The following is a 267,563-nucleotide window of genomic DNA, read 5'->3' as shown; positions in this document are numbered from 1 at the left end:
GAGTCGCCACATTGTCCCGCCCATCGGGGGGGGGGGGGGGGGGGGGGGGGAGACAGGAGGGAGAGAGGGGGCAATGCTGGAGGGAGGAGGCAGCGTCTCTGGAGGAGAGAGGGTGGTGATGTTTCAGGTCCAGAGATATGTGTGTGGGGGAGAGAGTAGGGGTGAGGGAGGGGGGGAGAGGGAGGAGGGGGGAGGGGGAGAGGAGGAGGGGGGAGAGAGGAGGGGGAGGGGGGAGAGGAGGGAGGAGAGGAGGGGGGCGAGAGAGTTGAGGGGGGAGAGGGAGGCTGGATTGCGAGTGCATGTGAGCAGGTTATTAAATATGATTTATAACTGATTTTTTTTTCAATGCTTAATAAATGCATTCAAATGCAGCGAAAAGATTCAGGTTTTGGGTTTCCCATGTAAAATTTGAAGTAATAAATCCAACCAGGCGAAAACACTTGCCCGAGCCCCGCGGGGGTGTCGCCACTTGCTTGAACCATATCCTGCACAGCAATGACATCATTGTCTGTGCGGGGGGATGTTGCACATACCAGCGGCTTTACAGCGCCGTCCAGTGACAACAATCGCCACCGTCCTGCTTAATGTGACCCCTCTAGTCTGTTAAACACCGAACGTGCAAAATGCCATCTCTGTTACGTGGAAAAACTTTTAATGCGCGCTAGCCGCTGCTGCTGCAAGGCTCTTACGAGTATAATTGAACGTCCCGGATTAAACAACGCCGACCTTTATTCCTCTGAAACAAATATTTGAATTGCAGGTTGGATTATTCTTGTTTACTATTCCAAAAAAAAGTTAGATCCAATGTCCAATTGTTTATGCACTGCAGCTTTAAAATGAATAAATCAGCCTACATAATGGTGGGCACGTGTAGCAAATCCAGTTTTTTATCATGCAAGAAAAAGGAGGAAATTATTTTTCATAGTGTACTTTTCTTAAATTTGTCTTCAGCCAGCTCATCCATCAGACAGACTCCCCTCCCCTCCCCCTCCCCCGCCGCCAACTCATCCATCAGACAGACCACCCCATCCATCCAGAATCTCTTCCTATTTTAATTGGCTTTTCTCCACCTTATCACTCATATGCAACATCTGTGTAGCGAGAGGCTATTCATTGGCCATATAAGGCAAAATGAGGCGTGTGGGCACTTGGTCTAATTCACACATGCAAGCCGTTACATCACCTACTAGTGGGATCAGTAGTCCGTCTGGTTTCACAGACACAAACTACATTGGACTAGCGGTCGAAATAGTGAGTTAGCCTGAACCTAAAACGGGGATAAACTCAGATGCAGTTAACAGTAAAATATTAGAATTTATCATTTTTACAGTAGTTCATGCGTTTATCATCCTGACAGTCTTGCACATTGCAACGCCAAATGACCCGGTGTTGACAGCACATTTCTCATAGTGCACAATCTTTAGTGATGTGTCAGTGTGTGATCGTTGCATTGGAATCAAAAACGTCTCCACTAATTGAAACGGCAGGGATTTTTGTGTCTGTCATCAAAGGTCAGATAACTCAGCAGATGGTTTGGGAGAGATAACACTGCAGTTGGAACACCTCATATAAGGTAGACAGGGAGAGCCATTTTTGTTCAACTCATTACGTTATTCCTTAGATCAATGGATAATTTAAAGCATACTTTCAAATGCCTGCACCTTGGCAGGATTTCACATGTCATGTAATTCATATATTTCTCGGTAATTTTAATATTTCAGAATAAATTCATTAACAGAAGTGCTGTATATGCCTGATAAAGCTGATTTGGGTATAATGCTAATTTAGGTATAATGCTTTCTACAAAGAAACATTTTAAGTGATAATTTTCTACGTTAATATGATGGTGAGGGAATTATTGTTCATTGAAAAACTCAACCCATGAAGCTTTATTCTTTATAATGTTTTTATTGTATGGCCATGTGTCTAGGCACGCATTGTGTACATTACCGTACTGGTCATCATGGGCCAATGCAATTAAAACCGAGTCTTGTCCTCAATTTTATGTACAAATATCAGTAGGTTCTTCAAAATGAAGAATTTGTTATTTCAGTCGGTCCTGCACTCATTCAAACCTGCACACATCCACGATGGACATGCTCTCCAAATTGGCTTTGCGGAGGGAATCCGGAACTGGATCCAAAGATAGACACAAAGTGCTGGAGTAACTCAGCGATACAGGCAGCATCTCTGGAATGGGTGAAGTTTTGGGTCGAACCTCTTCTTCAGACTGAAAGTCACGGGAAAGGGAAACGAGAGATATGGATGATGATGTCGAGAGGTATAGAACAAATAAATGAGAGATGTGCGAAAAAATAACAATGATAAAGGAAACAGGGCATTGTTAACTGTTTGCTAGGTGAGAATGAAAAGCTGGTGTGACTTGGGTGGGGGAGGGATGAAGAGAGAGGGGTTACTTAAAGTTAGAGGAATCAATAGTCATACCCCTGGGTTGTAAGCTTCCCAAGCGATCCAATGCTCTACATAGATATCCACGGTGCAGTCCCAATTAGTGGGTTGGCTTGTCTTGTTTGCAGTATAGAATCATTCAAGATCATCCCACATGAATGGACACGTAATATGGTATAAAAATACTTTGATGTTTCAATGGTGCTATATATACCACATGTGCAACTGCCACCATGTTGATGATGTCCAAGTCAGGAATGTGATGAAACAATGTCCATTTGCCTGGATGACTGCAGCAGCTTCAACAACACTGGTCGAGCTGGCATCTCACAGTGCCAGAGCCCCAGGTTCCACACTGACCTGGGCTGTTGTCCATGGTGAGTTTGCACGTTCTCCCCATGACTGCAAGAGTTTCTTTCAGATGCTCTGATTACCTCTCACAACCAAGAGTCTCATGAATTTGAGGGTGAATTGGTTTCTGTAAATTGTCCCTGGTGTGTGGGAAGGAACTGCAGATGCTGGAATTTGCTGGGGGAATTCAGCAGGTCAGGCAGTATCTGTGGAGGGGATGGACAGATGGCATTTCGCATCGGGAACCTACTCGGACTCGTGTGTGATACTGAATCTAAGACGAATCCTTGCCCAAAACACCTGTTATGTTAAGTTTCCTCCAGCACTTTGCATTTTGCTCACTGTCTCTGACTTGCTATTTTATTCTTGTATTAATTTACTGGTGTGAAAAATCTGTTGGGAAGTTCTGAATGATTTCCTGTGGTTCTTGTGTTAAATTATTCTTAGTGACTTTACAATCAAAGATGTTAAAACACCAATTCAACTCCTACTTACTATCCAATTTTCTCCGAATGTTACATCTTTTCTTATAAGTATGCAGATTGTTTATGTAATATGGTTTAATTTTATGTGGAAATATAAAAAACTGCAGATGCTGGAATCTTGAGTTGTTGTTTTATGAAGTGAGCAATGACTCCCTAGATTAAAATGTCCCATTGGTCTTTGATTTATTAACATTTCATCTGTTCCTTGGCCACAGGCTATGAGGAATCCTGAATGTTGCCGTTGATTTATGTGAAATTTTGTTTTAAGATGTGTCATTTCTCAGGAAGATGAAGATTAATGGGAATGCTGTCTGGCAAAAAAATCGCAAAGTGCTGGAGTAACTCAAAGGTTCAAGCAGCATCTTTGGAGGACAGGGATAGGCGCCGTTTCAGGTCAGGACCATTCTTCAGACTGATTGTAGTTGGGGGGGGGGTGGGGAGAAAGCTGGTGGGGATAGGACAATGGCATTCAAGTTATAGGCAGATACAGGTGTGGTGGGGGAGGAGGGGGGGGGGTTGTTGATGATAGATAGATCAACAAAGAAAAGAGATGAAAAAGTAACTCTAAGATAAGAAGAGAGGCATGAAATGTGAGGCTAGGGGAAGAAGGTGGATGGAAGGGGATGAGGGGGGGAAGGTATTGGGAGAAATGGGTGCACATCCAGATAGAGGAGGAGGGTTGGCAAATAGAAGTCTCTATTTTTATGAGATGGTCAGTTTATGCATCAAATATCTTGTCAAAGTTATTGTGTTTTCCAGAGTAAGGAATTCGATTCAGAAGCCCTATTTGGGGTTACACAAATATGAATGGTCTGCAAATCATTGACATTTATCGTGTTTTACTAGATTAAATTAAAGGAGATACATTTCTGTTCTGTTGTTTTTGCCACATATGTTTATAATTTCACATGAATAAAGTGATGTTTTAAAAAGCAAATGCAAAATTAATATGAATTAATGGTTTTTCATTCCTGTGCCAACAACAAAAATAGGGCAGCATGTTGGCGCAGCAGGTAGAGCTGCTGCTTCACAGCGCCAGAGACACGGGCCTTGATCCTGATCTCGGTTGCTGTCTGTGTCGAGTTTGCATGGTCTGTGACCACATGGGTTTTCTCCCGATGCTCTGGTTTCCTCCCACATCCCAAAGGCACGTGGGTTCGGAAGTTAATTGCTCCTTATGCTGGGATGCAGTTATAAAGTGGGATAACATAGAATCAATGTGTGAATGGGCGATTGGTGATCAGCATGGATTTGGTGGGCTGAAGGATCTGATTCCATGTTGTATCTTTCAATTCATCAATCAAATCAGTGCTTGAAATTAAGGATCTTGACCTAAAATGCCACCTATCCTTCTCTCCAGATATGCTGCATGTCCCGTTGAATTATTCCAGCATTTTGTATCGACATTCACTTGAAATTAAATGGTGATTACTTACGTTAAGTCCATATCCCTTTAAACCTTTCCTATCCATATACCTGTCCCAATGTCTTTTCAATGTTATAGTACCTGCCTCAACTATCTCCTCTGGCAGCTCGTTCTATATACTCACCAACCTCCATTCCCCTCACCTTAAATCTATGTCCTCTGGTTCTTGATTCCCCTACTTTGGGTAAAAACCTGCGCACCTATTCCCTAATTATCTTATACACCGCCGTAAGATCCATCCTCAACCTCATGTGCTCCAAGGAATAAAACTCAAGCCTAGAATATTATAGAACCATCAGTAGGTCTGGCTGCATTATGAATAACAAAATCATTAATGTTCCAGGTCAAATACACTTTTTTAAGAACTAGAAGGCATAGAAAACCCATGGCCCTAGTATTTACCTTCACCAATTTGGCAAGGGTTATGGGGAGAAGGCAGGAGAATGGTGTTGAGAGGGAGATAGATCAGCCACAATTAAATGGTGGAGAAGCCTTAATGGGTTGAATAGACTAATTCTGCTCCTATAACATGAATATGAACATTCTCTGATGATCATGATTCATTCAGTTGAATTTGGAATTCCTCAGATTTTGGAGCCATCCATGCCTGCATTCAGAAAGTCTTGGCCAACATCCAGACTTGGACTGATGAGTGACAGGTAACATTGCTACTAATGCTACACAGTGCCAAGCAATGGATATCTCCAACAAATGAGAGGCTAACCTCTTCACATACCAAGCAAAGACAATACTGTTACCAAATTCCTCACCTAGGGTGGAGCAAAGGAGTGGGGGGAATGGATAAGGATGTATCAAATGTCCAGGAACATAACTGGAATGAACACATAAGTAATATGGTTAGAAATGGTCGGAGGTTGTGTATTCTGTAGTAAATGACTCCCAAAACACTTCCACCAGCTACAAGGCAGTTCAGGAGTATAATAGAATACTCTCCATTTGACTAGTTGAGTGTAGCTCCAATATAACCCAAAAGGCTCCAGACCATCCAGACAAAAAAGGACTCACCTGATTTTAATGTGTAGGAAGGAACTGCAGATGCTGCTTTACACCGAAAATAGACACAAATGATGGAGTAACTCAGTGGGTCAGGCAGCATCTCTGGAGAAAAGGAATAGGTGCTGCTTTGGGATTTCGACGCAAAACGTCACCTATTCCTTTTCCCCAGAGATGCTGCCTGACCTGCTGAGTTACTTCAGAATTTTGTTGTCTATCACCTGATTTTAATCTCATATTTATTCCCCTCACTACTCGTGTCTCCATAAGATGAACTGCAACAAAAGGTCTTTAAACAGTAAAGAAAAGGTTCTAAAACATCTCACCTCTACCATATAAGGGCAATGATAGCCGGCAGACAGAAACTCCATGACCACCAAATTTCAAACTCTCCGTTGGAACTGTATTGCTTTGGCCACTTTGTTATTGGGGCAGAATCATGGAAGTTCCTACTTGAATGAACCCACTTTGGATCTCCATCACCACATGGACTTCTGTGGCTCCTAAACCTGCCTCACCACACCTTCTCTAATGTGGTCAGGAATGGTGATAATGACTGGCCTGACTTGACCCACATATTCCATGGGAAGCAAAAAGCAGTGAATGAAGTCATTTATTGAAGCAAGATGATGATTGACTGGTAGGATTGCATTTAATAGGTGAAAATGTCCAATGTCACAATAGATAGCCTGATAGCCCAATAGATAGCCCGATGATGTCATTTACAAACATCATCTGACCTACTGTCAGCACCTTCCTGCCTATTTTCCAAACCTGAATATAATTTTCACAGCTGCTCCATGCTCCCAAGAAAAAATATTTGTTTGATTGTGATAAGGTTGTTTCTGGCTACAGATCCCACACAACTCCCACAAAATCATATTCCACTACACCCCACCCCAAAACATATATTTCAATACATACAGTACACACATATCAATACATACCCCATGCATACTTACCAACACATACCTACCCCCAAATACTTACACCCCAATACATACCCCACCCCAATCCCACAAATTCATACACCACACCATACATAACCCACCCCAATATATACATAACAATATATATACATCCCAGTAGGTTAGTTTAGAGATGCAGTGTGGAAACAGGCCCTTTGGCCCAACGAGACCAGCGATCGTGCATATTAACTATCCTATACACACTAGGGACAATTTACATTTATACCAAGCCAATCAACCTACAAACCTGTACGTCTTTGGAGTGTGGGAGGTAACCGAAGATATCGGAGAAAACGCCCGGGGTCACGGGGAGAACGTAAAACTCTGTACAGACAGCACCCATAGTCATGATCGAACCTGGGTCTCTGGTGCTGAAAGCGCTGTAAGGCAACAAATCTACTGCTGCGCCACCGTGACGCCCATATCAATATATACCCCACACATACATACCAATACATACCCCACACATACATACCAATACATACCGCACACATACATACCAATACATACCCCACACATACATACCAATACATAACTCACCCCACTACATATCCCATCCCAAACCCGCAGCTCCCAATCCATCCTTTCCCCGTCTCAGGACATATATTTGATTGCTCACAACCCATAAAGAAAGAAGCAAAAATGAAATAGTCACAAACCTTCTAATAATTATGACAGCTTGAATAATAATTGAATAATAATTAAGAAATTAGAAGTTACTCAATTTTAGAGTTTCAAACAGGCTGACCAAAATCTTCTGTTAAACCGGACATGAATACCTTCCAAAGCTGATTGAAATGTGACCTTGTAATTATCAGCTGCTTGGATTGTACATTCTGCATTGACAGTGCCATAACGCAGATGCAAACAAACTATGTATTTATAACCCAAATGTTGGCACAAACAGATAATATCCATGGTAGACAAAAATGCTGGAGAAACTCAGCGGGTGAGGCAGCATCTATGGAGCGAAGGAAATAGGTAACGTTTCGGGCCAAAACTCTTCTTCAGATAATATCCACGCTATTTCTCAAGCACGTTTTCCTGTAGGTGTTTCACATATTCAAAAAAGATATATAAATTCTTATGTATGCATAGAGATTTAATTTAGTATATGCCCTTAACCCACAGAATTTCAGAAATGTTGCCATGCATGTTTCTCAGTGGCCTTTCGTTATAAGCTGATTAGTCGGAGTCTCTGTAGACATTCACATGGATCTCCCACAACTGAGACATATAATTGTCCTCCAGTGAACTCTGAAATATTTTCAATAGACTTGGAGTAACAGTTGTTCTGCATAATAACTCAACAGGAAGTTGTATATCAACTGCCTCTTGCTTGACTGACTCTAGCCAGCAATGAGCAAGCATAAAGCACAATAAGATGGGATTCTGAGACCCCAGGGCCAGAGTTACAGAGCACAAATGTCGCCTCCTAAGGCTGGTTCCTTGCATGCTATCAGTGTTCATCTGTCTTCTATATTACTAAAAGTCTGATCTTGGCCACTTCCTGTTGTTCTGTATATTTTTTATTAAAAACGCTGTCACTTACGGCTGTGATTTTTGGCCATCTGACTGAGAGTCCCCCTCCGCTGTGCAGGACAAGAGGATTTTTCCCATCGACTAAAATTAAAAGAGTTATTAGTGCTTAAAAATGTTGAGATTCTCTCACCTGAAGCCACGCCCATTCTGGAAGGACTATAAAACTCGGAAGTGTGGAGGTGCCTCAGTTCTCTGCAAGATGGGGGAGCGAGAGGTCACAATTCTCAGTCTGAGCTGTGAATAACACTGAACACATGTTTACTAAACTGTGAGTGGTTTTACTGACCTGTTGGTGCCCTTAATGTGGTTTGAAAATGTAGTTTGAAACTGCAAACGTTTGAAAGTGCTAAAGCTGTGTTGCCTTTGGTTTTGAAAGTGCTAAAGCGAGCTGCCTTGCCTACTTACTGCCTTGACTTAGAACTGCCTTGCCTTCTATATAATTAAAAGTTTAATCTTGATCAATTCCTGTTTGCGCTATATATTAATTTTAGTAAAAACGCTACCACATATGGCTGTGATTTTTGGCCATCTTACTCAGAGTCCACCTCCGCCCTTCTGGTGCTGATGATTTTTCCCATTGATGAAAAATAAAAGACTTATTAGTGGTTAAAAAATGTTGAGATTCTCTCCCCTGTCGATTCGCTCTCCTGCCACGCCCCTTCTGGTGGGAGGGGAGGAGGGACAATAAATGCCGGAAGTGTGGGCATGGCTCAGTCTCTGCAAGATGGGTGAGGGAGGGGTCATGACCCGCTGTCTTTAGTGGCCTTGCACCCTGCTTGAAATGGAATTTCAAGGAATAGCCGCGAGTCAACTGCGAGCCCACCAGCTGTGAGTGAGCGAGCTGCCAGCACAACAGGCTTAAGTGACTGAGCCGCCAGCCCAAGAATCCATTCGGCCCACAATGTCCATACTAGCCTCTGGAAACCAGTCCCTTCAGCGCACAACACCCGTACTAGCACTCCGGAAAGGTGGAATATTGTGTTGGGGACCAGCCCTCCCATGTGATGCTGGGACCCAACTTAGTCTAGTTTATTATAAAGTGGCATCTGGTACGGGCACATCTGAAGTACAGGCCTCACTGGATGCCACTTTGGCAAAGGGTATTAACATGAGCACAGCTAATACTTTCAGATACTATGCAGAGGAAGGAAACTCTGGGAGACTGCAGATGCTGGAGGCTGGTACAAAAAAACACAATCCTGCTGGAGGAATTCAGTAGTTGAAGCAGGAAACATAGAAACATAGAAAATAAGTGCAGGAGTAGGCCATTCGGCCCTTCCAGCCAGCACCGCCATTCAATATGATCATGGCTAATCATCTGGCTAATCATCCAGAATCACTATCCCGTTCCTGCTTTCTCCCCATATCCCTTGATTCCGTTAGCCCTGAGAGCTATATCCAACTCTCTCTTGAATACGTCCAGTGAATTGGCCTCCACTGCCTTCTGTGGCAGAGAATTCCACAGATTCACAACTCTCTGGGTGAAAAGGTTTTTCCTCATCACAGTTGTAAATGGCCTACACCTTATCTTAAACTATGACCCCCTGGTTCTGGACTCCCCAACATGGGGAACATTTTTCCTGCATCTTGCCTGTCCTATCCCTTAATAATTTTATATGTTTCTATAAGATCCCTCTCATCTTTCTCAATTCCAGGGAATATGAGGCCAGTCAATCCATTCTTTCATCATATGTCAGTCCCGCCATCCTGGGAATTAACCTGATGATAATACAGCAAATTCTTTCAGATGCTACGCAGAGGGAGGAAACTATGTTGACAGGAGACATGGGAGACTGCAGATGCTGGAGTCTGGTGCAAAATAAAACAAACCTGCTGAAGGAATTCAGTGGGTGAAGCAGGAAGTGCAACATGAACTCCGAGCACCATTATTTTAGAAGTCAACATTCCAGCGAACATTCCCTCAACTCCCACGGCTGGACATATGTTCAATACCAAGAGTGATTTCCCTGCCAAATATATTTAAAGCTATCGTCAGCTACTTTCAGGTTGGTTGCCGGATGATTTCCGCTGCACAGCAATGGCTTTGTACAATTATTTTCTGCTGTCTAAAATTCAATAAAGTACAGGGTTACCATGCATTGGCCACTGTGTGAAACCCATAGTTCCCAGACAAGGTGCATTCAGATTCATTCTCAACAGTATAGGTTCACTGGGAACATTACAAATGGGCACAAACCACGGGGTGAACACCAGGAAGAGAGAAGATGTAATGGGGGGGAGATCTCAGCAAAGGCTCCATCTCTCCCCAAGTGTCCAAGGTGCAAGTGTCGTCGTCGTGGCTAACCCTCGAGTACCTTCTGTTGATTTTATTGGCTCTCAGGTGGCTTATGAGTCCAATCCTGGCTTTATTTGTGCTGCTCACAGAACGAAGACGCCTGTGCGTGTGTTTGTTTAACGTGTACTTGATGGTGCATTCCAAGAACCACACGGAGCTGATAGATCTGTTGCAGCCTTCATCCGCCTTCACAGCCGTTGAGTTCAAGATAACTTTGTCCACCTGGTCCGCCGTTGGTCTTGTAGGTTGGAACGTTCTTAGTCTGGACCCTCATCCTCGACCTTACCGCCAAGGGTGGCCCTAATAGAAGCTGGTGCTTCCGATGGGGACATGCACGCATCTTCACCACGACAAGGTCAACGCTCCGAAGAGGGTTGGATGAACCATAAGAAGTGACCGTTGAGTGAGATGTGTGAGTTTCAGTAAGGATGTTTTCTCAAAAGCCCTGTGCTTTCTCCAGCCACCACCCCAATCCTAGAACAAGGCTGGGACCATTTCACAAGTAATTGTCAATGCTAAAATGGAGTTGGGAATATTTGGAATATTGTGCAGTGGATGACCTGCTGTTGCATGAGGGTAGCCACTCATTATCTCTGCTTAAAGAAAACTGACTATATTTTAGGACTAAGACAAAAAGTGAGGTACATGTAGGATTGGTGTTGATGGGTGGTTGACTGTCTGCAAGGAAAGGATCATGAGACATTAATAATCCCATCATTTACTTCGAACTATTTCTCTCATTCAATGGTTACAATGACAATACAAATACAAAGGGAACAGGCCTCAGTTACCAAATTCAGACACAGCTATGGAACATTTAACCCGCTGGGGATCCACCAAAGAGGTCCTGTGGCCATGCCTGTGCAAAGACTTTGATCACCTCGATCTACGTTGGTGTGACTGGGCAGCTGATCAATAAAGGCACATTGTGTAGGGAGGTACTGCAGATGCTGGTTTTAACCGAAGACAGACTGGAGTAACTCAGTGGGTTAGGCAGCATCTCTGGAGAAAAAGAATAGGTGAGGTTTCGGCCCGAGAACTATGCAATGCTTGGCTTCACTCTGACAGTGGAGTAGGTCCAGGACAGAAAGGTCAGTATGGGAATGGGCAGGTGAGTTAAAGTGTTTGACAAGCGGGAGATCACATGGTCCGAGGTGGACAGAGCAAAGTGGTTCAGCAATTCAGGCACACTGTCACTCAAATACCCACAAATTAATCAAAATCTAATATTAAGTACTAAGAGAATTCCATCGCGTAAACCAACCTCCCTTCCATTGACTCCAGCTACACGTCACACTGCCTTAGCAAGGACCAACCAAATGATGGCCAAGTCTCAACCCCCCCCCCAGTCTTCTCCCCCCTCCCATCAGGCAAGAGATACAGAAGTGTGGAAATGCACACCTCCAGATTCAGGGGCAGTTTCTTCCCAGCTGTTATCAGGCAACTGAACCATCCTATCAACAACTACAGAGCGGTCTTGAGCCTCTCCAATCTACCTCATTGGAGACCATTAGATTATCATTAATCAGATTTACTGGACTTTATCTTGCACTGAACGTTATTCCATTTATCATGTATCTATAAACTGTGGATGGTTCGATTGGAATTATGTACTGTCTTTCCGCTGACTCGTTAGAACGCAACACCTCGGTACACATGACAATAAAATAAACTAAACTAAACCTTGCATCTTATACAGACTCTTTTTCCCTGACTTCCTTTGGTTTTAAAGTATCAACAAGACTCTGACATCCATGGCATTCAATACTAACCTGGGCTCCAAAAAGTCTGGATCCATCCCAAAATGTTTGGAAATGTTAACCGTTCAGATGGTTGTCAAGATAAACCTATTAAATGGATCTCTAAATGCAAACAAACAGCGATCTGCTGCAATTGAAACTCTCTGTGTGTGAAGGATCAGTTTGCTTGCAGAATGGAATTTCATCAGTGGCATTAGTGTGTGAACTCAGGCCATCAAAGTAAAAGAGGGAGATGGAGAAGGGAAGTCTATGAATGAATGAATGAATTAATGAATGGATACGTTTATTCGCCAAGTATTCACATACAAGGAATTTGCCTTGGTGCTCCGCCCGCAAGTGACAACAACATACAGTGACAGTTAGGAATGACACATGACAGCGTGAGTTTTCTCCGGGTGCTCCGGTTTCCTCCCACATCCCAAAGACGTTCGGGGTTGTAGGTTAAATAGTTTCTGTAAATATTCCCCAGTGTGTAGGATAGAACTAGTGTATGGGTGATCGCTGGTTGGTATGGACTCAGAGGGCCTGTTTCCACGCTGTTTCTCTAACGAAACATCACCGATCCATGTTCTCCAGAGTTGCTGCCTGACCCGCTGAGTTACTCCAGCACTTTGTGTTTTTTTGTAAACCAGCTTCTGCCATTCCTTGTATGTACATCAGTGTGAGGGGGATGTACAGGCCTGGTTTTTCAGCATGGTGGGTGGCAGGTATCTGGAACATGTTGCCAGAGATGGTGGTGGAAGCAGATGTGACTGTGGTATTTGGAAGGATTTTAGATGCAGTAGCTACAAGATGATTGGGAATATGAGGAAAAGCTTTTTATGCAGAGTGTTGGCATCTTGATCCACTGTGTGTATGGATGGTGGAATCAGTATCTAAAACTGAACATGAGAAAGCAGAACGTACAGTGCTGATTTGTGAAGGACTAACAAGATTAGCGTGTTAGGAGGGAGCATAGATATGAGGAGCTCCTCCCATGTCATAGTCATTCCTCAGCTATGATTAATAATGACAAACTCACTGGGGTTCAGTGAGAATGATCCTTTGTTGATTAGCATCAAAGCTAGCACTAAGGAAGATGACTATTGTTGTTAAAGGCAAGTCTTCAATCTCCCAGGACACGAGCTCATCAGGTCAGTGTAATTTTGCCGGACCACCATCAACATCCTCATTAATGGGTTTTCCTTTATCACACGTTGAGAAGGGGAGGCACGGTGGCGCAGTGGTAGAGTTGCTGCCTTTCAGCGCCAGAGACCAGGGTTCAATCCTGACTACAGGTGCTGCCTGTACGGGGTTTGTATGTTCTCCATGGATTTTTCCCGGGTGCTCCCGTTTCCTCCCATGCTCCAAATACACACACGTTTGTTGGTTAATTGGCTTCTGTAAACATTGTAAATGATCCCTAATGTGTACGTTAGCACTAATGTACAGGATCGCTTGTTGGCGGGCCGATACAAACCTAAACTAAAGTGGGATCGCTTGCTTAAGACTGACCAGTCTTCAATTCCAATTGCAAATTGTCAGGTAATATACCTGTTATTCCTGTACACAGCAAGTCTGGATAACTTGATACATCATTACTGCATTTTGTATTGTTTCATAGTCCTGCTCGAACAATAGATTTCTTTGACAGCAACTTCCAAACTTGTGGCCTCAACCATCCGGACAAACCTGGTTTACAGGTCCAATGGAAGGTCAAGCTATGCTCCGTCATATATGAATGTGACAGGGAAGCCAGGGACTATATCTCTTCATATCCGTCTATATCTCTTGTTTCCCTTTCCCCTGACTCTCAGTCTGAAGAAGGGTCTCGACCCAAAACGTCACCTATTCCTTTTCTCCAGAGATGCTGCCTGACCTGTTGGGTTACTCCACTTTTTTGTGTCTATGTTTGGTTTAACCCAGCATCTGTAGTTCCTTATGTAGGAAGGAACCAACAAACAGCTAACAATGGCTGTTTCCTTTACCATCGTTACTTTTTTTGCATATCTTTCATTCATTTGTTCTTTATCTCTCCACATCATCGTCTATATATCTGTCGTTTCCCTTTCCCCTGACTCTCGGTCTGAAGAAGGGTCTCGGCCCAAAACGTCACCCATTCCTTTTCTCCAGAGATGCTGTGTGTCCGGCTGAGTTACCCCAGCATTTTGTGCCTGAATGCGGATCCATCCCACACACCAGAGAAGTGTATGTTTTATTCATGACATTGCTGGGTTAAAACCCAAGGAAACCACACTTTAGAGTCTAGTGGGAGAATGTATTTCACAGGAGAGCAGCAAATGAAGACAGTTACAAGACATCGCCATCTCAAAGTATTTAAGTTTGGGCATTAAATGGTGAACTTGCCGACTAAACCCAAATCTCAAGTGTTTTTAGCAAAATCAGAAAATAGTTCAATGCTGACCTCTGGTGGACTTTTTAAACAAAGGTATTTTTAAGTTTAAAACTCAGACTGTTTAGGTATTAATACATAATCAATACTGTGTAAGGTGAAAGGTTTCTAACTTATTAAAATGTTGGCTTTATTGAAAATTAATGAGATTAACGTGAGTGTTGGAGAGATTCAGTGGTAATAAATATATTGGAGGTCAATAGGTGGAGTAACTCAGCGGGTGAGGCAGCATCTATGGAGCGAAGGGAATAGGCGACGTTTCAGGTCGAGACCCTTCAATAGGATCTTTAGACTTGAGAGATTCTGTGCAGAAACGGGACCTTTGGCCCACAGAGTCCACATCAACCAGCGATCACCTCGTACACTAACACTATCCTACACATGAGGGACAATTTACAATTGCACCAAAGCCAATTAACCTACAAACCTGCACGTCTATGGAGTGTGGGAAGAAACTGGAGCACTTGGAGAAAACCCACGCGGTCACAGGGAGAACGTACAAACGCCATACAGACAGCGCCCACAGTCAGGATTACATCCGGTTCTCTGGCGCTGGAAGGCAACAACTCGACCACTGCACCACTGTGCTGCTCTTCTTTGAGTAGAGACAATGGACTTTGTAATTAAAGGCCCTTCCAATTTTAGCTGACCTATACTTAGTACATATGGAGCAAATAGCAGAGGTTAGGACTGGTGTTACCAGAAATAGAGGCCATCTACTGCCGGTAGTTTTGGTGTGGAGCCCAGTTGCGGACCAGCAGTCAGTTTCCATTATAAGAAGATGCCATCGTCCCTCTGGCCTCTGCAAACTCCAGTGACATTGCATCCTGTATATGTTTTTGTTCATTGTAAAAGATAATCTTGCCTCTGAACAAGCTCATGCACAGATCTGATGCTGAATCTCAATCAGTGCACCAAAAATGATTCCTTTGAGACGCCAAATCACTTCTGTTGATTATTCCGAGATCTATCAACTCGTCAGCCATTCGATGTTGCTTTGGAACATTTGCAAAAATTAAAAAAAACAAGTTAGTCATGTGAAAAGTGTGATTTGGAAAAAAAAACGTTTTACCCACGGTAGCAGCATGTTCACATTACTGTCAGAAGGTGGCAGCATTTGTTTTATTTATCTTTAAGGGAATTATTTAATCCACAATTACTTAAAGTCCAGAACTACCATGAAAACTGCAGTGAAGATCTACTCAATGGGTGTGTTTGGAAAAGGTTTATAGGGCTATGGAGCTGAAAGGCAACTTGATATTCTGTGTAATTTATATGCTGATTTATTTGACTAATAAAGTTTGGTTTAGTATGATTTAGCTTTTATTTTGAAAATTATGATTTGTCGACAAATCTGCTGTGGTAGCTTAAAACCCAAAGGTAGGAACATTGAATTCTCCAATTCCTCCCACTCTCTTCCCTGTGATCCACCTGGATGTACACCAATTTCTCCCACTATCCCACCCCCCCTTCCCCTTCTCCTTCTCCCCATCCCTTCCTCCATCCCATCCCTCTCTTCCAGCTTTATCCCCTCCACTACAATTAGTTTGAAGAAGATTTCTGGCCCAAGATGTTGCCTATCCACCTTCTCTGGAGATGCTGCCTGACCCACTGATTTACTCCAACACTTTCTGTTTTTTTTGTCTTTGATTTGTAGATATCTTTCATGTTTATTATTTTAGTCCCAAAATGGTTGTATATTGCACAGTACACGTGGAATAAATAGGGTTTCATAACATGACTCTATGTTTTTATTCAAGATCAGGCACAAAGCTAGATGTATTTTAAACTCAAGAATTTTTTTTCTGAAATTCAAAAAGGAGGAAGACTTGTACACCAGTAACACTTGTATTGCAGAATTTATGATATGAATTAAGAGTATTGAATTCACTCAAATGATTTCCAATTATTCAAGTTGCAATTCATTTGGAAATGAGACTATCTTTAGAGTCATACAGTATGGAAACAGGCCCTTTGGCCTGACGTGCCCATGCTATCTATCATGCCCTATCTACACGAGGCCCACCTGCCTGCGTTTGGCCCATATTCCTTTTTGTGTTTTTATTGTCTATAAATATTTAAATGTGCTCTTCATTTATATTTGTACTGACTTTATAAAATGATTTCAATAATTATTTTAAGGGCAGCACATGCATGTGTCAGAGCAGATACAGTGTGATCTGTGCCAATACACCATTGTCTTAGAATATCCAAGCTAGCAGGTCTAAAGTTTGGATTTAGAATTAAATGCTTATTCTGTCCACTTTAATCCATTTAGTTCACCATTGACTTTCCAGATCTGGGAGAGGTTATCAATTGCTGTCTGCATGGAGTTTGTACATTCTCCCTATGACCCCGTGGGTTTTCTCTGGGTGCTCTGGTTTCCTCCCACAAAACATAAGGCCAATAAAATGTCATTCTGATTCTGATTCTGATTCTAAATATCCGGTAAGATTTTTGTTACAGTAGCCAATGCACCTACACAGTTGGAGCTCCCAGTGAAAACCTACATGGGCACAGATGTCTCTAACATTCTGATACATCAGCTCTTTCAGTTGCACCACATTGCAGCCCTAATATTACATATAACATGAAAAAGAAAGCAGCACAAAGAGTAACTCAGCGGGTCAGGCAACATCTCTGCAGGACATAGATAGGTGATGTTTCACCAGAGTGTGTTCCTAATGTGTAGGGAAGAGCTACTATATGGGGGGATCGCTAGTTGGCACAGACTCAGTGGGCCAAAGGGCCTGTTTCCACCCTGTGTAGTATACAGTCTAAAGTATAACGTCTAATTGCATTTTGTAAATGGTACACATTGCAACCACATAAGAAATGTACGATAAAAATAGACACAAAATGCTGGAGTAACTCAGCGGGTCAGGCAGCATCTCTGGAGAAAAGGAATAGGTGACATTTTGGGTGAAGACCCTTCTTCAGATGTAAAATGAAACTTGTACACTTAAATTAAAACAATGCACTATCCTAAAGTAAACTAAACTGTCACTAGTAGACAGGTATACGAATAGGACGGGTTTGGAGGGATATGGACCAAGCGCAGGCAGGTGGGACTAGTGTCGATGGGATATGTTGGCCGGTATGGACACGTTCGGCCCAAGGACCTGTTTCCACACTGTATCAGTCTATGACTTGTTTTTAAAGAAGTACATACATAAAATAGAGTTGTTATTTTGTAGAATTTGTATATCTCCATTAGCATTTTAATTTGTGAGTTAACTAAATTGTCTGGGCAGGCAGGATTTCAGGCAATCATTATTTGTCCCTCTACTAGAATACCTGATTTTCTTTCCTTGAGGAATCAATTGCAGACAAAACACTTAACTGATCAAGATATGAACAAAAGGCTAAATACGTATTCAGATTTCACATTGCAATCCCCACAAGGAAACAATGAGTCATCGTGTTTAAGTTGTTTGCCTGTTTTCACATCCCACACACCATGCAAAATGCCGCAGCACCAATTTTATTCATTAATTAAAACATAAAATATAATTGCAATGATTATCTGATTACAGGTGCCAGTTAAATCACAGGTTTCAACATGTGTACGAAGAGGAGTATTATTGTGTAGAAGCTTGTTGTATATTTGCAGAGGCAACACGGTGGCGCAGCGGTAGAGTTGCTGCCTTACAGCACCAGAGACCTGGACTCAATCCTGACTACGGATGCTGTCAGTACAGAGTTTGTACGTTCTCTCTGTGACTGCGTGGGTTTTCTCCAGGTGCTCCAGTTTCCTCCCACATTCCAAAGACGTGCAGATTTGTAGGTTAATTGGCTTGGGTAAAAATTGTAAATTGTCCCTGGTTGGTGGTTGGTGGTTGGCGAAACTTGATGGGCCAAACAGCCTTTTCCCACTATGGATCTCTAAAGTAAACCAAACTAAATAAAGTATGTGTTTTCCAACAAAGGACAAAGTAAGATATACTGCACATACAAACTCAGACAAGACCTGATGTTACTAATCTCTATATATTGGTATGGGCTTTAGGTATACAAGCCTTAATAAAATAAAAGTTGAAGCTATGATGGGTAAAGGAGATAGAATCACAGCGTTATTTAATTATTTAGAGTACTGCAAATCTTCCATCGTTTAGGTTTTGATCAAAGCTATCAAGTAGTCCATACAGTCCAAAGAGTCCACTCCGCCATTCAATCATGGCTGATCTATCTTTCCCCCTCAACCCCACTCCCCTGCCTTCTCCCCACAACCCTTGACACCCTGACCAATCATGTATCTGTCAATCTCTGCCTTAGAAATATCCATTGACTTGGCTTCCACAGCCATCCGTGGCAATTAATTCCCCAGATTCCTCCTCGTATCCGTTTAGGCTGTGGTCCGGGGAGCTTTTTCATTCAGGTCCATGACCCAACTCACAGAACGACCTGAATTTTTAACATATTGTGTAAAAACATGATATAAATCACACCTGAAACTCATCAAGAACAAAACCTGCACATTTTGTTTAAATATGACAAAAACTTCAAAATGTCCGAGTAGCAATTGTCCACTCAATGCACGTTTGACATTAAGGTCGGACGCAAATTGACCAATCCCGCGCTTTGTTTTATGGTCGCGAGGCAGCGAGGACTCTGGGATCATGGCTGCCTCCTCATTACATCAAAACAATAACAAGGTTTCCAAGGATAAAGGTAACGCTCACCTTGTGGATCATTTTGTTTTTCAATTGATTTATCTTTATAAAGTTTGGATGTGAACTATTAAATAAAAATGATAAATAACAAATGTACAGCTAGGGTTAGGATTAGGGAATAGGGTTAAGGTCAGGGGTTGGTAGGTATGTTACAAAACTTACCTTCAGCGTTTGAGGGGGGGGGGGTGGGGCGTGGTTTTCTACCACCTGTCCTGGATATATTTTTCTCGGGGAACTAACTAATGCTGAAGATTTGTTCCAATGGCCTTTCTGTGAAATTCTTTTTTAAATCGCTGGACCATTTCAGCGCTGGACGTACGGGGCATCTAAAGGAAAGCCGTTTAGTTTACATATAAACGTGCTTCTTAGGATGACCTTCATCCACATTTTACGTTGCGATAAGGTGATTCCATACGAACTGGCAGTGTTTTTCCTGCCGATATGGGGTTTAAATTCACCGCAAACCGCAACATTCCAAATGATCGCGTTCCACAAAAACCCACTCGCAAGATGATTGAAATGGCCATTCATTTACAGGAATTAAACACTAAATTCCTTTGCTAAAGTTAAATATAAAGTTAAATTGATAAAGTTAAATATAATGTTAAATTTGAGGTGGCACAGTGACGGAGCGGTAGAGTTGCTGCCTTACAGCGCCAGATTCCTGGGTTCGATCCTGACGACGGGTGATGTCTGTGAGTTTGTACGTTCTCCCTGTGACCACGTGGGTTTTCTCTGGGAGCTCCGGTTTCCTCCCACATTCCAAAGATGTGCAGGTTTGTAGGTTAATTGGCTTCAGTAAAAATTGTAAATTGTCCCTTGTGTGTAGAATAGTGCATCTGTGTGTCAGTTTAATTACGTAGGATTACAATCCAATAGCCTTTTTGTAGATCTTTCCCCAAATGATCATGTTCCCTAGATTCCACGGCAAACTAACTAAATTGACTGAAGTGAGAGACTCGACTAAGAACATGGCTCCCTGCTATTTTATCAATATCTCTGCATTAATCTCTGAGCACTCCAGAGGCATTGGAAGATTTCTGCCTGACATCAAACAGAGCTGCTCTTTCAGTCACAGTGAATGACACAGGAAGTCAGTGAGTCACCAGATCCCCTGGGATGAGACATTTTCTCAGCTTTATTCATTCTCTGTGGAGCTGAATCATGCTATGGTGTAATGCACTACCCGATTACACCAGGCTGATCAAGCCTGAAGAATATCTGCCAGAATAGCTATTGCTGCAGTGCTCATAGATTCTGCTATTTAGCTGAACCTTAGCTGTTGTCAACAGGAGACTGCAGGGAGGAACCAATGTGAATCGTGCTTGCAGCTCAGAGCAGTAAAATGTAACCACATTTGTTTCTCCTGCCAGACTGTTGTCCAGACAGCATCACACAGAATCTACATCAAAAAAAGGGATATTACACAACATGAAACATCCAAACAACTGTGACACAGCATGGAAACGGTCCCTTCGATCCACTGTCCCCACCGATCCATTTACACTAGTTCTATGTTATCCCACTCTCACATCCAATCCCTACACATTCGGCAAGAACAGTGGCGTAGAGGTCGAGTTACTGCCTTACACCCGGGTTTGATCCTGACTATGATGCTGTCTGTACGGAGTTTGCACGTTCTCCCCGGGTTTCCCCCAGGCCCTCCGGTTTCCTAGTGTAGAGGAGTGTAGTCCTCCGGGCTGCAGTTTCGACCCGTCCTCACGGCCAACCAGCGGGCCTGGAGCGGCGTTTCCTGTCGGGGACCGCCCAGAACCTCGGCTTCGGTGGCGGCACAGCGCTGGAGCGCTATCGTGGAGCGGAGCGGGCGATGCCTTGCCCGGGTCGCCACGCTGGAGCTCCGGTGAGCTGAAGACCGCCGAGATAAACATCGCGGAGCTGCGGGTCTGTGGAGCGGGCAGCTGCGGGCGGCGGCGCTGACCTTAAACATCGGGAGCCTGGGATCACTCGATCAGATCGCCAGTGGTGGAGCTCCAACCGGCGCGGCCTTGTTCGCTTCGGAAGCCGTGGTCTCCGGTGAGAGAAGCGGCCGTTCCAGGGTTCCCGTGCCGCCGAGAGGATTCTCCTGACACCGGAGTACAATCATCCGGCGAGAACGGCCTGGAACATCGGGCCTCCTTAAAGGCAACTGTGGAGGCCTCAATAGGCCCAACTATGGGTGGACATGGGATGGGGACTGGACACTGTGCCTTCCCTCATAGTGGGGGGATGTTTTTATGTTTAAATTTCTTTATTATTGTTATGTCTGTATTCTTTCTTTATGTGCTGCATTGGCAAGAAGTATTTCACTACCCCTAGGTGTATGTGACCAATAAAATAACCTTTGAACCTTTGAACCTTTGATCTCTAAACTAAACTAAACACAACACTCGGAAGACGCCCACGCAGTCACAAAGAGAACTTGCAAACTCTACACAGACATCACCTGAGGTCAGAATTGAACCCGTGTCTCTGGCACCGTGAGACCTGTCAGTTCCGCCACTGTGCCACGCAGTGTATTGGTAAAAATTCCATCTCTCGTGGTAATTTGAGGGGAAATGTTTACATTCTATTCAGAAAAATCTATGTCATCTTAGTGATTTGCCAGCAACCATCACACTGAAAGCTCTTTAAGCTTCTCATAACATTTTAATAGGAAGATGAATACTTAATGAATGTTTGGCAAGTTACCATTGTTCCCAGTCAGAAATAGTTATGCAATTTGATTGACGGAGACAAAAGAACATGCAATGCTGGAATCATGAGCAAAATATCAAGTCATTATCTCTGTCCCTCTATCTTTCACTCCCCCCTCACCTGTATCCACTGATCACTTTTTAAATATACTTTTTTTTGTTTTAATTTTAGATATACAGTGTGGAAACAGGCCCTTCGGCCCACCCAGTAGCGCGCTGACCTCCGATTCCTGCATATTAACACTATCCTACCAACACCAGTGACAATTTACACTTACACCAAGCCAATTAACTTACAAACCTGTACGTCTCTGGAGTGTGGGAGGAAACCGAGGATCTTGGGGAAAACCCACGCAGGTCACGGGGAGAACATACAAGGTCCGTACAGACAGCATGTTTTGTCAGGATCGAACCCGGGTCTCCGGCGCTGCAAACTCAACCACTGCGCTAACGTGCCGCCAACCTTTCTTACAATTAAAAACTCTTCTCTGGTTTCGTGTTTTCCCGTTTACTCGCCAGGTTTTGCCAAAGTTTTCTTAATGGAAATCTTTGTGGAAAGTTTTACTCTGGATATCGATAGGAAACTTAAGTGTCCCAGCCATGATATAATAGTTTAATGAAGTTAATATCTTATACGGTCATCGATTGAATCATTTGAAAGATGGAACTGCATCCTTTCTATGTTAATTCTGACAACATAAAGTCCTCAGTACCATCATGCCCAAACTTTCAACAATTTAGTGTTCAAATGTTATAGGAGCAGAATTAGGCCATTCAGCCCATTGAGTCTACTCCACCATTCAATCACGGCTGATATATTTTTCCCTCTTAACCCTTAACTGTGAGTGTTAATTCTCTGTTCACCTTTGGGTCACATCTCACCAGAGCTCAATTTGACCAACATTCTGCTTCTTGCGTACGGCATGCACAGCCTAAAGTTGTAGGACTATTTGGTTTTATTTGGTTTTATTTGATTGTGCACGCCAGGTTGATTGCATTCGTCGAAACAGGGCGGACCACGTGAAGGTTGCAATCTCCCACCCCTGACCAACATTATTGTCCATCAGGAGATGCCACTTGCAGCTGTGTGAAGTCACATACCTTTCATGCCAAAGACGTGGACATCCAATGGATTATTCTTTCCTTATCATCATTGTTATTGTGCACACAGAAGTTTGCAAACAATCCAGGAAACTGATAAACAACTGGTTTGAATTCTGGTGGCGTTGGATGAGAGATGAATGTGAATGTAGCTATTCCATCTAATGCCTTGGCAAATATCAACTTACTCGACAAGAAATATTGCTAAGCTGCAGACCTTTCATGTTGTACAGTCCAGCAGCACATTAAATATCAATGTGCTAATCTAGGACACAAAGCGATGGAGTAACTCAGTAGGTCAGGCAGCATCTCTGGTGAACATGGATAGGTGATGTTTTGGGTCGGGACTCTACTCCAGACTTGAGACCCTTCTTGAGACCAGCATCTGCAGTTCTTTATTTTTACAATATGTTAATCGAGGCACGATCAATGTAAGACCACAGAGACATCATGCATTAGGAAAGAGGCACTTCACCCCAACTTGTCTATGCCGACCAAGATGCTCGTCCCATTTGACTACATTTAGCCCATATGCCTCTAAACCTTTTCTATCCAAATACACCCTTTTGTTGTGCTCCTGTATAAATGCTTGAGAACAAGTTGAGTTTGCTCCACCAACATCCATCATCCAGCCAGTGATGAACTATTCTGGTTGGCGCGACTTCAATCAGCTGACCATTTCCGCGCTGTATCTCTAAACTAAACTAATCCCCAGTTTTCTGGCTGCCCCACTTTGGTCAATTTCAGTGGGGATCTTCAGAGACCAGCAGCTTGCAGTCGGCATGCGTTGACCATAGGATCGTTGCGTTCTCTGGTATAAACATAACACTATCCTACACACACACGAGGGACAATTTTACCAAACTAATTAGGTTTGGAACATGTACGTCTTTGGAGCATGGGAGGAAGCCGGAGCACCTGGAGAAAACCCACGCAGGTCACGGGGAGAATGCACAAACTCCATACAGACAGCACAGGTAGTCAGGATTGAACCCGGATCTCTGGTGCGGTAAGGCAGCAACTCTACCACCATGGTACTCGCAAACATTAAGGCACAAAAACAATTGCGTACATACAAAGAAGTGCGGATTTGAAAGCCGCAGATTCTGAGGCGACTTATAAAATAGCTTTTGAATGGTAGCTTTGTTCTACAGTCTGTAGACCAATCAATATTCGGGGCCATGGGCTGGGAAGATGCAAGATTGTGCACTCAATTAGTTAATCAAGTCGCTCATTTTGGCTGTAACACATAGGGAGGTGCAAAGTAGAGGCTGAGTGATTTTACACAAAGGAAATTTGGGGACAAATGAATTACAGTATAAATAGCCCAGGGTGAATAATTCTGGACTGTTTTGTAATGGATCGTAGAAAAATGTCATAAACTTTGCCTTAAGGAATAATACATATGAGTATGTTTAGTAAACAGAGGAAAACTTAATGCAAGAATATTTAGTTTATTACTGTGACGTGTACTGAGTTACAGTGAGTAGCTTTTTGTTGCATGCTATCCAGTCAGCGAAAAGACTGTTCATGGTTACAACCATGCCGTCCACAGTGTACAGACACAGGATAAAGGGTATCATGTTTAGTGCAAGATCCATTTAAAGATAGTCTGAAGGACTCCAATGAGGTAGATGGTAGATCAGGACCAATCTCCAGTTGGTGAATGAATGGTTCAGTTGCCTAACAACTGGGAGAAAATGTAAATTCTTAGGAGAAAGAAAAAAACAAAGAAAAAGTATTTCAAGCCTCAATGACCACACAACGCTGAATTATCCCGTCATCTCCTTCAATCCTTCAACAGTTTTCAACACTGCCTGCTCTTGTTGCCTCTTTCCTGTTGCACCTGCATGCCAAAGTGAACAAGGCAAATCGCAGTGACATTTTCGCAGATGTTAGGTTAGTTTTAACCACTAAACAGTCCCATCTGCTACTTAAATTATGAGAATGTTCTTAAATCTGTGTGATAGGAACCAGAGTTTGTATTCATTTTCAATCATTAACGTGCCTTCATCGTGCCACATCGATTTAACCTGCAACCAATTCATAGATTACAAGCCATTTAAGAACGTTTAAAAATGAAGACATCAACATTACAGCACCAGAGAGCTGGGTTTGATCCTAACTACGGGTGCTGTCTGTACGGAGTTGTAAGTTCTCCCCGGGTTCTCCCCAAAATCTGTGCGGGTTTTGTCCAGTGCTCCAGTTTCCTCCTCCATCACAAAGACGTGTGGATTTGTAAGGTATTTGGCCTCTATAAATTGCCCCGTGTGTATAGGGAGTCGAGTGGGATAACATAGAACTAATGTGAACATGTGATTAATGGTCAGCATGGACTTGGTGGGCTGAAGGGCCTGTTTCGATGCTGTATCTTTCAGTCAGTCAGTCAATAACCAACTTCCCTGATGACCACATCCCTTCAGTGTTTAGTTTAGTTTAGTTTAGAGATTTAATGAGGAAACAGGCCCTTCGGCCCACCGTGTCTATGCCAACCAGCGATCATCTGTACATTAGTTCTATCCTACAAACTAGTAACAATATACAGAAGCCAATTAACCTATAAACCCACACGCCTTTGGAATGTGGGAGGAAACTGTAGCACCTGGTGAAAACCCATGTGATCACAGGGAGAACGGACAAACTCAGTACAGACAGCACCCGGAGTGAGGATGGAACCTGGGTCTCTGGTGCTGTAAGGCACCACTGTAGGTCCACTGCACCACCATGCTACCCTGTGAGCCACAGCAAATTTTACTTTCATTTATTTCCTTCTAAAAATCTTCCCTTGGGCTGTTCAAACAGGATATGACTTGCATTTAATGAAACTGTAGCTGCTTCACATGAGATCCACTGGAGGAACCCAGGAACATTTATGATTCCTTTTGCCTGAGATTTGCCTGAGATTTGCCTGATATTGGGAAGGTATTGCATTGTGAATCATTGACTTGTGTTATGTTATTCTGTCACATAATAGACTGAGTCACTTGTACGTTGAGTCATAATGCCTTCTCCAGTCCTGATTGTGTAGACTTGTATCTATACAGCATTAAAATGGCTTCATTAAAGAAGGGTTGGCTGACACACTGAAAATACAAACGTGGGTCACTCTAACCTTTGATTAAATATGACAGGTATTGGGAGGTCATGTTGCAGTTATATAAGACATTGGTGAAAGTGCATTTAGAGTATTGTGTTCAGTTCTAGGCACCATTATAGGAAATATGTTGTCAAACTGAAAAGGAGCGGAGAAGATTTACGGGGAAGTTGCCAGGACTGAGCTATAGTGGCTGAGTGGCTAGTGGCAGGACTGAGCTGAGGTTTAGCAGGCTCGGACTCTAATCCTTGGAGCGCAGGAGGATGAGGTTTATAAAATCATGAATCAGGTAGGCGCATAGTCTCCTGCCCAGAGTAGGGGAATTTAGAACCAAAGGACATAATTTAAAGTGAGGGGAAAAAGAGTTAATAGGAACTTGAAGGTTGGCTTTTTCACACAGTAGTGGGTTATGGAATGAGCTGTCAGATAAGGTACTGTAGTTGAGGTAGGCACTTTCACAACTTTTAAGAAACATTTAGACAGGTTCAATGATTCAATGGTCCTTTAATGTCACGTGAACCATTTAAGGTACAATCTAATTTGATTTACCATACAGTCATACCAGAAAAATACAAGGCACACTGTACATAAAAGTTAACATAAACATCCACCACAGTGGCTCCCCCCACATTCCTCAATGTGATAGAAGGCAATAAAGTCTTATCTTCTTTCCTCCTTATTCTCCCGCAGACAGGGCAGTTGAACCATCTGCAGTCGGGGCGATCGAAGCTCACGCAGTTGGCGATCCTGAAGTCGATCCCTAACCAATCGACCGCCAGCTCCACGATGTTAGGCCGCAATGCGGTCGGAGATACGATACGGAAAAAGTCGCATCTCCGTCGAGGAAAGAGATTAAAAAGTTTCCCCCACCCCCCACATAATACAAAACTAAAGGTACACTAAAACATACACTTAACAATAGACTAAAAACAACACAAGAATAAGGGGACGAGACAGGCTGTGGGCGAGGCCGTGGCTCGTGTGCAGGTGGGACAAACCTTCACAATTGTTTGTAGGTTTGAACGGCATAGTGGTATAGTGGTAGAGTTGCTGCCTTACAGCTGTTGCAGCGCCGGAGACCCAGGTTCGATCCCGACTACGGGTCTTGTCTGTATGGACTTTGTACCTTCCTCCCCATGGGTTTTTTTCTGAGATCTTCGGTTTCCTCCCACACTCCAAAGACGTACAGGTTTGTAGGTTAATTGGCTTGGTGTATGTAAATATTGTCCCTAGTGTGTGTAGGATAGTGTTAATGTGTGGGGATCACTGGTCAGTGTGGACTTGGTGGGCCGTGGGGCCTGTTTCTGTGCTGTATCTCTAAACTAAACTAAATCTTTGATTTCATGTTAATTTGTTGTGATATGCTTTCTTTAATGAGAATCATTACACATGAACAGCAAGGCTAATGGCATTGTAAGACTTAAACTAAAACAAAATGAGATTTGGAGTTAAAAGTGGGATGTAACAAATGAATGCATTAGAAAAGCTCATTAAGAGCCAAAGAGAATAGATCAAAAATGGTTATCTGTAACACTTAAATAAAAAAATAATGAGATTAGAATGAAAAGTGGGATATAACAAATGAATGCATTACCAAAGGCATCAATGATTAAAAGTTAAAGGAAGTATGGTGGAGAACTGATCAAAAATAGTTATCTACACATTGACAGAAAGTAATTTTAACAAACATAAATGTTATTGCTTCAATTCCTTCTAACATCTCTTGCAGCTCAAGCAACATTTTCATTGCTTACAATTAATTAATTAATGAGAATACTCAATTAAAATTTCTCACTCGAAAGGTTCTCTTAAATATTCAAGGATCAAGCCGAACATTTTGATTCCAGACGTGTAAGAGCCAAGAGTCAGTATAATTTAGGCAGTGTTTTTTTGTGGACAAAACTGTGCAATGATCAATGTGAAATAATAATGTTATGCCATGCCAATACTCAGAAACAGATTTATGCTCCTCTTAGTTAGTTGTTAGTATTCTTATCGTGATTGATAATGCAGTGTTAAGCACAAAGTTATTTTTGTTGCTGGTAGACCCTAATACTTTATAAACTCCATCAGACTAACTTTTTGCCTTGTATGGAATGTAATTGAAATATCCAAAGACTATGGACCATCTCTACACCCGACACCTTCAAGCTCAAACTGATTTATCATTCTTGTTCTCACATACTGAAATGTTTCTATATTTATTATGAAAGGTTTCCATACCATAATGAGTTTAATGTAGGCTATTACTAAACCCACAACACAATATCCTTTATATAATTATGCAAGTTCAATTTACTTCTTTAACTGATATAAATAACCTTTAAACATCAGATATTAGGGTAAAGAAAAATCTTGCCCTTTGCAATTTCCAGGATGTACATTTTGCGTTGGGATGGTTTAGGATGTAATCAGATCCAATTTTAAACACCTCAGGGGCAGAACTCCAGTAATGGGCAGTGTGGTACAGTGGTGCATTGGGCGGCACGATGGCACAGTGGTAGAGTTGCTGGCTCACAGGGACAGGGACCCAGATTTGATCCTGACTAATGGTGCTGTCTGTACAGAGTTTGTACGTTCTCCTTGTGACCATGTGGGGTTTCTCTGGGTGCTCTGGTTTCCTCCCACACTCCAAAGACGTACAGGTTTGTAAGTTGTTTGGCTTCGACAAAATTGTAAAATTGCCCCTAGTGTGCAGGATAGTGTTCGTGTACGGGATGATCGCTGGTCGGCATGGACTCTGTGGGCCGAAGGGCCTGTTTCTGCGCTGTATCTCTAAAATCTAAATCCCGTATTAGTAATAGATCATTTTCTGTCCCAGTAGATATAAATAACAATTAGCACATTGCTAATCAAATCAATTTTGAGTAAATTTAACATGCACAGTCTTGAAACAACTCTAAATCAGGCTCCTTATGGTTTAGCTAGGCCACATTCAGGTATTGCATGAGGTTCTGGTCACCCCATTACAGGAAGGCTATGGAAGCTTTAGAGAGGGTGCAGAGGAAGTTTGCTAGAATTGTGTCTGCATTAGAGGATTTTAGCTCCAAGAAGAGGTTGTATAAACTTGGATTGCTGTCTCTAGAATGTTGATGTGTTGAGGGGAGATTGATGGAGGGACATGAAATGATGAGAGGCATAGATAGGGTAGAGAGCCAGAACCTTTCTCAAAGGGTGGAAATATCCAACAGTAAAAGGCAGAGCTATGAGACTCGAGGGTTAGGTTTAGTGGAAGTATGCAGGGCAACATTTGTACATAGAAAGTAGTGGGAGACCTACAGAAGCCAGTGGAGGCCAATTCACTGGATATATTCAAGAGAGAGTTAGATATAGTTCTTAGAGCTAACGGAATCAAGGGACTTGGGGGAAAAAGTAGGAAAAGGGTACTGATTTTGGATGATCAGCCATGATCATATTGAATGGTGCAGGCTCGAAGGGCCAAATGGCCTACTCCTGCACCTATTTTCTATGTTTCAATGTTTCTATGGTTCTATGTGATTGCCTAAACAAAATATCCAGGCTCATACATTTGATTGTGAGTATTACTTTCTATCAATGTAACATCTCTAATGACCTATTCAATTATAATTTACTGCATCTATTATGATTCTGCTGATACACATTTATTGTGTGATGTATTTGCCCCAAGCTGTTTGTAGAATGAATCAAGGGTACGATATTTTGTGTGGAATATTGTAAATTATTGTCTGTCAGAGAGAAAGCACCAAGAGGTGAAAGGTTCTGACAGGTTATTTCTCTTGTCATTGCCTGTACTGGAACCCATCTATGTTCTTACATGTGGAGGAAGCCGGGGATAATTTCAATCTCTGACAGAAAATCTGTCTGCAAGGAAGCAGTCGCTGCATTCAGCTTTGAATTATTTTAGTTTTTATTTTTGCAGTAGTCCATCTTATTATATATGTCTTATGATTAACTGACATTCTGATTATTATAAACCACATTTCAATTATTTATAAATATTAAAAAGCATTAAAGGTTTGTCAGAATCATTCTGCTGGTTTACATTTAAGTGTCCATTAATGTTGTTTGATATTTGGAAACAATGGAAATAATATCAATAGGAATGCCAGTTATACTTGGGTCAGTGGCACGGTGGTGCAGGTGGAGAGAGCTGCTGCTTCACAGCTGGGATTGTTCCTGATCTCGAGTGCTGTTTGTGAGGAGTTTGCAGTTTCTCACTGTGACTGAAAACTGTCCCTCCAGATGTGCGGGTTTGTAGGTTTATAGGCCTCTGTAACTTGATGAGAAAGTAGGATAACATCAAACTGTTGTGAATGAGAGATTGATGGATGGCATGGACTTGGTGGGCTGAAGGGCCTGTTTCTATGCTGTGTCTCTAAACTAAAGCTAAGGAACCGTTTGACTCATGCATGGTGGCTTCAATACATAATGACACTGCTATTTCAGCAAGATGGATTGTCTTCAAAACAGATTTCTGTTGGTAAACTCGACCTTTGTTTATTTATATGACAAAAGTGCCTATATGTAAGACCCTTACATTGGAGATTAAGCTAGGATATTGGTGCTTCTGTGTGGTAGAGCTGCTGCATCACAGTGCCAGGTTCAATACCAACCATGGGTTTCATCCAGGGACTCTCACTTCCTCCCACATCTCAAAGTGTACGGATCTGTAGGTTAATGGCCTCTGTAAATTTCCCCTCGTGTGTGGGGAGTGGATGCGAGAGTGGGATAACTTCAAACCCGTGTGAATGAGAGATTGGAGGATGGCATGGAATCTGTGGGCTGAAGGGCCTGTTCAATGCTATATCTCTGAACTAGAGCCAACCTAAACAGTTGACTGTCCCATGCATTATTATCATGTGGTTTAGCCAATAGTTACTGCCTGGTGATGGCAGGAACTGCTAGTTACTACTGGGAGTCCAATTCCCAGAGAGTATACTGATCTTAGACATTCATGTTGTGAATGTAATGAATGGAGATGCTGCTTAGGTCAATGATTTATCAAAGGGGGAGAACATAGAACTAAGAAATAGACTTTATTTTAGATTTTAGAGATATAGCAGGGAAACAGGCCCTTCGACCCATTGAGTCCATGTTGTACAGAAATCACTCCCTGCACTGACACTATCCTACACACTTGAGACAATTTACAATTTTACCAAAGTCAATTAACCTACAAACCTGTACGTTTTTGAGCGTGGGACCTAACTAGAGCACCCGGGGAAAACCAACGCGGTTACAGGGAGAATGTACAAACTCCATACGGATAGCACCTGTAGTCAGGATCAAATCCATGTCTCTGGAGCTGTAAGGCAGCAACTCTACTGCTGTGTCACCCTAAATACAATGACACCTGAAGAGATGATGGTGATATTGTTACTGGAGAGAACATAAGGGAGGATGGTTAGACTAGCAGCTGAATAAACTACACTGAAGGTTTCATACAAAGACAATCTGAAAGCTTTGAACAATGTCTTTCTAAGTTATCGCAACCAAATCTTTGCGAGCAACATATTTGGCACCTGACCAGAAGGCCATATGACGGGAGCAGAATTCATCCATTCAACCCATCAATTCTACTCCACCGTTAGATCGTGACTGATCTATTTTTTCCTCTCAACCCCATTCTCCTGCCTTCAAACACCAAGGACTGAAGAGACAATTAATGACTACAGGGTCAGGCAGAAGATATCTACAAATAGAAACTAATTCCTCATTGGAGACCCTCGGACTATCTATAATCGGACTCTATTTTGCACTAAGTGTTATTGCCTTTATCACGTATCTGTGTAATCTAATGTAATCAAGTACTGGTTAGCACACAGCAAAAGCTTTTCACTGTACCTCAGTACACGTAACTTCAAAGCTCCAAATCTTCTCTGCACCCTTTCCAGCTGGAAACGAGCATGGTTTGGAATGGTCCCGAGCGTTCTGCGTTTTCGATACTATCATATAGCCCAACGTAGCACCCAAATTTCACACAGCAAGTGATATTGAATCTGTGTGAGACAGTGCTGATTGATGAAAGGAAATGTACTCATGACTCCCAGAGAATTCTCTTCCTTTCCAAATAGATCATGGTGGATCTTTGTTCCCGACCTGCAGCCTAACACTGAAGTCAACTCAGGTTACAAACTCAAGTGAAAACTGAAGCCAACTATCACTGATTGAACAAAGCTAGTACACTGCTAACATCATTATACTTACACACTTTGTAACTTAAATACACTTGCAACATAATTAAACGGTAGCAAATTAGTTGAGGTAACCATGGTTTAATCTAAAAATTGAATCAAAACAACTGGGCTCAGGGCAGTGCGGAGAGTCATTTAGATAGGCTGATAAAATAACGTTCACTGTATTGTCGAATAATTGATAATGGGAAGAATCACTTCTCCTTATATTAGTTGTCTCTGCTCTTTGCTTCCAATGCCGCAAGCCAAAATATTAACCATCCTCTGCCTCCACAGATGCTGCCTGACTCACTAAGTTCCTCCAGCCTTTGCTTTTTGCTCTCGATTATAACATCTGTAGTTTCTAGTGTCTTCAAATAACTTTCTGCAACCCTCTTCCCATTGCTGATAAGAAGTATTTTACCTGGAAAATAATGGGAGTAGGTATGTGTTAGTTTGTAACAACACCCAGAGTCCCATTTCGGGTCGAGACCCTTCTTCAGACTGATGTCAGGGGAGTGGGCAGAACAGGCTTAGATTGTAGTCGGAGACAGTAAGACTGGTGGGAGAATTGGGAAGGGGGAGGGGATAGAGAGAGGGGGAAAGCAAGGGCTCCAGCATTTTATGTCTACCTTCGATTTAAACCAGCATCTGCAGTTCTTTCCTACACATAGATGGGTAGATACATAGATACAGTAGATAGATAGATCATTACTGAGATTCACAAGTGAACCACAATAGCTAAAGAAATATGATTCAGTCATAGAGTTATACACCATGGAAACAGGCCCTTCAACTCAAGTATTCCATGCTGATCAAGGTACCCCATCTAATCTAGTTCCATTTGCCTGCATTTGGCTCAAATCCTTTTAAGCCTTTCCTTTCCATTTACCTGTCCAAATATTTGTTAAATGTTTTACTGCATCTACTTGAACTACTTCCTCTGGCAGTTCGTTCCATACGTCCACCACCTTCTGTGTGAAAAATGTGCCCCTCAGGTTCCTATTAAATCTTTCCTTTAACTTCACCTAAATCTCACCTTTAACCTATGTCTTTAGTTCTTGATTCCCCTGCCTTGGAAAAAAGACTCTTCACCCTTTCTAACCCCCTCGTGATTTTATACATGATCGATCCACAAGATCTCCCCTCAACCTCCTACAAACCAAGGAATAAATTCCAAATCTGTCCACTCTCTCTACATCTCAGGCCCTCGAGTCCTGGCAATTGTAAATCTTCTCTGCACTCTCTCCAGCAATTCTAAACATAATTTACAAAATATGCAGGTTTTCGTTGAATGCCTTAGTAAAGTAACATCCTTTCATCCTTAGTGAAGTAACACATAGTTTCAAAATTCTTCCACACAAAGACAGAACTTACGCATGCAGAGATGCGTTTAGTTGTGACCAAAGTAACCTATAGTGTAAAAATCAAAGGCAGCTGAATTACACTAAGAACTGTCTAAAAGGAAAAGCACGGTAGATGTAATGAATAATGCAGGAATATTCCAAGGCTGAGATGTTGATTTGTTATGTATAATGTTTCAGTGCTTAGAATTGGAACAGTTTCCCCCCCTGTCCCTCCTTAAATATTCCTTCCAACTGAATTCTTTATTAAGTCAATAATGCAGCAGCTCAAATAAAATGAACATTTATTGCCTGATAATTGAAGAGCAATGTTATTTGAAAACACTGTGAATCACCCTCCATGTGTTGAAGAGAGCTTGAATCAGAAATGTTACTGTCATCCCTAAATAAGGAGCATTTAGTGAATGCAATGAATAGTTAGGTACAGTCATTGAATTCCGTTATATAAAAATAATTAAAGTGTAAATATTATGTTGTTCAGAGGAAATTAATGTCTATTTTTTTTTCTAAACCAGATGGTGAAAGGATGTGAATGTATGGAATTGTTATAACCTCAGTAATAAAATGTCTCTAATATATTCAAAGATCCCTGCATCCTTACAATGTACCAACTAAGTACAGATCTATCTTAGATTTAAATGTGAACTTGTCACTGTTGTTTGCGGAGGCCATACTGTAATTGGAATTTGAAAATATGAATAGAAGCATGAATTTAAAATGGGGATAGTGTTGCTGATTAGTAATGTTCTGCTTGCTAACTCATCTCCTCTTGGTGTGGGTTCAGATGTACAGTGACTCAGAACATAGGCCTGCTTAATAAAAGTACACTGCGATTGTTTCTACCCTGCAGGGCCCAGTACAATAAATAAACCAACAACATGGAAATACGCAACACTTGTTGTAAGCTGGATGTCCAATTCTTTGTGGAACTGACAGGAGCAGCATCATCTGTGCAGTTTCCTCAGATGAAAGCAGAATTGAAGAAAAGCAACACATCAAGAAAATAAAAGGCATGAATAAGATAAATGTACACTGAGATGCCATTCAATAATATATTTCTACCGACAGCTGCTCTTTATGCTAGAGATCCAAATACAGAGGTGCAGCTGGTGAAGTTACTGCCTCACAGCACCAGGGACCTTGGTACGATCCTCACCCTGGGTGCTGTCTTTGTGGAGTTTGCATGTTCTCCCCTTGGCTGCGTGGATTTGTTTCCGAGTGTGTACATGGTGCAGGCAAAATCCACATAAGTAAAAAGCCTTACATTGGAAAAGCGGATGTTATATCTACTAAAGTTTTACATATTTTAGCTGGCAGTTTATTGTGTGTCTGAAGGGAAATTGTTTCCAACAATTTATAAAAGGAAAGAAAAGTGATTCAATTTGTAAGCAACACATCTAAATAATGAAATGTATTAGAATATAGTACAGCACAAGAACAGGCGCTTTGGCTTACAATATCTGTATGCCAAGACCAACTCTTACCTGTCAGCACATAACACATATTCTTCTATTCCCTGCATATATACTTATCCAAAAGCTGCATAAATGCCACTATCACCTGCCTCCTCCACCACTCCTGGGAGGGAGTTCCTGGCACCTGCCATCCGCTATGTAAAAAACATATCCCACAGGTCTACTTAAAAATTTGTCCCCCCCCCCTCGCTTTAAAGCTGTGCCCCTAGCATTTTACCAGGCATTACCAGCATGCTAAAACACTTGCCTATCCAACTGCCAGTGCATGCTGCCTAACAAGTTACAATTGTAATTTCTGGTTGATGAATGATTGAAGGAATTCTGTAGCAACACAACCTTCACTATCGATTACCAATTAAATTGGATAACATCTCCCAGATGAAGCTTGAGTATTTCAATCTGGTGGATTATGACCATGCCAGTGGCAGGTGCCTAGAATGTTGAACTGGACGTGTATTCAGGTTCTATATATCATCCCTTGGCCACTCACTTAATTAACTGGTAATTAGACAACGATGAAAACTATGTTGTGTAGCTGAATGCTCATTCCATTTTAACAACCCATTCTTTCTTCACCCATTCTTTCTCGCTGTCTAAAATTTAAAATTGCTGTACAGTTAAAGATCAGTAGAAGTTCACATTCCCAATTACGAAGAGATATATCAATGTTAATAATGCTCTAAAAGATCTCTCATTCTTTCCCGTTGCTGTCTGCGATTCTGGCTGGCTGTTTGCTGGCTAGGACTGAACTGTGAATCATTGTTTGACCATGTGCAGTGGCTGGGCACAGTAATAGCTTTATGTCAACTGAAAAGACAATTTACACAGACAAGCTATCAGAAAAGTAATTAAATGAACAGCTCACGGCAAATCTCATTTTTTATGGTATTAGATAGTATTTGCAGCACAAAATCAGGACATTCAACCCTACAGTTCTGCAAATACTCCACATTATAGAAACATAGAAAATAAGTGCTTGTCAAAACATGTGGCGGCACAGTGGTGCAGGTGCTACCTTACAGCGCCAGAGTCCACCCTGACTATGGGTGCCGTCTGTACAGAGTTTGTACGTTCTCCCCGTGACCTGCGTGGGTTTTCCCCGAGATCTCCGGTTTCCTCCCACACTCCAAACAGGTTTGTAGGTAAATCGGCTTGGTATCATTTAAATTGTCCCTTGTGTGTGCAGGATAGTATTAGTGTGCTAATGGGGATTGCTGGTTGGCACGGACTTGATGGGCCGAAGGGCCTGTCCGCTTGCATTCTAAAAATCCTAATGTAAAGTTTGGTCTTAATAAAAATTATGTTAGCACAGGCCACGCCAGTTCTGAAACTGCTCAGTTGAGCAAGAGGGCTATTTCAATGTGTGCTGCAAAATGGACAATTGTACCTGCTAACAATCCTTTACAAATCATGGTGTTACAGATGCAGAGAGATTGTGATGAGTTCACATAAAGGAATAGATTCAAAAAAATACCAGAAAGAAAGGAAACCTTTCACATTTAGAGAATTTCCAACATGATTTTTCCAGCTGATTCATTGTTAGTGAGGTATTGCAATTTAGGCACCACAAATGTCCATGCAGTTTCCTTGGCAACCATGAATCAAAAGTCAGCAGCAATACAAATCAAGATAATTAAATCTCTCAGCATTTTCGGATTTATTTTTGGAACCAACTACATGTACAGCCAAAATCTGAAAATTAGTTGCAAATCCTCCTTCAACCTAATTTATGTGTCACGGGAATGTTTTTGCTGAGAGGTTTTGGTTTGGGTTTTTGAACAGGCCCCAAGCTTATTTACTTCCCTGCAATTGAAAGTTTGCTCTATTCTAAGTATGTTTTCTTGCCTCGGGATATTTCATTGAACAACTGTCGGGGACACGAGAAATTGCTGGAAACAGGAGGGTTGGTTGAAGAACTCAGCGAGTCAAGCAGCATCCGTCCGTGGAGCATGGCAGAGACCATCAACACATCACCTGGCCAGCATGACCCCTACACCTCTGACCCAGTGCCATCGCCAGTACACTTATGGCCAAGTTAAGTCTCTAACATTTAAAAATAAAAATCAGACCACCAGATGGTGCCCAAAATGTTGTCATTCTTGTGTATGGACTCATGTGTGATCTACTATCCTACACTCTAACACTTAGTATGATTGTGCATATTCCGATTGGAGTGGCACAGTGGTGCAGCGGTAGAGTTGCTGCCTTACAGCGCCAGAGACCCGGGTTCGACCCTGGGTTCGATCGTGCTGTCTGCGTGGAGTTTGTACGTTCTCCCTGTGACCGTGTAGTTTTTCTCACGGTACACTAGTTTCCTCCCTCAGTAGGATTGTCTTTGAACTGTATGTGAGAAAATAACGTCACTGTATTTAGGCACACGTGACAATAATGTACCATAGAACTTGAACAATAGACTTTCCCTCAACGTTAGCAAGACCAAAAAGCAGATTGGTGACTTCACGCAGAGAAAGCCAAGCGACCATAAACATATCTCATCGTGGAATGGCAGTGGAGAAAGTCAATAGCTTGATGTTTCTGGCCATACAAATCTCTGCTGATCGCTGAAGATAGACACAAAATGCTGGAGTAGCTCAGCGGGACAGGCAGCATCTCTGGAGAGAAGGAACAGGTGACGTTTCGGGTCAAGACCCTTCTCTCCAGAGATGTTGCCCGTCCCGCTGAGTTACTCCAGCGTTTTGTGTCAGAGAAGTCAAGCAGCATCCGTGGAGCATGGCAAGACCATCAACATTATCACCTGCCAGCATGACCCCTACACCTCTGACCCAGTGCCCATCGCCAGTCTTATGGCCAAGTTAAGTCCTCTAACATTTAAAAATAAAAAATCAGACCTATCGTCTGGTTCGATCGTGCTGTCTGCGTGGAGGTACTTCTCCCTGTGCCCGTGGTCAAGACTAGTTTTCTCCCTCATAGATCTTGCCCGTCACGCTTTCCCAGCACTTTAACAATAAGCACGTCGGTGTAAAAGCAGCATCTGCAGTTCCTTCCTACACTGCTTTGTTGGTCTCTTGTGGACACTATCATGATCTGGTTTAGTTAGAATCAATGATAATAGATGGTATATTTATTTGTTGTTGTAAAGATGCAGCAAGTAACATCCATTGCCCCTTTGCATATAACAATAAATACTCTTGAACCCTTGAATCACCTTGTGTTAATTGCATTTTCTCCCAGCGTCATTATTCATGAGTTGTCCACGTGTCTGGCATGATAAGTCACTCAGCTGTTGCATAGTTCATCATTGTCATTCATGTCAAGATTAAACAGCAGTTGTTTCAAGTTTAACAAATAGCGCACGATATCTCTTGAAAAGCATATGCATATTATCATTGTTTAAGAAGGAACTGCAGATGCTGGAGAATCGTAATCCCGCTGAGCTACTCCAGCATTTTGTGTAACCTGCATATTATCATTGGTTGGTCTGGTTGGATAGCAGGCAAAACAAAACTTTTCACTGTGCCTCAGAACACGTGATAATAATGAACGTAAACCTAAACCCTGAACCTATTTGTATACATCATGTTGAGCTATAGTCACTAAAAAGTCCTTTATTTTTGTGGTTTGCTTGTACTTGTCCGCTCCAAAGAATTCAACTGAGTTGTAACATAGCTGCAAAAAGGAACTGAAAAAGATCAGCACATTTTACCTTTAACATTTCACTGCAGGCCTTATATCTATACAACTGCTCAATGATTTGACATTTAAGAAACATTGCCGTTGTCAAAGTACATGGCAGTTCAATCATATGTACCTTGGGAGAGAATTGTTCCATTTAACTGGTCCATATAAACTTGCTCTTATATAAAAATGAAATGTTATTAAAAACGTTTAATCCTCCTATGCAGTGGTTTACTACAATGAATGGAAGGGTTCCTGGGGGATAATGACACTCCATGGGTGTAAAAAGGAAACAAAATCCTTACACAAATTTGTCACTTCCTCATAATATTCCCAAACAGTCAAAACAATTAAGTTACTTTGGAAGGGCAGGAACCATTGGATGTAGAACAACCTTGCAACCAATTTGCAGATACTAAGGTCTCACAAGCCACAAAATGAATCATATTTGTCATGTTGGTTCCCGCAATGCTGGACAAACTTTCCAGTTTAGAGATCTATACACTCGGGGCAATTTACAAAACCTAATTAACTCACAAACCCGTACGTCTTTGGAATGTGGGAGGAAACCAGAGCAACTGGAGAAAACCCACACAGGACACAGGGTGAAAGTCCAAACTCCGTACAGACAGCACCCGTAGTCAGGATCGAACCCAGGTCTCTGGCACTGTGAGGCAGCAACTCTACAGCTGTGCCGCCATGCCGCCCTAGATATCTAAGTATCCTTCTGTGTAGCACCACTTACTTCAGGTACATGTGGTTGAAAATATTCTCTGGATGGAACAAGCTGCTGTGATGACCCTGTCCCGCCTGCAACTGGTCTTTGTTTCATTTCTTATCACCAACTCGACCCCTCCTGGAAAGAATTACATTTGTGGAGAAATGTGTACAAAAATGTTGGCGTGTCAAAATATACGCTCGGATGAAGACTGTTAATGATAACTTTTAGTTCTCTTTCTGCAGATGCTGTTTGACCTGCCGAATGTTTTACTACAATTTCTGTTTTTAAATGAGAAAGGGTCCGTTGATGTTCAGCTAGTTAGTGACCAAAACATGTCTGCATCATTGTGGCAATGAAAGGAACCTTGCTGACTGGAGTGTGCTTCTTGGTTTCTTGGCTTCCAGCCTTTTAAATGTCAGCTAGTCTCAGAGTCCTGTCTATGTGTGAATGAAAGCAGAATTGGAGACTGTGTGTCTGGCCCAGTGCAACGTGGAATCCAGCGGCAGGAATCTGTCTTGTTGGATGGCAAAAGTCACATTTAATTTTTAGTTCATAAGGTCATGTCATAAGGGAAAGGAGCAGAATTAGACCACAGCCTATCAATTCTACTCCACCAATCAATCATGGCTGATCTATCTCTCCCTCCTAACCCCATTCTCCTGCCTTCTCCCCATAACCCCTGACCCCCGTATTAATCAAGAATCTATCCATCTCTGCCTTCCAAACATCATTGGATATCTAGATCTACTTTTTACTATTATTGGGAATTTTACCATGAAAAAGTATATTTTGGTACATCAACATTTTTGTACATGTATTGGATATTTTGAGTAGAGATCGATAAATTCTTGATTGGTGACAGTCAAAGGTTACGGGGAGAAGGCAGAAGAGCGATGAACGAATAGCGGAGCAGACATGATGTGTTAGAGTTAATGTTGTAGAATCATCTGGGCTAAAAATGTCAGCAATTACATTGTTCAATATCTGTTAAACTGGAACGAGTGCAGGAGGATGAGGGGTGATCTTATAGAGGTGTATAAGATCATGCAGGGAATAGATAGGGTTGACACACACAGTCTTTTACCCAGAGAGTAGAGGCATCAAGAACCAGAGGATTAAGGTGAGAGGGACAAGATGACAGGAAACTGAGGAGCAACGTTTTCACCCAAATGGATGTTGGAACATGGGATGAGCTGCCAGATGAGATGGTTGAGGGAGGCCCTATAACAACATCTAAGAGATGCTTGGACATGGGTAGGAATGGTTTTGAGGGATATGGGCCAAATGCAGGCAGATGGGACCAGTGTAGATGGGCATCTTGGTTGGTGCGGGCAAGTTGGGCTCCATCTAGTTGTGAATAATAATGCTGGCAACATTATCTGGAAAGATCTTTATTATCAATGCATGCTTGTTCTCACAGTAGCTATTCCTCAGTGTTTCCCATACAAGTGCTAGTTGATATAACGTAACACATCTGAACATATGATCATATTTAATTCATAACGCTACTCAGCCATGTTTATAGTAAGCCTCAGGAAATGGTAGCATAATTGGCAGCAATAGTATTCACACTGATCTCCAATGCACTGATTTCTCATGAGACAATCAATAATTTGTATTATTTCTCCCTATAATTATGAGAATAAACACTAACTTAGAAGCTTTATAGCTTTCTCTGGTAAACTCAATCTCATTTATATCGTCTGGGGATATGTAGAATGTGTAATTTGGTTACAATACAATCTAAGTGGATTATTATAATGCAATGGCATTAATCTTCTTAAGCTTCTGAATAATAACATTCTAATCTGTGGATTTGAAGTCGTTTAAAGATGTCAATTCTGTTTCCCAAAATTTGCAAATTTACAGAGTGACAAGCGAGCTGTTTGTTTTCTTGGCAAGATCGAGTGAGAACTGGATTGAGTTGAGTTTCACAGTGAATCATGCTACTAAATGCATGATATATTATAAGATTCAGATTCAGATTCAGATTCAATTTTAATTGTCATTGTCAGTGTACAGTACAGAGACAACGAAATGCATTTAGCATCTCCCTTGAAGAGCAACATTATAAATTGTTTTTTCCATAATATTTGTGTCAGAGTCATAGTCATACAGCGTGGAAACAGGCCCTTCGGCCCATCTTGACCACGCCGACCAACATGGCGCATCTACACTAGTCCCACCTGCCTGCATTTGGCCCATATACCTCTAATCCTAGCCTATCCATGTACCTGTTGTAATGTTTCTTACACGTTGTGATAGTACCTACCTCAACTACCTCCTCTGGCAGCTTGTTCCATATAGTCAAGTCAAGTCAAGTCACATTTATTTATATAGCACATTTAAAAAACAACTCTCATTGGCCAAAGTGCTTTACGTTTGTTATAAGAATAGCACAACAAAACAAACTACATACATATATACATGTAGCCCTCACTCAGTGGACGTCAGGAAAGGCTTGGGAGTATAGATAAGTCTTTAGTCTTGACTTAAAGGAGTCGATGGAGGGGGCAGTTCTGATGGGAAGGGGGATGCTGTTCCACAGTCTAGGGGCTGCAACTGCAAAGGCACGGTCGCCCCTGAGCTTATGCCTAGACCGTGGGATATTCAGCAGCCCCAAGTCGGCCGATCTGAGGGGCCTGGAGGTGGAGTGGTGGGTGAGAAGACTTTTTATGTAGGTGGGGTCAAGCCCATTGAGGGCTTTGTAGACATGGAGGAGTATTTTGAAGTTTATACGGAACCGCACAGGGAGCCAGGGAAGAGAGGCCAGGATCGGGGTGATGTGGTCCCTTGTTTCGGGTGCCCATCAGGAGTCTCGCTGCCCTGCGGCGTTTTGGACCCGTTGCAGGCGGGACAGGGAAGATTAGCTGATGCCAGTGTAGAGGGAGTTGCAGTAATCGAGGCGGGAGGAGATGAATGTGTGAATGATCTTTTCCAGGTCGTCAAACTGGAGGAATTGTTGTATTTTAGCTTTTATTTGTATTTATTTTATTTTATTATAGGTGGACAAAGGCAAGAGATAAAAGGATACAATAGGCTATAAGATAAGGAGAGAACTTGATAATTGGTTCATTTTGATCTACACCATATTGATAGGGAATATATCTTAAATTAGACAGACCCCTGTGTTGAAACAAAGTACTGCAGATGTTGGTGAAATACACAAGAGGACACACAGTGCTGGTATAACTCAGTGGACCAGGCAGCATCTCTGGGAAAAATGGATTAGTGACATTTCAGGACGAGACATTCAGAAGAAGGGTCTCAACCCAAAATGTAACGTGAATGTTCTCCAGCAATGCTGCCTGACCTACTGAGTTTCTCCAGCAGCCAGCTTTGTGTCTTCCTTTGAGTGTTTTGGGATATCGCTGTGCCTGCATATTTCCTCTGAAATGTGTGTGTTTGTGTGCAAGTCTGTTTGTTTCTATCATTAATTCTGCCTGGGGCTTCCCAGAAATGAACGGCAATCATTAATTTATCCATTTTATTTGTATTGTTTAATTAACAGCGTCCTAAATGTCTTTCCAGATGAATAATTTCAGTGACATTCTGAACGACTCAGTGGGAGTAACGTAAAATTCAGGTCTGTGGATCGCACGAAACAACGCTTCTTGGTGTTTTTGGATATCGCTGTGCCTGCATATTTCCTCTGAAATGTGTGTGTTTGGGTGCAAATCTGTTTGTTTCTATCATTAATTCTGCCTGGGGACTTCCCAGAGGAGATACAAAGAATAATACGACTCTTGTGAATGGATAAAGATAATAAATTTGATATGAAAGTATTTAAAATTAATGGCCATATTTCTGAAGTACTTCCCTTTATAATCTAATACTTCTATGAAGAACAGTGCAAATATGAGTCGAATCCTTTGGCATCAATGACAGAAAGAAAGTGAGAGAAATATTAGGGAAATGATGATTGAATTGCCAATCTACAGGTAGACCGCTAGTCAACCAGTGCAGTGTTTTGTGATCTATCTCAGTAACAGTCGCAAAGCTGGGATTGTTCACTCATGCTGCTGCACTCTTTATCTCCATTTAAACCATAAAGCTGACAATGACAGCCCTTTGGAAGACAGGAACTGATAAGTGGCAGATAATGTTCATGTAATCTAAATCAAATCATCTTTAAACAAAATGCTACCCAGCGATTTCTTCAATTAATCTTCACTGATTTGTGCTTGACCAGAAAATGAATGAAATGGCCGCAGCACATTGACGCAGCGGTGTAGTTGCTGCCCTACAGCACCAGGGACCGGACCCGGGATGGATTCTAACTACGGGTGCTCTTTGTATGTTTGCCCTGTGACTGCGTGGGTTTTCTCCGAGTGTTCTGATTTCGATGTGCAGGTTTGTAGGTTGATTGACCTCTGTAAAATGTCCCCAGTGTGTCGATAGAACTCGTGTAGGGGTGATCGCTAGTTGGCATGGAGCTGGTGGGCCGAAGGGCCTGTTTCCATGCTGTATCTCTAAACTAAACTAGACTAATACAATGTCTACCAGACCAGGTCTACAGCCATACAGACTTTAATGATGGCACCTTCGTAGACATTCCAAGCGTCAATGCTACTTACAAGGTTGAAGGAAGGAATGTGGTGGGACACTCTCACATCCCCTGGGTTTACAGACACAGAATAGGAATCTCAGCATAAAGACTACAATGATAAGAACCAAAACCTATTGGAATATTGTGGAGACAAGAAACTGCAGATGCTGGTTCACAAAAAAAAGGCACAGATTGGTGGAATAACACAAGAAATGTTGGGATAGTGAATGGAGATGTCTTGAGTATAGTACATATTACAGTTGTGGAGGTACTGGGCATCCTAAGATGTATGAAGGTAGATACATCCTCTGTGTTGGATCAGATATATCCAAGGACACTAGGGAAGAAATTGCAGGAGCTCTGAATGAGAAATATGAATCATCATTAGACACAAGTGAGGTGCTGGAAGACTGGGTATGGCTAATGTTATGCCTCTATTTAAGAAGAACTGCAAATAAAATCCTGTTTACTCCAGATCCGTGAGCCTAACATCAGTGGTAGGAAAGTTACAGGAGAAGAGACTGGTTGATAAGATACACCTGTATTTGGAAAAATGGTTGATGAGAGATATTCAACATGTTTTTTTGAGTGAGAGATAATGTCTCATGAATTTGATTGTTTTTTGAAGAAGTAATCAAGAAGGTTCATGAAGGCAGGACCATTGTTTGTGTCGATGTACACTTCATTAAGCCTTTGATAAGGTTCCTCAAGGCTGCTCTGGAAGGTTAGATTGCATGGGATCCAGCAGGAGCTAACTAATTCAATACAGAATTGGCTTCATAGTAGGAAACAGAGAGTGTTGGCAAGTTGCTTTTTGGACTGGAGATCTGTGACTAGTGGGATGCTTCTGGGATCAGTGCTGGGCCCATTGCTGTTGATCATCTACATCAATGATTTGGATGTACAAGGAATAATTAGTACGTTTCTAGAACACTAATAAATAGGTAGATACATAAGATTTTACACTGTCTACTCTCCCTGGAATCCACTATTTCCCCGGTCAAAGCAATTCTACATTTCCAAGAAGATTGCATCTTTCTCCTGTGATCACACAAATTATGACTAAGCATCAATTGTAAAAGACATTTATTACTGCTTCTGCAGTCGATAATAACCGTCAAGATCAGTGTCACCTATTCAACTGAAAATAATGACTACAGCATGTACTCGGTGTGGTACGTGTCCTGCTGTGTATTGTCTGCTTTCTTACTAAATCTTTCAAAGAAACTGGACTTGTGCTGTGAAATTGGAGCACAGTTCAGCAGGGATTCTGTAGCCTTTACAGCAGGGCAGTGTGGCCTTATCTGACCACTCTCATACCGACTTCACATGACTTTTAAGTGGTGCAGCCAATCGAGATGCCTCATCTAAACTACTCCCATTTGTCAGCATTTGGCCCATATCCCCCTAGCCCTAACCTATCCATGTAGCTGTCCAAGTGTCTTTTAAATGCCGGTATAATACCCGCCTCTGCTATCTCCTCTGGCAAACACAATGTCTGGGCTAAACATGATGCCAAGACAAACTCTTATCTACCTGCACATGTCCATATCCCACCATTCCCTGCATATCCATCCAATATAATACCTACTTCCTCTGGCAGCTCATTCCATATACCCACCCGCAACCCACTAAGTGAAATCTCATGAGACACAAGAGATGGTCTTGCAGCATGGAAACAGGCCCCTTCAGTCCAATTAATTGCCCCAACTAATGGTAGTCCTGTTTGCATGTACTTGGCCCATATCCCTGTAAACCTTTCCTATCTTGTACCTATCCAGGTGTATGTTAAATGCTGTTATACCTGCCTCAACTAGCAGCTCGTTCTATATACCCACCGCTCTCTGTGTGAAAAACATGCCCCTATCACCTTCAGCCTCTATCGTCTGGTTCTTGATTCCCCTACCCTTTAACTACAGAGTAAAATACACTGTGTATTCACCCTGTCAGTTCTCCCCATGTAGAGATAGTGCTGAACTTCTCACTGGAGTACGAGTCAAGCTTTGCAGGTCAGACGATTGTTGTGGGATCATGATGGGTGGCACAGTGAGTGTCGCAACAGTGGAGTTGCTGCCTTAGTGCCAGAGACCTGGGTTCGATCCTGACTATGGGTGCTGTCTGTATGGACTTTGTATGTTCTAAATGTCCCAATTTGCCTCCACCACTGTGTACCAAGCAGCCACATGCCCCGCACATCTCCTTGATGCAGCATGGAAACAGCCCCCCAGGCTCAGAGACCATCGATCACCCATTCACACTAGTTCTACATTATCCCACTCTTGCACCTGCTCCCTATGGAACTAGGGCAATTGTTACAGGTGGCAATTAACTTACCCACTCGCACGTCTTTGGGATGTTGGAGGAAACCGGAGCACCCGGAGAAAACCCACGTGTTCGCAAGGAGAAGATGCAAACTCCACACAGACAGCAACCGAGGTCAGTATCAAACCTGGTTCTCTGGAGCTGTGAGGCAGCAGCTCTACTCTGTGGGGCCAGAATAAAAGCTGCGCTCTGCCCTCAGTAAGCCTGAACCCGTCGTAATAACGTTTCAGAAGATCCATGCGTCAGGAAATAGTTCATCTTGAAATGGATTCACACATCTGTCACAGATGTGCTAGACCACTACAATTGACTTTCCCCGTAGTTCCTTTTCAAAATAAAAATCAAACATTGTAATTTTTATTCAAAACTATTTATTAATAATTATTAATAGTACTAATCAACATGAGAGAACAAATACATAACTGCTCCTCTTGAATTGTGTGCTGTTACTGCAGAAGAATTCTCCAGAGGTATTTTGAGGGGTGACATGGCATCTGTCCTCTCCTGTAATGCCCTGGGAGCTCTGTCTCTTCCACACCAAAGCTCTTTTAATGAGACACGGCTAACCTTCCCCTGGGGGGGGGGGGGGGGGGGGGGGGGGGGGGGGGGGGGGGGGGGGGGGGGGGGGGGGGGGGGGGGGGGGGGGGGGGGGGGAGAGAGAGACCTGTTGTAAGATTCACACAAAATAAAACCAATCTGAAACCCTGACTCTGAGTAATGAGGATGAGGGAAGCTCAGACATTAGGACTAAGATAAGCACCAGGACATGATTAGTGATGACTGCTCACTGGTTTTTCTCTGGAAAGCATAAATAAATCATAGGTTGCAGAGATCTTGGCTGATCACTGATTTGTCAGTACGAAGAGGAATATTGCAACACTACGAAGATCGAGGTTCACATCAAGAGATTGAGTGACCCAAGTGAATGAAATGTAGAAACAGGGAACTGCAGATGCTGGTGAAGTGAAGTACATAAAGTGGTGGAGTAACTCAGCAGGTCATGCAGCATCTATGGATAGTGATGTTTCAGGTCAAGACTCAGAAGAAGGTCCTCGACCTGAAATGTCACCTATCCAAAGATCTGACCTGCCCTGCTGAGTTACTCCAGCACATTATGGGTTATAAAGCAGATAGCTGGACAGTCAAATCACTTCACCTAAACACTACCTCCTCAGGAAAATCAATCCTTCTTTCACAAATGGCTATCAGAATGAATCTGTCGCAGGTCTACTTTGCCATTTTGAATGTAGTCACAAATAAATTATACGTTGTGTATCTGATGCCAGCTGTAATGTTCATACTGCATTTATCACAATTGTCACTAGTTCCTCATTGGAGCACAATGTAGGTTTGCTCAAAATGTACAGAAGGTAATGTATTCTTGGTAATTCTTCCTTGGAATTGGTCTGATGTTCTATCAGGTCTTGCGATTCATTGCAGTATTCGCCTGATATTCCGGGAGACGCTGAACATTTTGCCTTCATGGTGATGGAAAGAAGAAATGTAAGATAAGGTCAAAACAAGATGGAGTACACTGATGGTGTGGCAGAGAATTGCAAGCAAATAAACAGTTGTTGGGTTTAAATAACTCACAACATCCTGCCTCTGCTCAGCTTCGGTGACCCGCGATAGAATCTGAACTCCCACACTGAGTACGTGCATTTTGCATGGGCTTCCTCTGATAGCCTGGGTTGCCTCCGTGTGGTCTGGTTTCATCTCACACCCCAATGACGTGCTGGAAGATTCATTCTCTCCAGTATCGGTGACTAGACTAGATGGCTGTGCAAGTCAGTGGATATGTTTAAGGCAGATATTGACACATTCCTGATTAATGCAGGTGTCAGGGGTTATGGGGATAAGGCAGGAGAATGGGGTTGAGAGGGAAAGATAGATCGGGCATGATAGAATGGTGGAGCACACATGATGGGCTGAATAGCCTAATTCTGCTCCTGGAACATGAACTTAGTGAGAGGAAAATCAATCAAGGTTTGATGGGCATGTGGGACTAGTGTAGACGGGGCACCTTGGTCAGCATGGACAAGCTGGGCTGAAGAGCCCGTTTCCATGCTGTATGACTATGTAAGAGAGAATAGATTGCAGGAAAATAAGTTGGGGAGAGGAGGAAATGCCCTGAAAATATCCACTAACTGGGACCAAATGTCCTCTTATGTTGCAAGGCAAATATAAAATGTTTTTACCTGAACCCATCATTTATATCTTTGCCGTATATTCAACTCGCATCCATTCAATAATTTCTGCAGATAGAGCTATAGAATCTACTCCTATAGAAAAGCAGTTCATGTATTTGTAATATCTCAGTGCAATAACAAGGCACATATCACATTATAACACTGTGTAGGTTAATTTCATCAATGTGCATTATTTCACACATTTAACGATTGATCAATGCAAAATGCTACTGGATTCATCCAGCAATAATTCCTCACTCTTGTGCTCCAGGTTTTCAAGCATGCTTTTTTTTGTGACAAGCTGCAGAGCGAGCATAACTCTGTAAAATCCTTACAAAGTTTGGAACAGTTAGTACACTTTACAATAGAAAGCACATTTATAAGGGAATAGTACTGCATCAGCCAGCTTTTGAGTTAGTTATCCGAGTATAACATTGAACAACACCTAATATAAGGTAGCATTTGATAGCACGCATGAATATAGAACATAAGACACATTTGTAGCATCTCACAAAGTTGAAATGCAGAAGCTTCAACAATTGTTAGGTGAATATTCCAAAGGCCATATGCAAGATAAAAGAATATTTTCTATATACTTTAATAACACACTAAAACATTGTCCATCAAAGACATGTTAGCGACTGTGCATGAATGAAGCATACACTGCTTGAGGTACTGTTTCATGAAAGAAAGAACAACTTTCACTGGATGTGATACATCTTGGGCATTTAAATGGATGGAGCAGCTCTGTAAGCATGCCATTGATAGTCATTTTATTTGCATTAACCAGGTAAACTAATACGTGCTCTACATCAGATGACAGCTTCTTCACTCACTCTCATAACAGCCATTAGTAATACATGACTCATCTTTTGTGCATTACACTCCGTTTATTAAACAGGGATTTTGCTTATTTTAGAACCATTGGGATTAGTTGCTTCCTTGCTGCAGTCTAGATGCTGCATATCTTTGCATAATGTGAATTTATCCCCTCTCCGCCTCTCTTTTTGCATTAACATGGAGTAAGAGATCTTGAACAATACCCAAAAGGAATGTAGAGGATGATAGGAGGTTGGACGTAATGGTTTGGGGAGGGGGCATATATTTAGGCTAAGTGTTATGGGATCAAATACATGAAACAAAGCGTGTTACATGTGGCTGTACAATTACAGATTAAGCAAATTACCCATTTATTATCTGTGACGAGAACACCCAGTGAGTATTTACTGTGGGCCGATAATTATTAGTAACATATCGAATATTACCAAGACACATCTCTTAGTTAAAAAGCATCTGTGTATAATGCTTGCTCATGGTGCATTAATATTGGGGTTTGAATCAAAATTCCTCAATAATCTTTAAAGGGGATGTGCTTGTAATATTTTGGCAGCATTGGTCACAATTTGTGCTTAAATCCTTTCAATACTTACAGTTCAGTGGTCGGAGCGCGGACTTGGTGGGCCGAAGGGCCTGTTTCCACTCTGTATCTCTAAAGTCTAAAGATTACACGAGTTCTGTGGCAGATGAATCAATGCGAGGTCATTTTCCAAGTAAAACAATAATATTGTAATGAAGGAAAACTAAGAAGTGTTGGCGTGCAAAGGGATTTGTGTGTAGGTTGGCCATTCACTGATGGCTAGTGCAAACCCATTTAATGAAGTTCAAAGGACAAAATGGAATGCTGATCTTTCTTGCAGTCAGATCTCGTCAGGAACTACGATCCATTTTGAAGCTTGCACCCCAGAGCTATGATCAACAAAGTGGGATTCAGCAGAGTGATGAAACAAAGAACTGTAGTTGCTGCTTTATGCCAAAGTTAGACACACAGTGGTGGCGAAACTCAATAGGTCAGGCGGTTTAAATCCTGACCCAAAACATCCTTTTTCTCCAAAGATGTTGCCCGACCCACTGTGTTTCTCCAGCACTTTGAGTCTATCTTCAGAATAATACTGGAGATTAAAGAAATATAAATAGAGAACAGATTGTCTAAATATGACGTATCCTCTTTTGTTTAGAAGGGTGAGGGTAATCGAATTGAGGTGTCGATAAAAGATTAAGTGGAGCAGGTCCAATTTCCTGCGGTGAGCAATTGAGAATCATTGCATTTAGGTCTGGGCATTCAGGAGTATTTTGCACGCAGTGGGGAGTGGAAATGGACAATTTTCTTTATCGAGGTGTAATGGATGATGAATGGATTCAATCATGGCTAAGATTCACCGATTTCCTTTAAGAGCCTCAAAAGAAATGAATCTGGAGCAGATGATTGAAGTTATGTTTTACACCAGGCAATGTCATTGATTAGTGAACAAGCTCAGAGAATGAATGGCCTTCTACAGTACCTTGGTCACTGGCTGCTGGTCCCATTAATAAATCACGTTGCTGTTTATGAATGGAATTCAGTTTTACACAATTGTTATTGGCTTGGAATGATCTACCACTGAAATATTTATAGACCCAGATGAACTCCTGCAGCGATTCCTGCAGACATGCTGTTTCCAAAGCCTTTGACTCCTACATGATGGAACAGGTGAATCCACAGCATTCTTTGAGCAAGGTCAGGCCAGTCTTTGCCATGAATGGTTTGGATGTCTGTTGTGCTCTAGATGTCGTCTTCCTTTCCTTTGCAGACTCTGTGAGAAGAAAACAAGATTTTTCGTTAGACACAAGGAACTGCAGATGCTGGAATTCTGAACAGAAAATACAAAGTGCTGGAGAAACTCAGCACGTCCCCCCAGCTTTGGTGAACTAAACATGTTTGAATTTGGATCTAATGGTTCCAGCTTTTTGTTTGACCAAATGGACCAGGGCAAGGGAAATTATATTTAAAAAGTATATAGATAAGAAAGATGTGATATTTATTTAAAGGTAATCACTGCTGTCATATAGTAATAGGGATGTTGGGTGGCACAGTGGCACAACTGGTAGAGCGGCCTCCTGCCTCACAGCGCCAATGACCCGTTAACAATGCTGACCTCGAGTGCTGTTGTGTGGTGTTTGCATGTTCTTCCTGTGACCCCGAGGGTTTCTTTCGGGTGCTCCGGTTTCCTCCCACGTCCAGAAGATGTACGGGATGTAGGTTCATTGTCCTCTGTAAATTAGCTGTAGTGTGTAGGGAGTGGATGTTAAAGTGGGATACCATAGAACCAGTATGAATAGGTGATCGATGGTAAACATGGACTCGGTGAGCCCAAGATTCTGTTTCCATGCTGTATCTTTTAAATTATTAATTTAATCAACCCTGTCCAGATGATTCCCACAAACACCAATGAGATAATGACAATAACATCTTTCGGGGATTTATTTTATTAAAGGACAAGCTTTGTCCAGGGCAAAGGGGATTAAAATAAAAACTGGGTGTAACTCAGCAGGTCAAGCAGCATCTGTAGAGGCAAAGGAATAACTGGCCTTTCATGCTGGTTGCAGGGGTAAGATGGGATAATACCCCTGGTCTTCCTTAACACAGCATCAATGATCTTCTACATCAACCTGACAGTAGTTGGGGCTCCAGCTAAACTTCTCATCCAAAGGACTGCACCAGTTGGGCGCCATTTCTCACTCATCTACTTGTCAACCAAAGGTTTTGACGGAGTAGTTTCCGTGTTATGCAGCGTCACCTGCTGCACAGGAGGAGCAACTGGTCGTCCCACCCCACACAGTCCACCCAACATCACAGGAGTAATGCATCATGCAACAGGAAAACATTATATAGCTGGAAAGGGTGCAGGAAAGATTCATGATGTTGCCAGGAATCAAGGGCCTGCGCTCCAGGGAGAGGTTGACCAGGCTAGGACTTTATTCCTTGGAGGGCTGGAGGATGAGGAATGATCTTATAGAAGTGGATAAGATCATGTGATGAATAAATAAGGGTAAACTCACGGAATCACAGATCTGAGTTTGAATCTGAATCTGAATCTGAATCTGAATCTGAGTCAGTACCTGTTTATGCATTCTGGTCTCTGCAACAACCCATCTAAGGAACACTGAGCAGTCTTGTGAAGAACACTAAAATTCCATCCCAATAGGAGGAAGCTGCTAATCCCAAAAGTTCAAAACAAAGTGAGAAGAGAAAGGTGGCACAGTGGCACAGCTGGTAGAGCTGGCACAGCTGGCCTCACCACACCAGAGACCAGGTTCAACCCTGACCTCAGGTGCTCTCTATGTAATGTTTTAATGTTCTCCCTGTGACTGCGTGGGTTTTCCCCGGGAGCTCCGGTTTCCTCCTCTCTATCACAAAACCGCACAGCTTTGTGGGTTAATTGGCCTCTGTGAATTTGCCCCTAGGGAGTGGAGTTTCCTTGCTGTATCTCTAAACTAAAGAACTGGAAGCATTAAAAAGACAGCATGCTGTTAAGGGTGTACCTGTAGAAAGTAGATGAGCCAGAATTTCTTTATTCAGACGATGGTGAATCTGTGGAACTCATTGCCACAGCCAGCTGTGGAGACCGCCATTGGGTATTTTAACGGGGAAGATTGACAGATTCTTAATTAGTAAGGGTGTCAGCAGAGTAGGCGATGGGCTGAATGGCCTAATTCTGCTACTATAACTTATGAATTTATGAACATTGGGGTCCAATATTATTTCACAACCCAAGAGTTTGACACAGTGAGGATACAGTCCACACTGGTCAAATAGTGGACAAATGGTCAAAACCTGTCATTAGGATGGCACGGTGGGAGCGTTGCTGCCTTAGAGCGCCAGCTACCAGGGTTCGATCCTGACTATGGCTTCTGTCTGTACAGAGTTTGTATGTTCTCCCCGTGATTGCGTGGGTTTTCCCCCTATGCTCCAGTTTCCTACCACACTCCAAAGACGTACAGGTTTGTAGGTTAGTTGGCGTTGATTGTAAATTGCCCCTAGTATGTAGGACAGTGCTAGTGTACAGGGATCGCTGGTCAGCATGGACTCGCTGCAGTGTAGGGCCTGTTTCCGCACTGTATCTCTAAACAATATTGGACTTGGCAGTATCCTGGACTCACACACACAATTCCACCAAAGCAGAGACAATCGAAAGACAACTGAACGAGTGCTAGAAATTAAACGTTACCAGGATTTTCTGTCACGTGATAATCTAGTTGATTTAACAGCAATAGCAAAAGTAGGAGAGTATTCATCTATTGCAGGAACAAACCCTCACGTGGACTGACTTATCTAACTAATAGATTTAATGCATTAGTCAGTCTGAGCCCTGGGCTAAATGATTCCACAAATCATAATTTTAATTATCCAAACACATTGGCAGCGTTCTGTGCAGCATGGAACCTTATGTTATCTGATTCATTGCTTTGAATTAATTTTGATAAAGTTCGTGTTAATCCTGGCTAAATTGGAGCAGCCATGAGATTAAAATTGAGTAAACGCTGATGTACGGCTAGGCCAATTTGGTCAAGTTAAATGTGCTTTTGCAGAACTGAGACATAGAAACATAGAAAATAGGTGCAGGAGTAGGCCATTCGGCCCTTCGAGCCAAGCTGCTGAATGATGCCAGTTTGTCTGTGGCCCAGACAAGTCAGCAGAGAATGAATGCAACATCTGCAGAAGTCTTACAATGAGGTGTAAAATGTATGGAACTGAAAGGTTCAATGCAAACCAGATGTACATAGTGTAAATAATGTTGCAAAGCCTTATTTGGATAGCTGTTGATTGGTTGAAATGTTAAGCTTTGTCTGGGTTGCCTGAATCTCAGGGCACATGTTGTATTATTCATCTGTGTTAAATTCTTTCTGGAAGCTCCTTTCGAATACAAAGTATTGGTTACTGTGTTATTGGATTGGGGAACTGTCCATCATGTACTGTGTTAATCGATATGTGATATTGGACTGGATAGAGACCACCCCCATTTGGTTCGGCCCCTCAAGGTTTGGGAACCTGTAAAAGGCAGCTCCCACGAGGTCCGATGTTGATCTTCTGGAAGAACGCTTGGGACTGTGTGACCTTTTGGAATGTCTCTGCTTGCACGAGGCTGGAAGGGCTTGGCCAAGCAGGTACAAGGATCGAACCCGCGGTGGTTAGGTATTGTATAGGGGAACTGTTACTGTGTTATCCAAAATAAAGTTTAGTTGTTCAAGTGCTTGATTCAGTATAGAGTGGGTCCGTGCTTCCTGCTCGCTCCCGAAGACCAGGAACTGGAAGGAGGAGAGAGTCGGCAAACACCAGTGGACGCTGGACAAAGGGCCGGTAGAACCAGGGTAGTCTAACCTTCCACAGCTTCAAGGTCGGCAGCAGGAGGTGACCCCCCCCCCCCCTTCCCCCCTCGGGGCACGTAGAGGAGAGAAGGACGGCTCACTGGTGAACAACATGAGGTGATGGCTGCAACCGGCCTTCATGACAGCCTAGACTGGCACCTTGTTGATGCGACTTTTACATATGGATCACCTGGTCACACTAGTTGTATGTTGCACTATTGTCTCATCCACTCTCTGCATCAAGGGTTCACAACCCAACCCAGGGGGTAAATGTGTTGATTCTGGATTTGTACATATTTGTTCTCATTGACCGACTGTGTTTGGTTCTGGTATACGGTATCTGTTCATCATTAGTTGTTATGTGCTATTAAAGTTGCCAGGGGTAAACGGGACAAACAAGTTTGGGGACCCCTGCTCTACACACCAGGGGCAATTTACAGAGGCTCTTTAACCTACAAACCTGCACGTCTTTGGGATGTGGGAGGAAAATGGAGCACCCGAAGAATGTGAAATCTCCACACAAGACAGGATCGACCTAAGGTCAGGATCGAAGTTAATCCCAAAGTTGAAAAATATCCCTAATGTGGGCTGATTTAACTAATACATTTAATGCATGACATTAGTGTATTAATCAGCCTGATCATTGGTCTTAATTATTCCACCAATCTTAATTCTAATCATCCAAAGACATTGACTGCATTCTGTGCAGAGTTTAACCTAATGTTATCTGATTCATTGATTGGCATCAATCTTGATAAAGCTTGCACAGTGGGAATGCTTACAAACTCAACAATGAGCAAAGCCATCTGCAAACTAACTGTCTTTTACATTCAATCCTTGCATACTTGCCAAGTACACACCTACCTTTTCTGGACCCATTCAAAATGCAAGGTGCAGGGGTAACTCAGTGGGTCAGGCAGATCTGTGGAGGGAATGAATGTTTTGGGTCGGGACTCTTCTTCAGACTCCAATCATCTATCCATCCCTTCACCAAAGCAGCTGCAGCACTCTGTGTCCTTTCACTTTACTTTAGAGATACATCTCCGAAACAGGCCCTTCGGCCCATCGAGCCAGTGCTGACCAGCGATCCCTGTACACTAACCCCATCCGACACACTAGGGACAATTTACAAATTTACTGAAGCCAATTAACCTACAAACCTGCATGTCTTTTGAGTGTGGGAGGAAACCAGAGCACCCGGAGAAAACCCACGCAGTCACAGGGAGAACGTTCAAATTCAATAGACAACATGCGTAGGAGTAGGCCATCCGGCCCTTCGAGCCAGCACCACATTTCAATGTGATCGTGGCTGATCATCCACAATCAGTACCCCGTTCCTGCCTTCTCCCCATATCCCCCGACCACTATCTTTAAGAGCTCTATCTAACTCTCTCTTGAAAGCATCCAGAGAATTGGCTTCCACTGCCTTCTGAAGCAGAGAATTCAGCAGATTCACAACCCTCTGTGTGAAAAAGTTTTCACTTTTGAAGGCCAAAGCATTCAAATGCCCTAACTATTTCTGAATGCCCGTCCACATTCAAAAATGTCTAATGTAAAAAACAACAAGTAAACAACAAAATGGTTATTAAAACTTACATAAAAACAAATGTAAAACATGGAAGCAAATGTGAACCATATTGTAGTCGGGATTCTCCACTGCAGTATTTCCCGATAGTTATGCTGACGAATTGCCACAAATTCATGCTTTTATAGAAGCAAATTCCCTTTGCCCATTCAATATTTCCATTAAGTAAAGAGTAAAGCTTGTCTCCCCATAATCAATCTCCTTTCTTCCCCATTGGGTAAATATTTTATACCATCTGATTTATTTCCTCCCACTGAGCAAGTTGTCGTAATCATCCCATTTGCTACTTCTGTTACCTGTTTCATGCCAATATCTCAGACGCAAAGAACCACAGATGCTGGTCTACAAAAAAAAGTCAAAGTGCTGGAGTAACTCAACAGGTCAGAATCCTCAATGGAGAACATGGATGGGTGACGTTTCAGGCTGGGACCCTTCTTTCAAATGTCTTATATGATTTCTTTATCTCCTTTGGCCTTGGTTCCCTTCACCCCACCATTTGTTTAGATGTTTAGAGATACAGCATGGAAACAGGTCCCTCTGCCCACCAAGTCTGCACCGATCAACAATCACCCTTAAACTCGTTCTATCCTACACACTAGGAACCAATTACAGAATCCAATTAACCTGCAAACCTGAATGTCTCTAGAGTGTGGGAGGAAACTGGAGAGAATCCACACAGTCCAGGGAGAATGTACAAACTCCGTACAGGCAGCAACCATAGCCAGGATCAAACCCAGGTCTCTGGTCCTGTAAGACAGCAGCTCTACCACTGCACCACTGTGCCAAGATGTTTATGCCATTTCAGACCTATTCTCTGGAAATCTTCACGAGCGCCGCCTTACATCTTTGAAAACAAACTCAAAACCTGACCGAACAATTCCTGTATGGGACCAATTGGTAAAGTATTTCTAAAATTCAATCCACATGTGCACAAAGTTACACCTAAGTCTTGTCAATCACATTAAGTAATTGGGACCAGCAGGAGGTGGGGGGTGTTGAACAAAGGACAACGGGGACCTGGCGTGGGGGGGACCACCATGATGGGGAGGGTGAGGGGGAAACTGGCACGGGGGGGGGGGGGGGAATTAATTTTGTAAGTGCCCTTCATGGGCGACTATTTGCATACCTTGGCAAGGAATGCAAGCAAAGACTTGTCTTTCATATATTTACATTCATATCATTCATTCAATATATCCTGGAAACAAAGGCAGCAGGAACAGGTGGGAAGCAGCTCTGCATCCGGGAATACAGCACAGATACTTAACAGTGTATACAGATATAAACCTCAACCTATTTGACATCGGTCAACGAAAATGAGTCCAACTTCAAAACATTTAATTGCTGAAGCATTTCAGTTTGTAACATGATTCCCATAAATACCATAAAAGAGAATTAGAAAATTAAGTGCAGGACAGTGAGAGTATTAATATATTTTAAAAAGCAAGGTAAATTACCAAGAACCCCAATAATAGAACTATAATTTTGATTACTATTGCATCCAAAATGTGGCCATATCCATCTAAATCCCTTGGGTAGAGGCACTATGATGAGTTGATCTGCATTCTTAAATAGAGATCAATATAAAGATCCAAGACATTTGAATAATATGCTTAATATCTTCGATACAACTAGTATTTATACCGATAACTGGTTGAATATAGGTGTTTGATAGCACTGGGCCTGTATTTGTTGGAGTTTAGAAGTACGAGGGGGAATCGCATTGAAACTTACTAAATAGTGAATGGCCTGGGTAGAGTGGATGTGGAGAGGATGGTCCCAATGATCGGAGAGTCTGGGACCAAAGGTTGAGTAGATTGGATGGGTCGAATGACCTCATTCTGCTCCTATAACTTATGAACTTATGAATATATGCAACTACCATCCCCCATTCCTCCAATTTCTTGAATTCTCCTTCATAACTCAGAGTTGATATCTTCAGTTATTTTTTTCCTCAGCAATGTGAAATGCATTTCGTTGTCTCTGTACTGTACACTGACAATGACAATTAAAATTGAATCTGAATCTGAATCTGTATAGAGGAGAGAGGCTGAAATAAAGGGCAACCGGACACCTACTTGTTTTTTTAGAGCTGGCCGTCGATAGTTTTATCTGCAAGAAATCAGCCATTTCTTTGTCTTCTTCACGTTCTCTGTGATAAAAGCAATTCAGTTGGAAATCGGTTAGACTAAACCGACATAGAAATGAATTCCACACATCTGAAATCAGTGACAATCCAAACCACACACAACTGATGAATACATAACTCCAGCTTTCACCGTACCTCAATCGTTCAAATTCAACATCATCCACCAGGAAATCTCTCGTCTCCACTAGTTTATGAATCTGCTGCAACAATTCCTCTTCCTTCTGCTTATCGTCATTTGATTTGTCCTTATCTACATTTTTAAACAGGGATGAAGGTTTGTTTCAGTCACTTGGTTGTAATTGTACTGAAATATCACTGATGATTGTGAGCTTTCCAATCAATAGTCACATGTTCACTTTTTGATTCATAGTCTGTCTGCAGTTGGTTTGGTTAAGAGATACAATGCGTAAACAGGCCCTTTGGCCCACCGAGTCCGCGCTGACTGGCGATCCCGTCCACGAGCACTATCCTACACATTAGGGCAAATGTACAATTTTTATATTGAAGCCAATTAACCTACAAACCTGTACATCTGTGGAGTGTGGGAGGAAACCGGTGCACCAGAGGAAAACCCACGTGGTCACGGGGAGAATGTATAATCTCCGTACAGTCAGCACCTGTAGTCAGGATCCAACGCGGGTCTCTGGCGCTGAAAGGCAGCAACTCTACCGCTGCACCACTGTGATGTGCGATGGCAATGAAGGCTACAACTTATGAGTGGCCATAGATTAACAAAGGGGAAAAAATACCGTAATGACTCAGCTGGTAGCACTCACTCTGACTTGCATTTATGCCCCTCTTGATAGATTTGACTTGACCATTTTGCAGAACTCTTGCACTCGGTCCACCAAGGCCTGCTGAATCTCCCGGTTGCTAACTATCTTAACTCCCCTTATTGCTATACCAACCTTTCTGTCTTGGGCCTCCTCCATGGGCCTTGTGCAGCCACACGCAAACTGGAGGGTCAGCACACCCACCCCACCCTCTCCCCATGTGTCCCCTTCACCTATATCACTCCCTCTGGGTTTACATTTCACTCCTCTTCTCTCTTTATCTGACATCCTTTTATCTCCTTTTCATTTCAAGCTCCACCTTTCTCTCAATCAACCCCCTCCCCCCATCACCTGTATCCACCTATCACTTGCCAGGCTTTAGCCCACCCCCACCACTTTTCTAGCGTTTGCCCCCCCCTACTACAATCAGTCTGACGAAGGATTCCAACCCAAAATATCGAGTGCTCTCTGTGTGGAGTTTGCACGTTGTCCCTGTGACTGCGTGGGTTTCCTCCAGCACTCCAGTTTCCTCCCACATCCCAAAGACATGCAGGTTGGTAGGGTAATTGGCCTCTATAAGTTGCCCCCGTTGTGTGGGAGTGGGTGTGAATGTGGGACAACATCGAACTAGCGTGAACGAGTGATCGATGGTCGGCATGGACTTGATGGACCGAAGGACCAGTTCCCATGCTGCATCATTTAATCTTCAATCAATCAATCCTACAATTAGTGTGCAGGAAATCTGTTCCAGGAGGATTAATTGTTGATTCAGTCGGTTCAAAATGCAGAAAAAGACTTCTATTCCCAGGCGGAGTGTAAAACATGAAATAAAGATGCAAAAGGAAGAAATCATTTTTGTTTCTTCCAACATAAGGGCCTGAAGGGTTTTTTTTGGATAAAGGAGCGTTGTGATTGTAGCTTCTAAATGCTACATACAAGATATAGACTCCTTATGTTCTCAAGCAGAATTGGTTTTCTTGTCATTTATATTTGGCCAGCAGACTTAGTTCTACACTGATAGTTGTAAACGATGATTTACATCAATTACTGAATCATAATTCAGAGATGGCCCTGAGCAAACTGGCTTCATTCACTGACTGACGGACCGTGTATCGTATCGGCGGTAACATTGCCGCTGTCAGTAAAATTAAAATAACATTCTAGTCTATACGGCAACACCTCTCTTGTTTGTTCAACCACCAAGTATTAAGTAAATCATGATAAACGCAATCATTAAACCTAGATATTAAACACCAAGTTGCACATTTTCCACTTTGCAAAAAATAGCTCAGGTTTTGAAATCATATCTTTAGTTTATCACAGGCAGTTCACAATTCTGTGAAACTCACTGGGTTAATAAAAATCGGATGACAAATTAAAATAAGTTGATAAATTATCAAACTGAAAAATCTAATCTGTACAAGTTACCCATCGGCAACGAGCAGGTTCCAGTTTTACAGATTTCTGTAAATAGACTTTGTCTGTGAGTCAGGAAAATACACATACATCACGTGATCAACCATTCCCGCACAGTGTTGCAAAGATTTCCATCAAACGTACAAATGATTGATGAGAAAGAATGATTACTAACATCAGGGCCACGTAAAGAAGGTGGTGGTGAGCACCTGGAACGTGCAGGTGTGGAGTAAGATACAACCATAGCAGTTAAGATGTTTGTAGATGGGCATGTGGATATGGAGGGATATGGATAATGCATAAGCAGATACGAGTCGGGTTTGGCATCATGTTTGGCTCGGACATTGTGGGCCGTTGTGCTGTATTGTTCTATGTTTTATGGCGGAGGAAAGGAAGTTAGTTCTGCTGTTCGTAGAAACACGTCAGACTATTAAGTTTATTAACATTTTAGGAGCCCGTTCGTACGAAGGGGAGTCCATAAGCCAGGTTACATAACCCAGCGAACATCTGTAATGGAAACATCAGTGATTAGTATAAAGTCCAATCACTGTACTAATGATAATACTGAGAATGATTCAAATACCCACCTGGTATTGATACCAGTTTCTGCAGCTCTTTCTTGAGTCGTGTAATTTCTTTACACAGTTGTATGTCGTCCATCCTAGGAACAAATATTAAAATAATAATGAGATGAGCAATAAAAATGCAATAGGGACAATATCTTCCCAATAACAATATGTTAAAACATTGATAACATCTCTGGAGCAGGTTTTCATCTGGATCTTTCTGCACTTTGCTCCATTCATCTTTGCCTCGATCCTGACTAGTCTCCCAGTTCCTGCCGCTGAAAAACATTCCCACAGCATGATGCTGCCATCTCCATGTTTCACCGTAGGTATAGTATTGGCCAGGTGATGAGCAGTGCGGGTTTCCTCCAGATGTGACGCTTGGCATTCAGGCCAAAGAGTTCAATCTTGGTTTCATCAGACCGGAGAATCTTGTTTCTCATGCCTTTTAGCAAACTTGTGCCTTTTACTGAAGAGTGGCTTTCATCTAGCCACTCTACCATAAAGGCCTGATTAGTGGAGTGCTGCAGATATAGTTGTCCTTCTCCCATCTCCACAGAGGAACTCTGGAGCTCTGTCAGAGTGACCATCAGGTTCTTGGTCGCCTCCCTGACCTGCCCTTCTCCCAAGATTGCCCCAATAAACTAAGCTTATCTGCCTGCATGTGATCCAGTCCCTCCATTCCCTGCATAATCCATGTACCTCATAAATACCACGTTACATTACATATTAGTTTGGCTCATATTAAGGATGACCATGCTTTGTAAATTAATGTAATACTTTATATTTCATTTTAACATTCCAAAATAATAACTTTTCTTCATGGTATTTACATATTTTCATTACATTACGAGCTTGGGTTTGATGTAATTTTTTACAATAACTTCAAGAAATATCAGTACTGATCTTTTTTCCAGAAGCGGGTTTTAAAGGTTGGATGTGTATCGGACAAGTGTATGTTTATTTCTCATCACTGCTTGCTTATACATGTACATGGTTCAACGGATTCAGAAAATTAATTAGTTTTATCAAAAGACAGCAGCTTTAGCCAGGATGGAAGCCAGGTCTCTGTAAGGCCGCAACTCTACCGCTGTGCCACCGTGCCGTCATTATTCACAACGGAGCAGTCCACAGCATATCTTCAGTGACATCTCTCTGACTTGTTCATTCTTACCCTCTGTTTCCATTATGAAACTATTCAATCAGCCCATGCCAGTTTTCTCCCAAAGCCACTTTAATTTAGTTTAGTTTAGAGATACTGCACAGAAATAGGCCCTTCGGCCCAACGAGTCCGCTTCAACCCCACACACGACGCATATTAGGGACAATTATACCAAGCCAATTAACCTACAAACCACTATGTCTTTGGTGTGGGGGAGGAAACTGGAGATCCCGGAGAAATCCCACGTAGGTCATGGGGAGAACATGCAAACTCCGTACAGACAGCACCCTTAGTCAGGATCGAACCCGTCCCTGACGCTGTAAGGCGGCAACTCTAATGCTGCACCACCGTGCCACCCCTTGCGTTGAATCTGCCTCCACCACCAGTGCGTTAAGGCACTCACCGCCCTCTGCATGTAACACTTGCCCCATACATCTCATTTAAAGTTTGACCCTCTCACCTCAAAGCTCCGCCCTCTAGTTTTTGTCATTTCCACTCAGGGAAGAAAGGTTCTGATTGTCTACCCTATCTATGGATCTAATCATTTGATATCCTTCTGGCAATCTCCCCTCAGCCTCCAACAAATTTTACATCAAAATGGTGATATCTTGCAAGAAAGATACTTAATGGAAATTCCTATCATTTTTCACATGTGCCTATTGAAATATTACATTATGAAATCACATTCTGGATAATGTGTTGGATGTTGCTTTTCCAATAATTCTCATTAATTGTTTAATAAATCTCATTGATAATTTAATAATGGTAATTAATTATTTATAATTGAATAGGTGTTAATTGTCTATTCCGTCATCTTTCAACATGAAAACCATCTCATTTTTGTTAACAACAGTTTTCAAACACAGACAAAGAAACCAACAATTAAAATGTATCTAGAACAGGGTGTGTGTGAGCTGGTGAATATGTTTACAGCTCAAGAAGAATTAATCTTTTTAGCAGTGCAGCAAACTACAGAGAATTCTGAAACTGAACTTAATTGGATTGAAATTGAACCAAACACACTGCAGAAATATGAAGCAGAATATTTGTTCAGAAAATATAAAGTACTTGTGGGATTTTTATTGTGTTTGCACAAATTCTTGTGTAGGAAGGAACTGCAGATCCAGGTTTAAATCGAAGATGTACACAAAATGCTGGAGTAACTCAGCGGGACAGGCAGCGTCTCTGGAGAGAAGGAACGGGTGATGGTTGGGGTCAAGACACTTCTTCAGGCTGATCAAATTGTGGGGAGACAGGGGCTTCTTTATTAAGAAAGGGATTATTTATTGGATCCAATGAAAATAAATGTTCACTGGGTTTGCTTGGCAGCAACAGACAATGAGGAAGGGTAGTGTGGAGAATCTAGAAACTAAATAGCTTTGGTTTTGATCAAAGTTGATCAAACCTTTATCAAAGTTGCAAGGTTGAAGCTTGAGACACAGAACTGCAGATGCTGGTTTACAAAAAAAGGCACAAAGCTTTGTTTAGTATGAAGATAGAGCAGAGAAACAGGCCCTTCGGCCCCATTTGTCTGTGCTGACATTTCAGGTCAGGATCCTTCCTCAGACTGGTTGTGGTGAGGGGCGGGGACAAACCTAGATGTTGAAGACTGAAGATCAAAAGATTGAAGAAGCGTTCCAACCACAAACTGTCACCTATCTATGTTCTCCAGAGATGCTGCCTGACCCGCTGAGGGACAGTTGCCATGAAGCTGTGATCAGTAAGTCCACCACCTCTTTTGTCTCCCTCTTGATCACATCTGAGACATCAAAACTCAATCTGGAACATTGAGCTGCCAGTCATGTCCCTCTCACAACCACACATTGTTCATCCGTGGGTCAGCCTGGTGTCAATTGGCCGTGTGGCCATTTCTCTGATCCTATGAATGCACTGCGGAAATTGTCAGAACACAATTTGCTGTAACATTATTGAGCTTGGCCTGTCCTCCACAATAGTGCTGCAGTGAGTTATACTGTGCAAAGAAAGCCCACCTGTCCTTCATATTGTGGTATCCATGAATGCCCTTGAATTGAACATGTGACAAAGCAACACACCACATCTGGAAAAGGAGTATTGTAACCACAACAATCATTGTCCAATCCTGCATTCAAAAGCCCCAATGCACCACCAGGGGTTTTTTTTAATCCAAAGATATCTGCAAAATGTATACCAAGATACAGAGGTTATACAGAGATACATGCAATATTCACCTCGCTGTAGAAATGTTTTGCTGTGGCCATTCTCATAGAGTCGTATAGTGTGGAAACAGACCCTCCTTGCTCACACTGACCGACATGCCTCATCTGCACTAGTCCCACCTGCCTGCGTTTGACCCATATCCCTCTAAACCCGTCCTATCCATGTACCTAAGTGTTTCTTAAACGTTGCAATGGTACGCATCTCCTCCACCTGCTCATTCCATACACCCACCACCCTTTGTGTAAAAAACTACCAGCACTAGCCACATTTTCCCATCTCCACCCCTTTTTCCACAGATACCATTCCCTCCGTAACTCCCTGGTTAACTCGTCCCTTCCCACTCAAACCACCACCCCCTCCCCAGGTACTTTCCCCTGCAACCGCAGTAGATGCAACACCTGTGCCTATACCTCCTCCCTCGAATCAACAGGGATCTCGACTGTCCTTTCAGGTGAGGCAGAGGTTCACTTGCACCTCCTCCAACCTCATCTACTGTATCCGTTGTTCAAAATGTGGACTCTTATACATCGGCGAGACCAAACATAGACTGGGCGATCATTTGATGGATCACCTTTGTTCAGCCCGCCTGAACCAACCTGATGTCCCGGTTACTGGACAGGGGAATTAACCTTCCCATTCCCACACTGACCTTTCTGTCCGAGGTGTCCACCATTGTCAGAGTGTGGCCAACACTAATTGGGGGAACAGTCTCTCGTATTTCAATTGGGCAGCTTACCCCATCCCACACATCAGGGACAATTTACAATTTTTATCAAATCCAATTAACCTACAAACCTGGAAATCTCAGAGAAAACCCACGTGTTCACGGGGAGAACATGCAAACTCCGTACAGACAGCACCCGTAGTCGGGATCGAACCCGCGTATTTGGCTAAAAAGATTAAATGAAGGAATTCTATTTTACTCACATGTATCGGAGTTCGGATTCTCTTCGAACCAGTATATCTCTTATCCTTTCAATTTTAAATAGCTCACCCTCAATATCATCCACTGTAGTGGTGGAATCTGCCATTGATATAATATCTGTCTCTGGAACACAAAATATATAACAAAGGAATCATAAGTTTATGTCACAGGATCAGAATTAGGCCATTCGGCCCATCGAATCTATTCCGCCACTCAATTATGGCTGATCCATCTTTCCCCCTCGACCTCTTCTCCTGCCTACTCCCCAAAACCCTTGTAATAGAGTCATAGAGTGATACAGTGTGGAAACAGGCCCTTCAGCCCAACTTGATCACACCGGCCAATATGTCCCAGCTACACTAGTCCCACCTGCCAACATTTGGTCCGCATCCCTACAAACCTGTCATATCTATGTATCTGCCTAACTGTTTCTTAAATGTTGGGATAGTCCCTGCCTCAACTACCTCCTCAGGCAGCTTGTTCCATACACCCACCACCCTTTGTGAAACTAATCGTGTATCTTGCAGTTATAACAAGTTGCTGGTGATATTCAGGCAGCTCAGCTGACAACTGCGGAGAGAGAGGTAGAAATAACATTTTAGATCAAGGGAATGTTAAATACCTTCCGTTATAGAGAAGGTGAAGAGATGGAGAGAATGGTACAACAATTGTTAAACTTGGCATCATGTTAGGCATGGACTTTGTGAGCTGTATCTAAACTAAACTAATTGAAAATCAAATGTATTTTGAGGGATAACAGATGAACTTGTTGAACATTATTACCTAGCTGCGAGTGTCAATTTGAACCTAGCGTGTGGTAATCTAAAGACATAAGTAAAATACATCCCATGGGCAAGTCAAAAGCAAACGTGACTGATACCCAGCCTGATGGTATCAAAGCATCAAACCCTGGCAGCAACTGTCCCTGAATTATCATCAGGAGATGCAAGGATCACACAGAATTCTAAATCAATTACCTCTGTTACCCATTATTAAACATCATATACAAATATGACTGAATGATTTAATAATTTATTGACACACCAGTGAAATGAAGTTTTTTAAATATATGATAGATGCATTTAAGAAACTTTTGGATAGGCAAGGAATGGAGGGAGGGTGCATCACGGCTTGGTTTGGGAACAGCTCCATCCAATACCACAAGAAATTGCATTGAATTGTGGGCACAGCCCACACCATCACTCAACCAACCTCCCTTCTATTGACTCCATTTATACCTCACGCTGCCTCGGCAAGGCCAGCAGCATCATCAAGGACAAGTTGCACCCTGGGCGCTCCCTGTTTTCCCCTCTCCCATCAGGCAAAAGGTATAAAAGTGTGAAAACGCACACCTCCAGATTCAGGGACAGTTTCTTCCCAGCTGTTATCAGGCAACTGAAACATCCCACCACAACCAGAGAGCAGTGCTGAACTACTATCTACCTCATTGGTGACCCTTGGACTATCCTTGATCGGACTTTGCTGGCTTTACCTTGCACTAAACATTATTCCCTTATCACATATCTACACTGTAAATGGATCGATTGTAATCATGTTTTGTCTTTCTGCTGATTGGTTAGCTTGCAACAAAAGCTTTTCACTGTACCTCAGTACACGGGACAGTAAACTAAACTGATATGGATTATGCACAGATAATTAAGAGATGGTCTTGATATCATGCTTGGCACAGACATTGTTGGCCGAAGGGCCAGCTCTTGTGCTGAAATGTTCAATGTTCTATAATGGGAAAGAAATAGTATCATATAGTACCACTAGCATCTGGACTGCAATACTAGTCTTAATAATAATACTAGCATCTGTTTGTCTAAGTAAATGTCAGCAACTTGTCCAGTCTTTTTCATCCAAAGTGATCATCAGATTCTTGCTCTTAAGATCTGGGTTCATCTTAAAATCAGTTTAATGTTATGGGTTTTTGTAAATTAAAGTCACTTTAGTCACAGTGAAATACCTACAAAAAATGTATTTCTTACATACAGCCCCATACAGTAAGTATTCCTACACCCGAAGCACATCACCGATAAGTAAGTGTACAGTAATATTCTACTGAGCCCGTGTACAAAGGGCTCCATGTGTTGGCACCATTTTCATGTTCAGACCACGCTCTACATTGTATGAATGGTGCCCGATCCAGGCAAACGTTGATCTGCTGCGGGCCTCCAGCTCCCGCCTTCCTTGGACGACAGGCCCCTCTCCGGCCCGTCCACCTTTGGTCCCCAGGGGCACCTCCCGCAGCCCACCTTGAGGAGGGGGAAGGCCAGATCCCGTTCCTCACTCCTACCGACCTTGTTCTTGGCCCGTTGTGTCCATCGTCAACAGTTCCATCCTCCTGGTTTCCGTTCTTCAGGAGACGGGCAGGGCCGGCTCAGCAGACTCCCCCATGTAGGCTGTGGTCCGCTGGGTCTGGTGTTCAGCCGTGGGGGACAAGCATGGGCCGGCTCAGCAGTTCTCTCCCCGCACGTCACAGTCTGCCTGGTCCTCTAACTGGTGGCCAGCTCAGCCATGATCTTATTCAATGATGAGGCAGAGATGAGTGGACTAAAGGACAGGAGCAGAATTAGGCCATTCGGCCCATCAAGTCTACTGCGCCATTCAATCCTGGCTGATCTATCTCTCCCTCCTAACCCCATTCTATCACCTTCTCCCCATAATTTCCGACACCCGTACTAATCAAGAAATGACCGACTGCTGTCATTTCCTTTGGTCTTTTTAGAAAGTACACTGAATATTTTACATCAAATAATCAGCTTGGTACATTTTCCTGCTCCATATCATTCACAGAACACGAGGGTCACTTTCTTTGCAGGCAGATAATATGCTGTCTCAATTCAGCTCGAGTTGTTGACATGAATCTGGCACTGGTTTCCCACTGAGTCAGTAACTCCCTCGGGTGCTACAACAGAGAAGGTATACTCTGCTGGTATGGAGGATGATTCATGTGCAGAGCAAATAAAGATCATGTACCCAGTTGTGATACTGTACAAATAATTACATTTAAATTACTTTTAAATGAATCAGTTCAGCTCATCCACTTGCTTTCATCTTCCTCAAACACTGCATATTAATTTGATAACCAATTTCACAGCTAACTCATATGAACCTGGGGATGGTATGCTCTTTATAAATATCATATATAATGATACCAAGTAGAAATAGACACCACAGAAACATTTACAGTTCTTCAAAAGAAGTAACTGAAATATCACATTTACATCAGTATTCAGACCCTTTACTCAGTACTTTGTTGAGCCACCTTTGGCAGCGATTACAGCCTCAAGTCTTCTTGGGTATCATGCTACAAGCTTGGCACACCTGTATTTGGGTAATTTCTCCCATTCTTCTCTGCAGATCCTCTCAAGCTCTGTCAGGTTGGATGGGGAGCGTCGATGCACAGCTATTTTCAGGTCCCTCCAGAGATGTTCGATCGGGTTCAAGTCCGGGCTCTGGCTGGGCCACTCAAGGACATTCATAGACTTGTCACAAAACCACTACTGCGTTATCTTGGCTGTGTCTGGGGTCGTTGTTCTGTTGGAAGGTGAACTTCCACCCCAGTCGGAGGTCCTGAATGCACTGGTTTTCATCAAGGGACTGTACTTTGCTCCATTCATCATTCCCACGATCCTGATTGGTCTCCCAATTCCTGCCGCTGAAAAACATCCCCACAGCCACCACCATGCTTCACCTTAGGTATGGTATTGACCAGGTGATAAGCGCTGCCTGGTTTCCTCCAGATGTGACGCTTGGCATTCAGGCCAAAGAGTTCAATCTTGGTTTCATCAGACCAGAGAATCTTGTTTCTCATGGTCCGAGTCCTTTAGGTGCCTTTTGGCAAACTCCAAGTGGGCTGTCATGTGCCTTTTACTGAGGAGGGGCTTCCATCTGGCCACTCTACCATAAAGGCCTGATTGGTGGAGTGCCACAGATATAGTTGTCCTTCCGGAAGGTTCTTCCATCTCCACAGAGGAACACTGGAGCTGTCAGATTGACGATCGGGTTCTTGGTCACCTCCCTGACCAAGGCCATTCTCCCCGATTGCTCAGTTTGGCCGGGCGGCCAGCTCCATGAAGATTCCTGGTGGTTCCAAAGTTGTTCCATTTAAGAATGATGGAGGCCATTGTGATCTTTGGGACCTGCAATGCTGCAGAAAATGTTTTATACCCTTCCCCAGATCTGTCTCTCGACACAATCCCGTCTCAGAGGTCTACAGACAATTCCTTCATCTTCATGGCTTGCTTTTTGCTCTGACATGCACTGTCAACTGTGGGACCTTATATAGACAGGTGTGTGCCTTTCCAAATCATGTCCAATCAATTTAATTTACCACTGGTGGACTCCAATCAAGTTATAGAAACATCTCAAGGATAATCAATGGAAACAGGATAAACAATTACTATGACACCCTTTGAGTGTCACAGCAAAGGGTCTGAATACTTATGTAAATGTGATATTTCAGTTATTTATTGTTGATTACTTTGCAAACATTTCTAAACACCTATTTTCGCTTCTTCATTCTGGGGTATTGTGTGTAGATTGATAATCAAAAAAAAAAAACTTTAATCCATTTTAAAATAAAGCTGTAACGTAACAAAATGTGTAAAAAGTGAAGGAGTCTGAATACTTTCTGAATGCACTGTATTGCCTTACATGGATAGAAAAGGTTTAGAGGTATATAGGCCGAACACGGGCAGGTGGGGTCTCGACCCATTCCTTCTCTTCGGTATAAACAGCATCTGCAGTTCATTTCCACACGTTGTGTCTAATACAGTGCGTTCACTACAACATTATTTTGACGGTATCATCTAGATTTGAGATAGTACTGCAGTGCAGGAGACACATACATATATCATGTACCATGACTGTAACAATCCAGCTCTCCTCAGATTAGTTAGGACTGGACCAGCCATTGAGTAAAGCTTTCTATTTGCTTCACCTTTACCAAATTCATCAGTGAGTGGGATTGTGGAATTAGGACTGATGTTCATCATTTCTGCTGACCAATAGATACAATCACATAACATCTTGTAAAATTCCTTTGAAAGCCAATCTAGATTTTAAGTGACCTGTCTGAAGAAGGATTCCGACCCAAATCGTCACCTATTCCTTTTCTTCAGAGATACTGCCCGACACACGAGTTACCCTAGCATTCTGCATCCATCTTCGGTTTAAACCAACATCTGCAGTCCCTTCCGACACATAGATTTCAATCCAATTTCACTACAAAAACATTTGGTTCAGCACTAGGTATAATAAATCTTATGAATTTAGAAAGAAGAGGAGGAATGTTTTGAGTCAGAGGGTGGTGAATCTGTGGAATTCATTGCCACAGACACATGTAGAGGCCAAATTAATGGATATTTTCAAAGCGGAGATTGACTGATTCTTGATTAGTATCTGTGTCAGCGGTTATGGGGAGAAGGCAGGAGAATGGGGCTGGGAAGAAAAATTAGATCAGCCCTGGTTCGAGTAGACTGATGGGCCAAATGGCTTAATTCTGCTCCTATAACACGAAATCTCCCATTGCATGGCATAACTCCCAGGTCAGAAGCAGATGCAAAAGAGAGGGATCCTTGCTCCAAGAACCTAATTCTCATTCTATACATCGTACAACACTATCCAAAATTGCTATCACTAGAAAAACATTGTTACTGGCAAACATTATCATTCAGTAAAAAAAATGAGTTGTATTTATTCTTTGAAATCTAGCAGCTGATTTGGATTGAGTTGGGCAACAGTGATTTATTTTCTCCAGTTAGCAGGTTTTGCAAATGCCTCTTTTTTCGTCCACTAACCACGCTGCAAGATCGAGGAGTCTCCGCCGACGTGAGGGCATCGGACATGTTGCCATCATCCGCTCTCTCCCTCGGACGTGCAAACATTTCAACTCACTCCGTTCCGAGAACGAAGCTCAGGCTTCCACAGAATGGTGACACCAAACTTTGGCTTTGGAAGTGGCTTTGATGCAGGTGCGACCATTCCGAATATTTCATCTACCTGTCCGGTGGCATTTATGAATTTACTTGTACGAATCAAACGAGGCAGTCCAAAAAAAAACAAAAATATCCTTCAGCAACAAATAACATCCTTCAATAAACAGGACAAAGGCAATGCCTTACAGGTGATCTGATGTTAACTTTGTCATGAAACCAAACGAAGCTATCTAACCCCTAGTATCACTGACGTGCTTAAGAAATGAACATTGATTTTTCACTGGTCTTTGCACCGTTCCCACTTCTGCAAGAAGATTGCATATTTAAACTCCAGTACCATGCTCGGATAATTGAATATTTTATGTTTACCTTTTTCAACGTCTGCCTTCCATGTAGTTGATTCAAGAGACCCGTAATGTTTTGCGCATGATTTTTCATTTTCCATGATTCCTAAATTCAGTAATAATAATAAAAACACACACACACATACACATATAGTTTCTCCACCGCAAGCCAACAATCCTTTCCCCACGCTTCAGGGATTCTTGTTTTGTTTTGGTCAGTAATCTACCAGGACTCGAGTCATGCAATGCAGTGGCATTGGTTTAGTCCGTTGTTTCAAGGCGTGCAATAATCAGATACATCAGCAAAGAGGGAGGAGGCATCACTTCACACGGATGTGTTGCCTTCCCGGGTTCAGTTCTGAAATTGCCCGCAGAGGTGAGTTTCATGGACCTCTGGTGGATTCCGCAGGAACTGCCGCTATTGGGGAGGATCTTTGGGTTTCTTGGCAACGATTGCCTCCCCTTTGTTTAAAATATCTTACAGCATTTTATTTTACGTTAGTGAGTCAATTGAAAGCAGGTTGGGAAAAAAAAAGGAACTGCAGATGCTAGTTGCTGAAGAGAAAAATATTAGTTAAAACAAATGTAGGTCCCTTGCTGTCAGAAACAGGTGAATTGATCATGGTGAACAAGGACATGGCAGACCAATTGAATAACTACTTTGGTTCTGTCTTCACTAAGGAAGACATAAATAATCTGCCGGAAATAGTAGGGGACAGGGGGCCAAATGAGATGGTGGAATCCAGGTTAGCCGGGAAGTGGTGTTAGGTAAATTGAATGGATTAAAGGCCGATAAATCCCCAGGGCCAGACAGGCTGTATCCCAGAGTACTTAAGGAAGTAGCCCCAGAAAAAGTGGATGCATTTGTGATAATTTTTCAAAACTCTTTAGATTCTGGAGTAGTTCCTGAGGATTGGAGGGTAGCAAACGTAACCCCACTTTTTAAAAAGGGAGGGAGAGAGAAAACGGGGAATTACAGACCAGTTAGTCTAACATCGGTAGTGGGGAAACTGCTAGAATCAGTTATTAAAGATGGGATAACAGCACATTTGGAAAGTGGTGAAATCATTGGACAAAGTCAGCATGGATTTATGAAAGGTAAATCATGTCTGACGAATCTTATAGAATTTGTCGAGGATGTAACTAGTAGAGTGGATAAGGGAGAACCAGTGGATGTGTTATATCTGGACTTTCAGAAGGCTTTCGACAAGGTCCCACATAAGAGATTATTATACAAACTTAAAGCACACGGTATTGGGGGTTCAGTATTGATGTGGATAGAGAACTGGCTGGGAGACAGGAAGCAAAGAGTAGGAGTAAACGGGTCCTTTTCACAATGGCAGGCAGTGACTAGTGGGGTACCGCAAGGCTCAGTGCTGGGACCCCAGCTATTTACGATATATATTAATGATTTGGACGAGGGAATTGAATGCAACATCTCCAAGTTTGCGGATGACACAAAGCTGGGGGGCAGTGTTAGCTGTGTGGAGGATGCTAGGAGGCTGCAAGGTGACTTGGATAGTCTGGGTGAGTGGGCAAATGCATGGCAGATGCAGTACAATGTGGATAAATGTGAGGTTATCCACTTTGGTGGCAAAAACAGAAAGTAGACTATTATCTGAATGGTGGCCGATTAGGAAAGGGGGAGATGCAGCGAGACCTGGGTGTCATGGTACACCAGTCATTAAAAGTAGGCATGCAGGTGCAGCAGGCAGTGAAGAAGGTGAATGGTATGTTAGCATTCATAGCAAAAGGATTTGAGTATAGGAGCAGGGAGGTTCTACTGCAGTTGTACAGGGTCTTCATGAGACCACACCTGGAGCATTGCGTACAGTTTTGGTCTCCTAATCTGAGGAAAGACATTCTTGCCATAGAGGGAGTACAGAGAAGGTTCACCAGACTGATTCCTGGGATGACAGGACTTTCATATGAAGAAAGACTGGATAGACTCGGTTTGTACTCGCTAGAATTTAGAAGATTGAGGGGGGATCTTATAGAAACTTACAAAATTCTTAAGGAGTTGGACAGGCTAGATGCAGGAAGATTGTTCCCGATGTTGGGGAAGTCCAGAACAAGGGGTCACAGTTTAAGGATAAGGGGGAAATGTTTTAGGACCGAGATGAGGAAAACATTTTTCACACAGAGAGTGGTGAATCTCTGGAATTCTCTGCCACAGAAGGTAGTTGAGGCCAGTTCATTGGCTATATTTAAGAGGGAGTTGGATGTGGCCCTTGTGGCTAAAGGGATCAGGGGGTATGGAGAGAAGGCAGGTACAGGATACTGAGTTGGATGATCAGCCATGATCATATTGAATGGCGGTGCAGGCTCGAAGGGCCGAATGGCCTACTCCTGCACCTATTTTCTATGTTTCTATGTTTACATAAAAAGGCACAAAGTGCTGGAGTAACTCTGGGTCAGGCAGCATCCATGATGAAGGCGTCTCAACTTGAAACGCTGCCTATTCCATCTCTCCAGAGATAAGGCATGTTCCGCTGAGTTACTCCAGCATTTTGTGTCTATTTCTGGACAACATGGATAGGCAACGTTTCGGGCCTAGTCCCTTCTTCAGACTCTATGAAAATACAATAAACCTTTGTTATTATGGACCTCTTTATAATAGGTTTTGGTTGTAGTGAATGAACCTGCTGACCTTCACCACCAGGCACGGCTGCCATTGCCTCCCCAGCCACTTCCATTCTGGACCTACTGCCCACACCACATACTCAGCACTTGCAGGCCATGCCTACCACCATAGCCAGCAACCCTTACCTGCACTCTGACCGTCCACCGGCCACAAGCATTGACTCAGCCGACCTTCGCCTCTCCCCCGACTGCCAGCAGGTCCGGGCATTCAACTCACCTGGATTTCAGCCCTGGTACCAGACCGAGAATCTGAAGAAGGGTCCTAACCCTAAACGTCACCTAACCATGTTCTTCAGAAATGCTGCCTGATCTGCTGAGTTACTCCAGCACTCTGTGCCCATTCAGGATTGACAATATTTAGGCTTCATTCACTGTAAGGCACAGATCAACATTTCCCCGTTGCTTAGGGATAGAGTTATAGAATCACAACATGGAAACTGACCCTTTGGCCCAACTTGTCCATGCCGACCAAGATGCCCTATCTAAACTCGCCCCATTTGCCTGCGTTTGGTCAATATCCCTTTAAACCTTCCTTATCCATGTACCTGTCCAAGTTAAATGCTGTTAAAGTACCTGCCTCAACAACCGACTCTGGCAGCTTGTTCCATATACCCACCACCGTATGAGTGAAAAGGTTGCTCCTCAGATTCCTATTAAATCTTTGCCCTCTCACCGTAACTGTAAAATGCAGCTTCCCGAGACCGAGGTTGCTTTGATAAATTAATACACAGCGTACCACCACAGATAAGCACCCAGACCAAATAATCATTTTACCTTCACTTTGATTCCATTAGAGAGGTAATTATTTTATCATCCATTCAACTCTGCCTATACATCTCTGTTGCATGATCCTTACGCCAAGGATCAAAGCGCCTTTCTTTGTATCTTTTGAAATAAAGCAAAGATGGTGCTAAATATTGCAATAACTTTTTATCTTAGGTGCCAAAAATTTGGGACTAGGTGGACAATTTTCAGGATAAAACTGAAGAGTGAAAGGGAGTTACGGAGGGAGCGGTCTCTGCAGCGAACAACTGCGTAAGATCACTCCAACTTACCCGTGTACTAATGGCAACGGAAAGTTGGACACTGCAAGAGTCGGAAATGTGTCATTACACCTTCTAAACCTGTCCTATCCATGCACCCATCTAAATTGTTCTTAACTATTGTCCTTCTGTCCTTCTGTCTAAATCGCTGGCCTTTGTCCAACTATCTGACCATCAAGAAATACCCCTCGCCTGTGATCACCTATTACCTACCAGGCTTTGTCCTGCCCCTTGCCCCTTCATTCTCACAGTTCCCCTCCCAATATAATTAATCTGACCCGAAACATCACCTATGGATGTTCACCAGATATGCTGCCTAACCCCCTGAGTTATTCCAGCACTTTATGTCCATTTTTGTAAACGAGTATCTGCAGTTCCTTGTTTCTACATCAAAAACCTGATTGGTCAGATTTTTTAAACTAAAATGAAACTTTATTTCAGTATGGAAAATATGTACAAAACACAACTCTGCAAAATAAAGCTTTGCACATTCTCAGTGTCCACACCCATCTCAACACAAAGCACCCAGCTAGAGTTACAATTTGTAATGGCAGCTGGAGCACTTTTCTAAATAGCACCACTGACATCTAGTGAGCAAAATGTACCAACGCTGAACTCACACAGATTTGCTTTAATTACATAAACTAAACATCAATGGGAAATGTGTGGGGTGGTTTTGTTTTAACACAGGTGGGTGCCTGGATCACGCTGCCAGATGTGGTGGTGGAGGGAGATACGATGGTGACATTCAAGAGGCTTTTTGACAGGCACATGGACATGCAGGGAATGGAGAGATATGGATCACGTGCAGGCAGGGCAGATTATTTTATTTTGGTATCGTATTCAGTGCAGACAATGTGGGAGATAGGGCCTATCCTGTATTAAAAAGGAACAATTGTGCTGGAGTAACCCAGCCAGTTATGCAGCAACTCCAGAGAAAATGGATAGGTGACGTTTTGTGTCAGGTTCCTTCTTCAGACTGATTGTATGCAGAGGTAGTGGGGGGGAAGGGGGTGGGGGGGGTTATGGAAGCAAGAAAAGATCAGGACAAATCATGGCTGGCAACAGATTACCTCAGGCAGGGTGGTTCCCTGAGAGGCCAATTGTTGACTGGGGGCGGTGTGATCCCAAGATAGAATCATCCTTGTGTACCGTGTAACTGGTTAACCAACTATTAGTGGAGGAAGTGGGAGGGCAAGGTGGGGGGAAAAAAGGGGAATGTTTGACAAAGTTACCTAAAATTACCCTGTCCCTATGCTGTACTGTATTGTTCTATGTTATTTGTTCTAAAACAGGAACAATACTTTTATTTAATGACATTACCATCCTGTCTTTCATACCAGTAACACTTATTAAAACAGAAGCTTGCACGCAGGGAGAATAGACAGTGCGGTGCCACAGTACAAAAGGTGCTTTGTTCTGCTTTGCAGTGTTGCACCTGTGCTCCTACACATGGCTGATTTGTGCTGAGATATGCTGGCAGGTATGATGTGACAGAGGTAGCGGATAGATTTAATAGCAACATTTCAAACAGAGTTGAGGTAGGTACATGGAACGTGCTGCCAGAGGAGGTAGTCGAGGCAGGTACTATAATAACATTTAAAAGACACTTGGACAGGTACATGGATAGAAAATGTTTAGAGGAACGAGGGCCAAGTCTGAGCAGGTGGAACGAGCTTAGTTAAGCCATCTTGGACAGCAAGGACAGGTCGGGCCTGTTTCCATACTGTGTGACCTTTGACGGTAGCACTCAGCAGGTCAAACAATATCTGTGGGGGAGAGAAATAGTTAATGCTCCACACAGACAGCACCCGAGGTCAGGATCGAACCGGGGTCTCTGCCGCTGTGAGGCAGCATGTCTGCCAGCTGCGACACTGTGCTGCCGTAACAGTTATTGTTAGTTAGTACTGACAACGTTATTTAATCCTGACAATGATGAGATTATTCAATAACAAGGAAGAATTTGACAAATTTGGAATCAGTGCATACACCCCGAGTAATAAAGAGTCTAAGTTAGGGAATGATGGTTTAATTATAATTAGCACAATTTAGTTCTCATTGGCAATAATGACCTACATGTACTGTAGCTGTCACATTTTAATTTTCATATGATCGTGAATCTGTGCAAACCGATTTGCAAACTCGTCACACATCATTCTATATTCATTTTATATAAAGAATTTATCTGTGCTGCCATGACAACAGTATTCCTGCATGCTGCATTCCATTGTCTGTTCATGAAAGCAGAACATTTCCCCTATCTTTCAATTCTTTAATACACACCACCTGCTACACAACATCATTTAAAAATGAAAATGTTGATAAATGTCATGAGAAAGATTGACTTAAAAAAAAATTCATGCCCAATTGTAGATGATATTTAGTAATTAAGCAACTTTGACCTCAGACTTAATAACTCAAATCATTTTGATAGATGTGCTTACAGGGTTTGCAATGTCAATAGGCAATGAATTTCTTTACTAGAGAAAATAAGCTAATTTATAAGCCAATTTAATTTATTAATGTTGTCATGAAACACAACATAAACATCCAGTCACCGTCTTGTCAAAAGTTTCAGAATTGTCTCCACCTATCTACAGGCATTCATGGCCTTTGCCTAAAACACTTCTTCTCAATACTGCTTCATTTCCGTTAACCATCAGACAAAAAAATACTTAGGAGGAATAACCTGGACAGGACAGTGATGCAGCTGGCAGATGCCAGGGTTCGATCCTGACCTAGGGTGCTGTTTGTGTGGAGTCTGCAGAACTTCTCCCGGGGTTTCCTCTGGGTGCTCTGGTTTCCTCCCACATCCCAAACACATGCAGGTTAGATGGCCCCTGTAAATTGCCCCTAGCGTGTAGGGGGTGGATGAGAAAATGGGATAACACATAAATCATGAACAGTGGTCAGTATGTACTAGATGGGCCAAAGGGCCTGTTTCCATGCTGTCTCTCGAAAACCTGAAAAGAAAACTAAAAGGAATAAAAAACCGAACATGCTGGAAATAGTCAGCAGATCAGTGCATCAATGGGGAGGGAACAGAATTTGCAATGTCAACAGGCGATGAATGGGGCGGCACAGTGGTAGAGCAGTTGCCTTACAGCACCAGTGACCCGGGTTTGATTCAGGGGCTGTCTGTATGGACTTTATACGTTCTCCCTGTGACCACGTGGGTTTTCTTCGGGTAATCTGGTTTCCTCCCATATTTCAGACATACAGGTTTGCAGGTTAGTCGGCTTCTATAAATTGTTTCTAATGTGTACGATAGTGCCTGTGGACTTGGACGGTCGAAGGAATTGTTTCTGTGCTGTGTCTTTAAACTATATAGATTTACGAGAATGATGCTGGGAATGACTGGGTTAACATATGATGAGTCTTGATGGCGCTGGGACCATACTTGCTGGAGTTTAGAAGGATGAGGGGTGGACTTCATTGAAACTGACGGAATAGTGAAAGACCTGGATAGAGTGGATACAGAGAGGATGTTTCCACTCGTGGGAGATTCTAGGACGCAAGGGCATTGCCTCCGAATAAAAGGACATAGCTTTAGAAAGGAGATGAGGAGGAATTTCTTTAGTCAGAGGGTGAAGAATCAGTGGAATTCATTGCCACAGCTGTGGAGTCCAAATCATTGGGTATTTTTAGGGCAGAGATTGACATATTTGTGATGTGTAAGGGTGTCAAGGGTTACAGAGAAAGGCAGGCGAATGGGGTTGAGAGGGAAAGATAGATCAGCCATGGTTGAATGGTGGAGTAGATGTGGGGCTGAATAGTCTAATTCTGAAATGTAGTTATTGGATAAAGCCAACCTTCTAAAGACAAAGGAAACTAACATTGTAAACTTTATAGATTAACTTAAAAGCCTAAATACATGAAACTCCCAGACACTTGGTGTTCAATAAATACTTAAAACATAAACTAACAAATACCTGCCCAAGTTCTTCAGTGATAGCAGGAATCATTGTCATTTATCAATGCTTTCCCACAACCCAGCATCTGTTGGTGAATCAAGGACAGCATCTGTGAGATTTCAGATTCAGATTCAATTTTAATTGTCATTGTCAGTGTACAGTACAGAGACAACGAAATGCATTTAGCATCTGTGAGATTTCTGTAGATAACTCAAATGTTGGGCTTTTGTCAGCCAGGAGAAAACATGTATATATAATTAAAGGCCAGACCTACAAAATGCAGATCCATGTGTCAAAACTGCACCTTTTCCAAACTATTTTAATAAGATTCAAGTCCTAAATGCAAACTGGATTCTTCAGTAACATATTTCCTGCTAGTGTGACTATTGGCATTCAACCAGGAAGAAAGGAAATTAAAAATAAGATTTCAAAATCTAAGTTATTATGCAGCTAAGGACATCTGCAGATTTCATCCAAGTACACATCAGATAGAAATGTATTAAATCACCTTATTGCATATTTCTTTCTGAAATCAATTCAGACAGCTCTCAGGTGATAACGACCCTAATGAACTATTACATCATATGATCATATTAAAACTCACTTTGCCTCACAGTAGTAATCAGTAGATGTTGAAAAAAAAGAGCACATTAATGTGCTCAAGTGGTCATGGATCAAAAGCAAAGGCAATCTGCAGACTACGCTCTCCCAGCAGCACAGTGGCACAACTGGTAGAGCTGCTGTCCCACAGTGGCACAGCTGGTACAGCTGCCAGTGACCAGAGTTCAATCCTGACTTTGGCTCCAGTCTGCCTTGAGTTTGCACATTCTCCCTGTGACCACGTGGGTTTCCTCCAGATACTCCCATTTCCCAGAGGTGAGGGATTGTAGGTTAATTGGCCTCTATAAAATCACCCTTCATGTGTAAGGAGTGTAACTATAAACGGCATAACATAGAACTTGTGGGAACAGGTGATCAATGGTTGGCATGGACCTGGTGGACTACAGGGCCCGTTTCCATGCTGCATCTCTAAACTAAGTAGCTTAATGGATTCTTCTAGTTGCTGAAAAAATAAGTCTGGTTTAGAGAAAAAAAATGAATAAGCCCTCAAATGCCACTGTTAATTAAAGCTGCATTTTAATTGCAGAACAATTCAAATTGATTAGAATTTTATTTGGATTCTGCTGCAATTGTTTGTTCAAATCTCAGCTTCTCTTTATACTTTCAACTTTGGTGGGAAACAGAATGTGCGTATAGTTGAAATGAATTGATAAAATTGACAAACTCAGCAAAAAAGCATAGGGTTGACCAAATTTTAATAAGATGAACAATTTAAAATCAGTACAGTATTTCCACTCACCAAAATAAATAATCTAATAATACATTTACTGATATTTAACATTCAAATATGTTAAGTGCATAAACTGCTACACAGCAGTGATTACCAACTAAAGTCCTTTTAATTACCTTCACCAGGATTATTTACCATAGAAACACACAGACATAGCATCTTTTCCAGAGTAAGGCACATTCAGGAGTATTTTAGAAGTGCAAAAATGTATCTAAATCACTACCTTACCACAAATCACTTCTTTTACAGCATTTCATTGTAATATAATTTGAAAATAATCACACTTTTCAATCCCATGCCAGTAGAAGCTCTCACTAAATTTAAACTAACGTTGCCCACGATAATCAAAAATGTTTTGTTATTTTCACTACACGTGACATATATGGAGCAGAAGGATCAAAATCTGACTTGAATCTACCAAAACAATAACATGGATAACTTTACGTGGTGCAAAGTTTTCAGAACTATTTTTCTTTTGAGGGAAAAAATTGCCAGGCTAGGTACATGTTAGAGAAGCTCACTTCAGTAATGGAGCTAACTAACCTTAGGAACTATGGTTGGATTCTTTAAGGCATAGTTGACCCTTATTCCTTCATTGTTTTCTTTGTAGAAATGGAGAGGCCCATGCAGTCTAGCAATATCATAAAGTATATGCGTCAGGTATAATAGTTCTTTTTTTTTTCCAAATGCAATCACAACAGCACTTGCATTAGAATGCAAATTATTTTGAGGAAGAGAGCATTGTTCCACATTATCTATTTCTATTTATTGGCTTGCTGGTAGAAAACTGGGCCACAAATTTCTGTGCAAAGATTTTCATTTCAAAATTGTATATAAAAATATGTAAAATGTTCAGAAATTAAGCTCTGTAAATCAAGGAAATATTCCACTCTCCCATGAGCAGCTAAGAAAATAAATTTGCTATATCGCTGTGTTTTAATTTAGTTTAGAGGTAAGAGTGGAATCAAGTCCTTTGGCCCACCGAGTCAGTGCCAGCCACAATCACCTGTTCAGTTAGTTCAGATAGATTTATCCTATACACTAGGGACAATTTCCAAAGCCAATTAACTTGCAAATCTGCACATTTTTGGAAAGTGGGAGATAACCCACATGGCCACAGGGAGAAAGTACAAACTACGTACAGACAGCACCTGTATTCAGGTTCAAACCCAGGTCTCTGGTGCAGTGAGGCAGCAAAAAGCAGCTCAGGCACCATTACAAAAAACTAGTTGTACTGGCATATTAGAATATTAACATATTTCAGTAAGACTTAGGAAGAATGCATGCATGAAAGTATTTACTTTAATATTGACAGATTCCCAAAGGTGATTGCTTCATTGTGTGACGAGGGCAGAAAAGACTGAGCAGACACCTCGAAGGTCATTGAAAGAATGGGACAGCATGAAAAGGAAAGCTCAAACCACAAATTAGTAAAATAATCTACAACTCTCTCAACGAGCTGGACAGGTGCATAAAGGAATGAAAGACCATCTGTTACCATGTGTAGTTCTACATTAACATTGCATTTCATGCATGATTTCAAGCCCTGTGGCATGCATTGCAAATGTCATAAGGGTGTGTTTTGTCCAGTATAGCTTTTCTTAAAAGAAATTCCATTCCTTTCAGGGGAAGTAAAGTCTTTCCCTAAAACATCAGCCAATCATTTGCATGCACATTTCAATAAGGTTGCGGCTTCACTAAGCCAAAAACACAAACAGAAAACATCCTTCCTCATCTTTATTAAGGGAAGCGGAACTTAAAAGTACACTTGTAGCCAACCCAGAAAAAAAACAGAAACTGCGCACTAGAAATTTCTCATTTGTATAGCTGCCACACTAGATTGATATAGTCCAACTGCAAATTTGTCCGTAAATTAGAGTGCCTTCTCACAAATAAAGTCTGAACAAACCTTATACTCAGATTGCAAATACCTAACTCACATGATGGAAGACAGAAAACATCTTATTTCTCCCAAAGCAGCCAAAATGGCTTCATTATTATATATTTTACTTCACTTCTTTTTAATTGCTGACAAAACAAAAAAATATTCAATGCTACAGTAGAAGCAAGGAGCTGCAGATACTGGTTTATATAATTTAGACACAAAGTGCTATCCATGTTCTCCAGGGATACCACCTGACCAGCCGAGTTCCACCAACACTGTCTTTTTCTTAAAAGAGCGACATACATTAGCTTTTATGAATAACTGGCATATAATCAAGGAAAAAAACATCTAATCTCTGTCCAATTTATTAATGTTTAATAGCTGTTTGCTAATAATGGTATCATGTGCATTGTCAGCTAGTAGAAACCGAGAACTGCAGATGCTGGTTTACACAAAAGGACACAGTGCTGGAGTAACTCAGTGCGTCAGGCAGCATCCCTAGAGAATATGGATAGGTGACTATCGGCTCAAGACCGTTCTTCACATTGATTGTACGAGTATGGATGGGGGGGGGGGGGGGGGGGGGGGAAGGGAAGAGAAGAGAAGAAAGCTATTATCGGTTAGTCGAGTTTTTGTTAGATCTCAGCTTCCTTTTTGTTGGATTACTGCACCATGCATCAATGCAAACGTTTCCATTTGTACAACTTGTTTTGTCAACTGTTGGCTTATATTATATCTCAAATATTTTGTTTATTTTTATTTGCGTTCAACTCCCAAAGGCTTCAAATGAAACTCATGATACTCGTGCAGCGCTTCTATTCTATGCATGTTATTGCATTAACCATTTAGAAAAGAGACAGAGTGTGAATTGTTGAACTGATCTCATCTCAATCCACATTTTAAATTAAAACCTCTCAGTCCCCCATTTTGTTTACAATCACTGTGATAGCACCCCTCCACCTCCAAGCCCCTCACAATATCTTATTAAAATTCCCTTCAAAAAAGGGATAAATCAGGAATTTGATGCAAACATCCACCAAGGATACTTGCCAACTAATCAAGAACCTGAATGTAGACGTAAGATAATATTTGCAGATATTCTATTGGGTGGCAGTGGAGAAGAAATATGTTTTTTAAATGATGACAAATGTGTGCACTAATGAGATGGAGGTAGCCAGAGCAGACACAGCTGAGGAAAGAATGCTTATTGAGCATGTGACAAATGCATACAATATTGTTTTGATTGCCCTGAGAGCATGGTACAGTAAAGCAGTTGCATAAATTGAATGTTTGCATACATTGATATTCAGGTCCTACTCGTTTAAAACAATGAAATGAGGATCATAAAATATATTCAGTCTTGAACACATCTGATCCTTCAATTGCTCACTGTAAATCAAATAGGCACATTTTATGTCAGGGACCTTACATGAGCAATTACATCCACATTACACTCTATTACAGAAACTTTTTTATTTCAAATATTTTATGTACTCTAAAGCTATCAATTTCCCATAACTTTAATTAAAAAAATAATCCTGCAATTTTGTAGATAAAAGTGCCTGTTTTAATGAAAAACCCTCTTGGAATAGGTATACAGTATTTAACAGCATAAATCAGTTAATCTAGTTTACCAAATCAGAATGTTCCTATGCCACGGGTTTCTAGTCTGGGCTTGTGTTGTTAAAGGAACAGACGATGTATGCTGACTATTTAAATTTCTTGTTTATTCAACAGGAAACAAGGAAAAAGTAAACTGGCTACTTCATTATAAAGTCATCGTTTTTCAGAGCTTTAACAAGCCAGTCGTTATTTTGCTCATCATCTGTGTCACTCATATCACTAGTATCAGCTGCTAACAGTCGTGAGTAGTTCAATCTTTTTTGCCGAGGGATTTTTGATTGCACCGAGACAAAGACCACTGCCCAAAGCATGGCAGTAACAGAGCATGCTTGATAAAGCCTTCCTATGCCAAAACGCTCCACAATGAAGCCACTGCAAAAGCTGCCAGAACTCGCACCCAGACCAAAAGATATCCCATGGTAGATCTTATAGAGTGTTCTGTCAATGCCAGGGGTAGCTAAATCGTCAGACTGATTCAAAACAGCCCACCACAAAGCACCACTGCTAAATCCATTCAAAACTTGAATAGGCAATACTGCCCAAGGTGACCACAGGAATGAATAGTAGAGCAGTTGAGCTGCAAGGCAGATTAGCCCAAATGCAACTGTTCCAGAGAATGAGAGGACTTTTAACATTCGATCTTTGAAAAGGTAAAATAAAAATTCAGCCATGAAGCCTATTGCCACAGCAGCACCCATATATGCCTCACTACCTCCTTTGTCCTGCATTTGCCAAAAGAGGAAGTTATTGATGGCAGATCCAATGGCTCCAGTGATGAAGACTGTAACTGCATATAGCACAGCTCTCCCATCACTTCCCAACAAGTGAAATGCTTTAAAAGTCTTGTTGAATGCATCATTTTTCTTGGCGGTGTGCATTGGATAGAATACTCCAACAATAAGCGTTAACACAAGTAGTGTTGCATAAGCGTAAAAGTGCACTGCAGTTCTAGAAGTCTGTGCATTGAGGAAACAGTGCAGCCTGTCCACAAGGATACCAACACTAAAAGCTGCTCCCGCAGTACCCAAGTATCCCCAGATCCACTGCTTGCCATAGCGGTCAAGAGAGTCTACAAAGTCCAAGTAGTCATAGAGTCCATCATCTGTAACCCAATCTAAAGTTGATGCAAGAACCTCCCATAAAGATACAGCCAGCAGAATAAGCACCAATGTCTGGTGCAAGTTATCTAGGATTTTATGACTATGATTTGGCTCAAGGCTGAGGCGTTTGATTTTATTGCTCATTTCAGGGTCGTTCTTCAATGGAGCATGCCTTTTCACAAGAATATTTGCAGTACTGACATAAACATCTAAACTGCCATTTTTGTCCTCGTTATTTTTTTGCATAGAAAAGTGCGTGGTAGTTTCTTCCGCAGTTCTGGTGTAGCCAGAGCCTTCAGTAGGCAGAATCTGCCCTGTTTCAGAATAGTCCACATTCCTAGTGGTACCTCTTTCTGATTGTTGAGACTTTTCAGAATCCGTAATATTCATAGATGGCTGTTTGGTTAAGTTTTCCAGGGGTGATTCAACAGTGGTCAACAAGTGGAGGTTCATTTTCTTCTCAGTACTGTGGACATTAACGAGTTCCGAACTCTGATGACTTGACGAAGCAACTTTTACCGTTATTGGAGGTACGGTATATGCAAGTTCATTCATCTCAACATCACCAGTATGGTCTGTGTCATCTGGTATGTTTGGATTCCAATTGTCTTTTGTGTACAGACTTCTGTTACAATACATGCTCTGAATGTCCTTATTTACAGGTGGAATTAGTGTAAATAGAAAGCTAATTCCTATTGATGATAACAAGGAACCCAACACAAGAATTCTTCTTTTGTCATGGTGTCTAGCACAGTAGGACCAGAACGGAGTACAAATCAACGATATAAAATACTTTGTTCCAATCACAATCCCAACAAATGGCGCAGTCAATCCAAGCTGTCTGAAGTATATGGTGAGAAAAGGAATTACGCAGGCTTTGGCTGCACAGTAAAGAAAATGATAGGAACTGGCAAGAGCCAGTGCTTTGCTGATGTTCCACTGTTTATTTCTCTTCATGATTCAAGTTTCATCTTCTACTAAGCTTTCTCAGTTAGCCATCTGAAAAACAGAGACATGGACCATTTAAAGATACACATTAAACACAAGATTAACTGAGTTACAGATACGCCGTAGAAAGCATTTTTATCGGGATACATCACAGCATGGTTTGGGAACAGCTCCATCCAAGTGCAAGAAATTGCAAAGTTGTGCATGCAGCCCAGACCATCACGTAAACCTACCTCCCTTCCATCGACTCCTCCTACACTTCATGCTGCCTCAGCAAGGCCACCAGCATAATCAAGGACCAGTTTCACCCTGAATGCTCCACTCTCTCTTCTCTCCTCTCCCATCAGGCAAGAGGAACAAAAGAGTGAAAATGCTAACCTCAAGACTCAGGGTTTCTTCCAGCTGTTATCAGGGAACGGAACTATCCCATCACCAACTTGAGAGCGGTCTTGAGATAAGACCTACCTCATTGGAGACCCTCAGACAATCTTTATTCTGACTTTACCTTGCACTAAATGTTATTCCTTTATCCTGTATCGTCTTTCTACTGACTGAATAGCATGAAAGAAAAACATTTTCTCACTGTACCTCGGTACACATGACAATAAACAAAACTAAACTAGATGTAATTTACAAATAACTAAGTTCCGAATGATGCTGCTTAAAGGCTTTATGTACAAATTAGGTGATTTTCAACCACAATAATAACCATAATCTTAAACCTTTCTCCACAGTTTCAAGACCCTCATCACAATAGGAAGGCAGATCAGAGAAGTATTTATCAGAGATGACCCATAAAGTTGCATCTTTTACCTTGTATGCCCTTCTAAAGGTAAGACTGGCTCCCCTGGTATAGCAAAAACCTCAGCCTCCAGTCTACTTTCCAGTACACCCTCTATAAAACAATCCCAAATCTCCTAATTCCACCCAAATTTCATTCCTAATCGCCCAATTTCCATCTCTTGGTGTCTTCAAGGTATCCTTGGCTATGATACTCACCTTCCTGTTTTCAAACCTTCATTAACACCTAAGATAGACACAAAGTGCTGGAGTAACTCAGGTGAGTTAGGCAACATCTTGGGAGAAAAAGGATGGGGTCATGTTCTTCAGACTCATTAACACCTACATTTCTGTAAAAATCCTTCACTATTTGTAAAAAATTATCCTATGAGAAGTCTCTCCAAAGTTCTTGAAATGCTTTTGACTTCCAAAATTACATACATTCCCCCAGATTATTTCAATAAAACGTTTGCCCTGATAGCACCAAAGCAGTCCTGAATAAAACGGTAATATTGTAATTAAAACCCTCTCAAGTTTTGCTACAGATATAATAATCACCCCATACCTCCCTCCTATAAGATTGGCTTCTCTATTTTTTGTCAGACGCTCAGATTGTGCTTCCGACTACATCGCCTTTCACGATCCTCTCCTCCACTTCCATATAATTGACCACCCCACATGCAACAGTTTTCATACTTCTCAGATTAACCTCTTTTCAAACCTTGGCTCACCCATAATCTTGTTGACCAAGACTTGTTAACTCTGAATGCTGGGCCAACCACTAAGCCATATCTTTTTAAGGCCCTGAATTTAGACTACTCTGTTCTGGAAAAAGGGTCATTGGAGCAAGTATTAAAGTATTACCTCTTTTTCTCACTACCTTACACTAAATATTTACAGAACACTTTATTCAGAACAGAACATTATTTTAAATTCCTTTCAGTTTACTCAAGTTTCCTGCAGCTTATACTTTTTCTAAGAACCCTGGCTGGGAAGAAAATGTTCATTTCCTTGGCAGTTATGCTAATAATTAAAGCTAATGGACGACAAAATGAGAAGGACGACTGGAAACTATTTGTTTCAAAAGGGTTATAGAGCTTTGAAATTCAAATTTTTGAGGTAGAAATCTTATCATTAAAAAGGCATCTTGGTTCATAGCCAAAACCACCAAGTGCTCTTTCTGTACAACTTCTACAATTATTTTTGATTGATCGAAAGATCATCCAAACAGTCCCAAGTCCACACCGACTATTACTCATGCTTTCAAACTAGTTCTATGCTTTTCAACTTTGCATCCACTTCCTACACACTAGGAACAATTTAGAGACAAATTTACCTACTAAACCGCACGTCTTTGAGATGATCGAGCACTTGGAGGAAACCCACATGGTTCACACAGAGAAGTGCAAACACTACACAGACAGCACTGCGGTCAGCATCAAACCTGGGTCTATGGCACTGAGACAGTAGCTTTTATCAGCTGTGCAACACACAGGTTGGAGGTTCTGTCACACCCCACACCTTCCACAGTCCCTGTGTCTCCCTTTTCCATTGGACCCTACCACAAATAAATCTAGTGATATAGATGCTGAAAACTTGAACAAAAACAACCTGCTTGCTTACAATGCCAGCATGTGCAGTGCCTTGTGCCTCAGCTGGAGAAACTCAGTGGTTCAGGCAGCATCTGGGGAGGGACCCTTCTTCAGAGACTGATGGACCCAATCTTCCTGCCCTTCCCATTCCAACCTCCCTGTCCTGGGTCACCTCCATTGCAAGAGTGAGACCACTCACAAACTGGAGGAATGGCACCTCATATTCTACTTGGGTAGCTAACAACCCAACGGTATGAACATTGAATTCTCTCAGTTTTAACTAACACCCCTTTACTGTCTCTTTTTCTCCAGTCAGTCTGATGCACACATCTCTCCCATTAACGCAACTCTCTTATTCTCTATCCTCTACCATTTATACCCCCAGCTTTACATTTCACTCCTCCTCTTCTCTGATACCCGTTTATCTTCTTTCCATCTCGAGCCAGTCACTTTCTCCACTAATCCGGCCCCAGCTGTATCCACCTGTCACTTGCTAGGCTACGCCCCACTCCAAACGATCTTTCTAAGCTTTCTCTCCCCCCCCCACTCCAAACTCTAGTCTGAATAAGGGTACGAAGAAGAAATATTACCTATCCATTCCCCTCCACATATGCTGCCTGACCCACTGAGTTACTCCAGTACTTTGGGTCTTTTTTTGTACCTGTAGAGTTTCCAGGTGAGTCAAGGGAGGTGATATTCCCACCTCGGTCACTAGGCAGGAAACATTCAAGGAAGTGCTCAGTGCTTCCCTTGAAAATTACAATGGGCCTTCAGATTTTGGAGAATCTTTGGCCCATGACTGCTTAAAGTGGAGCAGCACAGGGACAGGCCCTTCGGCCCACGGCGTCAGTGCTGAACATGACGCCAACACTAATTTAATCTGCCAGTATATGCTCGAGTTGCCTGCACCTGCAGCTCCCTCCCGCTCCGGGTTGTGGGTGTCGGAGCCCAGGCCCAGTGGATAGCTGGCGCCCGGGCCGGTGCTGGGGAAGTGACAAGACTCATAACACCCGGCCTGCCCCACAGGCCCCCGGCCCACATAGCAACCGGCCCCCGGCCCCACATAGCAACCGGCCCCCGGCCCCACATAGCAACCCACCTACCCACCGCCCCCCGGCCCCACATAGCAACCGGCCCACATAGCAACCGGCCCCCGGCCCACATAGCAACCGGCCCCCGGCCCCCCACATAGCAACCGGCCCCCGGCCCACATAGCAACCGGCCCCACATAGCAACCGGCCCCCGGCCCACATAGCAACAGTCCCCGCTCTACCTGCGCTGCTTCACTCAGGCCGCCACCCGCCCGCCCGGCGCTCAGGTACCTGACGTCGCCTCCCATCGCCTTACGTCGCGACGCACGCAAGTCGCGCGCCGGCGTCCAGACCCGCCCCTCAACGTCACCGCCCCCGGCGCCACGTGACTCCACTTGTTCCTCCTGACAACTTGCCCCACGTGACCCCCTCGGTGACCTGGCCGCCCGGCGGCTCACGTGACCGATGCTGCGGCCCCGCCCCTTCCCCACTGCCCACGTGACCGATACTGCGGCCCCGTTTTTTTTTTTTTTTTTTTTTTTTTTTTTCCCCGCTGCCCACGTGACCGATACTGCGGCCCCGCCCCTTCCCCACTGCTCACGTGCCCGATACTGCGGCCCCGCCCCTCCCCCGCTGCCCACGTGACCTCACCTGCCCCATGGGGGGGGGAGGGGCTTGTGTACATGTCAAGCTGATGCTCTCTCTCTATAAGCCGCTGGTAAAGCCACATGTGGAATATTGTGACCAATTCTGGGCACCATGTGAATGTGAGGAGGGGCGTGCTGGCTCTGGAGAGGAGGTTTTGCAAGAATGATCCCAGGAATGAGTAGGTTAACCTATGACGACACTGGGCCTGTACTCTTGGTTCTTGGTACTCGCTGGAGTTTAGAAGAATGAGGGGAAACATCATTGAGATATACAAAATAGTGAAAGGCTTGGATAGTGCAGAGTGGATGTGGAGAGAATGTTTCCACTGATGGTTACAAGGTTAATTTGGATTGGATCATCAGCCATGATCATATTGAATGGCAGTGCAGGCTCGAAGGGCCGAATGGCCTACTCCTGCACCTAATTTCTATGTTTCTAATTCCCGGGATGGCAGGACTGTTATATGCTGAGAGAATGGAGTTGAGCAGCTGGGCTTGTACGCTCTGGAGTTTAGAAGGATGAGAGGGGTTCTCTGGATTGAAACATAACCTATGACGAGATTGTTCTTGGGGCTTGGACACGCTAGAAGGATGAGGGAATCATGAGATATACCCGATAGTGAAAGGGGATAGTCCAGAACCATGTGGAGGGCCACTGAGGTTAAGGTTAATAAGGAGTAAGCCATTTAGATGCGGAGCGGCTGGGGAATGCTCTGGAGTTTAGAACGCAGAGAGTGGTGAGTCATATAAGTGGAATTCTGGACCTCTGGAGAGCAGGAAGCCGTGGATGTTGGCCGGTTCTCTGGGCCACAGTTTAAGAAGAAGGAGTAAGATTTAGATAGGGCTGGAAAAAAATCACGCAGAGAGTGAATCAGGAGATATGGGGAGAAGGCAGGAACGGGGTTCTGATTTGGGATGATCAGGCATGATCACATTGAATGGTGGTGCTGGCTCGAAGGGCTGAATGGCCTACTCCTGCACCTGTTGTCTATTGTCTAATGGGTGAGTCTAGGACTAGAGGCCATAGCCTCAGAATTAAAGGATGTTCTTTTAGGAAGGAGATGAGGAGAAATTTCTTTAGTCAGAGGAATTCTTTGCCACAGATGGCTGTGTATATTTTTAAGGCAGGGATGGATTGATTCTTGATTAGTACAGATGTCATGTTATGGGGAGAAGGCTGGAGAATGGGGTTAGGAGGGAAAGATAGATCAGCCCTGATTGAATGGTGGAGTAGACTTGATGAGTAGAATGACCTAATTCTACTCCTATCACTTATGACTGAGTTTCTCCCACACTTTGTGTCCCTTTTTGTATCTGGAAAGTCCCCAGATCAGTTAAGGGATGTGATATTCCTAGCTCGGTCATTAGGCAGGAAGGATTTAAGGATGTTCTCAAAGCTTCCCTTCAGACCTTCGGGAATCTTTGGCCCATGTGTAAATGAAGTCAATGGAAGGGAGGTTGGTTTGCGTGATGAAATAGGCTATATCCTCAACTCTGCGATTTCCTGCTAAACATGATGCCAAGACAAGCTCATTTCATCTGCCTGCACATAATCAATATCTTCCATTCTCTGCACATAAAGCACAGTGCAATTTGAGTCAATGTGCAGGAGCATTGGAATAAGTTGGAATGAAATGCAGCACCTGTCCCATTTTCCCCTTCAGAGGTAGAGCCTGCCACTCCCATATTGGCCGTATTCCACAATTCTGCGATAGAAGCAAGTCATATTTGATTCTGAGTCCACTTAAGAAGATTATCTGAGACAATACTTACATGCCCCCATTTACACCCCCTCCCCTCACGGCGGTTCCTCCACAGTGGGTCATCCTTTGTTCCCGGTGGCACGTCCGTCCTCCAGCACCCACATGGCTCGACCTTGACCACTGTGTAAAGCCATCTTCGATGTCTGAAGAAGGGTCTCGACCCGAAATGATGTATATTCCTTCTCTCCATAGATGCTGCCTCACCCACTGAGTTACTCCAGCATTTTTGTCTACCTTTGATTCACATGTGGCATTGGGATTGGCTTTCTTGGTTGCGTGTTTGTTAACATGTAGTTTATTACTAAATATGTAGTAAGTTATTGTCTTGTAGTGCAAGTGTGTTTAAGCAGTTTAGATACTACTTTGGCATTGAGCTAGGTTTTCTTGGATGAGTGCTTATCCTGGTGTTAAAGCACAAGTACTTTGTGGTTTAACAGTAATCTCTGCCTTTTACCTGTTCACTATCCTGAATGCTTCTTGCCTCCATCATTGCCTCCAGGATGCCGAGAACAATAGGGGAAACTGGCAATGGTGAGAGGGGGAGGGGGTGGGGGGATCATCAAGTACTAATGGGGAGTGGGGGGGGGGGGGGGGAGAGAGAAATTAAGGAATGAGTACTTTTTTAAACTTTGTCGGCACCTTTGTGGTGACTCTTTTATGTACTTTGTACGCAAAAACAAATAATTTAATTGCTCCTAGCTTGGAACAATGACAATAAAGTATCATCATCATCATCATCATCACTTGCTCAACCTAACTTTTCAGGTTACATTTTTGTCATTTTCAGTGGTCACTTGCAGTGAAACTGTCAGACCATGTCCCTGCGACATAACGATGTCTGATTATTGTGGGGATGGCCAGGTAGGTTAGATGCCTGGGAAGCCACTGTAACTTCCACCTACACTCCCCCCCCCCCCCCCCCCCAGTCATCATTTAATCAGTTCCTCAACTCTCCACGTTGTATCCCTCTTGAGTTCACACCATCCCTAGCCAACAATGGACCCACCAGGGCACCAACCTGCCCAAGGTCAATTATGGCTGTCCCCCATCTTTTCTCAGCTCAAATGAGAACCATCACACCCTCCCTCCCCCACAGCTTTCTTTCAATCTGAAAAAGGGTCCCGACCTAAAATGTCACCTGTTCTTTTTTTCCCCAGAGATGCTGCCTGACCCTCTTTCACACTATGAAAACATACGTAGCAGCAGAACTACCTGCACTGCTTAAGACAACTGATATCCAGTGGTAAGTAATTTTGATCAAAGCCTGCGACTGGTGCGAAGCAATGGTTCTGGCCCATAAATGAATTGGAAGCAATGATGCTTTTCATGGGAATTTTGTGATCTTATTTTTGTTAATTGTTATTTTAAAAGTGACTATGATAATTGAGAATTATCATAAAAACGGCTAAATATTTGTAGGAAAGAAGAATTACATAGAACAATTGTGAATGGGTGACTGATGGTCAGTCTGGGCCAAGGGCTGGTTTCTATGCCGTATCTTTCAATCAATCAATCAATGAAATGAACAACTTCACATTTTCCCACACTCTATTCCATTTACTAATTTATTGCCCACTCACCTAATCTATCATCCACAGTGGAGTAGATTCAAGATGAAGGCATGCAGGTGAAGTGTTTAGTCATATCCACTGTAAGGTTCCTGAAAACATACATGTTACAGTATGTTAAAAAAAAACATACAGGCAGGAAAATGGGATTAGGAGGCAGAGATCAGCCATGATTGAATGGCGGAGTAGACTCGATGGGCAGAATGGCCTAATTCTACTCATATAACTTGCAAACTTGTGAACTGATGTTTCATTGGAAGATCAGTGAAGAATAAAAACCATAAAAAGGCTTTCAGTAGTATTGAGCATGGTGATTATATTTTAATGTAAAATATTTTTACAGAACCAGATAATAAATACTATACATTGAAGACACACAGTTACATAATATAAACTTGGACTTTGGAAATGTAGCCAAGTGGTTGATCAATCAGCATAGTGGAATCATCTGTGTAAAAATTCATGGAGAAAGAAATCTTTTCATTGTAGTGAAATTGTACATCCAAGAATAAACAGAGGTCTCATGAAGTTGCTATCGGAAATTCAATTATTCCCCCCCCCCGAGAGAACCAGCAATTTTTTATTCATGTAGTGATCTTTCCAATCATAGATTCAGCTGAATGGCATGAAAATTGAATTCTCCAATTTTAAGTCGTAACCCGCTTCCCCCACTCCCTTTCCTGTGTACCCAATCCATTGCACACCAATTTCTTTGACTCTCCCCCCCCTCCCCCCCCCCCCCTCCCATCTCACCCCATCCTTTCCACTCGTATCCCTCCCCTGTTTTACATTTCATTCCTCGCTCCTTTTCATCTCTAACATTTGCCACGTACTCCACCCCCCCCCCAAACACCACCTGTATCTACCTATCATTTGCCAGGCTTAGTCTCACCCACATCTCTCTTTTCCAGCTTTCTTCCCCTAACCCTCTGATAGAGGGTCTTAACCCAAAACGCGTCTGTCCATTCTTATCACGGGTGCTGCCTGGCCCGCTGAGTTACTCCAGAATTTATTTTTTTTTGCTCATATGTTCACTAACATTCAATCCAAAATTTAGAGACTTTTGTGAACAAAAATTGAAGGAATATAATCTGTACATCTGATATTGATCTTTCCTGCAAAAATGTATTTTGTAGGGTATAAATCACACCCTTGAATATTGCATTCTACCAAAAGATGGTTAATGTCCAGCAGTTTTGGAGACAAACCCAATAGCATGCATGAGTATTAAGTAGCCAAGAAAAAGGCCCACACAATAGATCACTTCACATAATCTGTGGGAATGTTTCATCAATGTGGTGTTTGCATTTGTGCGGTGGTCACCTTTTGTGACTTCCTAGGACTCGTTCAAATATCATGCGTTGATTCCAACCGAGCACCCACAATCTGACGTCCTCAATAAAAAGCACCACCGTTTTTGGACTGGCCAAGTGTCGACAAATAATTGTTCCTTTCCTCTTGAAACAAATGTAATTATCGTGACATTTTATTGTTCCAGCAGCTCCAGGCCATGAAAAGACACAAAGTGCTGGAGTAACTCAGCAGGTCAGGCAGCATCTGTGGAGAACATGGATAAGTGACCTTTCCAGCTCACATCCTTCTACAGATCTATTCGACCCGAAGCGTCACCTATCCATGTCTTTCAGGGATGTTGCCTGATCCGCTCAGTTACTCCAGCACTTTGTCTCTTTTTATTGTCTGCCAGCATCTGCACTTCCTTGTTTCTATCTCCAAATCATGAGTTTCTCCAAGAAGTTAGCTAACTGTTGAATCGGTTATCTTAACTCACAAGATACCTACAAATGTGTTGATTGGTAACAACAGGCATTTTGGCATGTACTTAGCTAATCCAATGTTTTCTGTTCCGCTTTGAGTAAATTTTGACGTCCTCATTTTATGCAGACTGTATCCAGGCTCCAGACAAGGCGACACATCAACGCTGTGTTTTTATAGAAAATAAGTAATTAAGAAGCAATATTTTGCAAACCTTTTCAAACAATAAACGACTCATTTCCTTTTTTTTTTTAATGTTGATCGAAATTAAAACCCAATTTAAGATTAAATCCAACAATTTAATGTGAATCAAAGAAAACGCTTCAAAGAATCAAAGAAAACGGTATGAAGAGTTCCGACTCGAAACGTAATCCATCCCTTTTCACCAGAGATGCTGCCTGACCTGCTGAGTTACTTCAGCAAAGAAAACGCTTTTTTGTCAATTTATTCTTCAGATAAAAGGATTTTAATAAAGAGGGGGAAGCGGGAGGGGGGGGATATAAAAAATGTTCAAAGATATTCAAAATCTGTATTAATTTCCCTGATCATTATTATTATTGTTTAGTTTATTGTCACATGTACAGTGAAAGATTTTGGTGCGTGTATAGATACATAAGGGAATAACGTTTAGAGCAAGGTAAAGCCAGCAAAGTCTAATCAAGGATAGTCTGAGGGTTTAGTAGGAATGTTGCAAAGCCTACCTGAAGATCGCTGAAAATCTGTCCCAGCCCGTGTGCGCGATAGTGGCGCCGTTTAGAGGGGGGCGGGTTTAAAACGCGATTTTCCCTAGGCTGTTCAAATCGAGGTTTTTCAGCCTAGTTAATTATTAACGAAAAATCGCTGGAAGATTCCGTAGCTGGAGCTATTTTTAGTTTTAAGGGCTTTATCTACTTGTTATAGTAGGTTAAAAATTAACCTCTAAACCCGCGACCGCTGACAACGGGTCGGATCTCATACAGGGGAAAACGGAAGGTAGGCTGTTTATTTTTAGGTTATAAAGGGCTTAAGATCCCTTTATACAAAGTTTAATGTTGCGAGTAGCTAATTTTGGGCCCCATTATATCCCGCAGTATTTTTCTGGGCATTTGAGGGCACAAATCTACCGCAATGTGAACGTTCTAAACCAGCGCGTTCACAGGATCCCACTAGAAAGCCGATTTAAATGGACTTTAATTTACAGCAATTGAACACTAAATTCCTTCCATTTGGCCTATAAATTAATGTAAATGAGATTTAAAAATCATGTTTTATTGTGAATTATTTGTGAATATTATTTGGACACTTAGGCTATTTAAAAATGTTAATCATTTATTAAGAAATGGATAGATGTTTAGATCTAGTAATTGAAGTTTGAAATTAGCTACAATTGGGTAACTAACTAATTATATGCTTTAATTTCAGGTCATCCAAGTAAGATTATTTTATATTTGTTTCAGAATGCTTCAATCTATGATAACTGAAAATTTCATTCAGTTCTCTTAATTTTTAAGAAAGATATGGGCTTTTGACTGTCCACGATCACAGCTTTTTTGTTATGTCCATAGAAAATCAAGATGCTAATTTCCGAGTATGAAAATGGCCATAACTTTTTAAATACTTGAGATATGAAAGTGAATTAGGTGTCAAATTAAACTTCTTTTTATGCTTTATCTGATGGGATAAATTGCAGACTTGATTTTTAAAATCTCAAAATTTTGTAACATTGCTAGGTTTAGAATTAAGTTGAGGCATTGATCACGAGCAGTACTATGGGTACAGACGTTCCCGACTTACGTCAGGGTTACATCCCGTGGATCCCTGCATAAATCACATTTTACGTATGTCAGAAACTGAAGCGCTACTGTGCATGCTTATATTTACTATTCATACCTTATAGCACATGGGAGACCACGAGGGAGCTCCAACACAGAGGGGGCACCGGATGTGCAATAAAGCAGTGGGCTTAAACAACTGGCTACGTAAGTGTGTGTTTACATAAGTCGTGGAGTGTCTAAACAGTGTTTGATCACAATAGGAGAGGTTCTGGCCAAGAATCATCGTCTCTTTCTCCCCAAGATTCTGCCCAACTGCAGAGTGTTTTTGTGATATGACACACAAAAGCTCAAGTGCCTCCACCCAAATATTTTAATTCAGGTAGATACCCAAGGAGCTGCAAATGCTGAATCTGGTCAGGCAGCATCTGTGGAGCGAATGCGCAGATGACATTTCAGATCAGGACCCTTCTTCAGACTGATCATATATAATACAAAGTGCAGGAGGAACTCAGCGGGTCAGGCAGCATCTCTGGAGGCCATGGCTAGGGAACATTTTGGGTCAGGGCATTCTTTAGACTCCATGTCTTCCTGAAATGCAACCTGACCTGCCGAGTAACTCCAGTACGTTTTGTTCTACGCAAGATTCCAACATCTGCTGTTCATTGTGTTTACCTGGTAAGTGATAGGTGGATACAGGTGAAGGGACTAAGACGCAGAGAGGTGAAGTAAGTGACAAAGGGTAGAGATGAAAAGGAGACATGTAGGTAAGGAGAGAAGAGTTAAAGTTCAAGGTCGTTCACATTTATTGTCACATGCACCAATTAAGGTACAGTGATATTTGACTTAACATGCAGCCATACAATTAAAATAGCACAATACACGATAGAACTTAACATAAACATCCACCATAGTGATCACTGTGAGGAAGGCAATAATGTTCAGTCAGTCCTCCTCCTTTTGTTCACCCGTGTTCGGGGCCTTGCCCCCCCCCCCCCCCCCCCCACAGTCGTCGCCGCTACGGGCGGCCCGATGTACAGGCCCTCTCTCGTCGGGATGAGAAGAGGAGTGAAAAGTAAAGCAAGATGGAGGGATATAGGTGGAAGTGATGGGTTAGGGGAGAGGGATAGTTCAATGTATGTGGTATTAAACCAAATAGTTGAATGGCAGTTTTGTTGCACTTTCATGAACTGCTAGCTGTCCCTTTTATGGGATTTTGAGGTGAGGCAGAGCATTGACGAACACTCAGCCTGTATGGACAAACTTCATTCCACACATCCACCCTCAGGAACACCCTGAAAATGACGCAGAGTTATATTACTCATGCTATTGTCAGGCTCACACCCATGTTATTTACAGGGTTCCCATCTCCAGGTCAGATCGTGGTTAGAAGACTTTAGAGATACAGTATGGAAACAGGCCCTTTGGCCACCGATCACCCCATACACCAGCACTATCCTACACACTAGGGATAATTTACATTTTCCAGAAGCCAATTAACCTACAAACCTGTACATCTTTGGAGTGTGATCCGGAGAAAACCATCGGGTCACAGGGAGAATGTACAAATTAAATAAAACAGCACCAATAGCCACGATCGAACCCAGGTCTCTGGCATTGAAAGGCAGCAACTCTACCGCTGCACCAGCAGGCCTCCCCACAGGTTCTGGAAATGCACAATTAGCTCAAATAGGCAAATAAATATTTTTATGTTCTGTCCAAGACAAATTGGGGACAGGAGTTCAACAAACAAATTAGTTCAGATGATAATCTAGGTTCAAATTTTCTTCATTTTATAATTATTTTACATTCTTTAAAGTAATTACTTGCTTAGATGATGTAAAAGTGTAGCAGCGGGCATATCCACACCAATATCTTTCACTTGCCTACTGATAGTTTGGGTCCTGGCCCGAAACATCACCTATGCATGTTCTCCAGAGATGCTGCCTGACCCACTGAATTACTCCAGTTCTTTGTTTTTTTTGTAAACCAACATCTGTACTTCCTTACCACTCACTCAAAGTGGAATATACATTGAACGGTATGCATATACCAACCTGATAACATCCTTGTATACCCTTCGAGAATCCTTGTCCAGAGAAATCACCATGGATTTTCCACTGTTCTGCATTTTAATCTTTACCTGAGATGTTTTGATCTTGACATTTTCATTCTGTAAGAAATAGTTGTTTGAGGAGTTATCTGCTGCAGAACTAATACCAGTTTGTCGATTTAGAAGTTTGTAGATGCTTGAAATAACTGCAGAAAGGCGTGACACAATAATTATCATGGAAAGGTCTCAATAGGACTGGAAACACATTGTACTAGTTTGTTGCTAATTATTAAAGAGACACTGCTATCGTGGGGAGACATGGGCACCAGTAGAAATGACTGCAGGATACTCAAATGTATTCCAAAGTCAGAGTGCGCTACTGCAAATTGGGTTTATTTTCCCCTGGCATTTTGCTGATGAGATACCCATTCAATGGGTACCTCAGCAGTGATATTGCTGCAACACTCATCACAGGAGGCACCGTTACAGTCATAAATGGCCAATCATGGAAGACTACGGACCTCGGGACTAGAGGCAAAGTTGCACCCATTAGCAAAAGACCTATTTCTACCAAGTCTTCTGAGGCAACACAGCGGCGCAGCTGGTAGAGCCCCTGCCTCACAGCGCCAGAGACCCAGGTTCGATCCTGACCTCGGGTACTGCCTGAGTGGAGTTTGCACATTCTCCCTGTGACCGAGTGAGTTTCCTCCAGGTGCTGAGATTTCCACTCGCATCCCAAAGCGTGATGGGTGTATGGAACGAGCTGCCGGTGGAGGTAGTTGAGCCAGGTATTATCGCAATGTTTCAGAAACATTTAGACTAGTACATGGGATAGGACAGTTTGAGGAATATGGGCCCAACACAGACAGGTGGGACTAGTGTAGATGGGACATGTTGGTTGGTGTGGGCAAGTTGGGCCGATGAGCCTGTTTCCATGCTGTAAGGTTCTATGACTAACACATGTGGTTTTACAGGTTAATTGGCCTCGTAAAAAGTTGCTCTCAGTATGTAATGTGGATGAGAAAGTGGGATCTCATAGAGCTTGTATGAATGGGTGATCGATGGTCAGTGGGGACAGTAGGTCAAGAGGCTATATCTCTAAAAACACATTGTATTGGATGGCGGGATGGGTCAACGAGATGGACTAACACAAGCCTCTGCTTTCTCACACCAGTTCTATCTTTACCCACGGTCTCTAACCACAGATGGAACAAAAGTTACACAAGTACCTGCTTCACAGAAGAAAATATATGGGTCCCAAGATAAGATTATTACCCACACGCCTCTCTGTGGATAGGGAGAGACTAAGAACACAGTCCATAGAAGAGTACAGCACAGGAACAGGTCCTTCAACCCACAATGTCTGTGCAGGACATGGTGCCACCTCCTCTGTCTGCATGTGATCCATATCCCACAATTCCCCGCATATTCATGTGCCTATCAAAAGACTTTTGAATGCCACAGTTGTATCAGTCTCCACCACTACCTCTGGCAGTGTGTTGATCCACCATTCTCTGTACAAAAAATACATTTGCCCCTTACATTTCCTTTAAACTTTGCCTCTCTCATCTTCATGCTTAAGTCTGTGACATTTCCACCCTGAGCAAAAGGCTCTGACTGTCTAGCCTATCTATATCTCTCATAATTCTGTACACTACCATGAGGTCTCCACTCAATCCCAGTCGTTCTGGAGAAAACAAACAAACTTTGAAAACAATCCAAGAGTTTTGTTGCAATTGCACAGAATTCTATTGTAGAGAAGTAGACCGTCTGGTCGGACAGGTCTAAAACTATCATTTACGTTCACAGGTTTCCTCCCATAATGATGAGTTATATTTTCATTTGGAATTAGTATTCTCGGCTGATCTGCAGTTTAATCTTTAATATGGAAGCTGTGGGACTGCAGTGAAATGTACTCTGCAACAGTATGCAATTAGAAAGTGAAAATGCCTAATTGACAAAAGATAGCAGGGATCAATGTTCATTAATTTGTCAAGTTTCTTAAAATAATGGGAAAGAGGGAACAAAGTTGGATTTAATTTGCAGAGAGGGTGAGAAGAGCTGGTATAGGTGTACAGGTCATAAGCAGTTAATGAAGTATCTGGGGGGTTAATGAGTGAAGTTATGCAATCGTAGATAGACACAAGGTGCTGAAGTAACTCAGCAGGTCAGGCGGCATCTCTGGAGAGAAAGAATAGGTGATGTTTTAGAAACATAGAAACATAGAAATTAGGTGCAGAAGTAAGCCATTCGGCCCTTCGAGCCTGCACCGCCATTCCATATGATCATGGCTGATCATCCAACTCAGTATCCCGTACCTGCCCTCTCTCCATACCCCCTGATACCCTTAGCCACAAGGGCCACATCTAACTCCCTCTTAAATATAGCCAATGAAGTGGCCTCAACTACCCTCTGTGGCAGAGAGTTCCAGAGATTCACCACTCTTTGCGTGAAAAAAGTTCTTCTCATCTCGGTTTTAAAGGATTTCCCCTTTGTCCTTAAGCTGTGACCCCTTGTCCTGGACTTCCCTAACATCGGGAACAATCTTCCTGCATCTAGCCTGTCCAACCCCTTAAGAATTTTTTAAGTTTCTATAAGATCCCCTCTCAATCTTCTAAATTCTAGAGAGTATAAACGAAGTCTATCCAGTCTTTCTTCATAAGACAGTCCTGACATCCCAGGAATCAGTCTGGTGAACCGTCTCTGCACTCCCTCTATGGCAATAATGTCCTTCCTCAGATTTGGAGACCAAAACTGTACGCAATACTCCAGGTGTGGTCTCACCAAGACCCTGTACAACTGCAGTAGAACCTCTCTGCTCCTATACTCAAATCCTTTTGCAATGAAAGCTAACATACCATTCGCTTTCTTTACTGCCTGCTGCACCTGCATGCCTACCTTCAATGACTGGTGTACCATGACACCCAGGTCTCGCTGCATCTCCCCCTTTCCCAATCGGCCACCATTTAGATAATAGTCTGCTTTCCTGTTTTTGCCACCAAAATGGATAACCTCACATTTATCCACATTATACTGCATCTGCCAAACATTTGCCCACTCACCCAGCCTATCCAAGTCACCCTGCAGTCTCCTAGCATCCTCCTCACAGCTAACACTGCCCCCCAGCTTAGTGTCATCCGCAAACTTGGAGATATTGCCTTCAATTCCCTCATCCAGATCATTAATATATATTGTCAATAGCTGGGGTCCCAGTACTGAGCCTTGGGGTACCCCACTAGTCACTGCCTGCCATTGTGAAAAGGCAGTACCTTCTTGGGCTGTATGATCTGCCACCATTGCCATTACCCAGCCAGTGAGCCAGTTCCTGACCCGAAACATCACCCATCCTTTCCCCCAGAGATCTTCTCAGATGTAATGAGATTGTTGTGCAGGAGAAGTATCCCAGGCATCTTGTATTTCTAAACAACCCAAGCCTTTTGTTATCTCCTCTTATATCTCTTTATGTATAGGAAGGAACTGCAGATGCTGGTTTACACCAAAGATAGACACAAAACGCTAGAGTAACTCAGTGGGTCAGGCAGATCTCTGGAGAAAAGGAATAATTGACATTTTGGGTTGGGAACCCTTCTTCAGACTATAGACTGAGACTTTATTAAAAAGGCCAACAAATGGAACTACAGTCTGAAGATGGGGTTCGGACACAAAACGTCACTTATTCCTTTTCTCCAGATGCTACCTGACCTGCTGTGTTACTCCAGCATTTTGTGTCTCTCTATTTATGTAGATTGGACATAAAGTTTATTTTATGAAGACTCCTTGCGATATTTTACGATGCATTTTGTAAAGTAATTTTCACGATACTTTAATTGAATGAACAACACTGAACAAATAGCATCATGAAGACCAATCTCTCTTTAAATTGGCAAATGATCTTGCTCTGCCCCTCAAAGCCGGCTTTACCCACATGGTCTTGTATTAGTAGAATTTGGAATTGGGAGATATAGCGTGGCAAAGGGCCTTTCACTCCACCGAGTCTGCACCAACCACTGATCCCCATGCACTAGCACTAGCACTATCCTACACACAAGGGACAATTTTTACCAAAGCCAAATTGACCTACAAACCTGTACATCTTTGGAATGTGGGAGGAAACCGGAGCACCCGGGTATAACCCACGCGGTCACGGGGAGAACATACAAACTCTGTACATACAACACCCGTAGTCAGGATTGAACCTGGATCTCTGGCGCTGTAAGACAGCAACTCTGGCACATTATAAGCCATTGAGGGTGACCAGTTTATATCAGGATTGTGGCCAGTTTATATCACAATTTGTTGCCCTTGTACTAATTTTCACTTACCAAAGATGTTTTTCCAGATAGGTTTGTTTTACTTGTTACCTCCGATATGCTTACGTCTAGGCAAACGAGATCTGCAAAACAAAAGTGTATTGCAAATGGAGGCATCAAAATTAAATGGCTTCAAAAATATGTTTTGGCTATATGTCAATGAAACTCTGTTTGTAACACCATGTCAAACAATCTGCCAGACATCCCACAGCTCTACATCAGTGGTTTTAATTTATTGCCAGTTTATGTCATGAAGAGAATCTGTCAAATGCTGTTCAAAGAATAGATGCCACATAATTTGCTTACAATTATTACTTAGCCCCTCTGAACCTAATCCAAGTATAGGTATACCATTCATTTCCCAGCAACTGACGGTCCAGCACCTCCTTCAATCCAGACAAAATAGATTTGGAACTACAATGCTGAAAACTATATTCTACCCTCTACATCTACCCCTTTGAGTTTGATTATTAATGTATATCTGAACTGTTTGGCTAGCATGCAAAAACAACATTTTTCACTACCCTCAGGCTATCTTTAATCAGACTTTATCTTCCACTAAATGTTATTCCCCTTTATCCTGTATCGGTACATTGTGGATGGCTTGATTGTAATCATGTATAGTCTTTCTACTGACTGGACAGAACTCACTGTACCTTGGTACACGTGACAATAAACTAAACATGACAATAATAAACCTTAACCAAAACCTAAAATCCAACTTCAAAGCACGAGTTATTAAATTGGTTTGAGTCTTCTATTGAACAAAGAGGACCATTGGCAGTAAACCAGTCAGTGTTTAATCTTGATCCAATTACTGTCAAATGCAGATGGAATTATCAGGTAGTAGTTTGTGAGGGAGAATAATTTAAACAAGGATCTAATTTAAAATGACATATCTGCAGTATACAAAAGGGGGCTTTAAATACTGGGACATAACAGACATTTATTATCTGCAAAATAAATCATAGCTGTGATAAGATCATAGCATACCATCAGTTCCTGCTTTCATCACTACACCAGTACAATGACTTGCGAGTTGTTTTGTACTTTCCCTGTTGCTCAGTGCAATCTACAATGGAAATAGATAGAAAATAACGGATATATTGTTGGTGGTGAATATGAACGCATTCAATAAACCAGAAAGAAATCTAAATTTTTCAACTGCTTTAATAAAAATTGAAAAATCAGTTTGCCAGCGACATATAATATTTACTAAAGACACAAGTAAATTGTTAATTCTAGCATTTTCAATCTAAGTATGTTTGAATGTGTAATCTAATTTTCTGCTCAACAATGTTGAAGTTTCTGTCAACATAATTTTTCCGTAATGGTGACTCGCTTGGTATGTTCCTCTGTGTATTTCTCTAAAAAACCTCTGAGAGATTTGTTTTCCAATTTCCACAGTGGAATTCCAGCATCAATGAATGCCTTGCACAGATCACTCGAAATTCAGATTTGTGACTGGAGCCAGCAGTAAATGTAGTGAGGAGACGAGCTTGGGTATTTCACTTGGGCAAAATGGCAAAAAAAAGGCTGATTTAGGTACTCGATCGTGAAAAAGACATTATCTTGGTGAAATCATCAAAAAAGGCATGAGAATGCACATGGCATTTATGGCAAAATCCTGGCTACTGATCACTTATTAAACCACAGATGTTGGATGTTACAATAGAGTAGGCGATCTATTGGTGATAAAATGAGGCCAACACCAGGGCTATACCGAGTATGTGTCGCCACACCTCGATGGGGTCCATGTGTGGTCTGGCATGATCACATGCTGGAAACACAATCAGCATTGGAAATGAGCTAGTCTCGAGTTTTGGGAATGCATGACAGATGACTGCAAACATATAGCACCAAGAACCTTGTAGATATAACAGAACAGAACAGAATATAGACACAAAATGCTGGAGTAACTTAGCGGGTCAGGCAGCGTCTCTGGAGAAAAGGAATGGGTGATGTCTCGGGTCAGAACCCTTCTTCAGACCAGCGCAGGAACAGGCCCTTTGGCCTACAATGACCACCCTGGACGGTACGCCAAGTTAATCTAATTTCCTCTTCTTGCACATGATCCATATCCCTCCGTTCCCTGTACATTCATGTGCCTACCTAAAACCCTTTTCAACACCAACATCGTATCTGCCTCCACTACCACCCCTGGCAGCGTGTTCCTTGCACCCATCACTCCCAGTATATAAAAAAACTGCCCAGCTCATCTTTAAATGTTACCCCTCTTGCAAAGCTGTGCCCTAATGATGCAGAATAAGTGAGTGCATGCTGGATTCTGCATTGGACCATTCTACAGCAACTTGTTGCCTGAAAAAATGTGAGCCATTTACTTGGTCAAAATGCACCATAGTATTATATCCTTCTTCACTATTCCCTCCTGCAAAAGGTTGTGATGGAAAAATCAGACATGAAGAATAATTGTGTTCATTTCGCTTGGTAAGGATAGAACTGCATCATCTAGGACCACAGGGCAAAGCCACAGTTTAAAAAAAAAAAAAAAAGCACCTTTAGAAGGAGATGAGGAATTTCTTTAGCCAAATGGTGGTGAATCTGTGAAATTGCCACAGACAGCAGTGGAAGACAAGTCATTGGGTATTTTAAGAACAGATATTGAAAGGTTCTAGGTTAGCAAGGCCATCAAAGGTTACGCGGAGAAGGCAGGAGAATTGGGTTGAGAGTGAAAAATAGGTCAGTCATGATCGTGGCAGAGTTGACTTGATGGGTCATATGACCTAATTCTGCTCTTATGTCATAAACTTATGAATTATTGGTAACCATCCTCTATAATATTATTGTCTGACTAAGCAAGTTTATACACATCACATTTAATATAAGGAAAAGCTATCTCTACTTTATGGTCAAAAGCAACAGGAGAGTAATCATAATGGGCTGAATGGTCGACTCACACTTATTTATTATGTTCTTATAAAGTCTTAGAGTCATACATCACAGAAACAGGTCCCTCAGCCCAACTTGTCCATGTTGACCAATATGTTCCATCTGAGCTAGTCCCATTTGCGCACGTTTGGCCCAAATCCATCTAAACCCTTCTTATCTATATACCGTATTTTAAACACTGTTGTAGTACCTGTCTCAACTACCTCTGTATATTCAAGAATATTACTAGTTTACATATTGCTGATATTCTTTAACCAAACATGAAACTATTTGGTACCTCCAAGTGGAAACAACCCTTGGAAAGAATATGGATTGAATATATGGTTAGCACTTGTAGACTCAGTTCTTCCACTCATTCTGGGTTTGGAACTGGTTGGTGGTGTGGGTGAGAAGGAAATTTAGAAGCTGGCTTCAACTGTGCCCTATACGTGGGTGAGTTAAACTGTGTGTAAATCTCCCCTTCAGGATGTGAGGTTTGGGAGTTTTATCAATGTTCACTTATCAATTGACTGCTGAGTTCAAAACCGCATGTGTGAGTGTTGTAGACCAAGTAGAAAGATGACTAAGTAACATCACCATGTAGTGTAGATCCTCATCTCCATCAGCTTGGTGGGTGTGGTGACACACTGGCTAACCCCAGCATCTTCTGTTGTAGTTATATAGCATGGAAACAGGCCCTTTGCCCCAACTTGTCCATGCTGACCAAGTGTCTCACTGCCTCTATCACATCCTGTGGGAGATTGTTCCATCTGTTGCCACTTCTGTTTGGAAACATTAGCCCCTCAATCTTCTGTAAATGTTCTTCTCACCTTAAACTGATGCCTGCCTACCCTGGGAAAATAAAACTGTGACCATTCACCTTATTTGTAGCCTTTGTGATCTTATAAATCGCCTCAACGTCACCACTCGGCCTTTTTCATTCCATGGAAAACAAAGCTGCATAGTGGCAGAGTTGGTACATCACAGTAACAAAGACCTGGGTTCGATCCTGACCACGGGTGCTGTCTATGGAGAATTCTCCCTGTGACCACATGGGTTTTCTTCAGGTCCTCTGGTTCCCTCCCACATTCCAAAGGCACATGTTTCTAAGTTAATTGGCCTCTGTAAATTACTCCCTAGTGTATAGGATGTGAAAAGTGAGATAACGTAGAACTAGTGTGAACAGGTGATTGATGGTCGGCGTGGACCCATGTGGTGGATGGGCTTCCAAGCTGTGTCTCTAAACCAAGTCTCAGCCTATCCCTAACACTCAAGCACTTTGGTCTATCTTCTTGTGAAACTTTTCTGAGGTCTCCTCTCCTCCGGCAAGGAAGGTGTGAAGAAATCCCGAGGATGATAGTAATGATTCGTAGTTAAACAATGGGTGGAGAGCATTTGTTGAGGGTGTACTTGCTGGAAAGGTGCAGCATTACTTGAATACGATTGTCAGTATGTGTTGGGCAGATGAATGTTTAGTTTGGAAACAGGCCCTTTGGCCCACCGAGTCCACGTTAACCATTGATCACCCATTCACACTAGTTTCGATGTTATCCCACGTTGGTAGATAGTAATGTGCAGATGGGTTATAGTAAGAGAGGGGGATAAATATTCCTGCAGGAGGATAGAGGTAGGACAACAAATCTAAAAAGAAATTGAGGTTTAGAGGAATCAGAAATATCACCGTACTCACATTTTATTATTTAATTAGAGTCATGCAGCATGGAGGCAGGCCCTTTGGCCCAACTAGTCCATGCTGATTTGACTTTAATTTGAACATCTGCATTAAAATAGCTCACTAAGTTTTTTTTTTTTTACTGTAGCTGCACTAATTCTGGTCTTCTCTGCCTTTGCAACTTGCATCTCTCAAACCATCTTAAAATATGTAGGCAATCTACTATTAAACCAATGCAAACAATTCTTAAGACAGAGTCACAAGGAACTGCAAATCTTGCAATCTTGAGGAAAACACAGTGCGGGAGGAACTCAGTGAGTCAGGTAGCATCTGTAGAGGGTACACAAAAATGCTGGAGAAACTCAGCGGGTGCAGCAGCGTCTATGGAGCGAAGGAAATAGGCAACGTTTCAGGCCGAAACCCTTCTTCAGACCCATTTCCTTCGCTCCATAGATGCTGCTGCACCCGCTAAGTTTCTCCATTTTTTTTACATATGATTTTAGCATCTGGTTCCTTCTTAAATGTGGAGGGATTGATTGGATGACAGAACTTCTTGATGCAGATCTATCCATTTATCCACAGATGAACTCAGTTTCCACACGTTGTGTTTTGCAATTGTATCAAATAACAGCAGCACCATGACATATCATTTTCATATGATAGGGTTAAATCACATGCAGAAGTTGTTGCAAATCACATATCAACTCAGTTACATTGCTTGAATATCTAACATACAAGCCAAGAATGAAAATCTATCCAATAGTTTTCAACATAACTACGTGAAACATCTTTATTTGGTCATTTTGGTTTACTTTGTAAATGGGACTGCAGCTGATGCTAACATAGCACTAAAATAATAATTTGGTTATTACCTTTTTGTACGTAACTGTGATGTGTCCACCCACTCCTTCTGATGTCCCCCTCCTCCGCATCAACGTGGCTCCTGCAAGGGGAGAACGGAACGTTTCCCATCATCACTGAACAAAACGGAATTGCCATCAAGGAGGTGACAACTGTAAAGGTGGGGGAGAAAGCTGGAAAAGAGAGGTTGGGGCAGCTCAAAGCCTAGCTCCTAACAGATGGATACAGGTGAGGAGGTTTTGAGCGGCAGACAAATGGACAAAGGCTTGAGATTAAAAGGATGAGAAGAGAAGAGGAGTGAAATGTAAAGGCAGAGGGAGGGATGTAGGTGGAAGATGGAGAACTCTGTTGCCAGTACAGTGGTGCAGCAATAGGGTTCCTTCCTTCCTTACAGGGCTCAAGACCTGGGTTCGATCCTACGGGTACTGCCTGCACGGAGTTTGTATGTTCTCCCTGTGACCGCATTGGTTTTTCTCCGGGTGCTCTGGTTTCCTCCCGCACTCCAAAGACGTGCAGGTTTGTAGATTAATTGGGTTCTGGAAATTGTCCTTAGATTGTAGGATAGAACTATTGTACAGGGTGATTGTTGGTCGGCATGGACTCGGTGGGCTGAAGGGCCTGTTTCCATACTATCTCTAAACTCAGAAAATGGTTCTGCTGAGAGCCAGCAGGAACCTGCTGGGCCGAATGGCTTCTGCCTGTTTCCTAACTTGCAAGTAATTGACCATGTAGCCATTCAAGAACCATCCTTCATGTTTGCTTTCTACCAGTAGATGGCACATGCCAACAAGCATCATACATTAGTAGCAGTGTAGCTTCATATTGGACAAATAGCTTAAACAAATCTCAAAATAAGGGGCTGTTTTAAATAACGTTTTGTAAATAACCATTTTAAAGTTCATTCCTAATCACACTAGTTTTTACAATGAAGTTGATACAACAAATAATGTCAATTTGTCTCCTAGAGTAACTTAAATTTAGTTCATTCCTGCATTTCAGACAGAACATGTTTGAATGTTCAATAATTTTCAATTGCAAATTTAAAGTGAAAGAATTACATGTGAAACATTAACTTCACGGTGAAAGGGCACTGAAAGTAACTCAGCAGGTCAGGTAGCATCTCTGGAGGACATGGATAGGTGATGTTTCAGGTCGAGTCATTCCTTCAATCTGAAGAAGGTCTTCATAGGTGATGGTGAATCTGTGGAATTCAGAGGATGATGAATTTGTGAAGTTCATTGCCACAGAAGGCTATCAATGGATATTTTTAAGGCAGAGATTGATAGATTCGGGTGTCAGGGGTTATGGGGAGAAAGCAGGAGAATGGAGTTGAGAGGGAAAGATAGATCAGCCATAATTGAATTGCGAAGTGGATTTAATTGCCAAAAGTTTTTTCACCCAGAGAGTTGCGAATCTGTGGAATTCTCTGCCACAGAAGGCAGTGGAGGCCAATCCACTGGATGTTTTTAAGAGAGAGTTAGATAAAGATAGCAGAGTCAGGGGATATGGGGAGAAGGCAGAAAGGGGGTACAGATTTCAGATGATCAGCCATGATCATATTGAATGACGATGCTGGCTCGAAGGGCCCACTCCTGCACCTATTTGCTATGTTTCCATGAATAGCCTAATTCTGCTCCTACAACGTATGAACATCTCTGTTCTCCAGAGGTTGCCTGACCTGCTGAGTTACTCCAGCACTGTGTGTCCATTTTCTTGTAAACCAGCATCTGCAGTTCCTTGCTTCAACAACCTCACATTGAAAACTATTTGTAGATATTCCCAGGGTTTATTTCTATACAACTGCTATTCATAAACGCGGAACTTTGCTCAACAATTCATTAATGTCAATGCACTTTGATAATTGCACAGTGGCAGTCAAATATCTGATATTTTATGTAGAATCACTTGCCTTTGACAGGCTTCTGTTCTGGAAACCCTACTTCAAGCTGTATTAGAAAAACATCATCCACAACTTCATCGGTTTCATTTGAAAAGGTAAGCTGTGGCACAGAATAAAATGTCAATTATTACAAATACAATCTAACTCAGTTACTTCAGTTTGATTTTTGACAAACCAAATGACCTGAAATTAAATCTAGTATTAGTAAAGGACCATCTGAAACTACCGATTGTTGTCAAAGTCTGCATGGTTCATTCATATCCTTCAGGGAAGAAAATCTGGTGACCTTATGTAAGTAAGTAAGTAAGTAAGTTTATTGGCCAAGTATTCACATACAAGAAATTGGCCTTGGTGCTCCGCCCACAAGTAACAACATGACATACAGTGACAGTTACGAATGACTCAGAAAACACTAAACATTAATAATAATAAAACATTAATGATAAAACTCCATTGATCAAGCATGTGAACCAACAAAATACCAGATCAAAGGGAGGCTACAGATTTTTGGCTGTTGAGTAGAGCAACTACTCGTGGATAAAATCTGTTTTTATGTCTGGCTGTGGCAGCTTTGACAATCCGGAGTCGCCTTCCAGAGGGAAGTGATTCAAAGAGTTTGTTGCCAGGGTGAGAGGGATCAGAGATGATCTTGCCCGCTCGCTTCCTGGCCCTTGCAGTGTACAAGTTCATCAATGTAGGGAAGGTTGCAATGGAGGGACTTTGTGGGTGTACAGTCCTGCATTTATATCATTGTCCACAGAGGAGGAAGTCAACGATGATGGAGGCGAGGAGCAAGGGCCAGTAGGAGAGTAAACTGGGGTCGTGCCTTCCACTCCTGCAAGGTTGGCAGTGGGAGACAATCCCGGGTCAAAGGCTGAAGGTGGCCGGGTGAGGAATGAGACGACAGTTTGCTCCAGAGGAAGGTGATGGCTGGAGGCCATGCAGCAGCCTGGGGCTTGCCTGGATCGGGTGCTGCTCCAGAAGAACAAATGCGCAGACTAGACTGGATTTTGGAAACGGTCCCAAAACTTGGCAACTCTTGCATGCGATCTCCGTGGACTATTTTGCTAATGGTATGGCAATGCGATAGTGCTTAAGTTCTGGCAATGCTTTAATGAACCGTATGCAAAAAATAATAATTTCCCTGTGCATTTGTACATGACAATAAAGCACCATTGACTTTTAATAGACCTCTTATTGCTTTAGAAACCTAGCAAGGTCAATGTTGGCGTAGCTAATCACACCCACAAGTCACACATAGATCTCAAATGAACACTGAGGCTCATTGGTGCATTCAGACACAAATAGAAAGAATAGATAAGTGCTGTTAGTTAAATACAACATATTTCTGTTTGCTGCTGCATAATAATAATACTCTTATTATCAGGCAACCTGTTCAGAAGACAATTGTTTGTGGAGATTGCTGCCTGGAAGATTACGTCAATTTAATTTGAAGCTGTGCAGCCACAGAATTTAATCAGCAACTATTTAATAGTCTTGACTACTAGAGCAAAGAGTAACTTCCACCAACTGGAACAAAATGTCACCCTATGTACAAACCTAAACTGCCTCGCTACAAAATAAGACCCACGCCTTTTGCACAAATAGAATTTTAATGAGATTGGAAATCTCTTGCAGCATCTGCTTCATAGTCATGAAAACACAGTGTCATACAGCATGAAAACTGGCCCTTCAGCCCTACTCGGCCATGCTGACCAAGACGCCCCATTTAGTGTAGTTTATTTTCACGTGTAGGGAGGTAGAGTAAAAAGCTTCTTGATCCAGGCTATCCAGTCAGCGGATATCTATTCACTGTACATGATTACAATTGAGCCGTCCACAGTGTACAGATACATGATAAAGGGAATAACATTTAATGCAAGATAAAGTCCAATAGAGTCAGATTAAAGATAGTCTGAGGTAGATGGTAGGTCAGGGCCGCTCTCTAGTTGGTGATAGGATGGTTCAGTTGCCTGATAACAGCTGGGAAGAAACTGTCCCTGAATCTGGATGCGTGCGTTTTCTCACTTCTGTACCTATTGCCTGATGTGAGAGGACAAGAGGCAGTGAGACTGGACCTTAATTATGATCATATAATGGATTTGATAGCCTGAGGGCCCAGATCCCTCTAATCCTTTCTTATCCACGTACCTGTCCAAGTATTTTTTTTTAATGCTTTTATAATACCTGGCTCCAGTGCCTACTCTAGCTATTTGTCCCATCCACCCACCACACTTTCTGTGTGAAAAGGTTGTCCCTCAGGTTCCTATTAAATCTTTCCCCTCTCACGTTAAACATGTGTCCTCTGGTTCTTGATTCCCCTCTCCAGGGTAAAAGACATGAATTGACGGAAATGCAATTGTGCTATTAGGTAAACCGTTAAAATACGTCACTTGAAATTGCAATAGAAGTACGTACCTTTACACTGTAGATTTGAAAGCAAACAGGCTGACATCCCATACGCACATAGTATGATGTGACATCCACAATAAATGGATCAGCACCACACTGTTGTCCACACATTGTTGACTGTGGGGAAATAAACGTTGTATTATAGATTAACTGTGAATTACATGTGGACATAAAGCACTTTGTATACTAAAATAAACAACTTGGCAAGCAGCTTTTGCAATTAATTTGTGCCAATTTTTTGGCTGCAATTAACATTGAAATTCAAACTAACTATTACTTCATTGCCACCTTAAAACAATTCCAAACCAATGCTGGAGTAAGGAACTGCAGATGCTGGTTTACACCGAAGATAGAAACAAAAATGTTGGTGTAACAGCAGGACAGGCAGCATCTCTAGATACTTCTTCCAAGGGTCTTGACCCAAAATGTCACCCAATCCTTCTGTCCAGAGATGCTGCCAGCATCTTAGAGTCCTCTTGATCCTGATGATGATGATGATGATCCTGAGCATCACTGAGTTACTCCAGCATTTTGTGTCTATCCTAACAACGCTGCTTTAACTTGGCGCAGCGGTAGAGTTGCTGCCTTACAGCGCCAGAGACCCGGGTCCAATCCTGATTATGGGTGATGTCTGTATGGAGTTTGTATGTTCTCCTTGTGATCACATGGGTTTTTTCCAGGATCTCCGGTTTCCTCCAACATTCCAAAGATGTACAAGTTGTAGGCTAATTGGCTTAGTGTGTAGGATAGTGTTAATGTGCGGGCATCATTGGTCAGCGCGGACTTTGTGGTCTGAAGAGCCTGTTGTCACGCTGTATCTCTAAACTAAACTAAGACTGTTACATCAATTGCATTATATTGGATGATCTATAATAAACACAGCTAGGAATGCAAAATAAGGGGATGTGTGTAGTAGTTATTGATCATTTATACATTAGATATTCACAGTGGTTTTTTGGTAGAGATAAAGATGAAGGTAGACATGATTAATAGTTGTACGTGTCACATGGCCAGTAAACAAAATAAGTCCAGACCGATTTATTAGATTCTTTAGAGGTGCAGGCATATCATGTTGACCCCCAAATAATACTGGGAACTTATGTTAAAATCTTGTGTTTTATTTTATTTAACAAGTTTAGCTGTCCTATATTTTTAAGAGGGATAATGTCTTAGAATAATGGCTCAAACAATTGCTAGCATGCCAGCTTATTAACTAATGTTCTACAGATTATTTAGAGCCCATGACATTTCCCACATTTCAGGCTATGATTTTCTTTCAAGTGAAGGTTTAGTTTATCAGTGTAGTCAGAGTAGAAACGCAGTTCAAAAAGCATTTGGATATCACATGTAGAAGGTTATTTGTTGTACAATCTCCATACTGTCAAATGAGATCATCCATATAATGCCTACTTTTACCTCAATCTAACTCCAAAGTTATTTCCTTGATTTAATATTATGAATTATATAAATACAACTAGTTTATGCCTTTACTTTTGAAGCTATGTTTCTACAGCTCTCCTCCTTGACTGTGCATCATTTTAGAATACTTTCACATTTTGCATCCTTCTGAATTTCTTCTCTGGAAGACAATTGTATTGTTGTATTGTATTCAAATTTATTGTCATTGTCTCAATTTGAGACAACGAAATGAATTTCCCTTACAGGCAGTATCATAAAAAAATCACAAAGAAATAATAAAAATAAATAATAAATAAATAATAAAACATATTAAAAATAAAATTGAAATTGAATTAAAATGTAAAAAAAGCACAAATACAGAAGTCCACGACACAACATAACATAAATGGCACCAAGGTGAGGATGGCACCATAGTCCAGCCAGCCTCCCCTCCGTGTTCATCCGTGGTCGGGGCCTTCCGAGCACCCGCAGTCGCCGCCCCGGGTGGCCCGATGTTCAGGCCCTCACGCCGGGCTGGTGGAACGCCGACGCCGAACCCCGACGGTGAGCATCCTCCTCCTCAGCGGCCCGGACCTTCTGATCAGCCGCCTCCCGCTGCCAGAGTCTGCAGCTCCTGAGTCCGCAGGCTGAGCCGGGCAGAGTCGCAGGACCCCGCGTTGATTAGTCAGCGCCGCCCGCGTTGGGAGCTCTGCAAACCGCAGGTCCGTGATGTCGGCAGCAGGTCCAGCACTCCGGGCTCCAGACGGCGACCCCCGGCAAGGCATCGCCAGCCCCGCGATGTTCCAGCGCTGTCCTGCCGCTGCTGGAGCTCCGGTCGATCCCGGCAGGAAAGGCCGCGCCAATCCAGGTAGGTAGGCCGCTGTGGGGGGGGGGGGGGGGCGAGGACGCGACTCGAATAATAGTCGCGTCCTCACCAGGAAGCGGCTGAAGGACGGTATCCCCCGCACTGTGCCCTCTTCCCCCACATAAAAACACAAAAAAAAAACAAAGAAATACACTTTTTCATAACTAAATAAACAAAAAAACAAAAAAGATACCGGGCTGTAGGTGGAGGCTGCTGGCACCAGCGCCACCGGAAGTACAATACTGGAACAACATTTAGTTTGCATGTGAAATGTGAATTAAAATAATTAATTTTTCAGTTCCAATCTCTGACACTCCAACCAAGTTAACACTGAGTGTTGGCATCACATATCATTGATTGATTGAATTGAACGAACCAGCACGGAAACAGGTCCTTAATGTTCTCCATTGTTGTGTGATAAAACGCATTGCAATGAGATCCCATGCCAATCATCGATCACCCACTCACCCTAGTTCTATGTTATCCCACTTTCTCATCCACCCTACACACTAGGGACAATTTACACAGACCAATTAACCAACAAACCCACACGTCTTTATGGGGCTGTCCCACTTAGGCGATTTTATGGGCGACTACAGGAGACTGCTGCAAAATTTTCAACAAGTTGTCGTAAGTTGACGTAGGTGTTGTCGTAGGTTGATGCCTGGTGTCGTGGGTGAATTCCATTAAAACTAGTCCCTGGCAGTCGCCTAAAGAGTCACCAAAGTGTGACAGGCCCATTAGAATGTGGATGGAAACCTTTGCACCTGGATGAAACACACATGGTCACAGGGGTAATGTGCAAACTCCACTCCAACAGCACCTGAGGTCAGGATCGAACGTTGGTAAGGCAGCAGCTCTACAATTGACTTCATTGCTATGTTGATTTCTGTATTACCAAATGGATATTGCAGTCATCACACCATCTTAATTACCCTAACCCCCAAATCATGAACAGATACCAAACATAATAACAAACCTTAATCTTAATTTATCAAAAGCTGTATACATATACCAATTTTTACGCAAAGATTTATATGGCAATGATCTGGGTTATTGATTCATAAAGCCATTGACTTACTCCTTAATCAACTAATCACACAATAAATAACTTACACCAACTTGGATCAGAAGGAAAACGTTTTTTTCATGAATAGGTAGTTTACTGAACTCTGACAAATTGCTTGAAGGTGTAACAGGTAGAAACTCTTCTTACCATCTTAGCCAGTTCAGGTATCATCTTGCGTAGACTGTTGATGTTGCTGTTATACCAGGGATCTATACTGCCCAAGTACCTCGACAGTTCACAAGAAAGGTCACTATGTAGTAAATGATTGACCTAATATGAAGCATAAAAGTTGTTACAATTTTATTAATGTGTCGATAATATATCCAACTTTTCAGCAAGACATCTGTAACAATTGCAAATTACAACCTGCGATTTGCTAATTGCAATATAGTCCATATTAACTATTTTGAGACTACAGCAGTATTTCCTCCATACTATAATACAGGTCCACAACTGATTTTCCAGCACCCTTGGTGTAAATAGCTCATTCTAAGCTTCCCCCCTTCAGTCTAGTTTCAGTCAATAAAATACTTGAGCAACTAAACTTTATTTTGGATAACACAACAACAAATTCCTCTATACGATACCTAACCATCCTTGTATCTGCTTGGCCAAGCCCTTCTAGCCTCATGCAAGCAGAGACACTCCAAAAGATCACACAGTCCCAAGCGGTCTTTCAGAAGATCGACAAAGGACTTCGTGGGGCCTGCCTTTTATAGGTCCCCGAACCTTGAGGGGCCAAACCACATGGGGGTGGTCTCTTTATAATCCAATCAATGGTAACATAATAATGGTACATAATTGATAGTTCCCCAACCCAATAATATAATCTTAAATACATTGTGTTTGAAAGAAGCTTCTAGAAGGAAGCCAACACAGATGAATAATGCAACATGTGCCCTGGGATTCAAGCAGTTCCTCCAAGGCTCAACATTTCAACCAATCAATAATTAACAGAGTAACCATCTCGCAACATTATTTATACTATTCACAATGCCCTTGCAGCGATCCAATCAAAATGATGCATTTATGGTTTGTTTGCAAAACTGCTATACACTTTGTCAATTTAGGAGAAACAAGGAGAACACCGGGATCCTTCACCATCCTGCATATCAGTCTAAGCCTAGATTGGCTGGTGCCATCCAAAGCCTGTAATTTTCAACTGACAAGGGTTAAGCAATCGTGACAAATGCAGGGATCCTCCATTTTATGGTGTCTTTAATTTGGTCAATATTAACATTGGTTCCAGAGCCTTTCCAAATTAACCGTTTTGCCTGACCAACAGCTCACAAGCCCCCTGGAATTCCTTATTCAAACCTGGTGAGTTCTTGTATTTCTAAGCACATTGGTAATATTGGCGCAGTCAAATACAGAGCAGTTCATGTATCTATCCATCCAACCAACCAACCAACCATAAGGGATAAAACCCATAGCAGTGTGAGCACAGATCTGAGTGCCAGGTTGAAGATAAAAATCCAGAAATTCTGTGAGCAATACTCCAAACCTCCAGCGGGTGAGCTAGTGAGCTCCTCACATAGAAAACCTTTTTACAATCATATGCAAACATCAAATGTCTATGTCCTATTAAAACCCTATGAAATAATGAAGCCTTGGTGAATATGCAAACGTCACACTGAATATAATCACTGCTCAACAGTATAGCCACTGTTCAACCTCCCTCTGGCCCTTATAAAGACTTGGTGTCCAATTTCCACATCATTTCCAATTTCCAGAGCTTTAAGAAAAAAAGAAAATGTTAAAGATGTTTTTATGATTAGAGTGCCGATGTATTTGCCCTCTGGCCTCCATTCACCAAATGGTTGCAGTGGTTTATGAAGGCTGCTCACATTCACCTTATGTAGGGCAATGAGAGATGGGCAATAAATGATGGCTTGGTCAGTAATACAACAAATAAATGAATAACAATTAACAATGTCTGGTGGCTAGTTTGCCGAGAGTGGTCCCTGTGATGTGTGCATGCAGTTAGCAACAACCAATCATATCTGCTACAACTTCTATTTCAGCAGTAATAATTGTGAGACTGCGGAGACTGACCTGTGCAGTGGATACAGGATTCTCATTCTCATTTGTTACAGGTATGTGGTAGAACAGCAGGTTTAGTTTTGCAGTTAGAATACTTCTTCTTGCTTCTCTTTTCCTACGTAAAGATAAGTCAAATAAAACCTGTTAATTTTGCAGCATTGGTATTGAATCTACTTGATTGCATTGAGTCCACTCACAGCGCCAGAGACCCAGGTTTGATTCTGACGTCAGGTGCTGTCTGTGTGGAGTTTGCATGTTCTCCCTGTCACCCTGAGGGTTTCCTCCGGGTGCTCCAATTTCAAAATTAATCAAAACATTTACTCCCGATGACCATCCTATGACTGCTTCTGGAACATGGACATCTTTAATCTAGCAGAAACTAATGCTTCATGTTAAGCAAGGAAGGAAATTTATAGGAAAATGTTGTTTTCTGAAAAAGAAGACCAGTAACAATTTAACTTAATTACTAAATGATTACTTCCTCTTCTAATATAAAGATTAGAAAGCAAACATATAAATAACCCAAAACTCACGTACCCACTGCGACCCCCCTCTTTGGAAATCCAGATAGATCTACATTTGGTTTATTAAGTAAACCAGCCCAAAAATGTTACCTATCCATGTCCTCCAGGGATGAACCTGCTCAGTTACTCCTGCCTGACCTGCTGTGTTACTCCAGCACTTTGTTTCTTATCAGGTAATGTCCCTTCACTCCCTTCCCACTCACTTGAACCCCAGTTCCTACCCCTTTCATGCTCCAGGGCCCCTGTTCCCATATTGCCTTCATGCTCACATGGGCCCTAGTTCCTGCACTCTCTTCCACTCAATGCGATCCCGACTCCTACACTCCCTTCCAGACCCTGGAAGATCATCGAGACCCTGGTTCCCACTTGCAACTTTGTTTTACAAACTGTGGTGGTTTTTCAATAAATACCTCAAGGAATGGAAAGCCTTTGCTAATCTTCCCAAAATGCAGTCGTTTCCAATGACTACCACCCGGGCAGTGTTTGGCTTTAGTTGTTTGATGCTGAATGACATGGCATTGCAATCCGACCTTCGATGAAGATTCATATCACTGCTTGTGGCAGTACTATCATAGAGTTCCGGAAGAAACAGTGCATTTTCAGAGTCTTGGTTTCTTTTCTTCACACAGCCTTTTCTGGAAAGCTTGGCCTGGTTTCCTTCACTGGACCTTGAAGGTGATGTGTCATTCCCAGTAGTTGGATCACCACAGTCTCGAACTATCCCACTGTCCGTCGATAGGATCGACAATCTCGTTTGCTCAATGTCGTGACCGTGCGTTGACTCACTTATCTCAGAAGTGTCCGAGTCACTGTTAATGAAATCCTGGCCAGAGTCAAGTTGATTTCTAACAAAACGCACCAATTCCTTCCCTGCAAGAAGCAAACCAACAGTGTTAGCAAGAGACAAGACACTCCAAAATGTATATGTTTACTGCATAACTTACACAACTTTAAACTCGAGCAGCACTGTGGACAGCTGGTAGAGCTGTTGATTTACAGTGCCAGAGACCCGAGTTTGATCCCAACTGCAGGTACTGTCTGTATGGAGTTAAGCAGGTTCTCCCTGTGACCTATGTGGGTTTTCTCTGGTTGATCTGGATTCCTCCCACATTCCAAATACATACAGGTTTATAGGTCAATTGGCTTCATTAAAATTGTAAATTGTCCCTAGTATATAGGATAGTACTAGTGTAGGGAGAGATTACTGGTTGGTGTGGGCTCAATCTGCTGAAGGGCCTGTAATTCCGGAGAAAAAGGATGGGTGACATTTCAGGTCAGAATCCTTCTTCAGAATGAAAGTAGAGCTGTGGGGGGAGAGGGGGGTGGGGGCTGGCAGAGGGGCTGGGGGCAGGGGGCAGGGGAGACTAAAGGAACTTTGTGGACAGTGGGCCGAAGGGCCTATTTCCATGATGCATCTCTACACTGAACCAAAGCATTGGTGCATTTGGAAGTGGCTCACATTCGTTTTAATAATAGTACAACATCAGTTTTTTTTTACCTTTATATATTCGGTCCATAAAGACATTTTGATATCAAACCAAAATATACTCACAAAGGAGGTCGTCATCTTTCCACATAAAAAAACTGATATCTGGATTTGGCAGTGGAATGTTCTGGAGACCTTCACTTGAAGTCACTAAAAGAAAATTCTCTCAGTTCTCAATGTTCCAACAAAACCATTTTCAACGCCTTTGTGATTTTTGCATAGTTAATTGTGCTGTTAAATTACATTATATAAAATTCTACCAAGATGTGATGATTATATATGAAGTTGAACACAGTGGAATTAAATGACCACACCTTCTTTTAATCCATGGGCAAGATGCGTTCATAAATGGGATATATAATCATACAGAATTGGACCTCAAGGGGTCCAAATGACAATTAAATTGACTCTTGACTCTCTCTTGACCAGAAGAGACAATGGCCCTTTATACATGCCGAACATGATGCCCAAGATAAAAGTTTTGTGTCGGGATCCTTCTTCAGACTAATTGTCGTGGAAGCAAGAAAAGACCAGGACAGATCAGGCCCGGCAATAGTTGACCTGAGGCAGTGTGGTTCTGATAGGATGTTTGTCGGCTGGGGACAGTGTGATCCCAAGAGGGTACTGTGGTACTGGTTAACCAACTTTTAATGGAGGAAGGGTGAGTGGGTGGGCGGGGAAAGGCGAGTGTTTGTAGATAAGTTACCTAAAATGAGAGAATTCAATGTTCGTACTGTGGAGTTGGAGGCGCTGCTCCTCCAGTTTGGGTGTGGCCTCACTGTCAGTGGAGAAGGCCCAGGACAAAAAGGTCCGTATGGGAAAGGAAAGAAGAGTTAAAGTGGGAGATCCAGTAAGCATGACAGATCTTTGGGGAGCTGGCTGAGTTTTCCCGCCACCTTGGACACAAGTCTGTCACTGCTTTTGAAATAAGCCTTTTGTTCTCAATTATTTTAACAAGCTGAATTCATTTGCCCAGCGACCAATGAAGGTTTTGGCCTGATATCTTTGAAACACTATTCATGCTAATGCGAGCATGCACATTATGAATGAATATTTATAAATCGTAACCTTCGTATAACATAGAATACATAAAGATATAGCTAAATAGGTACAGGAGTAGGCCATTCAGCCCTTCTAGCCAGCACCGTCAGTCAACATGATCATGGCGGATCATCTAAACCATCAGTACCCCATTCCTGCTTTTTCCCCCCATATCCCTTGATTCCATCGGCCCTAAGAGCTAAATCTAACTCTCTCTTGAATACATCCAGTGAACAGAATAACCATTGGTCCTAACCTACCTTGTTGTGCAGGGCCAGTTATTTTGTTGTAGATTTCTTGCAACTTGCTACTGTGCTTCCTGTGGGCTCCAGCAATGTCCTCTGAAGAATAATATGATTGTTCTGTGATAGCGACCACTTCCTGGAAATAGTGCTCGATCACATTGTAGGCTTTATTCTGTGAAGCAATACTAGCAGTAATTAGTGGTGTCATGACATATACCTCTTTCAATAACAACAACCTTCCAATTGCAGCATTCGAAAAATTAGCTGGCGCAATAAGCTTGCGTGAAGTCGTAAGGATTTAAGTCTCGTTTCAATGAATGGTGCAGGTTACAGGCATCTTGCTCCCCCTCCTTACTGTGAATCAATCAATGCCCACAAAGTGGAGGAAATAACTCTGAATTCATCCAAACCACTCGAAGTGTGAACATCGATGATGAATAAAGAGGTGCGTGACCTTCTAAAAAAACCCACACCATTACCTGACAATGTAATTATAGCGTGCGAGTTAGTGACGCAGCATCTTAGTTTAGTTTAGATCATCATAAGAGATAGCAGTACAATTAGGCCATTCAATCATGGCTGATTTATCTCTCCCTCCTAACCCCATTTTCCTGCCTTTTCCCCCATAACCTCTGACACCTGTACTAATCAAGAATCTATCTATCTATCTCTGCCTTAAATATATCCGCTGACTTTGCCTCCACAGGCTTCTGTGGCAAAGAATTCCACAGATTCAGTTTAACTTAGTTTAGAGAACCAGGCCCTTCCGCCACCGAGTCCACTCTGACCAGCGATCCCCGCACACTAACACTATCTCCTACATGCGCTAGGGACAATTTTACCAAAGCCAATTAGCCTACAAACCTGTACGTCTTTAGAGTGTGGGAGGAAACTGGAGAAAACCCACGCAGGTGACAGGGAGAATGTACAAACCCCATGCAGACACCACCCATTGTCAGGATCGAACCTGGGTCTCTAGCGCTGTAAGGCAGCAACTCTACCACTGCACCACTGTGCTGCCCCCACACCTGCCGAATACCATGATTTAATTGACCATCTTGGTTACCTGTAATGCTACATCCAAGTTACTGATGTTGCAGTTCTCTCCCAGTGTTGCTTGGATGCTGTGCTTAATAATGTGACACATATAAAGAGCAGATGTATCATTTAGACTCACAGAGTGAATCTCATTGCGAAGAGCATTGATGACTTCTTCAGAGATAAGGTCGGGATCAGCAAAGATGAAAATCCTGACAAAGAAAAGTTCATCTATTTTATCAAAGAATTTTAACCATTTCTTTACAAGGTGCTGGTGGGGCTACATTTGGAATATTGCCAGCAGTTTTGGGCCCCATATCTGAGGAAGGATGTGCTGGCATTGGAGAGGGTCCTCAGGTCTAGAGGTTTACATGAATGATGCCGGGAAAGATTGGGTTAATGTATGTAGCATTTGAAAGCTCTGGGTCTGTACTCACAGGAGTTTGGAAGGATGAAGTGGGGCTCACATTGAAACCTACGATAATGAAAGGCCATTATTGCGTGAAAGTGGAAAGGATGTTTCCAGTAATGGGAGAGTCTAGAACCAGAGGGCACAGCCTTAGAATAAAAGGACATTCCTTTATAATAGAGATGAGATTTCTTTAGTCTGAGGGTGGTGAATCTGTGGAATTGATTGCCAAGACAGTGGTGCAGGTGAAGACATTGGGTATTTTTGGAATGAAGGTTGCTAGGTTTTTGATTCATAAAGGTTATAGTGAGAAGGCAATAGAATGGGGAGAGTTGGAACAATAGATTACACTTGATGGTCTGAATGGCCTAAATCTGCTCCCATGTCTTGTACGTTTATGGCACAGTGGCGCAGCTTGTAGAGCTGCTGGCTCAATGACAGAGAGCCGGGTTTGATCCTGACCTTGGGTGCTGTCTGTGTGGAGTTTGCAGAACTTCTCCCAGGGTTTCCTCTGGGTGTTCTGGTTTCCTCCCATATCCCAAAGATGCGTGGGTTGGTAGGTTAATTGGCCTCCGTAAATTGCCCCTAGTGGGTAGGGAGTGGATGGGAAAATGGGATAACATGGAACAAATATGATGAACATTTGATGAATGCTTGGTGCAGATTCGGTGGGCAGAAGTGCCTGTATCCATCTCTAGGCTATCTCTAAACTTCCTTCGAAGGAGTGGAGCCAAGTGTGTGCTTTCCAGAAGCAGCACATACTCCATGAGGAAATTCTTTATGATCCACAAACTTCCATTGCACAGGAACAGAAAAATAACTTGAGGGATACGAGCCAAATGTAGGAAGGTGGGACTAGTGTAGATGGGACATGTTGGTTAGCATGGGTAGGTTGGGCCAAAGGGCATGTTTCCATGACTCAAGGAAATTGAAACCTCTTCTGGTGATGAGAAGGTGAGAGTTCTCCAGGCTGATCCCTCATAAGCACATGTGCAGTCAATGGTTGCCTACACCTCAGGGATGTCAGGACTGTTGGCAAGTTCCAAGGCAAGGATGATGAGAGTCAATGAGACTTTGATTTTCACAGAGAGTGCCTTGGAGACTCACGAGTGTGGCATTAGATCTCCCTGCAGAATGTTGCAAAACTAGCAACAACTAACTGAGGCTGTGGACGCGTTTTCTTTAAGAAAGTTCCGTGTTGAATGCAGCATCTCTAAAGACTCTACATGAATAACCCACAGGATCTCAGAGAAACGTGCAAACTCCACACTGACAGGTCCAACAGGATCGAACCTGGGTCTCTGGTGCTGGGAGGCAGTTTTACCACTGTGGCCCCAACGTTGTGGACCTTGGGTCATACATAGGCCAGACCAGGTAGAGATGGCGGATTTCCTAACCTGAATGATATTGGTGAACCAGAGAATATTCCAGTATTTATTTGTTGTGGTCATTACCACCAACGCGAGCTTTTCTTGTCCAATGTGCCGTTAATTCATTGCATTTACGTTTTGTAGTTACAATGGTGGAATGTGAGCTCAGGTCTCGTGATTGTTAATCCTCGAATGCTCTGGATAATTAACAGTAACTAACATTTTAAATTATTACCTTATTAATTTAAGATTTATTTGATTCTATTCCACTTACTTATCTCGGTGTGAAAATGTGTCATTTTTGAGCCCATGCTCGGAAATAACGAGCCTTTGGTACAAAAGACCTGCAATAAAATAGGCTTTAATTGGATTATTAAATATAATTATCGCTGGTACACATTTAGATCCATCATAAATCCATTTTATTCCAATCCTTTCTGTCCATAACAGTTTGTGATATCATATTTAGTAAAGACTATGAATTTTCAGACATCTTTCATAATAATAAATCACCAGTCGTCAAATCAATCTTAATTTGCTCGAGAAATAGCACAATTTCTAACAAACGAACTTTCATCATTGATGCAATTCACGATGGGAACTTATTTGATAGATTAACATTTTACAACATGTGGGTCGGTGTGGGCAAGTTGAGCCGAAGGACCTGTTTCCAAACTGTATGACTCTAGTACAGTGGTGCAACAAAGAGTTTCTGCCTCAATGACCCAGATGTCCCCAACTCCCTTTGTGAATTGCTTCATGACCTGCGACGTTGTGAATGGAACAGAATATCATGCAATCTTCTGCAAACATCCCCATTGCTACGCTTAAAATGCAGCAAAGGTCATTGATAAAGCAATGATGATACATGGACCCTGGACACTGCACCATTAAACATCATGCAAGGTTCAGTCAAAGAGAGACATTAAATGCTGGAGCAACTCAGTGGAACAAGGCAGCATCTCTGGATACAAGGAATGGGCAACATTTCCAGTCGAGACCCTTCTTCAGACTGAGAGGCAGTAGAGAGGGAGACACAGAGATAAGGAAGGATAAGGGGTGAAAACAAGACATGAAAGAGAAGATGTAAATCAAGGAAAAGGTAGAATAGATCTGTTAGCTGGGAGAAGGTGACAACGAGGCATACAGAGATAAGCTTTAATCAGGAGGACAGTCAGACTGGTCACAGAACTAGGAGGGGGGGAGGGATGGAGAGAAAGGGAAGGCAGGTGTTATTTGGAGTTAGAGAAGGCAATATTCATACCACTGGGCATACTTGCCCAAGCAAACCATGCGGGGCTGTTCCTCCAATTATCGCTGGGCCTCACTCTGACAGTGGAGGTGGCCCAGGACAGAAAGGTCAGTATGGGAATGGGAGAGGGAATTAAAGTGTCTAACAACCGGGAGATCAAGTAGATTTAAGCATTCATTTAGATTGTATTCACATACCTGGTGCTTTTCTCTCTGCCTTTAACATGACTGCATATTGATGGCCGATTGTGCAGTAGGGCTTCGGTAAGGAGAGGAGACCTTTGCAAAATGTATATGCTTTTTCGTAAAGATTATCAGGAATGTACGCAGCCTGGAAAAGATCATGAGTCAAGAGTGTTTTATTGTCATATGTCGCTAAATTGAACAATGGAAACACAACAAATATGTAAAGATATTAGTTCATGACAATTGTCCCTACTGTGTAAGATAGTGCTAGTGTACGGGGTGATCGCAGGTCGACATGGACTCGGGGAGCCGAACAGCCCGTTTCCATACTGTATCTCTAAAGCAGTCTTAAAGTCAGTATCTTGTAGTTGGCCTTCAGTCAACTACAAGATTCAAGGAATCCAAAGGAGAACTATAAGGGTAAAGCTGGATTATTTATAGTAAGGGGATAGCAAGGTGCATGGAGGCACCACTAATGTTTAAAATAAACATAAATGCTAAAAGCTAAATTATGTAAAGTTAAATATCTCTGTTTCTCTTACTCTGCAAACAAATACTCACCCTTGTCTGTCTGTACCCACCTGAATAATTGCATACATTAGGGTGTTCAGTAACGGTAAAATGTAGTGCTTATTGGCATCTTTTGCCTAATAGAAACAAAACTCCTGTCATTTTGATTCAAAAATCAATACTGAAGAATCAGTTCAATAACAGACAGAATGAATCTCATATACATTCATTCAGAAAATAATACTGTTGAGAACAGAGGTGGCACAGCTGGTAGAGCTGTTGCATCTCTGCTCCAGAGACCCGGCTTTGATCCTGACTATGGGTGCCATAAGCACGGAGTTTGGCCGTTCTCCCTGAAGTGGACTGAGTGGGTTTTCTCCGGGTGCTCTGGTTTCCTCCCACATTCCAAATGTGTAAGTTAAGTGGCTTGTGTAAATTGTCCCCAGTGTGTAGGGGTGATTGCTGGTCAGTGCAGACTCGGTGGTGAAAAGAGCCTGTTTCTAAGCTGTATCCTTAAACTAAAGACTGGCTTCATTAATAACACTGACAATTGTGAGTGGGTGCAGATGTTGACGAGTGCCTGCTGCATGAAGTGCGAGGCAATTAACGAATCAACATCATGCAATATCAGTTATCAGTCTTCGTAACCATTGACCCTTTTATTTCATGTAGTTTCTCACCAGCTCCAGTTCACCCATTAGAATATTAACCAGATATTTGCTGTTGTTTGGGTCTCGTTCAGTCTTCTTATGCAATGTCCACCTAAACATCCCTGTGAGAAGGAAAGAAAGGATCTGATGAATGTCAGAATTGAAATAAATCTTTCTGTATCTCAGTTCCTATTAAAGAAAACAAAAAAAGCAGAAATCAGCAAAACCAATCAAGTTTCCCAGGAGAGTGTGAAACTCAGATCAGATCTTATCTCTTTAATGAAGAAAACTGTAGCTTAGTTTAGAGATACAGTGCAGGAATAGGCCCTTTGGCCCATCAAGTCTGTGCTGACCAGCAACCCCTGCACACTAACACTAACACACACACGCTAGGGATGATTTACTATTTTACCGGTCAATCAAACTGGAGGTCTTTGGAATTTGAGAGGAACTGCAGCATCCAGAGAAAACCCACCCAGGTCACAGGGAGAACGTACAAACTCCCTACAGACAGCACCCAGAGTCAGGATCGAACCTGGGTATTTGGCGCTGTGAGGTAGCAACTCTACCGCTGCACCACTGTGACGTCCCTCGAGTCATATGGCTTTGATCAAGCTAATTGTATCCAGCATGTTTAAATGTATGCAATCAAAGTTTTATATAAAAGTATAGATTTAAAAAAAATTACATGCAATAAAAAATGAAAAACAACTTTGTTTATAATGCGAAGAAAAAATAACAATAGTTTAAAACGGAACCGTAAAATAACAGAACAATAACTGTGTTGTTTTGCCTAACATTCTGCAGTTTGTTTTACACTGATATGAAACTAGAATCATTGTCAAGACACTGCATGTATGGAATGATTCTGGTACTAATGAGCCAATTTGTACTCGAGTATCAAAATGTAATGAGGTGAAATTGAATGCAATTAATTTATTTTATATGATCATATTTTAAGAGGAGAGACCGGATTGAAGTATATAAAAGGAGAAGCATAGATGAGAAGATAATCTGAACTTTTTTCCCCACTGGGTGGAAATGTCAAAGACTAGAGGACAAAGCTTTGAGGTGAAAGGGGCAAAGTTTAAAGGAGATGTACAGGGCAAGTATTTATATTTTTTACACAGAGGGCGGTGATTGGCTGGGGTGGTGGTGGAGACAGATACGACTGTGTCATTTGAAAGGCTTTTGGAGAGGCAGAATGGAGGAATATGGATCACGTGCAGGCAGCGAAGATTTGTTTAACTTGGCATCATGTTTGGCACATTGTGGGTGGGAGAGCTGGTGCTGTCCTGTTCTATGTTCTATGATCAAGGATACTGTGAATTGCTGAAGGTATACCTGTAATGCTGTGGGGAATAGGGAAAGCATCCCTTAATTCGTATTGGTTAAGGGCCTATCTATGTGTACGATCTAAAATAGTTTTTCCAAATTCTCTCACTTCTGTTTAATTAATTCCATCCAAACCATTGGCACGGTGGCGTTGCCTTACAGCGCCAGAGACCCGGGTTCGATCCTGACTACGGGTGCTGTCTGTATCCAGTTTGTACGTTCTCCCTGTGACCACATGGGTTTTTGCCAGGTGCTCCCCTAATAATATAGAGCAATCCCCTAATATAGTTAATCTCAAGGTCCCGACCCGAAACATCATCTATTCCTTTTCTCCAGAGAAGCTGCCCGACCCGCTGAGTGACTTCAGCTTCTAGTGTCTATCTTCGGTCTAACCAGCACATAGAAACATAGACAATAGGTGCAGGAGTAGGCCATTCGGCCCTTCGAGCCTGCACCGCCATTCAATATGATCATGGCTGATCATCCAACTCAGTATCCTGTACCTGCCTTCTCTCCATACCCCCTGATCCCTTTAGCCACAAGGGCCACATCTAACTCCCTCTTAAATATAGCCAATGAACTGGCCTCAACTACCTTCTGTGGCAGAGAGTTCCACAGATTCACCACTCTCTGCGTGAAAAATGTTTTTCTCATCTCGATCCTAACGGATTTCCCCCTTATCCTTAAACTGTGACCCGTTGTCCTGGACTTCCCCAACATCGGGAACAATCTTCCTGCATCTTGCCTGTCCAACCCCTTAAGAATTTTGTAAGTTTCTATAAGATCCCCCCTCAATCTTCTAAATTCTAGTGAGTACAAGCCGAGTCTATCCAGTCTTTCTTCATATGAAAGTCCTGACATCCCAGGAATCAGTCTGGTGAACCTTCTCTGTACTCCCTCGATGGCAAGCATGATGTTCCTCAGATTAGGAGACTAAAACCGTACGCAATACTCCACGTGTGGTCTCACCAAGACCCTGTACAACTGCAGTAGAACCTCCCTGCTCCTATACTGAAATCCTTTTGCTATGATGCAGTTCCTTCCCACACAATCCTCTCATATACATGCTTGAATAGCAGAGGGAATTTTGCCAAATTAGTCAGCACCTGCAACTAATGACAAATCAAATATTAAATTGATTTTCCATAAAACAAATAGTGTAACCAAATATAAAGTTATAGCAGTTAGTTAAACTTTCAACTCACTGATAAAGCTTCAATAATCATGTGAGATTTTAACTTAGAAATAATTAATCTTTAGTGTAACAATCTGATTTCCCCCACCTCGACTGCACTGGAATGCTGGATTTGTTCGGTCTAGTTCCCGTATTATTGCCTGTACGCTGTGCTTGATGTCAGCTTCGGCAATGGCTGCGGCATTGGAGCTTCCTCCTGAAGGAATAAAACACATTTGCCCAAGTTGTAATACAAGCTCTATCATGGCGTTTCCCATTGCCTTGTTGTTGTGTGTACATCAATAGAAAACTATCTGGGAGCAACACAACATTTCAACTCCCTTCATTAGGGATCTGATGAGAGATCCCCATCCGATTAGATAGTGTCCTAAAGATAATATAGATTAGAGAAATATGATATTGGCACCAAGAAATAATAAATGAATAAGAGGAACAGCAACAAGAAATAACAAATTCAATAGTGGTGGAGGCAGGTTCATTGGTATCATTTAAAAATAAATTGGATAGGCATATGGATGAGAAGGGAATGGAGGGTTATGGTATGAGTGCAGGCAGGTGGGACTAAGGGGAAAAAAAGTTGTTCGGCACGGACTTGTAGGGCCGAGATGGCCTGTTTCCGTGCTGTAATTGTTATATGGTTATTACATGGTTAATAGACGTAGTGTTTCTAAAATAATGCGTTCCAATTTGTGAAGATTATTGGAAGTGTTGCTGCTGGTAGAGCCAGTGTCTCACTGTGCCCGAGACCCAGGTTCAATGCTGACCTCAGGTGCTGTCTGTGTGGAGTTTGCACATTCTTCTTGTGATGTGGGTTTCCCCCAGGTGCTTCGGTCTTATAACCCTGTCCCACGGTACAAGTTCACTCAAGATCTCTCCCGAGTTTAAAAAAAAAATCAAACTCGTGGTAAGCACGGAGAATGAACGTAGCGGGTACGTCGGAGCTCGGGGACGTGTCTTAGCGCCAACGGCTGGTACTCGGGAATACTTGCTAACGGCAGGTAAGCTCGGGAAGACTCGTGAAGATTTTTCAACATGATGAAAAATGTCCACGAGAGCCCCGAGTACCGACGAGTGGCCATTACCGTAAATCTCCAATTCGAATCAGGGCAAACTCGGGAGAACTCTTGAATGAACTCGTACCGTGGGACAGGGGTTTCACTTTAATGCTCCAGTCTTTATTTAATGTCCCTTTGCTCCTTCAATCAATGTTATAAACCTTTCTTAAATCTCGATGAAAGTTTCACTTTTAATCACCAACTTTGTGATCCACGGCCTTAAAGGATCCCCAACGGAAACTGGTTTGCCCTGCTTTCTGTTCCAAATTGCATCCATCTCCCTATGTGACACTAACTGTATATCTTAATCTGAACATAGAACATAGAACAGTACAGTACAGGAACAAGAACCTTCAGCCCACAATGTCTGTACCGATCAGGATGCCAAGATCAACTCATCTTCCCCCACCCATCCATCATCCACATATCCATGTGCCAATCCTAAAGCCCCTTAAATGCCACTATCGTCTCTGCCTCAACCACCACCCCAGGCAGCATGTTCCAGGCACCCACCATCCTCTGTGTAAACAAAACCCCTGCCCCGCACCCACCTTTAAACTTTGCCATCTCACCTTAAAGTTATGCCCTCTAGTCTCCTCCCTCCCCTCGCAATCCCTCAAAATCTTCAGTTGTTTTTAGTACCATCAGCCACAAACCCATCCTATTGGCTTGTGACGTTATATAAAAGCAGAGCATCTCCGTGGAGTTGCCTCCATTACTTACTTGCGCACCGTTCTTGAAATGTGCCCGTCTCATCTGCACGGCTTTTCTCCCACATTGCCCCAGCATTCTTCACTGCAACAGATAAATGACAATGAAGATCCCTTCACACACACATCGAAGCAATGACCAAGACAACACACAACCAGCTCTACTTCCATTAACCCCTTCCTAACTTCATGCTGCCCTGGAAAAGCAGAAAGCATAATCAATGACATGTCCCCTCTCGGTCATTCCATCTTCTCTCAACTCTCGACAGAAGCTTGAAAGTGCACACGACCAGACTCAGAAATAACATAGCTTCATCCCCTCTTATTGGGCTTCTGAATGGTCCTTTCATAAGCCAGTGTACTGTCCGATTCACCTCTACCCCATTGCGGACATTGGACTTTGTTTTGGGAACTGGATCGCTTCAAAGCTGAGTACTATATTCTGTACTCTTTGCCTCTTTGCTCTATTCCACTTGAACTTGGCTTGGCTGTATGTATGTTTGATATTATCTGATTTGATCGGATAGAATGCAAACAAAGGTTTCAGCACTACATGTGGACATGTGACGATAATAAACCTAAACACAAACTGCTCTCTGAAAAGCAAAATCGTCATTCTTTAAATTTCAGGAAATATCGTTCAGACAAGTGGGCTGAAGGAATCATTTTGCCTTCCTGTACCTACCCCAGCCACGAGTACGAGCTCTCCCCAGCTCGATCTCCGGAGCTCTGCAATTGCGTTTCTCCTTGAAGAATCATTCCAATGTTGGAAGTTATCATTGAATCTGCAACATGTGTTGTCACTCAGCAGCACAGGAGTGAGGAGAGCGAGTGGAGAGAATATCACACCATCGTTGGATTTCAGGCAACTGAACCGTCCCCCCAGCAACTCAAGGCAAACTTTAGTCACACTAACCTTTCAATTCCATGTAAAAGTGTTGCTCGTGTCTTCAGTCCAACAAGCAGCAACATAGATTAACTGGTCCAAATGCTTCCTTTCCCAATTACGGTATCATTAGGCACAGTGCCCCCTGACGGCATCGATAGTTGGCTTCCTTTGGTCACCAAGTAAACTACAAAAATAAAAGAAAATATTTTGGCAGAGTTCTGGCAATTATCAATCAAACATAATTCTAACTGTTGGCGCCAGAATTAGGTTCAATTGTCACAGTTTTTGTGTAAAATATTTGTGGCAATATAATATCTTTTAGAGCACGTACATGCAAAATGTTAAATTGTTGTAGCTGAAACTGCCTGGTTACAGTGAAGATCTTAGCTACTGTATCAGAACTACTGTATCAGTACAACTGTACAGTTTCTCGTCACAGGGAACAGGAAGATGGTGGTGGGGAAGAGGAAACATCACATTTGCATGTGGTTTGTCCACAGGTGTAGGTAGTACGTACGTTCTGTCCAAAATTGAATTCACTGCCACAGGCGGCCTTGGAGGCCAAGTCATTGGGTATTTGTAAAGCGGAGATAGGCGGGTTCTTGATTTATACGGTGTCAAAGCTTATGGGGTGAAGGCAGGAGAATGGGGTTGAGAGGGAAAGATAGATCAGCCATGATTGAACGATCCAGTAGACTCGATGGGCCGAATGGCCTAATTCTACTCCAGTGAATTATGAACAGCAACCTTGGACCCGACACAGAAATATTACCAAGCTAGCAGCGAGTTTAGTCAAAGCTCTGTTTGAGACTGAAATAGCTACAACCTGCATTAAACAACTGTGACATTACGGATAGTTCAGATTAGTTTATTGTCATATACACCAGAATGCAATGATATTCCCCGTTTCATATGAAGCTCAGAGTAAATATCATACATGGTACAAGACATTCAACAATAAATGCAACAAATGCAAAAGCAGCTGAATGGTGCAATGGTCCTAGTACAAACTGAAGTACAAAAAAAAATCGCCATAAATGTAATATCTGATACACTATTTTACATTAAATCCCATGTGCTTTGCTGTTTATTGCTCCATAAATTTAACAACTTAGATATCCCATCTCTAGGCTTTCTGAATGCATTGCTCACAATGTGAAGTAACGTTATATAAATATGGATATATTACACCTAGCCAGAGTGTAATACTTTATGGGACCTCAATGTTATATCTCTGCACTAAATGCTGAACCCTGACTCCATTATCTGTGCAGTGTGGGCCACTTGATTGTAATCTATAGTCTATTCTCCGACTGGACAGCACGTAAACAAAACGCTTTCATTGTACTTCGGAAGAAGTGGCAACAATAAACTAAACTAAACAGAGAAACAAGATCACATTCTGAATCACTTGAGGGTTGTTGGTTATAGTTTCATGTCTGACATTTAATCAAAAATTCTCATTTATAACAGTACAATATTGAGGGAGTAGAAGGCTCGCTCTGCTATATTTTGGATGAATGCTATTCTCTTGACAGGATATAAAAGAACAGTCTTTGGATATACTGCCTAGAGTCCTTCAATCAACGTAGCAATACCAGAGAGTCGCAAACTGCTGGAGTAACTCATCTCAGCAGGCCAGGTAGCATCTCCAGAGAAAATGGATAGGTGACATCTTGGGTCAGAACCCTTCTTCAGACTGTTTTTGTAGTGGGGGGGGGGGGGGGGGGGGAGTGGGGAGTGGTGGAGTGGGGAGTGGGGGCAGTGGGCAGTGGGCAGGGCAGTGGGCAGTGGGCAGTGGGCAGTGGGCAGTGCAGAGTGGGGGGGCGGAAACTAGAAAAAATAAAAAAAGACAGATCAGGGCAGGAAAGTTGACTTCAAGCAGGGAGGTTCCCCGATAGGCCAGTTGTTGGTTAATAAGGAAACATTGTTGTAAACTGTGGAACTGATGAACTGACTTTTAATGGAGGAAGGATGGAAGAGTAAGGGGTCGGGGAAGGAGAATGTCTGTAGAAGTTACCGAAAATTACACAATTCAATGGTCATACCACTGAGTGTAAACTACCCAAGTGAATATGAGGTGCTGTTCCTCTAAGTTGCCTGGGGTCTCACTCTGGCAATGGAGAAGGCCCTGTCCAAAAAGGTCAGTATGTGGGATGGGATGGGGAAAATTGGTTGACTAGACTATCTGTTCACTCATTGTAAACTGTTCCACTTTAATGGAGATTGCAGTGCATGAAATGAATAGCATCGATCCTTTAATCACTGTTGTAGTTAGTGACTAACTGTGTTGTCCAAGTTACAGCAGTGACTAACTGTAGCAGTGGTGAAAGGACCAATGACTAAATGCCATTTCAGATGTGGTACTGAAATGTATTGCATCACTTCATCATTGTTTCCTCTTCATCATTGTTTCCTTACAGTTTCACATAATATAAACCCTAACTGCATCGATGAAGTGACCAGTGGCTCATATTTTCCTTATTTCTGCTCCAAGCAGAGAAACTATTTTGAAGCATCTCAGTTTATTTTAGTTTAGTCAAGAGAGTTTTATTGTCATATGTCCCAGATAGAAGAATGAAATTCTTACTTGTTGCAGCACAACAGAATATGTAAACATAGTATGATGTGACAAATGGGATAGAAAAGCTCAGTGTGTATATGTACACACACATGCTTACAACATACCCATATGTATATACACACACACACATGCTTACAACATACCCATATGTATATGCACACACACACGCTTACAACATACCCATATGTATATATACACACACGCATGCTTACAACATACCCATATGTATATGTACACACACACGCTTACAACATACCCATATGTATATATACACACACACACACTCTCTCAAAAAACAAACAACAGTGCAACAATAATAATAGTAGTCTATTGTAGTTCAGAGCCTATATGAGGTTGTAGTGTTTAATAGCCCGATGGCTGTAGGGAAGAAGCTGTTCTTGAACCTGGACGTTACAGTTTTCAGGCTCCTGTACCTATTTCCCCGATGGGAGGGGTGAGATGAGTGTGAGGCCAGGATGGTGTGGGTCTCGGATGATGTTGGCTGAGTTTTTGAGGCAGCAAATCCGATAAATCTCTTTATTTAGGTCAGAGCTGGTGCTGGACTGGGCAGTGTTCACAACGTTTTACAGCCTTTTCTGCTCCGGGACGTTCAAGTTGCTGAACCAGACCATGATGCAACGTGTCAATGTGCTCACCACTGTGCACCTTGGGGGCTTAATGATGGAAAGATCCACAGGACCTGATGAGATTTATCACAGACTGTTGTGGGAGACAAGGGGCGAGATTGTTGGGGCCCTAGCTAATATTTTTTAAATCATTGCTGAACACAAGACACACCAGGTTTTGGAGGACTGCAAATGTTTTCCTCCATATCAAGAAGTATCAGTCTCCATCCTGTATGGTTTCACAATTCTTCGTAGTAAAGGTGGTGTATGCTTGCCTTTATTGTTTGGGGGCATTGTGTATAAGAGTCAAGAGGTCACATTGCAGCTTTATAGGACTTAGGTTAGACCGCACTTGGAGTATTGTATACAGTTCTGGCCCACCCCATTACAGGAAGGGGTGCAGGCTTTGGAGAGGTTGCAGGAGAGCTTTACCAGAATGCTGTGTAGATTAGACAATATTAGCTGTTAGGAGAGGTTTGACACTCGGATGCTTTTCCCTGGAGCATCAGAGGAAGTTCTCCAGAGATGCTGCTTGACCTGCTGAGTTACTCCAGCACTTTGTGTCCCACAGTCTACTATCTGTAGTCTACTATACAGTACACTTTACAAGTCTACTCTATTATACCAGGGCCATTCCATTAACCCACACCATGTTGGCCACATTCTTATTTCACTCCTGGTATCAGGAAGAGGGTATAGGAGCCCGAAAACTAACGTCCAGATTCAGGAGTAGCTTCTTCCCTACAACCATCAGGCTATCAAACACTACAACCTCCAAATAAGCTCTGAACTACATGGACAGTGTGTGTGTGTGTGTGTATGTGTGTGTGTGTGTGTGTGTGTGTGTGTGTGTGTGTGTGTGTGTGTGTGTGTGTGTGTGTGTGTGTGTGTGTGTGTGTGTGTGTGTGTGTGTGTGTGTGTGTGTGTGTACACCCTCACATACATATATATTGAACTTATTATAATTGTTTACTATGTTTTACATATCTGTTACACAGTTGGAAGCAAGAATTTCATGTTCTGTTTCGGGACATATGACAATAAAACACTCTTGACGTATGTCGGAATACAGAATGGGGAAGCTTTGGTCATGAGTCAAGTTGACTTTGACCGATTTACTAATGCTGTGTGGGCAAAAACCACTTCCCCTGTGCAGAGTAAAAATACTCCCCAAAATCTGAGCAAAACCAACATGTTCCCTTCTGTAAACCATCACATCCCAGGATTTGGAAAAGCGTTTGATTTCTTTACTCTTATTAATTAGCCATCGACGCAGACTCACCGTTCCTACCAGAGAACAACCTAGTTTTAATCCGGAATAATCCCTGGCAGTTTGTCACTTCATAATTAACAATAAAAAAGGAGACAAGTTGGAATTAAAATTTTGCAACTGGACGAGTTGAGATGGTGGGAACACAAATGGGGCCATTTGGTGATGGAGCGAAAAATACATATAGGTTTGTGGAATGTTAACTGTAAAATTGCACATTTGATGTGTCAGCTTTGCTCAGATATTGTTGCATTCTCAGATGTCAGAAAGTTATGCGTTTGTCACCACTGTGACCATTATCTGGGCCGAGATATCTGTGCTGAGGCGAAACTTCATTTGTCAGAAACCGTATCTTTCAGATTCGATATTAACCCTCGGTCCTGTGCATATATACTTGTGGATGTCACTATTTCACAGCATTGCTCCTGGTGTCATTGTCTATTTTCAGACCTCAAACAAAAGCACGCACAGATGTTGAGCCTCTACCTGGCAGTGCTGCCCATAGATCTGCTGCCCAAATGTCTTTCAAAAGACATCATTGTAACCACTTCTACAACTTCCTCTGGCAGCTCATTACAAATAAGGACTACCCACTAATTGAAAAAGTTGCCCCTGAGGTTGCTTTCAACTTTCTCCCTCCTCACCTTGTCTACGCTGTCTACTTTTTCCTTTACTGGTGGTACTGATTTAGATTATTTTGTTTTTTCAGTTTAGAGATACAGCACAGAAACAGACCCATCCGCCCACCGAGACCATGTGATCAGCGATCCCCACACATTTACACCATCCTACACACACTAGAGCAAGTTACAATTTTACCAATCCAATTAACCTACAAACCTGTACGTATTTGGAGTGTGGGAGGAAACTAGAGCCCCGGAGAAAACCCACATGGTCACTGGGAGAACGTACAAACTCCACACAGACAGCACCTGAGGTCAGGATCGAACCTGGGTCTCAGGCACCCTAAGGCAGCAACTCTAGCACTGTGCCACCATGCCACAGATTGGCATATTCTCCTGCTCTCACAAAGGCATCTGACCATGAAAGTCCCAGAGCTGTCCATAAAATCCTGCAGATAACAACAGACAACGGTTACATTAAGGAACGTACAAAGGTCCCAGATGGCAGGAAAAACCAATTAGTTCTCAATCAGGAGGCTACAACTATTTAGGGCTTCTCAATGCCTGTTGCCATGGAAATGAAATTGTTGTCCAATAGCCATTATTGTGCCTTGATGGTTTGACACACAAATAAATGAAAGCTAGAAGTTCAACAGACGCCTGAATGAATATTTTTCTCCAGTTACTTTACACTGATGTTATAAGCTTGGGAGCAAGGAATGATGAAAAGGGAATACCTGCTGCCTCTGTGCAGAGAATCGTAGGGTGACAAATTACAGTCTCACAAGCTAATTAGTTTCCCAGTCAATATTGTATGATGCCTACACTCCCTTGTAATGAGCTCAAGTTCAAGATGTACGTCCACTGTGTTATTTAGTTTTAGTCATTAGTTGTCCTAATCCAGGGGTTCCCAACCTTTATTTGTCCCGTTTACCCCCGGCAACTTTAATAACACATAACAATGTTATTTCACTTATTATTTATGAACAACTAATGATGAACAGATACCGGTATACCCGAACCAAACACAGTCAGTCAATGAGAACAAATATGTACAAATCCAGAATCAACACATTTACCCCCTGGGTTGGTGAAATTTACCTAGCCTGCCTAACCTCTCCCTATATCTCAGGCTCTCGAGTCCTGGCAACATTCTCGTAAATCTTCAAGGAATCTGAAAAGGGAATACCTGCTGCACCCTTCCATCTAGGGTGACAAATTACAGTCTCACATCTTAGTTTATCAATATTGTATGATGCCTACACTGTAAACAAGTTCAAATGTACTCCACTGTTATTTAGTTTTAGTCATGTTGCCTCCAGGGGCTTAAGACTGTTTACCCCTGGCAACATAAAGTAACCTGACAACTTATTTTCTAATGATGAACAGATAGGTGTACCCGAACCAAACACAGTCCGTCAATGAGTGTACAAATCCAGAATCAACAACTTTTGTCTTGGTTTTACCTAGCCTGCCCAACCTCTCCCTATAGCTCAGGCTCTCGTGTCCTGGCAACATTCCCGTAAATCTTCTCTGCACCCTTTCCATCTTGACAACATCTTACATATAAACAACACTGAACAAAATGCTCTGAATATGGCCTCAAAGGCTGAAGACTTTCCCCGATCAGAAAGTCACCTGACAACGTTCGACAGGGGTGTGACCTGACCCAAAGAGTTACTCCAGCACTTTTTATCTTTTTTGTCCCTAACACACTTGTACATATCTCTCTAGTATCATCTTTCCCACACAGTGTTCTGCTTTCATTCACTTTAGAATTTAAAATATTTCTCTGCATATTATTTGGTGACAAACTAACATGGACTTGGCAAGCCGATACACTAGTTTGTGTTGCAATTTAATATTGTTACGCCTTTATACATCTCCGTTGTCTTGCATCAGTCACCCTTACTCTGTAATGTTGGACAGAACCAGCCTCACCCACACGACTCAGATTGCAACTCAATGAACTCCCCATCTTGATTGGTTATGCTTGGTTTTGAAATCATTTCAGAGAAAACATCTGACAAATGAAAGGAAGCGGAAATTGCAGAAAAAACCCCTACATTTAAACCACATAGGCCAAGTATCCTGAAAAGGTTGCTGAACTGACTTCCAAGTACGAGTTAGAGTTAAAGGTCTTCCACGGTTTTATGAAACACCCCCTAGACCTGTATAAAATGATGAAGGGAATAGATAGAGTTGATCTTTACCCCCCAAGGTGCAGATGTTAACCACTAGAGAACATCAGTCTAAGGTGAGAGGGGCAAGGCTTAAAGTAGATGTGTGGGGCAAGTTCTTTTTTCCCCAAACACACAGAGGGTGGTGGGTGCCAGGAACACGCTGCCAGGGGTGGCGGTGATGGTGGTGTTTAGGAGGCTTTTAAAAAAGGCACAGGGATGTGCAGGGAACACAGGTGGCACAGTGGAAGAGTCGCTACCTTACAACGCCAGAGACTCGGGTTCGAACCCGACTACAGGAGCTGTCTGGGTGGAGTTTGCACGTTCTACCTGTGACCGCGTGGGTTTTCTCCAGGTGCTCCGGTTTCCTTCCACACTCCAAAGACGTGCAGGTTTGTAGGTTAATTGGCTTTTGTAAATTGCTCCTAGCGTGTAAGATGGAACTTGTGTATGGGGATCGCTGGTCAGTGCGGTCAGTGTGGAGTCCGTGGGCCGAAGGGCCAGATTTGGTGCTGCAGCACTAAAAAAACGACACAAAATCTAGAATGGAGTGATATGAATTATGTGCAGGAAGAGGAGATTGTGGTTGGCATCATTCTCGGTACAGATACTGTGGGCCAAAGTGCCCGTTTCTGTACTGTTCTGTGATCTATGCATCCCCTTAGAAAGGAAGACAAGTTTGTGTTCTTATCAAAGTCACATCAGTGCTTTACTGCCGACGAACCCACATCTTCTGTTACTTGCACTTTCCTTCTGCCTCTGACACACCTTCTTTCCAACGCCCACATCTCCAGCACCCTGGAACCAAGTTTCCTTCCCCTCCCTCCCCTGGTTCCATCTGTTCACCACCTACACATTCAACCCACCAGGTCCTCTATCCACCCCCCTCACTGTTCCCATCTGCCCACCATCCCTCACTGTCTGGTTCCATATCACCTTCCCTACTTATTGGATTCCATCACCTGCAGCCCTTTGGTGCCTCCACTCATCACTTCCCAATCTTTGTCATCATGTCCACATCTACCTCCTCCAACAGGCTCCCACTTGCCCATCAACTCCTCCTCACCAGGATCTACCGATTACCTGCCAGGTCCTACCTTGCCCTTTCCTCACCTCTAGATACTGGCCATTTCCCCTCCCCACTCTCACCCCTGATGCAGACTCTCAACCCAAAATGTCCACCATCCTTTTGCCTCTACAGATACTGCCTGACCCGAGTCCCTCCAGCAGCTCAGTTTGTACATCCATTCCTTGAACATTCCCCATCTAATCCTTAAATAACCCATTGCAATAATGTAGAAGAAAGCCATTCAGCCCATCATGTCCCGCAGACCCAGAGGATAATAAGATAAGCATGTCAGCTGGTTTTGGAGTGTGGGAGAAAACCAGAGCACCCGGAGAAAACCCACGAGGTCCCAGGGAAAACTTACAAACTCAGGATTGAACCCAGGTCTCTGGCGTTGTACGCAAGCAACCACTGTGCTGCCCACAATGACAATGTAGCAAAATCCATTTAGCTTTGAAAGTCAACTAATGACCTGGATAAATATCAAAATTAAAATAGAACTTGAAAGGAAGTAAGGCCAAAAGGTTAGAGGATATAACTAAGAGGGCGCCCCTTTCTGAGATGCCAGGTATGTGTCATTGTTTGAACTGGGAAATTGAATAGTTCTCTTAGATTAATAACCAAAAAAAAACCAGTCAAGTTTCAGTGAAACATTTGTGTTGTCTAGTCAGTCAGAACCTGTAGGAAATAAAGGAATCATAATGTGATCTTGAAAATACTGATTTATGAAGGTATAAATCTATAATATGTATGCCTTTCTGCAAATGTTTGAAAATTCCCTTACAGTAACCAGGACTTCATAGCCAACATCTTCATAAATGGACCGTGTGCAGAGTCATTTATTTATCACTAGTTCAATGTAGAATGATTCAGTGAAATCCTGCCCGTACTCAAACCCCCGGCTTGTCCATGGCCACTGTAGCATTCACATGAAAAGGCATTTCCTGTTCTTAATCACAAAATAGTTCTCTGTTGCATGTAATTTGAATCTTTAGTTAAATATTAGTTTTAATTTGCAAGTGTCCAGTTACCTGTATAACCAAATTCACACCCACTCTTCATTCAGACACATATATTGTCGATCTTAAAATGTTTCCATTCCCCAAAAATACTAGCACAAGTTTAACATTTCTAGAATGGTGTTTTCAAACTAGGTAAAACCAGAAACACATTTTAACCAACAATCTTACTATCAACTCCAACACTTAAGTGATGCAGCTGGTAGATCCGCTGCCTTATAGCATCAGAGACCAGGGTTCGATCCTGACCTCGGGTGCTGTCTGTGTGGAGTTTGCACGTTCTCCCTGTGACCGCATCAGTTGCTCTGGTTTCCTCCCCACATTCCACAGAAGTGCAGGTTTGTAGGATAGAAGGTCTCTGTAAATTGCCCCTGTTAGATCACAGAAGGCAGGAGAGAAGGGGAATCCTCAACACCAAGGAGATGGGAATGAAGGCCAGTGCAGTCCTGGTAATGGGAACTTTGTGGGTTTCAAATCTACCTCTCCCGGAGTGGGTTGGCTGCTTACCACTTGTGCCTCATTCATATCCCGAGTGGTCACACATTTTAAATTCCCACTCCTTCCCCATGTTCACCGGCATCAAACACTCCCATTCGTTATAACAGGCGAACACAGGTGACCACGGAACTCAGCTACAGAAATGTGCGGTGAATTGGCAGATGGAGTTTAATCCGAGCTAGTATGACGCATTGCATTTTAGGAGGTCAATTATAGAGGGAAAACCTACAATTAATGGCATGACCCATAACAGCGTTGATGTGCAGAAGGGTCTTGGATCTTACGCTGCGTTGTTCTATGTTTTAGGTATCTTGGAGTCATGCTGTCACAGAATCATACAATGTGGAAACAGGCCCTTTGTCCCAGCTTGGCCATGCCGACTAACATGCCCCATCTAAACTCGTCCCACCTGCCTGCATTTAGTCCATATCTTTCTAAACCCATCCTATCCATGTAACTGTTCAAACTTTTTTAAAATGTTGTGATAGCCCCTGCCTGAATCTGAGTCAAGTCTATGACTCCCTGAAAGTGGCAGCACAAGCAGATACGGTGGTAAAGAAGGTACATGGCATGTTTGCCTTCATCTATTGGGGGTTTGAATGGGGAACCTATGTTATAGCTGCATAAATCTGTGGCTAGGCTACATGTGGACTACCTTGTGCAGTCTGGTCCCTGAAACCATTACCATTCCCTCAACTACAAAACCGCCTCCTTTTTAATTAGTACCTCCCGTCAGTTTTAAAAAACTGTATTGTCAATAATGCATAAAGGCCTGCAGCTATGGATATAAAAATAACATGTTCCTCTTTTTTTTTAACTTCCTACCTATTTCCAATGCATTGCAAGCTTACCTATAAACTCTGCAACCCCAAATCATTCAAGTTCCTTGTTTTTGTTTTTTTACACGTTGGAGGGGGTGGGGAGGGGGAGAATTGATGACAATACGGATATATGGAAAGAATAAAATTGGTTTAAATTGGTGTAGGTGGGTGGTTAATGGTGACTGTGGACTCTGTGGACCAAAAGGCTTGTTTTCATTTTGCATCTTTATTTATTTCTTGTTGCGTTTGCCACTTTAATTATTTAGTTATATTTAAATCAGAACCCGCTTCCTCAATGCTCTAAGGTACAGACCTTAATTTCACCCCAGTTCACTGCTTTAAATTCACATCCATGCCCCACAACTTCAGGAGCATTTCCACCACTGTCAGAAGGGCAAGTGTTCCACCATCACTACTGATACAATCACCATCATTTCAATCCTCTACTAAGAAAGTGCAACATTTCAGAGAAGTTAAACTGACCCTATCTTCCATCTCCACCACAATGTAAATACGTATTGGAAACGGAGCAGGTTATTCCTGGAGTTCTTGCCAAACTCACGCCCTTCAACCAAACAGATTCTGTTTTGTTTGTGGAACTTTGCAAATTGACCATTTGAAAATTGCTTATCTTTTGTAAACCATAATCAGCAGTTCCTCGTTTCTTCTTTGTACTTTCTCTTTCATTGCTCTAAAGCTTCAAAAGTCGATGCTTGCAAAATACGCTGGAATATTCACGTGTCACATAATTGTGTTTGTTTTACTTTCCTTCATGCTCTTCTCAAATAAGTGATATTGGAATGTGGGTGTTGGCAGCAAAGTTTGTATTTATTATTCACCATCAGTTTCCTTATCAGTGATTCTGTTAGTGGAGTAATTCTCCTCCAGATAAGCCACGCACAGTTTGAAAACTGGTCATCGTGCCCCAGTAAAAGTTACCTCCTCCACCATTCTTTGCAGTTAGCCTCTGCTTTATCATTTAGCATTTCTTAGCCTTTCATTTGCCTGTACAGGAACCCTTCCTCAGTCCTACCAACAGTGCCATAAGCAGCAATTCTTCCTCAACAAAATCTTTCAAAACAGTGTACAGTTCTGACCGAGGCCTTTTGAAGGACACCTGTTATGCTGCCCTTTGAACAGCAGAATACAAGGTTGGAGTCTGGGTTGGATTATTAAAAATAAAATACATTTGTGCAGGTACATGTATAGGAAAGGTTGAGAGAGATATGGAACAAATGCGGGCAAATGAGAAGGGGTATATTGGTCAGCATGGACATATTGGGTTGAAGGGCCTGTTTATGTGCTACATATCTCTATAACAAATGAACCCCATATGAATAGAATCATCGAGGCACATGGAGCAGCAACAGACACTATGGCCACCAAGACCATCCAAGATCCCATTCACACTAATGTGGAAGAGGGAACTGCAGATGCTGGTTTAAAGCGACAATAGACACAAACTGCTGGAGTAACTCAGCGGGACAGGCAGCATCTCTGGAGAGAAGGAACGGGTGACATTTCGGGTCTGAAGAAGGGTCTCGACCCGAAATTCATTGTGGAATTCATTGCCACAGAATTATGTGGAGAAGGCTGGAGAACGGGGTTTAGAGGGAAAGATAGATCAGCCATTATTGAATGGCGGAGTAGACTCAATTGGCCGAATTGCTCCCTTAATTTGTGAACTTATTATTGATACTTTTATTAAGACTGGCATTGGGAATGAAACGATGGGCCTGGAAGCATTTAAGACAATAGAACACTACAGCATAGGATCGGTTCTCCAGCCAACAATGTTTGTGTTGAACATGATGCCTCGTAAAATTGATTTAATCTGGCTGAACAAGATCAATACTGGTCTATTCCCAACATTTCCATGTGCCTGTCTAAAAGCCTCTGTTAACCTCTGGCAGTGCATTCCAGTCCCTCACCACACTCCGTTAAAAAAACATGCCCCGCACGCCATTGCACTTCCCCCCTCTCACCTTATAGTAATGCCCTCTAGTTTGGGACATTTCCACCCTGGCAAAAAGATTCTGACTGTCCACCCTCTCTATGACTCTCATAACTTTATATACTTCTACTAAGTCTCCTCGCAACCTCCGAAGTTCCAGAGAAAACAATCCAATTCTACCCAGCTTCTCCCTGTAGCTAAAACCCTGTAATCCAGGCAGCATTCTGGTAAACCTCCTCTGCACCTTCTCCATAGCCTCCACATCTTCCCTGTAATGGGGCAACCAGAACTGCACGCAATATGCAGCCTAACCAAAGTCCCAAAGAGTTGCAGGGATTATTGAAGACTTGTTGAGCAATGAGATGGTTATGGTTTGGGGTTCAAAGCAGAGGAGGCTGGAAAATATAAATAAACACCACAAACAGTACAAAAACCACAATCATAAGAAAGAATTAGAGCTTCAAACCAGTGAGAAACATACCATGTTTAAGAAGGAACTGCAGATGCTGGAGAATCGAAGGTTACACAAAACATACCATGACTTCTTTCTTTTTTCTCTTTCATTTTACAGCTGTATTTTCCATTCACATGAGGGGAGGGCCATCAACATTGCTCAAACTTATCTAATGCCCTCACTGTAAGCACTAAATAACCAAGGGCACAGATTCACTTCAACTACAACCGTAAACATGCAGCAGTTTCTTTATTTTTCAAGCTTGTCTTTTCTGAGCCACTTTAAAAAAAAAAAGAAATCTTTTGTCCGCATCCAACATGCCAAATAAAGAGAAGCATTTTCAATGCAACCTCCAACTCAATCAAAGTGGAAAAACCTGGGAATGATCAGGAAATATCACCTGCAAAACTGCAGCAAGACTAACTGAAAGGTGTGAAACACATCACGAAACTCTTTCAGCAATTACATTTCTGAACTGGTAATTCTTTAACAAAAAAGATCAAACTGCTGGAGGAACTCAGTGAATCTAGTAGCGTCTGGGATGATCAACATTTCAGATCAAGACCCTGCCTTAGTAATACATTTGCAGGCTCATTATCACAATACATAATACACAAGCCAACATAATCAAAGACCTTTGTCACCCAGGTCATTCCTTCTCTGCTCATGTTGGGTAGAAGGCACAGAAACTTTACAGTCCACATCACCAGACTCAGGGACACCTTTCCCCCTCTTATCATGCTTTTGAACAGTATTTGGTTGGATTGTATGTACATACAATATTATCTTGTCATGCAAAATAAAGCTTGTTATTGTTCATCGGTACATGTGCCAACAATAACCCAAAACCTAGTAAGAAATGGTGTGACGATTTGAAAGCATCGTCAATATGTTATGGATAGTTTAGTTTAGAGATACAGGCCCTTCAGTCCACTGAGTCTGCGCTGACATGCTAGGCATTAACCAAAGTCAATTAATCTATAATCCTGCAAACATTGAGTGTGGGAGGAAACCGGAGCATCCACGCAGCCACAGGGAGAACGTACAAACTCCGTACAGACAGCGCCCGTGGTCAGGATCGATCGCAGGCGCCACCTTGCCACCATATTTTTCTAGCTAATAATTCAGCTATCTTTGGTTGGGAACAATCTATACTGCTTAAAATGATCATTCTATGCCTCTTGCCATTTTAGATTATCCGAGTAATGCATGCAGGACATATTTAAACATCTGAAAAAAACAAAAAACAAATGGGAGTTGAAATGCTATTATCAAAAGAAGAGAAAATATAAGAACTGAGAGCAGAACTGAGAGCAGAACTGGTAACATTTTGTGTCGAGACCGTTCTTCGGTATGAAGGAGGGGAGAAAGCTGTCTCGACCTCCATCTCCAATTTGTCCCCCTCCTGCTCCAAGCAGTCTGAAGAAGGTTCCCGACCTGAAATGTTGGCTGTCCATATCCTCCACAGATGCTGCCTGACCTGTTGAGTTACGCTAACACTTTTGTGTTTTGCTCAAGATTCCAGCATCTGCAGTCCTGATGTCTCTGTTCCATCTTTTACTTGTATGTCAACACCTTTATCAAAGATGCAATGCAAATGAACTGCAGATGCTGGTTTATACCAATGTTAGACACAAAATGTTGGAGTAACTCAATAGGTCAGGCAGCATCTATGGAGAAAATGGACAGGTGTTGTTTTGGGTCCGGATCCTTTTTCACAATGAAGACTTCTGACCAGCTGAGTTACTCCTACATTTTGTATCTACCTTTAATCACAGGATTCAACCTGGTGAACTTTGAGCAGCTTCCAAAATGTTGCCCATTTCCTTCACTCCATAGATGCTGCCGCACCCGCTGAGTTTCTCCAGCCTACCTTCGATTTTCCAGCATTTGCAGTTCCTTCTTGAACACTGGTTTCACCCCTCCCCCTCCGTTCCTTCCACTGACTACACAACTTTCACCCTTTCTGTCCCCTCACTTCACAATGCGCAACTCATAGAAACATAGAAACATAGAAATTAGGTGCAGGAGTAGGCCATTCGGCCCTTCGAGCCTGCACCGCCATTCAATATGATCATGGCTGATCATCCAACTCAGTATCCCGTACCTGCCTTCTCTCCATACCCCCTGATCCCCTTAGCCACAAGGACCACATCTAACTCCCTCTTAAATATAGCCAATGAACTGGCCTCAACTACCCTCTGTGGCAGAGAGTTCCAGAGATTCACCAACTCTATCATTTTGGGCTCACACCTAATTTTTTCCATCTCTGACCTTTGTCCAACAATTTGGCTCTCAATAGCCCAATCAGTCTGAAGAAGGAACCAGACCTGAATCTTCACCTATGTTCTCTAGAGATGCTGTCTGACCTGCTGAGTTACTCCAGCACTTTGTGCCTTTCTTTGGTAAACCAGCATCTGCAGTTCCTTATTATAACACTTCACCAGTGCCTGGATATGGAACCCAGGCCCAGTGGAATACACATGCATGTGCCAAGACCACCCTACCCCTGCATACATACATTTAACCCCCTTGTCCCACCACCACCAGTCACCCCACTACTTTCCTCTCCTCCCTCCACTCATCACCCATCCCACATCCCCCTCTTATATCACCCCCCCCCCCCCTCCCTTTCTCCATCTTTCCTTCCCCCCCTTCCCCCCTTCCCCCCCACATCGCTCCCATTTAGTTTACATTTCACACCCCCTCCTCTCTCCTTATCTAACAGTATTTCTCCTTTCCTCCTCTAGCCCCTGCCACTTACTCCATCCACCTGCCAGTCACCCCCACCCATCACTCGCCAGACTTTGGTCCACCCTCCCCTCTATTGACCAGTTATCTGCCCCCGACTCCAATCAGCCTAAGGAAGGATTCCCCGGACCCGACACATTTGGTGCTGCCTGACCCACTGAGTTCCTCCAGCACTTTGTGTTCTGTTCAAGCTTCCAGCACCCACCTGCAGTTTCTTGTGTCTCCAAGATAGTAGAACCAAAGACCACTTAAAGCGCTTCGTCAAAATAAACGCGAGCAGCCGAATCAACAGTTCCACAATAAAAGAGAAAGAGAAATAGAAGTGGAACTCACCAGTTAAAATTCATCGACACGTGCAGTTGTCCTTGATTCCCAGTTCCAACTGTGAACGGGACACTTAAGTAAAGGGGACTCCAATATTATACAACTCTGGACAGAAAGCTCCAAGACTCATCTCAACCAGACAAGAGCGAGGTCCGATTAGCAGGCGAGTTACCCGGTGTTTTGGGGTTGGTGTTAACCAACTGTAGACTCTCATTGGCCCCGCTGTCGCCCGTCCAACAATGCAGGAAGCAGCCAGTGAGAGTCAGCGCGGATCTCCGGGTATTTTATTGCGGAGTAGAGGCAAGGAATGGTTTTCAAGCAGACAACGTCCCCGGCCCCGAACCTGTAGCATTGTCCCAGCTGCTGGATGGATCCAAATGCAACGGAATCCCGAATCAAAGTTCATCCTTCCGTTATTTACTTGGAAATATCTAAGGATTATTTTCCAAGTTTGACAACGTAATAAATGGCCCGATTTGCATGAAATTCATCAATGGATTTGAAAATGTGCATTAACTCGATACCCGGGAGAGAGGGAGAGAGAGAGATTTAAACTTATCTTAAAATCCCAAATCGATAGTGTTCCAGATACTGGAAAACGGAAACAGAAAATGCGGGAAACACCCCCAGTTTTCCAGCTTTTTCTCCCAGTTTTGACCAAGGGTCCTTGACCTGAAAGGGAAGCAAGAGTTGACATTTCAGAAAAAAAGACTCTCGGTCAGAATTAGGAATCAATCAATCAAATACTTTATTGTCATTCAGAAATCACCAATAAATGCAAGTCTGAACTACATTTCGTTGCATCAACATAAAATAACAAGTTCAAGTGAGTTTATTGTCATGTGTCCCTGATAGGACAATGAAATTATTGCTTTGCTTCAGAACACAGACATAGTAGGCATTTACTACAAAACAGATCAGTGTGTCCATATACGACAATATAAATATATACACACACATGAGTAAATAAAATGATAAAATGCAAATAACAGATAATTGGTTATCAATAATCAGAGTTTTGTCCGAGCCAGGTTTAACAGCCTGATGGCTATTAAATGGATAAAAAGATAAAATAGATAATAGTGGCGGCACATTACATGGAATTCAAGAGTCTGATGGTTCGGGGGAAGAAGAATGGGAGAGAAAGCTGGAAAAGAGAGGTGGGGGCAGGACAAAGTCTGGCAAGTGATAGATGACAGATAAGACACAAAGTGCTGGAGGAACTCAGTGGGTCAGGCAGCATCTTTGGAGAAAAAAGGAAGGGTGATGATTAGGGTCCCGACCCGAAACGTCACCCATCCTTTTTCTCCAAAGATGCTACCTGACCTGCTGCGTTGCTCCAGCACTTTGTGTCCAACTTCAGTATATACTAGCATGTGTAGCTCCTTCCTACACGAGTGTTGGGTCGATACAAGTGAGGAGGGGAGGGCACCTGTCTTTTTCAGCTGTTTCCTCTCTATTACAATCAGTCTGAATAAGGTTCCTAACCCAAAATAGACAATAGACAATAGGTGCAGGAGGAGGCCATTCGGCCCTTCGAGCCAGCACCGCCATTCAATGTGATCATGGCTGATCATCCCCAATCAGAACCCCATTCCTGCCTTCTCCCCAAATCCCCTGACTCCACTATTTTTAAGAGCCCTATCTAGCTCTCTCTTGAAAGCATCCAGAGAATGTTGGCTGACTATTCCCTGCCTGACAAGTGGAGTTTATCTTATTTTAGTTTAGAGATACAGTGTAGTAACTGTCCCTTTGACCAGCATTCACCCATACACTAGTTCAATCCTACACCCTAGGGGCAATTTTTACAGAAGCCAATTAGCTGTAAGTAACTGAAGTGCCAGCCCACCAGCTATGACTTACTACCAGCCCACCAGCCATGACTCACTGAACTGCAAGTCCAAGAATACATTCAGTCCACAATGTCAATACTAGCCCTCTGGAAACCAGTCCCATTGGTCCACACCACCCTTGCTAGCGCTCCAGAAAGCTTCCCCTCTCCCCTCACCCTCATATCACCTCCTCATTTATTTCCTACATACATCTCCTCCAGGCAGATTTTTCAGTTGTGATTAACTAGCTTTCAACTTGCTTTTTTAACTGAAACTACCATCTCTGGCAATCTTTGGTCTCCACCCTATAATAAACAGTCCCCCTGTTCTCTCCACGCCTCCCCTTCTCTGCAGGTTAGATTTTAAACTTTGTAATTCTGATAAAAGATCATTGACTTGAAATATTGTTCTCTCTGCAAACACCTGACCCTTTAAGTATCTTCAGCGCCTATTTTTTTAAATATCGCAAATAATGTTTTATTTTCAGGCATAATTCCTGTATCACTCGAGCTTGAGGCTTTTTGCAAAGTTTTTTGTGTCATTTCAATGCCTTGTTTTATTTTTGCACAACCTGTATTCTTACCTCCCACTGGATCTAAACTTTCAATGAATATTGGCTCATGAATCACACAACGTCTAGAGTGGAGAAAATGATTCAAAGGAAATATATTCACTGACATATGGATCTTAATGCAGATGAATACAAGGTCACATATTCCTTTTCTCCACAGATATTGCCTGATGTGCTTGAGTTACTTCAGCAGTTTGTATCTATGAATATGTTAATGCGCTTGTAAGATTTTAAATGGCATTTAGTTAGTTAGTGTTAAGTATATTTTGTTGCTGCAAATCGACAATCGGAAGAAGGAAGAGAATGCTGTACTGTGTAATCGAGATAGTCGAGTGAAAGTTGCTGAATGGTGTAAAGCTGATTGATTCATCATAATCAACATCATATTTTGCAACATATGAGGAATTTGATTTGCCGTACAGTCTTACTAATAAATAGCAACAGAACATACAAAATACATTTTAACATGAATGTCCACCATATTGTACGCTTGCCACCATCGGTCCGGGCGTTGACGATAATGATCAGGAAGTCATGTTGTAACTTGATAAAACTTTGGTCAGGCCACATTTGGAGTTGTGTGTGTAGTTCTGGTTGCCCCATCACCAGAAGGATGCCAGAAAAATCCATGTCCAATTTCTAATGTTGGTAATTGTTGGAATAATTGTTGAGTTAGTGTGACCTTAAATCACAGGTTAAAAAACAACATGTTTACATCTGATAACACTGCGGTAAGTAACTGTGTCGCAACTAGAGTTTATACACTTTACTATGTTGTATTCCATTAGCCACTTCCAATCCAATCTGTCAACCTGTCCAAGTCTTTCAGCAGACACCCTGTTTCATTAACACTACCTGCCACTCCACCCATTTTCATATCATCCACAAACTTGGCCATAAAGCCAACAATTCCATCATCTGAATCATTAACATATAACATATTCATAAATGTGCTGTGTTTACTCTCCCATAACTAAGTGAATGGAGATGTGCAGTTCAGTCTCAATTGAGGGATCTTGGATTCCACACTCATAGCTCCCTTTCATGAGGAAAGTGAGCCTCACTTTATAAAGCTTCAATAAAAGTTTTCAAGTGATTAAAACCACGTTTGTCAAAGTCTTTAAAAACTCCTTGAGTTCCACACCTTGGTTCAACGGCTAATGGTGCAAATGTGGACAAGATAATTAAATTGGCGAAGGCACATGAGAATAACTATTCTTTATAGTAAAGTGAACATTTGTCTAATGCAGGCGACTATTTGTGTTCACACGTTACAATCGTTCCACAGTTTAAAATGTTTACTCATACAGCAACATTTCTTAGTTTAACTGTGATCTCCTTAATCTCCACTACCCTTGAACGTGATTGGCTTTGCCTTGCACTAAACATTATTTCCTTATCATGCCTCTGTTCATTGTGAATGGCTCGATTGTAATCATGAATTGTCTTTCTGCTGCAACAAAAGCTTTTCACTGTACCTCGGTACACGTGACAATAAACTGAACATTTGATTGACTGTGGCATTAAGAACCCTTAATAAATAATCTTCCCCAAAATCCAAGCAGTGAACCCCACCCCATGCTTACCTTTCCACAGACAGAGACCAATTGCTTAAACAGTCAAGAATGACATCTTACTTTAACAAAAACAATCAAACGCATTGTGAATCATGTCAATTTTAATAAAGCATTATCAAGTGAATGTTGCAGAAGTGAAATATTTTGTATAGTGTACCTTAATCATACAATATTTACAGTTTAGTGTACAACCCATTACTGCAAAGACAGTGGAATTCTCTGAATCACTGGACATTTTATGTACAACCCTCGCTTGAGGGAAAGTAATAAATGTCACTGCATCTCGGCAGTGACTGAGCAAAATCAGAAAGAAGTCAGAACTGAAACACTATTATTGCACATTTTACATTAAGTCCAGGAAGACCAGATTTGAAGCTGTAAGGCCACTGGCTCTTAATACAAGGTTAATAAAAAATAGATAATTGGGTCAATTTAAAATGAGGTCCCATTTGTTTAACGTTGTCAGGAATTTTTCCCCGTCTGTTTTATGTTTGTATTTGCAGAAACAACAATCGCAAATTACTTAACCCAAGACGAGTACATTCGAGTCATTGACCTTCTGATATGTCCCCTTAAAAATGTTACTTTATTTTCACTCAAAGCCCCATCCTCACCCTCACAATGTCAATGGGGGAGGGGGGCTGTTTGAGTGCTCGACTTCCCAAGACTCTCCCACTCACCCCAACCAACTCAGAGACTTTGTCCAACCAATTATCCAGCACTGCCTGTCACCCGTTGACCATTTCTTCATTGCTCCTTTCCCATGAAGCCCATTCTCTAATGTTCTCAGCTCCACTTCTGCCAGTGGAGATACATTAAGACTCCCCTTAATGCCTCTCATTAGAGAACCACAACCCAGCTGATATTCTCTTTATAAGTTCATATTTACACAAGTAGAATCAGGCGATTCGGCCCATCAAGTCTACTCAACCATTTAATCATGGCTGATCTGTTTTCCTCTCTCAACTCCATTCTCGTGCCTTCTCCCCATAACCCATGACATCCATACCAATCAAATATGTGTCCATCTCTGCCTTAAAAATGTCCATAGCCATCTGTGGCAATGAATTCCACAGATTCATCACCCTCTGACTAAAGAAATTTCTCCGGACCTTCTTTCTAAACCTATGTCCTTTTATTCTGAGGTTCTGGCCTCTGGTCCTAGACTCCCCCATTAGTGGAAACATCCGCTCTATCCAGACCAGGATAGAATAACATGGCTGGAATATACTCCACATTGGCACAGTTGCTCAGTGCAACACCACTTTTAACACAAGCAGTACATTATTCCTTGGCTATAACTTTGCTTGCATGTATTAAACTTAAAGGAAATTAAAATAATTCAGATACGTCATCAGTGACATATTTGTACATGAGGAATATAAGTAATGCAACATAAGTAAGAAAAAGTTTTATGAGCAAATACTGGTCAATTTTACTTGCCCACACAGTAGAATCTTGATAAATGTGTGATTAGTCCCCAAACATTTTAATCCATGTCAGCACCTTAGTGGGACAAGAACCAGTTCATTTATATCACAGTTATTAATTGAAGCCTATTTGGTTTATTGAGCCAATTCACTTGGACATAAATAAACATGGGAAAAGCATTTAATATGTAGGAAGAAACTGCAGATGCTGGTTTATGCTGAAGATAGACACAATATGCTGGAGTAATTCAGTGGGACAGGCAGCATCTCTGGAGAGAAAGGATGGGTGGCGTTTTGGGTTGAGAAGGGACACGACCCTAAAAATGTCACCCATAACATTTAATCTGTTGTTGATTTGCTTTCACCATATTTGTTCCTGAAGAAAATTAAGGCTTAATCTCTAAAAAAAAAGGTATAATTCATAAGGGTTTGATAATAATGATTTTTCACAATTTACCTTGATTCTAATAACAACATTGATATATTTAGTGATTTTTGTAGCTATGCTCCCTAAGATTCATCACATAGAACAAGTGCTAATTTTATACAATAAAATGTGACACCCTGATTAATTTTGGTATTTGTTGAGATTAATTTATGAATGAATAGTCCCATTCTGTAAATGTATTCATCCCCTCTAGTAATTTATCAAAATCTGTTCAGTAACAGTTACCTCCAGTAACCACACCATCCTTCACTAATGCACTGCCATTGGTGTCATCCACACATTTAAAAATTAATTTTTAATTCCAATATCTAATCTAGATACTCTGACCTTGTATATTAATTTATTATTTCTGCAAATCCTTTGAGAAATCTTCATATGTTCGATTTACTACAATAGCTCAAAGTATTCCATCTGTCAGCAGTCTAAAAAATACATTAAGATTGATTAAACAAGATTACCTTCCTGAAATCCATGCCTACTCTTCATATTAGAATATTTATTGCTAAATATTTGTTTTTATTCTTTCAGTGGGATTACATGATATTTCTTCCATTGGTTTATAGTTCCATGGGCAACCCCTCTGTCCCATCTTAGATATATGTTTGGTATTACCTATTTGCAACACTTCTGCATACATCTTTTCTGAATTAAATATTGCATCTATTATGATTTCTTTGCAAAGTCTTCGTTAGATTATTTTAAAGAGGCACAGACAAACTTTCTGGATCTAAGCATTTTTCTATTTGACTTTTTTCATTTAATATTATTATTTTTTTCTAGATTGAATGCCGTCTAATCTCGCTTTCCAATGACATAACACCCAGTCTGTTCCCTGAGCTAATACTGAAGCCAAGTACACAGAACACAGAACAGCACACCTCCGGAATAGGCCCTTTGGTGCACAATATCCGTGTCAAACACAATACCAAGTGCAACTCATCTCTTCTGTTTCCACATGATCCATATCCTTCAATTCCTTGCATATTATGTTCCCATCTAAAAGCCTCTTAAATGCCTGTACAATATGTGACTCCACCGCCAACCCAGGCAGCGTGTTCCACTCTGTGTAAAACAACTTGCCCCACACATCTCATTTAAACTTTGACACCTCTTACATATAGTGATAGAAATAATAAATAATGTACCTGTAATGTTTATCCTTCCAATCATTTTCAATTTATTCGAATCTAAACTCATTTTATGTGCTGCAGAATATCTTATGTTCCTTGATAATTTAATGTAATAAATCTGCAAGGTCAGCTTATTTCTTTTGCTGACTTCACTCTGAATGTATTTGTATTCATCTAGTCATGCTCTCTCTTGCTCTGCTACCCAGTGACTCTCCCTTCCCTTATCTTCAGTTACTTTCCTTAATGCCTTTATTCATTCAGTGTTTAATTCATCTTGTGCTTGGTATGTTACCTATTATCTCACAATATGTTTTTGTCAATATTGTTGTTGCTCTCATCATTTAATCAACTTCTACTCAAAACGCTTCAAAATTGTCCAATCAATGGTTGGGTCTTCAATAGACCAACACCCTTTGAATTATTATCTAATGGTAACTATTATCTAGACTATTATAATTATTATCTAAAATAGCTGAGCAGACTTGATGGGCCAAATGGCCTAATGCTGCTCCTACATGTATTTTGTATGATGCCGTTCACTCAATGTTAAAAAAAACCTCCCATTTTTGGTGGTATTGAGTTCACAAGGAGCCCTGTACATCTTGTAGGAAGTGGTTTCATTTTCCCCTGTGTGTTACTTCTGGCCAATTAATTGTGGGAGAGTTCAAGTTCTCATTCTTATGATTTCCTGTTATAATACATGTCCCCAATTTATTCATATATTTCTTCCTCAACCTATTGTGAATATGTTTTGCAGACTATTTATTTCCATGTGTATGCTTTTAGTGCAAAAAAGTGGTGCTGAGATAAAAAGATCTTGGGAAGCAATTCAGGAAGGAAGGTGGTGCATTGGTGATTATTGCAAGGGTGTTGGAGAGCAAAAGTGGGAACATGATTGCAACAACTCCAGAGGACTGTGGTGAGATGACACTGGAGTACCGCGTGGAGCTTTGATATCCATAGCAAAGTCAATTTCTTCTTTTTGTTTCGCAAGAGGACAGCTATATGTTTTACTCAAGATCCAATTATCAACCACTGTATCAAACACAGTATCAAACCATCGGTCAGAAGAAGGGTCTCAACCTGAAATGTCACCCATTCCTTCTCTCCATAGATGCTGCCTGACCCACTGAGTTTCTCCAGTTTGTGTCTACCTTCGACAGTATCAACAGGTCCAGGAATCTACCTCAGCTGAATGGATGCCAATGGAACATCATTGGGAACTAGATACCATAGTCTTTCATCCATATGTTATTTACCGTTGCTTCCTCTATTGGACTGTTTTGCACACTAATGCCCTACAAGTGTTAAAGACTAAATGAAGCACCATTTCCCCCCCTGCACCAGCTTCTATTCCCCATCGAATTCTAACCAAGCTACCTCACTCAGTTAACCTTATGACCTCTGGCTTCCTCATCTACTACAGCGAGTCGGTACAAAAAGGGGATGTGTCCACCAATCATTTTATGTTTGCATTTGGGGCAAAAGCTGGTGTGTTAAATGACACAGAAGGTTCCATATTCTGAAACAGTTTCAGGAATAACTTAGCCAACAGCCATCAAGGAAACATTTTCTCTCTCCTTTCCCAAGAAGTCTCATTATCAATAGCTATTAAAGTGAGGCCAGTGAGATCTCAAGTTAAACTGGCTGGGCCTTTCTATTCCACTTGATCTCCATTTGTAAGGACCACAAGCACTGTATGCCCTATGTAGTTGTAACACTGCCAGAACACAATATAGAGTCAGGACCATTGTTTGGACAGTATTTGCAGGCATTAGGGCCACTGAGTCTTCATTGGCCAGCACTATGACAAAGCACCACTGAAGGTTACAATTGGAAGACAAAGAAGGGAGCAAGACTTTGATGAGTGTTGATGCTTCTTCATTGAAGAGTGTTTGCTCTGGTTCTGGGGCATCCTGTCTTCAGGTTTGTAACATACAGACACCTCACATCTAAACGAGACAAAAGAAAGATAAATAACACTTCATTAACAATAAAGGATTCAAATTGAAAAAAGAGCATGTTCCACGCAAATCATTCTAAGCAGCACAGGTTGACCCGGGGCATATTTAGAATGAATGTATATATTTTACCACTCCATCAATGTAATATATAATATAATATGTAACACAATGAACTACAACTGAATTCTGAAATACGACCTACCTTGATTGCACCAGAGACAGAGCTGTCATTTAGTTTGTGCTATATATTGTTATTTTTAAATCATTGGCCCATTGGGTCTTTCAAAATGCAAACACTTGTTCACAATTGTTGGACAGATATTGGACCAAAAATGAGTTTCCCTCTGGATTTCTATGTACTTACGCTGATCAGACAATTAATGATCGCAGATAACACTAGAACAATGATCATAGTTAACAATACTCACTGAGAAATAACATGAGAAAATGTCAAGTTTTATGTAATCAATTGTGATTGCAGCATCTCAGAGATATAAAGTCAGATCAGATTCCAATCACTCCCTTTAATAATGTTTTCTAAATTCTATTGGGTATCTTTATGTTCACATTATATTTATGGTCTCTAGTTTTCAACTTCACACAAGTGTCAGGGTCATTTATCTTGAATAAGTGCAGATCTTGTAAATTATAACCAACTTGTCATCCTTAAGCTGCAAAACAAGACCCAGCACTTGCATGCTGTAGCAAAAACTGTTTATTGATTCCATTCGGTAGAGAGGTGCAGTGCATGAAGTTAAACATTATGTATCAGTTGCAAATCGAACACTGCAGATTGTGGATTAAAGGGAAAGAGCTTGTTAATTCTGGCCAAATTGGAGCTGCCAGGACATTAAAATTGAGTAAAGGCTTGTGTGCTGCCAGGCCATTTTGGTCAAGATAAATGAGTCTTTTGTAGAACTGGGACAAGCTGCTGAATGGTGTCAAGTTTATCTGTCCTAGATAAGATCTGCAGGAAAAGAATGGGATATCCTGCAGATTCTTACAATAAGGTGTAAATTGCATGGAACTGATTGGGTCACTGCAAACCAGATGTACATACTGTAAATAATGTTGCAAAGCTTTACTTTGCTAGATGTTGATTGGGTTAAATGTTGAACTTTGTCTGGGTTTCTTGAATATCTAGGCACATGTTGCATAATTCACCTCTGTTAACTTCCATCTAGAAGCTTCATCAGATACAATGTATTACTTACTGTATTATTGTGTTTGGGAACTGTCTATCATATACTGTGTTAATCGATATGTGTTATTGGACTGTATAGAGACCACCACCATGTGGTTCGGCCCCCCCCAAGGATCGGGGACTAATAAAAAGTAGCTCCCACGAGGTCTGATGTCGATCTTCTGGAAGAACGCTTGGGACTGCATGACCGTTTGGAAGTGTCTGCTTGCACGAGGCTAGAGGGGCTTGGCCAAGCAGATACAAGCATCAAACCCGCGGTGGTTAGTTATTGTATTGGGGAATTTGTGTCGTGTTTTCCAAAATAAAGTTTATTTGCGCAAATGCTTGATTCAGTATCTTATTGACTGAAACTAGACTGGGGGGGGAGCTTAGAACGAGCTATGTACGAGCTGACTCAGCTATTTGTGCCTTGTTTAAAGTTGATGTTGGTCACATTGTGCACCACTCGCTCCCTTGTGTCTGGGTCAGAAGGCTAAAGATGCAGCCACATGTAAATGCAGCTTACAATGCATTATAGAATGGGGGGGGAGAGACATTATTACACTGCTGCAAGGACCCTCACTGGAGGATGTGCAACAAACTTGCAGAAGGGGGTTACAAATCCCATTCAACATTTGAGGAAGCATGGGGACTTTTCCTGCTCAATACTACCTCAATGACCAGCTACACTATATTCGTGTGATATGAAAAGGACACATTTTCCTCTGAAACTGTGACTGCACTCTGCTAAACTGACAGGAGCAGGGAGAAGGAATTGCCGGGGTGGGACAAGTCTTTAATTGTGTTGCCTTGAAAAAGCAGCAACATAATCAAAGACTAGTCTCACCCCAGTCATTACAATCAAGCCCCACCAGAAAGTGGTTCTTCTGCATTGTTATCAAGCTTCTCAACCATCCTTCCAATGACCAGAGTACTCACCTCTGATTCACCTCTATTTCAGTGGAATTTTGTCTGTGGAACTGATGCTGATGCTACAATGCTGAGAACTATATTCTGCACTCTGTATCTTTCCCTTTGCTCTACCTATTGTACTGGAGTTTGACTTGATTCATCTATATTATCTAGACTGATTGGGTAGCATGCAAAATAAAGCGTTTCACCTTAGTATATGTAACAATAAGACACCTATTCATAAACATTGTATTTGTGCAAAAGCAAAAATAAACCCATCTCAAAATGTCTGCAGATTTTACAATATATTTTTATACAAAGATGAATTTGAAAAAATAACAGATGAAGGTTATAATATAATTATCCCACCTGGTAACACTCTGAATAACTTTTTTCTCATCCTGGTCTAGACAAACTGCAAATGTGGTATTATTAATTCCAATTATTTGCACCTTGTCAATCTTGATTTGTGATATATTTATTTGCTGAAACAAGAGAGAAAACAAAAATTCCAAATATACATTGGTCAATCATTCTATAGAAGACGTACTTATTACCCAGATGTTCTATTCACTAAATTTGCTTTCAAGATGTATTTGCTTATTTACCCAGATTGTTCTATACATTACACTGAAAATGCTTGCTTTCATAATACAATTTTGCTAGCACTTGCGCTAATCATTGTAATACACGTGGAATTCCTGTTTATGTAGTCAGTCATGTGTGGATTTGCTCTATGGTAGATATAATCATATTAATCAGTCATATTGATTTTTTTATCTTCTCCAGCATCTCATAAATCATAGTCCTTTCAGCCCAAGCCTTTCAGCCCCACTTGTCCATGCCAACTAAGACCCTCCCCCTCCATCTACACTAGTCCCACATGCCTGTATTTGGCCCATATACCTCTGTCCATGTACCTGTCTATTGTACATGGGTCTGACGATTGTATTTATGTATAGTATATCTGATCTGTTTATAGACAGCATGTAAAACTGTACCTGCGACAATAATTAAACTAACCTTAAACCTTATAAACTCAGCTTATTCCCTTTGGACTGGCAACACCATTTGTCTCTGGGCTGCATATATAAAGAGGCATGTTGTTCCCGATGTCGGCTCCTACTGTATATATCGGCGAGACCAAACGCAGACTTAGAGATCGTTTTGCTGTATATTTATGCTCAGTCCACCTTGGTAACCTCATTATGGACAAGAATATAAAGGACTAATTCTAAAGTATTGTTTAATTTAGAGATACATCACAGAAATAGCATGGATACAACAAGGTCCTTCAGCCACTGCCACTACACACCGGTCATCGCACTAGTTCTATGTTATCCCACTTTTATACCCACTCTATACACACTGGGAATAATTTACACAGGGCCAATTTACAGAGGGACGTTGGTGGTGGGGAAGATGCTGGAGTCAATCATAAAAGATGAAATAGCGGCATATTTGGATAGCAGTAACAGGATCGGTCTGAGTCAGCATGGATTTACGAAGGGAAAACTATGCTTGACTAATCTTCTGGAAATTTTTGAGGATGTAACTAGGAATATGGACAAGGGAGAGCCAGTGGATGTAATGTACCTGGACTTTCAGAAAGCATTTGATAAGGTCCCACATAGGAGATTAATGGGCAAAATTAGGGCACATGGTATTGGGGGTAGAGTACTGACATGTATAGAAAATTGGTTGGCAGACAGGAAACAAAGAGTAGGGATTAACGGGTCCATTTCAGAATAGCAGGCAGTGACTAGTGGGGTACTGCAAGGCTCGGTGCTGGGACCGCAGCAATTTACAACATACATAAATGATTTAGATGAAGGGATTCAAAGTAACATTAGCAAATTTGCAGATGACACAAAGCTGGGTGGGTGCCCACTCACTCACCCATAATGTTGAAGGTCGGGGAAAAATTAAGTAAAAACATCTTTGAATATTTTAAACATTTCCCTAATTACCCAAGACAGTGGCTAAACTTTCCCGATCAATCATGAGTCTTCAAAGCAAGTGCCTTGGGTTCTAAACCTCACAACAAGCCTGTGCTTTGAGATGCAAGCAACTTAAATAGTTTGAGGAAGGGTCTCGACCAAAAACATCGCCTCGCCATTTCCTTCCACAGTTGCTGCCTGATCCCCGAGTTCCTCCAGCACTTTTGCGTTTTGCACAAAACTGGACTTACCTGATTATAACTCTTTTTGGATTTGGAGTTCTGTCGCTTCACCACCTCAGTCATGGAAAGGTGAAGATATTCTGTATTGAATTCTGACAGAAATAAGAATATATTTTAGAAGCGATGGCTAGAAATGACTAAGATGTAAGATATAGAATCTTGCTGACAGATGTAGCTACCTTGCAGTTGTGGTATTTGTACCTTTAAACACTGATGATTTAACATGGAATGAATCACATTTCATAAGTACTATTTACAGAAGATTCACATTTAGTTTAGTTTATTGTCATGTGAACCGAGGGACAGTGAATGGATTTTATGTCGGGGGCTATCCAGTATGCGAAAAGATTATACATATTTACAATCAAGCCATCCACTGTACAGATACAGTATAAAGGGAATAACATTTAGTGAACATAGTTAGAGTATGAAATGTTGTTGCTGGAATAAAGGTTTAACAGAGTGGAGCAATTATAATGAATGATTGCAGATCCACTTTTGGGACCAATATCCAGAGAGTCGCCTGGTAAAGGCACCATCGCGGAGCTCGCAGTCTTGGGTAGATACCGAGTTGGGACAAGTCCTGACCCGGGGTCAGATCACCCGGTCGGGGAGCTGACATCCCCCTGATGCAGGAGCTTGACCGCCCGGACAGAGAGGCTCGCCGCCGGCTACAGGAGTAAGATCGTCATGTCAACGGAAGGTTAGAGGCCCCCGACCGCTGGAGGACAAAGAAGGGAAGAGATTGAACTTTCCATCACAGTGAGGAATGTGGGGGAGTCACTGTGGTGGATGTTTATGTTAAAATGTATTTTGTGTGTTCTGTTGCTTTTTATTAGTACGACTAAGGCAAATCAAATTCCTCATGTGTTGCAAAACATACTTGGCTAATAAAGTATGATTATGATCCTGCAATTGAATTTTACCTGAAATTTTCCCTGAACAGCAAAAAACTATAGAAGATCAGGTTTTTCATTTCAAGAAAGCAATAGTGTCACAATTTAGATTACCTAGCTCGTCATATTTCTTGCAAGCCTTGCTTAGATTTATAGATGTGCAGTTTTTTTCCACATTATTCCATTGGCTCCTTCTGCTGACTGTGGCCTAATGGAAGAGAAATATCTATTGTAAACTATTAGAAAATAGGATGAATAACATATTGCTGATGTGCTGTTATTTCTAAAGTATAAGTTTAAACAAAAACTTTTAGAGTTGCAATTTTAGAAGAAACATATCAATATATGGAAATAAAAATCACAGGTGTTGGAATTCTGAAATAAAAACAGAAAATGTTAGAAACTTTCATCAGGGTAGGTAACACGTTGAGAGTTAAACAGTTAATGTTTCAGGTCAGTGTCCACAGATGCCGTTTGATCTGCATTTGTGATATAGATATATATAGATATATAGATATATATTTGTGTGTGTGTGTGTGTGTGCGTGCGTGCGTGTGTGTATATATATATATATAAATGACTTGGACGTAAATGTAGGCGGGTTGGTTAGCTAGGTTTCAGGTGACACCAACATGTAGTGTTGTGTACATTGAGGGAGGTTGGCAACTTATACAACACAATATAGACCAGCTGCAGAAATGGCGGGAGGTATAAAGTGTAAAGGAGATATGCAGGGTTACACAGAGTGTGTGTGGTGGGTGCCTGGAACATGCTGGAGGAGGCAGATACGATCGTGGCAATTAAGACGTTTTTGGATAGGCACATTGATACGCAGGGAATGGAGGGATGTGGATCACATGCAGGCAGAGAAGATTAGTTTAATTTGGCATCATGTTTGGCACAGACATTGTGGACCAAAGGGCCTGTTCCTGTGCCGTTCGATGTATTATGTTCAGTGTTTTATGTTCCACATTACTTCATTCATGATATTTGTTCTGTGCTGAGTGTTCCCAATATTTTCTGTTCCAAACATCTAATTGAAACAAAGGTACTTTAGCAACATAGTGTTGCCCCCTGTGGCCGTGGCTCCAGATCTCTGGCCCGGCCTGAGACAGCAGATCCATTCCCATAACCGGTTTCTGCGGCCATGGCGTGTCAGTATCTTGACCACTCAGGCCGTGACCTCTGTTGGTCCGGCAATATGGATAATATGGCAAGGCTCTGGAACCAAGGGTGCCGAACAATCAGTGGTGGACCCGTAGTTAAAAGGAGTTACTAATCTCACTACCTCCCTCTCCTGCTGCTTTGATTCCCGATATCCCAACAACTGTAGTTGGACGTTATCCCAGTTCCTTTTCATCACCTATTTACATCCCTTTCAGGTAGCTCAGTTGTAATGAATAAGCTTTTACCGTTTATTCTCAGTCGGTACCAAGACTGTGTGTGTCTTTTAATCTCTCTTTGCTTCCGAACTTTTACAGATATTGTGATCTTGCCTTGTAGACACAAGCTGTTGCTAAGTAGCAGATGTATTGTGCAGATGCTGGAACCTTGAGCAAAAGACAAAGTGCTGGAGGAACTCAGGCAGCATCTGTGGGTGTGTGACCTGCTAAGTTGCTCCAGCACTCTGTCTGTTAGGCAAGATTCCAGCATCTTTTATTTTTCTTACACGGATTTGATTCAGTAATTGCAATTTACAGTGTCCCAGAAGGCACGAATACTATTAAATGTCACATTACATCAGGCAATCATTATAATGCAATCGTGCAATACACTCGACCCCCCGCGGCTACCAGCGATCACGGAAATCCCCGTGGACACCGCAAGGTCTCTCCAGGGACACACGAGCATGGACATAGGGGCAGGCAGTCGACTGTGGTGTGACCATCGACGGCCCGCTGCCTAGACCCGCCAATGGCCATCTTGGCCAGGCCCAGGTTCGACCACCTGCTGCCTGGACCCGCCAATGGCCATCTTGGCCAGGCCCAGGTGCAGACTGCCAAGGAATTCCAGCATCCTTGTGTCTGTCTCTCTACGAGGGAATGGACAGTCGACATTTCTGCTTGCAACCCTTCTGCCGACATTGCCATTGTCATATCCACTTTGCTCCACAAGTTAAAATGTATTTGCTAACCTCCCACTTCCAATGAACTATTATGAGTCAGATGCATTAACTTTCTTCCTCTTTCTCAACAGATTTGCATGGCCTGCTGATAATTTCCAGTATATTCTTACTAATTAGCTAATGAGTCTCTGGTCAATCTTGAAACCACAATCTTCCAACTCAGTTGAAGCTAAATCTGTCACTTGTTGTTTTAAGCTCTGAGTAAAGGGTCAATGTTCAGTGATCGTCCCTTTTAATAAAATTCTGACAGCCCTCAAAGAGCAACATAAAACATTTAAGTTCTACATTTAGTTTAATGTTTAGTTTAGTGATGCAGCGTGGAAACTTTGGCACCAAGTGCATGCTGACCATCGATCACCCATACACTCGTTCTATGTCCCACATCGAAGCCAATTAACCTACAAACATGTGCATCTTTGCAAAGCCCACACAATCACAGGGAGAACATGCAAACTCTGCACAGACAGCACTCAAGAGTCGAGATCGTACCCAGAGGCAGCAACTCGACCGCTGTGCAGTGCAGCATTCTCTGCCTTTTGATTACCATAAGTGAGTATATTTGTTAATTAGCAGTCTCAAATGATGTTATAATTAAACATGACTCTATTTAAATTTAAACCCACAGGTTCAATTGGTTGCATTGACAGTAATTAACTGTTCAGCCAGAGAGTTTAGTGAACAGGATCTGCGTTGGCAGCAAATGCTCGATACAAAATGGACTGCATGAAAACAGGAACAATTTAACTATGACCCCAGTTCCACTTTTTAGAGATAAGCAAATTTATATCACAATTAAACCTTTGACCTGTACTCCCCTTGCCTTGCCATGAACTGCACAGTAACATGATCAGCATCATGGCTGCTCACGGCTGGACAGAGTGTAGAGATGATTTACGAGGATGTTGCTGGGATTTCAGTGCATGAGCTGCGGGGAAAGGTTGGGCAGGCCAGGACTTTATTCCTTGGAGCGCAGGGGGCAGAAGGTGATCTTATAGAGGTGTGTAAGATAATTCAAGATGGGTGGAGAAGGGAGGGAGGTTTCCTCTACAATCAGTCTGAGGAAGGGTCTCATCCTCCATTTTCCAGTCTACCACCACTCTTTGATGTTGTGTGCCTTTATTCCAATTGGACATCATACCTTGCTTCCTCAGTTAGCCGGTTTCCTGTCCATTCCATCCACAGATACTGTCTTCCCACTAAGTCACTCCAGCACTTTGTTTTTTACTCTGTTTCCCAATTGTTTGGTCTAGAGTCACAGCAAGGAAGCAAGCCCTTTGGTCTACTCCTGACGCTATAGGGGCAATTTCACAGGGGACAATTAACCTGCAAACCCGCACGTCTTTGGGATGTGGGAGGAAACAGGAGCAGCCGGAGAAAACCCATGTGGTCACAGGGAGAACATGCAAACTCCACACAGACAGTACCAGAGGTCAGAGTATCATAGCATACCTTGCAGTAGGCAATCTGTAGAGCTAATGGCACTGCTTCTCTGTCACCATCAATCCCAAGCCTTTTACACCCAGGACCTACATTGTTTACAAACAAACAAGAATTAAATTAAATACAAGTCAGCAAATCGCACCAACACAAACCGGTTTCATTGTTTTTCATCCATTTCTAACCACACAGTTTAAACAATAAAATCTTTCAGTGTTCAGATCTCCCCACAGTATGACTATGCACCACTCTTAGCCAGTATTTCAACATTCAGGAACTTACTATGATTAAATCAATGCAGGGAACAAGGTTGGCATGGAAATGAAATGAGAGTGTGTGGTATTAGTTCCTGCACAGTTACACCCAGCTGCATTACAGATCTATTGTTTCAACACACCACAAAACTCCCCTTTTGAACTGAGGCAACGAAATCAGCCTAAAACTAAATTCAAATTCTGCTTTGACAGATGTTTAAAGAAACATTTCCACAGGTTCTTGGATAGAACGGGTTTAGAGGGATATGGGGCCAAACACAGTCAGGTGAGACTTGTGTAGATGGGACATGTTGGCAAGCGTGGACAAATTGGGCCAAAGTGCTTTTTTTTAATGCCAATGACCATGACCTCAACGGTACACTGTGAAATAAATACACGTTACAGCACAGTTCAGAATTATTTTAAATTCTACATTTCCAGCTATTTGAGAAAATGTAAATGCTATAGTTCCATCCATTTCCAAAATGAATCAAGGCTTAAACTCAATTCGAATTCTGGTTAGTTAGAATATACATATTTCAATACTTTTTACAGCAAAGTTCAAGATGAATTCAAGTTTTGCAATTTCGGCTATTTGAGAAAATATCCAATGAGGAATTCATCTTATTATGAAACAAACTACAAATATTGTATCAGCACATTAAAATGAATATTTGCATTTAAAAGTTATCAGTAACATTAAAAGTGAAGCAAAATTATATCATAGTGCAGCAAAATGTGATTATTGTTTAGTTTAGTTTATCATTGTTAGGTGTACTGAGGTACAGTGAACAGCTTTTTTGTTTTGTGCTATCGAGACAGTGAAAATCCACAGTGTACAGATACAGGATAAATGGAATACAGTCTAGTGTAAGATAAAGTCCAGTAAAGTCTGTGGGTCTCCAATGAGGTAACTCAGGACCGCTGTTAGTTGGTGATAAGATAGTGGTTGTCATGGTTTTCATTGTAGTTTTAGAGATACAGCGTTGACCAGGGATTCCCGTACACTAATTCTATTCTAAACACTAAGGACAATTTAGAATTTACAGAAGCCAATTAACCTACAAACCTGCACATCGTTGGAATGTGGCAGGAAACTGGAGCACACGGAGAAAGCCTACAGGGTCACAGGGAGAAGGTACAATCTCCTTACAGACAGCTCCCATAGTCAGCATTGTAACTGGGTCTCTGGTGCTGTAAGGCAGCAGATACAACGCTGTGCCATTGTGCCGCCCTTAACATTTCACAGTCTTTTAAGTGGAGTTCCAAACGGAGTTCAGTGCAACTCCAGCCAGGGTCCCGTGTCAAAGAACTGCAAACATACACTTTCCAAAGATACATATCGGTCTTTCTGCAAAAATAATGGGAGACATATCTTCTGAACATCACAGAAAATAAAACATACCCGAGGCTTTAATAGCTCTAGTAGCGGCAGATTGTCCAAGCTCGAGGGAATAAACAAAAACGTCCGATTTCTTCTCTCCACCAGCCAGAGTTAACTGTCAAAAGAAGACGTCATGCATCTGAATTATTTTTATACTTTAAGTTTGGAAGCAATATTTTCTCTGACCTGCCTTTGCAAAAAGTCGAGTACCACCAACATTGTCAGGACACAGAACTATGGAATAACGGAACATACTATGGAATAACGGAGACATAAGGAACTGCAGATGCTAGAATCTTGAGCAATTACAAAGAGTGCCGGAGGAACTCAGCGGGTCAGCCAGAATCTGTAGAGGGAATGGACAGGCAACGTTTCGGACCTGAAGAAGGGTACAAACCAGAAATGTTGTCTGCCTATTCCCCCCGTAGATGCAGGATGATCTACTAAGTTTCTCCAGCACAATTGAATAACAGATGATAGACACAAATTGCTGAAGTAACTCAGCAGGACAGGCAGCATCTGTGGAGGGAAGGGTAGCGTTTGTGGTCGAGACCCTTCTTCAGACGGAAACTCAAGCGAGAGGGAAACTAGACGTACGAAAAGGTACAGAACAAATCAAAGCCAGTTCCAATGACCAATGAAAGATGGAGCCCACAACGGTCCATTGTTGACTGTGGAAGAACAATAACGAAGATGAACCATTGTGGGCTCTGCATTTCCTTGGTCATTGGCATTTGTTTTGGACCTTTTCGTACCTCTAGTTTCCCTCTGTCCTGATTCAGTCTGAGGAAGGGTCTCAGCCCAAAATGTCACCTATTTCTTTTCTCCAGAGATGCTGCCTGACCCCTTGAGTTACTCCAGCATTTTATGCCTATTTTTGGTGTTAACTAGCATCTGCAATTCCTCCCTACACACCATTCCATACACATTATCCTTCATACACATTATACACTAACAGTTTGGATGCTTTGAATAGCTGATTAATAAAGACCTTTGAATCAAAGTTTTAATGCCCATTTACGAACTAAAATAAAGTGATTAGTCATTTATCATTTTAGATGGGGAAGTAGCGTTTGCTATGAAGTCATTTATCTGGCAAACACAATCTCCAAGAAGAAAAACAGGAAATAATGGCACAAGTTTTCATATCCGTTCAGTGACTACAGTTCAGATTCAGATTCAGATTCAATTTTAATTGTCATTGTCAGTGTACAGTACAGAGACAACGAAATGCATTATCACAGTGCAGTACGGAGCTTGAGTTACTTTACAGATAACCTATTTCAGAAGTAATTATCGTCCGAGGTATGTGGAGGAGAACTTTCTACCCTGCTATAGTTGGCACCCCGTAGCATAGTGGTACAGCTACTGCCTTACAGCGCCAGAGACCCGGGTTCAATCCTGACTATGGGTACTTTGCCACACATGATGCCAAGATAAATGAATCTCATCTGTCTGCACATGCTCCATGCCCTTCCATTCCCTGCATATCCACCACTATCGCTGACACCCTGAATCTATCGAGGGAAGAACTCACCCGTACTCAGGTCTAGGCCTGATATTGACCCAGTTGTCGGCCGGTTTCATTGCTCCTGATGCAAGCAGGGTGCACACACAACGTGGAGAAAGGGGCAGAACTGGTGTTGGCTCACTGCAACCAATATAGTTCATGGAGATAATACACTGAACATGGATCAGTACAGCACAGAACAGGCCCTTCAGCCCACAATGTCTGTGTCAAACTTGATGCCAAGGTAAAACTAATCCCATCTGCCTGCATTCATACAATTATCTTAAGAACTTCCAATTGAAACCAAAACCCAACTTTGTTTTAGGTTTAGGTTCATTATTATAATATGTACTGCGATAGTGAAAAGCTTTGTGTTTGCATGTTCTCCAAACAGCTCAGACAGACCATACACAGTTCAAAATCAGTTCAAACTCAAATACAATAGAAAGATACAGAGTGCGGAATGCAGGTCTGGGCACCATTAAAAATAAATCACTTCACACCAAATAAAGATTTCCTGAAAGAAATACCACCAGAATTTAATGTGTAAACCTCAGAAATGGATATGCGGAATGTAGCTGGCTGTGTACTTTGGTTCAGTTTACACACTGAGAGAGACAAACAGCAGGCCTGGTTTGTTGCTGCAATGAAGGACCTGGTGGGCTGCGGCCCTCAGGCCCGAGCTCGGCCCCCTGCACCTTCAAGGCCGGCTCCAGGAGGTTCCCCGGGACACAGTGGAGGTCGGGCAAGGAGAGGAACATCGGTTTGTGGGCTGAGCTAGTGGAGGGTGACAGAGGAGGTCCTGCAGCAGTCTGGAGCTTACCTGGATCGGGAGTTGCTCCAGTACATCCAGCATATGGACCGGACTTTAGACTTTTGTAAATGGCGCCAAAATATGGTGAGTTACCCTTGTTTATTTAATTATATTTATGTATGGTCTATCTGATCTGTTTGGGGAGCACACAAAAATAATTTCACTGTGCGGTGCATATGTGACAATAACAAACCATTGAACCATTGATAACAGTGTTGGTGTGAGACTTTCACCTCACTGGGTCCCGGGCAAACATGTACATTTACCTCTGCTTGGTAGAGTTGGATTAACACCGGGCGAGCAGCATTTCGACAGTAATAAAGAATCAGATCACCCATGATGGGAAGCCTCTCTGGTAGTCGCTGCTCAGCTGAAGAGTTCTCCAGCTTCAAAGGCTCCTACAAGAACAGACAACAATCACATGGTAGCATTCATCAGAAAAGCCTTAGTTCATAATATTTTACGTTTATTAATAATTCAGAAAACATCTGCCTGGTCAATGGTCATCCACATTTCAACAAATATGCATCCATTCTGTTTCTCCTTATTCCCCATATAAAACATAGAAACATTCACAGGGTGGTGAATCTGTGGAATTCATTGCCACAGATGGTGGTGGAGGCCATCAATGGATATTCTTAAGGCAGAGATTATCAGATTCTTGCTTAGTGCGGGTGTCAGAGGTTATGGGGAGAGAGAAGGCAGGAGAATGGGGTTGACAGGGAAAGATAGATCAGCCATGATGTGAACTTAAGAAAAATGCAGCATGTTGGAAGGAACTGCAGATGCTGGTTTATCCAGAAGATAAGACACAAAGTGCTGGAGTAACTCAGCGGGTCAGGCAGCATCTCTGGAGGAAAGGAATAGGTGACGTGTCGGGTCGGAACCGTTCTTCACAGATTCACAAATACAGCACAGGAACAGGCCCTTAGGCCCACAATGTCTGTTCCAGACAAGATCATCTTGTTAATTCTTCATATCTCACTAGTTCCACCTCTGTTGCAGAGTTCACAACTTTATTTTGATATCATCATGGTTCATCATTTGTTTTCAACTGCTCCCATTTTTTGACTTGTCTGCTTTCCCTTTCAATTCACATTTTGAACACTTTCTAGCAGCAGTTCCGTGCTCATGGTGGATAAACCAGTTTGGTGGGATACAACATTCAGAGTTTGTGTTACATCAGTGTTGTACAGTTTGTTCAGTATTTGCCCAGTTTCCAACTGGGATCAACAGAAACTAGACATACAAATTGTTATCTTGGACATTACACAGATTATACATATCTGCAACAAATGATACAAAGAAGCTGGTTCATATTTTAACGATCTGTGAATAGAGAAATCTATTACTCTCTTCCCTTCTCTACTCACGTGGCCAACATGTTCCTCTTCCTCTTTTAGTGTAGATACAGCACGAAACAAGGCCCAACGATCTCCATACCCCACACACTGGGGACAATATACAATTACCAAAGCCAAATTTACCTACAAACCTGTCCAGGAGGAGGACACCAGAGCACCCAGTCACAGGGAGAATGTACAAACTCCATACAGACATAACCCGTAGGCAGTATTGAACCCAGCTCTTTGGCGCTGTAATGCCCCTGTCCCACTTAGGAAACCTGAACGGAAACCTCTGGAGACTTTGCGCCCCACCCAAGGTTTCCGTGCGGTTCCCGGAGGTTTTTGTCCGTCTCCCTAACGGTCGAAAGTGGTTTCCGCTTCTTCGATGTTCCGGAGATTATTTCAAAAAATTCAAAACCGGCCGCGACTAAAAATAGGTTGCCGTTTTAAAAATCGGTAATTGTTTTAGTGGTAGCCGGTTGCGATGCTAGTTGAAAGTGGTTGCCGGAGGTTGCAGGTGGTTGCCGGAGGTTGCAGGTAGTGGAAGGTAAGACCTCCCTGGTGGAATAAAACGGTGAAAATAAGGTCTTACCTTCCACTATTCGAGAGCAAAGAAAACAAAACCTGTAAATAACACATAATTTAAAGGTTAACGGTTGCCACAATCCCGGCACATTTATGTTTACCTGGCAAAGCAGAGTTGTTGGTAACGTCTGCAAGTCTAGAATGTTGCGCTCATACCAGGAGTCCAACATGCCAATGTATCGGGCAATGTTATTGGTGCTATCTATTTCTTTGGGCTCATTCGAGCCAAAATCCTAAAGTGTTAATAAAGCCAAAATGAGGTGTGGACGAATAGTATTTATTTCATCATATTTAATTTTGAATCGGTCCTTCTGGCAAAAATACCCAGAACTGGTACTGCTACCAGGCATTCAGTTCAAGTCAAAGCAAACAGACAAACACATTTCATGCTTTGCAGAAAATTCTTATTTATGTTCAGAAAGGAAACGTCTGAGATCTTTCTCATGAACTTGGCACATCTGCTAGTTTGCTGGGCAGATCCCAAAGCCCTGATGAAAGGCAGCCAGGTGTCGCCACTGATACTGCCCCACATCTTCAACGTCCTGGCTTTGACCCTGAGTTTATAAAACTATGTGAGACACAGATAGGGTAGACAGTCAGAACATTTTTTCAATGTCCAACACTAGAGCCTTTTATTTTACACAGAGAGTAGTGAGGGCCTTGAACACATTGCCTGAGATGGTGGTGGAGGCAGATATGATAGTGGCATTGAAGATGCGTTTAGATAGGCACATGGAAATGTGGGAATAGATAGAGGATATGGATCACATACAGGTTGATGAGATTAGTGGAGCTTGCACCTATTCACTGCAAGCATGCGAGTCTCGACTGCGTGTTCCAGTTGTGTCCCACATGCCACGGTCAAGCAGGTTGGTAGGTTAATTGGCCTCTGTAAATTGTTCTTAGTGTAGGTGAGGTAGAATCTGCAGCACATTGATGGGAATGTAGGGGGAATGAAACAGGACTTGTGTGGGATTGGTGTCACTGCAAGCTTGGTGGTCAGTGTGTCTTTGTCCTCTAATCCGCTCCAGTTCTCCGACCCCTTACCTCGAATCAATGCTCTTTGGATACAAACACCTCGCTGAGTGTGAAGGTTTCTTTATTCCTTGCCTATCCACGCTCCCTCAATCAAATTAAATCTCAACCTTCTCAGCTCAAAGAAAACAAACCCAGCCTATATTTATCTTCTCACGGCTGTAAAGCTCCATTCATGATAACATCTGGTGAATCTTCTCTACACCTGCCCATGGAACTTCCATAAATAATATTCATCTTAGTGCACTATTCAGGGGACATTAAGCTCAGTGCACCAATTACACTTCACAAAACAAACTAAGGTCCTGCCCAAAGACTGGCCTTTACTCTGTATCCCTGTCTAAATGTCACAGGGAATCACAGGATACAAGTGGTGGTGGAACAGTCAACATGGTATTACAGACTTCATTCTACCTGAAACGTCTCCGTTTCCGTGTCTGCAGACTTGCTGCCAGAGACCTACTTCAGCATTTTGTGTCTATATTAGGACTAAAACAATGTTCTAAACTCAGACCTAAATGTAAGCACGCCTTATTTGTACAGCACCAATTGTAATGAAATGCCATTCTTAATCCTTGATTTGGACTGAGACAGAAAGATGTGCAATTTATGTTATTTTTCTTTTATAATCACAGAGTGTGCGTGTGTGTGTGTGTATGTATATGTGTGTGTGTGTGTGTGTGTGTGTGTGTGTGTGTGTGTGTGTGTGTGTGCGTGCGTGTGTGTGTGAGAGAGAGAGAGAGAGAGAGAGAGAGAGAGAGAGAGAGAATATTTATTCTTAACACAGATCCAAAGGCAATGAAATTATACTTTGATGCTATATGAACAGAAAAACAGCATTCAATAAAACTCATACCATGATATGATTATAATGATTGCTATCAAAATATTAGACAATAATTAAATCTGGTTAATCCAATTATTACTTGTTCATCCATGCAACAAAGTGAGATGTATTTACCATTTGCACGGAGGCCCTTTGTTGATAGTCCGTGGGTGAGCTTGTGACCTGCACGGGGCTACCGAGTGCATTTTGATGCAGAGGAATATAAAAAAATTGCATCCTGAAGTACTTTGTTAGAAAGGGTGTTTTGCTTTCTTTTAATCTGAAAGAAAATGCATAATTAGATACCCAACAAATTTCTGATGGAGCCAGATTGTAACCCCCTTCAAAGCAGACAAAACAGAGATAGGTTAGATTATTGATTGGTGCAGGTGTTAGAAGGCAGGAGAATGGGGTTAGGAGGGAGAGATAGATCAGCCATGATTGAATGGAGGAGGAGATTGAAGGGCCGAATGGCTATCTTCAGTGCAAACCAACATCTGCAGTTCCTTCCTGCACAGAGGTTCGATACTATTCACATTAGGGTTGTCTCCTGTCTGAGAACGGGTCTGGAACCCAAAACATCAGCTATCCATGTTCTCTAGAGATGCTGTCTGATCTGCCAAGTTGCTTCAGCATTGTGTCTACTTTTGTAAATCAGCACCTGCAATTCCTTGTATCTGCAGAATAGCAATGTGATTTGTTTACACCTTGGGATGAATTCTCAGAGCACAGAGGGGCACTTGCTGATAAAGTAACTCCTTTGACGAGAATACTTTTGCATGATAGTCCCGCCCCGTTCACAAGCACTTTACAGCCTTTTTCAATCCTGGTGACATTTGGGACTTCCGTGAAATGTTCCACTGCCTGGGTACTTGGTGCAATGTTACCGAGGCTAATCAACCTGCAACCCCGCACGGCTTTGGGATGTGGGAGGAAACTAGATCACATGGAGGAAACCTGGGAGAACATGTAAACACCAAACACACACAACATCCCAGACCAGGATCGAACCCAGGTCTCTGATATTGTGAGGCAGTGGCTCTCCCAGCTGCATCATCATGCTGTTCATAAGGCCATGAGGAATAGTAGTAGAATTAGGCCATTCGGCCCATCAGTCTACGCCATTCAATCTATCTCTGCCTTAAAAAATATTCACTGACTCAGCCTCCACAGCCTCCTGTGGCGAAGAATTCCAGAGATTCCCCACCCTTGACTTTCTCCTCATCTCCTTCCTAAAAGAAGGTCCTTTAATTCTGAGGCTGTGACCTCTAGCCCTAGACTCTACCACCAGTGGCAACATCCTCTCTGGATTTAGTTCTGGGAAAGATGCTCACTTTACACAAACTGGTTAAAGATGTAGGATTATCGTACCTAAGTTTGCTGTAAGCTCTTGCAATTTTCCCTAGAATCTTGTCAGTACCAAAGACGACAACTCGCAATGTCATGGTTTTGCAATCATCCTCAAAGCTGAGATATGGTCTACGTTTGAAGGAGGTGTTCTGTTGTGACCTTTGTTCGTGCTGGCATTTGTAGCCCGCATGTTGCGGCAAAGAGTTTGAACGCCTGGATTTCATTGGGGGCTTAGATTTTATTTCAGTGCAGCCCAAACTTTCAGCTCGTCGAAGAGGCAATGATCCCGACATGGAAGTTCCTTTACAAAGATTTGAGTAAGAGTTGTTTAGACTGTACTTTGGATCTGCCTTCGCTGTCAGTGTGCTTCTGGTTTTGAAGAGCTTGCTTAATTTTTTTGTCAATTTCTTTCCCACCGTGTTCTGTTTTTCTTCTTTCTGCTCCGATGTCCCCATCATTTCAGATGAACTTTCATCTCCATCCTCTACATAGCCGCTGTCCATGTAATCCGAGAGATTCGAGACAAATGATTTCATGTAGTCATTGGATGAGGGAGATATTGTAGAGAGCACAGAATCCCGCTCGTTTTCAATGACATCATCTTCTTCCTCCACATCCTTCTCTTCCTCTTCATTACTTTTGTGGTGCAATGGAAGCACGACAGTGTCAGGGACCTCGCACTCTTTCAGGAGAACTTCTTGTAAAACATCTAAAATAAACAATGAAGAAATGGAACTATATTGTAGCATACACATGGATCCAGAATGTTACAAGGTTCAAGACTACTATTGCAATAATTCACACACAGCATCATACAAAACCAGGCTATGTTCAAGACTGCCATTGCAATAATTCACACACAGCATCATACAAAACCAGGCGACTTTCTCCAGTTGTGAAGTAGAAACATCAAATCATAGAGAGATACAAAGTGATGGAGGAACTCAGTGGATCAGGCAACGTTTCACGTTGGGACCCTTCTGCAGACTAACTAGAACAACAAGTGTTGCACTGTACCTCAGTACACTTGATAATAAACTAACATTAACTAAACTGGAGAGCACACAAACATTATAACTTGGTACACGTGGCTATAATAAACTGAGACCAACACCAAATCTGTGATGTGGAGAATGACTTGAACATTATTTTGTTGCTGTGTGCTTACCAAAGTTATCCTGGTCCCAGTGATAACTGTAGCAGTTTGCAACCGGCAGAGGGATTGTTTGCAGCTTAGCCTTCCTGTCACTGCCTATAAAAGGTAACAAAGGATTAGACATTCCATTTAATGTAGTGTCAAATAGTCAATGTTTAAGTCATTCTATCCCAGACTATATACAAATGTGTTATAGGATCTTTCATAAAGCCAATACTCTTGGAGGTACTTCACCCAAAGAGTCCACACCTGCCATCTACTGATGTGAAGAAAACACTAAGAGCAGGAGTAACTCAGCAGGTCAGGCAGCATCTGTGGAGGACATCGATGGGTGATGTTTTGGATTGGGGCTCTTCTTTAGAGACTGTAGGAGGGAGGGAAAGCTGGAAAAGAGAGATGGGGGCAGGACAAGTGATAGATGGATAAATGGCAGATGTGTGGAGTAAGTGACGAAAGCTAGAGGTGAAAAGAAGACAACGGGTGTCAGATACAGGGAGAAAAGGAGTGTAATGCAAAGCCAGAGGGAGGGATATGGGTGGAGGGAGGGAGGGATATGGGTGGAGGGAGGGAAGGATTTGGGTGGAGGGAGGGAAGGATTTGGGTGGAGAGAGGGAGGGAGGGAGGGAGGGAAGGATTTGGGTGTTGGAGAATTCAATGTTCATAGTGTTGGGTTGTGAACTACTGATGAATACATGGAAAATCAACAACAATTGTAATGTTCCATCCTTACTTATGTATTAGGGGAATTCATAGAGATATTAGGAGATGCATTGGGAAGGTTAAGGCCTCTGCAAATTGGAGGAGCAGCACCTGATATTTTGCTTCAGAATCTCACTGAGCTTTCATGTTTCATTTGGGGATCAATCAAATCCTGTGGGTATCTCATGGCACAATAACTAATTTAGAATCAGATTCATATGGATGTTCATCTTTGTGTTAGGACTGCCTGGAGATGATGTTTCAGACAGGGAGCCTTCTTCAGCTGCTGAGTTCCTCCAGCACTTTCGCTCAAAATTCCTGCATCTGCACTTCCTTGTATCACCAACATTAGACATCGGGGGTTGATTTTTTTTTGCTGCATGCTACTGGAAATATATCTCGCTTTAGGCAATGTCTGCTTCTTACCTTGCTGAAATTGCTTTTGAATGTTTCACACAATAGACTGTTTTGTAGCAACAGAGCAATGAGAGCCATGTGTGTACAGCACTTTATTACATCCGTGCCTACACAGGCTAGTGTTAGGTGGGGCTGAGGGATTGTCAATACCATTACAAAGGAGTTTAGTTTAGTTTAGTAATACAGCATGGAAACAGGCCCTCTGGGTCCCCAAGTCCACAGCGACCAGCGACCACCCATATCCTACACACTGGGGACAATTTACAGAAGCCAATTTATCTACAAACCTGAATGACTTTGGAATGTGGGAAGAAACCAGAGCACCCGGAGAAAACCCACACGGCCACAGGGAGAATATACAAACTTTGTTCAGATAGCACCCCCCGCCAGGATCGAACCAGTGTCCCTGTCGCCGTGTGTCAGCAACACTACCACTGTGCCGCCCTTTCTGTCACCATGTTGAATGTTTACGTACGTAAGCCTCATACACTAATGCTATGGATGTAATTTGGTTTTGTAGACAATGTAATTAATATTCCTATTTCCCAGTTTATTAATGCAGAATCTAAACAGCCTTGTTGATCAGATTAGAGTGCCATCCAGTTTTATAACTGCTAGACAAATCAACGTCACCACTAAGTGGCCAGTCAGGGTAACAGCATCTCCATGTACAGTTATAACACTGGCTTGTAAAATGTTAACTACATCACAGATTAAGAAAAGAATAATAATAATAAGAAGACAAAAGAGGGAGAACCTCATTGAAACTTCCCGAATAGTGAAAGGCCTGCCGAGATGGAGTGAATATGGAGAGGATGTTTCCACTGGTGAGAGAGTCTAGGAATATCAGCAATAATGGGGAAATAGGAAGGGAATTGAAGCCAAGGTCGATAACATATGTCATCATTTTATTGAAGAAACAAAGAATTGCAGATGCTGGTTTATACCAAAGATAGGCACAAAGTGCTGGAGTAACTCAGCGGATCAGGCAGCATCTCTGGTGAAAAAGGAAGGGTGACGTTTCTTGTCGGGACCCTTCTTCAGACTCAATCAATTTATTGGGTATTGGAATGAAATTGAGATTAAATATCAGATTGGATTAAGATTGAGAAACCAATAAGGTCTACTCTGCTTCTAATGTTCACAGTGTCTCCCGTCAATCGCCCTATATGGAGCATGAAACACAAATATGTTCATAATGATGGTGCCAACAAATGATGTACCTGCTTTAGAGAGTCCAAACCTCTCTCTAATCTCCTCTAATTTGGTCACAACATTTTCTCTGGCCTTAGCAACGTCCTTCATTGCAGCTGAGATTTCCAGAGTATCGGAACAGTTTTGAGAAAATGTCCAAGAGGTCGTTTTCAGTTCTAGACTGAAGATAAACACAAGACGGTTTCATGTAGAATGAGTTTGAAGATTTTAATTATTCCCAGTAATTTTAAATATTTATAATCATTTATTAACCATCTGACTGGTTACATGGATGTAAAAAGTAATCAATGATACTTAATTTTTTTTTAATAGATACCCTAAGGACAGCACCAATGTTTATTAAACAAACTATGTACTACAGATGCCTGCGAAGTACTTTGAAGTAAAACAAATCCATTGCAGTAAGTCAGGGTGCAGTTATGGATTAAGTCCTCAGCTGTATCATGAAAAATCCCCCAAATCTTGTTTTCATATTACATAGAAACATAGAAATTAGGTGCAGGAGTAGGCCATTCGGCCCTTCGAGCCTGCACCGCCATTTAATATGATCATGGCTGATCATCCAACTCAGTATCCCGTACCTGCCTTCTCTCCATACCCTCTGATCCCCTTGGCCACAAGAGCCACATCTAACTCCCTCTTAATTATAGCGGGATGTAGACGGCTCATATTTAGGATATCATTCCATGTTTTTCTTTTTTTTTAAACGAGACGCATTAAATGTGCAACAAATAATGGGCACATTCTTCCTGACTTACAGCATTTTCTAGAAACAAGGAACTGCAGATGCTAGTTTTCCATAGGAGGACACAAAGTGCTGGAGTAACTCAACTGGTCAGGTAGAATCACTGGATAGGTGGATGTTTTGGATCGAGATAGATCGAAGATGTCTATCTACCCATGTTCTCCAGGGATGCTGCCTGACTCACTGGGTTAGTCCAGACATTGTTCTTGTATTGTTCGTATTTCAAATCTCCATCACCTACGATACTTTGTTTTGTAAAGGATGATAGAGGGTGACTCGTTCAGTTGCCTGCCTCGTTTTTCTGTACCAATATTCATTTTTGATTTATTCTATCTACGGGCATTCTGTCTTTCCCTTTGACATAAACCTGTCTTATATTATCCACAGGCTGGCGACTGTACAGACCAAGTCATTATGATTGCATTATTTAAAGCTGCGTTTCTCAAGGATTTTATTAAAATCACCGCCATCACATAATGGAATTATTTCACATTTATGCATTCCTATTAACAGGAAGCTTCTTTACCTCAAGGGCACTTTGAATATCATTCAAATTGTACTTCACACCAAAGGCCGCCTGGTACATGTGCTTAATCAGAGTGATGTGAGAATCTCTGGCGGGCTCACACTTGCCGCTCATCTTCTCAGCCACTGATATAAAGCTGTTGGATACTTCAGAGGAATTAAGCAAAAGCACCGTTCTGCAGGAGAGGGATAAAACAAATGGAAATGCCGTGAACACACATTCGATTGTCAGTATGTACAACAAAAGTTGTCTTTCTTTCTGACATTTAATCTAATTCCCCAGAAGTATTTTTACACAAGTAGAAGTTGTAAACAGCTTGGACCTGTCGGCTGTGGGACAAGGGACCAAGTATTACGTTATGTCACCAACTAATTACTATTCCAATTCCAGTTTAGTCCATACTAAGCCAGAGGAGGCAGTTAAGACAGGTATTATCACAATGTTCAAGAAACATTTGGACAGGTACATGGGTAGGACAAGTTTAGAGGGATATGGGCCAAACTCAGGCAGGTGGAACTAGTATAGATGGGCCATATTGGTCAGCGTGGGCAAATTGGGCCAAAGGGCCCGTTTCCTCGCTGTATGACTCTACGAGTCATAGACTCTGAGCCAGTTATGAAACGATAACATATGGTATTAAGGCAATGTTAAACCGGACACAGCTCGACACAGTTCAACCCAGAGATGTTATGCTCAAGAAGTCAAAACATTCAGACAAAGCAGAACGTTATGAAAACTTAACGCTCAGTATTTTAGTTGTTTTGGTTTCAGAGATACAGCGGGAAAGCAGGCCCTTCGCTGAGTCCATGCTGACCAGCGATCATCCGCAAACTAGTTCAATCTTACACCACACAAAGGACAATATACAGAAGCCAATTAAGTTTCAAAGCTACACCTCTTTGGGGTGCAGGAGGAAAGTTGAGCACCTGGAGAAAACCCACGCAGTCACAGTAAGAATGTCCAAAGTCCGAACTGACAGCACCTGTAGTTAGGATTGAACCTGGGACTTTGGCGCTGTAATGCAGAATCTCTGCTGCTGGGCCACTGTGTCGCCCTAATTGTTAATGTTCGGAGAAGATTAAGGTCGTAGTTATACAGCACAGAAACAGGCCCATCAGGGCAACTCATCCAGACTGATCATGATGCCTCATTTAAACTAATCCCATTAGCAATTAATGTTTAACCTGAGACAGAATATCTGGAACAGGGAATTAATTACTCCTGAGGATCTGTATCTTATATTTTATTTAATTTAGTTTAGAGATACAGCATGGAAACAGGTCCTTTGTCCATGCCGGCCATCGATCACTAACACTGGTTCTATGTTATCCCACTTCTGTATACACACCATACACACTAGGGGGCAATCTAGAGGCCAAATAACCCACAAACCTGCACGTCTTTGGGATGTGGGAGTAAACCGGACCCCTGAAGGAAACCGAAGCGGTCACAGTGAGAACGTGCAAACTCCACACAAACAGCACCCCAGGACAGGATCAAACCTGAATCTCTGGGGCTGTGAGGCAGCAGCTCTACCCTCTGTGCCAAAGTGCCACCCTTGAAGTGGCAATGTGAGACATGTTCTTCACAAAAACATTACAATTAAATGTAGAAATCTATTATTTAACTGTTGCTTCTTAACTGGCCCTTTTCCTTTGTGTTTGTGCGTACTTGAGTTAGCTGTTGTGGTGAAGTTTTAGTAAGAAGTACATCGACTGGAGATTCTGCAGTGTTAAGGTAGAGCTGTGTAGCAGGCAGCCAATGTGGAGCTACTGCAAGAGGCCAGGGTGGGATTGGTGTAGTGGAATGTCATGGATCAACACTATCTGTAGTCTGGGCTCTGGAGAGGGGGGGTCCATGAGCAAAGGGTATCCAACGGATGTGGAGTCGAGGCTCGTCAGGTTTGTATACTACAATACAGGAAGAACATGTTGCAGGTATACAAGACGTGGGTGAGGTCACATTTACAGAGCTCAGTTCTGGGCACCATGTTATAGGAACGATATTGTCAAGCTGGAAAGGGTGCAGAGAAGATTTAGGAGGATGTTGCCAGGACTCAAGGGCCTGAGCTATAGGGAGAGGTTGAGGAGACTAAGACTTTATTCCTTGGAGCGCAAGAGGATGAGGGGTGAACTTATCCAGGTGTCTAAAATCATGAGAGGAATAGATTAGCAACTCTGTCTCTTGCACCGAGTAGGGGAATCAAGAACCAGAGGGCAGAGGTTTAAGGTGAAGGAGGAAAGATTTAATAGGAACCCGAGGGGTAGCCTTTCCACACAAAGGGTGGTGGGTGTAAGGAACGAGCTGCCAGGGGAGGTAGTTGGGGCAAGTGCTATCACAACATTTGGACAGGTACATGGATAGGACAGGCTTAGAGGGATATGAGCCAAATGCAGGTAGGTGGGACATGTTGGTGGGTGGGACAGGTTACACAAAAAAGCTGGAGCATCTATGGAGCGAAGGAAATAGGCAACGTTTCGGGCCGAAACCCTTCTTCAGACATGTTGTGGGTGGGATATGTTGGTCGGTGGGACAAGTTGGGCCAGGTGACCTGTTTCCACACTGTATGACTCTACGATTATGACTAACAGGAGTTGGACAATGTGTGTGGCTCAGAGTCAGATTTCTGGTGCATTTCGAAATAATTAATCGTTTTGTCAAATAGAGCTGCGTTATGATTTACTTTAAATGAATTCTGAAGATTCTCAGCAGGTGATGCAGCATCTGTGGAGAGAAAAAAAACATTGCAGGTCCAAGATCATTGATCAGAACCAGATGGAAGGGCCTTTCATTGGCCTGCAACACTAACGCTTCTTTCTCCACAGATGTTGGCTGATCATGATCAGAAGACACAGGAGCAGAACGATGCCATTCAGCCCATTCAGTGTGCTTCCCCCTTCGATCATGTTTGTTCCCTCTCAACCCCATTCTCTTGCCTTCTCCCCATAGCACCAATACTAACTCACCATTGCAATAATACCCAACAATCTACTGAGTATCTACGGCATTTTCTGCTTTTATTTCAGCAAATGCAATATTTTACTGTTCAGTGATAAATAACTTTCAGCATTCCCAGTAGTTTCAGTTTTAGAGATAGAATGTGGAAACAGGCCCTTCGGCCCCACTGAGTCCACACTGACCATGATCACCCCCATACAGTAGTTCTATCCGACATGAAGGACAATGTACACAACCTACAATCCTGGACGTCTTCCGAATGTGAGAGGAAACTAGAGAAAGCCCACGGGATCACGGGGAGAATGCACAAACTCCGTACAGACAGCACCCATAGTCAGGATTGAACCTGGGTCTCTGGAGCTGTAAGGCAGCAACTCTACCGCTGCGACACTGTGCTGCCCTTTCATTCTACCAAGCTCATGCCTGGATTCTAAAGTTCACCCGTGCTATCTACAAGACGTTAAACTGTTCCAAAAATTTCTAGAAAGTGATTTTTTTTCCAAGCAAATAATGTTTGATTAAGTTTAAAAGAAAGCACCTTGAATTAAAATAATATTCAATAGCTGAAGCTACACAAATATCCACTGGAAAAGCAAATATTTCACATGAAGCGCCAAACGTTTCATTAATCAAATTGACGGGGTTATAAAAACTTATACTTGTCCATTACAGAGGGACAAACCGCTCGCGATGCATTTAATAAGAATAAAGTGTATCCCTGCCAGTAGGTGGCAGAATTGGGACAAATATCTCCACAAAGGCCTAAATCTTATTTGATGCAGGATCTGGAATCGAAACATCGATCCTCACTCGATCTTCACAGATGTCACCCGATGCAAATGAGTTAGAACAGAGAACATAAAATAGTAAACCACAAATCAGGCCCTTCGGCCCATTCTGTTGGTGCTGAACATGATGCCAAGTTCAACTGATCTCATCTATCATTCCATGATTCATATCCCCCAATTCCTTGCACTTCCATGTGCCTATCTGAAAATCTCTTAAACGCCACCATGGTATCTGCCTCCACCACCACCACCCCTGGCAATGCATTCCAGGCCCCCACCACTCTCTGTGTGTAAAAAAAAGCCTCGTACATCTCCAGTAAAATTTCCTTCTCTTACCATAAAGCCATGTCCTCTAATGTTGGGCATTTCAACCCTGCGGAGAAAAAGTTCCAACTGTCTACCCTATCTATGCCTCATAATTGTATATACTTCACTCCAGTCTCCCCTCAACGTTCCAGGGAAAACAAGACATATACACAGACATATTCAGTACTTTTTATATATCATTTGGGGCCTTACATGGTCTTGTTTTGAAGATTTTTGGTTGTTAATCCTTGTTCAGCTCTCACCAACCTCTGGAATGAGATTCCTAAGGGTGAAATAGTCTAATTACTACGTTAAATTTAACAGGCAAATTAAACCTTCAATATAAAATTGTTATCAATGAGTAAACAAATAACATTGTTTTAGAAAGAATGAATGAATGAATAACACGAAACATCAAGTGTAGCACTTCATTCTCACGTATAAATTCAGGGAGACCAGTTCCTCTTGACCAGGAAAACAAATTAATCCAATTTCTAAAACTTTCCCAGATTTGAAATTGAACTTTCAGTTCCTCAAGAGACACAAAAAGCTGGAGTAACTCAGCGGGTCAGGCAGCATCTCTGGAGAAATAGATAGGTGACGTTTCAGGTCAGGACTCTACTTCAGACACATAGCTGTCCACCCTATCTACGCCGATCACAATTTTATATATTTCCATCGATCTCCCCATAACCACTGACCCTTGGGGAAAACAACCCACGTTTGTCCATAGCCTCAGAATAAAAGGACTCGTCTTTAGAATGGAGATGAGGAGGAATTTCTTTGATCAGTGGGTGGTGAATCTATGGAATTCATTGCAACAGACGGCTGTGGAGGCCAAGTCAATGGATATTTTTGTGGAGATTGATACATTCTTGATTAGTCGAGGGCCTGTCCCACTTGGGTGTCAATTGCGCATCACGCAGATGGCGAGCGAAGATTTTGTACATCCCAAAATCTGAGAGCGCTGCACGTGACTGCGCATCACTGCCTATGTCACCACGCACCATGCACGCACCACGACACGTAAATGATGTCACGTAAATTACGCGCAAATGGGACAGGCCCTTAAGGGTGTCAGGGGTTATGGGGCGAAGGCAGGAGAATGGGATTGAGAGGGGAAAGTTAGATTGAATGGCGGAGTAGATTTGATGGGCCGAATGGTCTAATTCTACTCCTATAACATGAACATGAATTCTTCTTGTAGCTAACATAACCCTTAGCAGCAGAAGCCAAGCTGCAAATGATTTTTAATTGTTTTTAAATGACTTTGGCATTCAGAAATCAAAACAAAGTTAACGAAAAACACTAAAGAACATCATCAAAATCATTGAAATGAAAATATCTTTTAAGCAAAATTAATTTCCCCTCTGTCTCCTAAATAAAAGTTTCATGATCCCATTTAAATCAATGAGTTGTGGATTCTACCTCAACTCTACTCAAGTGCAGGGTCTTGGAGGAGATTTATCAGTGTTAATGGTGGGAATCAAAGCAAGACTGGGATCCTTCAATGGTTCCAAAAGAGAATCTGTTGAGGGAGAAGTTGGCAGACGTAGCCTTTGGGAAAGAACAGGGAATACGATTAATAGTATAAGGTCCTTCAAAGGGCCAGAAGAGATATGATGGGCTGAAGGGCCTTCTTCGGCAGTGTAAAACCCATTGAATACCAACATCTAAAACATCCTAAAACATCTTTCCGGTCCTAATGACTATAACCATATAACAACTATTGCACAAAGTATTCCGGGAGATCGATTTCAACTTGATTATTTAGTTTTAAATCATTTGGTTTTGAGATAGAGTGGGGACACAGGCCCTTTCACCTACCGAGACCCTGCTGACCAGGAGTCGCCCGTTCAATAGTTCTATCCTACACACCAGGGACAATTTACAGAAACCAATTAATCTACAAATGTCTTTGGAATGTGGGAGGAAACTGGAGCACCTAGAGAACCTGCAGTCACAGGGAGAACGTACAAAGTAGCACCTGTAGTCAGGATCGAACCTGGGTCTCTGGTGCTGTAAGGCAGCAACTCTACCACTGCGCCATTGTTCCGCCCTGCACAATTAAGGAACCCCTCACTTGTATCCACCTATCACTTGGAAGAAGGGTTTTGGCCCGAAACGTTGCCCATTTCCTTCGCTCCATAGATGCTGCTGCACCCGCTGAGTTTCTCCAGCGTTTTTGTGTACCTCCACCAATCACTTGCCAGACTTTGTCCCACCCCATCTCTCTTCCAGCGTTTTGCCTCCAGCAACAATGAGCCTGAAGAAAGGTCCCAACTTGAAACATCGCCTATCCATATCCACCAGAGACATTGCCTGACCCACTGAGTTACTCCAGCACCTTGTGCCTTGTTTTGGTATTCCAGCATCTGCAGTTCCTGTGTCTACATTAGGGAGTTGAGTGTTGTATTCCCCTACAGTGTCACAGAAAGGCATAAAGGATTATACAAATGGAAGGGTTCCTCTGATGGAAAAAGTTCTAATTTGTTTGAAAAAAACCTCAAAATTCCCCTAAAAAATACCACGTTGTTTTGTTGCTTGATGAAGATTACGTACACACTCAGACTCGAATACTGGGAGATTTTCACTTCTGCTTCCTACTGTAAACTTTTAAATTATAATTATTAATGAATTACATTTGGGAGCAAAATGAAGAGGAGATTTCAGTTTATTGGGGTACATCCTTGCTACAAAGCAGTACATATTTTGTAGACAAAAATGTGCCCGCACACATCCTTAAATGATCAATTAAAAATCAAGCTATGTTTATCAATAATTGTTTTTCCATCAATATGCCCTTCTCTAGTCTTGATGTTGAGGCCATTCAATTTCTAATAAGCTAATAATTAAAAAGTATAAAAATATATAAAATTCAAATAATTGGAAAAGCTAGTTTTAAACATTTTAGAAGTGCTGACATGTGTATAAATGTATATAGGCACAGAAAAATCCTGTAACAGCAGGGGATGAGGAGGGTAATTGGGATTGGGAAAGGCCAACTAGGAGGCAGATGAGTTGATAAGTTCATTAGTTATTGGAGAAGAATTAGGCCATTCAGCCCATCAAGTCTACACCGTTATTCAATCATCGCTGATCTAACTTTCCCTCTCAACCCCAATCTCCTGCCTTCTCCCATAACCGTTGACACCCATACTAATTGTCAATCTCCCAATTATTTAAAAATACCCAATTACTTAGCCTCCACCGCCATCTGTGGCAATTAATTCCACAGAATCACCACCATCTGTCTAAAGAAATTGCTTATTTCCTTTCTGAAGGTACATCTGAAGAACTTCCAAAATCAAAAAGTACGTCATTAAAATTAAGTTGCCTTAAAGTGCCATCATCATCTTTCCACTCCCTTGTTTCCATCTGCCAATCCTCCTGCCCCATTATCTGGTTCCCCTATCACCTATCAGCCTCTGTCTCGCCCCTCTCTTTCACTTCTATGTTCTGGCTATCTTTGTGGACAGTTTCTTCCCAGCTGTTATCAGGCAACTGAACCATTGAACCAACAACTAAAGCCGAGAGCAGTCCTGAGCTACTAGCTAACTCATTGGAGACCCTCGGACTATCTTTGATCGGACTTTACTGTTCTGTATAAGTGTTATTCACAGTTTTCCCTTTATCATGTATCTGTACTCTGTGGATGGTTCGATTGTAATCATGTATTATCTTTTCGATGACTGGTTAGCATGCAACAAAAATGTTTTCACTGTACCTGGGGTAGACATGACAGTAAATCTAAACTCAAACTCCTTCTCTGCTTCTCAGTATTGAAACAGAATCTTGACCCAAAACGTTGCCCATTCCCAGGCCTCCTCAGATGCTGCTTGACCCACTGTCCTCTTCCAGCGGTTTCTTGTATGCTCCAGGTTCCAGCATCTGCTGTCTCTTGCAGCTCCATAGGGAACTATTCTCCTGTCTACTGCATATTATAGCCCAGCAAATTATCAAAGGAAGAGAGTAGAGAACATTTTCAAGTATGAAGTTCCCAGTGATGGCAGTGGGGAATTCAATTACCCGGATGTAAATGGGGAAAGCAAGTGTCAAGGGTTAACATCTAAGGTTAGTGTTTAGTGACTAAAGAATCTGTCGAAAGCAGATTTCACTGATAATTAAAAATCAATTGAACCAAGGTCTGTTTAAGAGAAATAATAGGATATTGAGGCAGGACACTCACCCATTTCTGCAAAGGATATCTAATTTTGGTGAATGAACAGTGACCTGACAAAGTCGGCCATTGAAAAATTGAACAAAAAATTGATATTAAAAACTATAATCAGACTGAGGAAGAAAGGTTATATTTAAGGGACAGGGAGGGGGGAGGAATTTCTGCTTTTCTAATTGTGTGTTTTATTCCACTAGTGTCTCCTTGTTTTTCTTTCTGTTAGAATATTATTATGTGTAATTGGACCAGCATCTCACAGTACTGGTGCATATGGCAATAAACTTAACTTGAAAAATATGTTGGCAAACTTCCATGACTCAACATGGAAGATGCCATGTGGGTCTTGGTGCAAAAATGGAATGGGCCAGGAAAAGGGGATCAGGAACCACTGGCTGTGGAAGTATTTAACTGAAGCAAGACTGATTCCGATATCTTGCAAAGGGATTTGGCCCCAGTGTAATGGAGTCAAATTTTGACAAATTGAACAGTAAGTGAGCGGTGGGAAGCCTTGGGAGATCTAATTCAGTCACATTCTTGGTCGAAGGAAGTACATTCAACATTCCCTGGATGATTAAAGATATAATTATTATAAGGAAACAGTAAAAGGAAGATATATTCCAGGCTCATTATTCAGTAGAGAAGTGTTGAATAGAGGTGGTTAATGGAAGAATTAAACCAGATCACAAAGGCAAGGTTGAACGATTGTGAATAGTTGAGTAGGTGATCTAAAAGGGAAGCAAAATGTCTTTAAAAATCCACGGGAATAGTAAAGAGGTAGTCAAGTAATGTGGAGTGGGTGGGGCCTGATTAATGGCCTGAGAGAAAAAGGGCATGAAAGAGACTGTAAAAAAACAAATGATATTGGTTTTCCACTGAGGAGAATTCTGCAGTTGAATGTTGTGTACATCGACTCCATTAAAGCAAAGTAAAGAGAATCCACTTGAAAAGTTGTCAATATTTCAGGAAGATTGGTCACCCAGTTCAACGTATGTTATCCAGACCAAATAATGGCAATGATTTTAGACTTTAGAGATGCAACATGGAAATAGGAGGTTTTGGCCCACCGTGTCTGCACCGCTCAGCAATCACCCCGTACACTAGCACTATCCTACATACTAGGGACAATTTACAGTTTACAGAAGCCAATTAACCTACAAACCTGCACGTCTTTGGAGTGTGGGAGGAAACCGGAGCACCCGGGGAAAACCCACACAGGTCACGGGGAGAACGTACAAACGCCCTACTAACAACACCCACAGTCAGGATCGAACCCGGGTCTCTGGCGCTGTAAGGCAGCAACTTTACCGCTGCGCTACTGTGCCGCGTTCAATGATTCTCGGTAACTCACTTAGTGGAGCTATAATGTGTTGTGGAGCAGAGCAAACAGCTGGAACAAATAATTGGGTCAGCAATGTGGAGGGAAATGGATAGTTGACATTTTGGGCCATGATTCCAGAGGAAGGATCTTGATTCTAAATGTTAACTGTGGCTTTCCCTCCACATATGCTGCCCGACCCATTAGTTTCCACCAGCAGTTTATATTTTGCTCCAGATTCCAGCACCTACCATCTCTTGTGTCTCCTAAATAGTGTTGCCAACTGCCCCGTATTAGCCGGGACATCCCGTTATGGGACCGACCTTGTCCCGTACTTGACTGCTGCAACCCGGGTGGAGGGGACTGTCGGGTCAGAGCGCCGTGTCCAGCCCCGCCTCACCCGTCCCGACGTAGTGCATCCCATGGAGTGCAGCAGCAACACCTCGCCCGTGGCCCCGTCGGTCGGCAGCACGGCCACCTGTCCAACCTTCCCTTCTCATGGCCGATCATCGGTTCATGAGTTGGATGGGGTGCTGGACCTTGTTAAACCTCCTCAGCTGGCCCAGTGACTGGGCTTTGTGTGCAGTCCAGCACCCGGGGCCAACTCATCATTCACCCAGACACGGCCGAGTCGGTCAATGAATTGCCATCAGAAATATGTCCCATATTGTGACCCTTTGTCCCTTATTTAGGAATGAGAAAGTTGGCAACCCTACTCCTAAATAAACTGTATTTAGCTCTCTGATAATGTAAGGTGCATGCACCATATGTTTAACCTGCAATGGAAACTGATGGGGATGCAAGGAACTGCAGATGCTGGTTTACACCGACAATAGACACAAAAAGCTGTAGTAACTCAGCGGGTCAGGCAGCATCTCTGGGGAAAAGGAAAAGGTGACGTTTATTCCTTTTCTCCAGAGATGACGCATGCACTAGGTGGACTTTTGAAAGCAAAGGGGCCGAGTGCCTTGTATTTATTGCAGTTCGTTAGTATTTTGTGGGTTGAATTACTGGCAAACACAATAAATATGTAAACTGATGAAGAGACTGAGAATTAAAAAGTAACTCTGATTCAATTTAATTGGATTAACCCTGAGAGCGTTTTGCATGACTAAACAAAACTAACCACAAGCATGTACTATATTTATGCAGGATGCTGCTTTTTTAAGAAGATCTTTACAATTCATGCTGGAAGCCACAGACCTTGAACTGGTTTATGCAGTCAGTTTAATTAGCTCATTTTATTTTAATCAAAGAGTATATCCAATGTGGCAGATCATAAACTAGGTAGCACAATTAATAAGAAGAAATGCTGGAGTAACTCAAGCATCTCTGAGAAAAAGAATAGGTGATGTTTTGGGTCGAGACCATACTTCACACTGAGAGCTCAGGTTCCAATGATGACAAACATGACTTAAAGTCATAGTCCTGCAGCATAGAAACAGGCCCTTCAGCTCAACTCATCCATGCCAATTATGCTCTATCCAAGCTAATATCACCTGCCTGCATTTGGCCCACATTCCCTTAAACATTTTCTATCCATGTACCAGTCCAAGTGTCCTTTAAATGTTGTAATAGAACCTACCTCAACTACCTCCATGTACCCAACACCCTCTGAAAACCTGTTGCCCCTCAGATTCCCATTAAATCTTCCCCTCTCACCGTAAACCGATGTGTCCTGGCTCATGATTCCCCTACCCTGGGTAAAAGACTCTGTGTGTTCACCCAATCAATTCCCCATCTCATTTTATGCACCCATAAGATCATTCCTCAGCAGCACGGACATTATGGGCCAAAGGGCCTGTTCTGCCCTGTACTGACTTGACTTGTACTTGACTTGACTTGTACTTGACTTGACTTGTACTTGACTTGACTTGTACTGGTTGTAGAATATCATCCCAGCTATTTGACAAATGTAATCTTTTGATAATAAATTGTTCTTACCTGGTGCCTTCAATTCATCGTCGATAAATGTTAGAAGGTCCTTGCAAATGTCACAGTAAGGTACAGGCCAGGTCAAGAGATTGTGGTAGATACTGTACGCATTCTTCAGCAAGATCGACTCTGGAGGAAAAAATGGAATCTGCAAACCACCAGACACCAGATTGAAAAGATTGATATAACATCTTAAAATCCATTTGAAACAGCAAACTTTAAAGAAAATGCAGTAAATTAGAAGATCAGGATCTTCTGATTGAGAATATCAGAATAAATTGATATTCAGAATAACTTTCAGTACAAAGACCATGGAGGGCCCTCAGATCCAATAATGTTTGGTGGTACAGATACACAACTGGTAGAGCTGCTGCTTCTGGTTCTAATGTGGATTGTGGAGTGTGCATGGTCACCTCGTGGGCCCACCTGACTCCCCCTCCCCTCACACTCTAACCCCCCTCTTCCCAATCCCAATTCCCCAACCCCCCCCCTCCTCCGTTTCCAGTGTGGAGATTCCTCACACAGGCCGAATAGCTGCAGGCCGGTAGATCAATACTGCCCTACTTTGACAAAAGGAAGCAACTGACAGAAAGGAGTTTTCTTGTAAATAAGGAAAACGTGGTTTTCTTTCAGCTCTCTGTGATGACATTTCTTACTTCTCTGGTATAAATATTTTCAAATTGTACTCAGAGAAGGACTTATTTTGTTCACCACTGTGTCGAGCGTATCTCAAATACCCTAAAACAAGCAATAACTCCATTTTGACAAAATTGTCAGTTGCTTCCTTTTGTCAAACTAGGGCAGAATCGGCCGCTGTAAAGTGGACAATCCGTTTTGGTTAGATTCGTGTTCATGGGCACTTGATGGTCAGGATAGACTGAGTGGGCCAAAGGGCTGTTTGCATGCTGTATCTCTCTGTGAATCAATGAAAAGAGGTTGACAAATTGAAGAAGGAATTCACTTAAATTCACAACCAAAAAGGAAAAATGAAAGAGAGCACAGGAGGTCGAGGTAAAAACAAAATAATGAATCAGGTGAATGTTTTCAGGATAATGGGTGATGTAGTGGTTACTGCTCACATGCCGGAGACCTGGGTTCAACCCTGACTTTGGGTGCTGTCTATGTGGAGTTTGCACATTCTCCAAGTGGTCGCATGGGTTATCTCCCTGTGCTCCTGTTCCTCCAACATCGCAAAGATGTGTGGGCTTGTGGGCTAACTGGCCACTGTAAAATTGCCCCTAGTGTGTCGGGAGTGGATATAAACATGGGATAAAATAGAATGTGTGTGAATGGGTGAATGATGTTCGGCATGGGCTCCACTGTTTCCAAACTGTATTATTCAATCAAAAATAGGACTCAACTTTAGGAAAAATAAACTAAAACCCAAGGCAATGAAGAATTCCATTACTTTATAAATCACTCCAACATTCTGAGTTCTATAAAGTATCGTAGCACTATGCAAATCAATGCTATGATGCATGTCCTTAGTACTCACTTGCAATGCAGAAGAATAAAACATTAAAGCCAGTGGCACTAATAGGTCATATTGACACGTCTCCTGCACCTGCAAAACATTATTCATACATGTAAGACATTTTGCCATCTTCAGAAGTGATTTACCATTGATTTATGTCACATTACACAAGCAAATGAATTCTTAATGGTGGCGGGTAAATTGGCATTTATTTGTATTTCAGTCATTCAAAGGAAATGTTGGCTTTCTCCAAGAAATATGAAGTACTAAAACAGAAAGGGTGGAGACCAAACAAAGACTGCAGATGATGACATTTGGTACAGGGTCTTGACCAATCATCAATATTTCCTCTCCCCACCACCCCCCGCAGTTGTTGCTTCAACCGCTGATATCTTCCAGCAATTTGTTTCTTGTCTCAAAACAGGTTATTTTGTGCTGGTTCTCAAGTTGGCCGGTCTTACGCTGGCAGGATGTAGATTTGCATGTAACAAACCACAGGAGGGGTGGGAACTTCCTAGGCTTATTGGTACATTCAGAAATTCACTCAATCTACCTCAGCGACTGTATGTCCATGCCGATCCACCAGAGACAAGAATAAGATGATTAAATTTGTAGGTTCTTGCTCAAGTTACTGATATCTATCCCTCAAATTATGTGTCAATGAAACTATTTTTGTAATCAAATGGACACAAGGTCCTGGAGTAACTCAGCAGGTCAGGCAGCATCTCTGGAGACACAAGGATAGCTGACATTTCGGGTCAGGAACTTTCTTCAGACTGATTGAAGGGGAGGAGAAGCTGGAAGAGTAGGTTTCTCATTATTTTCTACCTGGAAGTAATGCACAATTCTAGGGAATAGGCAAGTATCGCTGTGGAGCATGTTGTTCTGCCACATCATGAACCTTCCTAAGAAACCTCACGTTTTAGAAAATCGTTCGATAATAACATTTGTGTCAATGGGGACAAAGGATTAAGGGCAAGAGAGTTTTAAGTCTCACAATAACAAAGTTATTTTTCCTGGCAGGTCTTTAAAATACCAAGTCTTTTTTTAATAGCTACAAGTTTATTTTTGTTACAGCAAGCTAAGAATACTAAAGGCTGCATGTTCCTTTTAAAAAAATATATAATGTCAAATTGCACGTGGCAATCAAAGTGATTGAACAATGGCCACCCACAGTAAAACCTGCTGCCTGTGTTCCTTAGAGACAATGGTGTCTGAGTATTGAGGGGAGGTTACATAGAAACATTTTTTCCCCCATGAACTGTTTTCTGCCAGGACAGCTTTTTTTATGCTTGTCAATTTCCAAAGGTACTTTTAAGTGGTTCTTTAGTTCCCGATAGATATCCTGTTATATACAATTCAGCCCATGTAATACAATTAGTGTTTTCTAATTTGTCAATTGTGTAACATTCAATTAGCATTATGGAAACACATGTTGTAGCAGAACCACATGTATAACGATCAGCTCGAAATGAATGGTTCAATTTAATGGTGTAAATTCAATCTAAAATATGATATTAACACTTATATATAAAAATTCAAAGTACAACTTTGAGCAGTCACGGTGGCGCAGCGGTAGAATTGCTGCCTTACAGTGAATGCAGCACTAGAGACCCGGGTTCGATCCCGACAACAGGTGCTGTCTGTACGGAGTTTGCATGTTCTCCCTGTGACCTGCGTGGGTTTTCACCGAGGTACTTGGTTTCCACCCACACTCCAAAGACGTGCAGGTTTGTAGGTTAATTGGCTTGGTAAATGTAAAAATTGTCCCTAGTGGATGTAGGATAGTGTTAATGTGCATGGATGGCTGGTCTGCACAGACACGGTGGGCCGAAGGGCCTGTTTCCATGCTGTATCTCTAAACTAAACTTCAAAAATTAATGCCCTGCAATTGGACTGAGCATATTTTTAATGCCATAAATGTATGGTAACGTTGATGCCAGGACATCCTTGTAATGACCCATGGGACATGGAGCAGCACTACTAATGAGATACCTAGAGACTAGCCTTAGGTTAAGTGATGTATTGGGGGCAGAGAACATAGGGAAAGGATGGGGAATGGAAAGAAGAAAGGAATTTACCAGGAAGGTGAGAAAGGGAAAACCTGCAGGTCCCCAGAATCATTACCAGTTTAGTTTATTGTCACGTGTACCGAGGTACAGTGAAAAGCTTTTGTTGCGTGCTAACCAACCAGCAGAGACAATGCATGATTGCCATCGATCCATTTACAGTGTATGGATACATAATAAGGTGAAGATGTTTAGTGCAAGGTAAAGTCATCAAAGAGGTAGATAGTAGTTCAGCTCTGTCCACTGCTCAGCACTGGGCTGGTCATGTGGGACGAGGAGGTGGAGGGGAGGGGGTATATGAGGGTGGCAGGAAGGGACGTATGAGAAGGCACATCAGCTGACAAGATGCAGGGCTGTCATCTGGCTGCCTGGGTTAAGGGAGTAGACAGGAGTCTGGATTAGCATGAAATCAGAATGAGTTTAGTTTAGTTTTTACAGAGAAAAGTGTGTGTGTGTGTGTGTGTGTGTGTGTGTGTGTGTGTGTGTGTGTGTGTGTGTGTGTGTGTGTGTGTGTGTGTGTGTGTGTGTGTGTGTGTGTGTGTGTGTGTGTGTGTGTGTGTGTGTGCGTGTGTGTGTGTGTGTGTGTGTGTGTGTGTGTGTGTGTGTGTGTGTGTGTGTGTGTGTGTGTGTGTGTGTGTGATCCACAATGCACAGATAAAGGATAAAGTATACAACACATAGTACAAAGAATAACATATTGGGTGAGGATTGTACCCCAGACCAAACCATGTCACTGCCCCAACTACATCCTGTGATTAGACCCACTTTAATTGGACTTTAACTTGCAGTAAACATTATTCTCTGTATCCTGTACCCGTACAGTGTGGACGCTGGAGTGTAATCATGTATAGTCTTTTTGCTGAGGGCACACAACAACAAAGCTTTCCACAGCATTGTACCACGTGTTAGTGACAATGGCCTTTTGAATCCCACTTCTGCCATTAAGTTTACACACTCATTAACAACATCAGTGCGTGTGTGGAAATCAGCAGGGAAATGGCATCGGCATGTTTTGGCAAAGCTCGCTGGGAAGTTCCTGATCCAATTTTGAGATGTCAGTGGTTTCACCAGGAACTGTGCAAGTGCCCTGAGTCATTCCACAAATGCCAATGACATCACACTATATATGCACTTGTGACTTGAAGGGCCCAAGATGGCTTGGGAAACGTGGCAACTCTTCAATGGTCAACGGGGTTTCTTTCTTATCACTTGTACCAAGGTACAGTGAGATTGAGATCAGTGAGATTATAGAATCTTAGAGAAACTTATGAAATTCTTAATCAATTGGATAGGGTAGACACATGAAAAATGTTCTCAATGTTGGGGAAGTCCAGAACCGGGGGGGGGGGGGGTCACAGTTTAAGAATAAGGGGAAGGCCATTTAGGACTGAGATGAAAACTTGCGGGCGGTGCACTAAGGCAAATTCCTTGTATGTGAATACTTGGCCAATAAACTTATTAATTAATTCATTAATTCATGAGGAAAAATGTTTTTACCCAGAGAGTTGTGAATCTGTGGAATTCTCTGCCACAGAAGGCAGTGGAGGCCAATTCACTGGATGTTTTCAAAAGAGAGTTAGATTTAGCTCTCGGGGCCAACAGAATCAAGGGATTTGGGGAAAAAGCAGGAATGGGGTACTGATTTTGGATGATCAGCCATGATCATATTGAATGGCAGTGCAGGCTCGAAGGGCCGAATGGCCTACTCCTGCACCTATTGTCTATGTTTCTGTGTTTCTATTATTGCCACACACTAGTACAATCCCCGCACATAATGCAAAGAAACTGTCCACTGTGTCCACATGCAATAGACGGCAGGTTTTGGTGCCATTTCACAGTCCCAGCTGCTGCTGGCCATAAAAGAGAAAAGCTTTTTGTTGTGTGCTAACCAGTCAGCGGAAAGTCAATACATAAATACAATTGAGTCATTCTGAGTGTACAGATACGTAAATATTCAGGCAGTGCATGGAATCCTTCATCCCATCATTCATGGTGGTGAAGTGGATTATAAATAGTTAGGGCTGCATTTGTCATTTGTCATTGACTCACCATAGTTAGAGGGAAGACCCGATTGAAGAGAGGCATCAGATAGATGATCAGGTCTGTTTTCCCAGGGTGGAAATGTCCAAGACTAGATGACTTAACAGACATTTAGACAGGTATATGGATAGAAAGGGTTTGTAGGAATATGGGCTAAATGCAGGTAAATGGGACTAATCACGGTGGCACATTGGCGCAACGGTAAAGTTGCCACCTTACAGCGCCAGAGACGCAGGTTCAATCCTGACGCAGGTTCCTCTGATTATTTTTTAATGTTTTCATTTGTGTACATGCTCACGGTAAGAAACTACCCACAGATAAAACTCGACAAACACTAGGGAAACATGTAGGAAAGAACTCCAGATGCTGGTTTAAAAAGCAGGTAGACACAAAATGCTGGAGTCACTCAGCGGGACAGGCAACATTTCTGGGGGGAGAAGGAATGGGCGACGTTTTGGGTCGAGATCCATATTCACACTTGGGAAATGTAATGATTTACTTGTTGTGGTTATGAAACTATGAACCGCTGAAGATTAGTATTCTGTGGTAAGTCATTTACCAAGAATTTTCACACAGGCAGCCGTACAGAGAGGCTTATTTGTTTCAGTGTTGTTTTGTAAATGGGCTGCAAATTTGCAACTGGTTTGCATTTGAAGATGAAAGACCTTTGGTGGATGGACGTGCAGCGTTCCTCCCCTCGACCATATTCAAACATTTAGCAGGAAGTCAAGCTATGGATCAAATTTAAAACATCGGAGAAATATATTTCCCTTTATCAATTGTTCAATATGCCTTAGGATTAGTTTGCTTTAGTACTGAGCCACTGAGCCTGTGCTCACTAGTGATCACCCCGCACACTAACACTATCCGACACACTCGGGACAAATTAACATTTACAGAAACCAATTAACCTACAAACCTGAACATCTTTGGAGTGTGGGAGGAAATTGGAGCACCTGGAGAAAACCCACCTGGTCACAGGGAGAATGTACAAACTGTACAGACAGCACCTGTGGTCAGAATCGAACCCAGGTCTCTGGTATTAGAAGGTAGCGCTCTACTGCTGCACCACTGTGCTGCCACTAGTTAATCTGTAATATTGTGTATTATATGTTCTCCAGCTGAATAGCCTCCTCCTGCACCTATTTTCTATGTTTCTATTAGTGGAATCAAGGGATATGGGGAGAAGGCAGGCACGGGTTATTGATTAGGGATGATCAGCCATGATCACAATGAATGGCGGTGCTGGCTCGAAGGGCTGAATGGCCTCCTCCTGCACCTATTTTCTAAAGTTCCAATATAAAAGACACAAAACAGGTCAAGCAGCATCTCTGGAGAACATGGTTGGGTGACATTTTGGGTCAGGACACAACTCAGACCACAGTACTTTCTGATTCTGGACTGTGCTTCTGGGATGGAAATCTGGCTCTGATTATCTGGATTCACAGGAACTCCCAAACCGGTCAAAGTAAACTTCATAACTACCATTGCAGCCTCAGGACAGCTGAGAGTGACAAGGGATTAAATCTGAAGAAAGGTCCCAACCCAAAACACCACCTATCTGTGTTCTTCAGAGATGCTGCCTGACTCGCTGAGTTACTCCAGCACTTTCTGTCTTTTTTTGGTAAACCAGCATCTACAGTTCCTTGCATCCTCATCAGTTTCCATTACAGTTTAATTGCACCCAGCTCTATCTACTATATCAAAATTGCCTGAAAGTTTGTCCAACACCAAATACTCTGTAGTTGTGCCAGAGGGCTTGTTTCTGTGCAATATAACTCTATCATTTGTTTGGATGAGCAGAAATGTCTGTAAGATATTTTCCAATTCTCAGTTCAGTTTATTGTCACTGAGGTACCGTGGAAAGCTTTTGTATTACTGTACTATATCCAGAGTCGAGGAATCAAGGTGAGGTTGAAGGTGAGTGGATAGATTTAACAAAAGGGCAACTTTTGTTTTCACATGTGGGTATATTAAACAAGCTTCCAGAGGAGGTGGTTGAGGCAGGTACATAACAACATTTAATCATGGGCCAATGTGTCCAATAAATGTAAGGGATATGGTTCAAACGTGGGTAGATGGGACTAATGTAAGTTGGTCGGCATGGGCAAGTTGGACTATAGGGCCTGTTTCCCTGCTGTATGATTATATGACTCTAAGTGAGTTTTGAAAGCCATTATTTTCAATCCTTGTCGAACAGTTAATGAAGCACATTCTTAAAGTACATTTGACTTTGTTCCGTTGGTTAAAAATAGCCCTGAATTATTCAACACAGAATGTAGGTTAAACTTGGAATTTTGCTCAATATTTCAGCACTTTTTTTTCCAAATATCTTGGCCTAAATTAGCAAGTATCAGGTGAAAATGTGCCATGCATCTAACCTCAAAACATCAATTAGAAACTCTTCATCTTCAGATGCAACTACCCGATGAAAGGGTATGTATAACACCATTTCTGGCAAAATATTGCCTGTGACACAGACTGCTTTTTGAATATTACATTTAGGTTTATTAGTGTCATGTGTACTGAGGTACAGTGAAAACATCAAGCTGTCTACCATGTACAGATACAGGATAAAGGGTATAGATGGTTTGAAGGTCTCCAATGGTGAATAGGAGCTCAGGACCACTCTCTAGTTGATGATAGAATGGTTCAGTTGCCTGATAACAGTTGGGAACAAACTATCTCTAAATCTGGAGGTGTGCATTTTCAAACATCTGTACCCCTTGCCTGATGGGAGAGGGAAGAAGTGTAGATGAAGTCAATGGAATGAAGGATGGGGTTCGTATGGTCTATGATCCACAACTCTCTGCAATTCCTTGCAGTCTTGGGTGGAGCTTTTCCCAAATCATACTGTGATGCCTCCCGATAAAATGCTTTCTGTGGCGCATCTGTAGAAGTTGGTGAGAGTTGTTGGAGACGTGTCGAACTGCCCAAACCTTTTGGAGGCATCGATGCTCTGTCATGGCCATAGCTTCCATGTGACTGGGCCATGATAAGTGGCTGGTGACGTTTATTCCTAACAACGTGAAGCTTCCAAGTATCACTATTTATTGTCATGTGTGCAGAGGTGCAGTGAAAAGCTTTCATAACCATATAACCATATAACAATTACAGCACGGAAACTTTCATTTGCAAGCTATCCATTCAATTCAAATAAAACCAGACATGAATACAATCAAGCTGAACAAAATTACAAATATTTGAACGAAGACAGAAATACCAGAGTGTGGATATAACTTCATACATTTGTTTCTTGATTAACTCATTATGCATTTAACTTGTCAACTCTTCTGATTTCACAGAGTCAGAAAATTCCCCCAAATCTCCCCGATATGGATGCGTTATTACGCTTACCTCCTTGGTTTTGAGCAATATCTTTTCAATCAGGATTAAGAAGCTCTGGGGATCTCTGCTTACAAGCTCTTCGAGGCTCCAACGGTTCATACAGAACCCAGCTGAGAAAGAAAAGCAACATTGGAAAAGCAATAATTAACTTCAAGTGATTATTTTAGTTTAGAGATACAGTGCGGAAACAGGCCCTTTTGCCCACTGGGTCCACACCAACCAGCCATCCCCGCACATTAACACTATCCTACACTAGGGATCATTGTTACATTTATACCAAGCCATGAACCCACAGACATATACGTCTTTGCCCTCCAAAACCCATGCAGGTCTTGGGGAGAACGTGCAAACTCCGTAAAGACAAGCACCTGTAGCCAGGATCAAACCCGGGACTCTGACGCTGTAAGCGCTGCAAGGCAGCAACTCTACCGCTGCGCCACCGTGCCGCCCTTGTGTTTGCTGGGGTCAATTGTCATTTTTACTACTGAGCGGAAAAATTGAAGAAATGACATTGGCACCTAAATAAGACACAAAGTGCAGGAGTAACTCAGCAGGTCAGGCAGCATCTCTGGAGAACATGGAATGGCAACGCTTTGGGTCGGGACCCATCCCTATCAGTTATGTGTGTTTTCCCAAGATACTGCCCGACTTGAGTTACTCCAGCACTCTGTATCTTTTCTTGGTAAACCAGCATCTGCAGTCCCCCGTGTCTAAATTGGTCACCAGTCTTGCATCTTACTCGAGTCACATTTCAGGCAGCGTCAACATAAAAGGATTGTTGACCTCTCGCCCACAGTTAACCTGTCGCAATGATTATTACTAGAAGGGAATGAACCAAATGCCTCTTGTGCATCAACATTTGAATGCTTCTACCATGGATTACTGTGCCTGTAGGTGTGGAAGCCCCAGGAATATGCACACTTCACTAAATATCATTACTTCACCAGCTCCTCAGACTCCCATTAAATCAGATTTAATCAAATTTTATTCGAATGTTATAAACTCTTTGTGAATATACATGCCTGGTAACACTATAGGACTTTAGGGCAGCCCATTGGTGCAGCTGGGAGAGCAGCTGCTTCATAACGCCAGAGACCCGCGTCAATCTTTCACCTCGGGTGCTGTCTGTGTGGAGTTTGCACATTCTCCCTGTGACTGCATCGGTTCCTCCAGGTGCTCCAGTTTTCACCCACATTTAAGACGTGTCAGTTTACAGGTTAATTGGCCTCTGTAAGATTTCCCCCAGGGTGTAGGGAGTGCCTACAGAAGTGGGTTAGCATTGAACTAGTGCGAACGGGATGAATTTGGAGGCAAAAGTGCCTATTTCCTTGCTGCATAGCTAAACTAAACTGAATGAGTCAGGCAACATCTCGAGAGAGAGCATGGATAGTCAATGTGTCGGGTCGAGCTGGTGCTAAACTAATACGCATGTTAATTTGAACAGAAAGTGGCCCTGAATCTGGACGTGTGCGTTTTCACAATTCCACGCCCCTCTTCCACCGCTAGAGGTACAGAAGTGTGAAAATACACATATCCAAATTCAGGGGCAATGTTTTCCCAGCTGTTATCAGGCAATACAAACATTCTAGACAGCAGTCCTGAGCTACTACAGACCTCGTTGGAGACCATCGGACTGTCTTTGATCGGACTTTACTGGCTATATTTTGCACTGAACATTATTTGCGTAATTCCCTTCACCGTGTTCTGTACACTGTGGATTGTGGATTGTAATCATGTATAGTCTTTCCGCTGGCTGTTTAGCCCACAACAAAAAGCTCTTCACTGTACCTCGCTAAACAATAAACTAAACATGTTGCTTTATCTTTCAGAAAATATATGGTTGTTGAGGAAACTGTTACTTAAGGATTGTTTTATGAAAAAGATTTATATTGTCATGGACTAATAGGAAATGGTAATGACTTCATTTAGTACATTGCTAATTTTAAAGTTTTACCAAGTTGAAAATTGAATTTCAACCTAGTTCCCATTTTCCACACAGATGTACAAACAAAAACTGCTCCATATAGTGCTGAGTAATTAATGTACCCCAGAGTGCTCATACTTACCATAAAGGCTCTATTTATAGACAGTATTACCGTAGGTTTGGAACCAAAGTTACACTGTTTCTCATTTGGAATGTATTTTTTGATGTTTTCAAGTGAAAATATATAATGTGCTGATGATTTTCCTTTACAAAGCTAAAAATAACCCAGTTTCACATCTACAGGCAGAAACTATTTCTAGTGATTAACATTCTATTTTTAGAAATGCTGGAATAACTCAACGGCTCAGGCAGTATCTCTGGAGAACATGGATTGGTGACATTTCGGGTTTGGACCCTTATTCAAAATGATGAAGGGATCCAACCTGAAAAGTTGCCTGTCCATCTGAAGAACGGTCTTGATGGGAAACGTCAGGGAAGAAAACTAGAAGTGGGGAGGAGGAGGACAAGTTCTGGTGGGGGGCAGGGGGAGGGGTTGGTTGATAGGTAGATAATATTGGACAAAGACCACAGATGAAAGGACACAATGGTCTGAAGAAGTCCCGACCCAAAACGTTGTCTATCCATGTCCTCCAGAGATGCTGCCTGACCTGCTGAGTTACTCCAGCACTTGTTATATTTCCAAACCAACAGCTGCGTTTCCTGCCTGATCTAGTTAATTTGACTTGTTAAGGGTATGGACAGGAAATAAAATAAGTGGTTGAATTTTGACAACAGCAACTGTTTAATCCAAACCACTCTGTGTCGATAATCAAACGTGCATTTGCAAAGTGTTTTTGACAAGATTGAAGAACACAAAACTTGTTTTACAATCAAAGACCAGATTATTGTAACTGTCGACATAACATTCCCTGTCGCAGTGTTGAGGTACACTCCAGCCATTCTGAGCAAAAGCAACCCCCTGCAAACAATGGTGAGATATTGATCAGATGGGGGGGGGGGGGGGGGGGGGGGGGGGGGGGGGGGGGGGGGGGGGGGGGGGGGGGGGGGGGGGGGGGGGGGGGGGGGGGGGATTGTCAGCCCAGCCACAAAGACAGTGTGGAGACACAAGGAACTGCAGATGCTGAACATTTCACCAATCTCCAGCTCTTTCCCATTTATATCGCTGACTGCATCGGGACTGCCTGCCTTATGGACCTGCGTTATGTGACCTTTACTATTCACTTAGACCCTGCCCATACACTTTGGGGGGGGGGGGGGGGGGGGGAACACACGAACACACACACACACACACATACAGACACACAGACACGCACACACACACAGAGACAAACACACACACACACACACACACGGTCCACACCCTCACACAGAATCAGTCTGAAGGAGAGTTCTGACCCTGCCAATCCATTCCCTCCTCAGATGCTGTTCCACTGAGTTCCCAGCACTTTGTGTTTTATGACAAGAACTTGCCTCTTCAAATAACAGGATGTTATCTATCACATCCACTTGAGAAAATAGATGTTAATTTAGAAACATAGAAAATAGGTGCAGGAGTAGAGGCCATTCGTCCCTTCGAACCTGCACCCCCATTCAATATGATCATGGTGGATCATCCAAGATCAGTATCCCATTCCTGCTTTTTCCCCCCATATCCCTTGATTCTTTTAGCCCTAAAAGTTAAATCTAACTCTCTCTTGAAATCATCCATTGAATCATCCACTGCCGCCTGAGGCAGCAAATTCCCCAGATTCAAATTTACTGCAAACGGTCCAAACTTTGGCACCTCAATGTTCCCTCATTGTGTAGGAAGGAACTGCGATGCTGTTTTACACCAAAGCTAGCCACAAAATGCTGGAGTAACTTTGCGGGTCAGGCAGCTTCTCTGGAGAAAAGGAATAGGTGATGTTTCGGGTCGAGACCGCTCTTTATTTTCCTCCCTCATAACCAAAGTCTGCCTATTGTTCTGGAATGGAACATGAACTCACAACGCTCTTGCTCAAAATATGAATCTTACAAAATTCTTAAGGGGTTGGACAGGCTAGATGCAGGAAGATTGTTCCCGATGTTGGGGAAGTCCAGAACAAGGGGTCTCAGTTTAAGAATAAGGGGGAAATCCTTTAAGACCGAGATGAGAAGAACTTTTTTCACACAGAGAGTGGTGAATCTCTGGAACTCTCTGCCACAGAGGGTAGTTGAGGCCAGTTCATTGGCTATATTTAAGAGGGAGTTAGATGTGGCCCTTGTGGCTAAAGGGGGGTATGGAGAGAAGGCAGGTACGGGATACTGAGTTGGATGATCAGCCATGATCATATTGAATGGCGGTGCAGGCTCGAAGGGCTGAATGGCCTACTCCTGCACCTATTTTCTATGTATCTATGTATCTATGAATAGACCACCACTGAGACAAAGCAAACAAAAAAATCCAAGTGCTAATCTAATAACAAGAAAATATATGAACATTACAAATGACTTGACTAATTTTGAAAAGGAAATTTCTTTTTGACTGAATCAGTTGTGGCTTTAGATCAGAGATAGACACAAAATGCTGAAGTAACTCAGTGGGTCAGGCAGAATCTCTGGAGAACCTGGATAGGTGATATGATGGGTCAGGACCTGACTTTATTAGTCCCACTACTATTTTCCATGTAAATCAAATATTTTATTTTGTAAATTAACAAAGGATTAGTATTCCAGAAGCATTCCCTCATCTCTAATCAAACTTATTTTATCTTTGAAGAAAGTGCTGGAGCATCAGTGAGAAGCGTTTCTGACACGAAGCATCACCTATCCATGTTCCCCAGAGCTGCTGCCTGACCACCTGAGTTGCTCCAGCATTTTGTGTCCATCCTTTGTGTAAAGGAGCATCTGCATTTCCTTGTTATTACATTTTATTTAGTAGTTGTTGCACCTCGTGTATGTTGATACCACAACATTCAAGGCTACACACGACCCAGGGCTTACAGATAGTGAGAGATAATGTAGGCTTGTTTGTGTTCTTAGAAATGGAGAGGATGTCAATATTAAAATAGAAATCTGAATTAACAGTGCACATTGCATTTGGCAAACATGGCCTTTTGTCACCGATTACCAATAACATTCAGCAAACACAACCTTTGCATCACTGATATCACACATTATTTCAATGATGCAAATGTGTTTATCTCATCCATTTATCAAACTCCCCACATCTTACACCCACAACCAGTGCGATTTGGGCCGTACATGCTTGTTCATCAAAGCACGTACAAAACATTACTCATTCCCTGCGGCACAGTGATTGTTGCTGCCTTACTGCGCCAGGGATCCAGGTTCGATCCAGACCACGGATCTCTGTCTGTACACAGTTTGTATGTTCTCCCTGTAACTGTGTGGGTTTTCTCTGGGTGCTCTGGTTATCTGTCACACTCCAAAGACATACAGGTTTGTAGTTTAATTGGCGTCGGTAAAAATTGTAAATTGTCTCCAGTGCGTGGGATAGGGCTCGTGTACGTGGATTTCTAAATTGTTTCCACACAGTATCATTAAAACCAAAACTAAACTAAAGCATCAACTTAGTAAATCACACTAGTTAATGTAGTGGACTGAAAAATATTGGGTTGTTTAATTTACACATATTTTCACCAAAATTTGCATTTCACAATCTCAATGAATTTAATGATCTACGTTTCTGATTGTAAATAGCAATGTTTAGAGGTGGTATAAATAGCGAGAGATGCTGCAGAGATAGATGTGTTCTTAGAAATGAGAAGGTAAAATGAGGTATGCCAAACATGCTTGTGGAAAAACATTGTTACATCATTAAAACAGGTCAATGATCAAGTGAAATCAGAGTGGTAAAATCTACTGTCAGGTGACCTGAATAGTGGTCTCACCTGATCTTAGAATGTTTTTTAAATTGATGGCACATTACAAGGCCAAAATGTGGAGTTTGTTTAGTTTAGTTTGTTGTCACATGTGCCGAGGTACAGTTGCGTGCTAACCAGCCAGTGGAAGACAATATATGATTACAATCGATCCATGATAAAGGGAATAACGTTGAGTGCATCTGGAGGTGTGCATTTTCACTCTTCTGTACCTTTTGCCTACTGGGGGAGAGGGGAGAAGAGGGAGTGACCGGGGTGAGACTGGCCCTTGATTATCGATTATGCTGGTGGCCTTTGCCGAGGCAATGAAAGGTGTAAATGGAGTCAACGGAAGGGTGATATACACAAAATACTGGAGTAAACCATTGAAACTAGAACGAGAATCAGAACCCAGACCAGCTTCATGTTCCCTTTAGCTACATTATAGTGCCACTGGGTACAACTCAGTTCACTGTCCTCAGAGCAGGCTCGTAAATGTCATACAAGATATGATTTTTAAATGTTGATAAGGGCGAGGTTGAAGAGCATGTGCTGAAACCAGCTCCTTTAAATGAACAGTTTTAAGACAAATCTGTGACCATTATTAATCAGTTACAAAAGTGAACCAACTTTAACAGTAGTCAGGATCTGTCAGGATAAATATTGCTGAACATCTTGCAATTATTACACCTCATTCTCAAGGTGTGGCTTCATCAGCACTGTGTGCAATTGTAATAATACTTCCCTGTTTCTGAACTCCAAACCCTTTGCAAAAAGGCCAACATACCAGTGGCCATTCAAACAATGACTGCACTGCCTGTTAACATCTTGTGATTCATGCACAAGAATTTCTAGAGCTCCGCACGCTTCCCTCCATTTAGATGGTCGATGGTCCCAGGGGTATCTACTATCATCCAGCACACAATCACTCCACACTTTTAAATCTCCTTTCCACGTACTTTTATCACTATTTCTAACTGTACCTTGTGTTTGACGATTATATTAATGTATACCATAGACAGTATACTATGGGATTCCACATCAGCCTGGTTTAGGATTAATGTATACCATAGACAGTATACTATGGGATTCCACATCAGCCTGGTTTAGGAACAGCTCTGCCCAAGAACACAAGTTGCAGAGTGTAGTCGAGGTAGCCCAGTCCACCACACAGACCATACTTCCCACTATTGATTCCATCTACACTTCATGCTGCCTCAGAAAAGCAGCCAACATAATCAAGGAGTACATCAGTGGGTCAGGCAGCATATCTGTTGAAGAAAAGGTGGATGATGTTTCGAGTCAGGACCCTTCTTCAGACTCTAAGTTACTCCATCACTTTGTGTATCTTGGGTATAAATCAGCATCTGTAGTATTTTGTTTCTACATTTTGTCCAGTCTGAAGAAGGGTCCCCACCCGAAACGTCACCCAACCTTTTTTAACCATATAACCATATAACAATTACAGCACGGAAACAGGCCATCTCGGCCTTACAAGTCCGTGCCGAACAAATTTTTTTCCCCCTTAGTCCCACCTGCCTGCACTCATACCATAACCCTCCATTCCCTTCTCATCCATATGCCTATCCAATTTATTTTTAAATTCTCTAGTGATACTGCCTGACCCACTAAGTTACTCCATCACTGTGTGTATCTTGGGCATGTTTCATGCGAGCATACAGCTAACTATTTGATTCATCGCTAACCTTGTCAGGAAGTTAACAGTTATGTTTATGTTTGTGTTTATGTTTGTGTAGTGTGAAGTGTGAAGCGGTCGGAGACAGACAGTTGCCATCACAGGGACACTGCTCTGTATCCGACCAGAAGGCCAATTGCCCAAACCATCCCATCCATTGCGTCTGTCCAAAAGCAACTAGAGAGCATTGGCTCTGCTGAGGAACCATGTACCCTCCTACATCATTGCTTCTTTCCGGCGGCTGTCACTCTACTCAACAACACCTCAGACCCCCCCCCCCGGACACTAATTTGACTTAATTCAAATTGTTTGCTATGTGCACAAGGGAGATGCTAAAAAATTTCGTTGTCTCTGTACTGTACACTGACAATCTCTGAATCTGAATCATACAACAGGTGTGACAGCTATTATCAGGCCAATGAACCATCCCATCACCAACTACAGATTGGTGCTGAGGAACCATCTACTGTACATCATTAATGACACTCAGATTATCTTTAATTTGACTTCACCTTGCACAAAATGTTATTCTCTTTACCCTGTATCTGTACACTGTGGACAGCTTGATTGTGATCATGTATAGTCTTATCCGCAGACTGGATAGCACATAACTACAAATATTTTCACTGTACTTTGTTACGTGTGATAATAAAAACCAAACTAAACATGGCATAGAACAACGAACAAAGTCTGGAACCCTTCCCTACGTCTGCTGACCAGAGTCTCATTTCCCATTCCACAGACTGCATCAATGCTGCGGTTGAAACTGGGACTGAGGTCATGCAAGCTCATCTTGGAATAGAGTATTTAAAGGGTTTGCATCATCTAACTTCAGCTGATTATTGCAAAGGCTGAGGGAAAGCCCCATCAACCATGTTTACTGTCATTCCCAAGTTGCTCTCCTCAGTAGTCCCTCATTCCCTATGGTAAGAAAACATTTAGAAGGTTTAGAGATGTATGGTCACGGGGAGAACATACAAACTCTGCACAGACAGCACCTGTAGTCAGGATCTGGCACCATAAGGAAGCAACGCCACTGTGTCACGCCCAGATCTAGGTAATGTTTAAACCACATCTGTAGCCTTGTTCACTGAAAGCCAGTGATCACCTACCAGGCATGTGACAACTAGTGAGATAACCGCTGAGACCAAGGCAGATACAAACTGCTGGAGTAACTCAGCGGGACAGGCAGCATGTCTGGAGAAAAGGAATGGGTCGAGACCCTTCTTCAGATTGATTACACTGATGACCAAATACACAAGGCATGCAGAATTCACAAGCAGCTTCTTTAAGTAGCAACTGGTGGATGGCCAATAGTAAAATGCTGCTAACAGTTCCAGCACCAGTCCAGGAAAAGCCAGACGTGAAAACATTCAAAGCCTTCAACACCATGATCTCAGCCCAGCTCTGATACTAGAGTTGTGGCTGTAGCACTTGGTAAAAATCAATGATAATCTCTGCACCAGCGAGAATACGGTGTCCTGATTCTCATTCCACCATTACCTTCCTCAACAGCTGCTCCTGTCCTCAGGGATTCCACCATTGAACATGACACACACAATACACCTTTCTTACCACCCCATCCACTTGTGCTGTTGCTTTCCAGGAGCGATGGACTTGAACTCCTCAATCCCTCTGTACATCAAGGTTCCCGCCATGTGTAGTCCGTCACCTCACCTCACCTCCCTCTGGCCTAAACTCCATCTACCATTCCTCTGCCAAAGTTTTCAACTGATCTAATTCCCTTCCAGCATTTTGTTTTACTAAGGTTGGGCCCCACACGAGCTGTGAACCCTAGCTCAGTGTGACTGCCCAAGGTGATCAGGGATCTCTGTCTGTGCTGATCCCAGAAACATTCCAAAAGCAGTTAGACACCAACTACAAGTGCCGTAATTGGCAGGATCAAGGGAAACGAAGGGTTATCCCAACACTAACCCTCCTTCTAAATAAAATTTATGATCTAACATCAGAATTATTTCGAAATAGCTACGTGAGGATAATTTACATGAATGACTTCATCTTGTTGCGCACTCCACTTTAAAAAGACATGTGGAAATATTTCAAGATGTTACACAGTTTTAAACAGTCATCATAACAGATCAGCAAGCGTCAATGTGAATTACTATGAAATCATTTCCCTGCTTGAATTCCGAGCTGGAATTGTCGTGGTATGGACAGTGACCCACCTGAAGCAGGTTTCTGTTATAATGGTCAGACCAGGCCCGTCCATATTATTTGTTACTTGGACCAACAGTGGGGAGACATTAGGAACTGCAGATGGTGGAATCTTGAGTAAAACACAAAGTGCTGGAGTATCTCAGTGGGTCAGCAGTGTTGCTGGAGAACATCAATAGGTGACATTTTGGGTCGGGACCAAACATGATCCTTCTTCATGATCTCAGAATGCAATTCTTGAAAATGTGTCTGCAGTTACAATTGTGGCTTTAAAAACAGAATTAGCTAATTATTTGAAGGTAAAATATTTTCCAGCTATTGAGAGAAGAACAGGCGAGTGAGTAACTACTTTGGTCTTTAGGTTTTGGGTGTTTTTGAAGAGTCACGATCTGAAACATCTCCTGTCCATGTTCCCCACAGATACTGCTGACTCCTGGGTTACTCCAGTACTTTGTATTTTCTTTGGACCAGCAATCCACCATGTTAGAACAAAGTACATTTTAGTACTTATATACAATTCAGAGTTCAATGTAAGGATGCATTTACAGCTCCCAATGAACTACTGTTAATTTATCTATACAATATAGATATACTATCTACAATAGATATTTATCTATACAATATACAGAAGTGGCGATACAGTGCTTGGAGTTGCTGCCTTACAGCACCAGAGACCCAGGTTCGATCCTGACTATGGGTACTGTCTGTATTGAGTTTGTACATTCTCCCTGTGACTGCGTGAGTTTCCTCCAAGTTCTCTAGATTCCTCCAAAGATGAACAAGTTTGTAGGTTGTTGGCTTTGGTAAAATTGTAAATTGACCCTAGTGTGTAGAATGGTGCTAATGTACAGGTGATCACATATCTGTGCCAATTCGGTGGGTCGGGGCCTTTTGAGAAGAACATGCAATTAGCAATATATCTCACTATCTTACTAAAGGCATTTGAAGTCATCATTGAGAACCATGAAAGATTTAAAAATTCAACAAGTTAAACAAACCATTAACAACTAGCAGGTGTATATTTTGGAACAAAGAGGCTCACCTTTCCAATTCGAAGAACTATTTCTGTCCAATCCATGTAAACATCTTTCCAGCGCGTGATAAATGCGATCTTCTGTGCAGGAAGTATGCTGCATTTTATATCATCTCCTTAAAGAACCGAAAGACATTGGAGAACATCAATGATACTTGAATAGAGAAGAGCTGACTATTCAGGTTAAAGAACATAAAATAACAAAGGATACAAGAAGCAAATACTCAACCCACAGTTTAAACTGATGAAGCTGCTGTTGTGGAGACTTGACCTTTGATGCGGCTTTCTCATTTTTTGAAACTTTAAAGAGCGTTTTTTTCTTGTGGAGGAAAGAATAACATTTCCTCAATTTCATAACGTCAAGTAGTTTTACTAAACTCAGGAAGTCTCATGTCACTACGAGAGCAAACTAAATGAGGTCATGGTATTGAGCACTCTTGTTGCAAAGATGCCAAAGAAAAAGACACCAAAAAGAAATATTACATCTCAACAAAATGCTTCAATTTGAAACAACACTTCCCCTGCTTTCTCTCTTTCTCATGCCCCCACCCCTCACCCAAATGTATACCCATTGCTCCCATTATCCAGCCCTCTTCCCCTTACATTTCCCACCCCACCCCCTTTATCTGACACCCCTTTGTCTCCTGTTCATCTCTAACCTTTGTCACTTACTCCACCCATTTGCCAATCAACCCCCCCAACTGTATCCACCCATCACTTGCCAGACTTTGTCCCGCCCCTACCTCTGCTCCAGCTCCCCCCCAACAACAATCAATCCGAAGAAGGGTCCCAGTCCGAAACACTAGCAATCCATTCCCTCCGCAGATGCTACCTGACCCGCTGAGTGCCTCCAGTACTTTGTCCTTTGCTCAAGATTCCAGCATCTGCAATTGTTAGTGTCACAATATTCTCTTGTATATGTACAGTCAGATCAATCTACAAGACAATCTGATGTATTTTACCACAAAAAAAGTCATTTGATTTGTGCTGTCTTTGTAAACTTTCCACATCATCTGATTTCAAACATTGTCAGAAAAACAGCTGATGTTGACTGTGGCTTTTTACACTTAATCCCAATGGCAAACGTTACACATACACAGAGAAAGTTCAATAAATTAACCGTACTAATCAAGAATCTATCTATCTCTGCCTTAAAAATATTTACTGACTTGGCCTCTACAGCCTTCTGTGGCAAACAATTTTCAAAGATTCACCACCCTCTGACAAAATTAATTCCTCCTTAACTCCTTCCAAAAGGAATATACTTTACTTCTGAGGCTGTGATCTCTGGTCCTAGACTCTCCCATTAGTGGAAACATCCTTTCCACATCCACTCTATCCAAGCCTTTCTATATTCAATGAGGTCCCCCCTCATCCTTCTAAGCTCCAGCGAGTACAGGCCCAGTGCCGTCAAACACTCATCATATGTTAACACACTCATTCCTGGGATCGTTCTTATACCTTCCTGGCTCTCCAGGGCCAACACGTCCTTCCTCAGATATGATGCCCAAAATTGCTCTCAATACTCCAAATGCAACCTTAGAGCCTCAGCATCACTTCTTTTTTCTAATCTAACCCGTTTAGAATAAATACTAGCATTGCTTTGCCTTGTTTACTACCGACTCGACCTGCAGATTAACGTTTTGCATTCCCGAGTCCCTATGCAACTCAAATTTCAGGATTCTCTCCCATTTAGAAAACAGTCTAAATATAGTATGTGAAAATATAAGATACTGAAGCTTGAAGCATGCATCACCAGACACAGGAACAGCCTCTTCCCCGCAGAATGTTTTCCCATAAAGTCTGGTACAGCACGTAATTGGATACCTACCTCTTTGTAACATTGGACTTTGTCTCTGCAACTGTTACACTATAATGCCATTCTGTACTTGAGCTTGGCTTGCCCGTATTAATGTATCATATTACCTGATTTGATTAGATCGCACACAAACAAAGGTGTTCACTGCACCTTGGTCCACGTGACAATAATAAATAACAACCCTAAATAAATGGAGTGTTCTCACTACATTTCCAGCTGCAAATACCATAATGTCCAATGTAGAAATTACCCCACTATATATGTTGCCTTGCCTGTTCAGGAAATATCTTGGGTTTTTTGGCAACAGGTCTGGCATGGCCAAATGGGTTAATATACATTTAGGTTTTTCCTCTGAGTTTTGGGTCAATGATGAAAAAGAAAAAAAGTCTTGTACCAAAAGACTTGTGTTGGGGAGGCACAGTGTATCAGCAATAAAGTTGTGTGCCTTACAATGCCAGAGACCCGGGTTCACTGCTGACTACGGGTGCTGTCTATGTGGAGTGTGTACGTTCTCCCTGTGACCACGTGCGTTTTCCCAGAGTTTCCTCCAATAGTTCAAAGATGGCAGGTTTGTAGGTTGAGTGGCTGCTGTAAATTGTCCCAGGCGTGTGGGATAGAACTAGTGTAGGGGTAAGGCCTTGGTTGGGGGCGAAGGGCCTGTTTCCACGCTGTATCACTAAACTAAAACAAATTATACTTAACTAAAAACAGGAAACAATGGAAAAACTCAGCAGGCCTGACAGCATCAGTAGAAAGAGAAACAGTCAACTTTTTGGGGCTGTGACTCTCAGACAAACTGAAGCCACTGGATTTGTAAGCAAATAAACCTTTCTAAAGAATGGAGACCTGGAGATAAACTTCACACAATAACACAGTCGAGTGTAACTGGCACTGGTTTAAGCAAGATAAGCCAGAAGAGATGAAAGTAAAGATTATATATTTTATGTTTTTAGTTTAGTTAAGAGATATAGCGCAGAAACAGGCCCTTTGGCCCATTGAGTCCGTGCCGACTATCAATCCCCACACACATGCACTATCGTACACACTAGGAACACTTTATATTTTTTACCAAAGACAATTAAACTACAAACCTGTACATCTTTGGAGTGTGGGAGGAAACTGGAGCACTCGGGGAAAATCCACGCAGTCACAGGGAGAACGCACAAACTCCATACGTAGTCAGGATCGAACCCGGGTCTCTGGCGCTGTAAGGCAGCAACTCTACCGCTGCGCCACCGTGCCACACTATCTCTGGCCACAAAGGCAGATAACTGTGCCATAAAGGTTTGAAAGGAGACTCTGGGAATTGTTCAGGTTGCACTGTATGCACCACAGCAGCCCACCCAGAATTGAAATGATTGAACTGAGATAATCCTCTGATATTTTCTGAACAAATCTACAACACCTTATTGTACTTGTGTATAGCTCGATTGTATTCACGTATGATATGATTTGCCTGGAAACCATGCAAAACAAAGCATTCACTGTATCCTGCCACATGCAACAAATATAAACCAATAATTGCAGATTTGCAAATTTGCAACATTTGCTTATCACAGATTAGATGTTTTTTTGTGGAATCCAGTAGACTATCTGTGGAAATGACTGACATCATTAGACAGAGTTAACTCAGGAGAGGTGCATGCAGACATGCAAAGTTGTGGAGTTAGTCAAAGATCAATTAGTAATGCCGCTTGGTCAACAGCAGGGAGTAAACATGATGAAGTGTGAGATGAAAGGGAAAGCATTGCTAAAACTGTTTAGATGTAAACACAAAATGTATGGCAGAAAAAGAATGACACTGCAGATGTGGAAAAGTGCAGGGAATGCTGATGTACCTGTCCAAAAGTCTTTTCAATTGTGTTATTTCACTTACCAATTACCTCCTCTGCCAGCCCATTCCATAAACCCACCACCCTTTTTAAAAGAGTTGCCTCTCAGGTTGCTTAAATCGTTCCCCTCTGTCCTCTGGTTCTCGATTCCCCTTCCTTGGATAAAAGATTCTGCACTCACCCCATCAAAACCCTTCCATAATTTTATACACTTCAAAAGATGACCCGTTGGCCTCCTGTGCTCCAAGGAATAAACTCCTAGTTTCTCCAACATTCACTATAGCTCAGGCCCTTGTGTTCTGGCAACATCCTCATAAATCCTCTCTTCCCTTTTTCCAGCGTAGTGGATAAGCAGGACAACAAAAACTGAATGCAACACTCCAAATACAGCCCCATCAATGCTTTGTACAATTTATAAACTAATGCCCCAACTTCTGGCCACAATACCCTGACTGATGAAGGCAATGTACCAAATGCTTTCTCTATCACTCTATTTACCAGTGACACCGTTTACAGTGAACTGTGTGCCTGTACACCTTGATCCTTCTGTTCTACGGATCTGCCAGACCCTACAGCAATGAACAAGGACACACACTAATGTCTCTTCTTCCTTAGATGGCTTAGGACATTTGGCTTCTCCCCAACAACCCTGACTGACTTCTACAGATGCACTGTAGACAGCATTTGCTCATGATGCATCACAGCATGATTCCGGGCCAACTCCACCCAACACACAGCAGGAAATCGAGCTGAAACTCAATGGGTTACAATGGTGGAGATGGTTAAAATACTCATTGGATTCTATTGGAAAATTGCAATATGAAATGTGCTTCAATGGGACATGTTGCTCACTGCCACAACTACTGTGGCAATTCATCTGATAAATAAGGTCATCGCAGCCTGACATTACAGGCGCCATAGTCATTTGAAGCAGAAGCATCTATCTAGATCATCAGAGGGACATGGAAGTCTGCAGATGTGATCTTGAGCTAAGGTGCTGGAAAAACAGCAGCATCTGTGAAGGGAATTGGACAGATGACATATCAGGCAGTGATGGAATCTGAAGAAGGGTCCCAACCCCAAATGTTGCCTGACCATGTCCTCCAGACATGCTGCCTGATCCATTGAGTTACTCCAGTACTTTACATTCCTGCTTCGAAGGCGAGCAAGACAAAAGGACAACATGCTTGCACAGCGGTTGAGTTGTTACCTTGCAGGGCCAGACACCCAGGTTTTGATCCGGACCACGAGTGCTGTCTGAATTGAGTTTGTATGTTTTCCCCGTGACTTCTCTCCGGCTCCTCCAGTTTCTTCCCGCACTCCCAAGACGTATGGGTTTGTAGGTTAATTGGCTTTGGTAAAATTGTAAATTGTCCCTTGTGTGTAGGATAGTGTTAGTGTGCAGGGATCGCTGGTTGGTGTGAACTCGGTGGGCCAAAGTGCCTGTTTCCGTTCTGTATCTCTCGTGTGATCTCCAGCTATCTTTTTAGATTAGTTTAGTTTAGAGATACAACGCAGAAACAGGCACTTTGACCCACCAAGTTCAGGCCAGAGGAAAACGTCTGAAAATGTGGCACAGCTACAAGAAAAGGAATAGATAATTCAGCAACAAATCAAAAAGTACAGACACTGGAAAAGTTGAGCAAAAGCAGAGTCTGTTACAAACACTCGACAGGTCAGGCAGCCTCCATGGAAAGTGAAAAAGTGTTAGCATTTTGGATCAAAGACCTTACATTTGGCCCTGTTGATAAAGGGTCCAGCATCTGAAATATTAACTCAGTTTCACCTGGCATAAATGCTGCCTCATTTGATGAGTTTTCCTGACATTTTCTCTACTTCTTTTGTAATTCCACCACCTGTCAATGCTTTTTAAAACTCCCATCTGCTGGCTCCTGTGACAAGATGCAGCAAGCGCAGACAACAAGATGAATCATTTAGCCTCATTTATGGTGTTCATTTTCCATCCTAACCAACTTCCCTATTTGCAGAGCAAAGAGCCAATGGAATCTTCCTACCAGCTGAAAAGAGGAAGTGACACTCCTTCCAAGAGGAAGTTTGACAGTTACTTCCTTTTTCAAGGATACAGCAGATGAAGTATTTTGGTTTTGATTATACAGTTTCTTATCCAAAAGTAGTTAACTAAACACATTCCATTTGTAACATTCCACTTGTTCAGGTATAATGGCCTCAAATAATCATACAACATATACAAAGAAGCAAATTGTTCATAACTGCTATAAGGTGGTATTGATCATGTTTTGTATCCATTTCATAAACACTCTCCAGTACAGTATGAATAACTGATGTATACATCACAATTCCAGATACCTTTCATGCCTAATAAATAGCCATTGCTATATAGATTCAAGAACTGTAAAGTGCAAGTAATTAAACCTGTCTTCCACATTGGCCACGCACCAAAGCAAATAGTCGATTGTTTTTTCAGGATATACAAGCATCATAGAAACTAAGCCTTATAGAAACTTACAAAATTCTTAAGGGGTTGGACAGGCTAGATGCAGGAAGATTGTTCCCGATGTTGGGGAAGTCCAGGACAAGGGGTCACAGCTTAAGGATAAGGGGGAAATCCTTTAAAACCGAGATGCGAAGAACTTTTTTCACACAGAGAGTGGTGAATCTGTGGAACTCTCTGCCACAGAGGGTAGTTGAGGCCAGTTCATTGGCTATATTTAAGAGGGAGTTAGATGTGGCCCTTGTGGCTAAAGGGATCAGGGGGTATGGAGAGAAGGCAGGTACGGGATACTGAGTTGGATGATCAGCCATGATCATATTGAATGGCGGTGCAGGTTCGAAGGGCCGAATGGCCTACTGCTGCACCTAATTTCTATGTTTCTATCATTGCCCAATCCTAATTACTTGTTGGGGATGCGGTGAACTAAGGCACCCCCCGAAATGCTGGCAGGGTGGTCAAGGATTTAAACTGGAAGGCTCTGAAGAAATAGCACTTTATTTCCATGTTGGTTTGGCATACACCTTGAAGGTAAATCTGCAGGTGATGATTATCCTCGACACCTGCGTCCTTGTTCTACTTCATCTTAGAATCATAGATTTGCAGAGTCCTAGAGCACAACCATGTTGACCAAGATGCCCCATCAACACTAGTCCCACATGCCTGCATCTGCCACATGCCCTTCTAAACCTTCCCTATCCATGTGCCTGTCTAAATGTCTTTGAAATGCTGTTATAGTAAAATGCAAAAGTGCTGGAGTAATTCAACGCATCAGGCAGTATCTCTGGAGGACATGGAAAGGCGTTAAGGTCAGGACGCATCTTCAGACAAAATAGATAATCATAGATTCACACAGCAGAGAAGGCGGCCCTTCAGCTCAAATTGTCCATGCTGACAAAGATGCCACCTGCCCACACTTGGCCCATATTCCTCTAAACCTTTCCCATCCATGTATCTGTCCAAATATCTTTTAAATGATGTTATTGTGCCTACCTCAACTACCTTCTCTGGCAACTTGTTCCATACACCTACCACCTTCTGTGTGGTTTAGAGATAGAATGTGGAAACAGGCCCTTCGGCCCACCGAGTCCATGTTAACCTGTGATCAACCCTGTACACTGACACCATCGTAAACACCAAGGACAATTTTACCGAGGCCAATTAATCTGCAAACCTACAGGACTTTGGAGTGTGGGAGGAAACCGGAGCATTTGAAGAGAGTGAGGGGAGGACCAACAACGAAGGGGAGATCCAGCGGGGGTGGTTTCACCAAGAACGAAGGTGGAAGGCCTGGTTTGCCGCTATGAGCAGAAGGTAAAACTGTTTGATGATTAACTTTTTATATCGTTGTTGGTGCCAGAAACATGGCGACTCTGCCCAGGTGAGGTCTACTCTGTCGCCTTTATCAGGTTGCATGCAAAACAATGTTTTCCCCACACCTAGGTACATGTGACAATAAAGTATCATTGAATCATTGAATTTAATTTCTTGTGAACTACAGAGTGTGTTAGTGTCTTGCTATTGGCTGGGTCTGCTTCAGCTATCTCCCATGATGTTCCATACATCGCTGAAGTCCAACATTCTCACTTTTGGAGGTTATATTACAGGCTGACAGGAAATCTCTTCTGTAGTAAAGGTCTAAGCCACTACTAAACATTACAGCAATACACATAGAAATGACATGTACAATCCATCTCAGCTCAATCCAAGTACTCAATAAGTTCCACAGGCAGGGTTTCATTCATAGAAACATAGAAATTAGGTGCAGGAGTAGAGGCCATTCGGCCCTTCGAGCCTGCACCATTCGCCATTCAATATGATCATGGCTGAACATCCAACTCAGTATCCCGTACCTGCCTTCTCTCCATACACTCTGATCCCCTTAGCCACAAGGGCCACAACTAACTCCTTCTTAAATATAGCCAATGAACTGGCCTCGACTACCTTCTGCGGCAGAGAGTTCCAGAAATTCACCACTCTCTGTGTGAAAAAAGTTCTTCGCATCTCGGTTTTAAAGGATTTCCCCCTTATGCTTAAGCTGTGACCCCTTGTCCTGGACTTCCCCAACATCGGGAACAATCTTCCAGCATCTAGCCTGTCCAACCCCTTAAGTTGCTCACTAGAGACAGTAGAAAGTGTTGGCGTGGTGACTCTTGTCATGTAATCGAGGGCATTTCTTTAAGCAACCGGTATAAAGCATCATTCACCACAAGAACATAGAACAGTACAGCACAGGAAAGGGCCATTTGGCCCACAATGTTTGTGGTGAACATGTTGCCCGGCTGAACTGATCTCATCTGCTTGCACGCGATCCATGTTCCTATCTACAAGCCTCTTAAATGGCACTATCGTGTCTGCCTCCATCACCACCAGTAGCAAGGCTTTCCAAGCCCCCACCACCCGTTGTGTAAAACACTTGCCCCGCACATCTCCATTAAACTTACCCCTCTCATCCTACAGCTGTGCCCTCTAGTGTTGGACACTCCCCCCCTGGGAAAAAGGTTTTGAAAGTCTACCATATCAATGCCTCTCATAATTGTCTACACTTCTATCAAGTGTCCCCGAAGCCACTGATGTCCCACAGAAAACAGTCCAAGTCTGCCACACCTTTCAGCTGAAGCCCTCTAATCCAGGCAGCATTCTGGTAAAATCCTTCTGCACCCTCTCCAAAGCCTCCACATCTCTCCTGTAATGGGGTGACCAGAACTGCACACAATGCTCCAAATGTGGCCTATAGAGTTGCATCATGACTTCCTGACATATTCAATGTCCCTTTCAATGACAACAAGCCTACCATATGCCTTCTTTACCACCCTATCTACTTGTGCCACCACCTTTAATGAGCTATGAACTTGGTCTCCAAGATCCCTCTGCACATTAATGCTGTTAAGGGTCTTGCCGTTCACTGTATTCCATCTCCCTCCCAAAGTCAAGGAGGAGAATTACGGTGATCACAAATGCAGACACTGGCACCCAGTCTGTTATTTACCAGAAGACAAAATAATTCCATCTACAAATCACCGTAGAACTCTATGTTATGGACATCACTGGTTCTGGTAAAAAAACCTTCCCTCCAAATTCACCATAATTTATGCATATGCTGAGCCTAGAACTACTACTAAAGTTAACAATAACAAGCCAACAGCCCATGTCTCTGCACTGAGAGCAACAACTGTGTAATCTTATTCCTATGAAATTCCTTTCCAAGAAGAATGGAAGATGGAAGCCTGTGACCTATTGTTTTAGGATGTAGAAACAAGGAACAGCAGTTGTTGGTTTACACAAGAGGACACTTTGTGCTACAGAGTCTATGATTTTATGACACAAAGTGCCGGAGTAACGCAGTGGGTCAGGCAGCATCTCTGGAGAATACGGATTGGTGACTTTTTGTATTGGAAACTTCTTTCAGACATTGTAGGGGGGGGGGGACACGAAAGCTGGAAGAGAGGAGAGGGAGGACAAAGCATGGCAAGTAATAGATAGATAAAAGCAAGGTGGGGGGGAGATAGGCGGATAGATGTAACAAAGGCCAGAGATGAAAGCACAAGATGTGAGACAGGATTGAACAGTTGTGAAATGTGAAGCCAGAGGAAGGAATGTAGGAGGATGGGGAGAACAAAAATAGGTGAGAGCCCTGGTCAGGGACAAGGGAAGGGAAGGGACGTGGGAGAGAAAGGGGGGAGTGGTGAGGGGGGGGGGGGGGGTTGTTAGAGGATATCTGAAATTAAGGAATTCAATGTTCATTTGTTTAGGATATCTGGTAAATTCCATCCGAGGGTATAGCTATAGAGGCCATCATTTGGCTATTGTTACAAGGATCTTGTTGAGTTTGCTTCATGGTTTTTGTAGCATCCACTGGCATGGGAATGACCACTCATTTATCACCAAGTAGCAACAGATGATGGCACCGAACCTTTCATGGAATTGAGTTCATCACACTGACCGATTAGTGGATAAGGAAAAGTAGGCAATCATTCTTGTGACTGAAGGCAGTGGGGATCCCAGAGTCAAAATAACACCAGTTTGAACTATAATCAAAGACAATAGCACCAGGATCAGTTAAACCCATCGACAGCATGAATTAGGAATGAATTTCATGGAATTGCTTTTGTTCCCTAAAGCAACATTCCAACTTCACTTCAATGCTTTTTTCAACTTGAAGTGGTTAGTTCTTGTTATTCACCTTGTGTATAAAACTACAAGATAAACCAGCTTGACTTCAGTAACTGCAGTGCACATCAGTGGAAACTCATCCAGGAAACTCAAATTGCCTCTGGTCACAAGCACAACAAGACAATAAGTAGCAGCAGAATTCGGCCATTCAGCCCATCGTCCACTTCATGCACATGCACATGCATGCAGTAGACATGTGCCACAATGGCACAGTAACAGAGTTGCTGTCTCACAACATCAAAGACCCAGGTTCGATCCTGACCACGGGAGCTGCCTGTACGGAGTTTGTCTTCTCCCCATGACCTGCTTGGCATTTCTACAGGTGCTCCAGTTTCTTCCCACATTCCAAAGAATTACAGGTTTGTTGGCTAGCGTTATTCGTAAATTTTCCCCAGTGTGTGTCGGATAGTGTGCAGGGACCGCTGATCGGCACAGACTCAGTGGGCTGAAGGGCCTGTTTCCACACTGTATCTCTAAACTAAAGTAAATAAACATGCAGCTTTTAACTGTCTCAATGAAATATTAATGTTCTTATTTTGCTCGGGTGCATCTGCATATCGATAAGGACAATGATGAACTTGGCAGATCTAATTATATAACTACAGAGAGACAGACAAACAGACAGAGATATTGTGATGCAGAGTGACACTGATAGAGATACATGTGAACAATTACATTATTTACTATGTATTATCAACTTTAACCATTTGGCAAACACTTCAGATATTTCCCCCACCCACATTTTTCAGTGCAATTTTATTGGAAGATTTAACCGGCCTTTAAATTTGTTTAACCACCCCCTCCTCTCCCCTCCCTGAAATAGTCTCAGTTGATCACAAGAGTTAATACCCTCAAGAATATAACCTAATTGTCTCCAGCTTCAAGCCTGGTACAGAGATGCCTCAATAATACAAGCAAGAATAACCTCAGCTTTAAGCCACATTTATGTGTGTAGAAAGGCCATAAAAAAGTATTTCTGCAAAGATAAATGTTATAAGCAGGCAATATCATTTCCCATTCAATTAACCGAATCAAGACATTAAGATGTTGGTGAGATATACCCTCAAAAGAGAAGTTATCACATCTATAGCTATTGGCTTTCTTTACTGTATGAGTTTTGCAGGCTCTAAGTTAAAGGCACAGCGGAGGGAGCAGGTAAGTGGTTTTGTTATATGCAAACTTCATGCTCTACCACATTGTGTTTGTCATTTTCTGCTGAATTATTTCTAGTTTTGTGCTGTGACTCTATAATTAACACTCCACAGCCTCCCCCCAACTCCAAAGCCTGGTCAGATGTGGAGTAAATTGGCCTCATTTAAATGGATCATTTAGAACCAATACAGGCAAAGAGAAAATAATCTCACTCTCGAGTTCTCAACTGCGTTAGAATTTAGGAACTACTAGTGAAAGTAAAATGCAAACAACGTTCCACTTAGTTCTCTCAGTAAATCTTCTACTAGCAGACTTAGAATTCTTGGGTGTTTGTTGAATTATCGTGTTTGTAGCTATCACATTAAACACTCATGAGTTCAATTTACATTGCCCTGAAATAACATGGTCACAGTGCATCACGTTATACATAGAAACACAGAGGTTCTGGAGCAGGCCATTTGGTACTTTAAACTTGCTCTGCTGTTCAACACTCATCCAGTATCTCAAAATGAGATTCCCGCTCTTCTGGTGCTTTTTGGGTGTACAAATCGATCCACCTCCTTCTTCAATATATTTAGTGGCTGAGGCGGGGAAACCAAAATGTTCATCAAACGAGTGATGACATTTCTGTTCAAATTGTCTTGGATCCTTGTATGTACAGTGCGGACAGCTTGACTCCACTCATCATTCCGCTAACTGGAGAGCAGGCAACAGGAAAACATTTTCACTGTACCTCGACACACGTGACAGTAAACTAAACTAAAGATGAGGCAGTTAGATAATTAGTTGTTCAATATTCATTGACCTTGTTAGACAAATGCATTGAGGTGTGTTTAAATGGTTCTCTCACACATGATTCCCAAGGTTTGCACCACATTACGTTATCAGACTTATTTATGCGTTCCAGGAAATTCTTACTATTATTTACTGAAGTTGTTGACAGAGACTTACATTGTAAAGAACCAGTTTCTAAACTTACCTTAAGTTTTCAAGGCATCTGGAGACTTCCTATTCCCTCTCGAATAATTTCCTCTAATACTTTTTTTGACTGCAGTGTAACTTCACAGCCGTGTACAAACCCAATGAAATGGAGTTTAACCACATCCTTGATGAAGAAGATATTGGGTAAAAGAATAATGTTGGTAACCTTGAAATCCACGATCTCTCCCTCAGTGGTCTGATATGCATGTACTTTAAACAAACAGGAACTGAAGAAAAAACTATGCTCAAGCACAGGAAGTAGGTGGGACTAGTAACTAAGTCAGGAGGTGTGGAATTGACAGTTCTAATCCAATCACACAATTGTTTTTCATGAGGTTTTATCTGCTGTGGGCTTACTTCACATCAAATGCAGGTGAATCCATCCTGTGCTTAAAATATGCTCATTGTACTTCCATATCTTGTTATTAAACCTGGATATTTCATAGAAACATAGAAAATAGGTGCAGGAGGAGGCCATTCGGCCCTTCCAGCCTGCACCACCATTCAATACGATCATGGCTGATCATCCAATTCAGTATCCTGTACCTGCCTTCTCTCCATACCCCCTGATCCCTTTAGCCACAAGGGCCACATCTAACTCCCTCTTAAATATAGCCAATGAACTGGCCTCAACTACCCTCTGTGGCAGAGAATTCCAGAGATTCACCACTCTCTTTGTGAAAAATGTTTTTCTCATCTCGGTCCTAAAGGATTTCCCCCTTATCCTTAAACTGTGACCCCTTGTCCTGGACTTCCCCAACATCGGGAACAATCTTCCTGCATCTAGCCTGTCCAACCCCTTAAGAATTTTGTAAGTTTCTATAAGATCCCCCCCTCAATCTTCTAAATTCTAGCGAGTACCAGCTGAGTCTATCCAGTCTTTCTTCATATGAAAGTCCTGACATCCCAGGAATCAGTCTGGTGAACCTTCTCTGTACTCCCTCTATGGCAAGAATGTCTTTCCTCAGATTTGGAGACCAAAACTGTACACAATACTCCAGGTGTGGTCTCACCAATACATATCAATTCAGAAGGGCTCCTGGTGAATAATTAAATCAGGAGGCAGCAATTTATTCTTAACTAAACAGAAGCACTAACCCTGCGCTTGCATGAGGAACCTGTTGCTGTTCATAATGGTGCCCCTGGGATACGAGATACTCGGACAAGAGCGTTTGTGCCTTTTCAGCAAGTATTTTTTTATTTCCAAAACCACAGAGTTAGTGATCATTACACTTTCATTAGTGCACACCTGTCAACACAATTATTGACTAATTAACTTGAGAGTTTCAGACATTCAAGAGCATCTTTGCATCAAGGCACATGCAACATTGGTGAGTGTTTGAGGAAAGCTAGCGGAGAGGAAGGGTAGGGCAGAGCATATATATGGTGGAAATTATTATTATATCTGGTAATCTGGCAGAAGATGACCAATCAGCTTGTTCCAGGAACAAATGACCAAAGAATTAGGAGCCATGAAGGAGACAAATGCCCTCACCTGATTTATTTTGATCAACTGAACATTCAGACTGTTCTACCTGCAATTGACCACAACAGCTTTGTAACACACATTTTCCACATCCACAACATCAATTTTGGGCTGGGATATTGTTGGCTATTGTTGTTAGAAATGAATGTTTCAAGAGATGGATGGGATATCAATCAAGTGGGCTGCCTGGTACTGTCTAGTATTTTGGAGGTGCATTCTTGTGTGTAAATGGTCCATCACGCTCCTGAAGTTGTGCCTTCCAGATGTTGGAAAGGCTTTGGGAATTCAGGAGGTGAATCACTTGTAGGATATCTAGCATCTGATATGCACCTGTAGCCACAGTTTATGTGGCCTGTCCTATTGTGTTTGGTGATCACCGGGATACTGTTGGCTATTGTTTTTAGAAATGATAATACAAAGAGCGGCACAGTAGTGTAGCAATAGAATAAACAGGTTCGATCCTGACCACGGGTGCTGTCCGACCAGAATTTGGATGTTCTCTCCAGTCTCTGCTTTCCTTCCTCACTCCAAAGGCATGCAGGTTTGTACGTTAATTGGCTTTGGTAAAAATGTAAAATTTGCCCTGGTGTGTAGGATATTGTTAGTGTACAGGGCAATCACTGGTCGGCGTGGACTCGATGGGCCGAATGGCCTGTTTCCACACTGGATCTCTAAAGTCTAACAAAGTGAATATTTTGTCGAGGTGGTGGTTGCGTTCTCTGTCACTGCCTGGTACTTTTTGTGGTACAATCCCTCACCCAGACAATGCCTGGATGTTTTCTGGGTCTTCTGGCAAATACTCTTACAATTCCTGAGAATTTAAGAAAGGAATTGAACCGTTTACTCTCACCTGCAAACATCCTGACCTCTGATGTAATGATGGAGATGGCCAGTCCAATTTCACAGCCCTGAAGATGTTCTGATGTCCTGGAGTTGGCATGATTTACCTGCAACAATCATATCCAGTTTCCTTTCTGATCATAAGGATGTTTTCAATGACCTTTGATTTCCATTTTCCTGAGGGTTTTTTTATAGACACTTGGTCAAAATGCTGCATTGATATCACTGGCAGTCACTCTTTCCTTACTCCTGGAATTCGACTCTTTGATCGGCATTGGATCAAGATCAAGATAAACTCTAGAACCGGGTTTCAACCTGAAACGTTTTTCTCCAGAGATGCTGCCTGGCCCTCTGAGTTACTCCAGCATTTTGTGTCTATTTTGCGACGAAAATCTATCGTTCCGTGAACGGCGGAAACACATAATCCATGCAAATCTATGATTGTCTCTACAGGACTGGTCATCTGTGCCGTGACTGTTGCTGCCCCCATTTTGCCAGCATCCAAAAAACTTGGGAGAGCTTTGCGCAGGCTTGAACACATGCAAACATTCTGTTGTGGCTGCCTTTCAGTTGGGCTTGCTCCTCCGGGAACAAAACAAATCCTCATGAAAGATGCATTCAGAATTGTTTTATCAACTTCAAACCTCTGCACAAAGAGTCAAAAACATTCTGAAGGCTGCAAAGGCTGCAACTTCCTTGAGGAATCCTGGATTCCATCCCATTCCAATATGTTTCATGTTGAATTAGCAGAACATGTAGTATCTTTCAAACAGAAATTCAACCATATGTGCTTATTTATTCATTCATTTTCATTCACATGAAATGCAAGTTAAATTGATAGTAGCATCAATGCAGAATTATTGGAAGTTTCATGTCCAATCCGTATGTTTAGGGGAATGGGCATCCTGAACGAACCTAGTTAACAGAAACAGGAATAGCAAAAATAAAAATAAAAATACAGGAAGCAACACAAAACCAGATAAGTCTTTGCAACTGCTTTAGGCTGAACCTCTGCAGTTTTCAGATGGTTCGCAGTAAACACATCTACCACATAAAACACACTGAGATGAAACTGTTACCACAGAGCATTATTGACTGGCTCTGTAACTTCTAGAGGTGGTAAATTACATTACTTTCTGAATACGTAAAAACCTTTGACTTGTACTTAACGATATTTGGTTAAACATCTTAATTCTTCTAACATTTTACATTTTATCATTCTAATATTCTTATAGGGCGGCACAGCGGCACAGCGGGTAGAGCTGCTGCCTCACGGCATCAGTGGCTTGGATTTGATCCTGACCTCAGGTGCAATGTCTGAGTGGTGTTTGCACGTTTTCCCAGCAAGTGACCGTATGGGTTTCCTCCAGGTCCACCAGTTTCATCCCACATCCCCATTATGTGCGGGTTTGTAGGTTAATTGGTTGCTGTCAATTACCCTTAGTGTGTAGAGAGTGGATGGAAAAGTGGGATAACTTAGAACTAGTCTCAGAATTAAAGGACCTTCTTTTAGGAAGGAGATGAGGAGGAAATGTCTTTAGTCAGAGGGTGGTGAATCTGTGGAATTCTTTGCCACAGAAGGAGGAGGCCATCTGTGGATATTTTTAAGGCATAGATAGAGAGATTTTTGATTAGTACAAGTGTCAGAGGTTAGGCAGGAGAATGGGGTTAGGAGGGAGAGATGGATTAACCATGATTGAATGGCTGAGTAGACTTGATGGGTCAAATGGCCTAATTCTACTCCTGTCACTTATGACATGATCTAAACAAAAATAAATGCATGCGTGTGTGGGTATGTGTATACACACACACACACACACACACACACACACACACACACACACACACACACACACACACACACACACACACACACACACACACACACACACACACAACACACACACACACACACACACACACATACACACACACACACACACACACACACACACACACACACACACACACACACACACACACACACACACACACACACACACACACACACACACACACACAAACACACACACACACACACACACACACACAAACACAAACATACATATAGTGCACAAAGACAAAACCAATGCCTCCCAAGTATATGTAGTTTACACCTTTTGGATGTAGTTTAGTAGTGTTTAATAGCCTAATGGCTGTAGGGTAGTAGCTGTTCCTGAACCTGGACGTTACAGTTTTCAGGCTCCCGATGACAAGAGTGAAATGAGTGTGTGGGCAGAGCTGATGATCTGTGCTTGGCCACAATAACCATGACAACACATGCACGCATGTACTTCCTTAGAGCATTGAGAAAATTCCAAATGTCTCTAGTTTCTCTCTTGAACGTCTACAGGTGTATGGTAGAAAACATATCAGCAGACAAAATGTGTCGGACGCTGGCTTACACCAACAATAGACACAAAATGCTGGAGTAACTCAGTGGTTCCGTCAGGCAGCATCTCTGGAGAAAGAAAAATACGTGATGTTTCGGGTCGAAACCTTTCAGATAGCATTTTGTATTTATCTTTAACATATTAGCAACCTGGTTTGGCAACTCGAGCGCTCAGGAATTGAATTGAATTGAATTGAATTTCCTTTATTGTCATTCAAACAAGTTTGAACGAAATGTCCTACCATGCGGTCATGACAGAAAAAAGCAACAAAACACACAATGAACACAATTTAACACAAACATCCATCACAGTGAATCTCCAGTGAATGAAGGAGATTACAGAGAAAGGTAGGTCTGGTCTGCCTGGCCCATCACACGTGATGACCTCCCCCTGTTAATATTGACCAAATTGAAGACACTATAAAATGGAGGATCCCTGGATTTGTAAGATTTGCTTAACCTTTGTCTGTGGGAAATTCTAGGCTGTGAATGGCGCCAGCCAGTCTGATATGCAGGATGGGGAAAGATCCAGAAGTCCTCCCAATTGGTACAATGTATGAGGACCCTGCAAAGAAACTTCAATGTGTTTTAAATGCATTGCTTTGATTGGATTGCTGCAGTGATTGTGAATAATATTAATAATGTTGCAAGACAGTTATCCTGCTGTTTGATGATTGGCTGAAGTGTGAAGCCCTGGCTGAATTGTTTGTACTGCCAGGGTAAATGTTGCATTATTCAGATAGCTGACTTCCTTCCAGAAGCTTCTGTAGAAACATTGTTTGGGACTCTTTGTAATTGGGTTGGGGAACTGTCAATAATACCTTAATGTAATCCATATGTGGGATTGGCTTGTAAGAGGCGCCACCCCTATGTATTTTGGCCCCACAGGTTCGTTGACCTATAAAAGGTAGCCCCCATTTGGATCGGTGTCGATCTTCTGGAAGGGCGTTTGGGACTGAGTGACCTTTTGGTAGTGTCTGCTTGCACAAGGCTGAAGGGCTTGGCCAGGCCATCTCACTATTACCATCAGGAAGAATCATGACCTCCAGGTTCAAGAACAAGTTCTTCCCTGCAACCATCAGGCTCCTGAACACTGCATAGCAGTTCCTACTACCTCAGCAGCTATGATCAACTACGGATTTTGTTTTTGGTTGCACTAAGGACTTCAGTTTAGCATGAGTATGGTCTGGTTAGCTAGTAGTTGTTTAGTCTTCAGTTTAGAGATACAGAGCGGAAACAATCCCTTTGGCCCACTGTGTCCGTGCCGACCAGCGATCCCCAGAGACTAGAACCATCCTACACTCTAGGGACAATTTTACCAAAGCCAATCAACCAACAAACATATATATCTTTTCAGTGTGGGAGGAAACCGGAGCATCAGGAAAACCCATGCACTCACGGGGTGAATGTATAAACTCAATCCAGACAGCACCCGTAGTCAGGATCAAACTCAGGTCTCTGCCGCTGTCAGGCAGCAGCTGTGGCACTGTGCCACCCCTGGTTATTAATTTATGGTATTGATTATTGTATATTTAGTTGACTGTTCTATTACTTGTACATATGGCAATTAAACGTTATTCTCCATTGACTCTTAAATGATCAAATGATCAAATGAAGGTTAAATATTTAAATCTACAATGCCTTTTCAAGCACATTTAAATGTTCGCAGTTTGCTGAATAGTAATTTATAGTACAATTAAACATAAGTAGAAACAGATCTCTTGTTGGTCTGATATGATTTACTTTTCTGGAGTGCATCAGATACAAATTACCAGATACTAAACTGTTACAAAGCAACAAGACAGAATTACTGATGGAAATTAATACTGAAATGATCTCCATATATAATGTAATTGCTCAGACTAATGTAGCATATATAACACCAGGGGGAGACAATTTAAAATAAATAAGTTATTGAGATGAGATGACATTGAGCACAAAAACAGGCCCTTCGGCCCACGATATCTGTGCTGAATTTGATGCCTCGACCAATTCTTATCTGTCTGCACATAATTCATTTCCCTCCGTTACCTGCATATCCATGCGCCTATCCAAGTCTAAAAGTCTCTTAAAGGCCACTATCATATCTGCCTTAACCACCACCCCTGGCCATGTGTTCCAGCACACACCACCCTGTGTGACAAACCTGACCCACACATCTCCAATAAACTTCGCACCTCCCTCCTACAGTTTAACCCCTCTAGTATATTACATTTCCATCCTGGGATGAAGGTTCTGGCTGTCCACACTATCTATACCTCTTGTGTTTTTATAAACCGTTCCACCACTGATTTTGCGGCACCCTTAGTTCCAGAGCCATTTCCGGATGATTTGTTCTGCCAGACCAACAGAGGTCCCGGCCTCCGAGAGGTACTGGAATGTTCCGCCAATGCCGCCCAAGGGCCGAGATAACGGCCCACAAATGTGACCTCGTAGGTTGGCTATGGGAATGGTTCTGCTAGTTCCAGACCCCGGCCCAGAGGGGGCATATTTGACCGTTGAAGTCCCAGTATCATAATTATTGGAATAGGCTTGTTGGTTTTAATGTTCCAATTATTGTTTTAGTTGCATGCATTCAACTCAACTTTATTCCAGAATAATTTAATTTTACTGAAGCCTATCTGTAAAATATTGTGGATTTGGAGTATCTCATTATCCCATTACGCCTACTCCTCAGGGGTAAAATCTCCTCAGTTTGTTTGCTTCACTCTGTGTATTGGGGCTCATCGATGTGTGGAATTCTTTATTAACTGGTTCATTCATTTGGCTTGGTCACACCAGCGAGCTGTGATAGTTAGTAACCCTTGAGTTTCTCATCTCTCCGACCCTCCCTCACCCTATTTACCACTGTTCGCATCCATATATTCCTTTTCCAACAATGGACCATTGTGGGCTCCACCCTTCCTTGGTCGCCTGTGCCAGCTCTGACTTGTTCTGAAATGTTTATACCTATAGTTTCCTTCCAACCTGACTCTCAGTCTGAAGAAGGGTTTCGACCCGAAATGCCACCTATTCCTTTTCTCCAGAGATGTTGCCTGACCTGCTGAGTTACTCCAGTATTCTGTGTCTATTTTCAGTTTCACTGGAGCTGACCCTAGGATTGATATGCCCTCCACCATCACCAGGCAGCAGGAGTGGGACTTTGAGGAATGGTTCCAGCAGAATGCCATCCTGTACGATAAGGAAAATGAGGGGGACAGGGATAAGAATGGCACGCTGGCCATCCACTGCCCCACATGTGTGCTTAAAGTTCCATCTTTTGTCAAAGCCCAGCGCCACTCTCGTCCAGTCATCTGTACTGGGACAGTCCATTCACCCATTGAGGCCTCTTCTGTGCTTCCTCTCACCCTTGCTCTTCCCCTTCTGCCTTTCTTAAAAGACTGCTGACGCAAAAGGGCTCCTGCAAACAACAGTCATTGTATTTTTACTAACATCCTCCAAACCAGTTCCTTCCTTGCTTGCATGGTGCAGAATGATTTAAAAAAAAGCTGATGTCATGTTTTTAGTGACATGACATCATTTTATCAGGTGACCATTTGAGCTGTAGACACTGGTCACTGGTCGTTGTTGGTTTTCGGTCTGGTCCTCTGTGGTGGAAGGGGGTCGTGCTCATTCACGGGCCAATTTGCCAGTGACCATCCTCGAGTAAAACGTACATGGTCGACGCCAGTCTTCAACAAAGTCGCAGGAGGTCGTACACATAGAGTGAGGAAGGTCATAGGAGGTCGTGGTCACCGCGACCTTGATTTTTTATGTCGCTTAAGGTCGCCAGAGGTCGCGGTGGAGATCTCCCAAGTGGGACAGGCCCTTTAGCTTCATTAACTGTGACTCTAACTTCAAGTAACCATCTTTCCCCATCCCGCCCCAACCCTAGTCATTATACTAGTTTCACTGTCTGTATAACTCGCTATAACCTACCCCAGAACCTCCGAGTTACTCCAGCTCTATGTGTCTATCTTCGTCTATTAAACACTCTTGACTTACGAATTATGAATGTTTACCCACATGACAAAAATAATGAGATACAATTCATTAGCTTGAATCTCCACTGTACCACAGGCAGCAGCGCCAGAGACCTGGGTTCGATTCTGACCTCGGTTGCTGTCTGTGTGCTTACACGATCTCTCTGTGGGTTTCCTCCGGGTGCTCCGGTTTCCCGCCACGCCACAGAGACGTGCGGGTTTGTAGGTTAATTGGCCCTCTGTATATTGCCCCTAGTATGTAAGGAGCTGATGCGAAGGTGGGATAACATAGAATTAGTGTGAATGGGTGTTTAGTTTAGTTTAGTTTAGAGTTACAGCGCGGAAACAGGCCCTTTGGCCCACTGAGTCCATGCCGACCAGCGATCCCCGCACATTAACACTATCCTACACACACTAGGGACAATTTACACATACACCAAACTAATTAATCTACAAACCTGTACATCCTTGGAGTGTGGGAGGAAACTGATGTTCTCAGCAAAATCCCCCGCGGTCACAGGGAGAATGTACAAACCCCATACAGACAGCGCCCATAGTCAGAATCTAACCCGGGTCTCTGGTGCTGCGAGCGCTATAAGGCAGAAACTTTACCACTGTGCCGCTGCGCCACTGTGCTGCCCCATCAATGATCTATGGGCCGAAGGGCCTGTTTCCCTGCTTTATTTTTCAATAATTCATTCCATAAAAATAAGGCACTTGGTAAGTATGTTCAAAATATAATTAATTACTTTTACTCTTAGAAATTGTCAAAGGCAATGTTGGTTATTGTCAATGTTATCAGTATTTAAATAAATGAGTATTTTTAATAGAATAATTGATTCAATGAACCTTCATTTTGCTGAAAAGCAGTAGTCAATGGGATAAACATATTGTTGTTTATATGGAAATTGACAGCAGCTTGTGGCAAGGAAGGAACGCTGTATGAATTGCAAATTGCTGCATTCACTGGCAAATTTACACGGCCCTCGTGCTGATTTCATAAATACAATCAACCCTGCTTATTCACCCAGTGAATTTTATAAGTCTGCAGCATTTGCATATTAATTGCTTCTCAAGCTCACCATTAAAAAAAAGTCACTTTGTAAGTAATAGCATAAATATTCTCTTAATAACTTGACAATTATTAATGGTCTTTCTTGCTGAAATACAATTTCATGCATTTCAGGAAATATTAAAATCTCAGTCATTCTCAAGCTTTACATTTCCTTTGAATTTCTCTCACATTCCAAACGAGTCGATTTTCTTTCTGCAGCCGGTTTGAATCAATTCATTAATCACCCTTTTGCCCTCAATATAAGGAAAAGCAGATATATCTTCAAGTTCTGATGCAGAGAAATGCTGTCTCTTTTTTGATTAATGTAATATTGGGAAAATTCAATCTGGTTTATTCTACTCCACACAAGAGGTTCTATGGTTAATGATAATGTCCTCTGTTTGTTTCCTACATTTCATTAAGGACATATGTTGCTAGTATTTCCAGCCAAGTCCAACATATCCTTCTACCCACGGTACATACACCAACTCAGCAGGTCAGGCAGCATCTCTGGAGAACATGGACATTTCGGGTTGGGACACCTCTTCAGACTGATTGTAGGCGGGGTGAGACGGTAGGAGAAACGCTGGAAAAGGGGAAAAGCAGGACTAAATGTGGCCGGTAATATGTGGACATGGGCCAGAGGGGTCTTGATGGGCAGATGGTTGGGATAAGAGCAGAGGAGGGTGGTGGGGGGTTTGTAGAGGAGAAATAGATGGGAGTCAAGGTGGGGCATAATGAGGGAGGGGAGGGGGGGTTGGTGGAGAAAGGGAGTGGGGTGGGAGAATGGAAAGGAGGATTTGGGGGCGGGGTTAGTAAGAGGTCACCTAAAATTGCAGAATTCAATGTTCAGATTTAATAAGTTTCTGCCCGGCTATTATCAGGCAACTGAATCGTCCTCTCACCAACTAGAGCGGTCCTGACCTCATTTACCTCATTGGAGACCTTTGAACTATCTTTGTTTGGACTCTATGTTGCACTAAATGTGATTCCCTTTATTCTGCAACTGTACACTGTCTAAAGAGATCTGATTCAATACGTCACCCATCCGTTTTCTCCAGAGATGCTGCCTGACCCGCTGAGTGACTCCAGCACTCTGTGTCTATCTTCAGTATGAAGCAACATCTACAGTTTCTCTCTAGACTGTACAGTGTGGACATGTGTAGTCTTTTCACTCACTGATATTTTCACTGCACCTTGATACTGTACACAGGGTCGACAATAGTAAACTAAACTAATATCAAACGTTCCGTTGGGTTGTAACGTACACACCCACAGATGGGTTCAACCACTGAGTTCCTTGAAGAGATTATTTGTTGCTATGGATTCCAGCATCTGCAATCCCTTGTGACCCCAGCTTCTCTTTGCTTCACTGTTATTAGCAAACCATCTCAAACAACTTTGAGGTTGGGTTTTTAAAACTTAAGCATGCCTGATCATGGCTGCACACTATCTGGGGCACTGCCATTAAGTACACAACCTCTTGTTCCGAGTCGAATAAAATGAACCAGGTTATGATTCTCAAGATTACTTCTATCAAGAAAGAAATAGCATTTCTTTGCAACAGGCCTTGAACATATATCCGCCTCACCTCATAGTGAACTCCTACAGGTGTGTGGTAGAGAGCATATTGGCTGGTTGGATCACTGCCTGGTTTGGTGACTCAAATGCCCAGGAACGAAGGAGATTGCAAACACTGGTGGACACAGCCCGGTCCATCATAGGTACTGATTTATTAGAGGTGATGCCTCCAAAAGGCAGCCAGCATTAAGGGCCTACACCCCTCTGGCCATGTTCTCATGCTCTAAAATTGGGGTTTTAATATATTGGTTTTTATTATGGTTTATTATGTTACGAGTCATAGAGTTCTACAGCGTGGAAACAGGCCCTTTGGCTCACCAAGTCCGCAACGGCCAGCGATCCCCACACATTAACACTATCCTACACACACTAAGACAATTTTACATTTATACTGCCAATTAACCTAAAAACCAGTACGTCTTTAGAGTGTGGGAGGAAACCAAAGATCTAGGAGAAAACCTATGTGGTCACGAAGAGAACTTACAAACTCCGTACAGAAAGGTCCCGTAGTCAGGATCGAACCCGGGCCTCTGGCGCTTTAAGCGTTGTGAGGCAGCAACTCAACTCTACTGCTGAGCCACTGTGCCGCCCATGTATGTCTAAATGTTTCTTAAATGTTATGATAATATCTGCCTCAACGGCAGCTTGTTCCATGCACCCACCACACTTTGTGTACAAAATGTCACCCTTCAGGTTCCCATTAAATCTGTTCCCCCTCACTTTAAACGCATGTCCTCTGGTTCTCGATTCCCCTACTCTGGGCAACACTTTCGTACATCAAAGGTCATCAAACTGCAGTTAATTTGGTTCCTCCTTCCACATGGATCTGCTCAGAATTTTCAGTCTTGTTTGTCCATGTGACAGATCCATGGAGAGAGACCAGACTCTGCTCGGACAGGTCATCAGCAGGTCAGAGGTCAGGGTGTGTAACGAGGAGGTTGAGAGGCCAGGGACTACTACTAATCGACAAATGACCAAAGAGAGACGTTCGTGGCCTCACAGTGCCAGAGAGACAGGTTCAAACCTGGGTGATCCCAGGTGCTGTCTACGTGGAGTTTGCACGTTCTCCCTGTGTCCGTGTTGGTTTTCTCCAGGTGATCAGTTTCTTCCCACATCCCAACGACGTGCAAGGTTTTACGATAACTAGCCTCTGTAAATTGCCTCTAGTGTGTAGGGAGTGGGATAGCATTGGACTAGTGTGCAATAAAAAGTAACTCCAGATGCTGGTTTATACCAAAGTTACTTGCAAAATGCTGAAGTAACTCAGCGGGTCAGGCAGCATCTCTGGAGGAAATAGATAAGTGACATTTCGTGTTGGGACCCTTCCTGAGACTGGGACATTTCTTCAGAGTGCAGACCAGGCTGAAGAAGCACCCTGACCCGAAATGTCACCTAACAGTTGGCGTGAACTCGGTTCCTATGCTCCATCATTCAATCAATCAATCATTGTCCAGTAATGGATACAAAATGCTGGAGTACCTCAGTGGGACAGGCGACATCTCTGGAGAGAAGGAATAGGCGACGTTTCTTCAGACTGATGTCCAGTGTCCACCATCAAAAAATAACAACTGCTCAGTGGTCTGCATACAATGTCTGCATATAAAAGCTGCATTCATAAATAATAAAACATAACATTATATTGCCAACATGGTCTATCAACATAAAAGGAAATCAGTTTTTTTTTAAATCAGTGTTTGGGAAAGTCTTTCAATAAATATTGGTAAAACTGAATAATTCTAGGTCTATGAATCTAAAGCATGGATTGTGTTTTTGCAATGGTGTAAAGTGCATGACTAGAATGTCAAAGGCATATCACATATTAACTGGATCAATGGATCAGTCAGGATGATATACCTGCTCCTTTCATCATTTCTCCATACTCTTACACACATCAGGGCTATAAAACAATTGATTTGTCCACAGATCTAAACATGGCTTGGAGGCAATCTTACACATAAATCTTCTGAAACTACTTTATGAAACTGGACAATGTTAATTCACACACCTATCACACATTTATCTCAACTCTAAGTTTTTGCCCAATTCTATTGGCAGTTTTCTGTCACTGTAGCCCTGAGCTTTTTGTTACACACTAAATATACATCTGCAGATAAGAAAAACATCACTTGTTTTACAATGTTGCATTATTCCCTAAATCCGTGAGCAATGACACAGATTTTGTCTCGATGCGTGCGGCTTCTAGTCCTACCTTGGGCTTTTTCTTAGAATTTATTATATGTTATTAAATCTAACTCGGGCAGTACGGTGGAGCAGCTGGTAGGGCTGTTGCCTCTCAGCGCTAGCGACCCGGATTTTATTGTAATCTTCTTTTCTTTCTTTGTGGAGTTTGCGTGTTCTCCCCGTTTCCTCTCACACCCCGAAGACGTGATGGTCTTTAGGTCAATTGGCCCTCTCTAAATTGTCCTTAGTATGTAAGGAATGGACGTGAAAATGAGATAACATAACTCTTGTGAATGGGTGATCCATGGTCCATGTGAACTTGGTTGGCCTGACTCCATGCTGTGCCTTTCAATCACAAAAGTGTAGACAGTACTGGAGATATTATCTCAAAATGTCATTTTTGCTCAATTGTTGGCAGAAGTATATAGAATGTATACAACTGTCAAAATATTATCTGTCAATTCTTGGGTTGCTGATGAATGATGCTTCAATCATGTTACTAGCAGCTCTGAATGTCACATTACAAAATAAACACTGATAATTTGGTCACTACTATAAGGTAAGTAACATTTAGGTCCTTCTTTGAAATGAATTAACAACTGCACACACCCTGATAGAGTCATTGTTATACAAAACAGGTCCATTGGCCCAACTGACCCACATCGACCAACATGTTCCCTATACACTAGTCCCACCTGCCTGATTTTGGCCCATATCCCTCTAAACCTAACCATGTACCTGTCTAAATGTTTTTAAATGTTGTGATAGCACCTAACTCTACTACCTCCTCCGGCAGTTCGTTCCATACACCCACCACCTTTTGTGTGAAAAAGTTACCCCTCAGGTTCCTAATAAATCTATACCCCCCTCAGCTTAAACCTATGTCCTCTGGTTCTCGATTCCCCTACTCTGGGCAAGAGACTCTGGGCATCAACCCGATCTATTCCTCTCATGATTTGGTGCACCTCTATAAGATCACCCCTCATCTTCCTGCGCTCCAAGGAATAGAATCCCAGCCTGCTCAATCAGTCCCTATAGCTCAGCCCCTCGAGTCCTGGTAACATCTTTGTAAATCTTCTCTGCACCCTTTCCAGCTTGAGAACATCCTATAATATGGTACCCAGAATTGAACACAGTACTCTAAATGTGGCCTCACCAATGTCTTGTATGACTGCAACATGACCTCCCAACTTCAATACTCATTGACGATTTAGCTACTGAAAACAATGTCTAATGAAGGTCCAGATGTAACTAGTTTGAATCCCCAATTGCTTTAAAGATGACCAAAATGGCAGTTGGAGCAACAATGCTGGTGTGAATCGTGCTTTGTCTTGGCAAGAATTCTCTGTCTTCATTCCTAGCCTGAAGTTGCAAGTGGATGAATACTGTTTAAAAAAAAGGTGAAAACTCATTTTGAATCGAGGAAGGTTGATCAGAACTGTGACTTTGATGGAGTTTTAGAAAGCAGCATCGCTGACGTGTGCCTGAAGGTGAGTCATTAGCTTCATGAAAAAAGGGAAAAGTTAAACTAACAACAATAATATCTCTATAGTTAAGTTTAGTTTAGAGATACAGTGCGGAAACAGGACAATTTCCATTATTTTAAATACAAAGCCAATTAACTTACAAACCTGTACGTCTTTGTAGTGTGGGAGGAAACCGAGGATCTCGGAAAAAAACCCATGCGGTCATGGGGAGAACCTGCAAAATCCATACAAATAGCACCCTTGGTCAGGATCGAACCTGGGTCTCTGGTGCAAGGCAACAACTCTTCTGCTGCGCCACCGTGCTGCCCAGATGGTTTGAACAATTTGGCATCCCTGAACAAAACAGGCTCTCAACAGAAAGTGTGCAGTAATCTGATAGTATTTAATTGATATGAAATCTTGTGCCATATTCCTTCACATAAATGATGATTTAATACACACTAGATGTTAACAGGTGACATTCAAGTTTTGGCAGCAAAACAACTTCCTCTTCTGTAAATATTAATATTTTTGGTTACACCATTAAAATTTATCTACAATACAAATTTATTTTTTTACAAAAGTATTCTTTTATAACAAATCAATGATTAAAATTTGTTAAGGAGATTGCTGTAGGTTTTTAACATTACTTGAGTTACATTGAAATCTTATTGCATTCTGATTAAAATAAGCCAATTATGTTAAAGGGAAAGGATTGAGCTTATGACACAGAAAGTTAACAAATCTATATAATCTTAGGTTCATCCTTAGATAGGTGTAAAATTTCAAACATTACTTACAAATATTGGATATTAATTGAAGAATGTAAAACAAGGAACAGAAAAATAGTGCAACTAATTATAAAACTACAATCACTTCATTATGTTCAATCAATCAGCAGTTGGTTAAAAACTTGATTCAGGCACAGGTTTTTTCCTTCCCAGTGAAGAAGTGCTGTATCTCATCCTTTGCATTGTACCGTATCTTCTGGCCTGTTGTGAAACCGGCCCATTCTTCTGAAGTGAAGTCGACCTCTTCAAGGTCAAGTCATCCTTGACCACAATGTTAGACGAACTCTGAGATCGTCGAATTTCTTCTCCAGAAAGGCTTATTCTGCCGTTGTTTAATTCCTCCCTGTGTTTGACAGAGTTTTTGGCACCGTTTACTTCTACTTTTGCCCTGCTCTCGTTGATAGAGTCTGCCCTGTGCTTACCATTCAGAGCTCCGTTGGAGAGAGAGATCCTTGAAGACACACCGATATTCTCGACAGTCCGACATTTCTCAAATTCTCTGGGCCTTTTAGAATCCTTCTTCAAAAAGTTTGTTTTCAAAAATGAAAACTTTCTGTCAATGAGCTTTGCTTCTTCAGTATTCCTGTCCTTCTCTGCTTCTTGAGGGATTGAAGATGAGATTAGTTCAAGATCCGTACTCCTTTGGGAGGGAGATTTCTCCATCTTCTCAATACCATGATGTCCTTTCCTTCTCTTCAAAGTGTCACTTAGAGCTAAGCTGCTCAAAGAACCAATACTATATCCACTAATACTCTTACTTATTCTGTTGTCTCTTGGTTGTAAGGGCTCTTCAGTTTTAACAAGTGGGGCACCTTTTGACCCTTCTGATTTATCGACTGGTATTTTAGATGACTTTCTTTGCAAGGTCCCAGTGCCTCTTTGTTTGCTGTCTCTCTTCAGTGTACTTGTCTTTTCATCGATAGAGTTCTCTTTGCTACAGCTTCTCTGAAGGTTGTTGGAAGAGACGGTTGTTTGCTCTGAAAGTGTCTTTCCATCCCTGTTTGCAGCAGGCGTTGGGCAGTGATCCACATTCAATCCCTTTCCCGTCTGCTTTGCACTGTCAGCATTACAATCTGTTGGTCCATCTGCAGTTGGCGTTGAGTCAAGGTCTGTCGAACCTGTCATTATTGGGACAATGGACTTCTTTGTGCATCTGGGCCGGCGACCAGATTCCAAGTACTCCACTAGGGCACCGGGCATTGATTTTGGTCTGTCCTTGGATCCCAGTGACCAACGAAGTGGTGTGTTTTTTACAGTTGCATCTTTAGGTACAGAAGCAGCAGGTGACCCCTTCATGCTTATGCTCCTTCCCTGAATACCACGCACAAATGGACGTATTTCAAAACCCCCTGGGAACACAACAAGACCATCAATTAAAAGATTTTTCCAAACAATTTTAGATACTATCTTCCTGAAGTTGATTTCTTCCAAAATCTAACACTTGGAAATATTATTTTTACCAATACAAAATGTCCAACATTACAAACATCACATGAGTATTAAGAACGGCAGGACATACAGATGGATGGAAGAGGGTCGAGAAATATCTTTAGACTTTATACTTGCCACATGTATTGAGATAGTGAAGAGCTTGGTTTTGCATGCGATCAAAACAATCAGATATTGGCTAAACATTTTGTTCAAGATAAAGTTGAGTAAAGCCCGATGAAAGATAGTTTGAGGGTCTCCAATGAGGTAGATAGTAGCTCAGGAGTGCTCTCTAGTTTTTGATAGGGTGGAACAGTTGCCTGATAACAGTTGGGTTGAATGTCTCTGAATCTGTAGGTGTGTGCATTCATACTTCTACACTGCTTGCCTGATGGGAGAGGGGAGAAGAAAGGGTTGACCAGGGTGAGACTCGTCCATAATTACACTGGTGGCCTTGCCGGGGGAGCGTGAAGTGGCAATGGAGTCAATGGAAGGGAGGTTGGAAGGGAGCTGCCTGGATGGTCTAGCGTTTGTCCGTACATCGAACTGTTTACACTCCTACACACTTGACCACTCCTTGCAAACCTTCCACGCCAGTGAAAGTCACACCTGAGCGGCACTGTGGAACAGACCCTGACAGTAATGACCGAAGCTCCACACTTTGACCACATCCTACCATTTTTATCCTTTATTGGATTATCAGGGAAGACAGGAGAATCCGGAGATGAAGGAAGGGACGTGCAATTGGTGGATCCTCGGGATACTAAGCTCCCTCGCTTGTTGTCTCCAGTTAATCGGTTGAGCCAATGATCGGAGATCGATGAACTCGTGGAACCTGTGTTAAAATAAATAATTCTATTAAATCTACAGGGTTAAATTATGACTCAACTCCAAATCACTCCGAGTCTGTTACCCTCTGGCCAACTCTGGGAATTATATTTGTCAATTGCTTTTTGGTTAAAATGAATGATTAACTCATTACCATCCCATCATTTAGATAATTACAATTTGATGTGTGTAGTTGCTGAGAAAACTTTTCTGAGACAAATATCTTCCCAACATTAAAAATCCATTTGTTGTCTGTGGAGATGTGAGGAATTGTTATGAATGACTATTACCAACATTTACACATCAGATTCTACTTTTCTAATCCAATTACTACAGCATTATAATTATTTAGGCCAATGTAAATTTCACTTTCAGTTAACACTGGACATAGCTGTGATAAAAACAAACCCATGTGAGTATTTATCAGATCAAACCTCAAAATATATTGAGCTAAACACTCTCAAAATAATTCACATTCGAAACAGCCCCAGCAATCTAAATCATTCTGAAGAAGCATCCTGTCCCAAAAGGCTGCCTATCTTTTCCCTCCACAGATGCACCCTGACCTGCTGAGTTAAGGGCCTGTCCTACCAGCATGCGCCTGCATGCGGCAAGCGCGACCAAACCGGTAACGGGGGCCGCGCGGAGGTCAAGTGAGTGGCGTGAAGTTCGAGCGAAGTCCGCGGGAAGTTTGCGTGTGACGTACGGCGTCAAGACGCTGCGTACGCCCGTCGAGGCGGCTGCGGACCTGCAGGCCGTTGCCGCGCGGAATTCTTGAACACGGTCAGTTTTTCGGAGCCCCGCGCGATGTCGGGATCAGCTCCGCACAACTCCATACGCTCCGGCGATCGAAGTGGGACCGGCCCCGCGAGGCCGTATGGCTCAAGCGACCACGTTAGGTCGCGCTTGCTGCATGCAGTCACATGCTCGTCGGACAGGCCCTTTACTCCAGACCTGTATGTTTTGCTCCAGATTCCAGTATTTGCAGTTGATTGTGTATCCAGTGCTTGCTAGTCAGTAAACCATTGCTTGGTTAAAACGATGGCATTATTTATTAACAACATCCACTGCTACTAACTAAATCAGATATTCCACTACTTTTGCGAAATTTTTATATTACAAAATAGATATTTCTCTTCAATCACATTTCTGGTCAGAGTTCCCTCTGTGCATGACACACCTGGTCAAGGAACACACTGGACACATCCATTGATCACAAGCAGCACCCAAGCTGTTTTTGTTATCATTCTGAAGTTCATGAACCGATTGGGTCTGGAAATGGCACTGGTCTGACATCTAGTTAACTTTTAGATGAAGACAGATATAAAATGCTGGAGTAACTCAGTAGGTCAGCCAGCAACTCTGGAGTAAAAGGATGGGTGATGTTTCGGGCCGGGACCTTTCTTCAGACTCTTTAGTTCCGTTTAGTTTACAGATACAGGGCCGGTATAGGCCCTTCGGCCCATCGAGTCCACGCCGACCAGCAATCCCCGCACACTAGCATACAATCTTTACTGAAGCCAATTAACCTACAAACCTGTACGTCTTTGGAATGTGGGAGGAAGCCGGAACACCCGTGGTCATGAGGAGAAGGTACAAACTTCGTACAGACACCACCTATAGTTAGGCTCAAACCCGGGTCCATGGCGCTGTAAGGCAGCAACTCTACCGCTGCGCTACTGTGTCACATTGGGCTTTAACCAATGTAATGATGCCTGTTTTAGCACTCAACCTTGCCTGGGTTACTACCAGGAAGCTTGAGACATCCACCTTCATTCAACTGTGCTCTCATTCCCAATGATCAATCCCACCCAACCACTGCCGGCTGATATACTGATTGTCTAACCAACACCTTCCTACCACTGGACACAAAGTGCTGGAGTAACTCAACGGGTCAGGCAGCAACCTCTGAAGAACAAGGATAGGTGACGTTTCAGGTTCACACCCTTCCAATGAAGGGTGTTCCTCAGAAAGATCCTTCCAATGAAGAGTCTTTGTTCCTTATTTAGGAAGGGTCTTTATCAAATCGTTCTTTAAGAAGGGTCCCAACTAAGAAAGTCACCTATCTATGTTCTCCAGAGATACTGCCTGACCCGCTCAGTTACTCCGGCACTTTGTGTAAACCAGCATCTGTTGTCCCTTGTTTCAATACCCTCCCACTCATTTTGACCCACTTTCCCACAATCATCAATCACCCTCCCTCTCCCAATCTTCCCCCAATTATCGTTCCATACTAGCCCCTGCCCTCCCCCACCTCCTGCTCATTCCACATAACGCAAGCTCTCCGACCACCACCCACACAATTATCTTTCTTGGGAGAACAAACATAAATAAGTTCCTGACATGAAACGTCACTTGTTTGGATGCCGAGAGGATGTTTCCACTAGGATGCTGGGAGAGTCTAGGGCCACAGACTCTGAATATGAGGCACATTTGGAATGGAGACGAGGGGGAAACGGTTTTGTCAGAGGCTGGTAAATCCATCAAATTCATTGCCACAGACGGCTGTGGGGGCCAAGCCAAGCCGGAAATGGGCAGATTCTTGATTAGTAACGGTATTACAGGGTATGGGGAGAAGGCAGGAGAGTGGGCTTTGGAGGGAATGATAGATCAGCCATGATTGAATGGTGGAGTAGACTCGATGTGTCAAATGGCCTAATTCTGCTCCTATGACTTACGTACATGAACTATTTATGTTCCCCAGACCCATTGAGTTAGTCCACTTTGTGTCTTTTTATTGGTAAATCAGCATCTGCAGTTCCTTGGGTCTCTCAATTATCTTTCGTTCCAGCCTCCTCGCCTTGATCCTCACCCTGACTCATTTATAATACATCCCGCCAAATACTGTCAACATATCCTGCCCAATACTGTTCTCCCCACCCCTCACCACCTCTTATCCCATGCCTGAATCTATTGTGTTCACAACCAAGCTATCAGGAAACCTACCTGCAACACCTGGTCAATTACCCTGGGCATCATGCGATTCACTTCCAGATGTATTAGGTCCACTCTTTGACGGAACAGGGGAGCACATTGAATAGCACACTGACTGTTACAGTAACACATTCACGCACCTGACACAGAGCTGTTGGCTGACCAGGGTGGAATAGTGTTCCTCTTTTGGTAAAAGAGGATGTAGGCACCACGAGTACAGATCTCTTGTTCTGGGATAAATTCCACATTGCTGTCATCGTAGCCGTACCATTGTCCATCCACTGAGTTCCTGCAGAACGCTGGTAAACATAGAGTGATGTCAGTATTTCAGGACCATGTAGCATTTCATTCCATTACATCCCAGTTACACAATTGGCTGCATTAAGTAATTAAACTCTTTAAAAACATTATTATTTTTTAGTAGGACTATTGCTAATTACTGTAGACATTTACATAGCTGATGTATACTGGAGGCAGGCCAGGTGTTTGGAGCTCCTGTGTTGTCCATCATTCAGCTTTCACCACTTGGGAATATGATAGAATTGGCCCAACATTGAGGGTCATTTGATAACTAACTTGTTGGCATCCATGAAAGCCCTTCGGCCCACCAAGACCTCACCGACCAATGATGAATGGTGCCAATAAAGGTGGCGCAGCGGTAGATTTGCTGCGTTACAGCACCAGAGACCTGGGTTCGATCCTGACCAGGGGTGTTGCCTTATGAAGTTTGTACCTTCTCCCTGTGACCGCGTGGGTTTTCTACCGCTGCGCTACTGGGCCGCTCCAGGAGGATAAGGGGGGGGGGAATAATAAATGCCATAGCCTTTATTCCTGGCGAGCTAGCTTGATGGATTTATTGTGCATCGCCTGTCCTTGTCTGTGTACAAGTTAAACAGTCAGACATCTGCCTTTAACCACATTTACCAAGTGAGGGCTCCTCCCTCGTTATGTAGCAGGATCAAAAATAAAACTTGCTTGAAATTTTATGAAAGATGTGCAAATTCAACTTCATATGTTATGCAGAGAAAAGAAGACATGCTGAGAGAGGTGTGGTTCGTTAGTGCAGATATAATCAGGAAATAGTCAATAACAATCTCCCCCGCAGGCAATCTGATAAGGTAACTTCCTGTTATTATAAGCCAGCTATGAGCACAGCACTACAGAGTGAAGTTGTTGTACTTGATGAGATGTTTAAGGAGCTATTTGATTTTATATTTCAAGTTGCTTTTAATGAAAACGGGAGTCTACCTGAAACATCACCCATTCCTTCTATCCAGAGATGCTGCCTGTCCCGCTGAGTTACTCCAGCATTTTGTATCTATTGTGCTTTTATTGAAGACTTCAGTTCTCAATGATCGCTGTATTGCAAAAACTGGTGGCAAAGCAGCAAATTCTCCCGCAATGTCATGAACACTCCATTCCCTGGCATTTATTGCAGTCAGTCAATCACATCCCTGGGGACTCAGTCGCTTTGTAAAGAAATAACATTGTTCTGCAAAAATGTATTTCTAAATGGAGCAGGAGAAATATGGCATGTACAAGAGTTCTGTTCAGCCTCAACCTTCCAAAGCCCGCAGTGACCTTCACGTTTTGTGATACACTTGCCATTTATTTGATGGGATTATTTTGCGCTGTGATTTGTTGACTGTTGCCGCTGTAGGATGCAGGACTGAGTCGGATACATCTCGCTTTGATTGGAATTCTCCCAGTAGGGAAGAGACAAAAACTTCATCATCTGACAATATTATATTCATCGGCCAAAGACCCATGGCGCACAGAGAGAGCTGTCACAACAAAGATTAATTTTCCTGTCAATATCCAGGAAAGCTTGGTTCGATACTTGCATTTACAGTCACCACCTCCCCAGTCTGCTGTGAACAGCTGTCACATAATTAAAACAAGCTCCATCAAGTTAAGTATCAAGTTGCGACAAGTGTGCCTTGTCTTTAATATACAGTCAATTTTTGTGCATTGGAAATGGACATTTGGCGTATCTGGGATGTCCACACCCCAGCATGGAAGCTGGGGAATTCAAATCCAAGTTACATAAATCTGCAATTTAAATAACGATGTTGGTCTCAGTAAAATTAATCCTATAACTATTGGGCTGTCGTAAAACCCATCTATTTCACCCTTCTGTTCATCTCAACCACGAGACATGACACCCGGAGGCTGCCTTGCATCTTTCGCTCAGCTAAGAACATTATTGGCAGCAACCGTCCCCCCATCGATGAACTGTACGTTGCAAGGACCAAGGAGCGAGTGGGTAAGATCATCTCTGACCTCCTCTCACCCCGACCACAAAGTGTTTGAGGTTCTCCCCTCTGGGAGGCGACACTGAACTATCACAACCTCCACATCCAGCCACAACAACAGCTTCTTTCCACTAGTGGTAGTTCTACTTTAACAGCACTACACCGCTACATTCTGGTCTGTAAGCCAAACACTCACGAACTCTCTAAGGGCAATTTAGATATCGTCATTATAGCAACGATACACCTTTTTACTCTTGCACTTTAATTTTACCTTTCAAAATAATAATGTTTTTGAACATGTCTGCTGTATATCATGCTGTTACCATGTGTGTACAAGCACCAAGTCAAATTCCTTGTACGTGTACGAACTTGCCCAATAAAATGATTCTGATTCTAATCTGATTCTGATGTTTCAGGTCAGGACCCTTCTGCAGACTCTGAAGATCTAGTTCATTTTTTTCATGCTTTCCTGATCCCAAATGTTCAGCTTGCCCCCAACAATTCTCACCAAGTTCTACAGATGCGCCGTAGAAAGCATTTTATCGGGATCCATCACAGTGTGGTTTTTGCGGAAAGTGTGGACCTTAGACCTTCACACAAACCAACCTCCCTTCCTCATGCCTCATGCTGCCTCCATAAAGCCACCAGCATAATCAAAGATGTCTCACACCCCGACCACTCCCTTTTCTCCCCTCCCCCATCAGGCAAGAGGTAGAGGTGTGAAAACGCACTCCTCCAGATAGTGGGACAGTTTCTTCCCAGCTGTTATCAGGCAACGGAACTATCCTACCAACAACTGGAGGGAAAGTCATGAGCTACTATCTACCTCATTGGAGACCCTTGGACTATCTTTGATTGGACTTTACTGGACTTTATCTGGCACTAAACATTATTCACCTTATTCCCTTCATCATGTATCTGTACACTGTGGATGGTTCGATTGTGATCATGTATTGTCAATCCACTGACTGGTTAGCATGCAACAAAAGCTTTTCACTGTACCTCATGCACCTGACAATAAACAAAACTAAACTAAAGAATGCCTATCCATGTGGTCCAGAGATGCTGCCTGATCTGGGTAATTCTAGCATGCGCAGTCCCATGTGTCTCCGGATCCTCTTCCTATTCCACCATACAGACAGTTGAAACCTCTTCATTGGCTCTGTAGTTCTGGAGCTGTCCTCAAAGCTGAAAAGGCAGCACTCCTGTTAATCCCACTTGGCACAAGGTGGCAGTTCCTATCAAGCTGCTGATGCTCTTGAAGAGCATCTTTGGACATGGGCTGGCATTTAATTATTGCCTGCTCTCAGAAACCATGGGCTGTGAAATGAAGATGTATTTATCATTGAATAAAAGTGCTAATTGAAGTCCAAATTGCGTCTTGAAGCTGTAATATTATTTAATTAATCAACCGACAGCTGTGAAGCTGTCTGTGACCAAATTCAGAAATGGACTTTAGGGAATAGAACTACAATCGCTGCAAGCATTGAACTGTAATTACAAGCAAGTACAATGGTTATTTTAATAGACATTATAGCCTAACCAAATCAAGTTTATGCAAGCAGAGGTGACTTCAAGTATTAGTGGAGTCACGATTTTGATAACACGCGGGGCCGATCCACTCGCCGAACAATCGTGGCGCCGATTGGAACGCACGCCAGTAGGCCCGACTCGCCCACAGGCCTCCCACCGGGCGGAAGCGAGGATGGGAGCCTCGGCGGCAGTGTGAGCCTCAACATCAACAGGGCCCCCCGCGGTGGTGGGGTCTCGGCAGCAGCGCAAACCTCAGCGGCTGCAGGAACCACGGCAGCAGTGGGGCTTCGTGATTGAACCGCGATCAACGGTTGATGAGCGTGAGGGGGGGAGGGGTGGACAATGGGGACCCGGAGTGGGGGGGCCACTGGGAGGGGACCTTGTTGTGTGTTGTGACTGTTGGCAGACCAATTGTTTAAGAAACTGATCCTTGGACTTGGAGGTTAAATGTCATTTTGCTGACCATAAGTCAAATGATTTATTTACGTGCAATGGCTCAAATGGCTAATGGAAGGGAAGTGTTTGATGCTTGAAAGAATTACATGCTCTAAATAAGCGCTCTTATAAAATGTGCAGGACAGACAGCTCGCCAGTGAAGTTAGAAACATAGAAACATTAAAAATAGGTGCAGGAGGCTACCATAGCGCACTCTTTTGTTTTTTGTACAAAAATCCAAAAATTCTGGTATGAAATATTTGATATTTTTTCAAAATTAATCAAAATAAAACTGGTACCAAAACCAGAATGGATTATCTTCGGAATATCGGAAGGTAACCCTGAACTAAACGTGTTTCAGAAGAATTTATTTAATTACGGGCTAATAATGGGAAAAAAGCTTATACTTAAATTCTAGAAAAATGCGCCCACACCAACAATAAAAATGTGGATATCAAATATGTTTGAAACATTACATCTGGAAGAGATGAGATTCCTCTTAGCAGGTAAAGCAGACCAATTCCAAAAGACGTGGTCTATGTTTCTGGACCTATTACAAGTATGAGGTGCAATAGAAGGACCTGGTAACGGGAGGTAAAACAACAAAAACAGACTTGGTTGGTAGTCCCCTTTCTGCGGAGTTTTGTTATAATAGAGCGATTGTTCTATTTTCTTTTTCTTTCTTTTCTAGGGTCTATTTTCTCACTTTACTTCCTTCTCTAACTTCTTTTCTAAGGGGCTTTCTTTTCCCAACACTCTTGCACTTCACGACTCTTGTGCACTTTCTTTACTTTCTTTACTTCTATCTTTTTCTTAAAGCTCAAAAAAAATGAAGCGGTACAAAAAATGTATTAAGATATATGTGTTGTGTAGTATTGTAATTTACCGTACTTCTAATAAAAATAAAATTAAAATAAAAAAAAATAGGTGCAGGAGTAGGCCGTTCGGCCCTTCGAACCAGCACCGCCATTCAACATGATCATGGCTGATCATCCAGAATCAGTACCCTATTCCTGCTTTCTCCCCATATCCCTTGATTCCATTAGCCCCAAGAGCTATATCTATCTCTCATGAATACATCCAGTAAATTGGCCTCCACTGCCTTCTGTGGCAGATAATTCCACAGATTCACAACTGGCTGGAAAGGTTTTTCCTCATCTCAGTCCTAAATGGCCTACCCCTTATTTCCATAAGATGTTTCTATAAGATCTCCTCTCATCCTTCTAAAGCCCAGTAAATAGAAGCCCAGTCGATCCATTCTTTCATCGAATGTCAGTCTCGCCATCCCGGAACTCTCAGAAGATCATGATTTACTGTTTCACATGATTTTATGTGCGTGTGCATAAAATATCAGCATTTGTTGGTAAAAATGAACCTTGGCATAAGCCCTAAAGTACTGCAAAAACATGAACTCAGGTTAAAAAAAGACACAAGGTGTTGGAGTAATTCAGTAGGCCAGGTAGCTCTGGTGAACGTGGATAGGTGAAGCTTTGGGCCATTCTGGAGAAATGTTGCCTATTGGTTTGTAGGTTCATTGGCTTTGGTCAAATTGTAAATTGTCCCTCGTGTGTAGGCTGGTGTTAGTATACGAGGTGATCGCTGGTTGGCTCAGCGGGACAAAGGGCCTGTTTACACGCTGTATCTCGAATGTCAAAAAGTCTAAGGAAACCAAAGCACCCGGAGAAAACACACGGGGTCACAGGGAGAACGGAGAAGGTCTGTACAGACAGCACCCGTGGTCAGGATTGAACCCTGGTCTCTGTTGCTGTAAGGCAGCAACTCTACCACTGCACCGCCGTGCTGTCCGAAACTAAACATACAATGTGCCAGATTGCAGGAATAATGGAGTCCTACCTGTATAGTGACCTCCTTGCATCCCACCATGGTGGTTGCACACAGCGTACAAATCATACACAAAGTTTTCGTCTTTACTCCCGGAAGGGGTGCGTGGTCGTCGCCATGGTGACCAATGGGATAAAAAGTTCCTGCCGCTCTGATTCCTCTTGACCACGTGTGGAGCCATATCGATGCCAATGGGTGGGAACGTGACTAGCGTCGACAGTTTGGTTCTTCTCTCTCCCACCTGAGAAATTCAAATATGGACCTGTTATTGGTTCTATCTCCATTACTGAGTTGCATCCTCTAAACCGTGCAGTAATACAGGACCAAATGTTTAAGGTTTGACCAACATTGTGAAACAAAAACCTAAATGAAACATTTTGGCAACATTATTGTAAGCAGGTTATTAACATTCTAATGCAAAGGAAAAGCAAAAATAAAAATCTTCACCCTTCCTTATGACCCACTTATAAAGTCACAGAGTCCGATCCCTTGGGCCAACTCCTCCATGCCAACAATGCCCCAACTATGCTGGTCCCATTAGCCTGTGTTTAGCCCATATCTTTCTAAATGTTACCTATCCATGTACCTGTCCAAATGTCTTTTAAATGCTGATATAGTACCTGCCTCAACTACCTCCTCCAGCAGCTCGTTCCATAAACCCACCACCCTCTGGGTGAAAACATTACCCCTCAAGTTCCGATTAAATCTTTCCCCCCTAACCTTAAACCTATGTCTGCTCATTCTTGATTCCCCTACTCTGGACAAAAGACTATGTGCATCTCCTCTATCTGTTCCCCTCATAAAATGATTTTATACACCTCTATACAATCACCCCTCAGCCTCCTGAGCTCCAAGGCCTAGAGGGCTTGAACAGGCAGATACGAGGATCTGCCTGTTCAAATATGAATCAGAGATAGCAGATGTAAGTGTTGCATTGATTCTTGAAGACCTTCTCCCTACGATTTATCAGACAGATGTGCAAATTACCCATCAAATGTTCAAAGTAACAACAATAAGACGCTATTTACTATTAAGAAACATTAGACAGGTACATGGATAGGACAGGTTTAGAGAGATGCATGCCAAATGCAGGGAGGTGGGACTAGTGTGGATGTTACAAGTTGGCTGGTGTGGGCAAGTTGGGCTTAAAGGCCTGTGTCCACGTTGTAAGACTCTATCAGGCTGTTCCGCCAGAGGAGGTAGTTGAAGCAGGTGCTATATCAACGTGCCTTTTAAAAGGCACTTGGACAGATACATGTTCTTCAAAACATCATGCACTGTTTCCATATAATAAATACTATGTTGTCGTCATTCTGTGAACTTAATCATAACACCGTTTACTGTGACAGAAATGATGATTATTGCAGAGAAATTATTAAATATTAAATAAATCCCGATCATACTCTCGCTCATAAATACCTGGCGAAATCGTTTCAGGTGGATAATAAGAATGTCAGGCAAAGTCCATAGATTGAGCTTGACCATGCCCTGCTGAAGGTTTTTACAGTGAGGACATCGCCAGGCATCATCTGGGGCTAGCTGTAAAAAGGAAATGACCCACGTCATCATCATGGTTTCATCATTGAGAAACACAGGTCCACCACCAATTTACCAGCAACCCTTGGTTCCCGAGCCTTTCTGGAATATCCGCTTTGCCAGACCAAATAGTTAGAGGTCATGGCCAGTGAGAGGAGTTCAACAGTACTGGAAATGTCTGCCCAGGCTGTCGAGTAGCCAAGGGGACCAAGGGAAGTCGCATTGAAAGTCGGCAATGGGAATGGATCCACTGGCTCTGGTTGGGCCAGAGTTCCAGAGCCCCAACCGTAGGCAGGAAATTCCACCCGCCAATCGGCCAAGGAAGTCTCGATGACGACACGATTGGCCGCCTCACCCGGCCTACGTGCCACATTTTCGGAAGGGACTCCCGTGGGGATTTCAAGTTCGTTCTCATAATGTTGTCCGGATTAAAGGAGGTGCCGGGTCACCAGTTGCTGTAGGTTGCATCAGAAAATAAAGTTTCATGTCTAGAGTATGCCCTCTATATATTACAATAGATCACAATGATTGCATTGACAGATGATCGCACATCAGTGATTTACAGCACTTGGTAAAATGCTGATTTCAGCCCGACTGTTAGCCTCGGTGCTAAACGCTCAGGCAGTGAACAGTAAATAACAAGCATCAACAGAAGGGTAACCCATTCTCATGCTCCTCTTGAGGGCTGGTGCATGGACGAGCTCCAATATGAAACCATTTGCTGAAACCTCCATGGGGAACGGTTGACTTTTTGAGAAACAATTCAACAATATGGGAGAAATGAGTGAACTAAAGAGATGCCTGTCGCCAGATTAAACCCAATTAACTTCCAGATGCAGTTCTTCAGAATTTCATTCATAGGATGCAGAATTCAGCTTCTTTGATGGATTAATACGGTGCACTAAGCTACAGATATTTTTTCACATTTGTAAACAATAAATAGTGCTGTACAGATAAGAATTGACTTCACCCAGACCAGATTGATGCTGCATCCTTCCAGGCATCTTATTATCCAGCCAGATATTCAACTCCAGGTTTTGTTTTAAAATATCACCCCTTTTCCAATATAATCCACCCCCTGCTTCACTTCCTCCCCTCCAATTTATTCCTGGTGTGACTTTCAACCACGAAAGAGTTGGTAGTTCTTCACAAAACAACCGAGATTTAATTATAATTAGAGAATTAGGGGTGGCACGGTGGCGCAGCGGTAGAGTTGCTGCCTTACAGCGCCAGAGACCTGGGTTCAATCCTGACTGTACAACGTTCTCCATGTAACCGCGTGGGCTTTCTCCGGGTGCTCCAGTTTCCTCCCACACCCCAAAGGGGAGCAGGTTTGCAGGATAATTGGCTTTGGAGGAAGTGTAAATGAGTGTGTGAGTGTGCTAGTGTACGAGGTGATTGCTGGTAAAGTCTAAAGAATTCAACGTTCATACCTCTACATATTACCAATGGATTGTAAACTGCCCAGCATTATCAATGTTGAATTTTCTAATTGTAGGCAACTTCTTTACACACTGCCCTCCCCATCATCTCCCCTTGCCCCCCTTCATCCACTAACATTTGGTTAACCAGTTACACAGTTCACACCATCCCCAGATAACAATCACCCGATTCAACAACCTCCCTGCTGGAAGCCATTTGTTGCAACCCTGATTTGGCCTGACCTTTTCTTACTTCCACCCCCCTCCCCCCTCCCCATATACAATCAGTTTGAGAGAGGGTTCCAACCCAACGTCACCCATTGATTTTCTCCAGTGATGCTGCCTGAGCCTCTGAACGACTCCAGTATTTTGTGTCTTATCTTTGGTATGAATCAGCATCAGCAATTCCTTCCCACACATAACAAGACTTAGAGCTGGTGTATATTACTCCCTTTTATTACGTTTAACTGTGGTTTTGCTTAAATACGCCATTTTAAAGGCCGGCATTCAGATTGTATTTCACAGTCAGGACACTTGCTATAACTTCAAATACATCTTCAAATACAACTTCATTCAAATACATATTCAAATATAACTTCAAATACACTTCTACTCGTCGAGGACAAGTCTAAAGAAGGTTCCCAACCCGAAATATCACCCATCCTTTTTCTCCCGAGATGCTGCCTAACTCGCTGAGATACTCCAGCATTTTGTGTCTATCTTAGGTCATTGTCAACTTCCTTGACTCAAGATCCACTCAGCTCACCTCAACAAAGTCTCTACAGACTGATGCACACACACAGATCCATTCAGATGGTCACCTAAGCTCCACATTGAAGGACAGAATACTTTATGCATCTTGTTTTCACTGTCAAGAGCAGGCAGAAGGGTTTTAGAGATGTGTGTGTCGTCCAGATCTGCGTACATTGCAGTCTTGTGCTATTCTTCTTTTGAAGCCTTCCCAGCAACATCTTACCACAAGTGAATGATTGTTTCCCCAGTCAGGGTTTCTATAGTTCCTGCTCTGCACCACCCCACACATGTCTGTCTCACCCTCTGCAAGCACTCTTTCCTTTTGTTGCCCCTCAACCCCTGGCTGTCCACACAAATTACTGCACTTTCCATCCTACACTCCCTGTGGAAGAGTGCCACAGGTATCATTACGTTCCTCGAAGACAGGCACAAAGTGCCAGAGTAACTCAGCGGGTCAGGCGGTGTCTCTGCAGCAAAGGTGTAGGTGACATTTCAGGTCTGACCCGCTGAGTTACTCCAGTGTCTTGCGTCTATATTCAGTGTAAACCAGCATCTGCGGTTCCTTCCGACACATAGTATGTTCCTCTATGGTTGCTGTGGTTATGGCTACCACGCTGATATGGCAAGTGACGTTTGCTGGGCAATTCATGAGACAAACACATCAAAGAGAAGAGGGGTCACAAATGGACTAGACTGGCGATGATAGTGAAGCTACGTGAACAGAAATAGCCCATTCCACCCATCGAGTCTACTCCGCCACTCAATCATGGCTAATGTATCCTCTAATGCATCCTCTAATGTATCCTCTAATGTATCCTCTAATGTATCCTCTAATGCATCCTCTAATGTATCCTCTAATGTATCCTCTAATGTATCCTCTAATGCATCCTCTAACCTCTCAACCCCATTCTACCCATAACCCCTGACAACCATACAACCTGTCAATGTCTGCCTTAAGAAATATCCATCGACCTGGCCTCCACAGCCTTCCGTGGCAATGAATTCCACAGGTTCACCACCCTCTGTCTAAAAACTAAAGAAGTAGTATTGAGCCAAATGGGTTTTTGCAGCAATCCAGTGGTTTTATAGGCATTGCTATCAAGAGTAGCTTTTGTTTCACAAGATAGTCCCAATAAATTGCATCCGAGTCCCTAAAGACTCTGCTGTAACACAATGTTACACTGAGAAACGAAAAACACTGTTCTGGGAACTTCTTCATCAAATATTGCAGTTTAGAGATACAGCACGGAAACAGGCCCTTCGGCCCACCGAGTCCATGCCAACCAACAATCACCCGCTCACACGAGTTCTATGTTATTCATTTTCTCATCCACACCCCTCGTTGAAGGGGCAGTTTTACAGTGGACAATCAACCCTACAAATCCACACATCATTGTGGGGTGGGAGGAAACCAGAGCACCCAGAGTAAACCCACGTGGTCACAGAAAGAGTGTACAAACTCCACATTGACAGCACCCGAGGTCAGGAGCGAACCTGGGTCCATGGCACTATGAGGTTGCAACTATAACAGAGGCATTATTGTACTGTCAAGGACTTTTAGAACATATTTTATTACAAGGTATTAAGGGCGTTCCTGTTGAACATTACATATACCACGACAGACTCATAACTCCCATCCTACCTGCTCCTCCTTTGTGTACAAGTCAAAGCACTCAGCCAGTGTACAGCCATGTGCCTGTTGATGGGCCTGTTGCTGGATGCGAACACTCTCTGCATCCTGGATTACTTCCTCCTGAATACTTCCAAACAAGCTGAAAGCAAATAAATAACCCTCTGTGAATACACGCTGCAAAAATGTCCACTGTACCTTCCACAGATGCAGTGGAATACACAAACATGAAGACCAAATGATCAGCCATTAGAACCTAGTACTATATCACATTGAACCATGTCACCCATCTCCAATCACTTATTTTATTAAACTGTAGTTCTCTCCGAAGCCTTTTATCTTTCTTGTCTGGGCCGAACGGCCTGGAGCCGCGGGAGGGGGAGGTCGAGGCCTTGGCTGCAGCCTAGTCCTTGCCCCGTGTCCCGCTACTCAACCCTCCCCGCGGGTCCAGAGCTGCAGCCCGCACCGGCCGGCTCAAACCCCAGCCTAGGGCCCTTTACAATCTTCAGTGTATTGTAAATATTGTACAGCATTTTCTGTTTGTGTTACAGATTTCCAGCATTTACAGATGTTGTGATTGACACTGTGTACTGTGGTGACTGCAGCATCTGACTTACCTGTCCTTCATCCTTTGATCCCACTCCAAGACAAGTTTTATATGTGGGGGACCACCCGCTCCACAGGAACGCAATGCCCTTAGAAAGAAAAGAAATCCGTATTGCAAATGCTGGCACAACTTCCATGTGTAGATCTTACATTGAAATCACCAAAAGGAGTTCTTCCACCACACAACAATACAAATTAATGCAAATTAAAAAGTTTCAAATCGTGCAAGAAATGCACAGCTATCTCATAACTAGTCTGTCAAAGATGTGATGCCCAATATAGATAGAAATGTTTGTTTGTTTGATGTTAGTTGATTTCTTCACACAATATTATTGCAATGGCTATCAACAAAATCTGTTTGGGAAGTGTCCATGGTTTTATCCCTGTAGGACAACAGAAGCAATCAGATCAAATATCAACTCTTTATTTCTTTCTATAGATGCTGTCTGATCCATTCTAGAACAAGAACAGACCATTTGACTCACAATATCTGTGCCAGACATGGTGCCAAGATAAACTAATCTATCTCCTCTGCCTGGCCATGATCCATATCCCTCCATTCCTTGCATATCCATGTACCTATCCAAAAGCATCTTAAACACCACTATTGCCACCACCACCCATGGCAGTGTTTTCCAGCCACCCACCACACTCTGCATTAAAAAAACATCACCTTTAAACATTGTCCCTCTTACCTTCAAACTATGCCCTCTAGTCTTTGTCATTTCCTACCTGGGAAAAAGGCTCTGACTGTCTCCCCTATCTATGCCTCATCATTTTACAAACTTCTATCAAATATTTGATGAGCCTCTGGCGTCCCAGAGAAAACAATCCAAGTTTGTCCGACATCTCCTTGTAGCTAATACTCCCTGATCCAGGTAACATTCAGACTTGAGCTGAAATAGAATAGGGCACGGTCTGGAGGGTGGAGATACTTGATGATAGATGCCACTTGGTGAGGCAGAGTCTCGCGTTGATGCCTCTGATGGAGGGAAGTGTTGAGCCTGTGATGGACTGGGCTGAGCCAACCACTCTCTGAAGTCCACAACTTAAAATAGAGGAGCAATTATCGTAACTGGTGTTTCAATGTAATAAAATATCACAAAGATTTCAAATTAGGAGGAGGATTAGAAAAAACATTAAAGCAAAATGGAACCGTTGGATTTGGCGCAGATTTTAAAGGGGACAGTTCAGGACAACGTCCATAAATTGTTGACGGTGCATGAAGAGGAATGAGGTGATGGCAACTTTAGTCTCATGAAAATTGCAGAGACTTGTGGACGCTGCCCAGATCATCCTGAAAACCATCCTCTCTTCCACTGACTCTATCTACAGTTAGCGCTGTCTCGGCAAGGCCACCAGCACAATCAAGGACCAGTCTCACCCTGGTCACTCCCTCTTCTCACCTCTCCCATCAGGCAAGAGGTACAGAAGTTGGAAATGCATGCCTCCAGATTCAGGGACAGTTTCTTCCCAGTTATTATCAGGCAACAGAACCATCCTCCCATCGGCCAGCGTGTCATCATCTCACTCATTAATCGGGCTTTGTCTTGCACTACAGATGAAACCCATTATCCTGTATTGTAAACTGTGGATGGCTTGTTTGTAATCATCAATAGTCTTTTCACCGACTGGATAGCACGCAACAAAAAACATTTTACTGTACCTCAGTACACGTGATATTAATAAACTAAACTAAACTAAAGATAGACAAGAAGTGCTGGAGTAACTCAGCAGGTCATCCAGCATCTGTGGGGAAACGGGATGGGTTGTAGCAGCACCTGCTGGTGCCCGCGGGTAATCGAACCGTGCGGTCGGGTGTGTTTGTGCGTTTTCTGCGCGATGCCCATTCAGTCGTGGTTAGACCCTTGTATTGGCTGTGTTGTTTTCGGAAATCAACCCTGGTCTCAACCCGCTAACAGGTGACATTTCAGGTCGGATCCCGTCTAGATTTGTAGATTTTCAATACATTGAAGATGAAGGCAAGGATTTTGAACTTGAATTGAAACAAATTGTGAAACAAATGAAACGTGGCAGCAGTGCAATGGAATTTTGAATTATTTACAATTTAATGGAAGAATTCTGTGGCTGGGGCTGCCAAAGAGAAGCAGTTGGAATTAACAAAGGCACAAATCAAAGTATCAGTGAATGTGAGTGTGGCAGAGGCCAGCAGATGGTGTAGGTAGTAAGAGGAAGAGGCATTTGAAACCAAGTTCAGTGTCAAACAGCCATCAAGGGTGTGCATAAGGCAGCAACTGCAGAGTAAATGCAGCCTTGAATAATCTGTGCAAAGATCTGCCTGTGGAACTAAAGTACACTGCTGAGAATGCAACCAGGGCACACGCCTCATATCGAGCAAACAGATTCTTGTGGCAGTAGGAACTGCAGACGCTGGAATCTTGAGCAAAGCACAAAATGCTGGAGTAACTCAGTGGGCCAGGCAGTAGTTGAGTTTTTGCTTAGTTTAGAGATACAGCGTGGGAACAGACCCATCGGCCCACCAAGTCCACGCTGACCAGTGATCCTCCAACACTAGCACTATCCTACACACACTTGGAACAATTTACAATTTTACCCAGCCAATTGACCTATAAAACCGGACGTCTTTGGAGTGTGGGGGGAAACCGGAGGTCGCCGAGAAAAACCACGCAGGTCACGGGGAGAGCGAACAAACTCCGTACAGACAGCACCCGTAGTCAGGATCGAACCCAGATCTTGGGCACTGTGGGAGCAACTCCATGGCTGAGTCACCGTGCTGCCCTTGCAATTGGTGAATCCAATGTTAATACAATTGGGCTGGAAACTACCCAAGCAATCGCAGTGGGTAGAGCAGACAGTGGGACATAGTGTAGACACGGGTAGAGCAGACAGTGGGACGTAGTGTAGACAGCGGGTAGAGCAGACAGCGGGACGTAGTGTAGACACGGGTAGAGTGGGACGTAGCTGGTTCTTAAAGCACCATGACAATCTTGAAAATACCTTGACTTGGAAAGTGAATTGGGTAAAGCTGAAAAAAAATCCAATGCTACGTAATCCAGCTTTGAGTTTGATCCCCTCCACTCCTCAGTCACTATCACCAACACAGTACACTGAGAGCACAAACGCCCTCGACCCAAAACATCACCCATTCCTCTCCAGAGATGCTGCCTGTCTTGCAGAGTTACTCCAGCATTTGTCTACCTTCTGTTTAAACCAGCATCTGCAGTTCCTTCCTACACTGAACCTGATCCTGTGCGTGAAACATATTTCAAATGCAACAATGCTGTCCCTTTGGCAGTAGAGGGCGCTGCTGTGATTTAGCAAGAATCTGTCAGAAACCTCAATCTAACCATCACTGCTCAACCACTGAAAGGCAGCACAACATACATACAACATACATACATACAACATACATACATACAACTAACACGGCAGTACAACATACATACATACAACTAACACGGCAGCACAAGGCAGTACAACATACATACATACAACTAACATGGCAGTACAACATACATACATACAACTAACAAGGCAGTACAAGGCAGCACAACATACATACATACAACTAACATGGCAGTACAAGGCAGTACAACATACATACAACTAACAAGGCAGTACAACATACATACATACAACATACATACATACATACAACTAACATGGCAGCAGAACATACATACATACATACAACTAACAAGGCAGCACAAGGCAGCACAACATACATACAACTAACATGGCAGCACAACATACATACATACAACTAACAAGGCAGTACAACATACATACATACAACTAACATGGCAGCAGAACATACATACAACTAACAAGGCAGTGCAAGGCAGCAGAACATACATACATACAACTAACATGGCAGTACAAGGCAGTACAACATACATACATACAACATAACAAGGCAGTACAAACAACATACATACATACAACAAGGCAGTACAAGGCAGCACAACATACATACATACAACAACAGCACAACATACATACATACAACTAACAAGGCAGTACAACATACATACATACAACTAACATGGCAGTACAAGGCAGTACAACATACATACAACTAACATGGCAGTACAAGGCAACACAACATACATACAACTAACAAGGCAGTGCAAGGCAGCACAACATACATACTTGCCCATGCCAAACAACATGTCACATCTACGCTAGTCCCACCTGCCTGCATTTGGCCCATATCCCTCTAAACCAGTCCTATCCATGTATCTGTCCAAATGTTTCTTAAACATTATGAGAGTACCTGCCTCAACTACCCCCTCTGGCAGCTGATTCGATACACCCGCCACCCTTTGTGTGATAACAAATACCCCTCAGATTCCAATCAATTCTTTCCCCCCTCACCTTAAACCCATGGCACCTGGTTCTCAACTCACCCACTCTGGACAAGTCTCTGTGCATCTACCTGATCTATTCCTTTCATGATTTTGTACATTTGGCACATTTATTGTTGGGAAGACGTAGCAAGGCACATCATGTGTCATGTGTTCATTGCAACAACCCAAGTCCTATCCCTCAGGCCGCTGATAATTAAGTGATATTCCCAGTTTAAGTGAGCTGTAATACTGCACTATGTAGCACAAAACTGAACCCAGTAGACGTAACACATGATCAGAGCCTTTAATGCGGTGGGAGATTGCAACCCTCACGTGGTCCACCCCGTTTCAACGAATGCAATCAACCTGGCGTGCACAAACAGAAGATCAAACAGAACAAGTTGTCTTACAACTTTAGGCTGTGCACACCATACACAAGAAGAAGAGCCTTTAATAACTCAAAGCATGAGAAAAACTCTACTTAGACTAACCTCCTCCACTGTCAGAGTGAGGTCAATTGGAGGTACACCACCTCACATTTCGCTAGGGCAGCTTACAACCCAACTATATGGTTTTGGTTTCACTAACCAAGTGACCCTCTGCATCCATCTCTTCCCATCCCTCCAGCATCCTAGTTGTTGTACTAGTTTCACTGTCGTCTTGGTCAGTTTCATTGTCTATAACTCGTTTTCACCTAAGCCCACAGGTAACAATGGACCATTTACTTTATCATCGTTACTTGTTTGCATATCTTTCATTCATTTGTTCTATATCCCTCTACTGTATATCACCATTTATATCTCTCGTTGTTTCGTGTTTCTCAGTTTGAAGAAGTGTCTCGACCCAAAACGTCACCTATTCCTTTTCCCCAGCGATGCTGTCTGACCCGCTGAATTACTCCAGCTTGTTGTGTCTATCTTCTTAGGCCAAATCAGTGGACATTTTTAAGGGATAGATAGATTCTTGACTAGTACGGGTGTCAGAGGTTATCGGGAGAAGGCAGAAGAATGGGGTTAGGAGGGAGAGATACATCAGCCATGATTGAATGGCAGAGTAGACTTGATGGGCTGAATGGCCTTATTCTACTCCTATCACTTATGACCCTCCTCATTCTAATCTCTTAGCCAGGGAAAATTATTCTTTCCATTTATTCCAATATTTTTTTGTTGTTGTCTCAAGCAACTTTGTAAGCTTACCATTTAATCTTTACTAAAGGGAATACAGTCCTGATCTGAAGAAAGAAACACAAAGTGCTGGAGTAACTCAGCGGGTCAGACAGCATCTCTTGAGGACATGGATATGGATCAGGGGGTATGGAGAGAAGGCAGGTATGGGATATTGATTTGGATGATCAGCCATGATCATATTGAATGCAGGCTCGAAGGGCCGAATGGCCTACTCCTGCACCTATTTTCTATGTTTCTATGAACGTATTGGATCAGGTCAGAACCATTCTTCACTCTGTCCTTGAGAGAACCGCTGAGGTACTCCAGCACTTTGTGTCTTTTCTTGTAAATCAGCATCAGCAGTTCCTTGTGTGTCTACATTATCCTTATCCACACAGGTTTGACTAAAATGTCAGCATTAATCTGGAGGTATGGAAATACTCTACTGGACTGGTTGCTGGAAAATAATTTCACTGTGCGTTTTCAAAAAATGACAATAAAACCACCATTGTACCATTGGAGAATCAGTTACTGTAGATATTATACAGTGTGTCGGCGTGGCACCCTGGGTTACTGAACATCTGCCATGTTGTTGGTTTTATTTCCTCTTGCAGCGATGGACATTCTTGTTCTACACTAATGCCAGTGAGCTATTTTAAACAAGTATAAAGGAATGGTATATGCAATCTAGAATACGCAGATGCCGGCTTTCTAACGCAATGCACGATGGCAGAAAAAGATTGGATTTTTCACCTCAGTGTCTTCCTTTTCATGCATCAAAGACCTTCTACCAGCAAACTGACAAGGGACAGGTTGCCTTTTGTAAATTTCTAACAGAAGACCTGAAAATTGTAGCAATCACGAGCCTGCCAGTGCTGCATGTAGGACCAGGTCATGATGACTTCAAATGAAATGAAAGATATTATTCCCAGGCTCCAAATTCTTAACTTTTGATTTACTGTGTAATTGGGTAAATTTATCCTGTCCGCACACTTGAAATGAGCTGAAAATCAAGAACTGAGTCAGAGCTTTGAACTACTGCATGGTGAATTGAAATAAAGGACAGCATTTTCTGTCACAACTGATAAAGGCTGATTGTTTGGTGGGTAATTATCATATGCAACCAAAGACTGCATGTGCCCTTATCAAAGCATGTTAGAATGTTTTCCATTCGTGCAGAGAAGACTATTAGATCCATGAGTTTAGAAGACTGTAACAGGAGGAGGAAGCAAGAGGATGGGGGAAGATTACTGAATTTGGAAAACAATTGTCGGGTAATAAAGTGAATCGGCGGGCTGAAGAAAATGGAAGATGATGGTAAATGTAACAGATGTGGGTGCATGAGAGAGGGGAATGAGATTGATGTTGGAAAAGAGAGAGATGAAACAGAAATTGAGCACCATTTGAAATATGGCAAGATAAATTAGAAAGCGAGACATCAGAAAATTGTTAAATTGCCGTGAAAGTATGTTAGAAATTGCAATGAGGAGGCTCAGTAAAATTCAAATCGGATTTCATGTTATCATAAAGAAAACAGGTCCATTTAAAGACTTTGAAGTGAAAATCTTAAAGGAGGAAACACAAGGAACTGCAGAGGCTGGGAATATTATGTAGGGCAAAAAGTGCTAGAGTAATTTAATGGGTAAGACAGTATCTGTGGAGAACATGGATATGTGACGTTTCGGGTCGAAACCTGAAACATCATGTCCTCCACAATGTGGTATTTGGCCTGCTGTATCTTAAAGGTGGACATGTCTCACAGAAAGTCACTATCTTAAGTTCAATGGCCAAGGACTGGGTTAGGTTGACCCACTTGAGGTCATTTGTAAGAAGACCTAAAATTTCTGTTACGTCCTCTTTTTATGCGATGAGCCTGAAACATAGGTGCTACATATGCATGAAGGACATACAAAGGCAGAGATATGGATTGGTCGGGTTCATAGGGCTATGGGCTAAATGCAGGCAAATGGGACTGGACTAGCCAAATATGGCCAAAATGGTTGGCATGGTCAAGGTGAGCTGAAGGACCTATTTTGAGCTGTTGAGCTCTATGGCTATACGACGGAGCAGCAGGAGTACCCCCATTTGGCCCCTTAAATCCTGTTCTGACATTCAATCAGATCATGGTTGATTCAATATTGGCTTGGGGTAAGGAGTAGACCATTTCGAACATAGATGAGGAAAAACATTTTCACACAGAGAGTTGTGAATCTGTTGAATTCTCTGCCTCAGAAGACAATTCTCTGGATGCTTTCAAGAGAGAGTTCGATAGAGCTCTTAAAGATAGTGGTGTCGGGGGATATGGTGAGAAGGCAGGAACAGGGTGCTGAATGTGGATGATCAGCCATGATCAAAGTAAATGGCGGTGCTGGCTCGAAGGGCTGAATGGCCTACTCCTGCATCTACTGTCTATTGTTTATTGAACACTACTTTCCTGCTCACCCTTCATACCACTTGACTCCCTTGTAGTTTAAAATCTATCAATCTTCAATATATTCAATGGCTCACTCTCCCCAGCACTCTGGAGTTACAAATTCCACAAATTAATGAACTCCAGAGAGGACATTTGTCCTTGCCTTCATTGGAACTTAGGCTTAGGCCAGAGATCAAAGCCTCAGAATAAAAGGACGTACCTTTTCAAAGGTGATGAAGAGGAATTTCTTTAGTCAGTGGTGAATCTGTGGAATGCGATGCTACAGAAGGCGGTGGAGGTCAAGTCAATGGATATTTGTAAGGCAGAGATTGACGGGAAGGTGTGAAGGCAGGAGAATGGGGCTGAGAGGGACAGCTGGAACAGCCATGATTGAATGACAGGATAAATGTGATGGGCCAAATGGCCTCATTCTGCTCCTGTAATTCATTAATTTATGAACTTATAAACAATCTGCTTCTTTTTCTTCCATTTGATGTGGACACTTGACATTTCTCCACATTATCCACCAACTGCCAACATCGTGGCCATTCACTCATGTCCTTTGCAGACTCTATGTGTCTTCCTCACAACTTGCCAACACATTTTTAGTTTAGTTTAGTTTAAAGACACAGCACGGAAACAGGCCCTTCGGCCCACCCAGTCTGCACTGACCAGCGATTCCTGCACATTAACACAAGGCTACACACACTAGGGACAATTTACACTTATTCCAAGTATACAAACGCAAGCCAATTAACCTACAAACCTGTACGTCTTTGGAGTATGGGAGGAAACTGAAGATCTCGGAGAAAGCCCATGTGGTTACGGGGAGAATGTACAAAATCCGTACAGACCTGCAGATCTGTAGTCAGAATCGAACCTGGATCAGCAGCAACTCTACTGCTGTGCCACCTTTATAGTGCGTCTTTATAGTGCCAGCAATTTGGCTACAATACATTCAGTTCCCTCAACCAAGTAATTATCAATTATTTGAGATGCCGACAAGGTTCTGACACTTCTACCATCATTCTGTTTTCTCCTGATTCACCACTACTCTATCAATGCCAATTTATTCACTAAAACCTGCCAGCTTTGCTGTAATCTGCTGCAATCTTTCACAAGGCACCTTCTGAAATCCAAAATCACTACACCTATTAGTTCTCCATCATCCATCCTGTTTATTCTATCCTCAAAGAACTCTGGAAAAGTTGTCAAACACAATTTCCCGTTCATAAAAGCATTACGTCTCAGTTTCTTTAGCTGATTGTCACTGTTTGAATTTTCTTTGCATGACCTGCTATTACCAAGCATTTTTGCAAAGATCGGTGCCAGGCTAACTGACGCACACTTTCATGAATTCTGCCTCTCCTCTTTCTTACAAGCCAACATTATTTCTTGATTTATTCCCAGTTAATTTCCCAGGAGGTTCTACTTGCAATTCACCAGTCTGTATACCTTTGGTCAATTAAGGAAAAAGGCTATCTGAAGATCAGGGCCAGGACAGTATAGGAACTGCGAAGAGCAGCAACCTCTTAAATCCACCAAATGGATTCCACATCTGGATCTTCTTTAAGGCTTTATCTTGAACTATAAGTTATTCCCTTTAACCTGTATCTGTACACTGTGAACGGCTCGATTGTAATCATGTAGTCTTCCTGCTGACTGGAGAGCACCCAACAAAAAAGCTTTTCACTGTAGCCAGGTGCATGTGACAATAAACTAAACTAAACTAAACTTCTGAACCAACATAATGAACCACAGTGGCTCAGCATAGAATTGCTGCCTTAAAGCGCCAGGGACCTGGGTTTGATCCTGACTGTGGGTGCTGTCTGTACCGAGTTTGTGCTTTCTCTTTGAGACCACGCGGCTTTTCTTCGGGGGCTCCCATTTTCTCCCACTTTCCAGACGTACAGGTTTGTAGGTTAATTGGCTTTGGTAAAAATTGTACCGTAAATTGTCCCTAGTGTGTAGGATGGTGCTAGTGTACAGAGAGATCGCTGGTCGGCACGGACTTGGTGGGGCGAAGGGCCTGTTTCTGCGTTGTTTTTTGAAAGTCACTGCAGCCACCTGGAATGGTCACTTTATTACGAGACCCACCCACCTCTTTTCTATTTTGTCTATCCTTCTGACATCAAATTTCCATGATTATTCCCTCTTGGCATGGGTCACCAACACCACAGTATATTGCTCAGATCACACCCTTTCAGTGCTATAATCTCATGTATCTTACGACCAATGCTGTGTCTATTGAGATAAAGAGTCTTGAATTCCATCTGATCATTTTTATTTACATGAATTCTATTTGCTGGTGTACTCTTGTAAACATTCTAGTTGTTGCGCCTGTCACCATTACAGTTTCCTCTCTTACTTTACTTTACTTTAGATATACAGCGTGGAAACCAGACCTTCGGTGCACCGAGCCAGCGTTCTCCACGTACACCAGCCCTATTCTAACCACTAGGGCCAATTTACAATTTTACTGAAGCCAATTAACCTCCAAACCTGTAAGCCTATGGGGTGTGGGGAGAAAATCAGGGCACCCGGAGAAAACCCACGTGGTCACAAGGAGCACGTACAAACACGTACCGCTGCCATCATAAATATCTCCTCACCTCAACCACTACTTCTATTTCCATTTCAGCTTCTCTCCCTTCCACCTTTAGACGATAGTATCTCTGTCAATCTGGTTTAGATGTCTCCAACTGCTCAAGCAAATGTCCTTGTTCACAACTTTCCACCACCTCAATGGCCACATTTAATACACAAGGGCCCTGATTATCTTTGGTAGTTGGGATTTGGAGAGTTTTTTTGGGGA

At 42.5% G+C, this 267,563-nt stretch overlaps 6 protein-coding genes across 9 annotated transcripts in view; all 6 read right to left on the bottom strand.

The window, feature by feature from the left end:
• Window positions 1-47,395: 47,395 nt before the first annotated feature.
• Window positions 47,396-72,273, bottom strand: zgc:171844 (uncharacterized protein LOC100151763 homolog). Of its 2 annotated transcripts, XM_055653629.1 has the most exons (7): window positions 71,885-72,273; window positions 65,573-65,693; window positions 61,306-61,379; window positions 58,665-58,779; window positions 58,459-58,532; window positions 51,588-51,714; window positions 47,396-51,245 (listed from the first exon to the last, which is right to left on the bottom strand). In XM_055653629.1, the coding sequence occupies exons 1-7, from the start codon at window positions 71,958-71,960 to the stop codon at window positions 51,215-51,217; spliced, it is 618 nt and encodes a 205-aa protein (XP_055509604.1). In that variant the 5' UTR covers window positions 71,961-72,273; the 3' UTR covers window positions 47,396-51,214. The 2 variants fall into 2 exon arrangements, with proteins under 2 accessions (XP_055509604.1, XP_055509605.1); XM_055653630.1 differs by lacking the exon at window positions 51,588-51,714 and having other exon boundaries at window positions 71,885-72,239.
• An 8,487-nt stretch (window positions 72,274-80,760) lies between these two features.
• On the bottom strand, window positions 80,761-90,129 carry mfsd6l (major facilitator superfamily domain containing 6-like). 3 transcript variants are annotated; one of them, XM_055653628.1, is made up of 2 exons: window positions 90,061-90,129; window positions 80,761-86,417 (listed from the first exon to the last, which is right to left on the bottom strand). In XM_055653628.1, the coding sequence occupies exon 2, from the start codon at window positions 86,373-86,375 to the stop codon at window positions 84,456-84,458; it is 1,920 nt and encodes a 639-aa protein (XP_055509603.1). In that variant the 5' UTR covers window positions 86,376-86,417; window positions 90,061-90,129; the 3' UTR covers window positions 80,761-84,455. The 3 variants fall into 3 exon arrangements, with proteins under 3 accessions (XP_055509603.1, XP_055509601.1, XP_055509602.1); XM_055653626.1 differs by having other exon boundaries at window positions 90,012-90,107; XM_055653627.1 differs by lacking the exon at window positions 90,061-90,129 and adding an exon at window positions 89,400-89,444.
• Window positions 90,130-94,608: 4,479 nt separating this feature from the next.
• Window positions 94,609-127,033, bottom strand: LOC129708147 (phosphoinositide 3-kinase regulatory subunit 6-like). The gene is made up of 19 exons (XM_055653726.1): window positions 127,028-127,033; window positions 126,875-126,940; window positions 126,306-126,438; window positions 125,131-125,200; window positions 124,847-124,883; window positions 123,106-123,357; window positions 121,990-122,211; window positions 121,315-121,459; window positions 120,820-120,903; window positions 119,678-120,137; window positions 118,756-118,858; window positions 116,848-116,970; window positions 113,375-113,485; window positions 110,962-111,056; window positions 109,078-109,138; window positions 104,628-104,706; window positions 103,647-103,717; window positions 99,329-99,444; window positions 94,609-95,686 (listed from the first exon to the last, which is right to left on the bottom strand). Exons 1-19 carry the CDS (start codon window positions 127,031-127,033, stop codon window positions 95,533-95,535), a joined length of 2,388 nt encoding a protein of 795 aa, XP_055509701.1. The 3' UTR covers window positions 94,609-95,532.
• Window positions 126,929-149,051, bottom strand: LOC129708085 (phosphoinositide 3-kinase regulatory subunit 6-like). The gene is made up of 5 exons (XM_055653625.1): window positions 148,817-149,051; window positions 132,665-132,821; window positions 131,762-131,833; window positions 130,072-130,179; window positions 126,929-127,575 (listed from the first exon to the last, which is right to left on the bottom strand). Exons 2-5 carry the CDS (start codon window positions 132,675-132,677, stop codon window positions 127,463-127,465), a joined length of 306 nt encoding a protein of 101 aa, XP_055509600.1. The 5' UTR covers window positions 132,678-132,821; window positions 148,817-149,051; the 3' UTR covers window positions 126,929-127,462.
• Window positions 149,052-153,975: 4,924 nt separating this feature from the next.
• On the bottom strand, window positions 153,976-211,962 carry pik3r5 (phosphoinositide-3-kinase, regulatory subunit 5). Its single transcript, XM_055653624.1, is given in 19 exon segments — window positions 153,976-157,747; window positions 160,224-160,339; window positions 162,046-162,128; window positions 163,047-163,140; window positions 166,507-166,583; window positions 168,154-168,247; window positions 170,723-170,854; window positions 172,489-172,620; window positions 174,384-174,528; window positions 175,620-176,307; window positions 176,767-176,850; window positions 179,094-179,208; window positions 179,210-179,245; window positions 180,357-180,531; window positions 184,622-184,691; window positions 191,845-191,983; window positions 193,331-193,399; window positions 200,776-200,876; window positions 211,467-211,962. Coding segments are annotated over 19 exon segments (2,592 nt in total). The 5' UTR covers window positions 211,561-211,962; the 3' UTR covers window positions 153,976-157,599.
• Window positions 211,963-239,230: 27,268 nt separating this feature from the next.
• The window catches only part of LOC129708077 (ubiquitin carboxyl-terminal hydrolase 43-like), a 285,523-nt gene continuing 257,190 nt past the window's right edge, over window positions 239,231-267,563 (bottom strand). The window contains exons 10-16 of the mRNA XM_055653607.1: window positions 256,850-256,927; window positions 256,245-256,374; window positions 252,312-252,431; window positions 250,905-251,133; window positions 244,968-245,126; window positions 241,742-241,900; window positions 239,231-240,986 (exon numbers count right to left, since the gene is read on the bottom strand). Coding sequence (XP_055509582.1) covers window positions 239,752-240,986; window positions 241,742-241,900; window positions 244,968-245,126; window positions 250,905-251,133; window positions 252,312-252,431; window positions 256,245-256,374; window positions 256,850-256,927 — 2,110 coding nt within the window. The 3' untranslated portion in view covers window positions 239,231-239,751. The remainder of the gene's footprint in view (window positions 240,987-241,741; window positions 241,901-244,967; window positions 245,127-250,904; window positions 251,134-252,311; window positions 252,432-256,244; window positions 256,375-256,849; window positions 256,928-267,563) is intronic.

This window comes from Leucoraja erinacea, chromosome 23 (assembly GCF_028641065.1).
Source record: "Leucoraja erinacea ecotype New England chromosome 23, Leri_hhj_1, whole genome shotgun sequence".
Lineage (NCBI taxonomy): Eukaryota > Metazoa > Chordata > Chondrichthyes > Rajiformes > Rajidae > Leucoraja > Leucoraja erinaceus.
Note: the sequence above shows the minus strand (reverse complement) of the source record. Positions and strands in the feature narration are given on the sequence as shown.

Excerpts from the sequence above, each read along its gene's own strand:
- zgc:171844 (XM_055653629.1), bottom strand. The coding sequence starts at position 71,960 with ATGGAAAATGAAAAATCATGCGCAAAACATTACGGGTCTCTTGAATCA. Across the intron at positions 58,533-58,664 it reads GTTGAATTTGAACGATTGAG|AGAACGTGAAGAAGACAAAG; the intron begins GTACGGTGAAAG and ends CTTTTATCACAG. Across the intron at positions 51,246-51,587 it reads ACCACACAACAGCACTCGAG|AGTCTGCAAAGGAAAGGAAG; the intron begins GTCAGCATTGTT and ends TTCTTCTCACAG.
- LOC129708085 (XM_055653625.1), bottom strand. Across the intron at positions 130,180-131,761 it reads ATTTCAAGAACGGTGCGCAA|GAGGAAGCTCCAATGCCGCA; the intron begins GTAAGTAATGGA and ends TTATTCCTTCAG. Across the intron at positions 127,576-130,071 it reads AGCATTCCAGTGCAGTCGAG|GGATGTTTAGGTGGACATTG; the intron begins GTGGGGGAAATC and ends TCCTTCTCACAG.
- LOC129708147 (XM_055653726.1), bottom strand. Across the intron at positions 121,460-121,989 it reads AGAGAGTTAGATTTAGCTCT|GTAACTTATCTACAAACACT; the intron begins TAGGGCCGATGG and ends CTCTCATTTTAG. Across the intron at positions 120,138-120,819 it reads GAAAGATGACGACCTCCTTT|GGAAGGAATTGGTGCGTTTT; the intron begins GTGAGTATATTT and ends TGCTTCTTGCAG.
- mfsd6l (XM_055653628.1), bottom strand. The coding sequence starts at position 86,375 with ATGAAGAGAAATAAACAGTGGAACATCAGCAAAGCACTGGCTCTTGCC.